Source organism: Rhynchophorus ferrugineus, unplaced genomic scaffold (assembly GCF_030347505.1).
Source record: "Rhynchophorus ferrugineus isolate W39M unplaced genomic scaffold, kcgeb_rfMv2 rfM3, whole genome shotgun sequence".
Classification (NCBI taxonomy): Eukaryota; Metazoa; Arthropoda; class Insecta; order Coleoptera; family Curculionidae; genus Rhynchophorus; species Rhynchophorus ferrugineus.
Genome location: NW_027472582.1, coordinates 44,679,151 through 44,967,508, shown reverse-complemented (window position 1 = coordinate 44,967,508; position 288,358 = coordinate 44,679,151). Strand labels below are relative to the sequence as shown.

Below are 288,358 nucleotides of genomic sequence, written 5' to 3'. Positions count from 1 at the left end.
CAACAAGGTAGAACATTTTCAAGAATACTTTAGTACGCTAGGTAATAGATTTATAGCCGGAGGAGATTACAATGCAAAACATTTAATGTGGGGTTTAAGAATAATAACCTCAAAAGGCAGAGAACTGCTAAAAGCAATAAAGACAGATAATTTACAACATACCTCTACATATTGGCCTTCAGACATAAATAAAAAACCAGATACTATAGACCTCTGTATTACAAAAATATTGATACAAAAAAGAATCATGCAGAATCATGTTTCGACCTGACTTCTGCTGATTCTCCAATAATAGTAACACTTTCTTCAAAAATTACTATCAAAGTTAAACTCCCTTCTCTAAGCAATAATAGAACTAACTGGCCCCTATTTAGAGAAAACTTAGACCGAAACATCTCTCTAAACTTACTGTAACAAACTGAAATTGATATAGAAATAGCAGCAATAAACATTACAAAAAATATACAGGAGGCAGCATATTCCGCGACTCCAAGAAAAAATATACATATATCATGCACAATACAGAAAAAGATAGCAGAAAAAAGAAAGTTACGACGGAATGGGCAACAGCAAAGGACTAAATAGTATAATAGAAAATTTAATAGGGCAATAAAAGAGCTGAAAGAACTAATCCAAAATGAACAAAACAAAGCCATACAAAAGAATAGGAGATATAGAGAGGCTACAGACTATTCGTTGAGGAAAGCAATAAAAAAACTTAAGAGGCCCCCCATATATCATGCACAATACAGAAAAAGATAGCAGAAAAAAGAAAGTTACGACGAAATTGGCAACAGCAAAGGACTGAAGAGAATAAAAGAAAATTTAATAGGGCCATAAAAGAGCTGAGAGATCTAATCCAAATTGAACAAAACCAAGGCATTCAAGAATACCTAGAAAACTTGACATCAACTGAGGCTACAGACTATTCTGCTGAAAGCAACAAAAAAGCTTAGGAGATCCCAGCTGCATAACCCACCTATTAAAACAAATGAGAATAATCGGGCCAGAAGCAATAAAGAGAAGGCCGACATTTTCTCAAAACACTTAAAAAATGTTTTTAAACCTTTCCAGTCGCTGCTATATAAAAATGACGAAAATAAAATTACTAGTTTTCTATATTCGCCATTTCAGATGCACTTACCACACGATAAATTAAAGTTCAAAAAAGTTAAATAAACAATAATAAGAGAAATTCATATTGAATTAATTGACCAATTAATATGGGTCCTGATTACTTATTTTCCGGTAAAATTTTTAAATAACAATCAGAAAAGGGTATGAAACTAGTAACATTTATATTTAATGCTATGCTACGAATTAATTACTTCCCTAGCACCTGGAAAGTAGCGAAAATACTAATGATTCTTAAACCAGGAAAAATACCAGAAGATGTGACGTCCTACCGGCCTATAAGTTTATTACCGATAATCTCGAAAGTTATCGAGAAACTATAGATAAAGATGCTAAACTACATAATAGAAAAAAGAAAAATTATTTCAGAACATCAGTTTGTATTTCAGAATAAGCATGGAACTATAGAACAAGTGCATAGACTTGTAAACAAAATAAACACTGACCTAAATGCCAAAAGATATTGTTCGACTACTTTTCTAGGCATATCTCAGGCTTTTGACAAAGTATGGCATGCAAAGTAGGGTTTGCAGGTTAAATTACAGAAATTTCTCACTTATCCGGACTATCAGCTACTAAAATAGTATCTCACCACCATTTTATTTTGAATAAAGGTGATGGCCATTCCGAATTACATCCCATATATTCAGGAGATCCGCAAGATAGTGTACTGGGTCCAGTATTGTATCTTCTGTATAAGGCCGATCGCCACAAAAACAACTACTGTAGCAACATACTCAGACGACACAGCAATCTGAGCATCTCATGAAGATCCAGTCATAGCATCAATAAACCTACAAACCCACCTGGAGCAAATACAATTATGGTTGAAGACATGGCGCATTAAAGTCAATGAAACAAAATCTAAGCATATAACGTTTACCCTGCGTAGAAGAACATGTCCACCAGTGAATATCAATCATCGTCAACTCCCCCAAGCAGAGCAAGTTAAATATCTTGGTATGCACTTAGATCCACGCCTAACCTGGAAGAAGCACATACTCTCTAAACAAAAACAACTTCGACTGAAATTATATCAAATGTATTGGCTCATCGGGTATAAATCCATGCAATCATTAGATAACAAGATGTTGCTGTATAAGTCTATACTCAAACCTGTTTGGTCATATGGAATCCAACTACAACCTACCGCTAGCAAATCTAATATATCCATCATTCAACGGTTCCAAAATAAAGTGTTTCGTGCCTATTCGTGCTAATTTATTAGGATAATATTTTATACAGGAGATCGCTTAATGAAGTGATTTTATGCTATGTATATATAATATAGACATAAGAAATACTTACTGCCTATAGGACAGATTGTGGAATCAAAGAGTAAAAAAAACTACTCCTTATAACCCAAATTCAAATTCGCCGGTTGAAAGATTTCATTCAACTTTAAAATAAAGTTTAATTACGTTAAAAAATAAGCATCGTACGAAAACCCAAGAATTAGTGGACAATGCCATTTTAAACTATAATAATAGTATCCACTAGTCGTCACACGACTATTCGACGACACCCTTTTTAAGCAATTAGAGGTAATTTAAACTATCAACTAAACTTTGACAAAAGTTTAAATCAAATGCAATATATTTGATTTGTGCAATATTTTTAAGGAATTAAATGAACATATACATTTAAAATTAAACGCAAGAAAAGCAGTTACTTTAGCAAAAATAAATAAAAATACAGAAGACAATCCCGAAATCCCAGAAGGTGTAGAACAATTACTTGAAACTCGTCATAGACTACTCACAAAGAACCTAAATTCAAAATTTGTCGAAGCAACGTTCTAGTCTAGTCTACTAAGTTCTACTAGTTCACTAATACTGACCTATTCCAACAAATTGAACCCGCAAAACTAAAATCAGTAAATATAGAAACTCGTCATGATTACATAAAATCTATTGATTCCTTGACAGTTCATGTAAGAAAATATAGAACGGCATTGTTGAGGAATTACGTAAAGGGCACCTGATGACACATACGCTAATCGACGCGGACGTGGTATCGGAACGTGTTAAGAGAACGGTCGTGTCCGGTGCGCCAAACCTACATGCGCTTCCGAGAATTACCCGAAACTTTCTCTAAGACGGTCGATCCATTATCACGTTTCCACCAGTGCCTATGTCAAAAAAAAGCGTTTGAAAGGGCCGAAAAGCAGCATTTACAGACAACGTTTAACGTTTGTAAACGCCGGAAAGCGTTTTACAAGCGAGGCAATGGCGTCCCGCACGTCAGAGCCAGCACCGCCTTCAGAAAGTTGCCATCCAACAACCGATAAATGTGCCGATGGGTCTTGAACTCAACGAGTATTTAAAAAATGAAAACGCAGAGCTCAAAATTGAGGTTACTCAACTTCGAATATTGCTAACAAAGCAAGGAGACGAGCTCTCCGCAATGCGGATGTTGCTACAAGACGCCCTTACTAAACCCACCCCGGTGCAGTTAGTACATCAACCTCAAGAGACACCAAATGAACTCACATCCCTACCGCTGGAAAATGAAGATCCGGATGATGGATTCACCGTGGTGGGAAAGAGGAAGAGGGGCCTCATCACCCCACCACAACCAAGTCAGCTGTCAAACGCCGTCGATAAGGCTAGACATGCAGCTGCATAGCAACCCATCCAGCAAAGAGCCAAGGCCAACTCGCAACCATCAACCTCCAGAAATGCCGTCAGATTACTGCAGTTGTAGTTTGGTATTAGTAATTAGTGTGTGTTAATTTTTGGTGATCATTGTTGTTAAATATTCGGACAATTGTTCTTGACGAGCGTACCAACGCATTCGCCATTAATAACGAACTGTAGGGGCTCTGGACCGTTACCACCGCGCAGTCACCAATTTGTCATAATCGGTTGCACTAGCGCCATCTAGCCACAGTCTTGACAAACGAGCCAGCAGCCAGTGGCATTCGCCAATTCCTCAAAAAGATCATCCCAGCGCACTCGCCACATTTAATAACAAAAAACACAGATAGATAATAACAACAAATAGGATCACTAGCGCTATCTTTCATCTGGGCACAGCTCCATTAAAATGCGTTATTAACAAGAACTGACACAACTGACCAGAAAAATGGAGAAGAGACAAACAAGAAAAAAGAATATGGATATGGAACAAATGGAAGCCACAGAAACAAACGAAGGGATTGAAGCCATCTCAGGAGAAACTGATCTTGACTCAAAGGAGGAGGAACTAACGGGACTCACAATGAGTACACTGATAGGGATGGATGTCACCCTATTAAAGGAGAAAATTAAACTATGCCTAGACGTTATCAAGGGACGAGCGACAAAAATTCATCACGGATCAAAAAAGATGCGATACGGCATTGGAGATCGTACTGTCGTCCTCCAAACCCTACAAAAAATAGGGGATATAACGGACCTTATGGAGAGGAAATCGAAAAAACAGGAGCAATATAGAAAATATGTTTACAAAAATGGGCGAGCAAATGGCGCGGATGGAAAACAAAATTGTGAATCTAGAAAAGACACGACAGACGGAGAAACAAACACCTCTCCTCAAGTTCCAAACACTTCGGGAACTCTCTCACAATCTCCAACCTCACTACCTATGCCAACTCTTCCGGCGAATCCAAATCCAACCACCGCTCCAAAAAAGAAAAAAAAACCCATCGTTCTTCGTGGCACGAAAAAATACTCAGAAATCCTTCGAATTGCGAAAGATAATTCTATAGAAATTACTGCAACTTTAAGCCGAAAGGCCGGAATTCGCTTATTTGTACAAACTTCGAACGACTTCCGCAAACTGACCACCAAGCTTCTTGAATCGTGTTCGACGATTTAATATACAAAACCGACGATATCACCAGAAAATATTGTGAGACGACTTGATAGAAAAAACATTGTTAAAGTGATTTGATAATATGTTGCATCGAATTTATAAATCGAATTATGAAAGTGTATCAGTGAAACAAAAATGACGTTACCATAAGAATAGCAAAGTGAAAAGAAATATGAAAATGCAAAGTGAAAATATGAAAGTGAAATTTGTTGTATCCAGATGACGAGTATTGAAGCTACAGAGTAAAGAACAAGACAAGTGAAAATTAATTCAGAAGTTTGAAAGACCAATCAGATCAGTGAATGACAGTAAAGTTTGGTGACGGAGAGGAACTGAAACATCAAGACGAAATATGTTATAGTTGACGTGAACGCCTTAGTGAACGAAGTTAAAAATTCGATTACCACGAACTTTGAAGATGTTGATGCCCTGAGGTCCTGGATATGTTGGCAAGGGTCGCAAGGTGTTTAGGCTAGCAAAAATAAGAACCGAGACCGATACTGTCTGCTTGTTGTTTGAGCCGAGACGTGTGACTTTGGTTACTGAGGTTTTGCATATGAAGACTTGGGGGGCAATGATTGAGACCGATACTGTCTAGCTGTTGCCCAAGTTGAATCATAGAAAATCTTAGTACCCGTAATGCCTGCTGGAAAATCACAAGACCTTGAGCGTGAAGAATAACAGCTGGGACGGCTTGTTATTTGAGCCGAGACGTGATGATGTTGATTAATGGGGTTCAAGTATGAAGGAATCAAGAAGAATGTAAATTAGAAAATGGAGCAACGTGTGATATTCTTGTTCGTTTAATTTGTGACTGCTGGATTGCGTTTCTAAAGAAATATGTTAAGTATCTGTTGATCCTAACCCTGCGCTGACCCTCCTGTTTGGTGTTTTACGAAAAGCCGGAGAAGGAGCGATACTTTCTATTTGTGGATTTTGTGATCATTGTTCGAGATGATGTTTCAAGAAAAAAATTTAATGAGACTGAGATTTGTTACGTCGCGGTCGATCTACATGCTAATCTAATGGAAAATTATGTTAAAGAAGATCGATTGTTTGTTAAATTGTGAATACCAAGAAAACGAAATTGACATATAGTGAAAAGACAATATTCAGAAGTTGATTAGCTGATAAGTAATAACACTAATTCTTGACAAGTGTACTGCGAGACGGTTTTATATGAAGAAAATGAATCAGTTGAACGTGTATAAAGAGTACTTTAAAGTGTTTACTGAGAAATTTGAGAAGTTTCAATAACAAGAGAATATATAATGAGCCGTTGCTACAAGTTATTAAACTGGAAACAGACGATAAAGTACAAGTTCGGTGCTTTAATAGACAATACCCATAGTGCGTCAAAGTGATTCAGCAAACGTTTTGATGATAGACACAGTAAATGTTCATGTAGAGAGGCGAAGTGAATTCTTAACGGATATTATTTTATAGCCAATCAAAGTTTACGTGTTATTATTCGACCGTATGTTTGAAAATCTGGAGAAATATGTATTAAGCGAACTATTAATTTCTTTGCTGTACGAAGTTTTATGAGTCAGTTTCGTGCTAGCTCTCGAAGAGAACGGCCGTGTCCGGTCCTAACTGCGCTTCCGAGAATTACCCGAAACCTTCTCTGAGACGGTCGATCCGTTATCACGTTTCCACCAGGGCCTACGCCAAAAAGGCGTCTGTAAGCACCGAAAAGGCGCATTTACAGACAAGGCAATGGCGTCATGTACGTCAGAGCCGACGTCGCCTCCTGACCATTATCCCAGCTTTCCTAATTCTAATGGACCATCTTCCGAAGACAGCCGAGAATTGCTCATAGAAGATGTAAGAAAACAGAATGAAGACCTGCGAAAGCAGATAACCGAAGTGAAAATGTTCGCTCAAGCACAGACAGACCCCCTGAACAAGCAGGCAGAAAAGCTGGAAAAGAGCGAAAAGGCTTCCGAAGATCTTAAAGGACAAATCAAACATCTTACCGCTACAATAACAGACTTCATGAAGTATCAAAAAGATTCCATGGAAATAAAGACTCCGGCTGTCACAGAAAGCCAGACCCAGATACCAGCTAAACCGGTACAACGGTCCGACCAAACTGAAGACGCAGACGACGGTTTCACCTTGGTGGCAAAAAGGAAGAGAGGGCCTATCACTCTACCTCACGAAAGCCAGCTGCCGAAGGCCGGCAAAAAGGGGAAACAGGCCACTGTTTTCAAATCACAATCCAATCCGGTAGCCAAGCCGGCCACTCAATCTACCCAATTGAAAGCCCAGGCTGTCTTCGATTACAACATTTGCCACCAGACCAATGCAAAACAAGCCGATCATCAGGACGGTCCCACAGGCACTACCGAAACAAATTATCACAGGACCAGCCCAGTCTACGCAGGTAAGCAGCCAGGCCAATAAGCAAACCTTAACCGCCACAGCAAAAACAGTGCCAATCCTTTCGGCGACTGTTTCTCAAACTCCCACAAAGGAAAAAATTCTGCCTATAGTGCTCCGTGACAAGAAGAGGTTCATGGAGCTCATTAGAATCACTAAGGCAGAATCAATTGATATTGTAACCCGAAAAAAAAAGGAGGGCATTTTCTTATTAGTCGCCACAAGCGACGATTACCGGAAACGTACTATCCTGCTCGAGGAAAGGAATTACCCTTGCGATTCCTTCTGTTGTCCGGAGGAGAGAGTATTCCGGGTAATAATAAGAAACATCCCAGAATCATTCTGCATTGACGAGGGACGTGAACTTCTCTTTATCCAAAAGGTTTCCATCCCAAATTTGTGCAAAGATGGAAATTAAAATCCGGGACAGAATCACCAATAGTTTAGGTAGTTGTTCCTCGAAGAGATCATCTATATGACCAAACTCGGCGTCATCACAGTGAAGGTCGAGGTCCAGAGGGGAAAAAGTCAGCCAGTGCAGTGCTTCAACTACCAGCTTTTCGGACATTCCAGCTCATATTGCCGAGCACCCCCCCCCACTTTGCGTCAAATGTGCCGAGCATCACGATACTAAATCCTGTACCAGAATCCTAGAAGCACCACCAAAGTACAGTAACTGCGGTGAAATTCACACCGCAAACTTCACCGGTTGCAGCTGCCGTCCTACTCTAAGAAAACCAAAAATTCCGACCGAATTCAGGCCTCTACAAGGTTCCGCATAGAGTAACCAAGTTGTGGCCGATCGTCATCGCGCTCTTCAAGTCGCCACCCATCACGTAGTCGCGGTTTCGAGCTCGACGACAGGAGCGTGTTTGGCGACTGGTGAATGGACGATGAAAAAACACTAAGTACGACCTGACAGCGACGAACGGCAGTACCATAGCGACGTTTGGCTTTAACACAATAATGACTTTAAACCTCGGTTTGAAGTCATTGTTTATTTCGACCTCTTAGTTGATCTGCGAAACAGGAAATTGGTGGACCGAAATACGTGGATGGGTGTGAACGGGAGAAAGCCGCAATACGAAAATATCGCGTATAAAAGTCGTAGACAACAGTTCGCGATATCACGAAAATCACTCGACCCGATGGAGCGTGTAAGACGGCCCCGTAAAACACGCGACATAAACACAACTGGACCCTCATCGTGGCGCGTAACGGCAAACGGCAACATACACGCGGTTATTGTGAATCCATACTGTGAATCCCAATAATACGAGTTTGAACTGACATTCGGTCTAATTAATCTGGCAAATCATTTAGTTTTGACATTGTTGCTATTCTTGGTTATTGTCTATAACTTCTTTATTTATTAACATCTCTAGTTAAAAATAGTTCATAAGTGTGTTCATATTATTGCAGTTGTAGTCTGGTATTAGTAATTAGTGTGTGTTAATTTTTGGTGATCATTGTTGTTAAATATTCGGACAATTGTTCTTGACGAGCGTACCAACGCATTCGCAATTAATAACGAACAGGGGCTGTAGGGGCTCTGGACCGTCACTATCTCGACAGGAAATAAATAAATATCCCAGTGCCGTCACCATTCCAGCACAACAGCAGACATCAGCGCAGTCACCAATTTTACACGAAATCGGTTGCACTAGCGCCATCTATTCGTGTTCTCGTGTTCCCAGCGAGGCAGAAACCCTCTGCAGTCGCCAAAGTATCAAGACAAGGGTTTCCGGGCGCACACACCATCTTGACAGAAACCACTAGCTCAGCGCCGTCACCATTCGATTATAACAGCGCAATCTAGCTACAGTCTTGACAAACGAGCCAGCAGCCAGTGGCATTCGCCAATTCCTCAAAAAGATCATCCCAGCGCACTCGCCACATTTAATAACAAAAAAACACAGATAGATAATAACAACAAATAGGATCACTAGCGCTATCTTTCATCTGGGCACAGCCCCATTAAAATGCGTTATTAACAAGAACTGACACAACTGACCAGAAAAATGGAGAAGTGACAAACAAGAAAAAAGACTATGGATATGGAACAAATGGAAGTCACAGAAACAAACGAAGGGATTGAAGCCACCTCAGGAGAAACTGATCTTGACGCAAAGGAGGAGGAACTAACGGGATTCACAATGAGTACACTGATACCACCCTATCAAACCTATTAAATTATCCTATTAAAGGAGAAAATTAAACTATGCCTAGACGTTATCAAGGGACGAGCGACAAAAATTCATCACGCATCAAAAAAGATGCGATACGGCATTGGAGATCGTACTGTCACACGACGGTACAACGACAGCGAAAAACGGTAATTTTTATAAACAATTCGAGTTGTTTGAACACGTGGGGTGAATTTGTTACATTGTTAAATATATATAACAATGCAAGTGCAGTAAATTGTGATACTAACAACGAATTATCGGTCAGCCGTGTGAGTACAAAATTCCGATAAATCCATCGGAAGCATAAGGGAACTGAATTATCAAATCAACGGTCGACGATTGGACACAACAAGGTAGGATCGTTATTAACTTTTGAACAAAAACTAACTAATTAGTGAACAATTCAGTGAATACCAAGTTTATTGTCTGTAAATTCTTTATTTTGCTATTCCTTTAATTTGTTAATGAACATCCTTGGTTGTAAACAACTCTCATTATTATTGCATTTGTAGTCTATTGTATTATTTTGTACTTGTATTGGTGATTAGTGTGAACTGTGATGATCATTGTTGATAAATATTCGGACAATTAATTATTCTTGATGAGCGTACCAGCGCATTCGCCATTAACAACGATCTGTAGGGGCCCTCTACCGTCACCATCTCGCCAGAAGATAAATAAATATCTCACTGCCGTCACCACTCCAACACGACATCAGCGCAGTCACCAATTTTACGTGAAATTGTGGGTTCTATGCGATGCAACCCACACAATAACTTAGTAAAAACAAGGACCACGTGGAATTCTTTGTTTACAGACAATGGTCCGGCACGACACAAGGGGCACTTCTTCTGACAGCGGAAAAATGAGAAAGAGGGTTTTTCGAGGGTTGCAATTTGGATTTATACCTGGCCGAATGCGATGGTGCCAATTACACCAGTTGGCAATCGGCCAGTGTAAAGTATAAGAAGAAGAAATACCCTTCGCTGTTGTCGGTTTTATTTTTGGGCTTTGCGCGTTGTGCAGTATGTCTGGTTGTCTAAGCCGCCACATCACTCCCCCCCTAGCGACCTAGATTGGGAGCGAATGTGACGCGCTTTGTTTTGGGTCCTGGATACGTTCTAATAGATGATTCTTTGTTGTTCGTTTCTTCAGCCTCTATGAATGCAGGTTTCAGTCGGTCTATGTTGATCTCTGTGTCTTTGCCGTTGATGTTTAACCTATAACAATGTTCATTAATTCTGTTTATTATCTTATACGGCCCTTCATATGGCTGTTCTAAAGGTTTCTTGACACGGTCGACTCGAACAAAAACGTGAGTGCATTCGTGGAGCGCCTTGTGTGTGAAAATTCGCGGCTTGATATGGTGTGCTGTGCCTTGAGGTCTGATTTTTCGCATGGTGGTCCGAAGATGCTCGAGGAAAACTCTGGGATCTTGATGTGGTTCCTCCTCGGTGAAATATTCACCGGGTAATCGTAGCGTGGTCCCGTATGTCATTTCTGCTGCTGACGTTTGCAAATCTTCCTTGAAACTGTTTCTCAGTCCCAACATTATCACGGGAAGTATCTTGACCCAATCATTTGTTTGATGGGCTTTTATAGCTGATTTGAATGTTCGATGCCAGCGTTCGATCAGTCCGTTTCCCTCCGGATGGTAGCTTGTTGTCCTGATGGTCTGAGTTCCTATCATTTTAGCAAGTGCATCGAACAATTGAGAATCGAACTGCGATCCTCGATCTGTAGTTATCTTCTTTGGCGTTCCAAATCTGGCTACCCATGTTCCAAAGAATGCGTCGACTATGGTGCTTGCAGATATGTCCTTAATTGGTGTTGCTTCAGGCCACCGTGTTAGTCTGTCGATCATTGTAAGACAGTATCGATAACCTTGAGATGTCGGCATCGGTCCTACAATGTCGATGTTAACGTGGCTGAATCTCTCGTCCGGTATGGCAATATGAAGAGGCTCTCTGCGTACGTGTCTGCCAATCTTCGATCGCTGGCACGGCAGACAAGTGCGAGACCAGTGCTTGATTTGCTTGTTCATACCGGGCCATATAAATTTGTCGGCAATGCTCTTCAGGGTTGCGCGGCTACTTCCGTGTGCGGTGTTATGGACGACGTCGAATATTTTCTTCCGGAGAGTCTGCGGGATATATGGTCTAATGGTGGCATTCGACACGTCGCAATATATTGTTGCTTCTGTATTGTCCAATCGGAGTGATTTCAACGTCAACGACATCGGTTCTCGCAACAGTTTGTGTAATTCGGCATCTCGTTCTTGTTCACGTGCGATATCTGCAGTAGAAACTATGACGGGCATGGTGATGTCGTTAATACGGGACAATGTGTCGGCGACATTATTCTTAAGTCCCTCGATGTGTCGGATGTCTGTTGTGAATTGTCCGATCAAATCTAAATGTCTCTGCTGCCGTGGTGATGCCTTGTCTGGATTTTGGTCGAAAGCGTAGGTTAACGGCTTGTGATCTGTGAATATCACCGTCTCCCTGCCTTCGATCATGTGTTTGAAGAATTTGATGGAGTCGTATATCGCCAGTAGTTCTCGGTCGTAGGTGCTGTATCTCGCTTGTGTCTGCGAGAACTTTCTAGAAAAAAAACCAAGTGGTTGTCTGTTACCATTTGATATTTGTTCTAGTGCGGCGCCCATCGCTGAATCAGATGCGTCGGTGATGAGGAAAAGTTTACTTTGTTCCATTGGGTGTGCCAGTAAGGTTGCCTTGGTGAGTTGTTGTTTGCATTCTGCGAATGCGGCTTCTGTTTGCGGGGTCCATTTTACGGGTCTTTTGTCTTTCTTTTTGGCGCCTGCCGTGAGCCCGTGAAGTGATGCTTGCGGTTCTGCTGCATGTGGGATGAATCTTCTATAATAATTGATCATACCCAGGAACCGTCGGAGCTCTGTGACTGTTTGGGGCTTCGGGAAATCCTGGATTGACCTGACTCTATCCTTCAATGGTTTGGTACCGCTGGCGTTCACTTCGTGTCCAAGATATTCTACTGATGGTTTACCTAGGACGCATTTTTCGGTCTTCAGCGTCAAACCGTGGAGCTTCAGCCTATCCAGCAACTGGTTCAGGTGGTCTCGATGTTCTTCTTCGGTCTTGGATGCCACAAGTATGTCGTCTATATAACAAAACGCAAAATCCAGTCCCCGGAGTATGTTGTCCATAAATCGTTGAAAGGACTGTCCTGCATTTGTTAGACCGAATGGCATCACGTTGAATTCGAAAAGGCCGAATGGCGTGATTATGGCAGTCTTCTCACGGTCCTCTTTGGCCATTGGAATGTTAAAATAGGCTCTTTGAAGGTCCAACGTCGAAAAAACTGTACAGCCGTGGAGTTTGTGTGCAAAATCTTGAATATTAGGAACTGGGTACTTATCCGGAATCGTTGTATTATTCAAGTTCCTGTAATCACCACATATTCGCCAGCTACCGTCTTTCTTTTTCCGTAGCAGAATTGCGCTGGAATATGGGCTCTTGGATGGACTGACAATCCCATCTTCGATTTCCTTTTTAGCTGCTTTGTATCTTCCGGGTGACAACCGTCGTGCCTTAGCGGTGCATGGGGGCCCGCGTGTTATAATGTGGTGCTTGACGCTGTGCTTCGGTTCCCGGATCTTGGCTGGTCGCGTTACTTCCACGTGTTGTTCGAGAACTTTATGAAAATCGGCTTCGCCATTCACGGTTTTAATGGTCGGCGTCCGTGCATCTTGCGAGATTTGTCCGATGGAGGTGAGGCTGGTTTTACGGTCGATGAGTCGCTGGTTTCGCAGATCGGGTAATAGGTCGAATTCGTGAAGAAAATCGCTTCCCACGATCGGTTGGGCCACATCAGCTATAACGAACGTCCAAATGAATGGTCTTCTTAGATTGAAATCCAACGTCATCCGTTTTTCTCCATATGTTTTAATCGCAGTTTTGTTGGCAGCATAGAGAGTTTTTTTCGTTGGGCTCGCATAACTCGAATACGATTTGGGGAGCACTGAAATGTCGGCACCGGTGTCTATAAGGAATCGCGTGCCAGTTTTGATGTCCTTGATTAGGAGGCGTTTCGTAGCGGAAACCCCAGCGGCTGCCTCGACACGCGCTGGAGTATTTAGTTTTCCGACTGCTTCTGCGATGGTTTCCAGCTGCATGGGAGTGTGCAACGATACGCTTCGGAACCGAATCTTTGATGGTAGAAACATATCGTTTGATCTGCGTTTCGTCGTGGTGTCCGTTCTCGACTACTGGCCCTGCGTCTGTTCTGATATTGTCGTGGATTGTGTTGACGCCGTTGTGGTTGTGCTTTCATTTCCTTCACTTCCTGCCGTAGTTCTTGCACCATTCTCGTGAGTTCATTTATTTGTTGGCTATTGTTATCCGGTTGTGAATACGCTTGCGGTGTTGGCATCGTCGCCGGCGTTGCTCGTACTTGGGATATAGTCGGTTCCAACGATTCCATTATGCGGTCGGCCATTGCAGCAAGCGCGATCAGATTGGTCCCATCGTTTATCGCCAAAATTGTCTTCACTCGTTCGGGCAATTGTTCCAGAAAAATGCTTTTGACTATTGCATCTGGGAATTGTTTCCCGCCTAGACTGCGTATCCGTTCTAGGTAAACCGACGGTTTCATGTCATCCATGGGTAGCCCGCGTAGTAATTTCTTAATTCGCACGTCTTCGGAGTCCGAATGGAGGCTGATCAGTCTATCTTTCAGGGCCTCGTATTTCCCGGTCTTGGGTGGGTCATCCAGAATATCTCCCACGAGGTCCACCAAATCAGGTTCTAAATTTGATAGCACGTATCGGTATTTTGCAATATCGGAATTGATGTGATGTAACGCAAACATGTTCTCGGCCATGTCGAAATACCTGACGGGGTTATACTTTCCGAATGGGTGCAACGTTATTTTCGTCAACGCTTGGATCTCCAAACGTTCTCGTTCTGCCATTCCGCTGGACAACGGTGCGGATGTTGCTGCTTCTTTCTCCATGTTCTCTTCTTAGGCTGTTGTGGCTTTTCTTGTGTAATAATGTAGCCGGTTGGCGTCGTGTCGGTAATCACGTGGACTAGCACCGTGCTCAGAAAAACAGAAAATGTTTTGCCGAAAAATGCTCCTACCTTGCTTTCCAATCACGTCGGGGTCACCAATTTGTGGGTTCTATGCGATGCAACCCACACAATAACTTATTAAAAACAAGGACCACGTGGAATTCTTTGTTTACAGACAATGGTCCGGCACGACACAAGGGGCACTTCTTCTGACAGCGGAAAAATGAGAAAGAGGGTTTTTCGAGGGTTGCAATTTGGATTTATACCTGGCCGAATGCGATGGTGCCAATTACACCAGTTGGCAATCGGCCAGTGTAAAGTATAAGAAGAAGAAATACCCTTCGCTGTTGTCGGTTTTATTTTTGGGCTTTGCGCGTTGTGCAGTATGTCTGGTTGTCTAAGCCGCCACAAAATTGGTTGCACTAGCGCCATCTACTAGCAGTGCTCCCAGCGAGGCAGAAGCCCCCGCAGTCACCGAATCGTCAGAAATCGGCTGCACCAGCGCCATCTACTAGCGGTGCTCCCAGCGAGGCAGAAGCCCTCCGCAGTCGCCGAATTGTCAGAAATCGGCTGCACTAGCGCCATCTAGCCGTGGTCTTGAGAAATAAGCCAGGGGCCATCTTGTCAACAACTCAGCGCCGTCACCAATCGATCACAACAGCCCCCACCACGCGCAGTCACCAATTTGTCAAAAATCGGTTGCATTAGCGCTATCTAGCAGCGGTCTCGAGAAACAAGCCAGCAGCCAGGGCGGTCGCCATTTTTTCAAAAGGGATCATCCAAGCGCACTCGCCATAACTAATACGTGACACAGTTCGATAATAACAATAAATAGGGTCATTAACGCTATCTCCCATCGGGGCACCCCATTAACATGCGTTGTTAATAAAGAAATCATATTACTGCCCTAAAATGGAAAAGAGACAAACAAGAAAGAAGACAATAGACACCGAACAAATGGAAGCTACGGAAAAAGAAATAAATGAAGGTGTTGAAGCTAATGCTGGAGAAAATGATTTGGACGGGAAGGAAGATGAACTAGCGGGACTCACAATGAGCATACTCATTGGAAGGGACATCACCGGATTAAAAGAATCAATCAAGCTATGCTTAGATGTGATCAAGGGACGAGCGACCAAAATTCATCAAGCATCAAAAAAGATGCGATACGGCATTGGAGATCGTACTGTCGTCCACCAAACCCTACAAAAAATAGGGGATATAACGGACCTTATGGAGAGGAAATCGAAAAAACAGGGGCAAAACAGCAATATAGAAAATATGTTTACTAAAATGGGCGAGCAAATAGCGCGGATGGAAAACAAAATTGTGAATCTAGAAAAGACACGACAGACGGAGAAACAAATGGAGAAACCACACACGGAGAGTAATACAAACAAAATAAGCTATGCCAAAGCCCTACAAAGTAAAACGGGAAACAAAACAACAACACCGAAGAAAAATAAGGAAACGACCAGAGCATGGACACCCCCGGACAAAAACAAACAAAAAAACGAATTAATCAGCTTCACCAACAAAATTGGTGAAGAAACAAAAACGGAATTAAAAAAACATATAACAACAAAAGAACTGCAGACGGGATTTAAGGGCATTAGAGTCCTTAAAAACGGTTCAGTATTAGTGGAATGCAAAACCGCGGAGCAAAAGAAGGCGGTGAAGGAGAAGATGCAAACAGTAAAGTCAGCAGAAATCAAAGAAGGCGTCAGGCTGAATCCTCGCATTAAGCTAATCGGACTGCCCAGTAATATAAAGGGCGAGGAGATAATTCAGGATATAATAAACGAAAATGAGGAGATAAAAACACTGATGGAACAACACCCGGAGGCAAACAACATTAAAATTATCAAAAATATCACGTGGACCAGTAGATTCCAGAGGCAAACCTGGATTCTCGAGGTAGCCCTGCAAATCTTCAGTAAGATAATGAAAGAGCGTACAGTCATCGTGGACATGCTCAGATATCGAGTCGAAGAAACGACCAGTGTCTTAATTTGCATGAGATGCTGTCGCTACGGGCACAGCCACAAGAATTGTACGGCGACAGAACCGGCCTGCTACAAATGCGGGGAGAAACACGAGGGCAACTACACAAATGCATCAACTGCGTACGAGCTGGGAAAACAAAGACTGAAGACATTAAACACAAGGCAACCGACTATAGCTGCCCGCAACAGAACAGGAAAAGGCAAGACAACAGGAGGATAACAGACTACGGATGCTGAAAGCCCTGCAATTCAACACAGGGAAAGGCATCAGCGCAACGGCGCTGATGAGGAAAAAAGCGTCGGAAGGGGGATTTGATATAGTTCTTATCCAAGACCCGACACCTAAAACGACGGCATGGGAAGGTTGGCTGATGCACAGCAAAGGACCCAGGACGAAAACGGAGACATGGATCAAGGACACCATTAAGACGACATTGATCGAAAACATGTCTTCCCAGAACATCACCTCTGTCTATATAGGCGACGTAATCATTACCAACGTTTATGAGGAACCCGGAGGGGGAAATCTACCCAACATAGAACATATCTCCCAGTACGTGGAGGAATACACGGGAAAATGGATCTTGGCCGGCGATTTCAACGCCAAACATAGACTGTGGGGCGGTGCTGAAAACAGCACAAGAGGCGAAGAACTCCTCAACTGGGCAGTGAGCCAAGGACTGCAGCTCGTCGAAGGGCACTACACGAGGCCAACCTTCAGCACAAGTAGGGGTAGAAGCAACGTGGACACCACCTGGAGCAGGGGCACCGTTGTTAGAGGTGGGAACATCAACGCAACCGAAGGAGGAGCAGCCCCTAGGGGCTAATATACCGGACGAATAAGTGACAGTCCTTGTCCCAGAAAAATTCTTAAAACATTATACAAAGGGACTTCGTAATGTAGTCGGGACTATCGACAAATCGAAAATATTGCAGACAAATCAGGAAATTCCGCAACACAGCACAATAACGCAGACGGTTATTAAAAATATTTCCAAATCTTTCGGCAAAACTATAACAAAAATTAAACTTAAGCAAGTTAATTTACAGAATATGATGAATAATATTTCTGTCACAATGTCAATGACGACGTTTATAACGCGTTTTATTCTAACAATAGACAATGTAGAGAACAACTTGTGTGTGGCGGCAGATTTATGTAATAATATACAAACTGCTATCAATTTTGCAACACCGGCATCTTATATCATAGTATAATAAAAATTATAGACCTAAATAGAATCATTATGCAGATAAATCCCAAGGCGAGAATTCCATTTCACAATGTAATCAAATACTATGACAGCATATGCTGATGTTTTGATAAAAAATAGTTTGATCATATTCCATCTCGCCATTACTTTAATCTTGAACATTCCCTATATATTACCTTTTACTATTCCGATTCAAAACCATATTATGGTTATTACGAATCCTTTCCTTTTATTAAAGAAAAATGATTTTTTTAATATCCAAGAAAACTGTATAAAAATTGAGGAATTGTATAAAAATTAAAGAATAACTTAAATAAAGAAGGAAAATGTATAGTTCAGACTATCAATGCCGAGTCCGACCACTGTCCTATCATACCTATATTCTATAACGAAACCAGTGTAAGACAACTACAAGACAACTCCGTCATAATAAGTATAAAGTATCCGAAGAAAAAATATTCTCTTGTCCAAAACAAAATTCTATAAAAATAATCAAGAAACCTTCAATAATTTCCCTGAAAAATTAAAAACGAACATTATGAATCTCAGAAAGTCGATGTAATTAATCTATGGATTAAATTGCCATCTGTCAAAATTAATACTGACCTATTCCAACAAATTGAACCCGCAAAACTAAAATCAGTAAATATAGAAACTCGTCATGATTACATAAAATCTATTGATTCCTTGACAGTCCATGTAAGAAAATATAGAACGGTATTGTTGAGGAACTACGTAAAGGGCACCTGATGACACATACGCTAATCGAGGCGGACGTGGTATCGGAACGTGGTAAGAGAACGGTCGTGTCCGGTCCGCCAAACCTACATGCGCTTCCGAGAATTACCGGAAACTTTCTCTAAGACGGTCGATCCATTATCACGTTTCCACCAGTGCCTATGTCAGGAAAGGAATTACCCTTGCGATTCCTTCTGTTGTCCGGAGGAGAGAGTATTCCGGGTAATAATAAGAAACATCCCAGAATCATTCTGCATTGACGAGGGACGTGAACTTCTCTTTATCCAAAAGGTTTCCATCCCAAATTTGTGCAAAGATGGAAATTAAAATCCGGGACAGAACCACCAATAGTTTAGGTAGTTGTTCCTCGAAGAGATCATCTATATGACCAAACTCGGCGTCATCACAGTGAAGGTCGAGGTCCAGAGGGGAAAAGGTCAGCCAGTGCAGTGCTTCAACTACCAGCTTTTCGGACATTCCAGCTCATATTGCCGAGCACCCCCCCCCACTTTGCGTCAAATGTGCCGAGCATCACGATACTAAATCCTGTACCAGAATCCTAGAAGCACCACCAAAGTACAGTAACTGCGGTGAAATTCACACCGCAAACTTCACCGGTTGCAGCTGCCGTCCTACTCTAAGAAAACCAAAAATTCCGACCGAATTCAGGCCTCTACAATGTTCCGCATAGAGTAACCAAGCTGTGGCCGATCGTCATCGCGCTCTTCAAGTCGCCACCGATCACGTAGTCGCGGTTTCGAGCTCGACGACAGGAGCGTGTTTGGCGACTGGTGAATGGACGATGAAAAAACACTAAGTACGACCTGACAGCGACGAATGGCAGTACCATAGCGACGTTTGGCTTTAACACAATAATGACTTTAAACCTCGGTTTGAAGTCATTGTTCATTTCGACCTCTTAGTTGATCTGCGAAACAGGAAATTGGTGGACCGAAATACGTGGATGGGTGTGAACGGGAGAAAGCCGCAATCCGAAAATATCGCGTATAAAAGTCGTAAACAACAGTTCGCGATATCACGAAAATCACTCGACCCGATGGAGCGTGTAAGACGGCCCCGTAAAACACGCGACATAAACACAACTGGACCCTCATCGTGGCGCGTAACGGCAAACGGTAACATACACGCGGTTATTGTGAATCCATACTGTGAATCCCAATAATACGAGTTTGAACTGACATTCGGTCTAATTAATCTGGCAAATCATTTAGTTTTGACATTGTTGCTATTCTTGGTTATTGTCTATAACTTCTTTATTTATTAACATCTCTAGTTAAAAATAGTTCATAAGTGTGTTCATATTATTGCAGTTGTAGTCTGGTATTAGTAATTAGTGTGTGTTAATTTTTGGTGATCATTGTTGTTAAATATTCGGACAATTGTTCTTGACGAGCGTACCAACGCATTCGCAATTAATAACGAACAGGGGCTGTAGGGGCTCTGGACCGTCACCATCTCGACAGGAAATAAATAAATATCCCAGTGCCGTCACCATTCCAGCACAACAGCAGACATCAGCGCAGTCACCAATTTTACACGAAATCGGTTGCACTAGCGCCATCTATTCGTGTTCTCGTGTTCCCAGCGAGGCAGAAGCCCTCTGCAGTCGCCAAAGTATCAAGACAAGGGTTTCCGGGCGCACACACCATCTTGACAGAAACCACTAGCTCAGCGCCGTCACCATTCGATTATAACAGCGCAATCTAGCTACAGTCTTGACAAACGAGCCAGTAGCCAGTGGCATTCGCCAATTCCTCAAAAAGATCATCCCAGCGCACTCGCCACATTTAATAACAAAAAAACACAGATAGATAATAACAACAAATAGGATCACTAGCGCTATCTTTCATCTGGGCACAGCCCCATTAAAATGCGTTATTAACAAGAACTGACACAACTGACCAGAAAAATGGAGAAGTGACAAACAAGAAAAAAGACTATGGATATGGAACAAATGGAAGTCACAGAAACAAACGAAGGGATTGAAGCCACCTCAGGAGAAACTGATCTTGACGCAAAGGAGGAGGAACTAACGGGATTCACAATGAGTACACTGATACCACCCTATCAAACCTATTAAATTATCCTATTAAAGGAGAAAATTAAACTATGCCTAGACGTTATCAAGGGACGAGCGACAAAAATTCATCACGCATCAAAAAAGATGCGATACGGCATTGGAGATCGTACTGTCACACGACGGTACAACGACAGCGAAAAACGGTAATTTTTATAAACAATTCGAGTTGTTTGAACACGTGGAGTGAATTTGTTACATTGTTAAATATATATAACAATGCAAGTGCAGTAAATTGTGATACTAACAACGAATTATCGGTCAGCCGTGTGAGTACAAAATTCCGATAAATCCATCGGAAGCATAAGGGAACTGAATTATCAAATCAACGGTCGACGATTGGACACAACAAGGTAGGATCGTTATTAACTTTTGAACAAAAACTAACTAATTAGTGAACAATTCAGTGAATACCAAGTTTATTGCCTGTAAATTCTTTATTTTGCTATTCCTTTAATTTGTTAATTAACAACCTTGGTTGTAAACAACTCTCATTATTATTGCATTTGTAGTCTATTGTATTATTTTGTACTTGTATTGGTGATTAGTGTGAACTGTGATGATCATTGTTGATAAATATTCGGACAATTAATTATTCTTGATGAGCGTACCAGCGCATTCGCCATTAACAACGATCTGTAGGGGCCCTCTACCGTCACCATCTCGCCAGAAGATAAATAAATATCTCACTGCCGTCACCACTCCAACACGACATCAGCGCAGTCACCAATTTTACGTGAAATTGGTTGCACTAGCGCCATCTACTAGCAGTGCTCCCAGCGAGGCAGAAGCCCCCGCAGTCGCCGAATTGTCAGAAATCGGCTGCACTAGCGCCATCTAGCCGTGGTCTTGAGAAATAAGCCAGGGGCCATCTTGTCAACAACTCAGCGCCGTCACCAATCGATCATAACAGCCCCCACCACAGCGCAGTCACCAATTTGTCAAAAATCGGTTGCGCTAGCGCCATCTAGCAGCGGTCTCGAGAAACAAGCCAGCAACCAGGGGCGGTCGCCATTTTTTCAAAAGGGATCATCCAAGCGCACTCGCCATAACTAATACGTGACACAGTTCGATAATAACGATAAATAGGGTCATTAACGCTATCTCCCATCGGGGCACCCCATTAACATGCGTTGTTAATAAAGAAATCATACTACTGCCCTAAAATGGAAAAGAGACAAACAAGAAAGAAGACAATAGACACCGAACAAATGGAAGCTACGGAAAAAGAAATAAATGAAGGTGTTGAAGCTAATGCTGGAGAAAATGATTTGGACGGGAAGGAAGATGAACTAGCGGGACTCACAATGAGCATACTCATTGGAAGGGACATCACCGGATCAAAAGAATCAATCAAGCTATGCTTAGATGTGATCAAGGGACGAGCGACCAAAATTCATCACGCATCAAAAAAGATGCAATACGGCATTGGAGATCGTACTGTCGTCCTCCAAACCCTACAAAAAATAGGGGATATAACGGACCTTATGGAGAGGAAATCGAAAAAGCAAGAACAAAACAGCAACATAGAAAATATGTTTACTAAAATGGGCGAGCAAATGGCACGGATGGCAGACAAAATTATGAACCTGGAAAAGACACGACAAACGGAGAAACAAATGGAGAATCCATACACGGAAAATAATGCAAACAAAATAAGCTAGGCCAAAGTTCTACAAGGCAAAACGGGAAACAAAACAACAACATCAAACAAAAATAAGGAAACGACCAGAGCATGGACACCCCCGGACAAAAACAACCAAAAAAAAACGAATTAATCGTCAGCTTCACCAATAAAACTGGTGAAGAAACAAAAACGGAGATGAAAAAGCACTTAACAAAAAAAGAACTGCAGACGGGATTCAAGGGAATCAGAGTCCTTAAAAACGGATCATTACTAGTTGAATGCAAAACCGCGGAGCAAAAGAAGGCGGTGAAGGAGAGGATGCAAACAGTAAAGTCAGGAGAAATCAAAGAAGGCGTCAGGCTGAATCCTCGCATTAAGCTAATCGGACTGCCCAGTAATATAAAGGGCGAGGAGATAATTCAGGATATAATAAACGAAAATGAGGAGATAAAAACACTGATGGAACAACACCCGGAGGCAAACAACATTAAAATTATCAAAAATATCACGTGGACCAGTAGATTCCAGAGTCAAACCTGGATTCTCGAGGTAGCCCCTCAAATCTTCAGTAAGATAATGAGAGAGCGTACAGTCATCGTGGACATGCTCAGATATCGGGTCGAAGAAACGACCAGTGTCTTAATTTGCATGAGATGCTGTCGCTACGGGCACAGCCACAAGAATTGTACGGCGACAGAACCGGCCTGCTACAAATGCGGGGAGAAACACGAGGGCAACTCCTGTAAAATAGAAATACACAAATGCATCAACTGCGTACGAACTGGGAAAACAAAGACTGAAGACATTAAACACAAGGCAACCGACTATAGCTGCCCGCAACAGAACAGGAAAAGGCAAGACAACAGGAGGATAACAGACTACGGATGCTGAAAGCCCTGCAATTCAACACGGGGAAAGGCATCAGCGCAACGGCGCCGATGAGGAAAAAAGCGTCGGAAGGGGGATTTGATATAGTTCTTATCCAAGACCCGACACCTAAAACGACGGCATGGGAAGGCTGGCTGATGTACAGCAAAGGACCCAGGACGAAAACGGAGACATGGATCAAGGACACCATTAAGGCGACATTGATCGAAAATATGTCTTCCCAGAACATCACCTCTGTCTATATAGGAGACGTAATCATTACCAACGTTTATGAGGAACCCGGAGGGGGAAATCTACCCGACATAGAACATATCTCCCAGTACGTGGAGGAATACACGGGAAAATGGATCTTGGCCGGCGATTTCAACGCCAAACATAGACTGTGGGGCAGTGCTGAAAACAGCACAAGAGGCGAAGAACTCCTCAACTGGGCAGTGAGCCAAGGACTGCAGCTCGTCGAAGGGCACTACACGAGGCCAACCTTCAGCACAAGTAGGGGTAGAAGCAACGTGGACACCACCTGGAGCAGGGGCACCGTTGTTAGCGGTGGGAACATCAACGCAACCGAAGGAGGAGCAGCCCCTAGGGGCTAATATACCGGACGAATAAGTGACAGTCCTTGTCCCAGAAAAATTCTTAAAACATTATACAAAGAGACTTCGTAATGTAGTCGGGACTATCGACAAATCGAAAATATTGCAGACAAATCAGGAAATTCCGCAACACACCACAATAACGCAGACGGTTCTTAAAAATATTTCTAAATCTTTCGGCAAAACTATAACAAAAATTAAACTTAAGCAAGTTAATTTACAGAATATGATGAATAATATTTCTGTCACAATGTCAATGACGACGTCTATAACGCGTTTTATTCTAACAATAGACAATGTAGAGAACAACTTGTGTGTGGCGGCAGATTTATGTAATAATATACAAACTGCTATCAATTTTGCAACACCGGCATCTTATATCATAGTATAATAAAAATTATAGACCTAAATAGAATCATTATGCAGATAAATCCCAAGGCGAGAATTCCATTTCACAATGTAATCAAATACTATGACAGCACATGCTGATGTTTTGATAAAAAATAGTTTGATCATATTCCATCTCGCCATTACTTTAATCTTGAACATTCCATATATATTACTTTTTACTATTCCGATTCAAAACCATATTATGGTTATTACGAATCCTTTCCTTTTATTAAAGAAAAATGATTTTTTTAATATCCAAGAAAACTGTATAAAAATTGAGGAATTGTATAAAAATTAAAGAATAACTTAAATAAAGAAGGAAAATGTATAGTTCAGACTATCAATGCCGAGTCCGACCACTGTCCTATCATACCTATATTCTATAACGAAACCAGTGTAAGACAACTACAAGACAACTCCGTCATAATAAGTATAAAGTATCCGAAGAAAAAATATTCTCTTGTCCAAAACAAAATTCTATAAAAATAATCAAGAAACCTTCAATAATTTCATTGAAAAATTAAAAACGAACATTATGAATCTCAGAAAGTCGATGTAATTAATCTATGGATTAAATTGCCATCTGTCAAAATTAATACTGACCTATTCCAACAAATTGAACCCGCAAAACTAAAATCAGTAAATATAGAAACTCGTCATGATTACATAAAATCTATTGATTCCTTGACAGTCCATGTAAGAAAATATAGAACGGTATTGTTGAGGAACTACGTAAAGGGCACCTGATGACACATACGCTAATCGAGGCGGACGTGGTATCGGAACGTGGTAAGAGAACGGTCGTGTCCGGTCCGCCAAACCTACATGCGCTTCCGAGAATTACCGGAAACTTTCTCTAAGACGGTCGATCCATTATCACGTTTCCACCAGTGCCTATGTCAGGAAAGGAATTACCCTTGCGATTCCTTCTGTTGTCCGGAGGAGAGAGTATTCCGGGTAATAATAAGAAACATCCCAGAATCATTCTGCATTGACGAGGGACGTGAACTTCTCTTTATCCAAAAGGTTTCCATCCCAAATTTGTGCAAAGATGGAAATTAAAATCCGGGACAGAACCACCAATAGTTTAGGTAGTTGTTCCTCGAAGAGATCATCTATATGACCAAACTCGGCGTCATCACAGTGAAGGTCGAGGTCCAGAGGGGAAAAGGTCAGCCAGTGCAGTGCTTCAACTACCAGCTTTTCGGACATTCCAGCTCATATTGCCGAGCACCCCCCCCCACTTTGCGTCAAATGTGCCGAGCATCACGATACTAAATCCTGTACCAGAATCCTAGAAGCACCACCAAAGTACAGTAACTGCGGTGAAATTCACACCGCAAACTTCACCGGTTGCAGCTGCCGTCCTACTCTAAGAAAACCAAAAATTCCGACCGAATTCAGGCCTCTACAATGTTCCGCATAGAGTAACCAAGCTGTGGCCGATCGTCATCGCGCTCTTCAAGTCGCCACCGATCACGTAGTCGCGGTTTCGAGCTCGACGACAGGAGCGTGTTTGGCGACTGGTGAATGGACGATGAAAAAACACTAAGTACGACCTGACAGCGACGAATGGCAGTACCATAGCGACGTTTGGCTTTAACACAATAATGACTTTAAACCTCGGTTTGAAGTCATTGTTCATTTCGACCTCTTAGTTGATCTGCGAAACAGGAAATTGGTGGACCGAAATACGTGGATGGGTGTGAACGGGAGAAAGCCGCAATACGAAAATATCGCGTATAAAAGTCGTAAACAACAGTTCGCGATATCACGAAAATCACTCGACCCGATGGAGCGTGTAAGACGGCCCCGTAAAACACGCGACATAAACACAACTGGACCCTCATCGTGGCGCGTAACGGCAAACGGTAACATACACGCGGTTATTGTGAATCCATACTGTGAATCCCAATAATACGAGTTTGAACTGACATTCGGTCTAATTAATCTGGCAAATCATTTAGTTTTGACATTGTTGCTATTCTTGGTTATTGTCTATAACTTCTTTATTTATTAACATCTCTAGTTAAAAATAGTTCATAAGTGTGTTCATATTATTGCAGTTGTAGTCTGGTATTAGTAATTAGTGTGTGTTAATTTTTGGTGATCATTGTTGTTAAATATTCGGACAATTGTTCTTGACGAGCGTACCAACGCATTCGCAATTAATAACGAACAGGGGCTGTAGGGGCTCTGGACCGTCACCATCTCGACAGGAAATAAATAAATATCCCAGTGCCGTCACCATTCCAGCACAACAGCAGACATCAGCGCAGTCACCAATTTTACACGAAATCGGTTGCACTAGCGCCATCTATTCGTGTTCTCGTGTTCCCAGCGAGGCAGAAGCCCTCTGCAGTCGCCAAAGTATCAAGACAAGGGTTTCTGGGCGCACACACCATCTTGACAGAAACCACTAGCTCAGCGCCGTCACCATTCGATTATAACAGCGCAATCTAGCTACAGTCTTGACAAACGAGCCAGTAGCCAGTGGCATTCGCCAATTCCTCAAAAAGATCATCCCAGCGCACTCGCCACATTTAATAACAAAAAAACACAGATAGATAATAACAACAAATAGGATCACTAGCGCTATCTTTCATCTGGGCACAGCCCCATTAAAATGCGTTATTAACAAGAACTGACACAACTGACCAGAAAAATGGAGAAGTGACAAACAAGAAAAAAGACTATGGATATGGAACAAATGGAAGTCACAGAAACAAACGAAGGGATTGAAGCCACCTCAGGAGAAACTGATCTTGACGCAAAGGAGGAGGAACTAACGGGATTCACAATGAGTACACTGATACCACCCTATCAAACCTATTAAATTATCCTATTAAAGGAGAAAATTAAACTATGCCTAGACGTTATCAAGGGACGAGCGACAAAAATTCATCACGCATCAAAAAAGATGCGATACGGCATTGGAGATCGTACTGTCACACGACGGTACAACGACAGCGAAAAACGGTAATTTTTATAAACAATTCGAGTTGTTTGAACACGTGGAGTGAATTTGTTACATTGTTAAATATATATAACAATGCAAGTGCAGTAAATTGTGATACTAACAACGAATTATCGGTCAGCCGTGTGAGTACAAAATTCCGATAAATCCATCGGAAGCATAAGGGAACTGAATTATCAAATCAACGGTCGACGATTGGACACAACAAGGTAGGATCGTTATTAACTTTTGAACAAAAACTAACTAATTAGTGAACAATTCAGTGAATACCAAGTTTATTGCCTGTAAATTCTTTATTTTGCTATTCCTTTAATTTGTTAATTAACAACCTTGGTTGTAAACAACTCTCATTATTATTGCATTTGTAGTCTATTGTATTATTTTGTACTTGTATTGGTGATTAGTGTGAACTGTGATGATCATTGTTGATAAATATTCGGACAATTAATTATTCTTGATGAGCGTACCAGCGCATTCGCCATTAACAACGATCTGTAGGGGCCCTCTAACGTCACCATCTCGCCAGAAGATAAATAAATATCTCACTGCCGTCACCACTCCAACACGACATCAGCGCAGTCACCAATTTTACGTGAAATTGGTTGCACTAGCGCTATCTACTAGCAGTGCTCCCAGCGAGGCAGAAGCCCCCGCAGTCGCCGAATCGTCAGAAATCGGCTGCACCAGCGCCATCTACTAGCGGTGCTCCCAGCGAGGCAGAAGCCCTCCGCAGTCGCCGAATTGTTAGAAATCGGCTGCACTAGCGCCATCTAGCCGTGGTCTTGAGAAATAAGCCAGGGGCCATCTTGTCAACAACTCAGCGCCGTCACCAATCGATCATAACAGCCCCCACCACAGCGCAGTCACCAATTTGTCAAAAATCGGTTGCACTAGCGCCATCTAGCAGCGGTCTCGAGAAACAAGCCAGCAACCAGGGGCGGTCGCCATTTTTTCAAAAGGGATCATCCAAGCGCACTCGCCATAACTAATACGTGACACAGTTCGATAATAACGATAAATAGGGTCATTAACGCTATCTCCCATCGGGGCACCCCATTAACATGCGTTGTTAATAAAGAACTCATACTACTGCCCTAAAATGGAAAAGAGACAAACAAGAAAGAAGACAATAGACACCGAACAAATGGAAGCTACGGAAAAAGAAATAAATGAAGGTGTTGAAGCTAATGCTGGAGAAAATGATTTGGACGGGAAGGAAGATGAACTAGCGGGACTCACAATGAGCATACTCATTGGAAGGGACATCACCGGATTAAAAGAATCAATCAAGCTATGCTTAGATGTGATCAAGGGACGAGCGACCAAAATTCATCACGCATCAAAAAAGATGCAATACGGCATTGGAGATCGTACTGTCGTCCTCCAAACCCTACAAAAAATAGGGGATATAACGGACCTTATGGAGAGGAAATCGAAAAAGCAAGAACAAAACAGCAACATAGAAAATATGTTTACTAAAATGGGCGAGCAAATGGCACGGATGGCAGACAAAATTATGAACCTGGAAAAGACACGACAAACGGAGAAACAAATGGAGAATCCATACACGGAAAATAATGCAAACAAAATAAGCTAGGCCAAAGTTCTACAAGGCAAAACGGGAAACAAAACAACAACATCAAACAAAAATAAGGAAACGACCAGAGCATGGACACCCCCGGACAAAAACAACCAAAAAAAAACGAATTAATCGTCAGCTTCACCAATAAAACTGGTGAAGAAACAAAAACGGAGATGAAAAAGCACTTAACAAAAAAAGAACTGCAGACGGGATTCAAGGGAATCAGAGTCCTTAAAAACGGATCATTACTAGTTGAATGCAAAACCGCGGAGCAAAAGAAGGCGGTGAGGGAAAAAATGGAAACCATTAAAACGGCGGAAATCAAAGAAGGCGTCAGACTAAATCCTCGAATCAAAGTAATCGGGATTCTCTGTAATATAAAAGGCGAGGAGATAATTGAGGACATGAAAAACGAAAACGAGGAGATAAAGACATTTATGGAACAACACCCGGAGGCAAAACATATTAAAATTATCAAAAATATCCCGTGGAACAGTAGATTCCAGATGCAAAACTGGATTCTAGAGGTAGCCCCGCAAATCTTCAACAAGATAATGAAGGAGCGCACAGTCATCGTGGACATGCTCAGATACCGAGTCGAAGAAACGACCAGTGTCTTAATTTGCATGAGATGCTGTCGCTACGGGCACAGCCACAAGAATTGCACGGCGACAGAACCGGCCTGTTACAAATGCGGGGAGAAACACGAGGAAAATTCTCAAAGATCATCCCAGCGCACTCGCCGCAGTTAATAACAAGAACAAAAAACACAGATAGAAAAAACAACAAATAGAATCACCAGCGCTATCTTCCATCGGGGCACAGCCCCACTAATATGCGTTGTTAAAAGAGAACTCACATTACTGAACTAAAATGGAAAAGAGAATAACAAGGAAGAAGACAATAGACATCGAACAAATGGAAGCCACAGAAAAAGAAGTAAATGAAGGTGTTGAAGCTAATGCTGGAGAAAATGATTTGGACGTGAAGGAGGAAGAACTAGCGGGACTCACAATGAGTATACTCATTGGGATGGACATCACCGGATTGAAAGAATCAATCAAGCTATGCTTAGATGTGATCAAGGGACGAGCGACCAAAATTCATCACGCATCAAAAAAGATGCAATACGGCATTGGAGATCGTACTGTCGTCCTCCAAACCCTACAAAAAATAGGGGATATAACGGACCTTATGGAGAGGAAATCGAAAAAGCAAGAACAAAACAGCAACATAGAAAATATGTTTACTAAAATGGGCGAGCAAATGGCACGGATGGCAGACAAAATTATGAACCTGGAAAAGACACGACAAACGGAGAAACAAATGGAGAATCCACCCACGGAAAATACTTCAAACAAAATAAGCTAGGCCAAAGTTCTACAAGGCAAAACGGGAAACAAAACAACAACATCAAACAAAAATAAGGAAACGACCAGAGCATGGACACCCCCGGACAAAAACAACCAAAAAAAACGAATTAATCGTCAGCTTCACCAATAAAACTGGTGAAGAAACAAAAACGGAGATGAAAAAGCACTTAACAAAAAAAGAACTGCAGACGGGATTCAAGGGAATCAGAGTCCTTAAAAACGGATCATTACTAGTTGAATGCAAAACCGCGGAGCAAAAGAAGGCGGTGAGGGAAAAAATGGAAACCATTAAAACGGCGGAAATCAAAGAAGGCGTCAGACTAAATCCTCGAATCAAAGTAATCGGGATTCTCTGTAATATAAAAGGCGAGGAGATAATTGAGGACATGAAAAACGAAAACGAGGAGATAAAGACATTTATGGAACAACACCCGGAGGCAAAACATATTAAAATTATCAAAAATATCCCGTGGAACAGTAGATTCCAGATGCAAAACTGGATTCTAGAGGTAGCCCCGCAAATCTTCAACAAGATAATGAAGGAGCGCACAGTCATCGTGGACATGCTCAGATACCGAGTCGAAGAAACGACCAGTGTCTTAATTTGCATGAGATGCTGTCGCTACGGGCACAGCCACAAGAATTGCACGGCGACAGAACCGGCCTGTTACAAATGCGGGGAGAAACACGAGGGCAACTCCTGCAAAATAGAAATGCACAAATGCATCAACTGCGTACGAGCTGGGAAAACAAAGATTGAAGACATAAAACACAAGGCAACCGACTATAGCTGCCCGCAACAGAACAGAAAAAGGCAAGGCAAGAGGAGGATAACAGACTACGGATGCTGAAAGACTTGCAATTCAACACAGGGAAAGGCATCAGCGCAACGGCGCTGATGAGGAAAAAGGTGTCGGAAGGCGGATTTGATATAGTCCTTATCCAAGAACCGACACCTAAAACGACGGCATGGGAAGGTTGGCTGATGTACAGCAAAGGACCCAGGACGAAAACGGAGACATGGATCAAGGACACCATTAAGGCGACATTGATCGAAAACATGTCTTCCCAGAACATCACCTCTGTCTATATAGGCGACGTAATCATTACCAACGTTTATGAGGAACCCGGAGGGGGAAATCTACCCAACATAGAACATATCTCCCAGTACGTGGAGGAATACACGGGAAAATGGATCTTGGCCGGCGATTTCAACGCCAAACATAGACTGTGGGGCAGTGCTGAAAACAGCACAAGAGGCGAAGAACTCCTCAACTGGGCAGTGAGCCAAGGACTGCAGCTCGCTGAAGGGGACTACACGAGGCCAACCTTCAGCACAAGCAGGGGTAGAAACAACGTGGACACCACCTGGAGCAGGGGCACCGTTGTTAGCGGTTGGAATATCAACGCAACCGAAGAGACCCTGAGTGACCATAAATACCTAGAATTTGAGATCTACGAGCAACACGAGGTCAGGAAGACCAAAAAATCTGAATAGGATTTCAGGAACACGAACTCCATCAGAGAACTCTTCGCAAATATCCCAATGAATATTACACCTACCGTGGAGATTAGGGTGATAGAGGAACAAGCCACCGTACTCCAACAGATCCTGAAAGGAATGAGTATCAGAATAAAAAAGAGGGCTATCACGGTCAAACATGGAAATGACTGGTGGGACGCGCAATGCGAGGAGAAGAAGCGAGCACTAGCCATTTCCAAGAGACGAATTAGAAACACTACAATCAGCTACTCATTGCAGAACATCGAATCAAGAAAAAACAATACAGAGAGCTCATCAATGACAAAAAACGGGAGTACATGAACTCGGTGATAAACAAGACCATCGAGACCAAACCATGGCACACGGTATGGGAAGTATTTAGAAAAATAGGAGTGCAGCGAGGTCAGACGGCCCCCACCCAGGAGGAAGCAACTGTTGAAGGTGCCAACAGAAGGGAAGGAGGAAAAATCAGGAAATACCATCCGGAGGCGGACCCAACAGAAAAACAAGAAATTACAGAAGCTATAGCCGATATCACCAACGACAGCTGGCCTAGCACAGAAATCGGTGAAGAAAGCATCACCGATCAGGAAGTGGAAGCAGCAATGAATATGTTGAAAACTAGAAAAGCAGTGGGACTGGATGGTATACCCAACGAACTGATCAAGCAGATCTGGAGCACGCAAAAAATCAGCATCATAACGCTGTGCAGGAACTGTTACGATGCAGGATATTTTCCCGTAGTGTGGAAAACAGCCCGGATATGCTAGATCAGGAAGAAAAGCGGTGGAGAACGACCCATCAGCCTCCTTCCAACCCTGGGGAAGGTGCTCGATAGGATCTTAAATAGAAGACTGCAAGTCATCCTGGAAAGGATGAACTTGCATGACGAAAGACAGTACGGGTTGAGGAGGAACAAGTCGACGATAACGGCGATATCGGACCTCCTGAACTGGATAAATACAGAGAAAGCCAAGGGAAGAGCTAACTATAACGCGACCAAAACGGAAGCCATCTGGATCTGGAGTGGCGTCAAAAGGAGAGCGCCGTATCTATCACTTGGTGAAGTATCCATACTACCAGCCGATAAGCTGGAGTATCTGGGTATCACCATTGATAGACGGCAGCAATACGTAGACCACGTTACGAAAGTAAGGACTAAGGCAGCCAGAATCATGGGAAGACTATGGGGTCCGCTAAGGATGAAAAACAGCAGAATCGCGGCTGAAACTCTGAAGACAATTTATCTAAGAGTGATACGGTTAGCGATTCTCTACTGAGCCGAGATATAGGGGGCCAAAGCGGACACCGAGAGGATAAGAAAGAAACTGGCAGCCGCCCAGAGATCAGTGCTGATCGCGGTAACGGGGGCGTACAGGACCACATCAAACGACGCACTCCAAGTCATTGCCGGAACGTCGCCGCTGCATATTGATGCAGTCACTCAGGCTTGGGCAACGGCCAGATACGACTACCCAAACGGACCCAAGAAACCTGACCCCAAGGAACAACCATGGCCATGGGGGCAGTCCTTGAAAAACCCAACGGACACGAGTCCAAACACAAGGATTTAGGTGGATGCAAGTGTCAAGAAACAAAGAGCTGGCATAGGCCTGGTTGCTAAAACAGCCAGCGACCAAACCATACGGCGCAGCATTAGGATACAGGACAAAACAACGGCGAGAACGGTAGAGTTCGTGGCAATAAGACTTGCCATTGATGAAGTCGAACGGCTAAATCTACCTGGTCTGGTGGAAATCACAACAGACAGCAGGATGGCCAACTGCTGGCTGGAAGACACCGAAACTAGGATAAACAAGATAGCAGAAACACAACAGCGACTGGTCCAGATGGCAAGAAGAGGGAAGGTCATCTCCGTCAAATGGCAAAAAAGGCTAGAATCTACGGAATCCACTGAGGCTGACGAACTAGCAAGGCAGGCCACGAACCTAGGCGACGCCGAGCTAGCAGAACTATGCTTGGTCAGCCAGAGCACAATCAAGGAGGAGAAAAAGACAGAGGTGCACCGAAGGTGGCAGGATTATTGGGACAAGTCTGAGAAGGGTAGAACCCTTTATAAGTTCTGCCCCAAAGTCGGCTTCGAAACACTTGCTGTGAGCAACAAAGCCACGCAGCTAATAACAGGGCATGGCAACTTGGGCGCGTACATAGCGCGCTTTAAGCTGCAGGACACCACCGGACAGTGCCAATGCGGAGGTGGATTCGAAGACATCGAACACATCCTATTCAATTGCACGAGACCGGAGAGAGTCAGCACAAGGGCCGAACATCCATTTTGCTATGAGTCAGCACAGCTGAGGAAAGCAAATGGCATGAACGACCAGGCGGCCATTCGACTTGTCAATGACATCGTAGAAAAGCTAATAGGAGACACAGTTGTGGAAAGAGAACCTTCGCAGAGCACCAGCCAGGAGCAGCCCCTAGGGGCTAATATACCGGACGAATAAGTGATAAGTGGTAAAGTGACAGACAAAACGGGTTTACTACCAACTAAAGTGTAACACTAAGCGAACTCAATGAACAAATGTAAATAAGTAGTTAGGAAATTATTATAAGTAGGTTAGGTATAATTGAACGTAGGATAGTTATTGTTAGTGTAAGAAAATGTAACCATTCTTAAGAAAATAAATAAAGCTCAACGGGGTCTTCAACGCCCCCCCCACATTCCTCTGGTGAGAAAGTGCTGGTGGAGTGTCACGCGATGGTGGCACGGAAGGGTTCCCTTGAGAATCATTTCAACGGATGGTTGGTAGCGGCCGGTTCAAAGCATGTAAATGCATCAGAACGGGGAAATGGCCAACATTTCTCTTGTCCCTCGGTAGCTTCGAAACCACGAACCTGGCTCTAGACCGACTAAGAGACGCCAAGAAGGAATTCGAGACAATGTTGAAACTAGGATTATGCCGCCCTTCACAGAGTAGCTGGTCTTCTCCCTTACACATGGTCCCCAAAAAAGGCGACGAATGGCGTCCTTGCGGCCATCACAGAGCGCTGAACGCACGCACCATCCCAGACCGATACCCTGTAAAGCAACACAATACAATACCCTACACAACTCCTTTCGGGTTGTATGAATTTACCGTCATGGGTTTCGGTCTGCGAAATACAGCACACACTTTTCAACGGTTCATCGACGAGGTACTTTTGGGACTCGATTTTTGCTATGCCTATATCGACGACATCCTGGTGGCATCAACAACAGAGGAAGACATCGTCAACCTTAGTAAAAATTGAAATAGAAGGTGGTTGCTACTCGGAAGTTCGGACGGCCAGAAAAAGCGAGAGGCTTATGAAAAAGAAGAATGGAGACAAGCAATAAATAATGAAATAAAGTCGCATGAAAGATTCAGAACATGGAGCCCCACAGACTTGCCAGAAGGAAGTAAAGCCATTAAAAAAGCAAAGTGACTATTCAAGTTAAAAAATGACAATACAAAGAAGGCAAGATTAGCAGCTAAAGCATTCCAAGTACCCTTTAGAGTTGAAGAATTCAGTTATGCTCCGGTATGCAGGCTACAAACAATAAGAATTCTAATATCAGTATATATTCAACAGGTCTGGAAGATACAACAAATCGACATTCCAACAGCATTCTTAAATGGTACAATAGATAAGGACATGTATATAAAGAAACCAGAGGGTCTAGATACAGAAACAAAATATTTCAAATTAAACCGAGCGTTGTATGGTTTGAAAAATGCACCTAAATTTTGGAACATTAAATTTAATGAGGTAATGACAAGCTGAACTTTAAAAGATCTGAGTATGACTATTGCCTGTACTCTAAGATAATGTTCATCTTGTTGTATTTGTTGATGATGTCTTAATAAAAGGATCTGAAGATCAAACAGCAAATTTGATGCACATCAGTATGAAATATTTAAAGTTAGAAAGATAGCCGAAGTTAAACGATTTCTCGGAATGGAAATGGAGAAGACAACAGATGGGCTGAAGATACACCAAAAGGGCATCACTCAACGATTGTTAAATGAATTCAACATGCAAGAAGGTAAAACAATAGCTACACCAATGGAAGTCAACTTTCATGTTGATGAAAGTGAAGAAGTTATTAAAGATGTACCGTTTAGAAGGTTAGTATGCAGCCTCATGTATGTATCTTTAGTTGCGAGGCCGGATTGGATTGTTATATAGTAAGGGCAACAGGTGATGTTGTTTGTCGATAACCAGAGGGCTAATTTTGAAAACTCCAGAAGAAGCAAACAAATTTATATAAAATATAATTTTATAAAGGAACTCTGTTTAAAGACAGAGCTAGCTATTAAATATGTTTGTTCATCTGAGAATTGTGCTGATTTATTCACTAAGTCATTAAGTAAAATTAATTTCACACAATTCAAAGAGAGAATTGTCTAAAGTAGAAAATTGATTGTTACCTTTGTTTGTTAGATAATTATACAAGCTTATTCGATTAAGTCATTAAGTACACTTAAAATTCTCGCAATGTAAAAATAGAATAGTTGTAAGTTCAAACAAAATTGTATATATAATGTAATAGTTTTTGTTCATGCAATTTAAATGTATTTGTGTCATAGAAAAATAGAAATAGATTGGCTAGTTTTTAAATTGCTGGAACCGCCACTAAAATGGAATGTAATTGGTTCGGTCAAATTGTCCGAAGCCATCATTTTCGGGCATGCATTGTTGTTTGAAAGTTTTAGTGTTTGTTAAAGTAAAGATATCTTCGTTTTAAGTTGTGTATATTTTCTATTTTACATTAATTGTTATTGAGTAATATAAAAATGTATTACAATGCACCCATGTAGTAAAAGATGTAGTGTAGCTGGGTGTAAATATACTACCAAAATGAGACATCATTTCCCAAAAAATCATCCCGCTATTTTCCAAAAATGGGTCGATCAAGTTAATAGTAGTAAACTCTCTGGATTAACCACAATGCAAATATACCAACGACATCGAGTGTGTCATGGACATTTTAACGAAGAATTTAGAATTACCCTTCCTTCACGAACAGGTATTAGGTCAAATGCATATCCAACATTGTTTTCATCAGATACATATCAAATTCTATATATCTATTATATGTATATTTTTTATTGTTTGTTCACAGAAAGTCAACCTACTTATGAAGATGTTAGTGGTAACAATGAAAACATTTATTTAAATAATCTTCCAAGTTATTCGAGTGCTGTCAATGTGATATTCCCAAATAAAGAAGTCTTGCAAGAAGGTACTAATAAAGACCATTTCTAATTGTAGGATATCTCTAAAATATTTGTATTTCTTATGTATCTTAGACTTTTTAGAACAATCGCAACGTTCAATAAAAGAAACTCCCCGAAAAGGTAATACTTTTGATACATAATTTGAGTAGTTAATACTTAAAGGGCTTTTTTAGCACGTTTAAGCTACAGTGGCCTTATAAGGAAATTTGGCTCCTCTCGTCAAACATATTTGTCAGACGAAGCTAAAGATATTTATAAAAAAGTAATAACATCTTATAAACATATCACAAGAAATAAAAGATTAGCAGCCTCATAGAAAAGCAGATTTGCAAATATTAGTTCAAGTTTGCGTGCAGAGTTACAAAAAAACTTATTTGAACATGTTAATAAGCCGACAGTAGATTTTTTTTCTCAATTGGCAAATCAACCGAAAACACCTAAAGCTAGACGTTTCACAATACAGGAAAAAGTTTTTGCTATTGCTCTTTTAAAATCAAGCGGTAAGACCTATAAATTAATGTGAAAAATATTTGCTTTTCCTTCAAAGACTACTTACTTAGCATTGTTTAAGCAAATCCCAATGCGAGTATGGCTAGAGCCATGAGCAATGAGCATGCCAGATATATCTTGTATTGTGATGTTTGACGAGATGAACTTAGCTCCCAATTTGCAATACAATATTAGAGAACACTGTATCGATGGCCTAGAGAATACAGGGAGCTATAAAAGGGCAGCCATAGCAGACTATGTAAATGTTTTTATGGTGAAGGGATTATTTCGAAAATTGAAACAATCTATCTCCTTCACCTATTCAAAAGGACCAATTAAATCGACATTATTAAAACATTTGATTGTTAAAGTTATTGAAAAATGTCAAGAGATAGGTTTAAAGGTCCTTTGCATAGTTTGCGACCAAGGCCAATGCCTGATTAGCAGAGGCTGCCATTAGTTTGTGCATAGTTTGCTGCCCAAGTCAAGAAGTTGTTCCGAATTTCAAATAAATGGGGAAAAATAATTCTACTTTACGACATTCCTCATTTATTTAAAGGAATTTGGAACAATTTGTTAAAAAAATTATACAGTAAACTTGATAACAAACTAAATATTGCAAAATGGGGCATATTATAGATCTGTACTACATCGACAGAGAGGCGCCGATGAGGATATGCCCAAGATTAACTGAACAACACGTAATCTCAGGCAACATAAACAATATGAAAGTCAAGAGTTGTACACAAGTATTCAGCTATACAGAGGCCTCACATTTGGTGACCTTCTCAAAGTGGAATAAGTATGCTGCAATATATCATGTATTAATAATAATTGTAATTTTGTCTTGTTTTCAGAAAATATTCTTCCGAACTTGTTCCCTTGTTGGATAGTTTATCCGATAGTTGCAATTCCAGCAGCAAAACAGCGCCTGAATTCAAGCCCCTCCTTGAAGCCTTATCCTTAAGCTCACAACACGTGGAATTTTGGAGTAGAGCTATCATATGTTTAAACAGTGCCAAATTTTATTGCCCTGTTAAGAAAGTGTTTGTTACGGTGCCATCAATCAAAAACTTAATTGCTACTTTAAGGGGATTTATTTCCTTAAAGAAATCAATTTTGTCCAAATTTAAAAATAATTACATTTGTTTAAGAAATCTTAACCAAGATTCCTCAGAGAATTTTTGGACCTATTAGTGGTCATGGGGTTAGAAACATATATCCTTCACCGAGTATGTTTGAGAAATCTTTTAAAGCGCTTATCATCACTTCATTTTTTTCAGATCATTCTCTCGTAGCAAATTGTGAAGAAGATGAACATGTTGGCGCTTTAGATAACTTATATTCTTTTTTAACCGGAGATGTAGTATCACCAGAGGTTGTAGAATCACCAGTTGAGTCTATATTTTCAGTTCTAGAGAACTTTGCTCTGAGGAAAACAAGAGTGGAACGTTGCACGTTAGTCTATATTTCAGGCTATTTAATAATACTTCTGACAAAAAAGACAACATGCAACATCTGTCTACATTCTACATAAAGTAGTTAAACAGATCAAAAACTCGATACCGATTTTATAGAAGAAATGCAGCCGCATAAACCCAAATTAACAACTCCATCAAGACCGATTTACTATACTGTTTGTAGATCTTTAAGCTATCTCCTTTATTTGATACCTAGATTTTGCCATAAAAACATATCTGTTATTTTGAGAGATGTCTTAAAAAACACATAAATTTTAAACGTTTCAACTGTCCAGTCCATAATGATTTTGAAGGAAATTTTAAAACTTATTGTCGGATGTTCACCGTATTTTTGGGTTAAACAAGTTAATGCAATATTAACAGGGAAGGACTTAAAGTTTACCTTCAGTATAGCAAAAGTACAATATAGAACTCTAATAGATTCTATAAAATTTATGGCAATAAACAAATACGAAAAAGGGAGGAGGCGTTAAGAAGAGCACTTTAACTATTTTGTCTGGAGTATGGACCTTTTATTTATTTATTTTTTTTATTTGCATTTTTATAATTTCTTTATTTTTACTTTTTGTTTATATTATTTACATTTATGTATATTCGTACAGGATTTTATTTTAATAAATTAGTTTTAAAAATTAAATTTGATTTTCTTTTTAACGCTATTGGCCAATAAATCTGACATCATAAAATAATCACGTGAAATGGCAAACCAATCAAAGCAAATTATTTTCCTTACAGGTTTTTGTATAAAATTTTCAAACCAACCTATCAAATTCACGTTGTCAACGCCAACAAAAATTGGACTAGGTGAAACATTGCCCCACCACTTATCAATGCAGTTGGACTCCCCTGCTTTTTGTTTATAATCTTAATTAGGTTAAGTTGTTTAGTACATTTAAATTGAGGTGGAGTGTCAAATATATGACTTGTGTCGATACAAGAGTCAGTGTAGAAAAGAGGAAGAAGAGTGAGGGTTCCAAATAAAGTCTCTCTTTTGTTCCAAAGCCATAAGTGGTGTATTAATTCCGTCCCGTCCCGAATCATGTGAAATTCATCAATTGAATTCATTCATCAAGTGAAACGTAACATATTATTCGAGCAAAAAAAAATTATTTAATCGATATATTTCAGACTGCAAATAAGCAGACAAGAGAAAACCATTACATAATAAAAATTTTTAATGCGAATTAGTCTATGTTCATTCACAGATTATTTGCCTACTAAAAAGGAAAACATACCAACAAGTTTCATATTGGAAACATCAGAAGTGTTGTGTGCATTAGAATCTCCAAATGGAATACGAATATAGTAGTATTTAAAACAGTGAACCTTATGGGATCTTAAAATTGAAATGAAAATGCTAACATGTAAAAACACATACATTTAAAAACATATTTGTATTTAAGTTAATAACAATGTACAAATAGAAAATAAGCTTTTACAAAGAAAATCACGCCAAATAAGCATATGACATGCTGCAGAAATGGAAACATTTTTATTAATAGTAAATTAAGGGAATACGATTAAATTAATTATATTTAATGTTTTAATTTATAACATTTTCCATAACATCATAAATAAATATTTTAATACATTTAAAACGTAATTAAACATGAATCACTTTAAAGACGTCCATCTACAGCCTCCTCTTTTAAGCTTTACTCATCATTTTTAATCAAAAATGAGTAGAGCACAACTTTATGGCCGTCAATATCTGCACAGAACTGGACCAAGTATGAACTAATCTCAAGTCACCATATTGAAATCCATAAGAAAGCCAACACTAAAGCACTATATATCTTTAAACTCCTCCGCATAGAAATTGCCATACAAGGCTACAAATAAAAAACCAGCAAACATCAAACCACCGGAGAACGTCTGCACCAACCCACCAAAACAACAACCCTTTAACCAAAACCACCTGAACCAATTTCTACAACAGTTTATTACAAAAATCAAGATTTCATGAGAATATCAAAACTAATGTACTAATCATTGCAACTAATTAAACAATAGAAGAGAAAGAATGTTTCTACGTAAACATTAAACCACAAAAATTAATGTCAACCACATATAAAATGAATATAACGATGGAGAAAAAAACATTTCAGATTGCCTAAACCTATAGAAGCTCTCCTCATAGGGCGGTTATGGTGTTTCAGTGAGTTTCCGGATCTTTCCTAGTATATACTAGTAAATATACCAGTGTATACTAGAAAAAGAGACTTGAGTACCAAGCAACTGTGTATCCCTCTAATTTCATGATTCCTGCTAGATGAGCACTGGTAAAGGCCACAATAAACTCTGGTGTACCGATTCCTGGCGACACCACCGATTCCGAGGAGAGTTGGAATTCTCGCTTAAAATTCCCAAAGTAAACAAGAATTTTCGCAATAAAAAAGTTCAAACCACCTTAGTCAGCATAAACTGATACAGATACGGCTATCAAAATCTGCACAAGCTCATCACAGAATCTCTTGCACAAATATTAATTAGTCTTCACCAAATGGGAAAGAACCCCAGAACAAGTTATAACCTTGTTAGCACAGAACAACCTTATCGAATACACCGAAACCGATGTCTGGTGTAAGTACAATTCCGAGACGAAGCGTACAGAGGCTCATACAACAACATTTCAGCCAAAATAACCCTAAGCCCAATTATTGGAGACAAAATCCCCATGCAAATCCCTTAGTATTCACAGAAATCACACATCTAGAGAATAGCTTCGACCCCCAAGATATCCGTAATGACCAAACAGAATATCCTGAAAATCACAACGATATTGGCGAAGAGCAAAACAGTTGCCATAACTATTCGCAGGAACTTTATTTTCCTGAAGACAACATCCCGGCAGTCATACCTCATTATTAAGACCTACAATCGCAGAATAAAACTTTCCTGAAAAAATATTTAATTCAAACCATACGTTAGTTACCCGTGTAGATAAAACGAATACTAATAACAAAGTTGAAGTATCACTACCTCAACAGTTTAATATTCTTACAAGCCTAAAACTTGTATTATTTGACTTTCACAACTACTTCGACGGCATCTCAGGCGTGAATAATAACACACATAGTAAATCAATATTTCGAGTGTTGTTTTAGAAATTAAAAATCTCAGAGACCAGAGTATCATCAATATCTTCAGTCCATACGGTATCGAGCAAAAATGCACACCATTCTTCGAGACGCAAAAAGAAATATTCAATATCGAGCAGATTACCTCAGGAATCGCCCAAACATCGCATCATCAAAAAGAACTCCCCGATGACTTTTCTCTTATCCGATCTGATCATTTGAACCCCGAAGAAAAAAATTCTCTACAAAAACTACTCTTGTCATTTCCTAATATTTTCTATAAATCTGTAATATCGATAAAAAATTAATAATTAATGTAGTAAAACACGAAACAAAGACAATTGATGAAATCCCCGTCCATTCTAAATCTTATCGTTACCCCTATGTCCACAAGCAGGAGTCTCAACGTCAAATCTCTCAAATGCCGGATTATAGCATAATCAAACCCTCTTCTACTCCCTGGCCCTCGCTAGTATGGAACGTCCCAAAAAAATTGGACGCCTCCGGCAAGCAGAAATGACGAATCGTTATTGATTATTGGGGGGTTAACGAAAAGACCAAAGACGACAGGTACCCCCTTCCAAATATCACCGATATTCTCGACAAACTCGGCAGATGCCAATATTTTACTACCCTAGACCAAGCGTCCGGTTTTCACCAAATCGAAATACACCCTTCTTCTATCCCTAAAACTGCTTTTAATGTCGAAAACGGACATTATGTGTGCGTTCGTATGTCGTTTGGGCCTAAAAATGCCCCTGATACCGTTCAAAGGGTGATGGACAATGTTTTGAGAGGTCTACAAGGCAAAATGGTGTATATGGATGATATCATCATTTCCTCGACATCCCTTCAAGAACATATCTATAATATAAAAATGAATCGCAAAATGTGTTGGTAAGCGCATAACTCAACAACGCCTGGACCAATTTGGCCAAATCTTTTTTTAAAATGTTCGTTGAAGTTCAAGGATGGTTTTTACGGCGAGAAAAATTAGAATTATTGCTGGAAAAACCCTAAAAATAGCCCTTTTCTTTTTCCCATACAAATGATTTGTAACTAAAACGTAGTCAATTTGAGCTTTATTGCTATGGTATAAAGTCCATATTAAATTACAAGCACTCACTGTTGTCTAAGCAATGTAGGTGTGTTCCTAACGTCAAAGATCATATCTATCAAAACAATGTGCGTGTGTGCGTTGGAGCACAGAATACATAGTTGGAGGAGTTTAATGTCGCGTTCCGAAACTCGCGTTTCTTTTGTATTAGTTTCGGCACGCGAGATAAAATGCATCAGTTTCCACGTCATTACATCAGTCAAACAAAAATCGCGTTACCAACAGTGTTTTATTATTTTTAATATCCAAATTTTAAATAAATAAAACAATTCGTACGGCTTAAAAGGATTTGACTTCAAGTCATATCAAATTTAAAAAAAAAAAGTTGTCTGTTACCTAATCTACTGAGTTTGCTTTTGTCAACTGATACACGAAACAAATTCGTATATCGTGTTTTGTGCAGAGTGTTTAGTTAGTTAGTGTTTGTTTAGTTCGTGATTAGTGAAAAAATAATTTATATTTGATATGCCTCCTATAAGACGAAGCTATTTAGGTAGAAGAACCAGAAATGCTATAAACCAAGCTAATTACCGATCTAATCGTACTGCACAAGAACGTGACGACGGAAACGAACGTGAAAGAATTCGGATATCACAAACGCGTGAAGCTCGAGCGCGACATTCAACTAATAATCGCGCAAGTTTGAATCGAGCTGCTTTCAGTTACGATGTGTCAATTGACTACAGTAACTACCAATGTGTTGTTATTGGTTCTATGAACTTGGTTTGCTCACACTGTAAGGCATTAAAATACAAAAACGAAGCCAATGGATTGTGTTGCGCAAATGGTAAAGTGAAATTGATACCATTGGATCCACCACCAGAACCATTGTACTCATTGGTTTCAGGAATAGGAACAGATTCTATACACTTTTTGACACATATCCAACAATATAACAATTGCTTTCAAATGACTTCATTTGGGGCAACAAATGTAGTTCGGGAAAATTTTATGCCAACTTTCAAGGTATGTATTATAGCAGTTACTCATAATTATTTTAGCGAACAAAATTTTCTGTCACCAAAGTTAAGATGTGTTACTAATCTTCAATTTCTTAATCATTACGAAATATATCACTTAGTCATCATATTATATGGTGATTCAGTTTCAGTGACACTTTTATTATATTTTATATTTGATAGATATTAGTTAAAACTAAATATATACTTTTTAAGATCAAATATTATTTAAGTTTGATCACTGACAATCCATTAATTTATACCACACCATAATATTTTTTTTTATTTACAGATACAAGGGCAAATATATCACAGAGCAGGTTCACTGTTACCAGTGTCAGATAGCGACAACAAATTCCTGCAAATTTATTTTATGGGCAATTCACCACAAGAAATTGATCTGCGTTATGCACATAACAATTTAGTAAAGAGGTCTATTGTAGAACAATTACAAACTTTATTTCATCAACACAATCAATTGATTATATTGTTTAAAACTGCCCTGGATCTGATGCCATCCGATAATCACAAAATTGTAATCTGAGCTGATAAAACACTTGCAGGTCAACATACAAGACGTTTCAATGCACCAACTATTGATGAAGTTGCTATCGTTGTAGTTGGAGAAAACTTGGAATCCCGTGATATTGTTTTACATCGTCGGAATGATCAATTACAACGTATAAAGGAAACACACCGCTCATATGATGCACTGCAATATCCCATTATATTTTGGCAAGGTGAAGATGGTTACGATTTTTCAATAAAAATGATAAATCCCATTACAGGTAACTAAAATATTAGTTTAGCTATGGCGATAATATCTCAGTCACTATATTATGTATTTTAATTTTATATTTGAATGTTATTAAAACAAAATCTATTTACAGGTTCTGAAACCAACAAAAAAGTCAGTTCAATGAACTATTATTCATACCGCCTAATGATTCGGGAAAATGAAGATAAATACATATTGAAATGTCGGCGATTATATCACAAATATGTTGTTGACATGTATGTTAAAATTGACGGAGAGATTAACATTCATCAGGATGAATCAAACCAAACTCCGATCTGAAGAGTATATTCACCTTCGAGATGCGATTAATACTGATGGAAATGCACAGAATGTCGGTCGGATGACTATTCTTCCAGCAACATACATCGGAAGCCCTCGGCATATGCATGAATATGCTCAAGATGCCATGTCGTATGTTCGTCATTATGGTACAGCAGATTTGTTCATCACATTTACATGCAATCCGCAATGGATAGAAATTAAGCAGGAGTTATTCCCTGGGCAATCACCCATTGATCGTCATGATATTACAGCCAGAGTCTTTAGACAAAAGTTGAAATCTTTAATGAATTTCATCGTAAAACATAATGTGTTTGGTGAGACACGCTGCTGGATGTATTCTGTGGAGTGGCAGAAACGAGGATTGCCACATGCACATATTTTGATTTGGTTGGTTGAAAAGATAAGGCCAAATGAAGTTGATGCAGTGATATCAGCTGAAATCCCTAATATACAAGTAGATCCTGGATTGCATGAGGTAGTTATCAAAAACATGATACATGGTCCCTGTGGAACTCTTAATCAAAATTCACCGTGTATGATGGATAGTAAATGTTCAAAATGATATCCACGGACATTAATATCAAAGATATTCAAAGCACACATCAACGTTGAATCTTGCCATTCAGTGAAATCGATTAAATACATTTGCCAATATGTAACCAAAGGGAGCGATATGGCTGTGATTGGAATTGGTGCAGAGAATTCTAATGATGAAGTTACCCAATACCAAATGGGCCGCTATGTCAGTAGTAATGAAGCAGTTTGGCGAATATTTTCTTTTCCTATTCATGAGAGACATCCTTCTGTTGTTCACTTAGCTGTGCATTTAGAAAATGGACAAAGAGTGTATTTTACAGCATAGAACGCAGTACAAAGAGCTGCTCAGCCACCATCTACTACATTAACCAGTTTTTTTGAGACATGCCAAAACGATGATTTCGCACAAACATTGCTATATTCTGAAATGCCAAAATATTATACCTGGAATCAATCCTCAAGGAGATTTATACGACGGAAACAAGGAAAACCAGTTCCAGGATATACAGATGTATATTCCACCGATGCGATTGGCCGGATTTATTCAGTACATCCAAGCAATGATGAATGTTTTTATTTACGACTGCCATTAGTCAATGTACGTGGCCCAACATCATTCCAACAGTTACGAACTGTTGATGGTGAATTGTGTGGATCCTACAGAGAAGCCTGTCAACGTTTGCAATTGCTTGAAAATGACGCTCATTGGGATCAAACTCTCAATGATGCTGTAATATCATCACACGCTCATCAAATACGAACATTGTTTTCTATAATCATATCTACATGCTTCCCATCAAACCCAATTGATTTGTGGATGAAGTACAAAGATTATATGTGTGATGATATTTTGTATCAAATACGGAATAGAATGGGAAATCCAAATATACAAATCAGTGAAGAAATTTACAATGAAGCATTGATTTCAATTGAGGACATGTGCTTGATAATGTCAAACAAACTATTAATTCAATTAGGCCTGACCGCGCCCAATCGTCCAATGCATGACGCTTTTAACCAAGAGTTGCATCGAGAAAGACTGTATGATCTCAACGCTTTGAAAGAATTAATTCAAACAAATCTTCCATTGTTAAATGAACAACAGAAGTATGTATTTGAAACTCTTATGAAAGTAACAAATGATGAAACTGGAGGGATTTACTTCTTAGATGCACCTGGTGGTACAGGAAAAACTTTTTTGATTTCATTAATATTACCAACAATTCGCTCACAAAATAAAATTGCACTTGCACTCGCTTCGTCGGGAATCGCAGCAACTTTGCTTGAAGGTGGTCGAACAGCCCATTCAGCACTAAAATTGCCATTAAATATACAAAGCAATGAAACTCCAACCTGCAACGTTTCGAAGAACTCTGCAATGGCAAAGGTTTTGCAGCAATGTAAATTGATTGTTTGGGATGAATGCACGATGGCACATAAAAAATCTTTGGAGGCTTTAGACAGAACCTTAAAAGATCTACGTAGCAATAATAACCGATTTGGTGGTGCAATGATTTTATTAGCAGGAGATTTTCGTCAAACATTGCCAGTGATTCCACGATCAACGCCAGCTGATGAACTCAATGCATGTCTAAAGTCCTCCAATTTGTGGAAACATGTCAAAGTACTTCATTTAAGCAAGAATATGCGTGTCGAGTTGCAAAATGACCAATCTGGAAACATATTCTCTAAACAACTCATTGACATTGGTAATGGCAAATTTCCTATAGACATGTTGACTGGCTGCATTAACTTTCATCAAAGTTTTTGTCAGTTAACTCGATCAAAAGATGAACTTATTCAGAAGGTGTTTCCAAATGTTTCTCAAAATTACAGAAACCATGATTGGTTGAGCGAACGAGCTATACTGGCTGCAAAAAACATAGATGTAAATGAATTAAATTTCAAAATTCAAGAACAAATTACAGGCGAATTGAGGATATATAAATCAGTTGATTATATGGCTACTAATCAAGATGATGTAGTCAACTATCCACCGGAATTTTTAAACTCGCTGGATTTGCCAAGATTGCCACCTCACAATCTTCAATTAAAGGTTGGATCGGTGGTTATAATGTTGCGAAATATCAACCAACCGCGTCTTTGCAACGGTACACGGTTAGCGATAAAAAATTACTAAGCAATGTGATAGAAGCAACTATACTCAAAGGAAAGTATAAAGGAGAAGATGTTCTCATACCGCGCATCCCAATGATTCCGACTGATGTGCCATTTGAGTTTAAACGACTACAGTTTCCAGTGCGGCTTGCTTTTGCTATGACTATAAACAAGTCCCAGGGGCAATCATTAAGTGTTTGTGGTATTAATCTAGAAAACCCATGTTTCTCACATGTTCAATTGATGTTGCCTGTTCCCGTGTTGGAAAACCATCAGATTTGTTTATCTATGCGCCAGGTAATCAAACAAAAAACATCGTATACCACAAAGCACTACAATGATAATAATAATAATAATTATGATTCACATGATTAACAATAAAGCGATTACTTACTTTTAAATCCTTATATATGTTTTATTTAATTATTTTTTATTCACAACGCCCTATCACCAGGGTGATGGTTCTGTTCAGGAGAATTTTTTAAAATACGTAGGCACAAAAACTGCCACATTACAAATCTTTTTGACAGGACGAAGTCTGTCGGGTCAGCTAGTAGTCAATATATTTTTAACATATGCCACCATGACATATTCCATAAACAATAGAGAGTAGATCACTTCTGACAGCCACCTTACGACACAGCGTGCAGTAACCATCAAAGTGTAGCGAGACAAGTAGGTCCATAATAGTCAATATATTTTCAACATATGCCACCATGACATATTTCATAAACAATAAAGAGCAGATCACCTGTGATAGCCACCTCACGACACAGCGTGCAGTAACCATCCTAGTGTAGCGGGACAAGTAGGTCCATAATAGGTAATATCTTTTCAACATATGCCACCAAAACATATTCCATAAACAATAGAGAACAGATCACCTCTGATGGCCACCTCACGACACAGCGTGCAGCAACCGTCCAAGTAGTTCCATAATAATTAATATATTTTAATCATATGCCACCATGACATTCCATAAACAATAGAGAGCAGATCACCTGTGATAGCCACCTCACGACACAGCGTGCAGTAACCATCCGAGTGTAGCGAGAAAAATAGGTCCATAATAGTCAATATATCTTCAACATATGCCACCATGACATATTCCATAAACAATACAAGCGAGAAAAGTAGGTCCATAATAGTCAATATCTTTTCAACATGCCAATGAGACACGTTCCACAAACAATAGAGTACAGATCACCTGTGATAGCCACCTTAAAACACAGCGTGCAGCAACCCTCCCAAGTAGGTCCATAATAGTTAATATCTTTTAATCATATGCCACCATGACATATTCTATAAACAATAGAGAGTAGATCACCTCTGACAGCCACCTTACGACACAGCGTGCAGTAACCATCCAAGTGTAGCGAGACAAGTAGGTCCATAATAGTCAATATATTTTCAACATATGCCACCAAGACATGTTCCACAAACAATAGAGAGCAGATCACCTGTGATAGCCACCTCACGACACAGCATGCAGAAACCATCCAAGTGTAGCGAGAAAAGTAGGTCCATAATAATCAATATATTTTCAACATACGCCACCATGGCATATTCCATAAACAATAGAGAGCAGATCAACTGTGACAGCCACCTCACGACTCAGCGTGCAGTAACCATCCAAGTGTAGCGGGACAAGTAGGTCCATAATAGGTAATATCTTTTCAACATATGCCACCATGACATATTCCATAAACAATAGAGAACAGATTACCTCTGATAGCCACCTCACGACACAGCCTGCAGTAACCATCCAAGTGTAGCGAGACAAGTAGGTCCATAATAGTCAATATATTTTTAACATATGCCACTATGACATATTCCACAAACAATAGAGAGCAGATCACCTGTGATAGCCACCTCACGACTCAGAGTGCAGTAACCATCCAAGTGTAGCGGGACAAGTAGGTCCATAATAGGTAATATCTTTTCAACATATGCCACTATGACATATTCCATAAACAATACAGAACAGATTACCTCTGATAGCCACCTCACGACACAGCGTGCAGTAACCATCCAAGTGTAGCGAGACAAGTAGGTCCACAATAGTCAATATATTTTTAACATATGCCACCATGACATATTCCATAAACAATAGAGAGTAGATCACCTCTGACAGCCACCTTACGACACAGCGTGCAGTAACCATCAAAGTGTAGCGAGACAAGTAGGTCCATAATAGTCAATATATTTTCAACATATGCCACCATGACATATTTCATAAACAATAAAGAGCAGATCACCTGTGATAGCCACCTCACGACACAGCGTGCAGTAACCATCCAAGTGTAGCGGGACAAGTAGGTCCATAATAGGTAATATCTTTTCAACATATGCCACCAAGACATATTCCATAAACAATAGAGAACAGATCACCTCTGATGGCCACCTCACGACACAGCGTGCAGAACCGTCCAAGTAGTTCCATAATAATTAATATATTTTAATCATATGCCACCATGACATTCCATAAACAATAGAGAGCAGATCACCCGTGATAGCCACCTCACGACACAGCGTGCAGTAACCATCCGAGTGTAGCGAGAAAAATAGGTCCATAATAGTCAATATATTTTCAACATATGCCACCATGACATATTCCATAAACAATACACCTCTGACAGCCACCTTACGACACAGCGTGCAGTAACCATCAAAGTGTAGCGAGAAAATTAGGTCCATAATAGTCAATATCTTTTCAACATGCCAATGAGACACGTTCCACAAACAATAGAGTACAGATCACCTGTGATAGCCACCTTACAACACAGCGTGCAGCAACCCTCCCAAGTAGGTCCATAATAGTTAATATCTTTTAATCATATGCCACCATGACATATTCTATAAACAATAGAGAGTAGATCACCTGTGACAGCCACCTCACGACACAGCGTGCAGAAACCATCCAAGTGTAGCGAAACAAGTAGGTCCATAATAGTCAATATATTTTCAACATATGCCATCATGGCATATTCCATAAACAATAGAGAGCAGATCATCTCTGACAGCCACCTTACGACACAGCGTGCAGTAACTATCCAAGTGTAGCGAGACAAGTAGATCCATAATAGTCAATATATTTTCAACATATGCCACCAAGACATGTTCCACAAACAATAGAGAGCAGATCACCTGTGATAGCCACCTCACGACACAGCGTGCAGTAACCATCCGAGTGTAGAGAGAAAAATAGGTCCATAATAGTCAATATATTTTCAACATATGCCACCATGACATATTTCATAAACAATAAAGAGCAGATCACCTGTGATAGCCACCTCACGACACAGCGTGCAGTAACCATCCAAGTGTAGCGGGACAAGTAGGTGCATAATAGGTAATATCTTTTCAACATATGCCACCAAAACATATTCCATAAACAATAGAGAACAGATCACCTCTGATAGCCACCTCACGACACAGCGTGCAGTAACCATCCAAGTGTAGCGGGACAAGTAGGTCCATAATAGGTAATATCTTTTCAACATATGCCACCAAGACATATTCCATAAACAATAGAGAACAGATCACCTCTGATGGCCACCTCACGACACAGCGTGCAGCAACCGTCCAAGTAGTTCCATAATAATTAATATATTTTAATCATATGCCACCATGATATTCCATAAACAATAGAGAGCAGATCACCTGTGATAGCCACCTCACGACACAGCGTGCAGTAACCATCCGAGTGTAGCGAGAAAAATAGGTCCATAATAGTCAATATATCTTCAACATATGCCACCATGACATATTCCATAAACAATACAAGCGAGAAAAGTAGGTCCATAATAGTCAATATCTTTTCAACATGCCAATGAGACACGTTCCACAAACAATAGAGTACAGATCACCTGTGATAGCCACCTTAAAACACAGCGTGCAGCAACCCTCCCAAGTAGGTCCATAATAGTTAATATCTTTTAATGATATGCCACCATGACATATTCTATAAACAATAGAGAGTAGATTACCTCTGATAGCCACCTCACGACACAGCGTGAAGTAACCATCCAAGTGTAGCGAGACAAGTAGGTCCATAATAGTCAATATATTTTTAACATATGCCACTATGACATATTCCACAAACAATAGAGAGCAGATCACCTGTGATAGCCACCTCACGACTCAGGGTGCAGTAACCATCCAAGTGTAGCGGGACAAGTAGGTCCATAATAGGTAATATCTTTTCAACATATGCCACCATGACATTCCATAAACAATAGAGAACAGATTACCTCTGATAGCCACCTCACGACACAGCGTGCAGTAACCATCCAAGTGTAGCGAGACAAGTAGGTCCATAATAGTCAATATATTTTTAACATATCCCACCATGACATATTCCATAAACAATAGAGAGTAGATCACCTCTGACAGCCACCTTACGACACAGCGTGCAGTAACCATCAAAGTGTAGCGAGACAAGTAGGTCCATAATAGTCAATATATTTTCAACATATGCCACCATGACATATTTCATAAACAATAAAGAGCAGATCACCTGTGATAGCCACCTCACGACACAGCGTGCAGTAACCATCCAAGTGTAGCGGGACAAGTAGGTCCATAATAGGTAATATCTTTTCAACATATGCCACCATGACATTCCATAAACAATAGAGAATAGATTACCTCTGATAGCCACCTCACGACACAGCGTGCAGTAACCATCCAAGTGTAGCGAGACAAGTAGGTCCATAATAGTCAATATATTTTTAACATATGCCACCATGACATATTCCATAAACAATAGAGAGTAGATCACCTCTGACAGCCACCTTACGACACAGCGTGCAGTAACCATCAAAGTGTAGCGAGACAAGTAGGTCCATAATAGTCAATATATTTTTAACATATGCCACTATGACATATTCCACAAACAATAGAGAGCAGATCACCTGTGATAGCCACCTCACGACTCAACGTGCAGTAACCATCCAAGTGTAGCGGGACAAGTAGGTCCATAATAGGTAATATCTTTTCAACATATGCCACCATGACATTCCATAAACAATAGAGAACAGATTACCTCTGATAGCCACCTCACGACACAGCGTGCAGTAACCATCCAAGTGTAGCGAGACAAGTAGGTCCATAATAGTCAATATATTTTTAACATATGCCATCATGACATATTCCATAAACAATAGAGAGTAGATCACCTCTGACAGCCACCTTACGACACAGCGTGCAGTAACCATCAAAGTGTAGCGAGACAAGTAGGTCCATAATAGTCAATATATTATCAACATATGCCACCATGACATATTTCATAAACAATAAAGAGCAGATCACCTGTGATAGCCACCTCACGACACAGCGTGCAGTAACCATCCAAGTGTAGCGGGACAAGTAGGTCCATAATAGTTAATATATTTTCAACATATGCCACCATGACATATTCCATAAACAATAGAGAGCAGATCACCTGTGATAGCCACCTCACGACACAGCGTGCAGTAACCATCCAAGTGTAGCGGGACAAGTAGGTCCATAATAGGTAATATCTTTTCAACATATGCCACCAAAACATATTCCATAAACAATAGAGAACAGATCACCTCTGATGGCCACCTCACGACACAGCGTGCAGTAACCATCCAGGTGTAGCCAGAAAAGTAGGTCCATAATAGTCAATATATTTTCAACATTTGCCACCAAGATATAATCCACAAACAATAGAGAACATATCACCTGTGATAGCTACCTCACGACACAGCGTGCAGTACATACTATTAGTAGACATATTCCCCAAACAATAGAGAACACACATCTCACCATCATTTACCACAAAAGTTAAATCGAAAAATAGTAGAGAAGATTCCACTTGAAAGAGATAGATCTGATCCACCTTATGTGACCACGTCAGTAGTTAATTAAAAGACAAAGAACTCTATATATTTATTAAATAATTAAACATTTTATATTATGTGAATCTACACATTTCTTCTTCTGTCCTTTGTCTTGATATTCTCCCATAATTGATCAAATTGACATGGTAAGCCAGGTACCTGTAGACAAAAAAAATTGAGTTTAGAAAGCAGTGAAAATTAAAAATACAGAAGTACAGATGTACGATGTACATGCTAATAATATACACCTAATATATAAATGAAAAATATATATAGTCCTTCCTATAGAACAGCCAGTTCACATCATATATGACATTGAAGGTACTGCTAAATTCAATTTGTTAAATTCGAAAGGGGTTTTTCCTTCTCATTTTTGTAATTAGCGTCACCCTAGTTAAAAAGAAACAGAACGCTGCCTGATTTGTTAGAACATGTATCCAATTCAATCAATCGTACTTCTGCAAAATTCAAAACATTAATGATAATTAGAGGTTATAAACGGACAAACGTTTTTGTGGCGGTTGTTTTAATATACCTCTTATTACTGTTTAATATTAGTGATTACTACGATTGAAAAACACAAAAACTATTAAATAGTAAGGGTCAGGACCCGATTGCTTCTCTTATCAGTTGGTCCAAACAGGAACGAGATAATGGGGCCCCGCTTGCCTGTTAAATGCGTTAGATAGTTAGTAAGTATTGATACTATTACATATTAAGTTGCTGCAGTTTTATAGGAACTGTGTTTTAGCTTGTTGCAGCTGAACTTTATTTTAATATAAGCACTGAGAGCGAGTACACACAAGGAGCGGTACCATACAAATAAGGTGACGAAATTTATAAAATGTATAAAAACAGCGCGTAACTTTTTGATATAAATGCAATTTAATATAGTTATTTCAGAGAACCCTGTTACTCTGTGAAGTATTCCTAGAAAACTTAGGGATATGTAACTCTGTGAGGGATTCAATGGTGTAAAGTAACCCTCGAAGAGTTCTAATGGAACTTCAAGACATTGCTTTTTCGTTAAAATTACAGTGACTGAATTAAATTTTTATTGTGAGATGATGGCCCGATGCTGACAATTATCAACACAGAGTGATAGGAGCGGAAACAACTAAAGATATATAATTAATATAGAATAACTATACAAAATCGTATTGTAGAGTGTAAAAAAATTGTGTGCATATAGTCTATCCATTTTTTTTGTGTAATATATTTTCAATATTTTCCTCCTCATGTTATTCCAGTTAAAAGGAGACATAATGATGTCTGATAAGTTCGAACGTAAAACCAAATCAGCCTGTCAAAGTAGTCCGGTTGTCAAACGTAGGCAAAATTATGCAAAATATTTTTTGTTACTTTGACGGATGTCGTCATTTCGCGGCTATACACATAGAGAAATAGACATTAAACTTAATAGGAAAGTTTGGAGAAATGTTTCGCGACTTCCAACATGTAGATGTCGCTACTTTTAACTTATTACTTGCTTTAATCGCTGCGCTATAACGCGACGGGATCTGATTGGCTCACTTCGTTTCCATGGTACGTTTGTTATTTATTTATTTTGGGCGCCATTTTCAGTATGGCGGTCATAAGGAATAGTGCGTTTAGAGATTAAATTATTAGTCCATTAGTATATATAAGTCGATAGTACAAAAAGTAAAGTGAATTATTGATCTAGGAAGTGTTGTGTATCCGGATGCAAAGATAGTAAAGAAATGCAGAATCGTTTTCGTTCGAAGAAGTATTTGGATGTCATTAAACAATGGTTGATAATGTTAAAAATCCCAAACAGAATGAATTAAGTATCAAAGAAATTTATGATCGTTACATCATGTTTTGTTGTTGTAGGTTGGGGTAAGTTTATTCATATATATTCAAACATTGAAATATTGATTTTTTTAATTTTAGAAATTAGTCCCCTTCCAAATGAAGCTATGCAAACGACTATATACTTTTCTTCTTGGATCAATAGTTGCAGCTCCAATAAAATAAAGAGTAGCTCCTGAATGCAAATCTATTAAGAGTAGGTCAACCGATATTCAATACAAGACGAATATTGCTGTAAAATTTATTGCTCAAGTAAGAACAAATTTGTTAAAGAAACATCAATTTAATAACTACCTTGAGGGGTTCTTTTCATTAAAGAAAAAATGTTTAATTATCCATATAAATATATTGGCTTAAGGCTAATTAACCATGATAGTTTTTTTTTGGATCTAGCTAATGAATTCAGGAATACACATCCTCGGCTAGTATGCTTTAGAAGTCATTTGAATCGTTTAACATAAGTTAATTCTTTTCATCTCATTCGCCTTTAGGAAATTGTGAAGAGGAAGAACATGAGGGCTCTTTAAATAATTATAATAGCGAGGGATGACTCTAAAACTTAAATTCCAGACGTTCCTATATGAATAGACGAGCTAAGGCAATATCTTATGCCCCAGAAAATTGTTTCTTTATACTGTCAGTAAGGCTTTTTTAACCTCTTCTTTTGAGGAATTTTCGCAAAGTGAAAGTTAGTGAAAAAATATTTAATTATAACAATATAACAAAAACTGTTGCTATTAACTAAGGATATGGCTGCTATCCGTGTGCAACTGCAAGATCACACGCAAGATACACCAAAAAGACATACTAATTATAAGACTACTACAGTGATGGCAAACGAACTAGCACTAGAGGTAGGGGAACATTCTGACTGGACCGAAGTAACAAACAAGAAGGATAAAAAGACGAAAGAGTCAAAGATGACGCCTTCGCTAATCGCAAAGAGGGCTATAAAGATTAAAAAAAAAGAAGCAAGAACACAAAATCCCTCTGTCTCCTCCGACCATGGTAAGCAATGTTCGCAATTTTAATTTATTTAGATCACAAATAAAAGGAGTAGCCACTGACCGAGTGCAGCTTAAAGCTTTGTATAACGATGATATTAACGTAACCCTTAGTAATGAAACGGATTACAGGAATGTAAAAAAGCATCTCATTGAGGTGAAGAAAAACCACTTATTCAATAAACTTGAATACCACACTTATCAGTTAAAAAGTGATAAGTGGTATACAGCAGTCATTAGAGGATTACTGTCCAAAACAAATCAAGACGATATTAAATCGGAATTACGGGCTTGCGGGCACGAAGTGTTGACTGTCACGCCTACAGCGAAAAAGACAACTAATGTAAATGGTGAAAAACAAATTAAAACTTTTCCGTTGTTCTACGCAGACATGACACAAAACGAAAATAATAAAAAAATATATGACATAAATTATTTAGTAGATTGTAGGATAAAAGTGGAACCTCCGAAGAAAAATAATAATATACCACAATGCACAAGCTGTCAAAATCTTCGACACACTAAAATTTTTTGCAGTAGGGAACCAGGATGTGTGAAATGTGCCGGCAAACGTCACACAACTCAGTACAGAAAACAACACAATAGTATAGCAATATGCGTGTTGTGTAATGAAAAAGGTCACCCTGCCAATTATAAAGAATGTGCAGTAAATAAAAAAAACAACTAACGCCAAATAAAATTACAGCAGAACAGTGCTTAAGACAAATTGACCAAGCCAAAAACTGAAAAAATATTTACCGTTGAAAATAAAAAAACCCAAGAAACCGCAAGACCATTGGTCAAAAATATAAACGCCACCAAAATATCAAATAATAAACAAATAGATACGACTGTTCAGTTCCAACCTTCGTAGGGTGAAGACGTATTTTCAATACGGTCCAAGCTATAAAAAGATACCTTTCTTAAAAAAAAACAGTATTTTATTACGGTTATTTAAGTGAGTGTTAAAAACGCATAACAGATGCGGCTATCCGTCTCTCAGTGGACCTAAAGTGTAGTGAATACGTGTTTACGTGACCAGACAAAAGGACTGCATCTCATTTTTATTAGTGTTTTAAAATTATTTCATCTTATTTTACAACAGTCCTTTTGAAATTCAATTATAGTATTTTTGGTCAAAAACTAGTGCTAAAATAACGTAAGTGAAAAATGAAGTGCGTGAAATAAACAATGTATTTATTTTATTTTTTTATCCTCTGGAAGTAAATTAAATAAAATAATAAAAATTAAAAAATGGCAAACCATAGCGATTCAACCAAATCACCTGCACACTTTGATATAAGATTAGAACAAACAGCAATAACGCAAACTCCACCATCAGAATGGACTACAGTCATTAACAAAAAACGACTGAGAAGTCCAGAAGAAGAAATCGCGAGGAAACAAACAAGAATCAGTGACTATTGGTTATAGAAACCGATAGAGACAAAAAACAGTTTTAGCAATCTGTCGGAAGAAATTGAAGAGAACATACAACCAAGCCCTGAAAAAGTTGTTCCCAAACCACCACCAATAACAGTCTATAAGGTAGGAATAATAAAAAACATCCATGACTTATTGAAAACCATTACTACGAACTACACAATTAAAACAGTGAGCTATGAAACAATTAAAATCCAATTGTTCGAAGCGGATCACTTTAAAGTTCTTATAAAAGAATTAGATGAAAGAAACACCCAATACCATACATTCAGGCCAAAATCCGAGAGAACATTTAAATTCTTATTAAAAGGATTACATCACGGGACGGACTTTAACACCATCAAGGTAGCACTAGCTGAAAAAGGTCACGAGGTCGTAAATATTCACAATATACGACATCACACGACAAAAAAACCTCTGCCTATGTTTTATATAGATATAAAACCTAATGGAAATAATAAGGCGGTATATGAAATCACCAAATTGGAAAATAATATTATTAAATGCAAACCACCACATATAAAAAGAATTATACCACAATGCACAAGGTGTCAAGCGCACGGGCACACAAAGACTTACTGTCGCAAATCATATAAATGCGTAAAATGTGCAGGAGCAGGAGAACATAAGACAGGAGATTGTACTCGTAAAGTTCGCGATGAAAAAGTGAAATGTGCTAACTGTAACGGAAATCATCCAGCGAACTACAAGGGTTGCGCAGTTCACAAGCAACTACAGCAGAAACTCTATCCTACCTTAAGGGAAAAAAGGCATCAACAAAAACAATCCTACAACCAACTACTACTACCAATCTACCACTACCAACCAGAACAAGTCAACCAGATATAACTTATGCCCAAATAGTTGAAAATGGTTCAGCACAAAAACGAGAGATAATATCTCAACCTACTGAAACTAGCAACATCTCAAGATTAGAAAATATGATGGCCAAACTAATGGATCAAATGAGTACGATGCTTGGTCTACTCACAACCGTCGTAAGCAAACTTGCCTAATGCCTGAAACCAATAGCTACAAAATCGCCGTCTGGAATGCCAATGGGCTACAACAACACGCCAGGGAACTAAAAATGTTCGTAATTGAACAAAATATTGACGTTATGATGGTTTCCGAAACACACTTTATGGACAAAAATTATTTGAAAGTTCCTAAATATAAGCTTTATCATACAAATCACCCTGATGATAAAGCACATGGAGGTACAGCCATAATAATTCGAGATGATATAAAGCATTTCGAAAAAGAAAAATTCCGCAAAGACTACCTGCAAGCCACCAGTATAACCATAGAGTAAGCCCATGGACCATTAACAATTTCTGCGATTTATTGCCCACCCAAACATAACAACAAGGCAGAACAATTTCAAGAATTCTTCAGTACGCTAGGGAATAGATTTATAGCAGGAGGAGATTATAACGCAAAACATTTAATGTGGGGTTCAAGAATAATAACCTCAAAAGGTAGAGAACTGCTCAAAGCCATAAGGATAGATAACTTACAACATATCTCTACTGGTGAACCAACATATTGGCCTTCAGACAGAAATAAAAAACCAGATACAATAGATTTCTGTATTACAAAAAATATTGATCCAAAAAAGTGTCAGGCAGAATCATGTTTCGACCTGTCTTCTGATCATTCACCAATAATAGTAACAATTTCTTCAAAAATTACCATCAAAGATAAACCCCCTTCTCTGTGCAATAATAGAACTAATTGGCACTCATTTAGAGAAAACTTAGACCAAAATATCTCTCTAAACTTACCGTTACAAACTGAAATGGATATAGAAATAGCAGCAATAAATCTTACAAAAAATATACAGGAGGCAGCATATTCCGCGACTCCCAACAGTGAAACATTTCCCAGAAAAAATATACATATATCATGTACAATACAGAAAAAGATAGCAGAAAAAAGAAAGTTACGACGAAATTGGCAACAGCAAAGGACTGAAGAGAATAAAAGAAAATTTAATAGGGCCATAAAAGAGCTGAGAGATCTAATCCAAATTGAACAACATGACATCAACTGAGGCTACAGACTATTCGTTGTGGAAAGCAACAAAAAAGCTTAGGAGATCCCAGCAGCATAACCCACCTATTAAAACAAGCGAAAATAATTGGGCGAGAAGCAATAAAGAGAAGGCCGACATTTTCTCAAAACACTTAAAAAATGTTTTTAAACCTTTCCAGTCTCAGCTACATAAAGATGACGAAAATAAAATTACTAGCTTTCTAGATTCGCCATTTCAAATGGATTTACCGCACGAGAAATTAACGGTCAAAAAAGTTAAACATACAATAATGAGAGAGATTAATATTAAAAAAGCTCCTGGTTATGATTTAATTACTGGCAAAATTTTAAAAGAACTATCAGAAAAGGCTATAAAACTATTAACATATATATTTAATGCTATGCTACGAATTAATTACTTCCCTAGTATCTGGAAAGTAGCTAAAATATTAATGATACTTAAACCAGGAAAAATACCAGAAGATGTGACCTCCTACCGACCTATAAGTTTATTACCAATAATCTCGAAAGTTTTCGAGAAATTATACATAAAAAAAATAAACTATATAATAGAAAAAAGAAAAATTATTCCAGAACATCAGTTTGGCTTTCGCAATAAGCATGGGACTATAGAACAAGTGCATAGACTTGTAAACCAAATAAGCGCTGACCTAAATGCCAAAAGATATTGTTCGGCTGCTTTCCTAGACATATCTCAGGCTTTTGACAAAGTATGGCATACGGGCTTGCAGGTTAAACTAAAGAAACTTCTCCCTCATCCGGACTATCAGCTACCAAAATCGTATCTCACTGACAGACATTTTATTGTAAATCAAGGCGATGAACATACCGAATTAAATCCCATATATTTAGGAGTTCCGCAAGGTAGTGTACTGGGTCCAGTACTGTATCTTCTGTATACGGCTGATCTGCCCACCACAAAAATAACTACTCTGGCAACATATGCAGACGATACAGCAATCTTAGCATCCCATGAAGATCCAGTCACAGCATCAATAAACCTACAAACCCACCTGGAGCAAATACAATTATGGTTGAAGACATGGCGCATTAAAGCCAATGAATCAAAATCCACGCATATAACGTTTACCCTGCGTAGAAGAACATGTCCACCAGTAAATATCAATCATCGTCAACTCCCCCAAGCAGAGCATGTTAAATATCTTGGTATGCATTTAGATCGACGCCTAACCTGGAAGAAGCACATACTCTCTAAACGGAAACAACTAGGACTAAAATTATATCAAATGTATTGGCTCATTGGGCGCAAATCCAAGTTATCATTAGATAACAAGGTATTGCTGTATGAGTCTATACTCAAGCCCATTTGGACATATGGAATTCAACTATGGGGTACCGCTAGCAAATCTAATATATCCATCATTCAACGGCTCCAAAATAAGGTGTTGCGTGCCATTGTTGATGCTCCGTACTATATTTCAAATAAAGTGATACAACGCGATATTCCTCTACAACCTATAACGAGTGTAATCCAACGTGTTTGTGTGAAGTACTTCGAAAGAGTGTCAGTGCATCCCAATGTACTCGCTAACCAGCTAAATATGCGACGTGATAGTGAAGTGCGTAGACTAAAACGTTTAACACCACCTGATCTGATTACTGGACATATGTAGAGTTTAGAATAAGCATTAGAATAAGACTAATTAATTAAGATAATATTTTATACAGAAGATTGCTTAATGAAGTGATTTTCTACATGTCATGTATATATAATATAAACAGAAGAAATACTTATTGCCAATAGGGCAGATTGTGGACTCACGAAGAATAATAAAAAAAATAGATACGAAACCGCAGGAAGCTGAGGCCAACGAGCAAACTATCGTTGGCATGATGAAATTGCTCAAAGAATTCCAGACTGAAATGAGACAGAAATTCAGTCAGTTAGCAGACAGGGTGGAAAAATTAGAGAAATCCGGATTGAAGAAAACTACCCAAAACAAGCTAAAGAAAAACAAAAATGAGTAATTCGTTTTTAAGAATTATAACTTGGAACGCAAGCGGATTAAATCAGTCCTAGGAAACTAGAATTATTCTTGAAAACAAATAACATAGATATAGCTCTCATATCGCAAACACATTTTTCTAAAATGTGTTACATTAAAATATGGAGTTATGACGCAAAAAGTTATGAATGAAGTTATGAACAAGAAAATATTAAACATGAAGAAATACAAGGTAAGAGAATTAGTATTAAAAAACGGGACTGAAATTGGCGCTATATATTGTCCACTAAGACATAAAATGACACAACAATATAAAGATCTTTTCAAAATTGAGCCCAAGGTTTATTATTGGTGGAGACTTTAATGTTAAACATATAGCTCGGGGTTCACGAATAATAACACTTGGAAAAGGAAACGAATTATTCAAAGCCATTTACCTTACAAATTGTAATTATCATTCGGGGCGCGAACCCACTTACTGGCACACAGACAGTAATAAAGTCCCAGACCTGCTGGATCTCTACATTTCAAAGGGCATCTCATTGAATCAAATTAGTACAGAAAGTTTGTGCGATATAACATCTGATCACACTCCAGTATTGTTAACACTGGGCGCGACAATCCCAAGAAAAGCAAAAAAAACCTAATCGTACCATCAAATATACTGACTGGAACAAATTCAGGTTAATACTGCAAACGAATCAGTTTAAAAATAAGACTGAAAAGCATAGATGATCTTGAGCCACAAACCAAAAATATGAATGAACAAATTCGGTTAGCTGTAAAAGATGCTACCCCAACAGCAAGAGAGAAATCAGAATATGAAGTAATTTTTCGAAATTAGAGAAATGATAAAAGAAAGGCGAAAAGCTAGAAGAATATGGCACAGAACCAGAAATGCTGCAGACAAAACTATTTTTAATAGAATTAGTAATCAGACGAATCAAAAGATCAAAGAATATAAACAGAATTGCTTTAAAAAGGATGTAAGTGAATTAAGCCCACAAGCAGACAAAGATTATTCGCTTTGAAAAGCAACTCGAAGATTTAAAAGACCAATTATTCGAGTACTGAAAAAGCTGAATTGTTTGCACAATACTTAGCTAACATAATTCAACCTAATGATATAGAATATACCATGGATACATCTCTTGTTTATCAACCCAATGTAGATTTAAATCTAAATTCTCCATTGGAAGTTGCCACTGAAATTGATAACTTCAATCCTAAAAAGGCACCCGGTATAGATGACATTTCACCTGGATTATTGAAAGAACTGCCATGAATAGCAATCATCATGTTGACATATATATTTAATGACTGTTTGAGGCTAAAGCATGTTCCGGAATGCTTTAAGATACATAATTATGGTCAAAAAACCTGACAAACCTACTACCTGCAATATCAAAGCTACTTGAGAAACTAATATTTAAACCTATTTAAAAAATGTTTAATACCAGATTTCCAGTTTGGTCTTCAAAATCACCATTCAACAATCGATCAAGTGCACAGAGTAACTGCGGCTATTGAAAAAGCCTTTGAGGAAAAGAAATACTGCCCTGCAATATTCATGGATGTCTCACAAGCTTTTGATCGGGTTTGGCATTTAGGATTAATCTGTAAGATGAGCAAATTGTTACCGCATAACTATTGTCAATTGCTGGAGTCATATCTTTTCGCTAGAAAATTTAGAGTATCGCACGAAATGGCGTTTTTGAAATTCAAAACTATTTCGGTTGGTGTTCCACAAGGTAGCGTCTTAGGACCTCTCCTATATCTGCTCTACACTGCTGATATTCCAACAATAAAAGAAACGCTACTTGGAATCCTTGCTGACGACACAATTATTATGGCAAAAGATATATCTCTGCCTAGGGCAATAGAAAAAGTACAAGTGGCAGTCAACAAAATCTAGAAATGGACGGAAGATTGGAAAATTCAACTTAATAGCTTCAAATCTGTCCACTTTTTCATTGCGGCGAAATAATAAAAACTTGATTATATCACTCATTGGATGCCCGATTCCTCAAGCAGAGTCAGCTAAATACCTTGGAATCCATCTCGACGGTAGATTAAATTGGAAACAACATGCTAGACAAAAAGCAAAACACATTAGAACCTAAATAAAACAACTATACTGGTTAGTCGGAAGATATTCTCAACTTGATCTAAAATCAAAGAGGTTGATCTATAAGACAATTATAAAGCAAAGTTGGATGTATGGGGTTGCACTAAAAATTCAAATCAACTAGTCATACAACACTGTCAAAACAAGGTTCTTCGATTGATTACAAATGCCTATAGCTACGTAACCAACGAAGAACTGCACGATGACCTGGAAATCAAATGGATTTGCGAAGTTATCCAAGATTTCGCCTTGAAACACGAAATAAGATTACTAAATCATACTAACGTGGAAGCAACCAGTTGTACTCGTCTTGCTTGTGAACTAATCCAAGAACAAATGAAAAGAAGTAATAAATTAATTGCAAATTAAGATTGTCTAAGCGTATCTAATAAAGATGTTATAAAAAACCTTTGAAAATGCGGAAAACAATAAATAGTCACGGTCACAAACTGATTGCGTCTTTCATAAGTTATTTCGAAAAGGAACGAGATAATGGAGACCGCCTTTTGCGTGTAAATTCTGTTAGAGAGGTAAAGATGATATTAAATATTAGAAGTTGCTGCAATTTTATTGAAAATATTTTTTTAGTGTGTTGCTGCTGCGCTGAATATTAGTGTGAATATTACTAACATTGCTTACAAAACGAAGAACAATATTAGTGTTGGGAACTACCGACTGAAATCGATTATCGATTGTTTCAGTCGCTATTTTTGGTTCGACTGATTTTACTATTTTTACCAGTGACTGTTTCAGTCCATTGTATTCAGTCGCTATTTTCGGTCCGACTGATTTTGTTACTATTTACTATCGACTGTTTCAGTCGTGTACTCTGAGTTACTATTTTTGGTTCTACTAGTTTCATTCGACTGATTTTAACGTTCTGGCTGTGTCGTTCTAGCCGTGACCTTGACAAAAAATTGACTTTTTATGGCAATAATAGGTAATATTTGGATTACTCCATTTTTGTTAAAAAATATTTCCGTTCAATAACAAATAAAGCAGTTACTTTATTTAAAAAGCTCTAGTAGTTATTGTGCGATCATTTCTAATTATGTCATGATTTTTTTTTCTATGATTATTTATATATGTTTAATATATATTTAATTTTTATTTAGTATTTATGGTTATTGTACTTCTTTTGTTTTTATGTTTTGTTTAAGTTCTTTTGTACTGTATATATTGATTATATTATATTACTTAAAAATAGCAATTAACATATTAAAATACGATAAAACATTATTATATTCGAGTATTATTCCATTTAGAAAGACATTATTTAGGTAGAGTTTAGATAGAAAAATTCCATTCCTTTTTACAGATCCACAGAACATTCAAATATAAAAGTAATTTTACTTTATTTAAAATGAAATTATTAATTGGAGGTTAATAATATTCAGCAATAATTTTTTTCCTTTTCTATTTTAAAATTAGTACATGCAGGAATATGTACATCTCCGTCGCGCTTACACTACCGTTGGTAAATATTAGCACATATAATATTAACTGCTCCAAGCAACTATCTCCGTCTCACAATTTATACAGGAAAGAATATAAATTTTACTGACGCTAATTTTTGGACTACCGACTGTTTCGACTGTTGTGTCGATAGTTCCCAACGCTAAACAATGTCAGATTCAACCAAGAAAATCCGTCTACATACGAAGTGGGTGACGAATTTTGACCATCTTGATATTGGCTCTATTTGAGACCAAATATACGAAATGTATAAACAGTCAGTATAGAAATTATTTTATCGATATAAACATAATTTAATAAAATTATTTCAGAGAAAATTGTTAGTCTGGAAAGTATTCATAAAAGAGTTAGAGTCATGCAACTTTTTGGGGGATGTAAGACATCTTTTCATACACTCTTACGGGGCATAGGATTTAAATGGTTTAAAGATAACCCTCGAAGAGGTGTAATGGAACTTCCAGACATTACCTTAAAAATAATTGAATTTTTAACGGCGCACAATAAAATCAAGGAAGATAAATTATTTGACTTTTTGAATCTTGGATATTTCAAAATGGGACACTTGCAAGACTGTGACAAAATAAGTGTAAAGACAATAAAAATTGATGGAAAACTGTAAAAATTAGCATTTGATTAGGTTTTGTTGGTCCTAATATTTATCAATAATTAATTGCAGATATATTGTTATTTATGCAGGGAATAAGAATGGTATTATTCCTGGTGTAGAATTAGTGTTTTCCTCCAAGTCCAAGAACGACTACCATGTAAAAATGAACCATAACATGTTTTTGTTAAGGTTTGAAAATCAATTGTTAAAGAACCTGGAGGAACCATCAGTTATTATTATGGACAATGCACCATATCATTGCACATTGGTGGAAACAATCCTAATAGCATCAACAAAGGCTGCAATGAAGGAGTGGCTTTCAAAACATGCATTAAGTTTTGAAAAAACTATGCTAAAAACTATTTCATATTGCTACTGGGTAAACATAAATGAAATGTTTCATTACGATTTTTTCAATTTACTTATTTTAGAAATAAGCCTGAAAAAAGATATACATTAGATCAGATGGGTGAACAATATGGTCACATAGTATTACGACTTCCTCCATATCATTGTATATTTAACCCAATAGAGTAGATATGTAACTTGTATATGTTGTATGTAATAGACATGTTGGTTGAGATGGATATGTCATCAAGAACTGTTTGGATATGTACAAGGAAGTATTGTCGACCATAACATCTTCGAAGAAATTGATAAATGGTGGAATTGTGAACATGTTTTAGAAGGATTAGATATTAACAGTTTAGTGACTGACTTAGACAGTGACTCGGAAAGTGACAGTGACTAAAGGAAACTTTCAGGATATGTGATAATTTTGTGCAATGCTGGAAATTCCTGAGACAGAGTGATGAGAGTGGAAACAACTAAAGGTATCCACAAAATTAGAGAGTATAACAGTAGAAAATTGTATTGTTGGGTGTGAAAGATTTGTGTGCATAGATATGACTGTAATTGTTCAGTAGGTTAGAATGTATGAGGAGGATGAACAATAACTGTTTTGTAGATATGGTAAATTCATTAAGCAGAATTCTATTCCAGTGATTAATTTTATCAAGAATGGTGTACCAGGTAGTAGAAGAAAAAGAATAGTGATATCAAGATGACTAGACAAGTAAACACACCATCGAAGGAAACAAGAACTAAACATAAAAAGGTAAAAAAGCTCTCTAATAAGAGTAAAATACATTACTTAGACATATAATTGTTAATTAGGTGGATTAGGCCTTCAGGGTGATAAACATACATAAAAAACACGCCTAGCACTCTACCTCATGGGTGGTGTGGAAAAGAGTTCAATGTAAATATAATAAAACAACTCTAACCTACAAAATATTAGACTTGTGTTCTTAATTGTAGTAAGTCCTTTGATAATATATGCATTAGATGTACTATAATGTTAAAATAAACTAGACATGTTTGATAACTTTCTGTTTCATTGCTTTATTTAAACTAGAATTGAACTTATTTGTAAATAGAGGGCTAATCTTGGTAATAGTTCAGCATGTGCATAATAGGAAAATATCAAATATTGAATCATTTGCTAACTACTTCCTCATAACGTCGACCATTTAACAATTTCAAATTTACATTCAGAAGAAAAACAATATAAAATCTAGCAATACCGATCGATTTTGAATAAAATATTGGGTGCCTGTATATTAATAAAATTAAGTTACATAACAAAAGGAAAGCATAATAGCTTTATAATAGAAACTTTAACATTTCCAATCAGGCAATTTGAAAATTAATATTAACAATCACTTACTTTTGAAAGCTATCTAGGTCACCTTTGTTGGCCTTCCGAAATGAATAACTGTCTTTATAGATACATTTCCGAAAATAAGATAATCTGCTTTCAATCTAAACAAATGCAAAATAATTTCTTATTAGAAGTTATAATAATTAATCATAAAAGTTCTTATATCACCTTTTATACATCCTTTGAACAAGAAATATTCCACCTAAACTGAATACTCACATTGACAAAATGGACCCTTTTCGTTGCCAAATCTGTCAACAGCAAGGTAGTTCAATTAAACATCAGCAGTTTTAGCATTACATTTTAAAGGTTCAAGAATATCGATTTTTTATAATATTTATTAAATCTCGATAGATCCTTACTATTTTCTGCGGCCAACTTCCCTATTGTCAATTTATTATTAAATATTAAATTTATTAAAATAAGTGATCTATACTAGACAGAAATTGTTAAAATTATGTCTATCCTTTTTTCTTTCAAGAATATCGATTTTTAAAAATATTTATTAAATCTCCATAGATCCTTACTATTTTCTGCGGCCAACTTCCCTATCGTCGATTTATTATTAAATATTAAATAATAAATTTAATAAAATAAGGGATCTATACCAGACAGAACTTGTTAAAATTATGTCTATCCTTTTTTCTCTCAAGCATTTGCACGAGAGGGTTTGCGTAGATTTTCATTTTCAATTTAAAAAATAATACTATTATGCAATAGTTATTAATTATTATATTTATGCCATACTTTTTTGACAATATTTTGACAATAATTAAAATTAAAACGATTTTTAATTGTCACTATAAATGCCCAGTGCAATTATTTGTTTGGATTGCGTTTGATGTCCTGATGTGTTAGGAGTATTTTTATCATTTATTAGGTACACAAAATATACAGACTATTTTAATGTTTTGTGATTGGATATACTTAATTTCTAATCTCTGTTATCTTGTTATGGTTGAAGGTTTAATTTGAGCCATTTGTGTTTCGCTATTAGTAAGATGGTTTATAAACGAGACAAAGGTAACGCCCTAATTTTAATTGTTTCCGTACTTACGATATTGTATATGATTTTTTTTTGGTTCATTCTGGAACTCACTAGTAGTCGGAATCAGCACTTTGGTCTATAACCTGTCTTACTCAGGAGGGAGTAAATCCACATAATAATGCAGCCCACGTTGAATTACTAATACCAAGTTCCATAAGCAGTGCCCTGCAATGGTATCTTATTCGAAATTCAAAAGGTAAGAGATATTTAATAATAACAAACATTAAAACTTATACAACATCTTCTGTGTGATTTTTTAACAAAAATGTTTATTTTGTTCGATTAATCTAGCTTTCTGTAGCAAGAAAGAAAGAAAAGAAGAAAAGTTGTTACTATACACAAAATTGTTATTGTATTAAAAACATTGTTGCGTTATAAAAGTATATGCCCCTTATTGTGATTTGTATTGCATTGTATTGATATATGCCCCTTAACTGAGGTTCTGTCAATATCATAGTGTAAACACACTGGCCAATTCATATTCAGTCAGTTTCTGTTAAATAATTTGTGATTTTTTTATCATGTGTTCACATCAGTACAATGTATGCTTTTTATGCTTTTGGTTCAGTTATGCCGATATAAGTAAAAATGCTTGAATAAAGTTACATTATTTTAGAACCAATTTGTTGAATTGATTTGGTGAAGGTGGGGCAATTAAAATACTGGATTTAACAAGGTTGTTCAGTATTTGTATTTTACAAACTAGCTCTGTTAAAGTTCACTTTATAGGGTCCCAGTGGCTTTAACTGGAGCATGCCCCATAGAGTTTATAAAATTTTATATTTTGCAGGATCTACCAATATCTATTATACCCAACCATACAACAATTATTATTTTTACTATTTAACTACCATACTTTTTTTCACTATAACTAAAAGTTCTTATAACTCTGATACATTCTTAATGTTTTTAAGAGTAATATTTGCATATCATTTGGTGGATTTATCTATTTTGCAACTAGTATTTTGTTAGTAGCATATCTAGGACTATGTAGTAAGTTTTAGGTTTGTCTATACATTAACAGATTACTGATATAGCTTTAGTTTCAAAAACAGTTACAGAAGTCACCATTGATAAAGATTTCAATTCTTTGATACTTTAAAAATTACCGCATACCATTTTATAGAAAGGCACTTACTGGAAAAATAATGGCACAATATGTAGCTAAAATATTTTCCAACATTTTCTAAATTTTTGCCATCTAAAATGGCAAGATGGCATATTAAAATATCAGTTCACATCATGTAAAGTGAACATGGTCTAGAACACAGTTGATCTGATGAACTCTAGTTGGTAAAAAGAAGACTCTAATATATAACAAAAAATTTGATTTAGTTTCATTCAAATCTATCTTTACTGCCCAATTAATCTCTTGTCTCGTAATGTCTATATTTTACAATGGATGATTATTAATGATGCAATGATTATTGAATTGCCCTGAATACTGATAAAAAAAATTAACTTCAATTGACATACGTGTGCTCCGTCAAAAGTTAAATTCTCCCAGGGAAATTTTTATAAATTGTAACTTATTAGTAAATTTCATGATGATTTTGGTCAACATATTAGAAAAAACCTATTTTTAGTCTTTAAATATCCTTATTGTTTCGCAGTGTTATTTGATAATGGAAGTGTGCACACACTATTGATATTCTATTCTAGAAGGAATATCAATTAATTGTGAAGCATTCTTAATATCTAAATATATATATATATATATATATATATATATATAATGTGTATAATATGCTACCTAATATTTTCTTTTATTTGTAGGTGCTTTGAGATATTAACAGATAACTATTTCCAATACACCAGGATGAAGAGTTGAAGAGAAGTAATCTTACATTATAAGAAAATGTGTATTTTTGGTTTAATAAAATCTTGTATTTGTTGGCCTTTTAATTAAGAACAAAAAGAAACCTTTGAATTATGAAGAGATACTGTTGAGGAGATGGTAGCTAGCTGATGTAGAAGACTGGCTTGTGGATCACATTCTGTGAACATTCATTGGAGGTTATATCTTATTGTTACTGAGGTCGTTTGTTCTTTACTGACCTTTGGTTTCCCGTCTGATAGCTGATGTAGAAGACTAGTTAACTTTGTTGGGCCAAGTGCTGTGTTAACTTGTATCGATTTTGCGGGCTGTCATTCTTACTGGGGTCGTTTGTTCTCTATTGGTTTACTATTCAGTAGCTGATGTATAAGGCTGGTTAGTGTTTTCAGGAGGTTGGTTGTTATCTATTGGTTTTTGGTTATCAATATGGTAACTGACATAGAAGTCTCATTGATATTTCTTGTGCTGTGTTAACTTTGTATCGATTTGGTAGGCTGGCATATCCTAACTGGGGCTGTTTCTCTGTTCAATATGATAATCGATATAGAGGTCTTGTTTATATTTATTGTACTAAGTGCTGTTTTAATTTTCTATTGGTTTGAAAGGTTCTCATATTCTAACTGGAGTCGTTTGTTCTGTGTTGAATTTTGGTTTCCTATCTGATGGCTAATGTACAAGGCTGGTTAATACTTGCAGATCAAATTCTGCATACAGATATTGCAGGCTGTATCGTATTTTTACAGAGGTTGATTGTTTCCAAAACATATTGATAACCAAAAACTAATAGTTTTGGTTATCAGTATGTTGATTGATTTTGCAAGCTGTTACATTCTTACTGTGGTTGTTCTTTAATGGTTTCTGGCTTCCTATCTGGTGAGAAGAACAAATTCTGTTTGCAGATATTGCAGGTCATATATTTTTACTGAGGTCGTTTGTTTTCTATTGGTTTTTGGTTCTCAATATGGTTCTGATGTGAACAAATGGTTTATGTTTGTGGATCAAGTTCTGTGCTAACAAGGTTATAACTTGTTCTGGGGTGCTTTCTCATTTGGTGAAGACTAGTTAATGTTTGTACAAGAGGTTCTGTGATGAGCTTGTGCAGATTTTGATAGCCATATCTGTATCAGTTTATGCTGACTAAGGTGGTATGAACTTTTTTATTGCGAAAATTCTTGTTTACTTTGGGAATTTTAAGCGAGAATTCGAACTCTCCTTGGAATCGGTGGTGTCGCCAGGAATCGGTACACCAGAGTTTATTGTGGCCTTTACCAGTGCTCATATAGCAGGAGTCATGAAAATAGAGGGATACACAGTTGCTTGGTACACAAGTCTCTTTCTCTAGTATACACTGGTTTATTTACTAGTATATACTAGGAAAGATCCGGAAAATCATTGAAACAATATAACCGCCCTATGAGAGCTTCTATAGGTTTAGGCAATCTAAAATGTTTTTTTCACCATCGTTGTATTCATTTTATAGGTGGTTGGTCTATTGACATTAATTTTTGTGGTTTAATGTTTACGTAGAAACATTCTTTCTCTTCTATTGTTTAATTAGTTGCAATGATTAGTACATGAGTTTTGGTATTCTCATGAAATTTTGATTTTTGTAATAAACTATTGCAGAAATTGGTTCTGGTGGTTTTGGTTGGTTTGTGCAGACGTTCTTCGGTGGTTTGTTGTTTGCTGGTTTTTTTATTTGTAGCGTTGCGAAGTATGGCAATTTCTAGCCTTGCTCGGCAACAATTTCTATGCGGAGGAGTTTAAAAATATATAGTGCTTTACGGTTGGCTTTCTTATGAATTTCAATATGGTGACTGGAGATTAGTGCATACTTGGTCCAGTTCTGTGCAGGTATTGATGACCATAAAGTAGTGCTCCACTCATTTTTGATTAAAAATGATGAGTACAGCTTAAAAGAGGAGGGTGTAGATGGACGTCTTAAAAGTGATTCATGTTTAATTACATTTTAAATGTATTAAAATATTTATTTATGATGTTATGGAAAATGTTATAAATTAAAACATTAAATATAATTAATTTAATCGTATCCCCTTAATTTAATATTAATAAAAATGTTTCCATTTCTGCAGCATGTCATAGGCTTATTTGGCGTGATTTTCTTTGTAGAAGCTTATTTTCTATTTGTACATTGTTATTGCCTTAAGTACAAATATGTTTTTAAATGTATGTCTTTTTATATGTTAGTATTTTCATTTCAATTTTTTAGATCCCATAAGGTTTACCGTTTTAAATACTACTGTATTCGTATTCCATTTGGAGATTCTAATGCGCACAAAACTTCTGATGATTCCAATATGAAACTTGTTGGTATGTTTTCCATTTTAATAGGCAAATAATCTGTGAATAAACATAGACTAATTCCATTAGAAATTTTTATTATGTAATGTGTTAGAAAAGGATTGTAACACGGGTTTGGTGAAGGTGATAGGATAATTCAAACACTGGGTTTAACTGATTCGCTCTGTATTTACTCTTTACAACCGACTCGGTCAAAGCCACAACACAGAATGCCTAAGATGGCGGGATCTCTACCCCGCCTAAGGTTTCTAGCTCATATGAGTGGTATACACTCTCTTCCTTTGTAATAGCCCTGCTATAATACATCACTGGTTTCAGGTTGTTGCCATGTTTCTGTAATAAAATAGCTGCGATACCTTTTGAACTAGCATCTGTATGAAGTTCGGTTAATAGTTTAATGTCAAAGATGGATAGCAAAGCCCTTTCTGTCAGAGTTTTTATCATTTCATCGAATGCTTGCCTTTGTTTTCCTCCCCATTTAAACGGTGTATCTTTCTTCAGTAATTAGGTCATTGGTTGAACTATAAATGCGTGGTTCCTCTTTGGAAAATATCTAGGACTGCTTTATGAATATTCATACCTTCGTTAATTGTTGTGCTTGGAATTAGTATGTCGTCTAGATAAATCATTACTTCTCTAAAGCGTAATTTGCCAAGGACAGCATTAAGTAGTCTTTGAAAGGTAGCGGGGGCATTGCATACTCCAAAAGGCATCCTAAGAAATTCCCAGCATCCGTCTGGTGTGATGAGTGCTGTTTTGTCTACGGAGCTTTCGGCAACTGGAATTTGATAATACCCTTGTGTCATATCCAGCACACAAAAGTATTTATATCGTTTTAGTCTTGCTATGTGATCCTCGATATTTGGTAGTGGGTATCTATCCTTAACGGTTATGCGATTTAATTTTCTGTAATCAATTGCTAACCTGTAATCGTTGTTCTTTTTCTTAACCAAAATCTCTGGACTGGCATAGCTTGATTTTGACTCTCTGACTATATCGTTATCCAATAGTTCATTCACCTTTTCTCTGATTATTTCCTTTTCTCTCTCGGAGTTTCGATAAGGCTTGTAGAAAACTGGCTCTTTTGATGTAAGGTTGATCTGAAATTCAATTATATCGGTTACCCCTAATTTATTAGTACCTGTGGCAAAACATTTTTTTTTTTTTTTTTTTTTTTTTTTTTTTTTTTTTTATTACTCTTCGTGAGTCCACAATCTGCCCTATTGGCAATAAGTATTTCTTCTGTTTATATTATATATACATGGCATGTAGAAAATCACTTCATTAAGCAATCTTCTGTATAAAATATTATCTTAATTAATTAGTCTTATTCTAATGCTTATTCTAAACTCTACATATGTCCAGTAATCAGATCAGGTGGTGTTAAACGTTTTAGTCTACGCACTTCACTATCACGTCGCATATTTAGCTGGTTAGCGAGTACATTGGGATGCACTGACACTCTTTCGAAGTACTTCACACAAACACGTTGGATTACACTCGTTATAGGTTCTAGAGGAATATCGCGTTGTATCACTTTATTTGAAATATAGTACGGAGCATCAACAATGGCACGCAACACCTTATTTTGGAACCGTTGAATGATGGATATATTAGATTTGCTAGCGGTACCCCATAGTTGAATTCCATATGTCCAAATGGGCTTGAGTATAGACTCATACAGCAATACCTTGTTATCTAATGATAACTTGGATTTGCGCCCAATGAGCCAATACATTTGATATAATTTTAGTCCTAGTTGTTTCCGTTTAGAGAGTATGTGCTTCTTCCAGGTTAGGCGTCGATCTAAATGCATACCAAGATATTTAACATGCTCTGCTTGGGGGAGTTGACGATGATTGATATTTACTGGTGGACATGTTCTTCTACGCAGGGTAAACGTTATATGCGTGGATTTTGATTCATTGGCTTTAATGCGCCATGTCTTCAACCATAATTGTATTTGCTCCAGGTGGGTTTGTAGGTTTATTGATGCTGTGACTGGGTCTTCATGGGATGCTAAGATTGCTGTATCATCTGCATATGTTGCCACAGTAGTTATTTTTGTGGTGGGCAGATCAGCCGTATACAGAAGATACAGTACTGGACCCAGTACACTACCTTGCGGAACTCCTGAATAAATGGGATTTATTTCGGTATATTCATCGCCTTGATTTACAATAAAATGTCTGTCAGTGAGATAAGATTTTAGTAGCTGATAGTCCGGATGAGGGAGAAGTTTCTTTAGTTTAACCTGCAAGCCCGTATGCCATACTTTGTCAAAAGCCTGAGATATGTCTAGGAAAGCAGCCGAACAATATCTTTTGGCATTTAGGTCAGCGTTTATTTGGTTTACAAGTCTATGCACTTGTTCTATGGTCCCATGCTTATTGCGAAAGCCAAACTGATGTTCTGGAATAATTTTTCTTTTTTCTATTATATAGTTTAGTTTTTTTATGTATAATTTCTCGAAAACTTTCGAGATTATTGGTAATAAACTTATAGGTCGGTAGGAGGTCACATCTTCTGGTATTTTTCCTGGTTTAAGTATCATTAATATTTTAGCTACTTTCCAGATACTAGGGAAGTAATTAATTCGTAGCATAGCATTAAATATATATGTTAATAGTTTTATAGCCTTTTCTGATAGTTCTTTTAAAATTTTGCCAGTAATTAAATCATAACCAGGAGCTTTTTTAATATTAATCTCTCTCATTATTGTATGTTTAACTTTTTTGACCGTTAATTTCTCGTGCGGTAAATCCATTTGAAATGGCGAATCTAGAAAGCTAGTAATTTTATTTTCGTCATCTTTATGTAGCTGAGATTGGAAAGGTTTAAAAACATTTTTTAAGTGTTTTGAGAAAATGTCGGCCTTCTCTTTATTGCTTCTCGCCCAATTATTTTCGCTTGTTTTAATAGGTGGGTTATGCTGCTGGGATCTCCTAAGCTTTTTTGTTGCTTTCCACAGCGAATAGTCTGTAGCCTCAGTTGATGTCAAGTTTTCTAGGTATTCTTGAATGCCTTGGTTCTGTTCAATTTGGATTAGATCTCTCAGCTCTTTTATGGCCCTATTAAATTTTCTTTTATTCTCTTCAGTCCTTTGCTGTTGCCAATTTCGTCGTAACTTTCTTTTTTCTGCTATCTTTTTCTGTATTGTACATGATATCTGTGTATTTTTTCTTGGAAATGTTTCACTGTTGGGAGTCGCGGAATATGCTGCCTCCTGTATATTTTTTGTAAGATTTATTGCTGCTATTTCTATATCCATTTCAGTTTGTAACGGTAAATTTAGAGAGATATTTTGGTCTAAGTTTTCTCTAAATGAGGGCCAGTTAGTTCTATTATTGCACAGAGAAGGGGGTTTATCTTTGATGGTAATTTTTGAAGAAATTGTTACTATTATTGGTGAATGATCAGAAGACAGGTCGAAGCATGATTCTGCCTGACACTTTTTTGGATCAATATTTTTTGTAATACAGAAATCTATTGTATCTGGTTTTTTATTTCTGTCTGAAGGCCAATATGTTGGTTCACCAGTAGAGATATGTTGTAAGTTATCTTTCCTTATGGCTTTAAGCAGTTCTCTACCTTTTGAGGTTATTATTCTTGAACCCCACATTAAATGTTTTGCATTATAATCTCCTCCTGCTATAAATCTATTACCTAGCGTACTGAAGAATTCTTGAAATTGTTCTGCCTTGTTGTTATGTTTGGGTGGGCAATAAATCGCAGAAATTGTTAATGGTCCATGGGCTTCCTCTATGGTTATACTGGTGGCTTGCAGGTAGTCTTTGCGGAATTTTTCTTTTTCGAAATGCTTTATATCATCTCGAATTATTATGGCTGTACCTCCATGTGCTTTATCATCAGGGTGATTTGTATGATAAAGCTTATATTTAGGAACTTTCAGATAATTCTTGTCCGTAAAGTGTGTTTCGGAAACCATCATAACGTCAATATTTTGTTCATTTACGAACATTTTTAGTTCCCTGGCGTGTTGTTGTAGCCCATTGGCATTCCAGACGGCGATTTTGTAGCTATTGGTTTCAGGCATTAGGCAAGTTTGCTTACGACGGTTGTGAGTAGACCAAGCATCGTACTCATTTGATCCATTAGTTTGGCCATCATATTTTCTAATCTTGAGATGTTGCTAGTTTCAGTAGGTTGAGATATTGTCTCTCGTTTTTGTGCTGAACCATTTTCAACTATTTGGGCATAAGTTATGTCTGGTTGACTTGTTCTGGTGGGTAGTGGTAGATTGGTAGTAGTGGATTGTTTTTGTTGATGCCTTTTTTCCCTTAAGGCAGGATAGAGTTTCTGCTGTAGTTGCTTGTGAACTGCGCAACCCTTGTAGTTCGCTGGATGATTTCCATTACAGTTAACACATTTCACTTTTTCATCGCGAACTTTACGAGTACAATCTCCTGTCTTATGTTCTCCTGCACATTTTACGCATCTATATGATTTGCGACAGTAAGTCTTTGTGTGCCCGTGCGCTTGACACCTTGTGCATTGTGGTATAATTCTCTTTATATGTGGTGGTTCGCATTTAATAATATTATTTTCCAATTTGGTGATTTCATACACCGCCTTATTATTTCCATTAGGTTTTATGTCTATATAAAACATAGGCAGAGGTTTTTTTGTCGTGTGATGTCGTATATTGTGAATATTTACGACCTCGTGGCCTTTTTCTGCTAGTGCTACCTTGATGGTGTTAAAGTCCGTCCCGTGATGTAATCCTTTTAATACGAATTTAAATGTTCTCTCGGATTTTGGCCTGAATGTATGGTATTGGGTGTTTCTTTCATCTAATTCTTTTATAAGAACTTTAAAGTGATCCGCTTCGAACAATTGGATTTTAATTGTTTCATAGCTCACTGTTTTAATTGTGTAGTTCGTAGTAATGGTTTTCAATAAGTCATGGATGTTTTTTATTATTCCTACCTTATAGACTGTTATTGGTGGTGGTTTGGGAACAACTTTTTCAGGGCTTGGTTGTATGTTCTCTTCAATTTCTTCCGACAGGTTGCTAAAACTGTTTTTTGTCTCTATCGGTTTCTGCAACCAATAGTCACTGATTCTTGTTTGTTTCCTCGCGATTTCTTCTTCTGGACTTCTCAATCGCTTTTTGTTAATGACTGTAGTCCATTCTGATGGTGGAGTTTGCGTTATTGCTGTTTGTTCTAATCTTATATCAAAGTGTGCAGGTGATTTGGTTGAATCACTATGGTTTGCCATTTTTTAATTTTTAATATTTTATTTAATTTACTTCCAGAGGATAAAAAAAATAAAATAAATACATTGTTTATTTCACGCACTTCATTTTCCACTTACGTTATTTTAGCACTAGTTTTTTACTATAAATACTATAAATGAATTTCAAAAGGACTGTTGTAAAATAAGATGAAATAATTTTAAACACTAATAAAAATGAGATGCAGTCCTTTTGTCTAGTCACGTAAACACGTATTCACTACACTTTAGGTCCACTGAGAGACGGATAGCCGCGTCTGTTATGCGTTTTTAACACTCAATTAAATAACCGTAATAAAATACTGGGTTTTTTTTAAAGAAAGGTATCTTTTTATAGCTTGGACCGTATTGAAAATACGTCTTCACCCTACGAAGGTTGGAACTGAACTTGTGGCAAAACATGAGTAATATTCTTGGAGTATGTCGTAGAGCCGTTGCCTACCTTTTCTTGGAATTTCTCCCATATATATTTCGTTTGCGTCTATAGTCTGGAGCTCATAGTTTCTGAACTCATCAATTTGCCTCTCCTTTATCTCATACCCCCTGGCTACCGTTTGCTTTCCACCAATTTTCAATGTCGTGTTGCTCATATTCGTGATGTTCATGTGAAATATTGGGTCTGCGGCCAATATTTGAGACCAATGTGGAGGTGACCTAGTTTTTGGTTATCTTTGGCGGAATTACTAAATTTGGTGCATGCGCTTGGACTCGGACGACGGCCGTCGTGTTTGGGGCGATTTCGACCGGCTGCACTGTTCGTACCTTGTGCTTTTTTGCTGTTCGTCATTTTCCGTTTCCACCTTGTTGCACTTCTTCAGGTCGATCTTCACGTCGCTTTGAGTAAGGTCACTTCTCCTCCACTAATTCCCATGTCTATGTCGCCAGAATTGATTATCGGTTGATCTATAATAATATCTACATTACCCATCTCTGTCTTTACGAAGTGCAATGTGGAATCCACTGAAACCCCATTAGTCTGTATTACCAGGCACGCCTGTCTTTTGGTGTATGTAATTTGGTTGCCAAATCCTTTAATGTACGTGTCTGGAGTCTCAAGTTGTAGATTTAGACTCTTTGCCACCCGCATATTAGCCACGTTGATTTGACTGCCCGTATCTAGATATCCTCGAAATGCCGTGCCCTGTATTTGGACTGAAACGACATATTTACTATTATCATTTACTTCCCTGTGAAGGGTTTTTACTGCAGCTTGCTTCGTAAACCAACATCCTTCTCGACTGTGACCTTCTCGATTGCTAATTGTGCACTTCCTGCTTGCGCGACCGATTGTGGGGAATGAAGGGTGGTTCTGTTCGGTCCGTCTGGGTGGTTCTTTGGCTCTGATTGGCTACCGTTGTCTAGCGAGTGTGGTATACCCCTACACATTCGAGCCATGTGACCTGTTTTGTTGCATATGTAGCAACGAATCTGCCGACCCGTCGATGGACTCGCTGTAATTGGTTGCGACCTCGATCCTGAGTCATCCATCTAGCTGGGGAAGCCCTGGAATAATGCTTTCGGGGATTGGTAGTTGCCGGCTTTAGCTGGCCCGTGGAGTGACTTGGGCAATCCGTCTATTATACAGATAACTGCATTTCGCTTACTCAATTCGCATTTCTTCGTGAGGATGTTCTTCATCTAAAAATAGTAATCCATGGTTTCATCCGGCAGCTTCTTCCTCGTCAGCAGTTTCCACATGTTATCCATGAAACGTTCATGGCTGGGAAAAGCTTCACTCAGTGCGAGTTTCCACCCTTCCTAGTTTTTCTCGTACTCATCTAGGGAGTTGTACCACACCTTGGCTAGACCGTCGAACTTGGACTGCATGATATATGATCTACTTGTTTTTGGCCAACCATGTATAGACCCTAACTGATCTATTTTGTAGAGCCAATTTGTAGCCGTGGTATCGCTCCGCTCCGGATCGAAGATTGGGACCAGATCGTTCCGTGCTGGGGTTTTACTAGCGAGGAGTTCCGTATTACCAATGACAGCTGCTCCGCCTCGATAGTATTGTGCTGATGGCCCATCTGCGGACCCTGTTGGAAACGCTCCCCCTGTGGCTCCGGTTGTGGGTGATCCTCTTGGTGATGGCTCGGTTGTGGACTAGGCGGGTGATGCCCTTTTTGACGGCAGCTTGATTGTGGATTAGAGCGGTGACGCCCCCCTTGATGGTGTCTGTTGGCCCCCCCTCGAAAGTGGTCGAATGGTGGGTCCCCCCTTTGAACGGCCAACTGGTAGGGCTCCCTAGACTAGCAACTAGTTGGTGGATGATTGGTGGCCTGGATAATACAGTTCTCCTCGATGACTCTGTTGTGGCCAATCTTCATAAGGTTCGGCCTGGTATTGCTCCCCCTATTGGCAGCTTGGGTGGGGATAGTCCTCATAGTGGTCTTCGGGGTGATGTTCCTCCTGGTGGTAATTTAATGTTGGGTACTCACCGTAGGCCTCCGGCTGATATACCCTGGGGTGGCCGGTGTGCTGTTCCCCCAATAGGCAGCTGGCTGTGGCTCTTCCCAATGTTCTGCTTCCTGCGACCAGTTTGAGGGTCCTTCTTGTACCGTATCCCAGGGAGGGGTGTTCTGTAGGGGCTCTGGAGGCTCATGGTACGCCTGCTGCTGGGGCAGGCTGGTCCGTTGTATTGCTTCGGACTGCGGTGTGCATCCGAATGGACGCTTCATCGGGCTGTGGGGAATACGTAGCCCGGCGTCTCCTAAGTAATACAGTAGTTGCTGCATCGCCTGGCGTCTCTCGATCTTTGGCGTATCCGTTGCCTGATACTCTGTGGGTTGGGGCGATTGCACAGGATTTCGTTCTTCGATTGTCGGCGTACCTGGGACGGACTGGCTTGTCCTTGGTTCCGTTGGTCGCATCGCTTGGCGTCTCTCGATCGATGACGTCCCTGCATACTGACACGCCGAGGATTGAGGCGACTGCACCACGTGGCGTTCTTCGATTGTCGGCGTACCTGCTGATGGGTAGTCCCCAAGCTGAGACGGATTTTCCTCCTCAATCGGGGTCACTAGCTGGCGTCCCCATTTTTGGCAGACTGGTTGGTGTCCCTCTTCTTTTCCGTCAAACGTGTCCGTCGGTTGGCCTCCCGCGTGTTTGCCGCCATCTTGGTCCACCGGTTGGCGTCCCTCGGTTTGTTGGGTGACTTTATGACGACGTAATTCTTCTTCCTTCGTGGGCTGCTGGCCCGCTCGCCGGCGTCTCTCCTCCGTTCGTTCGTGCTGGCGACGCCCTGTTACCTCATACCTCAGTCTTAGTCTCCCACCTTCCCGCTGATCTTCCCTGGTTCTTTTTCTAAGCGGCGAAAGATCACTAGGTGTCCTCGACCTCGTGGTAGGTCTGCTGCCTCGGTTACGCTCCCGTCTTCTTCTGTCTTCCCTGGGGTCTTCTTGGCTGGCCGGGCGTTTCGTCGCGGTGTTCTTAGAATCCATGGCGGCGTGTTGTTCACAATCCTGTTCACCTGTGAAGGTGATAGGATAATTCAAACACTGGGTTTAACTGAGTCGCTCTGTATTTACTTTTTACAACCGACTCGGTCAAAGCCACAACACAGAATGCCCAAGATGGTAGGATCTCTACCCCTCCCGAGCGGCTTTGACACGAGCATGCGCCGTGGTGCTTATACATTTTATATTCTTAGACAACTAAACTAACATCTACGTATGCAACCATATATACACGAGGTCGGCACGTGTGGGTGCCGCCACCTAATTGTTTATATAATCAACAAATGGTTTTCTCGAATACATTGATTAAATATATTTTTTGGTCGAATAATATGTTACGTTTCACTTATGATTCGGGACGGGACGGAATTAATACACCACTTATGGCCTTGGACTAAAGGAGAGACTTTATTTGGAACCCTGGTATTTTAAACCGACTCGATACAAGTTACGCGCCCTCTGCTCACTCTTCTTCCTCTTTTCTACACTGACCCTTGTATCGACACAAGTCATATATTTAACACTCCACCTCAATTTAAATGTACAAAACAACCTAATTAAGATTATAAACAAAAATCAGGGGAGTCCAACTACATTGGTAAGTGGTGGGGCAATGTTTCACCTAGTCCAATCTTTGTTGGACTCCACTCTGGTTCCACTCTTGTTTTCCTCAGAGCTGGAACTGAAAATATAGACTCAACTGGTGATTCTACAACCTCTGGTGATACTACATCTCCGGTTAAAAAAGAATATAAGTTATCTAAAGCGCTAACATGTTCATCTTCTTCACAATATACTCTGGGAGAATGATGTGAAGAAAATTAAGTGATGATTAGCGCTTTAAAAGATTTCTCAAACATACTCGTTGAAGGATATATGTTTCTAACTCCATGATCTCTAATAGGTCCAAAAATTCTCTAAGGAATTTTGGCTAAGATTTCTTAAATAAATGTCATTATTTTTAAATTTGGACAAAATTGATTTCTTTAAGGAAATAAATCCCCTTAAAGTAGCAATTAAGTTTTTGATTGATGGCACCGTAACAAACTCTTTCTTAACAGGGCAATAAAATTTGGCACTGTTTAAACATATGATAGCTCTACTCCAAAATTCCACGTGTTGTGAGCTTAAGGATAAGGCTTCAAGGAGGGGCTTGAATTCAGACGCTGTTTTGCTGCTGGAATTGCAACTATCGGATAAATTATCCAACAAGGCTATAACAGCACCTGTTTGTTCAGCCTCGTTCTGAAGAATATTTTCTGAAAACAAGACAAAATTATAATTATTATTAATACATGATATATTGCAGCATACTTATTCCACTTTGAGAAGGTCACCAAATGTGAGGTTACTGTATAGCTGAACTCTTGACTTTCATATTGTTTTCCGTCTGGCATCCGTTTAGCTTCTTTAACCGTTCTTCTGGCAATAGCTCTTGCGTGTTTATAGGCTTTCGATATATATATATATATATATATATATATATATATATATATATATATATATATATATTTTTTTTTTATTACTCTTCGTGAGTCCACAATCTGCCCTATTGGCATTAAGTATTTCTTATGTCTATATTATAACGTTTTAGTCTACGCACTTCCCTATCACGTCGCATATTTAGCTGATTAGCGAGTACATTGGGATGCACTGACACTTTTTTGAAGTACTTCACAAACACGATGAATTACACTCGTTATAGGTTCTAGAGGAATATCGCGTTGTATCACTGTATTTGAAATATAGTACGGAGCATCAACAATGGCACGCAACACCTTATTTTGGAACCGTTGAATGATGGATATATTAGATTTGCTAGCGGTACCCCATAGTTGGATTCCATATATCCAAATGGGCTTGAGTATAGACTCATACAGCAATACCTTGTTATCTAATGATAACTTGGATTTGCGCCCGATGAGCCAATACATTTGATATAATTTTATTTAGTCCCAGTTGTTTCCGTTTAGAGAGTATGTGCTTCTTCCAGGTTAGGCGTCGATCTAAGTGCATACTAAGATATTTAACATGCTCTGCTTGGGGGAGTTGACGATGATTGATATTCACTGGTGGACATGTTCTTCTACGCAGGATAAACGTTATATGCGTGGATTTTGTTTCATTGGCTTTAATGCGCCATGTCTTCAACCATAATTGTGTTTGCTCTAGGTGAGTTTGTAGGTTTATTGATGCTGTGACTGAATCTTTATGGGATGCTAAGATTACTGTATCGTCTGCATATGTTGCCACAGTAGTTATTTTTGTGGTGGGCAGATCAGCCGTATACAGAAGATACAGTACTGGACCCAGTACACTACCTTGCGGAACTCCTGAATATATGGGATTTAATTCGGTATATTCATCGCCTTGATTTACGATAAAATGTCTGTCAGTGAGATACGATTTTAGTAACTGATAGTCCGGATGAGGGAGAAGTTTCTTTAGTTTAACCTGCAAGTCCGTATGCCATACTTTGTCAAAAGCCTGAGATATGTCCAGAAAAGCAGCCGAACAATATCTTTTGGCATTTAGGTCAGCGTTTATTTTGTTTACAGGTCTATGCACTTGTTCTATAGTCCCATGCTTATTGCGAAGCCAAACTGATGTTCTTTAATAATTTTTCTTTTTTTTATCATATAGGTTAGCTTTTTTATGTATAATTTCTCGAAAACTTTCGAGATTATCGGTAATAAACTTATAAGTCGGTAGGAGGTCACATCTTCTGGTATTTTTCCTGGTTTAAGATTCATTAATATTTTTAGCTACTTTCCAGATACTAGGGAAGTAATTAATTCGTAGCATAGCATTAAATATAAATGTTAATAGTTTTATACCCTTTTCTGATAGTTCTTTTAAAGTTTTACCAGTAATTAAGTCATAACCAGGAGCTTTTTTAATATTAATCTGTCTGATTATTGTATGTTTAACTCTTTTGACCGTTAATTTCTCGTGCGGTAAATCCATTTGAAATGGCGAATCTAGAAAGCTAGTAATTTTATTTTCCTCATCTTTATGTAGCTGAGACTGGAAAGGTTTAAAAATATTTTTTAAGTGTTTTGAGAAAATGTCGGCCTTCTCTTTATTGCTTCTCGCCCAATTATTTTCATTTGTTTTAATAGGTGGGTTATGCTGCTGGGATCTCCTAAGCTTTTTTGTTGCTTTCCACAACGAATAGTCTGTAGCCTTAGTTGATGTCAAGTTTTCTAGGTATTCTTGAATGCCTTGGTTTTGTTCAATTTGGATTAGCTCTTTTAGCTCTTTTATTGCCCAATTAAATTTTCTTTTATTATCTTCAGTCCTTTGCTGTTGCCAATTTCGTCGTAACTTTCTTTTTTCTGCTATGTGTTTCGGTATTGTACATGATATATGTGTATTTTTTCTTGGAAATGTTTCACTGTTAGGAGTCGCGGAATATGGTGCCTCCTGTATATTTTTTGTAAGATTTATTGCTGCTATTTCTATATCCATTTCAGTTTGTAACGGTAGGTTTAGAGAGATATTTTGGTCTAAGTTTTCTCTAAATAAGGGCTAGTTAGTTCTATAATTGCACAGAGAAGGGGGTTTATCGTTGATGGTAATTTTTGAAGAAATTGTTAATATTATTGGTGAATGATCAGAAGACAGGTCGAAACATGATTCTGCCTGACACTTTTTTGGATCAATATTTTTTGTAATACAGAAATCTATTTTATCTGGTTTTTCATTTCTGTCTGAAGGCCAATATGTTGGTTCACCAGTAGAGATATGTTGTAAGTTATCTGTCCTTATGGCTTTTAGCAGTTCTCTGCCTTTTGAGGTTATTATTCTTGAACCCCACATTAAAGGTTTTGCATTATAATCTCCTCCTGCTATAAATCTATTACCTAGCGTACTGTAGAATTCTTGAAATTGTTCTGCCTTGTTATGTTTGGGTGGTTAATAAATCGCAGAAATTGTTAATGGTCCATGGGCTTCCTCTATGGTTATACTGGTGGCTTGCAGGTAGTCTTTGCGGAATTTTTCTTTTTCGAAATGCTTTATATGATCTCGAATTATTATAGCTGCACCTTCATGTGCTTTATCATCAGGGTGATTTGTATGATAAAGTTTATATTTAGGAATTTTCAAATAATCTTTGTCGGTAAAGTGTGTGTTCGGAAACCATCATAACGTCAATATTTTGTTCAGCTCCAAACATTTTTAGTTCCCTGGCGTGTTGTTGGAGCCCATTGGCATTCCAGACGGCGATTTTGTAGCTGTTGGTTTCAGGCATTAGGCCAGTTTGCTGACGCCAGTTGTGAGTAGACCAAGCATCGTACTCATTTGATCCATTAGTTTGGCCATCATATTTTCTAATCTAGAGATGTTGCTAGTTTCACTGGGTTGAGATGTCGTCTCTCGATTTTGTGCTGAACCATTTTCAACCATTTGGGCATAAGTTATGTCTGGTTTGGTGGGTAGGCTGGTAGGTGCGGATTGTTTTTGTTGTTGTTTTTTGATGCCTTTTTTCCCTTAAGGCAGGATAGAGTTTCTGTTGTAGTTGCTTGTGAACTGAGCAACCCTTGTAGTTCGCTGGATGATTTCCGTTACAGTTAGCACATTTCACTTTTTCATCGCGAACTTTACGAGTGCAATCTCCTGTTTTATGTTCTCCTGCACATTTTACACATCTATATGATTTGCGACAGTAAGTCTTTGTGTGCCCGTGCGCATGACACCTTGTGCATTGTGGTATAATTCTTTTTATATGTGGTGGTTCGCATTTAATAATATTATTTTCCAATTCGGTTATTTCATACACCGCTTTATTATCTCTATTAGGTTTTATATCTATATAAAACATAGGCAGAGGTTTTTTGTCATACGATGTCGTATATTGTCCATTTACGACCTCGTGGCCTTCTTCAGCTAGTGCTACCTTGATGGTGTTAAAATCCGTCCCGTGATGTAATCCTTTTAACACGAATTTAAATTTTCTCTCGGATTTTGGCCTGAATGTATGGTATTGGGTGTTTCTTTCATCTAATTCTTTTACAAGAACTTTAAAGTGATCCGCTTCAAACAATTGGATTTTAATTGTTTCATAGCTCACTGTTTTAATTGTGTACTTCTTAGTAATGGTTTTCAATAGGTCATGGATGTGTTTTATTACTCCTACCTCATAGACTGTTATTGGTGGTGGTCTGGGAACAACTTTTTCAGGACTAGGTTGTACATTCTCTTCCAAATCTATTACAATTTCTTCCGACAGGTTGCTAAAGCTGTTTTTTGTTTCTATCGGTTTTTGTAACCAATAGTCACTGATACTTGTTTGTTTCCTCGCGATTTCTTCTTCTGGACTTCTCAATCGTTTTTTGTTAATGACTGTAGTCCATTCTGATGGTGGAGTTTGCGCTATTGCTGGTTGTTCTAATCTTATATCAAAGTGTGCAGGTGATTTGGTTGAATCGCCGTGGTTTGCCATTTTCAGATTTTTAATATTTTATTTAATTTACTTCCAGAGGACAAAAAAATAAAATAAATACATTGTTTATTTCATGCACTTCATTTTTCACTTTCATTATTTTTTGCACTAGTTTTTGACCAAAAAAACTATAAACGAATTTCAAAAGGACTGTTGTAAAATAAGGAGAAATAATTTCAAAACACTAATAAGAATGAGATGCAGTCTTTTTGTCTGGTCACGTAAACACGTATTCACTACACTTTTGGGTCTGCTGAGAGACGGATAGCCGCATCTGTTACGCGTTTTTAACACTCAATTAAATAACCGTAATAAAATACTGGGTTTTTTTAAAGAAAGGTATCTTTCTAGATTGGAGCGTAAAATATTATATAAATATCAAAGTTTCGATTATAAAGTTCAATAAAATAATATTCTTCTTTGTACCCTAACTAATCAGGATTAGACGAATAAGCGACTTAGAGTAAGGTATTTGTCTCTGGATCACTCCAGATATCGTAATAGAAGTTGTCTGCGAGGAGAGTTCACTTCTCGACTGGTCTGCTATACGGCTTGTTACACTAGCTATGCCAAGTTGTCCGAGTTCTTTATACTAATTGCTCCTGGTTGAGATTCTTTGTCCAACTCCAAAGCAAGAGTTGGCGTTCCAACTATTTGAAGCAACAGCGTTGAGTGGTGGTTCGATCTTCTTAATTCTAGATACAAACGGTAATCGCAATTCACTAAGAATTATATGATAATTCGGAAGTATCCTCCGACTGCGCCAATTAAGTTTGAACTTCGGTGTGTCTGAAAAAAATTTTTCAAAAATAATAGGTGAAGAGCTTTACACTTAACAACAAACTGTTACGTTACAATACGAGGAATAAGCCAAACTGAAAGCTAAGCATTCTGCGGTTGCATTTAGAGTAAAATAATGATGAGTTAGCATTTTCTTTTGCCGCTGCAAGGGTAGTTATATTTGTAGTGCTAATGTTACTTATAAGATTCGACAAGGTTTCTATAGTTGATTCTAGATATTCGTTGTCAGTAGTGTTCATAAATTATAATGAACAAAACGTTCATATTGCGCAACGGTGAGCTTCCTGCTAGATTCTAATTGTTGTTCTGGGAGGTGGATTTTCTTTGACAAATGGTTGACACCAACGGCCAGGCAGCTTACTTCAGGAATTTGCGCCTTATACGTTCCAAACTTTCTGCTGGTCTTCAAAGTATCCTACCGATTGCGCCAGTTAAATAACTTGGTTGATACGCGTTGTTTTTAAAAACAATTTATTTAACAATTACTTTTACTAAGTTACTACAAATACAACTTAACTACGCGAAGTTCAAATATTAAGTATATATATTATATACGAGGCGGGGCTTATATACCTGACATCGTATAAACACAGATGAAACTAATATAAACAAAGATAGGTCGTTTTTACCTACATAACTTCCGTACTATGGCCGCGACGCGTCGATCTTGGCAACACCCGGTAGCCATAGCCCCCTGGGGGGAAATTCAGTATAATATTGTTTGTATTTGTGATTATGCCATCTCTTGTCTGGTTCTTGCCTCGTGTCTTGTCGTCAACTCCAAACGGTTTGAAGTTTTCTATGATTTCCTTATCAGAAGACTGGATGGTCGCAGAGGGATAATAGGGTTTTTAGTTTAGTTGATTGTTCGTCGTTATTTGTGGTTATGAGGACCGAGCCGTCTGTTAATTTGTTCATAGAGGATAGTTCATCCACATGTGAAAGAAAATGTTTAAATATCTTAACAGCACTAATCCTTTCAAACTATGTGCTTGTACTTAATATCACAAAGTGTTGATCATTGTCAAACGGGGCCTATGGTTATTATTTACAAATCGCCCGGGGAGTGTCTCGGCTTGTTGGGTTTATGAATCGGGACCTAAATGGACTGCTTCCACAGGAATGGTAGCTCATCTTTATTCCAGATTGTATTGAAGATATTTAATAAATACATTGGTTGGTCGATACTTAATTCTTTTGTGTATATAGTTCTTATACCATCAGGTCCCGGGGAGCGCAGAGAAGTCTTCATCTATTTGTCGCGTACCTACCGGTATATAATCGTTGTGGTGTTTAAAAAGTATAAGAAGAAAGTATTCGCCAAATGTTTCTGATATTCGGATAGGATATATTTATATATATTTGAATGATTATTAATATGAATAAACTTACCTCAACTTGCTATATTACACATAAGTGAGCCAATCGTACGACTAAATATCTGGATATAATTCTTAGCCTTCATCTTAACAAACCAACAAATAGTTCAGAAAAAATTGGTAACTTTGGGCACATCCTAGTGCAAGGGTGTCCCAAGCTGTAAAATTGTAATATGTGGTTCCATTTTCCAATTCTTTGTATGCCATCACTTTTGATGTTCAAATGTAAGTAATATGATACGTGGAATTGATTCCCCATTTATTTCAATTTCACTCTGGTTGGGAGATCTCTGGGCGCAAACTGTGCAGACTTTTAACTGGCGTCTGCTGATCTTTTCCAATGATTGAAACTATAGAATTTTTTAGAGCTGCTGATTTCATTAGGTCATTGGATTATGTAAAATATATGGGTGTGGTAATTCCAAAAGTTAAGAATAAAGGGATTGTATCTCTGGGGGTGATTTTTTGACTTCCTGTTCAGGTTTGTAGGGTAGTAACATGTGTTTGAATTAATTCTGGAAAGAGTTGTTTAGCTACGGATGGTCTAAGTCTATGTCTATTAATATTTTTGAATCATTTTATATAACTAAATGAGTATAATACACATTATTAAAATAAAAATTGTTTTAATATTTCATTTGTTATAATTATTTATCCTCAAAGTCATTCTAATTCTTCTTTGTTTTTTTAAATATTAATTTAGCAGGATTACACTAATAAGGATTTAATTGATTCAGGATGAAGTTCTCCTCTAGATTGCTCCTACTGTCAGGTAGCAAAGTCCTCTGCAAGTAGATATACTTCTTGACTGGTCTGCTATCCGTCGTGGACACTAGCTATGCCAATATGTCCGGGTTAACTGCAACAGGGACAGGTCTTACCTAAGTCCGATGCAGGAGTCTAGGGCGTTCTTGCTTTCTGTAACTGGTATGGATCTCACCTAAATCTAACGCAGAGATAGATAGATCCCAAAGGTCTGTTATTCTTACACCTCTAAATTGTAACTTTGTTGGGAAAAATGTTTAATGGATGTATCCAAATTTTGTGGTCTTATAAAGAGACCTGAAAGCGTTACATTGACTTTTAATAAACAGCTCATCTTTCAGCTCTTTTTTCGTTTGTATTAAAACGGGACTAGAATTTTTTAAAAAAATCTATGTGATCTTTAAAATATATGTTACGAAAATTACGTACATTATGTGTATTATATTTTGAATTTACTTTATTTCTTTTCTATTATAAAAAAATTGTTCTAAATAAAGTAGAAAATAAAATACTGTTAAAGAACTGTTTTTTTTTACAATATACAATTATAATAATTGTATTGTATAAAGTCATTGTTTTGCACTAATTTTACAACAAATGGGAGCACATAGTTTTTTTTGATGGGGTGGTGGGTATAGTGTTGTTAATGAAAAGAGTATATTTAGACTTATGTTTTTACTATATTTGTTAAGGGATTAAGGGAATTATTTTACATTTTTATCATGTAAAATTAACAAATAAGCACACGTATCTGCAGGAATATTTTTATTTGTTTCAAGCTCCAATCGAATGTCCACCGTACGTACCACTTTTTAAGGTATTTACTTGGTAGCAACGATCCACCACAACTAGAGGTTAAAGATTTTTTTCCAAAGAGAGATACGGTTGTTCAACCGACTTGTAATTATTATTAAACTTATTAGTTTGTTGAAGTCTGGCATACATCTCGTACAAAATAGCCAATTCTTTTCTATCAAAATTCACATTGAAGCGTATTTTATTGGCTTTAATTTGAATAAAATCTACATTCGGAATGTTATTGTATGACATAAAATTAATGAAACCTATTTTGTAATGTTCTGTTTATTTCAATAATATTGGAGCATACAATTGTAGCGTTAAAACGGATTCACGACCCGCCAACGTAAGAATATAAGAACTCATTTTTCTTTCTTCTGGTGGGTACTAGAAAAGAAACTCTCGTTACATCATTTATTTAAGAATTGAAACTTAAGTGGCCACATTTGTAAGTATTAAGTCTGATAAGCGTTATAATTAAAAGTAATATCAACTGGTCGGCCGTATTCAAAATATTGCATCACTTCTAAGGAAGATCTTAAATTCCCAAACTGTCGGAATACACCACTTTCCGGTTTTCTTATGTGCAGTCCATTGTTAGTGTTCAAACTATTCCTCGTTCATAGTTTTCGACAGGGCTCCCGCATATAAACTCCTCAGAAATTGGATATTTTCATTCGTTTTGCATCATTAATTAAATCTAAATTCGATAGTGGTAAACCGATTTGGTAAACCTAACTGTATTTTTGATGTTGTTGTTGTTGGGCTGTCCATAAAATACACCCAAACCTGATTTATATGGTTTCAGGTAGAGTCCTTTACGCATTGCTATTGCTTCCATAGTTCAGTTATGTGTACTGGATTCTTGTAATTGTTTTTTTGCAGGCTATGATTCCATAGCTGAAACAGCTGCAAATATTGGTATAAGAGGTACCAACACCACCAACTTTAGAAACTTCTGTTACACAACAGCTAGGTTTTTGATTTTGCGTATCAATTACTTCGTAGCACTAAAAGCCAACTTAATAGCGTCAAGTAACTTATAAGGTTTCCAATTCAAAGTATACTGTTTAATTTCTCTTAGAGGTCTCTGTAAACCAATAGTATTTAACTCTGACGGCGTTTAGTGTTTTTTCCTGCTTATTATTGCTCTCATTTTCAACCATAAATCTTGATGTTGTTCTTGAACACTAATAATACCCTTGCCATTTTGGTCTAGAGTTTATTTAATTTTTGTACTCTAATCAGTTTACTTGTTTAACTTGTCAGCTCTTAGTAAATACTTAAACATTCTCTGATTCTTTTTGGTATTTATATCATACTATAATTATATCGTTTATCAAAGATGGCCCAACACAACTTTATTAGATAAACAATATAATATCCAAGAATTAGGATCGGTACAATAAATACTAATACAACTAATCACTTAAATAACTATTATTTGTGAGTGGTTAAATTGGTATTGGAATATTGGACTGATGACTTAGCTGCCTATTCAAAACTGATGATGGTGTGGCTCGCTGGTCTTTTATATGTGGTTTTGTTTACCCTTACAATATCTATTTAAAATTACATCAAGTTGCCGCAATTCCTATTGATGTTCACATCAGGAGAATATGTAATCTCTATTTGAGGTTGCATTGATGTATACTGTCTGCGCACATAACTTCTCCCTTCTTTAGACTGAGGAAAACGGGGTTATATGTTCTATGCTCAATCTTACAATTGTTTATAATTTTATATTTAATATATTTGTATTTATTTTAAACTATCAGATCCGCGCTTATTTATAATAGTCAATTGATAATTTAGATCACCCTTAATTATCGGGAATGGTGTGTATTTGTGTGGAGGAATGGATGCTATTGTAGTTGATTAACGTAAACATACATTAATTCTTGAATTGTTTTTGAATCATAGGTATCTATTAATGCTGTTAAACTCTCTTTCTATATCGAGTTAAATGTCTCTATCGATGAATTTGAATTAGGGTTGTATGGAGTTGTGAAATGTAATTATATCCTATAAAATTTGCATAGCTTTTGCAGCATGACATTTTCAAATGCTTTTCCGTTATCGGTGATTGTTCTCCTAGGAATTTCATGACGGGAAAAGTGTATTGTTGGCGCTTGGCATACTTCGATCGAGTTTTCGTTTATCGGGTTGGCTGAAGCGAACTTTGAGAAATTGTCAACAACAGTGACATATTTTTGAGAAGTCACAGTGTTTGGTAACTATTGGTGTAGGTTTAAGAATAATTTTATGGGGGTGTCTTTCATACTTAGACTTTTGGCAAGTGTCGCAGGTGATATAGTTAATCATGTCTCTTTCCAGACATAGGCTAATAGTAAGTCTGTTTAATGTTTTTTATATTCTCAGCCATGCCTGAGATGTGTGACGTTTTCGTGGTGTGGTATCGCTCTCTTATGTCCTTATGATCCTCTGGACGACGTCGCGTCTTCAAGTGGCGTATTGAATATCACCAATTTGTAGGTGATGTTCTTGATCTATCCTATTTCTATCTATATAATTATTCGATCTAACCAGAGGTATTGGTCATCCGGTTCTTTAACAGATCTTTCGATGATGCTGGTTACATGAGTTAGAGGTGGACTTGATCTCTCTACTGGGTTTGTGGCAGATGTGTATGTCTTGGTAAGCGAGAAAGGGCGTTCTAAAAATCGTTCGAATTTTGTTTGCCTTTTCTATACCGTATATCATAGTCAAATTCTTCTAACTTTAATCTCCAACGTACGAGCTTCGAGCTTGGCTGTTTTAGCAAGAATAGCCATTGCAGAGGTTTATGATCCGTATTAATCATGAATCTTCTTCCAAAAAGGTACGAGCGAAAGTTTTTTGTCGTCCAGACAGTAACAAGAAGTTCTTTCTCTATTGTCGAGTAACTGCACTCTGCTGTATTCAGCGTTCTGCTCGCATAGGTGATTGGAAGATCATTTCCTATGTTTCCTTGTGATAGTATCGCTCCTACTGTATGATTTAAAGCACCAGTGGTCAATATGAATGGCTCTGAAAAGTCAAGGTGCAAGTACGACCAGTACGAGCTTGGTAGTAATATCGTCGCTAGTCAGTGGACAGCCTATTGCGACCCGGGTGCACTTATACACTTCTTCCGTTCATTGTTCCCCGTTTACTTCGACCATTTCGTCGTACGACCTCAGCTCCCTCGGGTCAACCAATTTCTTCAATGATTCTCCCGTTACTTCAATCTGGGCCGCCGACTCTTTACGGCCCATGCCCGGGTCGGTCTGGCATTCTATGTCGTAGGTGGGTATCTTCGGCGATATTCATCTATGCTCCTTTATCCAAGCTGGCAGTGCGCTGCCGTTCAGTGCCTGGTCTATCTCTCTCTTTGTATTCACGTTGTCATGTATAAACTTTTCGAGTTGCGTCGTGTAACCCACGTTTGAGTCTATGCACTCCATCAAGGAGAACACAATCGGGCATTTTGTCATATTAACTACCTCCGCAAGGTCGATGGAGGTGTCCATTATTTTTCTCTTCTTTAGCACCTCAAGTGAGCCAGCCGAATACGACCGTTGGTGATGGTGTTGCCCCCTCACTCTTGTATGCGCAAGTGTGCCCCCTCCGTATTCCTCGGGTTAGCCCGACGTTACCCTAGGTGTTACGTTGGAGTGAGATTTCCGCATCTGCGGACCCACCCGGAGAAACTTTTCAACTTGTTTTATACTCATTTTGGTTATTTGTGCGTTTTTTTCGGGTCCCCTTCCCTAGACCAGTTGCCTACCACGGCTATGGGTCTGGTTTACCCATGGAGAGTTTATTCGGGCACCCCTCCCTAATTCGGTTGCCCTTCCAGGTTCTGAACCCGAACCGCCCATTGTTATGTTCGACTTCGTCTGGCCCCTACCCGTGTACGACAAGGGAGACCCTGCCAGTGGCTATGCCACCGTCGTCATAGCACTCCGGCTAATAGGGGCACTCAAGCCCCACCGGTACGACAAACCGGAAACATCTTGGTGGGGTCGTAAAGTACTCCAGGAAGCCATAAAGTACATGGGGGGTATGGCTGGATGAGGATGACGGGCGGGAATTATGGGACAGTTACATGGGATGCGCGAGAAAATTCAATATTGATGAATATAATCAAGTGCTTTATCTTGGATTTTACTCTGTTCTAGTCCAAATGATTAAGGTCACGTCCTAATTTTGGGATAGCAAATTCTTGATTTTCCTTCATATATTTACTCATTACGAATAGCAATTTTCATAAGTTTATAAGGTTTTTTCTCTTCTGTGTTTTTCCGATTAAATAATAGATGTTGTGCACTTCTTTTTTAATCAGGTCATAAAGTTCCTCTATTTCTTTAACCTTTTTACTCAATAAATTTTTATGATTTTTGTATATCTGTTTATAGATAAATGCTATTTTTTTGTTTATTTTTGGAGTCTACTGCAATAGAATTCACTAATGACTAACATTTAGGTTGTTTAGATAGGTTTCCTTTAATTTCTCGTTTATTTTCTAGAATATTTAATGTTCGTCCATGTATTATTCCAATCTTCGTATCTTCTGCTTTAAAATATGTTTTGGATTTTCAAATATTGGTATCTTTTCTTGTGTTTTAAAGAAGTGTTTCTCACTCGGTCAAGTGACAAGTACTGGGCTTCAGGCCTTATGTCTGGTCTTTGTGTTAATTTCGAAACATGTGCCAGAGAGTAAGATGGGAGAGCCTTAATTTCTGGAAGCCTTAGTTGCTAATGCACTATCATAGACTTTGGAGCCATAGCAGCAGTTTGTAAGAATGTATGGATGGAAGTTTTTAGTAGCCCAAACTATGGATAACAGTTCTTTTTCGGTGATATAAAAATTGCATTCTGTCGTACTTATTGGTGGTTTCAAAAGTTTCAATAAAAGTTCTGTTGTGGTTCTTATTAAACTAGACATATTTTTCCTTGTACGCCACATTATCATAATATATTAGACATGCGCAAATAATCGTAATGACAGTGTTCTACATTGAAGGTAGTTTATTGTATGGAGTGTTTGGAAGATCATTATGGAGTATACAGTTAAAATATTTAACACTCAATTTAAAAAAAAAATATTTGACAGAAATTCATTATGTTATCAATATGGCAATAACGCGGGATAAAATAAAAGAAATAGGCTCAAAGACCTAATGATAGTATACTAAAAGAATTTTCTTAAGTCTGGGCAGATATTGCCTTACCTCTTTAAAATTAGTCTTAACTAGTCTACTGAGTTACTCATTGAATGTAAACAAAAATTACAACTAATTTATTTTTCAAACGTATACGAAATAATCTGGGCATATATACTTGGGTAAAACGTATAACTTTGTTTATATAGGAATATCTAAAATTAAAGGTATAGAGTCAAGTTGCAATTTCTCAACTCCTTGTGATACATCTAGTAAAGAATGTAAATTATCTAAATCGCCCTCATATTCGTCCTCTTTGCAATTTCCTAAAGCCGAATGAGATGAAAACTTATAGCTAGAGTTTACACTAAAGGTATACACTTTATATAAGTTCGTATGGTTTGGTTCGCTTCAATCTCTTGACATTCTGCGTGCTGTCCAGCAGTTGTTTGCTTCCACGTCAGTATTATTTAGTAATCCTCTTTCGTGTTTCAAGGCGAAATCTTGGATAACTTCGCAAATCCACTTGATTTCCAGGTCATCGTGCAGTTCCTCGTTGGTTACCTAGCGATAGGCATTGATAATCAATTGAAGAACCTTGTTTTAACAGCGTTGTATGACTGGTTGATTTGAATTTTTAGTGTAACCCCATACGTCCGCCTTGGCTTTATAATTGTCTCATAGATCAACCTCTTTGATTTTAGATCAAGTTGAGAGTATTTTCCGACTAACCAGTCGGTAGTTGTTTTATTTTGGTTCTAATGTGTTTTACTTTTTGTCTAACTTCTTTTTTGTTCTAGCCTAAAACCAGGCGGTGGAATGCATGACGCATACCTGGTCGCAGATACTTGCCCTGAAGTGACAAGTTGGACCAGGTTATGTGGGACTGCCTTTGTGTTTGCAGTATTGATCTGATTTTGTCCCAGTCAGTATATTTGTTGGTATGATTAGGCTTTTTTGCTTTTCTTAGAATTGTCGCGCCCAGTGTTAACAATACTGGAGTGTGATCAGATGTTATATCGCACAAGCTTTCTGTACTAATTTGATTTAATGAGATGCCTTTTGAAATGTAGAAATCCAGCAGGTCTGACACTTTATTACTGTCTGTGGGCCAGTAAGTGGGTTCGCGCCCTGAATGATAATTACAATTTGTAATGTTAATGGCTTTTGAGTGATTCCTTTCCTTTTCCAGGTGTTATTATTCGTGAACCCCAAGCTGTATGTTTAATATTAGTCTCACCCAATAATAAACCTTGGGCCTAATTTTGAAAAGATATCGTTATATTGTTGTTGAATTATTTTACGTCTTTGTGGACAATATATAGCGCCAATATTTATTTCAACCCCGTTTTTTTCCATACTAATTATCGTAGCTTGTATTTCTTCATTTTTAATCTCTTCTTGTTCGAACTGTTTTATATTTTGTTTAGTTATTAAAGCTGTTCCGCTTCGAGCCACTTCGCTGAGGTGTAGTGTACAGTAAGCATCAAAACCCCGCATTATAATGTAGTTTTTTTAGAAAAATGTGTTTCCGATATGAGAGCTATATCTATGTTATTTGTTTTCAAAAATAATTCTAGTTCCCGGACTCTTTGATTTAATCCGTTTGCGTTCCATGTTATAATTCTTAAAAACGAATTACTCACTTTTGCTTTTCTTTAGTTTGTTTTGGATAGTTTTCTCCCATCCGGATTTCTCCAATTTTTCCACACTGTCTGCTAACTGACTGAATTTCTGTCTCATTTCAGTTCAGTTGGAATTCTTTGAGCAATTTCATCATATCGACGATAGTTGGCTCGTTGGCCGCAGCTTCCTATGGTTTCGTATTTATTTGTTTATCATTTGATATTTTGGTGGTGTTTATATTTTTGACCGATGGGCTTGCGGTTCTTGGGTTTTTTTTTATTTTCATCGGTCTTTGCTTCAGGGTTTTTGGATTTTTCAATCTGTCTTATGCGTTGTTTTGCTGGAATTTTCTTTGGTTAGAGTTCTTTTTTTTTGATATACTGCACATCCTTTATAATTGGCAGGGCGGCCTTTTTCATTGCACAACACGCATGTTGCTATACTATAGTGTTGTTTTCTGTACTGAGTTGTGTGATGTTTACCGGCACATTTCACACATCTTGGTTCCCTACTGCAAACATTTTTAGTGTTTCCAAGATTTTGATTGTTTATGCATTGTGGTATATTATTATTTTTCTTCGGAGGTTCCACTTTTATTCTACACTCTATTAAATAATTTATGTCATATATATTTTTATTATTTTCGTTTTGTGTCATGTCTACGTCGAACAACGGAAAAGTTTAAATTTGTTTTTCACCATTTACATTAGTTGTATTTTTCGCTATAGGCGTGACGGTCACCACTTCGTGCCCGCAAGCCCGTAATTCCGATTTAATGTCGTCTTGATTTGTTGTGGACGGTAATCCTCTAATGACTGCTCTATACCACTTATCACTTTTTAACTGATAAATGTGGCATTCAAGTTTATTGAATGAGCGGTTTTTCTTCATCTTAATGAGATGCTTTTTTACATTCCTGTAACCCGTTTCATTACTAAAGGTTACGTTAATATCATCGTTAGACAAAGCTTTAAACTGCACTCGGTCAGTGGCTACCGCCTTTATTTCTGATCTAAATAAATTAGAATTCCCAACATTGCTTACCTTGATCGGAGGGAGCGGAGGGATTTTGTCTTCCTGCTTCTTTTTTTATGTTTATGGCACTTTTTGTGTTTGGCGAAGCCGTCATCTCTGACTTCTTCCTCTTTTTATCCTTCTTGTTTCTTACTTCGGTCCAGTCAGACTGTTCCCCTACCTCTAATGCTAGTTCGTCTTCATCAGTGTAGTAGTCTTCTGCATAACTAGTATGCCTTTTTGGTGTATCTTGCGTGTGACCTTGCAGTTGAAAACTGATAGAAACCATATCCTTAGTTAATTGCAACGGTTGTTGGTTCAGACGCTCGCAATTCGTTCTTAATTCTTTGTTTCCTTTCAGTAATATATTCAAATACATTATGCTGTATTGTTATAATTAAATATTTTTTTCACTTTTTTCCCTTTTTGGAAAACGTGGGACGTCTTTTGTTTAAGAGCACGTATTTACTTCACTTTGGGTTTTTGGGTACCCCGTACCTGGGATTTATTTGAAACCGTTAAAGAAGTTAACCGCAAAAAATATACAGATGACATACAGACTCTATGAGGTCGAGTCCGAACTTGGAATGTTAATGTTGAATGTGTTTTAATATTAGCATTCTGATGAAATTTCTATTGTCCTTGATGGTTTGACAATATTACTCCTTTCCCCTTGGTTTCTAGTTCGATATCCTCATCGAGCGGGATGCTGGGTTGTGGTCCTTGGACTTCTTCTGGTTCCTTGTGCCGCACCTATGTTTTATTCATTTTATTTCCCCTTTGTTTAATTGCGATTATGAACCATTTTGTCTCTAGCGCATAAAATTTATAATTATTAATAAATTAAATTTTGAAATCTGTAAGTAAAATTGTTAATATATTTTATAGAATTTTGTGAAATTAATGTTAGAAATTTTAATTTATATGTTCTATATTGGCGCTGTTTTTATTTATTTTAACAGTGTTGTCTTTATTTTATTAAGGTCCTGTTGCGTTAGAGGGACCTGGTTGTGGCGAGACTGGATGTTCATTGAGACTTTTTTTTTTGTTCTGGCCTAAAAAACCAGGCGGTGGACGCATACCTGGTCGCGGAGACTTGCCCTGGAGTGACAAGTTGGACCGGGTTATGTGGGACTGCCTCTGCTCTTACCAATATACTAAACCGAAACAGCCTCACAGATGACCCCTGTGGATGACTACTGCTACTGCATTAAATTTGGGGATATGGCACCCGCTGATCGGGCAGCCGTTATTGGACACGAGGGCCCGGCGATTCTATTGATTCGCGAACCTGAGTTAACACACAACTGGGTACTGTTGTATGGGGGCAAAAGTTATGACTATAGCGACGGATGAGGTCGTTTCAGCCCGGAAAAGGGGGGGAGCTTGGCGGTAAGTTCATTGAGACTATGGTCGGGTGTAGGAATGTTTTTCGCTAGTCTTTTCAAATGCCTGACGTTTGTTCTTAAAGTTTCGTTTTTGTTTGTTTCGACCTTTTATCTAGTTTCCATAAGATCGGTAGGTATAGTATAGCTTAGGTGATTTATCCGGTCTCGATGGATTTTTTCTTGAGGGTCTTTCGGTCTGGGTTTCCCTTGTCTTTTTATATACCGTGTCAAAGAAGGAAGAGCCTTTCCCTCACTGAAAATTAGAAAGAATCGGGATGCAGAAAAGGATTCTTCTCAGCCATCATCAAGAATACAAAGCGAGCAAGCAGCACACGTAGCAATAACGCACGATGCATTCACAATGGGAATGGGAGTGAGAATCAGCATCAAAGAGCATCAGTAACAGAACAGTGTGAGAAGCATAACAGATCAAGAATGAGTTAAGTTAAGAATGATTCAATATGAATAATTCAGAACAGAACTAGCATAGTCAGCTATCAAGAAACAAATCAATTGTAATAAAAAGGCAGATTCATCTTAAACAATCAAACTCACAAAAAGAATGGTAGATTTCGTATGAGTCGTTTACATAATCAACAGTTTGGCCCGAGGACAGAATTGAGATCCAGCCATACGATTTAGTAAGTAATTTCAATTCATTTCAAGAGTCTCGTCACCATACGTATCCATTTTATACATTTTTAATATCACTTTCTTTATTTTATGTATTAGTTATATTATTCGTTTGAATATATAAACCGTTAATAAATTCCATTTTATTTACAACATTATTTTCTCTCCTTAACACTGAACAGAATTATTAATATACTATCCAGCGACAAGTTGAAAAGTCATCTGGCAAAATAAGATAACAAAACGCACATCTGCTTTGAATCTAACAAAGAATGCACCTTAAAGTTTGCATTGCAAATTGATGATCATTTACACGTTCATTTAAAATCAATTATCTTTTAAAACTAATTTTACAGCTGAATATAATTTCATCGCCGTTGTTAGATTCTATCACATGTGCGGTTAGTTCTATAAATTAACATTATTTACTTTCCTCCTTCACTCTTTTTTTCCTTCAGGAAAGTACTATTGATTATCTAGTCTTTTTTGCCACCTTAGCAGCTATAGACGTTTTCTATGTTTCTAAAACAGCAGATAATACGAAAACGTGAGTGCAATATTTGCACTATTAATAAAATTTAGTAACACTTAGACATATATTTATACAACGGAATATTTATATTAAATAATACGAAAATATAACTTGATTAAATTAAGAAGAGAAGCCCTATCATAGCTACAACCGCAGAAAATTACTATGACATTTTAATATCAATGAACTTTAATAATAGAAAACATTAATGACAAATAAATCCAAATACACCCATGATGTCGCACACCTTGTTGGGCCACTGGCTAGTTGGAAAATAATCCTATTAAATTCGATGTTAAGAATGAGATAAGACAATAAAAATGTATAATTCAAAATTACTATTAGCTCGTTAAGCTTTATCATGTTAATCCACTAGTAAGTAACTTATATTCACAATTTTTGTCAATAATGTTCTAAATAAGTAAGAAATCTAGATAAATTAAATGTCAGGTATATAAATAAACATGTAGATTACTTTTTTAATATTATTTCTCTTGTTTCAATAAAATCTGCTAAATGGTGTCATTTAATATTTCTGAATTATTCATCTGTTGCGGATTTAATATCTTAATAATACATAATAATATATATAACATATATAATTTAATAAATTGAATTTTATATGGGATTTTATACAAATAATAGAATTGAAAGCAATTACATAGAATGTGAAAAGAATTGACGATGTGTTGGTTCGTTGGCCTTTATAGTTGTTTTTTCTTCGTAAAGGGAATTCCCAGTTTGTTTGGAATGTTAATATTAAATGTTTTTTAGTATTAGCATTGTGATGAAATTCCTATTGATCTTGATGGTTTGGAAATATTATTTCTTCCCCTTTGATTTCTGGTTTGATGTCCTCATCGAGCGGGAGGCTGGGATGTGGTACTTGGACTTCTTCTGGTTCCTTGTCTTGTACCTATGTTTTACTCACTTTATTACCCTTTTGTCTAGTTGTGATTATGAACTGTTTTGTCTCTGGCGCGTTAATTATAAAATTTTAATTATTAATACATATATTGAATTTTAACCTGTAATTTATTTTATTAGTATATTTTATGGAATGTAATACATTTTAGAATTTTGCGAAATTGATGTTGGAAATTTTTAATTAATATGTTCTATATTGGCCCCGCTTTTATTTATTTTAACAGTGCTGTCTTTATTTTATCAAGGTCCTGTTACGTGGGAGGGACTTGGCTGTGGTGAGATTGGATGTTCGTTGGGATCATGGTTGGGTGCAGGTTTGTAGTATGGGTTTTCCTTAGTCTTCTAAAATGCCTAACGTTTGTTTTTAGAGTTTTTGTTACTTGTTTATTTCGACATTTTGTCTGGTTTTCACAAGATTGGATGATTCGTAGTCTTCTGTATATGGGTTTGGTCTTTATAGCTCTAGGGTGTTAAGTTTAGGTGATGTATCCGGTCTCGATGGAGTTTTTCGTGAGGTTCTTTCGATCTGGGTTTCCCTTGTCTTTTTATACAATGTGTCGAAAAAGAGAAGTAATTCCAGTCGTCTTTGATTTTGATATTCCTTGTAAAGTATGACGTCATGAATAATGGTGAGTATTTAGTGGCGGAATGAACACTCTAGAATGGCTCTATCTGAGTTGGAATTAAAATGTCCCAGCGTAGCAAAGTGGGTTCCCATGTTTCTACATTCACAGAATTCTTTAAATAGGCTATTGTGAAATTCTAGCCTAGAATCTGTGATTATGTTATTCGGTATGTTATGGTGGGAAAAGTAATGCTCTATTTTCCTTAGAATCGTTAGGTTTCATGTCCCTAACTTTGTACGCTTAAGCATACTTGGAGAACTGGTCTAGAACAATTAAAAATTTAGTCCTCTACGTGGTATAAATGTCAAGATGGGTAGTGTGGAATGGTTTATTTGACAACAACGGGGTTTGATAAGAAATTCGATAGGGATGCCTTTCATATTTAACCTGGAGACAAACCGAGCATTGGTTAATAAATGTTGTGGCATCTTGGTCTAAGTCAGGCCAGTAGTAATGCTGTTTTAGGCTTTTAATTGTCTCTGATATTCCATTGTATTATAAATATAAATCCATTGTGGTTATTGCTGTGGTATTTTATTATTATATCCAGCTGTGTTTTCCTTGTTAGTATGTTCTGGACTACACGTCTGCAGTTGAATAGTTTCGGTATTATCTAGCTATTGATTATTGATGTAGAACGCGTAATTTTCGTTAGTTGTTCTTTAAGGATTTTCGGGAGTAAATTTTTGTTTGGTTCGGTGTTCGTTAAATTTGACTGATATTTTGTTGGACTTAATTATTATTATTTGATTTTGATAAATCTTGAGCGGTTTCTCGTTGATCTGGATGCCGGCTCTTTCAGGTTCATTGTTAGAGTGAATTGTTTCTGGTCTGCCGTAGGTTTCTGTGTCAGGTTCCAATTCTCTTAGTAACGAATCACAATCCTCGCGTAGGTCCATTTCGACATCTGGTGGGTTGGTCAACAATTGGCTGATCTCTTCGTCAAAGTTTGGAGAATCAGCTACATCATGTGATGCTTGCGGGATCATTGACGCAGTATCATCGTCTTCCAGCGCATTGATCTCTGCTCTGGATACGGCATCAGCTACAATTTTTTTCTTTCCTTTTTATATTTTATGTCATAATCATATTCGCTCAATATCAATTTCCATCTAATTAGTGTGGAATTGGGCTCCTTTAGTTTATTTAGCCAAACAAGGGAGCGATGATCAGTTTCTATAAGAGACTTCACTCCATAAAGATAGGAACGGAAGTGTTTACATGATTGGATAATTGAGAGAAGTTCTTTTTCTATGGTGGAGTAATTTCTCTCAGCAGTGTTCAGAGTTCCTCAGTAGAACGCTATTGGATATCCATTTTGTGATAGGACGCTCCCTATGGCCATATTAGAGGCATCGCTGGTCAGTGTAAATGGTTTACTGAACTCAGGATATTGTAAGATAGGCGAGCTTACTACGCACTCTTTCAATTTTTGTATAGCTTATGTTTATTCTAGTTTTTGAGCATCTGTTTTATTATCCTTTTTTAGACAGTATGTTAATAGTGCTGCCAATTTAGCATAAATTCTGATAAATTAGCGATAATAATCTGTGAGACCTAAAAATTCTTTCAGTTGTTTGGTGGTCTTCGGTATTGGAAAATTGGTTATTGCCTTTATTTTCTCTGGATTTGGTTTGATTGCTTCTTTAGTGATAATGTGCCCAAGGAAGGGTAATTCCTTACGTCGAATACGAAATTCTGTCTTCTCTAATTGTATTTTTAATTGGGCATTTCTTAGTGTTTTAAAGATATTTTTCAGATGGTTTAAGTGTTCTGGTAGTGTTTTTGAGAACAACAAAGCTATAAGTATATAGATGTTCTCTTAAAACTTGGCCCATAAGTCTTTGAAATGTGGCAGGGGTGTTCTTAAGCCCGAATGTTATTCGTAGTATTCAAAATGACTGTTATTAACGGCGAAGGCCGTCTTTTTTCGATTAACTTGGGGTCCATTTGGATTTGATGGAATCCTTGGCTAAGGTCGAGGGTGGAAAAATATCGACATTTTCCCAGTCCATTAAGTATTTCATCTATTCCGGGAAGAGGGTATATATCTTCGACTGTGTGTTTATTGAGTCTTCTATAATCTATGACCATTCTATATTTTCTTTCTTCAAAGTTGTCCATCTATTTTGGTATTATCCATACAGGGGCAGAATAAGGTGATATTGAGGGACGTATTATCTCGTTGTTTGTTAATTTTTGAATTTATTTATTAGTTTGATTATTTATAGATGGAAGATGACTAAAGGAACGGGTATAGATTGGTGTGTCGTATTTCGTTCTTATGTGATATGTAGTTTTAACAGTGTTAAATAATTTAGATGTTTTATCATGGAATATATATTGGAATAAACTACACAATTTAATTATTGATTTCTTTTGCTCTGTATTTATGTGTAGAGTTTTTATGGGTAGTATATCTTTACAGAATGTTGTGTTTTTTCCTGATATTTAAACATTCTCCTGAATCGGTATTACGGGTATTTTCTCTGTAAATTCTATATCTCTTTCCTCTGGACATGGATGTGGCATACATCCATCCTTAATTGTTACTGGGCTCTCGGGTATCGTATAATTGATGTTATGCAAAGCTGGTAGTAATGTTTCACCTTGATTACGGTCAACAGGAATATGAAGACAGGTTTTCGATTTATTTGATGGTTTTGAGATGTCTTCGTTTGAGAAAATAGTGAAGGGTATTAACCTGTTCGTTATTTCTCTCGTTTTCCTGTTATAGTTTGTTATTGCGTTGAGCTGCTTCAGGTCATTGGAGCCTATTAGGACGTCGTAATAACGGTGCCAATCAATCATTCTATATTTGAATTTGTAGTTGATTTCATACTGATCATGTAATTGTAAATCGACGTTATGGTGAGTTTGTAAAGTATTGTTGCGAGATATCAACTTAAATGGCTCGTAATATATTTGATTTCTCAGTTGGTTGTAATATCAGATTGATATAATGGAGTCTGAGGCTCCTGTGTCGATTAGTATGGTTGATGGCGGGTCAGACTTCATATGGAGACAGAGTAGATGGGTGGCTTGCGTAATGTTGTTCAAGTTAACTATCCCTGGGGTTTGTCCGTAGGGATTTTGTGGAAAGCTTGCTCTTCTGTGTCATGATCTTCCTCAATATAGTTTTCATCATTAACGTCTTCTAGGGTTTCATATTCTGCGAGTTGTTGTTCAGGTTCTGTATTTGTCAACTCTTGAAACACTAGTTTAACGGCTTGTGGTAATCCATGTGGGTTTTGGGAATGTCTTTGTAAAGTAGGCCATTGTCGATTATTGTAATTGGGGCCTACTGTATTGATTGACATAGGTATCTTTCCAAAATAGTCCTGTGATATCGGACTATTCTGTTCTGAGAATTCTATTGTTATTCTATTAATTATTTGCTGTACCATTAATTTTAATTTGTTGCAAAAGTTAGTAGTTGACTCGCTCGATTGAGTTTCCTCGTGTTGCAATTGTTGCAATAATATTTGATAGCTCGTGTTATCACCAAATCTTTGTCTTAATGCTGATTTTATCTGGTGCCATGATGCTAGATCTGGTCTGAATAATAGTAATAAACGTATTTGCCATATATATTTTAATATCTTCACCCAGTGCACAAGTTGCATTAAACTCATCGATTGTTTTTATGAACGACTGGAGGTGTGAGGGGTTACCATTAAATGTAAGAAGTATGGATGATAAGAATTTTAAGTTTTCCATCTTAATTTTAATATAAAATTGTTAATTAAATCGTCTCGAATTTGTAAATGAATTATCTTATTAATTGTTGTTTAAATCTGGTATATAAATGTTTTTTTTTTCAGTGTATAAAATATAAAAATAATTTCTTAAAGTAATTTTGTAAATATAAAAAGTTTAATCAGATTTATATGATTGATTTAATTCTTTTGAATTTAAATCTTCGGTTTGATTTGATTGGTTTAATTTTTTTAACTAATGGTATTAACTTCGAACAGAGAGGTTACGATGTCTTGCATTTATCGTTAAACAGAGAGGTGTGTGATGTCATGCAATTTAAGTTTAAACAAAAAGGTGTTGCAGCAATTTTTGACTACTCAGTTTATATCAGGGAAAGAATTGATCAAAACTTAGTACTCATCGGGAAGTTCTAGAAGTTCGCCCTTCTTGATTGTCGATGTAGGAATAATGTTTATACTGAAGTCCTCTCGCTACGGGATGGTGGTAATAGTGTCAAGCTATTGAAACAAGCCTTTCGCTGCGTCTTCGACATTACGAACTCTGCTAAGTACACTAATTCGAACGACTGCGCTAGTTAAATATTTTAATTACTATTTATCGTTTTTAAAACTTTTATTTCAAAACTTTATAATATAGAACTAACTGTTCTGATTTTGATACAATTGATTTAATGCAAATAAGAATGGAATTGAAAGCAATTACATTGAATATGAAAAGAATTGACGATCTGTTCGTTGGTTGGCCTTTTATAGTTGTTTTTTCTCCGTGAAGGGAATTCCCAGTTTGTTTGGAATGTTAATATGGAATTTTTTTAAATTTAGGCAGAATGCTATATATCAGAAGATGAAATTCCTATTAATTTTGGCTCACCACAAGCACAAAAGTAACACAGATTTCGTGGGTGAACCTACGGAAAAACATCCGCCAAATATTTTCATGAACCAAAATATGTTAAATATGACACAATATTTGTTTATATTGTTCATATTGTAGGCAATTCGGTATACTAGCGAGGGCCATATGGGTTATTTACGAGGTATGGTCCCATTATTTTCTCGAAAAACGAGTTGATGCCGAGCCGTTTATAGATTGGAACAATAGGGCTGTTAAGTGTTTTTAACCGTAACGTCTCTGGGTCGTTCTAGATATTTTCTAGTTATTCATTCATAGCGTTTCAATCTGTAAAGAACATTTTTGTTACAAACAGCCGTGCTGTTTGTTAATGCAATTTATTACAATTTATCGCCTACAAAAGTGAGATAATTAAAGTACAGTTATTAATATGTTACACGGCACGTGACGGATCATGAAGTCTTGTTTTTGGTGTTTTTGACAGAACTGTTGGACATTTCGTGGATGTGCAGGAGTAGTGGCATTAGATGTGAGGAGAGATAGAAGAAACTTAAAAATTTTCATTTATATTCTTTTACATCATCTCAGTTTTAACTTAATCGAAAATGCTTTCACAACAATTCACAGTAACACATTTGGAGGAGTTAAGGGCCCGAAATTTGCCAGTGAATGACAAAAGGGTCGAACTTATTGAACGACTGGAGGAAATATCGGAAAATATTTAACAAGAACTGTCCTACGAGAATGTTCAAAGAAAGAACTTCTTCTTCATCTAGGCAAGTTCAATTTGAAATGGAAATGTTAAGATGAGAACTGAAACTGAGCTGCCGAGGACGATAATTTCTTCAAAAAGAACGTGAATTCTTAATTAATTCTCAGCTTGGTAAGCCCAGGACTAGCAGACATTTTAGCAATTGAGAAATGGGCGGCAAACTAGGCGATTTTGATGATCAGAGTGATTTTGGTCAGATCAATGGGAGCAGGTGCAACTCTTTCGTGCATCTTATCAGTTGGAGGATAATGCTGCTGGCGTCTTAATCAGCTATTATATAGTTAAATTGAAAGGTCGTGGATTGTTTTGGTTTCATTCTAAGCCAGCTTATTTAACGATGTTAGTCGCCAACTTACTGGAAGCTATGTATCGTCGTAGTAAATTGTTAAGGAGGAAATATTTCTAGAGTAGATTGTGGAGAATCAGGAAACGATTTACTGATTATTATCACAAGGTAATATTAGGAAATCAGGTTCCGGTTGTAGAAGAAGAGACGTTCGATTACATAGTTGTACTATTACAGTGTACATTTCGGACAGAGAACTTCGAGATCAAGCTCCCAAATTACGTTTGCGGTCGGGTGCTAACTTATTGGAAGCATTAGAAAACATTACCTGCATTGCAAAAGGCTAAATATTGGTGAACATAATCCGAATAGTGCTAGTGGTAATAATTTCAACAAACTTCGGTGCCTGGATATCTTTTGACGGAGTGTAAAAAGTGTAAGAGATATTTTGGTGCGTATTTAAACCACAACCTGAAACATCAACCAATTTACTTCAGGTTGCGCACAATTTACCTGCTGTTACCTGCAGGTGAAGTTGACTAGGTTTGTAAATACACTTAGAGTGTAATGCTAGATTCAAGATCATCTAATAGCTTAATTAACTTGTGTACTTGTAACTTAAAATTGTGTACCTGTAGAAGCGCGATCTCCAGTTTATCAAGAAGATAAGGGGTATTGCGGTATAAATGAGTCACTGTTAGAAATTTTTGGGGCTTTTAATACAAAAATTGAAGTGGAAAATATCGATATTAATTTAAAGTTTTGTTTTCTATCTATCATACTACAGGTTTTACAGCTTTGCTTGGGTGCGATTTTCTTACTGAATCCTTCATCACAGTCACAATGGGGGACCACGTAATAGTTTCTAAAGAAATCACTGGTAGATTTTCAACAACTGCGGACGCGAAATAGATAGTGCATATTTAATTTAACCTGGCTTCACTGAAACTCGTGAATAATTTCCATATTAATTCGAATGTGCATAAATTGGTTGTTGAAGACATCACGTGACCGATTTTTGATTATGTTCACCTTAAAAATTCTGATTGTAAGGTTAGTTATGGGTGAATTCAACTTATTGACCAGAATATTTTGGCGGTACTTAATCATGCCATCGATCAATTTGTTGGGATCTGTCAAAATGGTGATAATGAAATTCATATTGGACTGGAGCATTCGGAAAATAATCTCTTTAGATTATGCAATATCGTCAATTATCAAACAGTGGTGTTAAAATAATAATTAGTGTATATACAATTTATAAATTGACACAAATACAGGACTACAAACAAAACCATAACGAAGCACAGGTTCTATCCAGGCAGCACACATGAGCATCCATACCGATGGTTTGATATAAACTGGGCCAGGATGGGTGGATAACTCCAAGTGGAGCTCAAATTTACAGAAGATGGTAGAGCAAGCGATATCACAGTGAATTTCAGTGAAAGTAAATCGCTACGATAAGAAAGTGGTGGGGTAGATGTAAAGCTGCACAAGTTAATTTCAGGGGGATTGAAAGTCACCCAACGATATTTTGAAGAATGAATACTGCATATTTTGAGTGGCTTTTATGGATTTGAGGAAAGGTGGAGCAGCAGCGGCGAAGAGTAGGGACACATAGCCTAGCTTAGGAAGGATTATAGAGGAATATATTTTGAGTTCAACTGAAAAGCAGTGCAACATGTAGACGTATTAAAGGGTATAGGTAGCTCATTCTAATTGATCAATTATATGTACAAACCTCAAGGGCTGTGGTTGCGAGATATTGACCAAGGTTGATGTGTCGCAGCCACATTACGGACGTGACGACCCCGGGGCCCCAGTTGTGTGGTGCTTTTGTGACGTCCCCTGCATGTTCTATGTATTTTTCTATAAGTTATGGAAATACATAAAATAGAAAACAAAATTACAGTGCAGGGATTCGCAACTGCAGTACCAGTCGAGGCTGTGGGTGGTCGCGCAGGCCCCGCTCGACCGTTAGTCGTCGATTGCACAGCACTTCCGGTAGATGACCCGGCCGGGATTCAAGTAACTACTACAGGCACTCAGAACATAGGTCTAAAAGACCCAGGAGAGAGATAGAATTTTTAGACAGATATACACAGGAAGATTATAATAAATACTTTGCAATAATTTCAGAGAGTGATCTATTGAAAGGTCTATCTTCGTTTATTATACACATATAATTATTATTTGCAGTGGGCGAGTTGAAGTATGTGGAAAAGATAAGAAATGTAACTATACTCGTAATGGTACCTAATTCTAGGCAATCAGAGAAAGTTTTAATACTTAAAAAGCTGCATAATATAGAAGCAACTGTTGCCCCATATATCACACTGAACTTCTGTAAAAGCGTGATATCAAGTAGGTAGTTGTCGGTGTGTGCAGATGAAGACATTTTGTAGGGTTTTACATCTCAAGGAGTAACATCGGTCAAGCGAATTGTTTCGAGAAATAATGGAAACAATATAGAAACCAACAGTTTCATCCTTACGTTCAGAATAGATCGTATTCCCGATAGGATTATAGCGGGATCGCTTAGTCTGAGAGTTAGGCAGTACATTCCGAATCCAATGAGATGTTACCAATGTCAGAGATTTGACATGTGTCTCTGAACTACACGTATGCACCTACTTGTCCCTACTGTGGAAAAAATGTGCATGGTGAAAATGAATGTTCCCCTCCACCTCATTGTGTAAATTGAGAGGAACAGTCTCCAAGATAAAGGGGATGCCGTATTTATAAAGAAGAATTTTTAATACAAATAATTAAGGTACAGGAAAAAATCTCATATTTTATGGGCAGAAATTTAGCAGCGACAAGGAAAAACACAAATGAACTTTGCCAATGCAGTCAAAAAGACTTATGTTACCACAGCCACCCAATGTGATATTGATAAAAAAGAACTTAAGGCAGCACCTACATTGAAATCATCCACCTCCACTCGTGGGGCTCTCACAACTAAAGATAAAACCCCTATTGAAAACACATTGGCAACACATCAATTCGTCCCCTATTCATCCCGATCATCCCCACGGAGAGGGGACACCCATTCTAAGCCGCCCCACAAGGGCCAAGGAACGCAGACTGCCTCCGAAAACAGTCGGAGCCCCATGCCTGGATCCTCGCGTGGTTCCCCGCCACCAAGCAAGAAAAACACATATATCATAAAAAATATCACTCAAAATTAAGCACCAACAATAGATCTTGGAGCGATATGGACATAGAAACCTAATAGCAACGTTCTTTATGTCCATCATTATTCAGTGGAACACTAACGGATTAAAGAGGAAACAGGAAGAGCTTCGACTAATCTTGGGTCTATACAAGCCATCGATAGTTTTTCTCCAAGAGACCACCTTGTTCCTTACTCATACCATTTAAATACGTGGCTCTAAAATTATAAGAAGAGACAGAAACAATTGTGCACGTCCTTCTGGAGATGTTGCTATCTTAATCCATAACGACATATATGTAGAGGGACTGAACATAGTAACGGAATTTGAAGCGACGGCAATCAGAATATATCTAGCAGGAAGAAAAATGACATTATGTAACCTATAGCTGTCTCCATCAGCGAATGTCGACAGAACGAACTTCAATGATTTTATAAGTTAATTACCAAGCCCCAAAATCATAATGGGAGACCTCAATGCACACTCACCTGAGTGGGGATTGTCATTTTACAATCAAAGAGGCAGATGGTTCACGTAGGAAATTCATAACAATAATTTACACATAATGAATGATGGGTCCCCCACATTTGTATCGGCCTCTTCAGGCACTTTATCATGTCTGGATTTGGGATGTTGCTCTCATCACTTGTAGGGTTGGCGAGATGGACCACCGTCGCTGATCTGCATGATAGCGATCACTTCCCTACATTGATAGAATTTATAGATTCAATTAAAACATCAGCCACAACAAGGTTGTGCAAGAAAGACCCTCAACCGGTTAAATTAAACTTTTTTTTATTATTTATTTAATATATTGTTACTAGTCGTTTACGTCAAACCTACAATTTGTCTTTATAATAACTTAAATCTAGGTATATAACTAGGAGGTCCCATCGGCTCTATCTCAGTCTCTGGTGAAATAATGTTTATACGTCTAACTGCTGAATTTTTTAATATATGCACCTCACTACACAACACTACACAAGATCAGGTGGTTTGATTCTTTTGAGTCTGTGTCCTGTTCTGGTTATATCCAATAGTTGCAATATTTCATTATTCGTATGAAAATGGAGTCTTTCCTCATGTCCCCTTGCAATTCTCTTGATTTCTTGACTGAATGCGGGTATCTGAAGGTCTCAATGTAGGTAATCAGTCCTGTAATATTTGGGTGCAACCACAATACCTCCCAGGACTTTGTTCTGAAAAATTTGTATTTGATTTGTGTTACTCTTTGCAGAACATCCCCATAATTGAACTCCGTATGTCTATATAGATTTTAGTATTTACTTATATAATAGCAATTTATTATGTGCGGTTAATTGTGATTTTCTTCCAATTAGCCAGTACATTTTCCTATATTTCAATTCCAGTTCTTTTCTTTTCTTCTTTATATGTTCCTTCCAGCGAAGTTTTGCATCGAGCTTCATTACAAAATATTTAGCGTTGTTGCTATATGGAATGATAGTGTTAATTAATGTTATTGGTGTTTCCACGGTGTGTTTATAGGTGAATTGCATATGTACAGATTTACTTTCATTAATTCTTATTTTCCAATCTTGTGTCCAATTATTTTATATTGTCACTTACCTGTTATAATTTTCGTGAGGCTTCTTCATTATTGTCTCCGACAGCTATAATCGCAGTATTATCAGCAAATGTAGCCATCGTAATATTTTCCATTTGTGGTATATCACAAGTGTAGAGTAGATAAAGCATTGGTCCCAATACACTTTCTTGTGGTACACCTGCTTTAGCTTCTTTTATTGTAGAGTAAGCTCCTTCTTGTTTGACTCTAAACATTCTGGTTGTAGTGTATGAATTTAATAGTTCAGTGTGTTGTTTTGGTAGTATTTTTTGTAGTTTATGAACAAGGCCTTCGTGCCAAACCTTATCGAAGGCTTGTGCTACATCTAAAAATATAGCTGAGCATATTTTTTTACTTTCGTAGGCTTTTTCAATAGCATCCGTTATTCTGTGGACCTGGTTAATTGTTGAGTGCTTGTTAATAAACCCAAACTGGTGTGTTGGTATTAGGTTTTTTCTCTATATGATCGGTTTTACTCTCTTTAACAGGAATTTTTCAAAAACCTTAGATATTACGGGTAGCAATGATATAGGTTGGCTACATAATAGGCTCTTATTTCGTTTGGTGACTTCCCAGGTTTTGACTGTTATTAAATGACTGACTGTTATGACTCCTGTTATTAAATCGTAGCCTGGTGATTTCTTGGGGTTAATGTCAGTTTTAATAACTCTGGTTAACTCTTTCGGCTTGACTAATTCAATCATTTTCAATTTCGAATTTAATTCGAATTTTCAGCTTCTCTGCCCGGCAAATTATGTTCAATATTAGTTTCGTTTGGTGATTATCACGCGCCCAATTCCCACATAGGTCTCTTAAAAGTGAACTGTGTAGACGTGAGCGCTTTAAATATTTTGTGGCTTTCCAGAGTGAGTAATCAGTTTCTTTGTCATCTGTTAAATTTCTCAGATAGTCATTTATGGTTTTGTTTTTAATTTCCAGTATTTCCCTTTTCTGTCTTTGGGTAATATTGTTTAAATTATTTTTATTTTGAGGTGTTCTGTTTTGTGGTCACCTTTTTCGTAATTTACATTTTTCAACAAAAGTTCCAACGAACAAAAGAACAAACGAAGTTCAATTCTTCAACAAATCCTTCCCAGTCTGTTCTCTTGTTTGTTAACGTTGTGTTTCTTTGTTGTCTTATTATATTTTCGCTCAACGTCAGAATCACTGCCGTATGGTCTGAACTTAGCTCAAAATTTTCTTCGACCGTTATATAGTTGGATATTATGTTTTTTACTATGAAGAAATCTAACAGGTCTGGGGTTTTCTCTTGATCAGTCGGCAAATAAGTTGGTTTTCCAGTTGACATGTAACTACATCTTAGTTCAGCAGTTGCTTTATGCAGTTCATTGCAATTAGTTGTTGTCATTCTAGATCCCCATCTTGTATTTTTTGCATTGAAATCACCTTCAATTATAAATTTTTCTCCCAGGGTGCTTAGGACATTCAAATAGTTTTTCTTTTTTGATTGTATCTTGGAGCACAATAAATTGTAACCTTGTATCTGCTTGATTTAATAGTTACTGCTGTCACCTGATTTTCTGCTGTACTGAGCCCGGGTTCTTAATAGTGGGAAATGTTCTTTTTTATTATTATTGCACTTCCTCCTCTTACAATGTTAGCTGGATGTATGGTATGATAGGATTTATATCCTCTAAATTTTAATAAGGATTCTTTTATTAAATGAGTTCCTGATATTAGACAAATATATATTTTTTGCATATGTAGGAATACTTGTAGGGGAGCGTGATATTGCTGGATTCTATTAGCATTCCAAATTGCTATTCGGATATCTTTATTTGCCATTTCGGGTTTTTGGAGCCACAGGCCTAATGTTTTTTATTTCTAGTTTTTCAATCCTTTCGGAAAAATAGTCGATCATATTTTCTTGTTTGTCCAGCTTTCCTATTAGGTTAAGTAGCAATTCGTTCGTGATTGCTTCATCTTCCTTTGTGTCCCTTTGGTTATATTGACTGATACGTTGGGCATAAATCATTTCACCATTAACGTTGTTATATTTTTTCAGATGTTTCTTTTCACTCATTGTTTCTTGAGGTTTAACTTGAGCTATTATATTTCTCCTCTCTTGTAGTGTTTTAGCAACTACACATCCTCTATATCTTGCCGGATACGCTTCATTGTAGTTTGCACATTTCGGCTTAGCTTTTTTGGGTTTTCTACCCTTTTTTGTTTTTTTGGCCTGGAACCGGGTAGGTGAATCCTGTTACGGATACCTGGTCGGGAAGACCCGCAGGAATAAGCGAGTTGGACTGGTTATGTGGAGGCTGCCTCTGGGCTACCCACTAAACCCCACCCTATCAGCTGATCCAATGACCCTAACTGATACTTCTTACTGTTAGTAAGGAGTTAGGTCCAAGAAGACCGCTCTAAGTCTTTCACGTCGGTTAAAAGCACAGTTGATTTTTGCGGCCAGTCGATGGGCCTGATGAACGACTGAGTTTTGAATGATTACTTTCTGGAATGATATTGTTTGTCTTCGTAAAGTCACTAAGAGCATAAAGGATTGCTCCTTCAGCATGTTTGGAAATGAAACTTAGTAGGCTGATAGGTCTGTAGTCAGAAGGTGATGACTTAGCTCCTTTTTTGGGGATAACTGCGATGAATGCATGTTTCCATGTGGACGGAAAGTGTTGCAGCTTCAGAATGGCGTCGATGATATTACTTAGTTCGGCGAGCTGTTTGTAGGGAAGATTTTTGAGTTGGGCTATCGAAACATTATCGAAACCCGGGGCCTTCTTGTTCCGAATCTTACTGATCATTTGCGTGAGTATTTTAGGAGTGACTAGATGGTTTAAAAGATAATTCGGAGGCACTTGAGAACGAACGGAGTTCGCATTCCTAATGATTTCGTCGCTCTCAGCAGCGTTTATATTTGTAGTGGGAGGGAGTTCGTTCAATTTGGGCCTCATAGGTTTTACCGAGGAGTTCGGTCTTTTCGTGGTTGGTGACTGCGAAAGTTCCTGTCTCCTTTGACTTTAGGGGGGTATGACGTTTTGCCTTTGGTCCGCTAGAAATGATGCTTAACCTCGCATAGCTTGTTGTCTTTGAGTAGCATATCCCATCCCAATTGGTCGAGTTGATTATATATCGATTTTAGTCTGGATTGCCCATCCCTTCTACAAAAGAGTTTATTATTTGTTAAAGAGTTGATCATATTACCCGCTAGAAAGTCTGCCCTCTCGTTGCGCTGAATTCCAATGTGGGAGGGAACCCAAAGATAATTAACCTCCAACCCCCTTCCCTGGAGAGACGCGTGAATGTCCCTTATTTGAACAATCAGTGGGTGGGGGTTCAGTCCAGACTGGATGCCCTTGATAGAGCTCATTGAATCAGAAATTATGACAACTGGGCCTTCCAAGGTTGTGGACAACATTCGGGACAATGCTCTATGGATGGAGTTCAACTCGGCCGTGAAGACACTGGTCCAAGGATGGAGGCGGGAGCATTCCTCCCCCAGAACGGAAGTATGGGCGGCACCAATCGCACCCTCATTCTTAGAGCCACCAGTGAATATTGTTATATATCCATGAAAACGAGATGCCATTATTTGTTAGAAGAGGCTTCTGTAAAATTGCGGACTTGTAGAGTCCTTGGGGAAGGCACTCATCTCTAAATTCACGCTTATATCTGCACACATCCAAGCCTTCCAGAGGGAGAAAGTCTTCCCAGATATGAGAGGGGTGCAGTGATATAACACTGGCTTCCATAGTCCATCCTACTTCTCAGGAGGGCCACATAGATGTTTCTAACGGATGCACTGTGAGCACCCCAACGTGAGTTGGACAGCAATTTGAGGAGGCGAAGATCCAAGGAACATTTCCCTAGCAAGTAGTTGATATGAGAGTGCCAGCTGAGCCTTTGGTCGAAAATCGATCCCAAAAATTTGTGGTGGGGCTCATTAGACAAAATATTATCACCAAGCGATAGGATAGACGTTCTTGAGCAGTTTTTCACCCTGCAAAAATGCATACTGACCGACTTAGATTGGGAGAACCTCAGTCCGTTATTAGTTGCCCAAGTTGGTAGCCTATTTAAGATGTTCTGCAATTTCAACTGACTAATCTTGGGGTCATGGAGGGCATGATATATAACTATGTCATCAGCATACAATCTGACTCCAATGTGTAGAGGGATGATGGAATTGATCGAGTTTACTGCTAAATTAAACAGTAGAGGGCTAATGCAGGAGCTGAGGAATTCCATTAGTCTGTCTGAAAGGGGAAACACAGAGCCGTTCACTCTCACTCGAACGACTCTGCCAGTCAAGAAGGACGCCACATAACTGAAGGCTCTGCCCCCAAACCCCATTTTACCATCTGAACAAGCACACTTTGGGGGTCACAGAATGAAAAGCCACTTCCAAATCCAAAAAGACTGAGGGGAGATGCCGTCCAGTATTAAAAGACCTCATCAAGTCCTCCTGAAAGCCCACCAGATGGTTGATGATAGAATAACCCTTCATAAAGCCCAACTGACTAATAGGCATAACCTCATGAGTGGTAATCGAGTTCATGATACGTCTGCAAACCATTCTCTCAAGAATCTTACCCAGATGGCTAGTAAGTGCTATGGGCCTATAGCTGCTGATGGAGTATAGTGGCTTCTTGTGTTTATGGACAGGGACTATCAAAGACCGCTTCCAATCACATGGAATAATACCCTTAGACCAAAGCATGTGGTAAATTTGCAATATATTGTCCATTTGTAGGTCGTTAAGATTTTAGATGTAAGGCACTCTTATCCCATCCAACCCTGGGGCAGCATCCCTACTCCGTCCCAAGGCACATCTAAGCTCTCTCATAAAGAAGGGGTCATCCAAGCCAGCGAAGGAGTGTGAAGGAGCTGTCACGTCCGCAACTGAATCCTCCTCATGATGTACATTCAGTATTACTTTATAGTGTGCTGCGAAGGCCTTCGATATATCGCTGGGGTCCTCCGCTGGCCTGCCATCAATTATCATAGATGGGATCTTCATTTGAGTACCCCCTTCAGAGAATGAATTTTTCTCCAAATTACCCTGGACGGACTCCGGAGTGATGCGGTCAGTATACTCCCTCCAAGAGGCAGTCTTTGCCAGTCTGACTGTTTTCCGGGCAAAGTCTTTGGCTCTTTTATATTTAATAAAATTTGGAAGGGTTGGATGTTACTTAAATTTATTAAGCGCTCTCTTCCTATCCCTGATCACCCTGCCACAATTATCATTCCACCATGGAACCGGCGGTTTCCCAGATCTACGAGAGGGAGTTGGAGATATAATAGGAGAGAGGGAATATATAGATACCGCTCTCAGCATGGCTCCAGTGGTAGACTGAACTGTCTTCTCTATATCGCTCAGAATCTGAGGTAGATTGATCTAAAGTGATCCCAATCTGTACGGCTAGATACAGTACTTTGGTAGTGCGCCTCCATTTCTGTTAATTAAGCGATTCTATCAGCGTGGGAAAATGATCACTACCATGCGTATCCGCCAAAGTAGTCCAGATCAATGAGAAGGCCAAAGAGGGGGAGAGGCTAAGGTCTAGGTGCGATAAAGCACCCGATATGGAAGACATCAAAGTAGGAGAGCCACTGTTCAAGATGTGTAGACGAGTGTCTTCGAACAGTTCCGTAAACCATCTACTCCTACAATTATAAGAAGGAGATCCCCATGCTGGTGAAGATGCATTCAAATCCCCCATCATTATTACCGGATCAGGCAACTGAGACGGCAGATTCTCAAGATCACGTCTAGCAACACCCATAGACGGAGGTAGATATACGTTGCAGACGGTAATCTTCCGCTTAAATAAATAGGTTTTGATTGCCACAGTCTCCAAATCAGAGGAAATGTCTAATCTCTGACCTAGTACATCGCGCCTAATGAGCAACGCGACCCCTCCAGATGAGTGGGCGCAATCAAGTCGATCTCTCCTCAACATCTCATAACCCTTTACTTTAAATGTGTCTCGGGGAGAGAGGTTAGTCTCCTCAAGAAGGACAATGAACGGGTGGTAGAGTCCCAAAATAAGTTTAAGTTCTTCGTACTTATTTTTAATGCCATTAGCGTTCCATTGTAGTATACCATTCATGGAAGCCATTATAATTCCATCTCCGTCTTCTTATCCTTCTCCTTCTTGCCATGCTTAGAGCGGTCCCTGGATGGACCACTAGTATTCTTCTTAGAAGGAGGAGACGAGCCCCGAGTTGAATTGGGCGTGGAGGCTCGATCTCTATTATTAAAAGTTTTCTCTTTACTGGTTCCCACTAGCGGTGAGGGAGGGAGATCGCTCCTCTAACGGGAAATTAGAGAGAGGGGGAGAACGGAATCTCACCCTTCCTCCAGAGGAGCAGCGGGAGTGAGGGGAGAGGCGTCGGAAAGAAGAAGGGACTAAAGTCCCTTTAGGCAAGGAAACTTTAATTTTAGGATTTCTATTACCAATGAAAGTCACAGGATCTTGAGGAGGAATAAGTCTGATATTCATAGCTGTGTCATGATTTGAACCATTAGCAAAATTACGCTGTGAGCAGGTATTTACTGAACAGCCATTAACTGCCCTGGTATAATTCATATGAGTGTTTCCCATCTGTGTTTTTGCTTTATTTCGTGCTAGGTGATACGGTAATTTTTCATCAGTTTTGATTTTTTGAATGGGGGTCTCTTCCTTATAGCGAGAGCACCCTTGTAGCGAGGAGAGTGTTCCTGGCTACAGTTCACATAGTGGGGAGAGGGGAGCAGGTGTCTTTTGCATGTGCTGTTGTTCCACAGGATGGACACGTAGCTTGGTATGGACTGTTATTGGACATGTGGCCAAATCTCTGACAGTTAAAACATCTGAGTGGACTGGATATGTACTGTCTAACGCTCAGATTCAAATATCCCGCTCTTATACTACCAGGAATGTACTCTCTTCTAAAGGTGACTATGTAGCTATTGGTCTGCCTTACCATACAATCTTTCCTGATAGTTAGCCGCTTCACCAAAGTGACCCCCTGTGAGGAAAGGTTCTCCAAAATTTCCTCATCAGAACATACTGTAGGGTCCCTGGATGTAATAACCTCCCTACAGAAATTCAACGTTTTATGCGGGGAGACAGATACATCACCATTGAAGAGTCTCTTCAGCCTCATAATTCTCTCAGCCTAGACTCGATTCTCAACTATAACCAATAATGTCCCATTATTCAACTTTTTCACTTCTCTCACCTCTCTGACAGTCGACAAGATACTTCTGTATATGATGAATGGCGACAGAGTCGCTAGATAATCATCCAAAAATGATACCAAATAATATCGATCAAACTCCATTCTATTCCATTCTGTTTTATCATTTCTGTGTCTTTTAAGACCAGAACTTCTGCCAGTAGTCATTGCCTGCACTCTGGCCTGGTCACCTACCGGTAATGCTGCGCAGTCCACGGCTGACTGTCGTGCAGGGTCTGCGCGGCCGCCCACTCTCTCGACGGGTACTGGGGATCCGACCACAGGGCACCGTAACAGGTTCTCCAATATGAGTACTATCCATATTTTTGAAATGACATAAAACAAATAGTGAGACAATACAGGACAACACAAGACCGGGACCGCCGGGATTGCCACACCCGTGCCATGGCTGCAGATCGTAAACTTTAGTCTACACTCAACGGTCATAGCCTTATGAGGTAGGCTGGGGCCCCGGGAGTGCCACACCCGTGCCATCCAGGCCACCAAAGCGATTATCCACCAACTAGTCGACAGTCCAGGGAGCCCTACCAGATGACCGTTCCAAGGGGGGACCCACCATTCGACCACTTTCGAGGGGGGCCCAACAGACGAGACTCCCGTACTTAGGACACCATAAAGGGGGCGTCACCGCTCTCAATCAAGCTGCCGTCAAAGAGGGCACCACCTGCCTAGTCCACCACCGAGCCGTCACCCAGAGGATCACCCACAACCGGAGACACAGGGGGAGCGTTTCCAACAGGGTCCGCAGATGGGCGATCAGTACAATACTATCGAGGCGGAGCAGCTGTCATAGGCAATACGGAACACCACGGCTGCAAATTGGCTCTACAAAATAGATCAGTTAGGGTCTATACATGGTTGGTCAGAAACAAGCAGATCATATATCATGCAGTCCAAGCTCGACGGTCTAGCCAAGGTGTGGTACAACTCCCTAGATGAGTACGAGAAAAACTGGGAAGGGTGGGAACTCGCAATAAGTGAAGCTTTTCCCAGCCATGAACGTTTCATGGATAACATGTGGAAACTGCTGAGGAGGAAGAAGCTGCCGGATGAAACCACGGTTCACTATTTTTACATGAAGAATATCCTCACGAAGAAATGTGAATTGAGTAGGCGAAATGCAGTTATCTGTATAATAGATGGACTGCCCAAGTCACTCCACGGGCCAGCTAAAGCCGGCAACTACCAATCCCTGGAAGCATTATTCCAGGGCTTCCTTAGCCAGATGGACGACTCAGGATCGGGGTCGCAACTAATGACAGCGAGTCCATCGACAGGTCGGCAGATTCGTTGCTACATATGCAACAAAATAGGTCACGTGGCTCGAATGTGTAGGGGTATACCACACTCGCTAGACAACAGTGGCCAATCCGCAGCCAGAGAACCACCCAGACGGACCGAACAGAAGCACCCTTTATTCCCCACAATCGGTCGCGCAAGCAGGAAGTGCACAATTTGCAATCGAGAAGGTCACAGCCGAGAAGGATGTTGGTTTACGAAGCGAGCTGCAGTAAAAACCCTTCACAGGCAAGTAAATGATACTAATAGTAAATATTTCGTTTCAGTCCAAATACAGGGCACGACATTTCGAGGATATCTAGATATGGGTAGCCAAATCAACGTGGCTAATATGCGGGTGACAAAAAGTGTAAATCTACAACTTGAGACTCCAGACACGTACATTAAACAATTCGGCAACCAAATTAAATACACCAAAGGACAGGCGTGCCTGGTAATACAGATTAATGGGGTTACAGTGGAGTCACACTGCTCTTCGTAAAGACAGAGATGGGTAATGTAGATATTATTATAGGTCAACCGATAATCATTCTGGTGATATAGAAATGAGAATTAGTGGAGGAAAAGTGACCTTACTCAAAGTGACGAAGAAATGCAATAGGTGGAAACGGAAAATGATGACCAGGTAAAAAAGCACAAGGTACGAACCGTGCAGGCTGTCGAGATCGCCCCAAACACGATGGCCGTCGTCAGAGTTCAAGCGCATGCACCAAATTTGGTTATTCCACCAAAGATAACCAAAAACTACGTCCCCTCCACAGTGTTCATCGCAGACCCAATATTTGAGATGAACATCACGAATATCAGCAACACGACATTGAAAATTGGTGGAAAACAAACGGTAGCAAGGGGGTATGAGATAAAGGAGAGGCAAATTGATGAGTTCAGAAACTATGAGCTCCAGACTATAGACGCAAACGAAATATGTATGGGAGAAATTCCAAGAAAAGATAGGCGACGGCTCTACGAACTACTCGTCGAATATAATCGAAAAGAGAATACTCGACCATCTAACTTTTCGAAGAAAAATGTCTATGTCCCTTTTTGAAACGAACTCATCTGGAAAAAACCGAAACAAATTAAGACCTTCTTTTTTTAAAAATGTATATTTTAAATTTCACAGAATCGATCACCTTCTAGGCACACCAGAAAAACCACCGCGTTGCAGAATGTACCATAAGGCCTTGGCAGTTGCCTGCATCAAATGCAAAATTGTATTGCGAATAAGGTGCTGCGCGGAGTACCATACTTCAAAATAATGTTTTTCTGATATTATTATGTACGTATCTAATTATGCTTTTATAATACAATTTAAAAAAAAATACTGTTTCATATATGAGAGAGAGAAACTATGAGCTCCAGCTATAGATGCAAACGAAATATGTATGGGAGAAATTCCAAGAAAAGATAGGCGACGGCTCTACGAAGTACTCGAAGAATATAACTAATGTTTTGCCACAGGTACGAATGAATTAGGGCTAACCGATATAATTGAATTTCAGATCAACCTTACATCAAAAGAGCCAGTTTTCTACAAGCCTTATCGAATCTCCGAGAGAGAAAAAGAAATAATCAGAGAAAAGGTGAATGAACTGTTGGCGAACGATATAGTCAGAGAGTCAAAATCAAGCTATACCAGTCCAGCGATTTTGGTAAAGAAAAAGAACAATGATTACAGATTAGCAATTGATTACAGAAAATTAAATCGCATAACCGTTAAGGATAGATACCCACTACCAAATATCGAGGATCACATAGCAAGACTAAAAGGATATAAATACTTTTGTGTGCTTAATATGACACAAGGGTATTATCAAATTCCAGTTGCCGAAAGCTCCGTAGAGAAAACAGCATTCATCACACCAGACGGATGCTGGGAATTTCTTAGGATGCCTTTTGGAGTATGCAATGCCCCCGCTACCTTTCAAAGACTACTTAATGCTGTCCTTGGCAAATTACGCTTAAGAGAAGTAATGATTTATATAGACGACATACTAATTCCAAGCACAACAATTAACGAAGGTATGAATATTCTTAAAGCAGTTCTAGATATTTTTCAAAGAGCAAATCTAAAACTTAATCTTAATAAATGTTCATTCTTTCAAACAGAAATTGATTATCTAGGGTACGAAATTTCAGAATGGGGAATAAATCCAGGACAACATAAGATTAATACAGTCTTGAATTTTCCAGAACCAACGAATATGCATGAAGTAAGACAATTTTTGGGTCTCTGTTCATATTTTGGGAAATTCGTCAAGAACCACGCATTTATAGTTCAACCAATGACCCAATTACTAAAAAAAGATACACCGTTTAAATGGGAAGAAAAACAAAGGCAAGCATTCGATGAAATGATAAAAGCTCTGACAGAAAGGCCTTTGCTATCCATCTTTGACAGTAAACTATTGACCGAACTTCATACAGATGCTAGTTCAAAAAGTATCGCAGCTATTTTATTACAGAAACATGGCACCCAACCGAAGAGAGTGTATACCACTCATATGAGCTAGAAACCTAGTTGTAGAATCAATCAAACGTTTCAAAATTTACCTGACAGGCATCAACTTCAAGACTGTGACAGATTGCAGCGCTGTCCGGCTAACATTCAGCAAGAAGGACCTCGTACCACGAGTTGCACGCTGGTGTCTAAGCATACAGGACATTGATTTTCAAATCGAACACAAACCTGGGAAACAAATGACGCATGTTGATGCCCTCTCCAGAAATGTAGAAACAGCGAACATCCGCAAGATTGATTGTGTAGATGACTGGGTTTATTGTCTCCAATCACAAGATGCAGAGCTACGAACAATTAAAAATAGGTTAAATCAAAAGAACGTGGGTAAAGAATTAAAAAACACTTACGTCGAGAAGAACCACAGATTGTATCGTAGGACAATGGAGGGCCAAAAAAACTGGTAATACCCAGATTTGCTAGATTTTCATTCATGAGGAAATACCAGGACGACATGGGTCACATCGGTTTGAACAAATGCGAAAAACTAATAAAGAGCAAATTTTAGTTCCATAAGATGACAAGGTTTATAAAAAGAAGATATTAACTCCTGCATAGACTGCGCATTTAAACATGGTAAGATTAAACAAGGAAAACATGGTAAGAAAGAAGGTTTTCTCTATCCTATAAAAAACCGCAAAAGCCAATGGACACCTGGCATTTAGGTCACGTGGGCCCGTTCGTAAAGGGCTCCGGATTTGCACATATTTTAACAATTGTAGATTCCTACTCGAAGTTTTGTTTCGCTAGACCTACTAAAACAACTAACACAAAAGAAGTAGTACATAACCTGCGTGATTTGTTTAGCATGTTCGGAGTCCCAAATAGAATAATTTCATATCAAGGTAAGGCATTTAAATCTAAAGATTTCAGAGAATTCTGCATCGAATATAAAATTAAACACATTTTAAACGCTATAGCATCCCCTAGGTCAAATGGGAAAGGTATAATCAGATATTATTGAATGGAATTAATACTTCTATTACAGACGAGCACGAATGGTACGAAAAAGTACCACGAGTAGAGTTAGGACTAGACAATGCTGAAAACCGCAAGGGAGACCAACAAAAAGCCACAGCCGCAATGAACAAGCAAAGCCAACAAATGAAGAAACAATTCGACCGGAAAAGAAAACAAAGCAGGAAATATAAACCAGGTGATCTAGTCTTATAGCCAGGAGGAAGTACAGAATCAAAACAAGCAAGTAGAAAGGCAGGAATTCGATTCGGGGGCCCCTACAAAATCACCAAAACAGTAGGTAATGACAGGTATGAAATTGTACCTCTTAAAGGCATTAAAGGATACAAGAATTACAAAGCGACAGTCTCAGCCGAACAATCACTACATATTATAAAACAAAGTCGCCTTTTCTGTCCCTATATCCCTATGTGCGCTTAAATCTTTAAAACTACGCAACGGATTTTGATGCGGTTTTCTTCAATAGATAGAGTGATTCAAGAGGAAGGTTTATATGTATAATACATGCATAATATACTAAGGCAACATTGCTAATTTTAGAGGTTTCTAACGTGATGTCGTAAATTAACCTATTTTTTTAGGCTTATTTAGCAATTAGCAAAAACGCTGCCTAACCCTACGAGTTAGATCAAATTAATGTACTACAGTATTGTACACCATAAAAAGGTCTACAAAAAAGTCCGCGATGGTATATGTTTATCTTTTAGGGATAACCCACATTAACCATTTTTATTGTTTACTTTTTACGTGAGAAAATGGCTTATTTACGAAGCTATTTTAAGCAATACGGCATTAATCCTTATCGAATTAAGTACCTTAAATACAGTGTGCAATTAATATAGATCATGGTTTCTTACAGCATGTAAATTAAACAAATATTTTCGGAGATATTACAAATTTAAAATTTGCGTTTGCGGCGGCCGGTACCGGCCGGACGGGGCAGTGCGAGGAGGCATGCCTATAAATAGCGCGTCGGAGGCCGCGGTTTTCCCTATAGCACTTTGAATTTAGCAGCAATCGGACGCGTTTATTATCGGAGCTCTCTAGCGAGGAAAATAACAGTACTTGATAAAAACGTGCTTTTCAGCGCGACAACGTATCAGTTAATTAATAATTATAAGTTACGATAAATAATAATCAATTAATTTAATAATAAGGGAATTATTTTCAAAAATCTTAAGTAAGTTCAGAAAAAAAACTTAATAGAATAGCTATCTTTTGTTCTTGATGATTGTAGATTATCTTTTGTTTTTAGTCACACGCATAGCAAATTATTTTTTAGGTGTTTTTAATTTAATTAAAATCGTATTTTAAGTTGATTTCATTAAAATCGTAGTTTAAGTTATTCCAGTAAAAAAAGAACTGAATAGAATAGATATCTTTTGTTTTTTATGATTGTTGATTATCGTTTGTGTCTAAATGGTAAGTATTTAGATGTTTTTTACTGCGGCACATAGGTACCAATAATATGGCAATTTGTTCATAGGTAGGTAATCATACATAAGTCTAGAACTGAGTCAACTTTGTTCAGAAATTATAAAGTCATGTCTGGAAGACGTCGTCGTTCGAACATAGGTCGTAGTTCAGTGAATGCTAGAAGAGTACGTTCACAAAGAGATGAAGAATCGTCAACAGAACGTGAAGCTCGACTCAGTCAGCTTAGGGATAGATATAGAGTTGAGAGAGAGAGAGAATCTTCAATAGAGCGTGAGGTTCGCCGCAGCCGGGATCGAGATAGGCATTCGGTTCAGAGAGATAGAGAATCGTCAGTAGAGCGTGAGGCTCGACTCAGCCAGCCTAGGGATAGATATAGAGCTGATAGAGAGAGAGAATCTTCAGTAGAGCGTGAGGTTCGCCGCAGTCGAGATAGGGATAGACATCGAATACAGAGAGCCAGAGAATCATCAGCACGAGTTACTAATTCATGGGTAAATAAAGAAAATTCTGCCATAAATTACGATCCTTCGATTTCTTACAAGGACGATCGTATAGTATCAATAGGTACTATGTCAGTAGTATGTGAATATTGCTTGGCATTGAAATTCAAGGACGAATCAAAAGGCATGTGTTGCTTACAAGGAAAAGTCAAATTAAAAGAAATTCTCCCTCCACCTGAACCACTTCACTCTCTTCTTACGGGTGATCATCAGAAATCCAAACAATTCATGCGCAATATACGCCGTTATAATAACGCATTTCAAATGACCTCTTTTAAGAGCAAGCAAGTCGTTGAGCGTGGGTTCATGCCTACATTTAAAATTCAAGGGCATGTGTACCACTTAGCTGGGAGCTTGCTACCATTTCGACCCGACGATCACAAATTTCTGCAAATATATTTTATTGCAGATCCAGACACACAAGCATCTACGCGGTGTTCAAGTGTTGCACAACCAATTGATAGAGATTTAATTAGATCTCTGCAAGATATGTTACATTCTCATAATTACTATATACATTCTTTCAAAACTGCGATTGAGCGTATTCCAGCAGATACTCCTGACTTTAATGTCGTAATCCATGCAAATAAAGTTCCTGTTGGAGAACACAGAGGACGATATAACGCACCTTCTACGAGTGAGGTAGCAGTGGTGATAGCTGGACAGCAATTTGACAAAAGAGATATTGTATTGCATAGTCGTGATGATAATTTGCAAAAAATTTCAGAGTTACACAGATCTTATGACAGCTTACAATATCCTTTGATGCTATGTCGTGGAGAAAATGGTTATGCCATTAATATTTCTCAAGTTGATCCAATCGGTGGAACACCTCTGCGTAAAAAATTTCAACACTTTGCTCAGATATGGAATACTTGGTCGATCAATATGCGAAAATTGAATCTGAGAGATTGGCCTACATCCGTAATAATCAAACTAAATTGAGAGCCGAAAATTACGTTCATCTTCAGGATGCGTTACAGGCGAATGAACATGTCAACGGCATTGGTCAGTTAGTTATACTACCTTCATCATTCACAGGTGGACCTCGATATTTACACGAAAAATCGCAAGACGCCATGACTTACGTCAGAAATTACGGCAAACCTGATTTATTTATAACTGCAACATGTAACCCAAATTGGCTGGAAATTAAAGAAAATATTAACACTAATTTAAGTCCACAAGACAGATATGATATAGTTAACAGAGTCTTCCATTTAAAAGTACAGAAACTCCTGCACCTCATTAACAAGTCTCATATATTCGGTCCCCCGCGCTGTCATATGTACACAATAGAATGGCAAAAACGTGGGTTGCCACATGTGCACCTGCTGGTGTGGTTAGTGAACAAAATTAGACCAAACCAAATTGACAAGGTCATTTCAGCTGAGTTGCCGGATAAAGATGAAGATCCTATCCTGTACGAAATCGTAAAGAAAAATATGGTACACGGCCCTTGCGGGACTTTAAATCCGAATTCTCCATGTATGCGAGATTCTAAATGCAGCAAAAAATTTCCGAAGTCATTCCAAACTCAAACAATCACTAGCGATGACGGATATCCCAAATATCGTCGACGATCGCCAGAACAAGGCGGGAAAAGTGCTACCGTCCGAAACCGTGATATTGATAACCGATGGATCGTTCCCTATAATCGGCTCCTTTTGAAAATTTTTGATGCCCACATCAATGTAGAGTTGTGCAATTCGATAAAGTCAATCCAATATGTTACTAAGTACATTAATAAAGGTAGTGATCAAGCCACTTTCAGCATACAATCACCAAATGAAGTGGAAAAATATCAGTCTGGACGTTACATCTGCAGCTCTGAAGCTGTATGGAGGATATTATCATTCGAAGTGCACGACCGGGCTTCCACAATTGTCCACCTTGCAGTTCATTTACAAAATGGGCAAAGGGTATATTTCATGGAGAACAATATACAAGAAGTTGTTAATAATCCGCGGGATACAACATTGACAGCATTTTTCAAGTTATGTGCTCAAGATGATTTCGCGAAAACACTGACATATGACAGAGTTCCAAGTTACTATACATGGAACCAGAGTTCTAAAACTTTTCAACGGCGAAAACAAGATACTGCGGTTGATGGTTTCCCCGGAGTAAAAAAAACGGATGCTCTTGGCAGAGTCTACACTATTCATCCCAACAACAGTGAATGCTTTTATCTGAGAATGTTACTGCATATTGTAAAAGGCCCGACAACCTAACTTGCACGCCTAAGAACTGTACAAGGTGTTGTTTACAATACTTATCAAGCAGCATGCAAAACTATGGGGCTCTTGGAAGATGATTCTCACTGGGAAAATACATTATCAGAAGCAGCTGTTTGTAGTTCAGCTACATCATTAAGATATTTATTTGCTGTCATAGTAGCGTTTTGTCAAGTAGCTGATTCTGTTAATCTATGGAATAAATTTCAAGAAAACATGGCCAGTGATATTCTGAATCGACGACGGCGAGAGTTAAACTCAGATGATATACAATATGATCAACACATATTTGACGAAGCATTATTTGAATTGAATAAAGTACTGCAATTACTTTCGGGTAAATCGATCAAGGATTTTGGGCTGCCGATGCCAGCTAATACTACTAGCTCAGATTTAACTAACAGTGCCGAATACACAAGAGAAATATCATACGATCAAACAAGACTTTTACAAAATATAGCTCAAGATGAGCCACAATTAAACATCGATCAGAAAAAAGTATTCACTTCATTACTATCAACAATTGATAACAATGAAGGGAAATTGTTTTTCCTTGATGCCCCAGGAGGTACAGGAAAAACATTTTTAATCAATCTGCTTTTAAAAAAAGTGAGATCTACCGGAAAAATTGCGTTAGCTGTTGCGTCATCCGGCATTGCCGCTACGCTTTTAGAAGGAGGTCGAACCGCACACTCTACATTCAAGCTCCCGCTGAAAATCGCCACCGATGACAATATCAGCGTCTGTAGTGTTTCTAAACAGAGCAATACAGGAAAATTGATGCGTGACTGCTTATTAATAGTCTGGGACGAAGCTACCATGTCAAACAAGTCGTCTGTGGAAGCACTGGATAGGACAATGCGCGATTTGCGCAACAAAAATTCACCTATGGGTGGATGAACAATTCTGTTTTCAGGAGATTTTCGACAAATCCTACCAGTTGTGACTCGAGGAACACGTGCTGACGAAATAAATGCTTCCCTAAAAAGATCAAACCTTTGGCCACATGTCAATAAATTAGAGCTTAAAACTGATATGAGGGTTTCGTCATCATCACGTGATAACAGGCTATTTCCAGAGATGCTGCTAAAAGTTGGCAATGGAGAATTAACACAAAGTGAGGGAAGGATTAACCTTGAAAACCTTTGTGTTTTGATAGACAACATCCAAGAGTTAGTCAACAAAGTCTATCCTGACATTGATGACATAAGTTACAAGACAATATCTTGGTTTAAAGGAAGAGCGATTCTGTCACCAACTAATGAACAAGTAGATAAGGTAAATAACTTGAGTATTTCAAAGATTGATGCGCCGACGAAAATATATTACTCGGTGGATACTGTTCTCGATTTGGAAGAAGCTGTTCATTTTCCTACAGAGTTTCTAAACTCTTTGAACCCGTCTGGACTCCCTCCTCACAAAATGGTGTTGAAAGTAGGTTGTCCTGTTATTTTATTAAGAAACCTGAATCCACCTAAACTTTGCAATGGCACGCGTTTGCTGATAAAATCACTGAAAACTTTCATAATAGAGTGCACAATACTCACAGGATGTGGTACCGGAGAAGATGTATTGATTCCCCGAATCCCTCTGATACCATCGGATTTACCCTTCCAATTTAAACGTTTACAGTTTCCGGTGAAGACATCTTTTGCAATGACCATTAATAAATCGCAAGGTCAAACCTTCAACGTTGCAGGCTTAGATTTGAGCGTTGACTGTTTTTCACATGGCCAACTGTATGTCGCTCTTTCAAGAGTAACTTCAAGAGAAAACATGTTTGTATTGTCTAATGACAAGAAAGCTGTAAACGTTGTGTATAAAGACATCCTGTAATATATTAATTGTTGTAAAAATAAAATAAATACCTAGGTGAAAATGTAAAAAGTAAATAAGTAAAAATGTGTAATGTAATAAAAATTGTATGAATTTAGATATTCCAAAGATAGCAGGAAATCTTCATAGTAAGTATAGGGGAAGAGGAATTGTTTTACTCCAAATTTAATGCGTGCAGGCCAAGGGCAGTAATGAATGAACCAAAAATACTGGATCGATTTTAATCATGTTTTCATTGAGTGACATAGGCATATATATTTTATGCCCGTGAAAAGTCGGAGCGGGCCGCTATGTTTTTATATACAACTTTCATATTTTTTCTGTAGTGTATTTAATTTAGTATCAGCATTGCACCCGTGCGAAGCCGGGGCGGGTCGCTAGTTAAGAATATTTAAAGATGGACCGAGTGAATCAGAGACCGAATCAGAAGCAAACAGTACAGAGGATTTTATTAACCTACTAGGAGGACAGTAGATAGTTGTAAACTATCAGGCATGAAAGTAATAATTACATACAAACACAATCTATAAAATTAACATAACATTCTAGCATAGCACATATTAACATTTACTGTTACAGAAATTTAAATAAATAAACGTCAGTAAAACAAGGTAGATTAACAAATTCTGGTAGGACAGAAGGCCCACGGTAGAACAACACATACAGGGTTACAGGGGTTAAACGGCTGAACACATAAGGATGAACAGAATAAAATAAAACAACAAACAAAAGTAGAATGAAATAAATAGGGGGAGGAATTAAGGTAAGCCGACTAAGTATACAAATACTAAGTATTTGTTTCAATTATAGGAAAACGGGACACACAAAAGACAAAGGATTCAGAGGGGGCCGACGATGAAGTCTTGCGAAGACGCTGCGAGGTCAGGATGGCCGAATGTTGATGATATAAACAATTATGTGGCGGCACCCACACGTAGTGAGTGCACAACCGAGTCGGTTGTAGAGAGTAAATACAGAGCGACTCAGTTAAACCCAGTGTTTGAATTATCCTATCAATTTTATTATTAACACAATATATTACTTAACTTTTAGCAACTTCTTTCCCACCGTCCCTCTTGTAGAAGAGGAAAAGTAAACCAAAGTGTACCTTACTTTTCAATAAGATTTTGAAAAAATCGAGAGGAGACAAACAACAAATAATCATTCCATAATAATAACTTAGAGTATTGTGAACGTGATTTCAATTCCGCGAGAATACAGCCCCTTCGCATAGTATCCAGATACGCTCTTGTAGAAAAAAAGTAAATGTTGAGAAACCGCAGCAAATACAAATTTATAATAAAAAATAAATACAGAACCAAAATATCAGCCTTTACCGGACATATACCAGAGGTTAAAAATGGTTTTTTTCCAATCTTTTTTCGCGTTCTTGACGTTGAAGTAAAAATATATAGTTGCTCCACAAAACATCGAAAAGAGAATACTCGACCATCTAACTTTTCGAAGAGGAATGTCTATGTCCCTTTTTGAAACGAACTCATCTGGAAAAAACCGAAACAAATTAAGACTAATTTTTTAAAAATGTATATTTGAAATTTCACAGAATCGATCACCTTGCAGACACACCAGAAAAACCGACGCGTTGCAGGATGTACCATAAGGCCTTGGCAGTTGCCTGCATCAAATGCAAAATTGTATTGCGAATAAGGTGCTGGGCGGAGTACCATACTTCAAAATAATGTTTTTCGGATATTATTATGTACGTATCTAATTATGCTTTTATAATACAATTTTTAAAAAAAATAAATACTGTTTCATATATGTTTTTTTTATAAATTGTATAGTATGCTCTAATGCTTACTGTACGTTTAAAATAATACCTATTTTTTGGTGGAAAAATGTATATTTAGAAAAATTTATTTTGGTGTAACGTAAAGACTATCTGATTTAGTATATATATATTATATATATATATATATATATATATATATATATATATATATATATATATATATATTGGCTACAAATTCAGTAATTTTCAAGTAAGCAGTATTTTAGGCGGGCTATATATCAATATACTTTTTTATTTATAGTTTTGTTACAAACAAAATGTAAAACCATATTTATGTAAGGTTATTATTCAAAACAAGGCGTTAAATAAAAAATATATTCTATAAAACAATATAAATTAATCCAACATTTTAAATAAATAAAGATAGAGATCAAAATAAATACTACGTACTCAAAAAAATGGTAAAATTAATGAAGCAAGTAAGCGTGCGAGATCTTCATGTGATAGTTCTCAAAACATAATGAAAACGTACCTGAGCGACCAAGTTTCAATGACAAGGGTGAAATAAGAAGTAAACATGAAATATAATGAAAGTATCGGTGATTGTTACGATAGACACGCAGGTACTGACAGATAATATACTGGTAGCTAAAAGTACGGATTATGCAAGTGGATCATAATGGTATTTATAAATAAATGTTTCAACAAATACTGGTAATGGATAACAATCATGGGATAACCAGGATGGTTAATAATAATCCTAGTCCATACTAATCAAAAACATTGACACAATCATTAAAAACATACAATAACGATAAACGATAATAATTATGAACAATGAAGTATGTTATGTGCACACGATTCAATGGCAAATTAACACACTACGTACCAGCCTAGGTCCTAACAATTACAATAATGGCGTGCAGTGAGATCAAGGAATGTAACACGCGAAGTCCTGCCGCTAAGGTTAGTAGTACTCGTTAGTATTAAGTTGAATTCCCAACTAAATATACAATAAACAGTACTGTTGCTATTGTAATCCAGCTGTTATGAACATGCAATTCGTACAAGGGAGAAAGCCAAAGACCATATGTTAGATACATTAGATGTGCTTCAAGGTCAATTGAAACGTTCCCGGCTTACCATATTTTTTTGACAAAATTAATTATTTTTATTCAACATAATTCTATTCAAGAGTGATACACTGATTATAGTGACCCTCTAACTTTTCGATACCATTTTTGTAATACGGTCTGTCATGTTCTTCAAAATAGGCCTCAGTTTCGGCAATCACTTCTTCATTGGATGAAAATTTCTTCCCAGTGAGCATTCTTTTGAGATATGAGAACATTAAATAGTCGCTGGGGGGCAGATCTGGAGAATACGGTGGATGAGGAAGCAATTCGAAGCCCAATTCATGGATTTTTGTAATCGTTTTCACTGACTTGTGACACGGTGCATTGTCTTGGTGAAGCAGCACTTTCTTTTTCTTCAAATGCGACCGTTTTTTTTGGCGATTTCGTTCTTCAAACGGTCCAATAATGTAGTAGTCGCTGTTGATGGTCGTTATATTTTCAAGGTAGTCAATGAAAATTATTCCATGCGTATCCCAAATACAGACCCCATGGCCTTGCCAGCCGACGGTTGCATGTTTTCACGCTTTTGAGCAGGTTCATCGTTTGCAGTCCACACGGATGACTGTCGATTTGACTTTGGAGTGAAATACGTAGCCATGTATCATCCATTGTCACTTATCGACGCAAAAACTCGGGTTTATTATGCTTGATCATCTTCAAACACTGTTCCGAATCATCAACTCGTCATTGTTTTTGGTCAAAAGTGTGCTCGCGCGACACCCACTTGGCAAAGAGCTTTCTCATACCCAAATATTCGTGAATGATATGATGTACATGTTCAGTTGATATCTTTAGAGCGTCTGCTATTTCATTCAACTTAAGTTTACGCTTATTCAAAATCATTTTGTGGATTTTTTTAATGTTTTTGTCGGTAACAACCTGTTTTGGGAGCCCACTGCATTTACCGTCTTCGGTGATCATTTCACCACGTCTAAACTTAGGATACCAATCCTTGATGGTTGATTTCCCTGGGGCAGTGTCCGAAAACTCGGCATCAAGCCATGTTTTTGCTTCAACTGTATTTTTCCTTTCAAAAAGCAATATATTATTAACACGCGAAATTCCTTTTTGTCCATTTTTTTCACAATAACTTGCTTGCTACTTGTTTCACTCAAAATGCTATAATTGATAAGCTAATTATCCGATAGACGTCAAATTTATACGCGCATCTTTTGAGGGTTAGGGCTAACTAAAAACATATGGGTTTAATTCTAGTAGCGCCTTCTATGTGTCAGTCCGAGGACTTTTAAATGGACTTGTTATTCATAAATCGTAACTATACGTCAGTAACAATCGCCGCTTTAGTGTTATTTTCTGGCTTGTAAAATAGTTATAATTTATATTTACAGTTGCAACCATAAAAATATTATTTTTGTTTTAGCATAATTTACGAAAGTTGGAGAACATACGACGATTCGAAGAAATAATAAAATATATAACGGTAAATGCATAAATAAATAAATAGGTGGAAGATCATGAATAGAGAGTAATAAATGAAGAACAAAATATGGAAAATAATAAATAAAAATAACTAATTAACATTAAACACTAACAAACATAAAATAATATATAGAACAGAATAAATGAGATTTAATAATAAATAAAAGATGGTAATTAAAAGGCGAAAACTGGTATAATCTGTGAATAAACTTGCCATTTAACCAACCTCATATTGGACTTCTAAAACACAGTAAAATATACCGAATACCAAGAAAGTAGTGACACCGCATCTTTGGAAATGAACTCTTGTGAAGTTCTAACTAACTCTTCTAATCTCCAGAAAGTGTTAAGGTATCACACCTGACAAATACAGCCCTGGCAGGAACATTAATAATGTTTGGCATTCATGGTAATTATATCTGTATTTGCAAAGGCAACACATTCTACAATTAAAATCGGCATGCTCTCTTAAGTTCCTATAAGCACGGGCACTAATATTTTTCTCTCCGGTCGATACCCCTACTGACAGCACTCTTTCAACATATCTATTTTATTTTCCAGACATAATCAGTGTCATTTAACATTACTTAATAATATAATCATTGTCTGGCAAATTAATTTTACGCATTTTGATACTTAAATAATATTATACAAAAATTACATCCATACTGAAATAATATATTTTTTTATAAATAAGAAGTAGCGTCTGGCACATTATAAACAACCATAAAAATGAATTAAATATTTTTATTAAATCTGTCAAAAGTCATTAAATAAATATGTATTCTTAATTAATTTATTGGATCGAGTGCTGACCGAGAGAGTGAAACAGATTAAATGTCAAAGGATTCGCTTGCCTGAAATTTTTGTTTTATCTAGATTGTAACAAGGTTTGTAAAAAAATAATCGCCCTTTTCGAGCATTACAGTTCAAATTGGTAAATTTTTAAATATATATGATATATAAGCATTGAGTGCCGCCTATCAATAATTTTTATAAAAATCCTAAATGGCCACAATCTACGAGTAGTAGAACGAACATATGCCCCTTTGGTTTTATTATAGTATAAAATAAGTTCAGCTTTACGTTTTGCTTTTTCATCGTCGCTGTGAAATTGTCTTGATAAAAGAACGACCACCTTCTTTGTATTAGAAACGTAAAAAGTAGAGGATTGTTTTTCACGCCCAGAATTTGAAGCATATTCGCCAGGAATTTCTTTTTTATTTGTCCTCAGATTTCCGGTAAATGCGATTTGGTATCTTGGTAGTTCTTCAGCTAGAGGAATTGACGTAAAACAATATCTGTTGTAACTCCACAACACGATCCAAGATAACGTCTAACCAGATCCAGTACTTGATTGTTTATCAATCCAGTGTAAACTGGACTGTTCAAAATATAAGCTGTATCAGAGTCCGAACAAGCCCAAATTTTTATTCCACATCGACCTGGTTTATATTTTATATAAACTGTAAAAGTACCTTTTCTGCTGCAGGTAGCTAATCTCTCATCGACTATGGTATTTTTGCTAAGTGAATAATTATCAGTGCAATTTTTTACAAACAACAACTAATCAGTTGTTTGCCGAATTGCTTGAAGTTTATATTTTGTTTTTGCTATTCTATTTTCTCTTATGGAGGGGCCATCAAATCTTAAGTATCTATATATCATCTTGAATATATTCTGCGACATTACAGCAGCATAAAATGGTTGTATGAGGAATTAATTTTTGGTCAATATTTCCGCCAAGTCAAATTTCCTTTCAAGATTTATAAAAATCGAATTTGTTTACCCTCGTAGCCCGACCGATGGCAAGATGAGACTGCAGGCCGTGCAGGGAAACGAAATGCATTCCAAATAAATTCAATAATTTGTTTAAAATTGAGCTTACTGATATATTTTCTAGGATTATCTGGGGCGAAAAACAGAAACAAAAAATATTTGGAAAGTGATTAAAAAGAAATTTGAACATACGACATATAACTATAGAGCACAAGGTGCATTAAGCGCCTTCGAAATTCTAAAATATTGGAATAAAGCATTAAGAAACATGCTGAATATTCTCCAAATCATAAAAAATATAGGAAGGTTAAACAACAAATAAGCCTACATAGATAAGATATAGCTATATATAGATAAATACAGAGCTAGCGTTAGCATTGAATAGAGTGGAAGAATAACGGCATGCACATCTAAAGTGATGAATAACGTTGGTCTTTGCAACCGTTCCACAAAGACAAAGAGGAGCTACATCTACCGATGGAAACTCTTTCATAATAATAAATTTGATAATCCAAACAAAAGGAAAGAAGTTGGAGAACGCAGTGACTAATTGTTCTCGCTTATCATAAATCCATCAAAGGGAGTTGATTGGCTAGTTCTTCAACCATCTTATACTTACTTATAATATATACATACTTATAAGAAGCAGTAAATTAGGAACATTTAATAACGGCATGCAACCGAAAAGGTCTAATTCCCTGAGTTATAGAGGGTCAAGTTTACACATCGGTTACAGATTCAAATAATTTGAAAATATCCAACACGACATTTGTAAGAAACATCTCATTAACTATCTTATTTTTTTAACTTATAGGCAATAAGCTTCTCGCTGAAAATACAAAATATTAACTCAAATCCAACAATTTTTATACAGTTCCGACCATCATAGAATGTACGTCACCAATCTTCTATCAAAGTGCATCGAAAATACTCTTTAAAAAGTCGGTATTTTATTACGCGAATTTAAGTATAAATAATTTAAATAAGAATATAAGAAATTAAAAAGATATAACATGTACAGCTATCATATTACAATAGTCTTAAATCGAAGTGTACATGCGATTACGAAGTAGATTCAAAGAATGTTACATTGTTTCTCACCTCTCATAATTTTTCTTTGCTTCTTCTTACTGTATTGAAAGCAATTCAAAATCTAAGAATTATAAGAAGTATTTTTGTATTAAGGTTATAGTAATATGAAGATGAGTCTCCGGGAGAAAAGATATGTTCAAATGTATAGTTCATATAGACCCAAATCAGAAATAACCTAATTTGCATTAAAAGCATAACACCGCGTGATGAACTTAATTAATTTTAAAACTAAGAAAGGATTCATAGAAAAAGTACAGAAATTACCAAACTAGTATTCAGAGATCTCTACATTTTTTTATAAATAAACAAACTCACTCTTTCAGTCGTTTCAAATTTAGAGGAGGTATTTCTCCTCGATCTGAATGTCCCCAATATCAGTTTTGAGTAAATCAATGGAAGAAAGGAAGCAAGAATTAAATATCTTAAAGAGCATATTAGGTAGAGTAATGAGAAATCTATATTTGTTCATAAGTTTTCCTAAATCTTATAATTATTTATTAGATGTAATAGAGAAACAAACAAATAAGAGCACAATATTTATTTTAAGATGAGAAAAATATAAGGAAGAGTATACGAGGGAAACGTATAAGTGCGTGAAAAAAATCAGTGCCCTATGAAAATATAATTTAAGTTTTTGAAATAATTAAAAAAAAACAAAACTAACAATCAAAAGATAGCTGAGAAATCCCGACGGACAGATTGCCAGAAAACAGACCTAAATATCGACACTATTGTCTAGAAAAACCTATAGAAATACAAAACAGCTTCAATGATTTAACATTAATAATTCAAGCCAACGAGTAACCAACTAAACAGGAAAAAAAACCACTTTTCATCACCAATTACTATATATAAGATAAGAGCATTCAAAATTATTCATGATCTACTAAAAATCATTCAAAATCAAATTAAAGATCAAAATCAAAATTTAATAGTATAAGTATTTGTGATGATATCATTAAAATACCAGATCATTCAAAATCAAGCATCGCATAACCATAAAACCTTTATTAATCTTCTACTTAGACATAAAATAAAGAGAAAGTAGATATACGGCGTGTGAAAATAAATTAAAAAATAATACTATCAAATGTGAATCTTTAGACATAAAATAATACTACAATACAGAGCGCCTAGACATGTACCGGCACACAAAAGTATAATGTTGAAAATTGTTTATATATATAAAATGCCCAGGAGAACATGCACCTATAAACTGCACTAATTAATTTAGTGATGATAAAGTAAAATGTATGGGTTTAAACAGGTGAAAGGCATCATCTAATCTACCTTATAAAGCAACTACCACCACAACCTGTGCACACATCTAAGTTTGACAGTACTATATATTAGAGACGACATAAAAGTTTTATATTTAATCAGCCAGTTCCGATTCACGAAGAACAAAATTTGTCGCCGAATCCCAGCACATTTTTCGAACATATAGTAGGTTATTCTCCTGGATGTAAATGTCCTCATTGTGGGATTTAATTGAACTAATTGAAGCAACAAGGAAAAAAATTAGTAACATAAAAACCATATTAGGGTCTTCCGAAAAATTGTTTTTGTTTATTAGATGCATTTGAGAAACAAAGACATAAGAATAGTATTTTCATTTTAAGGTGAGAGTAACACAAAGAATAGTCTATGAAGTAAATATGAAATGCATGGAAATAAAATTGTACCTTATCGAAAAATAAAATAAAATATTCAAAAACAAACGAAATATGGATAAACTAACTTCCTCTACGTAATACTGTGTCAGCTACTATACCATGGCTAATAACGCATACTCCACAGAATGGAACGTAACTATAAACATAAAACAGTTGAGAAATATCTACGATCAGATTGCCAGAAGACAGACCTAAATATGAGCATTATTGTCTGCAGAAACCAAAAGAAATACAAAAGAGTTTCAATGACTTAACAGAAGAACTTCAAGCAAACGCATAATCAACTAACCAGAAAAAAAACCAATTCACATCACGAAAAACTATGTATAAGATAGGAGTAATCAACAATATTCATACTCTTCTAAAAATCTTCAAACCTTAATAGCATAATTATTTGTGATGATATCAAACATCGTCTAACAATAAAACCTTTGTTAATGTTCTACTTAGGTATATAGTCGAAAGGAAGTAAATATATGGCGTGTAACAATAGATTTGAAAGTAATATTATCAAACGTGAATCTTTAGGCACAAAATAGTAGTACAACACAGAGTGCCTAGATACTTACCGGGACACAAAATTATAATGTTGAAAATAGTTTAGATATATAAAATGCCCAGAAGAACATGCACCTCTAGACTGCACTAATTAATTTAGTGACGACAAAGTAAGATGTATGAGTTTAAACAGGTAAAAGGCATCACCTCATCTACGTTAGAAAGTAACAACCACCACAATCTATGCACGCATCTCAGTTTGATAGTATTATATGTTTGAGACAAAATAAGAGTGTTATATTTGATCAGCCAGTTCCGATTCACGAAGAACAAATGTGTCGCCGAATCCCAGCACATTTTTCAAACTTATAGTAGGTTATTCTCCTGGATGTAAATGTCCTCATTGTGGGATTTAAGTGAACCAATTGAAGAAACAAAGAGAAAATTCAGTAACTTAAATACCATATTTGATACAGTAATGAGAAAATCATAGGTTCATATATATCAAAATAAACCAAGTAGATAGCTGGCTTATTGATTTGCGTTCAAAGGTTAACTAGATTTTTATGAATATGTAATATGTTTCAGATACTTTTAATTTTAAACCAGTATACTGTATCTGTAAATGTTTAATGACGTTATGGTTATTTCAGTTTCTAGATAAATATTGGATGAACCATTATTTTCCACAGACTTTCTATAAGGTATAGATTGTAAATTAATGTTTCCTTGAGTTTACCGTCTTTAATGTAAATTAGGTACGATTTGGTTTTTGTAGGGCATTTCATTTCTCTAATAGTTTCTTATACTGCTTAAGCATCGTAACTGAGCAGGTACATCACATTTTACGTGAACATTTAGATCCAAAAAAATTACACGCGCAAGCATGCGACCAAATATAGAATGAGAACATAACGGGCGTCTAATGGCAAGAAAAACTGTCAAATTTAGTATTGTGTTATGTAGTGGCAGAATAAATTCTGCTGCAAAATAAAACACAATACCATCAATAGGTTGAGGCTATTAATCTCACCTTCACTTCCAAAATTAACCTTTTCTGGCGCCGAGTCGAGTTGAGTCAACGCTGTTCTTCATATACCTCAATTATTCCCTGTAATTAAGTTTCGATAGTACACTGGTATAATTAGCGACATCTCTGATAATATTATTAAAGTTCCGCTCGATATTATAGATGCATGTTTTGTAGTTTGTAGTCGTAACGGAACGCGCGCTTGAACTCACAAATATTGATCGTATTGAATGAGCATTGAAGGTAAATTAATGAATGAAACGTTTGCAATATACGAGGGACCACCCTCATTTTTGAACCATCAAATATGATGGAGATTTTGAAGGTCGTGGCTTGAGTATATGTTAGCTGGGTCCCTTACGAAAAGTATGGCATAGTTTTCGTCGGAAACGTTTGTTTTATTGTTTGGTTGTTGACCATGAGTAAATGTTAATTACCGACCGCCGTAGCGCAACCTATTGTCATTCGTTTTTTAGTGTGGGTATTCATTAAAAAGACGGAAAATTTTCTGCCTTTGTGAAATCAGTTTGATAGTGAGTGCCTGAGTAGGGCAGCCGTGTTTAAATTGGCCAAAACATTCAAAAATGGAAAACTGTCGAGGATAAGCCGCTTGATGGTCGACCGCGAACCAGCATCATATCAGACAGCATTCGCCGCATAGAAAAACTCATTTTGGAGGACCATAGAGTAAATGTTCGAGACATTAAAGCTGAACTCGGCATCAGTATTGATAGTGCAGTGTCTATCATCCACGAACACAAATCAATATCGCAAAATAACGGCGAGATGGGTTCCTAAAGTGTTAAATTTCGATCAAAAATTTACGCGGTAGAAAGCGATACAAGGCGAAGGGGCAAGGTTTGTTAATGCGAATCTTCACTACAGATGAGACATGGATACACTATTACCCTCCCGAAAGCAAGATATCGTCTACAGAGTGGAGGAGGAAGGAGGAAGATTAAAGCGAATACCACCAGATCCGCGGGTAAAGTTCTGTGTACGGTGTTCTGGGACCGGCGGAGCGTGTTGTACGTCGATTTCCTGCGCACCCAACGTACTATTAATATTGCATTCTACACTAACCTTCTGAAAATATACGTGAAACCCGCTTATAGCTCGAAACGGAGAAGCATTACAGCACGAAGTGCGATTCTTTTCCAGGATAACGCGCGCCTCCATACAGCGCGTCTCACGCTCGAAATAATATCAGAATTAGTGTGGGAGATACTGAAACACCCCCCTACAATCCGTATTTATCATCCTACCACTACCATAAATTTGGACCATTGAAAGAAGCCCTCGGAGTTCAAAGATTAGAGAGTAGAGTATTTCGAACGCACATGACTGCCCGAGATGCCCAAGGAATTCTTCGATACAGGCATCAAAAAGCTCCCGAAAATATGGACAAAATGCATAACTAGTGAAGGGAAATACCTAGAGTAAAGAGTAGATAAACCTGTCAGAGTATTTGTCTCGATCATATTTGAACCACTCTTGTATATAAATTACCAAAACCATTCTAACCAAAAAGCTCGCCCCTCTAGCTACTCTAATAAACAGCTGTAAACCACAGGTACTATCAATAACGAATACTCATCAGGCGGTGAATACGAAATATACGACTTCATCTTCAAAATCGAAAACAAAGCTGCATGAGGGACTACCTCAGCCACCCACTGATGCCGGTACTCCACGGACCTCCATAGTACTCACGCACCGGCTCACACGACCTAACTATATGAAGGGCAAATATCTCAAAGCCTTCACGTGCAAGACGGCGGGGTATCAATCAAACGCACAGCTGATCAAGACGGTAACCAAGCCGGATGAATACCTTGACGGGCTAAAGTCAACCCCAGCGCTATTCTTCTCAGACAAGTCCACAATTTCAGTCAGTAATTAAATTATCTCACCCCCGAGTCAACTAACCTAACCTCCAGATACTAATAGTCGTATGCTATCTGAGATATGTACGTAAATGTAGCCGTATGTTATGTAGGTTTGATATATTGGTATATCAGCAAACCAAGGCTATAAGGAGAATACATCACAAATTCCTAACCAAAAATATAGTATAAGGTAATTTTAATTAGAACAAGGACAATAGGATGAAAAAACAATCACAAACGTCAAGGACTTTTGAAGCCTCTAAATCAGTGGCCGTAAAACGTAATTAGAATTCAACTTAAGGGAGATAAAGAGTGTGGTTGAACATATTAGGAAAATAGAGGAAAACCCCTTTCTAATAGAATCAAAATATAACAGTGAAAAAAATCTAATCATTCACTATTAAAATATACCGGCAAATCACTATAGAAAATAAAAATATTTCAGCCGGTATTAATATCGTATATGCTCTCTAAGATATACAAGTAAATGTGACCGTATGATATGTAGGTCTGATATATTTACATATCAGTAATCAAACAATCTAAGATCCATTACTGTTCTACGCTTTACCGTGAATACATCTCAAATTTCTAACCAGAAATATAGTATAAACAAATTTTGAATGAACAAGGAGAGTAGAGTGAAAAAAAATAAACCAAGGAATTTTGAAGCATATAAATCAAAGTGGCTGTAAAATCAGAATTGGAAGCCAATTTAGGAGAGATACAGATTTTCACGAGACGGAAATTGGACATAGAAGCATTGTTGAGGAAGTCAGGAAATAGAAAAAAATATTTAATTGAATTAGAAAATAATAATCAAAAAGAAGTAATCAAGAACAATTAAAATATACTAATCAAATTACTCAACCAAATACAAATACCCGTGGAAATACCTTTCCACCCGAAAAATTGAAAGAACGAAAGAAAATCTATAAGAATGGCCGAGATCCCAAAATCTTCACGTGCAAGACGGCGGGGTGTTAATCAAACGGCAAACGGCACGGCCGACCAAGACGGAGACCAAACCCGATGAATTCCATGCCGACCAAAAGTAGACCCCGTCCTATGATTCAACTCCAGCGCAATCCATACCAGACAAGTCTGCAATTTCAGTCAGATATCAAATTATCCCACTCCCAAGCCAACTAACCCAACCTCCAGAATAGTCGTATATGCTATCCGAAATATATGAAGTAAATATATAATATAAAAGACGAAATATATAAGTAATTGTGACCATATGATATGCAACTTGGATATATTTACATATCTTTAATCTAACGATTTATTATCCGCTACCGTACTTATCAACAATACATTTCAATTTTCTAACCAAAAATATAGTATAACCCTAATTTGATTAGAACAACCAGAATGGAATGAACAATCACACTCGCCAAGGATTTTTGAACCCAATAAATCAGAGTTGCTGTCAAACATAATTAGAATTCAACTTATGGGATATATAGAGTACTATTGAAAATGCTAGAAAATTAGAAGAAATACCCTACCTAATAGAATTAGAAAATAACAATGAAAAATAACTAATCATTCACTATTAAAATATACTGATCAAATTACTACACAAAATACAAATACCTCAGCCAGTATCAATGCCATTACCATCGGCCTACCCCCATTCCACCGGAATATCAGAAAAACAAAAGAAATACTACATGAAGGGCAAAAATCCCAAAGCCGTCACATGCCAGACGGCAGGGTTTCAACCAATCGCAGGGCCGTACAAGACGGTGATCAAGCCGGGTGGGTGTCCCTGCTTCCCAGACGTCTTGTGTTTTAGTCAGAAATGAAATTATCGTACCCCCAAGCCAACTAACTTAGGATACAGATACTATTAGTCTTGTGCTATTATTATTATTACTATTATTATTAGTATGTGCTATCCAAGATATGTAAGCAAATGCGACCGTATGACATGTCGGTCTGATATATTTATGCATCAGTAATCCAATGATATATAACCCATTACCGTTCTACACCTTACCAAGAGTATATCTCAAATTCCTATCCAAATAATAATAGTAATAAAAATATCACTCACGCCAAGGAATTAGACAATAAAAAGACAATAAATCAGAGTCGCTCTAAAACATAATTATAATTCAACTTAAGGGTGATATAGAGTACGAAATAGAATTAGAAAATAATCATGGTTAAGAACTAATCATGAGCAATTAAATTGTACTGATGAAATTACAATAACATATACAAATAACTCAGACACCACCATTGCCACTCAACGAACCACCGGAAAAATGGAAAATCAAAGAAAAACTACCTGAAGTAAGCCTTCGTGTACAAGACGGTGGGGTATCAATCACCCGCACGGCCAACCAAGATGACGACCAAGCCAGATGAATTCCATGTAGGCCAAAAATTAGAACATATCCTATGCCTCAACACCAGGACTGTCCTTCTCAGACAAGTCTACCATTTTACTCAGAAATAAAATTTTTTCAATCCCAAGTCATCTAACCCAAACTCCGGATACCACAAGTGGTAGTGAGCTATAAAAAGCAATTCTACCATCCAATCTCTAACGATTACAGAGATTTACCAAGTTTCTAAAATATAAAATCTGCCCCGTATTATCTATTCCGCTAACCGTTAAAAAGCGAAAAGAAAAAATAAGATCACTAGCGAGGGCAATTGTAAGCAAATTACTCACAGACCGCATTGAAGTCCCTGCCACAAAAAAACCCTTGATAAGAGCGTTGAAGCAGACCCAACTTGAAATGGAAAGAGCACTTGAAGAAGGGGCAGAAATGATTCTTGTGGTGAGTGAGAGTAGCTAATAGTAGGCACTTTCTTACCTAAACAATTTAAAAAATGTCACTTATTAAATGATTATAGAATCTGTTAACATTTTCGTAAATTTGTTCGAATCGATTCCATATAAAGTATTCATATACAACTACATCCCTTTCTTTACTTGATAGAAATTCAAGACGAAAAAATATAATCATATCACCTCCTTCGTTTTCTTAATATGTTATATACGTATTTTATTTTTCCCGACCATTTCTAAAAAGTAACTGAAAACCAGTGAATTAATTGGACTAGAAGTCAAGTGGATTTTCACCCAATTTATGAAAAATTTGCATACTAAAATAAATTCTTAATATTTTGGCTCTTGTTTATGCAGGAGCAAAAAATGTCTATAAGATAAGATTATTTCTACAGCAAATGCTTTAACTGACAATTTTTCCACTATTTGGTGGTAGCATACAAGTGAATATCACATCAGTGCTGTAATAGCCGATTAGGAATATCGGCAATATATATCGAATATGCCAATAATTTTCACTATAAACGCAACCCATAAGCCGAAGCAAATTCTTCATATGTTAGAGAATCACCATGAAGGGTTTTTCAGTTACAAATTTCAGTCCTAATGCTAACACGTGTCCAATATGAAAAGGCGCAAGAAACAGCATAGTAAGCATTATGTTAATTATATATTTGCACTATACGTTGTTTAAATTTCATTGTCAAACATTAAGACAAGTGAGCAATGTTAGAATTGAACTATTTAAAAACCAAATAATTCAAAGTGGCTCTAAAATAGACTCGGAAAACAAGTTTAAAAAAGATATAAAAAATTTCACGAAACGCAAATTGGACGTAGATATGCCATTTGAAAGACTAGGATATAGGAAGAACACTCTATGTAATAGGATAAGAAAATAGCAATGATAAAGAACACAAATATATCAGTGTTAGTGCCGCAAAACGTATTTATATTTAAAGGTTCATACAATCTAATATATACAAGTACATGTATGATATGTATATCTCATAATCTCGTAATCTACGATCTACAAACAACAAATCAACTTTTTGAAAAACGACAAAGAAAAAATAAGAAAATCTTTTAGATATTCCAAAGAAAACATTACTGAAAAGAGAACAAAGCTATAATTAAAGGAATTTTGAACCAAATATTTAAAAGTCGCCGTAAAAATAGGATTAGAAACGAATTTTACTAGAGATATAGGGAATTTCACAATTTCAAACACAATTTTGATATAGAAGCACTATATCAAATAGAATAAAATATATAGAAAACACCTATGTAGTAGAATAAGAAAATAGCAATGATAAAGAACTCAAATATAACAATCATAATATAGGAAAAATTGCTTACACTTAAATTTTTATGAAATGCAACATATACAAGTTCATGTATGGTTTCCAGATCTGACTTAATTACATATCAGTAATCCACGATCCAAGATTCATTACCGCTTTACATCTTATAGAGAGTAAATCCCAAATTATATGAAAACCGTAGATTCCAATGTCTGGACAACATTATATAGAGGCCTTTTGATTAGAAACAGAGAATGGATTAAAAAACAATCATACGGGCTAAGGAGAGCCACTTCCTGAATTAAACAATATTAATAATGCCACTTAGTGAATAATTTTAGAATTCGTTTACATGTTTGTACTTTGTCGGAAAAAATTACATTTAAAATACTTATTCATGGACATCTATTTCTCTATTCGGCAAAAAATTATAGATGAACAAATATAACCGTACCACCCAATTTGTCTTCTAAATATTTTAAATATGTACTCTATTTTCCATGACCATTTATACGAGGTGATGATTTGACTAGAGGAAACAATAAGATCTACTTTAACAACATTCCAATGTTTTCGGTACTCACTAAACGTCATAGTGGATAGAAACGAGGCTGTCAAAAAGAGAAAAGAAGAAATAAGATCACTAGCGAGGGCAATTGAAAGCAAATTACTCATATGATTCAATACCTTGACAAGAGCGTTGAAGCAGACCCAACTTGAAATGGAAAGAGCCCTTGAAGAAGGGGCAGAAATGATTCATTGGATTGGAGTTCAAATATAGTTTCACACAATTTATGTTAGAAGTTAGAAAGAAAATCAATCCTTAAGGTTTTTAATTTTGCCCGAACTGAAGGAGAGAAAGGTCTATATAGATAAGATACTTGCTTCATAAGGCAAAGTTCAGTGCTAGCTTCCGAAGAGAATGGTCGTGTCCGGTCCTCCGAGCCTACGTACTCTTCCGAGAATTACCCGAAACTGATTGCCAAACGATCGACTCGTAAACCACTTCCATCAGCATCTTCGCCCAAACATCATAAACGTTTGTAAACGCCGGAAAGCGTTTTACAAGCGAGGCAATGGCGTCCTGCACGCCAGAGCCATCACCACCTTCAGAAAGAAAGACTGAAACCCTGACGATGCCCGGATGAAGGGTCCTGAACTTATCGAGTATCTGAAAAATGAAAATGCAGAGCTCAAAATTGGGGGGTCCCATCACCCCGCCACAACAAAGTCAGCTGTCGAAGACCGTCAATAAGTCTAGACAGGCAGCTGCAACCAAGCCGGCTGTCAAGCCGTTTTCCTAAATCATCCAACAGAGAGCCAAGGCCAACTCGCAACCATCAACCTCCAGAAATGCCGTCAGATCAGCATCCACCAAGCCGATAACCAAGACAGCTACCCAGCGAACGCCCAAACCAGCGGCCGTCAAGACGACCCAGCCTACTCATGTAAGTAGCCAGGCTATTTTAACTCATTAAACACTTCTCCTCAAGCTACCACAGTTCCAGACACTTCGGAAACTCTCTCACAATCTCCAACCTTACTACCTATGCCAACTCTTTCGGCGAACCCAAGTCCAACCACCGCTCCTAAGAAGGAAAATATTCAACCCATCGTTCTTCGTGACACGAAGAAATACTCAGAAATCCTTCGAATTGCGAAAGATAATTCCATAGAGATTACTGCAACTTTAAGTCGAAAGGACGGAACTCGCTTATTTGTACCAATTTCGAACGACTTGCGCAAACTGACCAAGCTTCTTGAGGACCGGAAACATGCATTTCACTCCTTCTTTTCTCCTTCTGAAAGGGCAATACGAGTCATCATCCGCAACATTCTATTGATTGTAACAGTCGACGAAGCCAAAAAACACCTTATTTCGTAAGGTTTCTACCCAAAATCTCTTCAAAGGTGGAAACTTAAATCAGGCGAAGACCTACCCATAATCCAGGTCGTTGTTCCTAACGAAGAAAGGAACATCGTTAATCTCACCAAAATAGGCCTGTCAATCGTGAAAGTCGAACTCTAGCGAGGCAACGGCCAGCCTGTTCGACCATTCCAGCTCTCGTTGAAGAGCGCGTCTCCGGTATGCCAAATGCGCCGGCCACTATGAAACCCGTTCGTGCACCAAGGCACGCGATGAGCCACCCAAATGCAGCAATTGTGGAGACCCACACACAGCTAATTACACAGGCTGTAGCTGTCGACCTGCTCAAAGGAATCTTAGACCAATTCAGTCCAGACAAGCCTTCGGCAACAAAAACTCTGCGTGGAGCAACAAGGGAGAAAGGAGGTTAGCTCAGAAGCTGGCCTCCTCCAATCGGGTGGCTCCCACCAATATCCTAGCCCCTGCCCCAATGCAACCTTCTGCACTGCCAGCGGGTCTTTCAACTTCCTTCACACTGCAGCAGATGCTCAGCATCCTGCAGTTCTTTCAATCCCAACAATTCCTTCCCAATGTAGCCGCCTAAGCGGCAACCCCTTTCCCGTCTAGCTTTCAGCAGTTGTTTACTCGTCAAAATGGCTTCTTCCAAAGTGCTTAAAATCATGTCGTGGCACGCCAACAGCTTACGCGATAAAAAAGTGGAACTGGAACTCGTTCTTTCGTCTACAGGCATCGATGTAGCACTTATGCAGGAGACTCTCCTAAACCCCTCTCATAGTTTTTCCCTTCTAAACTACACGGTTTACAGGAATGACTGTATCCCAACCCGCGGTGACGGAACTGCTTTCCTAGTCAAAAAAGGAATTAAAAACAACCTTCTGCCTTCAATTGTATTGTCACCAAATATCGAATCCACCTCTATCCAGGTGGAAACTCAGGATAGTCCAATCGTGATCACCTCTCTGTACAGGAAATGCTCCTCGCATGACTCATCTGCCTTCAAAACACTCATCGAAGGCCCAACCTCAAAAATAATCGGTGGAGACTTTATCGGTCACCATCCTATGTGGGATTGCGAGTGCGCAAATCGAGCGGGCAACGATATCGCAGCACTGAGTGCAAACTTAGGGCTTGGTCTCGCCCTGCCGGATGAGCCTACCCATCACCCCGCTATTGGACAACGGGCACTCCACACATTCTGGATTTTTCAGTCTCCAGAACATCAATCGCCCTTCTGATATACAAGTTCTCGACGAGTTACATTCGGACCATCGTCCGATTATATTAACTCTCGGGGATTCTTGTGCAATCGAAACTCCTCGCTTCAAGGCCAGAAAAAAAACCGACTGGAAGAGATATTAGGAAATTCTCTTGGAATCCAGTCCAATCCCGAAGCTAACTCGAGACATCCAGTTCGCCTATCAGAATTCATTATTGGAAGTTCCATCATTTCCAAACAAGTCGACGTTTGACCTTCACAGAGTGAAAACGTGTTCGGAGAGACGGTCAGTGAAACGAAACAAAAGTGCAACATCTGTATCACAAATGCGGCGTTAAAAAAAGTCTAACAATAACATTTTACAAACTGGTGGAAAAAGAGAAAGTGCGATCGGAAAAAAGGTCAGTACCATAGAAAATAAATGCAAAATGCCATAAAAGGTTAAGGGTCGAAAACTCAACATCTGGACCACAAATGCGGCGTAGGATAAATTGAAACATAAAAATAACATATAATTATTTCAACAATATATAAAAAATATGGAGAAGAACACTGCATGAAAAACAGATAAAATGGAAACATCGACATCAGGCGTATCACATATTGCAGTTTTGAATGTAGAGAACACAACTAGAACCCAGAACGAACAGGCATTGTACAATGCGTGGATGAATGAAAAGTCGGCGCGGGGGAGTATTGAAATTACATTGACCAATATGGAAAAACAAATAAATGCCCTCCAGCTAAAATTAAATTAACAAAGCTCTGAGGGCAAGGACAAAACAACGATAAACCACCAAGCCAACAACAGCATTCCAATTGTTACATACGAAACAGATGAAGAAGAATTGCAGAAAGGACTATGCTGGATAATGGTTAAAAACAAAAAAAGAAAAGCAAATAATTCTACAGGATCTTCACCACAGCAAATCAAAATAAAATTCAACATTCACAAAAATAATAAATCGTTTAGAGTTGTTGAAACTGCAATGACACTCCTATGAAGACAAACAAACCAGATATCAAAGTTATGACAAGAGGGCTTCCATCAACAGCTAAAAGTCTAAAATTTGTCGCAGAACTAAACCAAAATAGGCTTAAATGTCCCCTTCGGTAGACAAAAGGGAGACCAACAGAATAAAACGAGAAGTGAAGGAATCCATAAAAGCCTGGCGATCCGAGAATTGGAACTCATTTCTAGCGGACCAAAGGCTGGATGGCCCTGCAACTTTCTGGCGACTCTCTAAAAGCCTCGTGGGGAAGGCTCAAAACGTCATACCCCCCCCTAAGGTCAGCGGAGACAGGAACTTTTTCAGTCATCAACCACGAAAAGGTCGAGTTCCTCGCTAAGATCTATGAAGCTCAAATGGAACGCCTCCCTCCTGCTACAAATATAAATGCTGCTGAGAACGACGAAATCATTAGGAATGCCAACTTCGTTCATTCTCAAGTGCCTTCGAGTTATATTTTAAACCATTTAGTCACTCCTAAAATACTCACGCAAATGATCAGCAAGATTCGGAACAAGAAGGCCCCGGGTTTCAATAACATTTCGATAGCCCAACTCAAAAATCTTCCCTACAAGCAGCTCGCCGAACTAGGTAATATTATCAACGCCATTCTGAGACTGCAACACTTTCCATCCACATGGAAACATGTATTCATCGCAGTTATCCCCAAAAAAGGAGCTAAGTCATCACCTTCTGACTAAATCTACCTACCTATCAGCCTACTGAGTTCCATTTCCAAACTTGCTGAAAGAGCAATTCTTTATGCTCTTAATGACTTTACGAAGACATACAATATCATTCCAGATGAGCAACTCGGGTTCCGCACCAAAGACTCAGCCTTTCATCAGGCCCATTGGCTCACCGCAAAAACCAACTGTGCTCTTAGCCGTCGTGAAAGCTGTTGACAAGGTTTGGCACGAAGGCTTCGTGAAATGCATCCGATTAGGTCTACCTGATGACCTAACAGCTCTTATCAAACATCTTATCAAATCTTATTAAAAAAAAATTCAGTCAGGACGATCGTTTCAGGTGAAGATTAAAGATATTTTCTCTAGCCGGAAAACCATCGACACAGGATTTCCACAAGGCTCCCCCCTGGCACCCGCTCTATTTAATATTTTTCTTTCAGATATCGCTAGGAGACAACAAGTTGAGGCAGCTTTTTACGCAGACGACACTGCTTACTTTGCTTCTTCAAGAGTAGCACCGCACATCCGAAGCAGACTCCAAAAACAACATGATGAGACGGTCCAGTGGTTACATTTCTGAAGGTTGCAGGTCAACCCACAGAAAACTCAGGCCATCTTCTTCCACAAGAAGCGTTTTACACCGAGCATTTTGGGTCTTAAAATCGAGAACGCCGAAATCCCATGGTCAAAAGAAGCCACCTATCTCGGTCTTGTCTTGGATCGCAAGTTTAGGTGGAATTCCCACATAAAGGTCAAGGTATTGTTAAATTGCTGTTCCCGCTTATCAACCGGGCCAGGAGGCTTCCTCTCTCTATAAAATCTCTCCTGTACAAGATGCTGGTTGGATCAGTCGTTCTGCACGGCTCCAGTGTCTATCTAAAATACGTTTCACCTAGCCAGGTAGAACGTCTCCAAGTAAAAACAAAATTCTCAGGAGAATAATCAATGCCCCCTGGTTTGTCAGGAACAATCAAATTCATAGGGAAACAGTCGTCCCCCAAGTTCACGATTTTATATCCGAGGTTTACTCGAGATATTTCTCCACTCTTCGTCTCTCGGACAATAGATGTATTACCGAGCTGGCCGATATTTTCTAGCTCTTTGTAGCCTTATTCTATCACAGCCGACACTACCCCGTCGTGCTCTAACTCCAAATTGGCTAGACCGTCTCCGGCGAGCGATTAACTAATGTACCGCAAGCTGCGTGATGTGATAATGATGCCACGTCCTTGCCTGGCCCTTGTGCCTCTTAATGGTGCTACCGGTTACGGGCACCCTCCTTACTAACAGTAAGAAGTATCAGTTAGGGTCATAGGATCAGCTGATAGGGCGGGGTTTAGTGTCCAACTCGCTTATTCCTGCGGGTCTTCCGGTATAAATATCGAATATGTTAATAGTTTTTGTCATAAATGTTCCTACGTAAAAGAATCACCAAAATTTAAAATTAAATTACATAAAAAAATAATTTTCAATGAATTTCAACCAGCCGAAACAGACACACTAATGATCCTACCAAGGCCTAATGCTAACAGATGTGCAGTATGAAAAGTCACAAGAAATGGAATGTAATGCTGGGATCTTAATATGCGTTGTCTCTACAGTACAATCTTTGAGACCAAATAGTAAGCATTATGTGAATATATGTTTGTCAATGAATGCAAGAATGTAGAAACCGTTAGTTTAAGTTTCTTGACTAAAAATTATCTTTTTTCTCTGCATTAGATTAGAAAACAAAAATAAGTAGAGTTTTTCCATATAAAGAGGAAAATTTTAGTAAAAAAGACAACAAGAGAAAATTTACTACAAAATACAGAACATTAACTCCATTTACGTCATAATTAAATTGAGAACATATATGGAGTAAAAGAGAATTAGTAAGTTAAGTGGCCAAAGCTCTAAAAGTAACTAGATTCGTATCAAAATATCTACAACCCTATGATCGAAGAAGAACTATCTTTTGTTAACAAGTCAAGCTTATTGATCAAGCATATAGGAAATATCATTGTAGAATCAGAACAATGCTGCTGACCAACAATAAACATAACAAAACTTTATCTCAAGTATTCCTATTTTATGTGCAAAGATATATACTACAAACAAATAAAAAGAACACCAATGGCTTCGTCGCTATCCCCTATCATAGCGAATCTGTTTCTGGAAGCTTTGAGTATTAGATCAATAAATATAGCAAACCTCTCCTGTGGCTTAGATATGCGGATGATGCTTTCTACAAACATCCCAAAATTAGCACGAAATGTCGTTAACAAAGCCCACTTTGCCCAGTTTTCCCAGTTCCAAGAGATCGACCTCATCGAGCGATAATTCATTTATGACATGCCAGGTAATTATTTAGTAAAAATTAATTTTGAATGTAAATATTTGATATAAAATCCCGAATATCGAGAATCAAAACGTGATTCAGGCTATGTTATTAGTCATTGAAAAATAAATCTTAATGAAAAACATCTACATGGTTACAGTAATACATTTTTGAACGTTATATATTTTCTGTAGACTTTAACTTTGAAAATATTCGATACTTGTATCTCATAAATAAGGAATTATCCATCTACAACATAAGTAAGTGTTCGAATATTACACAACATCCCTTCAAGCAATGTTTTGGTTCAAAAATCGCCGCACTATCTATTTACAGCCCATATAAATTGCAACTTAATATCTGTAAAAGATGTTCGATTTAGAATATGAAGGAAAGTAACGACACAAGTTTAGTTAGCAATATACAGCTAAAATATGAACTAGTCATTAAATCACAAGGAAAAATAAAAACGAACAAACGTGAGTAGACCTGCTACAACAACCCGAAACCATGGAGAGGTAATACAACAATTAATCCACACATATCAAGCCACCACACCAAAAGTAGAAACAACAGCAAAGTTCAATATGACACATAACTCGTATGGTTCTTGTATAATAAATTACTCAGCACTGCCCTATTCAGTCAAAAATTCAAGAAATACGGTATATATATGAGCATAAATCGATTTCCGTCATTATTAAATGTTAGGGGTGGTAAATAAAAGAGAAAAACTAAAAAGTTTAATAAGCAATAAATTATAGCTTTAAATATTTTATAGCATAATGACCATCATTTTTCTTTCTCTCTTCTCCACCCTGGTCTAGTCCCAATAGTTTTCAGTCGACATCTCTCCTTAATATCTGCAAACAAAAAAGAACTTAGAGTATATTATCTTATATAAATTATTAATTTACACTAAACTAAGAAGACACTAAACATTTTATAACAAAGAAGAAAACAACATAACAAACGGTACTAAAATTATTATCAATTATTTGTGATATAATGTTTTCTGTGAAATACTTTTAATGGACGGAAAAAATAAACAACCTTTTAAAAACAATTTCCTCAAAATATATATTTATTTAGAGCTTATTACATCCCAACTCTTAATATATTAATATTATTATAACTTAACAACTTGTAACAATAGTGCCAAACATAGCATATAGAGTAAGAATGAATTTTATTTTTTTAATACATGGAATTGGTATTCAAAAAAAAACCGAGATAATTCTATTTCTTGTAAATAAAATATACCTTCCAAGTACGAATTATAAATAGAAATTTTATTCTTAATAATGATACTTAAAATATCTTACCATTCATAATTGAAATAAAAAGAATTATATTGCATCGTTGTTGACTGGATTCATTCCGTTACTAGTGAGCCACATTCGATAAGATCTTATTCTTAACCGAAGCTGAGTTCTAGAGAAATACATGATATATGTTTCACGTTATATATACATATTTTAATTAAATATCCTAGAGAGTTCTAGAAACAACCGCTTTGCGTTTGAACCAGGACACAAATAAATCTGCTCATCATTCAAATTATTGGCGATTAGCGTTTTAGTAAATTATTGACATTTAAGAGACATATTTTAATAAGAATGTTGAACATAATCGATATATTTTATAATCGATTTAATTTTATTAATTAAATAATCTTTCTCTTATATAACTTTAATATAATACCATTAGATCCTTTTTGTTGGATAAACAAAGGAAATGTTGATTATTAACTGTAAAATGAATTAGTGTTGACTATAATAAATTTTATTCAATATCAGGGGTTGCGTAACAATAAATCATAAAATTATTCTTTCAAAAAGTGTGTTTGTATTTAAATTAATAAATCATTATAATACAACTTTACTACAACCGTCTATACTTAATTTAAATACATAATCCATAATACTAGAAAATTAAGCTGCCTGATTTTAATCAACTTTAATAGCAAAGCTTTGATGTTCTTTTTAAAAGAGTACAAAAATCAAACTGCTTGTTATTATTACCTTTTGTATTTTTTTTTTAATGTTTGACAATTTCTTTATTTGCTATATTTTATGATGTAACGCACTATAAAAACAAAAATTTTTGATAAGAAATCTTAACCGACTTAAAAAAAATAAATAAAGAACTCACTAAAAAGTAAAAAAAATCAAACTTAAATTTTTAACACAAAATGCGAAGATAAAACCAGAAATGCATTAAAAAACGACATAAACGCGATTCTGTCGCTGCCATATAGGCATTACGTATTTAACAAACTCATTTTGTTAATTATAGGCTCTATAGCATTAAAATTATGCAATGATGATAGTTAACATTCCATCATCACAATAAAAAAAAGAAAAGAATAAAATATATTAACCAAACTTATTATGCTCTCAAAATATATATTTTTGGGTTTAAATTGATTTAAAAAATATTTTTTCGGTTAATTTTGTTTCGTTTTCTTGTTGTTATAGACGTGTGTATATTTGTCTATGTTATTAACAAATACATAAGAGGAGTATTATTAATTTTTACTAAATTTATCTTTCTCAGACTTTCAAATATACTTTAATTTAGCAGTCTTATGCCAAACCCCTCAGCAAATACAGAGCACTTTTTTATATCTTTATTAGATACGCTTAGTACAATCTTAATTATACATTAAATTATTACTGCTTTTCAATTTATACTTAGATTAATTCACAAGAAAGACGAGTGACAGAAAATACATCAATATGCTGGTTTGCAATAAATAATAAATAATATCACTGGTTCGCTTCAATCTCCTGATATCCTGCGCACTGTCCAGCAGTTGTATTGCTTCCACGTTAGTATGGTTTAGTAATCTTCTTTAGTGTTTCAAGGCGAAATTTTGGATAACTTCGTAAATCCAGAAATAAAATTTTATTTCCTGGTCATCGTGCAGTTATTCGTGGGTTACGTAGCAATAAGCATTGGTAATCAATCGAAGAACCTTGTTTTAACAGCGTTGTGTGACTATTGGCTTTATAATTGTCTTATTGATCAACCTCTTTGATTTTAGATCAAATTGAGGGTATCTTCCGACTAACCAGCATAGTTGTTTTATATTGGTTCTAATGTGTTTTGCTTTTTATTTAACGTAATGTTAGAGCACCACTGAATTAATCATTAGTAGGGACTAAAACTTATATATCAAGATAATATAAAATACAAATAAAAAACAGTAAATTGAACTAAATAGTATCACACTGAGTAGTATCTGAATACCGCCAATAACCAAGGCAGCTAATAAGTTCTAGATCCTCCAAATTTTATACTTACAAAAGGACATAAAAATACTAAATCCAGGGGATTACGTTTCATTATATTTTCTTTCACACCCTAAATTTATAAAATTATCTTAATCTCCCTTAGATTCGTTCTATTCATTATTGGGTTAATACATTTTATTATGATTGAACTAATTGAGTTACCAGTTACATTAATTTAATAAATTAATTTGTAGTTGTATGTAATATCTCCATTATATAAAAATTTGTTTCATTACAAATCAAGTCGATCACGCCCATCACTAATCAGCTCAATTAGAATATCGCAAAATCAAAAGAATGTGGCAAATTCAAGTAAAATATGTATAGGAATGTTAGAAAAGGAAAAACTATCCATACATCTTTTGAATAAATATAGATATATTATTAATATATATGACTACTATTCGCACGACCGTATAAAAATTGGCAGGACGGTTTATGTTGATTTGACGATTCTTCAAATTTCATATTTGTATATCAAAATAAAAAATTTCGCTCAAAAATGTCCATATTAATTAAAATATGGATAGTTCAATGTTTTTCTCTTCTTGCTTTGCAGTACCTTTATATATGGGAAGTAAACATTTGGAGGAAATAACTTAGAAGCCTAGGTTGGATATTATCTCGCAGCAGATTATCAGCATTATCCAAGTGCAGCAATGGCGACTTTTTCAATCGTAAGTAATTTTTAATGTTTCATTTTTAATTACCTTATTTACTACATATTTTCAAAGTATAATATTTACAGTTCTATTAAAATAAGATTATTGTAAAATAATGTATTTATACATTTATTATTTATATATTTAACGTGGGCTCCGAACCACGGTCCTCGGCATTGAGCCTACCGCCTGTCGAGTGACTAACTTAGAAATCATCCCAGGAGTCATCCGGTCTTACCCAGCCTGGTTACTGGCATGACTGGGATCATTTTCTTATCGGATTTTACCTCATAATTAGGACAATCACAAACATAAATTTACGACTATCGCAACAGTAGGTGGACCGTCCTGTCGTCTTTACCACTGCGCCAACCAAGTCAGCTCGTTATTTGTAAAACATATAATATTATGTAGATATCATGTCAGAATATTATTTTTAATACTTTAGGTATTTTCCGGTAATATTGAAGCATAATAAGATAAATAATTGAAGGTAATAGCTCAGTAAAATTAGCTGTTATCATGGTTAGTCTTTCCTTTCTGCATATAAATCTATGCTAAATCAGATTATGTTATCAAATCAATCTTTTTAATTTTTACTACCTTAGCACTGTGTTGAAAATTAAATTCTGCAATTAAGTTTGTTTTTTTCTGATTTGCATGTACTTCGTTAGGGTTAGTGAATTTATTAACTAAAATATTTAAAAAATGTGGTTTAAAATGCTATGTATAATAAATAAAAAATTGCTTTAACTTGGTTCTCGGTAACCATTAACTTGGTCTTCAATAAACTTATGCTGCAAGATAGGAACTATTTTGTGATGACTAATTTGTGATATTAAAGACATAATATTTTTTGTTATATTTTAGTTATATTTACTTTGTCACGAAACATTATTTCCTTTTCAATTTGCTTGTTTCTAACACCAGTAATTTTGGTGGCCTCTTATATTCGACAAATATAATGAAAGATAAGGTTTTAGTATGTTCATTCTTATTATAATAACATAGTTTTTGGTCTAGAAATGTAGCTTGTAGCATATCTAAGGAATTTCCAATTATTAAGATTCGCTTGCCCGATCTTAAATATTTTGTTTTTCATTGTTTTAATATCTTATATTTGTTATTATTGAATTAAGAATATCTAGATTTAATTTTCTTAATTACTATGTTTATTTATGTGTACTTAAACTGTAATATTTATGCCCAGTAATATAAATAACACATTTTTATTTGTTTTAGCAACAATTCAAGCGTCATATATTGATATTTTTTAATGTTATAGGTGATTAATATTTTTGTCTTATTAAGAGACTTCAGACCTAGGTCTATTTAATTCGGACTCGGAAATATATTTTGCATTATGCTGTCGAATCGAAGTTACTAAGATAAAATTGTTTGATTTCTCTAATTTATAACATTTATTCTTGCCGTCCCGCCCTACTTTTAACAACACATTTTGATAATTTCTTATTTTCTTGGCAGACTGGACTTAATCGATCTTTAGCGCCTTATTAAAATTAAATTTAAATTATTAGATTAGTACATACCATTGAGGGATTGTAGCTTGTAGAACAGCATATCGATTTTTATGTGTGCGGCTGTTATTGTCACTAACCTTATTTATTAGGAAGTGATTGTAGAGAGTTATATATACAAATTTGAAGCCATGTATTAGGAAAATCCGAAATTATATTTTCCCCAAAAACTTTTGGCAACTTTCTCCAATATAATATATGTTTGTTTTAACTTTATCTACCTTTTCATTTCAACCATAGTGATTAGGTATTTTCTGAATTACATTTGTTGCTATTACAAAATTTTAGTGTTTTTTTTATCAGGTAGTTATTGTTTATAACAGTATTTTCTTCCATTCTGGTAACACAGGTTCTGTCGAAGAATACTTGATGCTTAAGGATGGATTATTATGCAATTAGTGCGGCTGTTCTTTTTTTTTCGTTTTCCGTTTATTAAATTCTATATTAGAGGTGGATGTTAGTTGACTTCTACGTAAGATTCAAATATAACTATATAATTAAATATAATACACAGTCTTGCTAAAGAGTTTTATACGTACGTCATCTAAATTGGTGACGTCAAAATTTCGTAGTGTTGCTCTATCGACTCTGAGTGTTAGTCCAATTTGGCTTTAAATAAAAATAATGTTATTAAATATAATTTTTTTTAAGAAGTGATTTTAAATTTATCATAACACGTAAATCATTGAAACAACAATTCAATCAATTTGCCGGTTTATAACATCTATTGTTTTGATAATTTCTGCAAACGTTTGATAACCGGACGACATTGGCAGGCATGTTCGAACTTATCTGATACTATACTGTGTCACTTTTTAACTAAAATAAAATTAGGAGATTCTAAAACTAATTTGCAAATTGCGGTAGTTAATATATTAATCATCTTTGTAATGTTGGTGCAAAATTTCTTTGGGTAGACTATATATAGAGGCAAAAAAGGCTATTCTTTTTCTTAATAATAACGAAAATCATGAACAAAATCTACCAAATTATGATGATGTAATTATATAAAAATACAGTAAGTATAATTATTAAAAATCAAAATAACCTATAATTAATTTTTATTAAATAAATTTTAATATTGTCTACAATCACATATAATATAATTTTGTCATTCATTTCAGCTATATTATTTTTATTTCAATACTTTTTGTATTGGTATTATTTCCTAGTATATTAGTAACCTGTATTTTTATTGTTCAATTTTATTGATTACTTTGATCTCTGCCATAGCGACATTCATTTCAAAATTGTAATTTTTGTTTGTTTGCAGGTATTTGACTGGCTGAAAATGAGCTTGACAACTTTTGAAGTCATGGCAAAGGTGAAATATGAAGAATGACATATTTGACTGTTTTCTCACGTTACATAATACTTCCTTATATTGTATTGTTTAATAAAAAGTTTTAAATTTTTGTCTTTTAATTAAAAATATTTAGGGATATATAAGGGATTCGATAGATTCTGAATTTGGTTTTGTATAGGAGGTAACTTATCTACTACTAAAATGGTTTGATCTTTTTATTCGTTTTATTCGTAGGTGGATAATGGATGTTAATGATTATAGATGAAATTGTATTTCTACACTTGGATATTTTTTTATAAATTTTGTGGAACCACTTGGTCTAATGGTAAATTTTGAAGAGAAATTAACGGTTATGATGTCATAGTTTGGTCTCATACATTTAATATTGTGAGGACATTTTATGATTCAATTTTTTATAACTTTGTAAAATGGATCTCAACTACAATATATATAGTCCTCCTCGTTTGATATGATAATTAGAAGTAGTGAAATTGGCTCAAAGTTATGATTCTTTAAATTTTAAAAATTTTTCAACAATGAAAATATGGCGTCTTTGTTATGTTTCCTCTAGGGCTATCTCACCTAACACCTAATTAATAGGCTCTATGTAATTTGATAAAAATATTTCTTAGTTATCAGCATTTGGTCTTTCAACATCAGTTTCCATATATTAACACTTATTAGGTCTTAAAATGAGTGTAAGAGCCTTTTAATTAACACCTTAGTTTGCTCTTTAGTTCTTTTGTTACTGATAAATTGGTCAGTATTCCGTTTGTAATATTTCTGTTGGTTTCCACTCTTTCTCGGACACACTGAAATCACAACTTCTTTATTGCTTAATGTACTTAATGTACTTCTTATCTCTTTTGGGATTCGCCATGCAGCCACACTTTTAGCCAATTATGTAACACTTTTAAGCATATTATTGAGTTCCATTTAGTGCTAATAGTTTGTATAAGTATCAATAGTTAACCCTTTTGTCCGATCTTAGATTGTATTTACAGATTGCTTAAAACAGGTCGCAAAGGTTTTCACTCAGAAGATTTAATTTAAAAAAAATATTTGATGTTGTAATTAAAACTACAATTGGAGTCGCATGTAGTTAAATTGTAGAAATCCGTGCGCTTCATTTATTGTGTCACATTTTTTTCAATTTGATATATGGCAGCTAATTTATAGTCAGTCTTTTTCTTAAGAATGTTTTTTAGAATTTTGTTGATCTTAATTCTATTTTCTGTTCCAATCTTCGATAGAGTTTATTTTTTATTGGTTGGACTTTGAAGCAGCTTTACTATTCTAAGAATGTCTTTTTTTTTTTCGACATAGTATTTGATTAGTTGGATATGTTCACTTTAATCATTAATATAATGTTTCTATTGTGCTTTGGCGGACGTTCAACATTTTTGTATCCTTCTGATATTCCAAAAATAAACATAACTTTTACTGCAGTTTTATTTGTAAGCCAGAATTATTCTCAAATAATGCCGTTATCTTTATATGTCGTGCACCTTTTGTGGATGTGTGTGAATGTAGAATATTTGTAGCTAATTCGGCAGAGGACCTGCCTTGGGATTTGTTTGCTAATGGCACCGGCTAATGGAAACATTTTGAATTTGTTCAACTTTTTTGTTATGGAGTCTTAATATTTGTCCTCTGTATTGCTTGATAGGGTATTTCTCTGGGCAGTTTTCGCAATTGGCATCAGCATCTGGCCTTTTTGCATCTTGCACTAAGATATTCTCACTCACACTTGGATAACATTAACATATTGTGCATTGTAGAATATTGTTTGTTCTTCTTGTACTAAGATTAAATCTGACGGTCGGCTTGTTCATATGTTTCATCCTAAATTTGTTTAGTTCATGTCGAACATCGAGAGAGGTTTTCTTTCGGTGTATTTTTTATTTATTTATTTATTATTTTAAAAGCCCATCAGACTCTTGGGCTATTTAGGGTCAAGTTGCAATGTAGTTTTTAAATAAAGTATACGAAATAATGACATTATAATAAAAAGTTGATAAGCATGTCCAAATACTTGCGCTGAACCAGCTGTTCTAATGATCTTTTAATCCCGAGTTGCTGTCTCAGTACTTCAAGCATCCAGAAGGATGTGTTTGACACTCTGTTGCATTTGATATTCATCACATTGTGGAGGGTATCTTCCTTTTAATAAATGCTCATGAGTTAGTCTGCTATGTCCTATTCGCAGCCGAGCAAGTATGCTCAGTTGTAACCTGCTAAAGTTATTAATATTAGGAGATTGATGGAAGGCCCTATTGATCTCCCACAACTTGTTATTTTCCATAAAGATATCCATTTAGTTGATTCAGTTTTTTGTTTAGAATCCCTATGTGTATTTTAGCGTCTTCCTTACTAAACAGAACACTTAATTTATTTGAATCTTAATTTCTGCTCGCCAGATAGTCAGCTCTTTCGTTACCGCAAAATGCCCCTCTGAGAAGGAACCTTTAGATCATTTATCTTTTTATCCTTACTCCCTATTAATGACCTATCCAGTTTTTTTTGTTTTGGCCTAAAACTAGGCGGTGGAAATCATGACGTATACCTGGTCGCGGAGATTTGCCCTGGAGTAACAAGTTGGACCGCGTTATGTAGGACTGCCTCTGGGCTTACCAATACACTAAACCAAAACCGCCTCACAGTTGACCCCTGTGGATCGTTACTGCTGCTTCAATAAATTTGGGGATATGGCAGCCGTTATTGGACACGAGGGCCCGGCAATTCTATTTATTCGCGAACCTGCGTTAACACACAATTGGATACTGTTGTATGCGGCCAAAAAGTATGACTGTAGCGACGGATGAGGTCGTTTCAACCTGGAAAAGGAGGGGACGCGGTGACGCGGTGCTAAGCTGCCAGCATGTCGACCAGCTCGCGAACAAGAGCGTTTTCAGAAGAACTTGAGCTAAGCTGTTACTTGTGGAATGATTGAGATATGAAGTGCTTGTTTTCTGAAGTGTCAGTTTCCCTATACATTTGATTATTTCTGACACACCATGGAGCATTTAATATTCTCCTGAGGAGCTTATTTTGGAAAACTTGAAGCCGTTTGACCTGGTTGGGTGTAACAAACTTGAATTAGACACTAGATCCATAGAGGAGTACGGACCGAATTAATGTCTTGTAAAATAAGCATTTGATGGAGATGGCAAGTTTGCTAGAAGGGCAGAACAGAGAAGATAGCAGGTTTGCTATCCCCGAACTTTTCTGGATTGCTTTCTAGATTTGTGAATGCCAACCGAACCGCCGGTCGAAGTAAAGACCTAGGTCCGTGACGTTATCCAGCCATGGAATTATTGCTGTGTCGATCTTAAGTTGCGAGACGCGCAGTGCGTAACGCTTCTTATGGAAAATGATGGCCTGGATTTTCAAGGCCAACCTCCAGAATTTGAACCACTTGACCGCATGATCGAGTTGCTTCTGTAAATGTTCACGAATTGTAACTTCTAACCTGGCGGCCGGGAAGAAAGCAGTGTCGTCAGCGTAAAACGCGATGTCAATATGCTCTTTTTTCAGCAGATCTGAAATAAAGAGGTTAAATAAGGCTGGGGCCAGCTGGGAACCTTGAGGTACGCCAGCATCGATTTGTTTACGACTGGAAAGTGATTCATTGATCTTGTCCTGGAAAGATCTGTCCGAGAGATAGGACTTGATGAGAGCGGTTAGGTCTTCTGGGAGGCCTAACCGCACGCACTTTGCGATCAAACCGTCGTGCCAGACCTTGTCGAAGGCTTTGGTTAGATCCAGAAGGACTGCTCCAAGCTTTTTACGTTGGTCAAGCGCGTGATGGATGTGTGCGGCCAGACGGGTAGCTTGATTGACGGATGAGTGGTGAGCGCGAAAGCCGAATTGTTCATCAGGAATGATGTTGCTTTCATTTGTGAAAGAGTTGAGAGCATAGAGTATTGCCTTCTCGGCAAGCTTCGAAATGGCGCTGAGAAGGCTGGTAGGCCTGTAGTCAGATGGAGATGATTTTGCACCTTTCTTGGGGATAACCGCTATATGTGCGTGTTTCCAAGACGCTGGGAAATGTTGCAGCCTCATGATGGAGTTAATGATGTTTGCCAGTTCTGTGAGCTGCTTATGCGGGAGCTTTATAACTGGGTAATCGATATTCCGTCGAAACCTCTAGATTTTTTGGTTTGAAGTTTGCCTATCATAGCCTGTAAAGACTTTGGGGACACGAAACAGTTGAGAGAAAAGGCTGGGGTTACTGGTCTTTAGATGGAGTTGGATTCGTTGATGACAGTGTTATTGTCTTTAGCTTTAGTGTTTTTTGCGGGTGGGAGGCATTTCATCTGAGCTTCATAGGTCTCTGCAAGGAGTTCGACTATTTCTTGGTAGGTGACTGCGAAATTTCCTGTAACTGCAGATTTCAAGGGGGGGGATGACATTGTGCACCTTCCTGACGAAGAATTTGGCGACACGCCAGAAGGAAGGGTTCTGTTTCTTTGCTCGCCAAGTCGAGACGGCCACCCTTACCCCTTGCATGCTCCGTTCGCCTCCATTTTGTCTGCAGCATTAAGAGTGAATCGAGCTAATCTGCATAAACCGATTTTGATGCGAATTTCACGTTTAAGACAAACGGGAAGGTTATTTTTCCATGGTTGGGGTTGTGATGAAATTTCGCCTGCGGCAGATTCGTGAGTCTACTGAATATCACGCGTTAGCTTGAGGATGGCTTCCTCGAGCTGTTTTTGGATATCGATTTTAATGGAGGTTGTTTCGAAGTTGTTTACTGACAACGATGGAAGGGGCTCGTGTTTGACTTCTTTTCTGACGAGAATGGCGGTTCTACTGCCTCAAACCTGAGTTCTATCGTTTCTATAGACAAAAAAGTGTTCGAAAGAGAGATGATACGAAGATTTCAGGAAAGTTTCTTGGATGAGAGCAATGTCGACGTCATAGAATGTCTTGACGTCGTTCAATTCTGCTTGCTTTCCGCGTAAGCTGTTTGCATATCATGTCATCAGTATAAGAGATTTCGAAGCAGCTATTTCGAAGATTTAAAAGCAAGAGTTTGAGTTGGATCAGGCTGGGTGGTGCTGGCTAGTTTTGGGCTAGCTTCCTGGCACCTTGTTTACTCCATGCAGAACCTTATGAAGGCCTGGATTCGGTCGGAATTTTTGGTTCTCTTGGAGCAGAACGGCAACTGCGGTCGGTAAAATTTGCGGTGTGAATTTTACCGTAGTTGCTGCACTTTGCAGGTGCTTTTGGGATTTTGGTACAGGATCTTATGTCGTGATGCCCGGCACATTTGATGCATCCTGGGGGGAGGGGGGGTCTCGGCAATACGAACTGGGATGCCCGAAAATTTGGCAGTTAAAGCACTGCACTGGCTAGCCGTTTCCCTTCTGAACCTCGACCTTCACTGTGATGGCGCCGAGTTTGGTCATAAATATGATCTGTCGCTCTTCGCGAGGGACAACTACCTGAACAATTGATAATTCAATCCCGGATTTTAATTTCCATCTTTATACAAATTTGGAATGGAAGCCTTGATCAAATAGAAGTTCACGTACCTCATCAATGCAGAGTGATTCTGGGATGTTTCTTATTATTACCCGGAATGCTCTCTCCTCCGGATGACAGAAGGAATGGTAAGGGTAATTTCTTTCCTCGAGAAGGGTAGTGAGTTTCCGGTAATCGTCGCTTGTGGCGACGAATAAGAAAATACCCTCCTTTTTGTTTCGGGTTATAATATCAATTGATTGTGCCTTAGTGATTCTAATGAGCTCCATGAATCTTTCCTTGTCACGGAGCACTATAGGCGGAATTTTTTCCTTTTAGGGAGTTTGAGAAACAGTCGCCGAAACGATTGGCACTGTTTTTGCTGTGGAGGTTAAGGCTTGCTTGGTGGCCTCGCTAGTTACTTGCGCATGCTTGTGGTAATTTGTTTTGGTAGTGGCTGTGGGACCGTCCTGGTGATCGGCTTGTTTTGTACTACTCTGGTGGCAAATTTAGTAATCGAAGGCTGTACGTTAGCCTTGGTTTTCGATTAGGTAGATTGAATGGCCGGCTTGGCTACCGGATTGGGTTGTGATTTGGAAGCAGTTGCCTATTTCCCCTTGTTGCCGGCCTTCAACAGCTGGCTTTTCTGAGGTGGAGTGATGGACTCCCTCTTCTTTTTTCCCACCAAAGTGAAACCGTCCTCTGGTTCTTCAGTTTGGTCTGACGGTTGTGCCGGTTTAGCTGGTCTGGGTTTCTGTAGCAGCGGGAGTCTTTATTTCCATGGCATCTTTTTGATACTTCATGAAGTCTGTAATCGTAGCGGTGAAAATTTTGATTTTTCCTTTAAGATCTTTGGAAGCCTTTTCGCTCCATTCTAGCTTTTTCACCTGCTTATTCAGGGCCTGTCTGTGCTTGAGCGAACATTTTCACTTCAGCTATCTGCTTTCGCAGATCTTCATTCTGTTTTCTTAAATCCTATATAAGAAACTCTCGGCTGTGTTCGGAAGATGGTCCATTAGAATTAGGAAAACTGGCATAGTGGTCAGGAGGCGACGGAAATGTGCGTTTTCGGCGTTTACAGACGCTTTTTTGGTGTAGGCACTGGTAGAAACGTGATAACGGTTTGACGGTCTCAGAGAAAGTTTCGGGTAATTTTCGGAAGCGCAGGTAGGTTTGGCGGACCGGACACGACCGTTTTCTTCGAGAACTAGCACGGAACCGACCTATCCAGTGCAGATAGGGTCTTGTAAATCGCCAAAATCTCTGCAGAAAAAATGCTAGTAATTGTAAGAAGCCAAAAATGATTTGGTTAATTCTCCTCAAGTGTCGAGGCAAAAAGCTGTTTTACTATGGAGGAGCTAATGTATTTTTTATTTAGTACCTTAATGGATAGTATATTGGCGTACTGCCAGGGTGGTATAGCCGTAGTTCTGTTGAATGTAGCAGGGATTGTTGTTTTTAGATGATTGCGTCGTACGAAATACAGATGACGGACTTGCATGCTTTTTTATTGTAGTGTTGGTTTCAGGTTGTTAGAGAAGAAATTACCGAATTGACATAGCTCTGAATGAAATTTGAAGGAACTTAGGAGGGAGCATAGTTCATGAGAAGCGGCTCTCGCCGTGAACTAAGTAATGGAATTTATGCCTCACTTTAAGCCTCACATTGAAGGCTCTCAACCGGACTGGTGTGGTATGCTCCCAGTATAATCAAAGCAGCATTCTAACTCGATAACATCTGTTGGCCAAGAAGGATGTAATAAATTTATACATATTTCCTCCTATTTTCCATTTCAAACGTTATTTTTGAATACTGGTGATTTTTATGGCGTCAAATGCTTTTTCTAAATCGAGGGAGATGGCGGTCAAATGTTGTCCCCAGTTCAATGCATCACATAGGTCTTCCTGGAATCCCATTAGATGGTCGAGTGTGGAGTATCCTCTTAAAAGTCCCAATTGACGGTCATTCAATAACTTCCGATTTTTGATTATGAATTTGAGTCTTCTGCAGACCATCCGCTCCAGTATTTTGCATAAATGGCTATTTTGATAGATTGTTTCCATTTTAAAGGCAATGTCCTTGACTCCAAATTTCGTTGTATATATTAAGCAGTCGAATTAGTTTGGTATGTGCGGGATTTTTAGTCAAAGGAAAATGAATTTCATCACGTTCGTAAGACGTATCTTTGCCTTTGTTTAAAGCTCTATCAAGCTCCTCCATTTTGAATGTATTTTGTAATTGATTATACGCGCCCTTAATCTCCTCATATCTGCTGTTCTTATCCTTTCCCTTATATGTGTTTCATATGGTATCGTAGGAACTCGTGGCAAACAAGTGCTCGCAGGGGTCCATAAATCGATGATCTCCGTCTATCATCGCTGGAATTTTAGGCGGTGGGATGCCCAGAATTCTCACTTTCCTGACGACTTCATTGAATGAAGTTTGTGGAGTGAGGCTGCTTGTAAATTCTCTCCAGTGGTTGATTTTCGCTTGTCTTATGGTTTTTCGAGCGATTGCTTTTGTTTTTTTTGTAACTTATGAAATATTCAGTCGCCAGTTATAATTTAAACCGGTTGAGAGCCTTTCTTCTGTCCTTTACCACCCTGTCACAATTCTCGTTCCTCTATAGTACTGGCAATCTGTCTGTTCCTGTAGTAATGGCGGGAGTGGACCTCTTGACTTATACTATGATGGAGGCGGCAAATTCTTCCACATTGTTATCTATGTCTTCGGAAATTTGTGTGGCTTTCATTAGCGATATAAATTTATACCATTTTATGCCTCTAATGATCAGCCTTGTTGTTGTGGGTGATTTTCTAATTGTGTCTATAAATTCTATCAATGTAGGGAAGTGATCGCTATCATGCAGATCAGCGATGGTAGTCCATCTCGCCAACCTATCAGTGATGGAGAGCATAACCCAGATCCAGACATGATAAAGTGCCCGATGAGGCCGATACAAATGTGAGTGGCCCATCATTCATTAAATGTAAATTATTGTTATCAATTTCCTCCATCAACTATCGGCCTCTTTGATTGTAAAATGACGATCCCCACTCAGGTGAGTGTGCATTGAGGCCTCCCATTATGATTTTGGGGCTTGGTAATTGAGTTAAAAAATCATTGAAATTCGTTCTGTCGGCATTCGCGTTAACTCCTGAGGGGCTAATCATGCGTGGTTCGGAAAAATGATGCTTAAGTCACCAAAAATAGCTCCTGTCAATCAAGAGAGGGTGCAGCTCAGTTTTTCAATAGAAGCTGTTGATGGAAGAGCCTATAGAAGAGCGATTCGTATATTAGCTGCCTTACATGGCCTCACAGCCACTACAAGTTCTTGAAAAATTTTTTTTGACAATATATCAATAGGTTGTCAATCAGTTTTGTCAAGTCATAGGCTAGTTAAGAGCTGCATGCCTCTAGAAATATCTAACTGTTCCTCTAGTTTTTTTACTAGATTGAGGAAAATCCTCTTTCTACCATATTTTCATCAATTGAATGGATGCATTTATGAAAGCAGATATATAGTCCAGTGACAACACTGGCCTATATATTGTGCTTGGCTTTTGATAGTTCCCGCCTATTAATTGCTCTTGAGTTAAGTCAAGCTGTAATACTAAAAATACTCTTTACCCATTTGGTTTGATTGCACATATATATTTTTCATCCTGACAGGTTATTTTTCGCTTTCGCGAATGGTAAATGCAAATTATGGCCCGATCTTTTCTTCGAAACACTTGTTAATTTTACTTTAGGTTGACGTCCTCCTATGTGGCAACTCTTTAAAACCGTTAGCTTGTTCTTGAGTTTTTCTCAATTTATCCGTTTTATTCATTCATTATTGTATTCACCCAAAAAAGAAAGTTTAATTAAATGTTCGTTGCTTACTGTTGTTCCAACTAATTGTTGTTTGTTGAGAAATTCATATTTTTCCGAGAATTATTGGTATCGTGTCAATTTCATGATATTATTATGTGTAGAGGTAAACCTGTTTAATTGAATATGATGGCACTTTGACAAATCTGTTCTTACTTGGACAATAATATTTTACAATATTCAGGCTTTGGCTTTGCCCAAAATTATTCGTGTATTGTACTTACAATTAATCATCCTCTGGTGTTAAATATATTTGACGAGATGACCTAAACATTTTGAATGACTGTTATAGAGACGAGAGTGTAAAAAATACCTGAGCATGATTGTTATCTTACCATTATTACCTTTATTGGAATTTATACATGCATAGACGGCATAAATCCAAGCATACTAGTGGAAGTTCTGGAAATATGAAAATAGAAAATAGAAAATGGGGAGTAGGTAAATACAACTTATAAATGAAGAGTAAGAATCAGCAGAGATGTTTACCAATACCTTCGGTTTCTTCAAATGTCGGCTGCACTTGCACTGAGCATTCCGATTCTGGGCCTGAATCGAGGGAAATAGGCTCTACAAATAGAAGAAGACTGACTCCTTCACTTTAGCTTCTATATAGTTTTGACACACCTCCATTTGTACATATCCTGGGCTTTGAATTTAATTGTTCATAAGTATTAAGTTTACCTTGTTAGTCTGTTATATTATAGTTTTCTATTATGCATTTCTTACTCTCCGTGCACCTGTGCACATAATATTGCCTAAATCGAGAATGCAGCATTATAAAAACTAAACGCTACGTAAGAGACACTGAAAATAGCACCTAAAACGAATGAACAACAAGCGCACCATAGAAACGAAGTGAACCAATCAGATCGTGTCCCAGTATAGCTTAGCGATTAAAATAACTAATAAGCTAAAAGTAGTGATCTAGATGTGGGACTCGAAACATTTCGCTAAAATATACCAGAAACTACCAGAAAGTAAAGAAAAGATCTATCCCGTAGGTTCAAATTGCTGTTAATTTCCCTTCATCATGATTTTTGATTCTTTTGACGTCGGTCTTTTATATTGCGAGCAAACAGATGTTTGCTCAATTTATTCAAATTTTGCTTTTAATACAACATGAAATTGTTTACATCGACTTGCTCGAGCTCGGTATTTCCTTCTTTTCTACGATGTATGAACTCTTTCAATCAGTCGATACATAACATTATATCCTTAATGCTCCCCCATGTGGATCATGGAGGTGATTCAGAAAGATGGGTAGAATACCTCTTTCTGCCACCTTGTTAACTAACATTTTCTGTGATCTACCAAACAGTGACTTTTTTCAAAATTGCTTGATAAAAAATGAATATTGGATTTAGACTTTTTTTCTGAAATCAGAGCTTGGACCATTTCCAAGACCTTAATTCAAGTTCATGTAATGTTGAAGAGAGGCAGGAGTAAATTCTCAGAGTTATTATTTTTATTCTTACAGTTGTATTCGTAGTTTCGTTTCTAATGTTAGTATATTTTCACATGAGGTTTATTCCATTCCAAGATGTTGACAGCCTTTATGGTGATATTTTCATTCTGGTTAGCATAATAGATAATTATGATTTTTTAATTGTTGTTTTAATTCAAAAAATACTTCATTCAATACGGGAGAAGTTAGGTGTTGTAGTAATAATGTAGTGAAAAGGAGAACCTGTTATATATACCTTAACAATATATTTGCATTGCGATAGGTAAGATAGTTAGTTTGAGGGACTCGAAGGTTGTTATACCATAAGGAGATCTTCAACACATTATCTTTTACAAATACGAACTGCCTGTTTCTCATCCTCCAAACTGATTTTGTGGTTTGCTACTCTGAAAGACATATTAAACGAAGTATCTGCAAAGACGAAAAGTTGTTTAGTGAAGGCACTGTTGTATTATAAAACTGTTTTTAAAAATTAAATGTTATAATCGTCTCTACGTGTTTAATATTAAATTACAATATACTAGGGGTGTCTTAAAAATTATTCGAAATAATTCAGTACGTATATAATACGAGTAATAAATTACAGAAATAATAAGAAAAGCGGCAATAAATAAGTTGACTCATATATAATAGCTGTAAGTTTGTATACAATAATTAGTTATTGAAAAACAATATTGGTCTTTTTTAAGAGACCAATAAACTATAACTAACCTTCGTTCCTGATATTTTAACAAATAGTGTATTCGTCTTGATAACCCATGTGGTATTCGTAATGGTTTAGTGCGGGTAACTATAAAATATCCACCAGACTTTTAGAAACTTAGGTCGAGAAATATATATTATATTAGAACATGGAAAAACTGATATGGTCTAAATTTTTATGGTTTGAAATGTTTGTTTTTATGGTTTGTATCACACAACATCAATGTAACCCATTGTTCGAAACCAATAATTATTGAAAAAGATGATTTTTATCTCCAGTAAACCCTTGGAATGTGAAAGATACGTTATCGCACTAGAAACTAATTATATAATATTATAATATTACTATCCTTTAGAAAATAATTATAATGAATCGTGACCAACGACTAATGATGTCTCCAATTTTTCTAATTTAGTTTTAATTTATAATGTAAATTGAGAAAAGACGAAGTACGAAATAAACAAACAAGATACATCTTTTATTTAAAGTAAATGTTTAAATTAAATGTTTATTCTAAATGCGTAGTTTAAATGTGTTTTACTTGAGCTCCATTCTTTAATCTTAGGGCTCATAAGAGTAGTACCATTTTTACGGTTTACATGGAAATGCATAGAACCGTTCGAGAAAGCTTTCTTCAAATGAGTCATTTTCCTTTAATGTTATTTTGAATTTATTGTAGAACATTCAAAACTCTTGGTTAACAGGAGATAATATCGGTTATCAGTGCTTTGGTTCTCTACCATGGCCTAGTCAGCAACCAGAGGGCCTACGCAGTTAAATACATAGATTTCTTGTACGATAGTCTAGATAATTCGCGTGTTTTTAGGGTACGATTCCCCTTGTGAGGATTAAGTCCCCTTAATTTTAAAAATATGCTTCAAAATGAAATTAATATTTACTATAGTATAGGTTTAATATGTAATATCTGCTTTACAATAGATATACTATAGATAGAGCTCATATAATAAGCTCCAGGACTGATAAATCTGTTATTATTGAAAGCTATTAAATCATATTACTTTTTATATAAACGTAGTTCTGTGGGCTTCTCAATGAGGTCCTGTGGAGTTTCATCACATAGGCATACCTGACATCTGAAGACGATCTCATGTCTTCTAATGACAACATTTTAATTCAAGGAGAGAGGCCTAGTACTATAGAAGTGTTCAAATATAGTTAATTCTTGTCTCCCCATGTAAGGATGGGGGTACATATTAGGTTTGTTTGGTTAAATATTATTACAGTCAGTGAAGGCTTATGGTATTCATAATTATATACATCTGAAATGACGAAGGAACTATTTTTTACAGGGTCTACTATACATATAATTTAAAAATGGTTTGGTGTAGTCTTAGCAGAGAAGGCGCAAAGAGACGGTAGTCCGTTGGTTCGTCTAAGATAGCATTACAGACACCTCTAAAGAAATTATTTTGTTAGGACTTCCTTGGTTGAGGATTTCATGCAAATCACTAATCCCTGGCGTCACACTCTACTGATTAGTTAAACTTGAAATAAAACCCAAATAGGATTTTTTTTTAAATACATTAAAATAAAATTATATATAAGTACAAATGTTACAAAATATAAAAATGTTAAAGTATAGATTTTGTATAAATCTATATAAATACAAAATATTTAAATGTAAATGAAATCTGCTGTCATCTACTTGAGATGACAATATATCTGCTTGCAAATATAATCAAAATTATCCATAGCGCCCTTTCACATGTTCCGTATTTCTTTAAAGCTATCAAGTTAAACCACATACTAAAATCAGACTAAATAACTGCTTGTTATAATTTGTTTCTAAATTTTATTGTGAAAATGGTTGATACAATAATTAAAACGCTTAAGTTTTATGATATATATCAAAATGGAGGAAACATAACAAAAAGTAATATTTACAAGAAGAAAACCATCAAAATATTAAAATGTACTACATATCCTATCAACATTATTGTTGTGCTCTTATTATCATAAAATCGAGTAGTTAAATGAAAATTTGGCTTAAAGTTCTATTACAATATTATAAAACAATCGTAAGATGTTATCTGTCTTTATATTATATTAATGTATAATAGAATGCAAACAATTAACACAATTTGATTTTAAACTGTGGGTAATATTTTCATTATTCCTTCTGATGGTGTTAAGTCATATGCGTGTCCAATTTAAATATACATTATAGGCAAAAAACATTTCGCTGTGAAGACATTAGATTGGTCCTTTGATCAATTTTGCCACGCAGGACGCCCTGACGTCACCTTTAATTGACAAATAAAATTGAAATAAAAACGTAGCGTACATTTGAAATGTTTTAAATTTACATGTTCAGAATTGATGAATAAAAAATTAAATGAAAAATAAAATTTGACACAAATATGTTATATTATCGACGTGGCAATTTCGCGAGATACAATAAAAGGGTTTAAAATAAAGAGACCTACTGACAATATATTAAAGCAATTTTCTGGGGCATAAGATATTGTCTTGCCTCGTTTATTCATACAGAAGCATCTGGAATTGAAGTTATAGAGTCACCCCCGTTAGTATAGAAAGTAAATTATTTAAAGAGGCCTCATGTTAATTCTCTTCACAATTTCCTATAGGCCAATGAGATGAAAAAAAAAATTATGCTGAGCGCTTCAAATGATTTCGAAAACATACTAGCCAAGGATGTATATTCCTGAATCCATGAGCTAGATCCAAAAAAACTACAAAGTTAAGTATAATGAAATGAATGAATGAATGAAATTAATTTTAACCCTCAAGGTTAAATTAATTAAAACACTCATTAATTTGATAACACTTTAACAAATTTGTTCTTACTTGGGCAAAAAAATTGACACGAAATTTCCTCGTGTATTAAATATCGGTTAATTCTCTCTTAATAGATTTGCGTTCAGGGGCTATTATTTTATTGGATTTGCAACTATTTATCCAAGAAGAAAAGTACAAAAGCAGATTGCATAGCTTCTTGCGGAAGGGCATTGACTACTAAAATTAAAAAATAAGCATTTTTTTAATTATATATATATATATGAGTAAACTTACCCCAACTTACAACAACAAAACATGCTGTAACAATCATAAATTTCTTTGATATTTAAACTATCTGTGCATCCGAATATACAACACTTCCTAGATCGATAATCCACTTTACTTCTTTACTATCGACTTATATATACTAATGAACTAATAACTTAATCTCTAAACGCACTATTCATTATGTCAGCTATACTGAAAATGACGCTCAAAATAAATAAAAAAACAAACGTACTATAGAAACGAAGTGAGCCAATCAGATCCCGTCACGGCTTATAGCATAACCATTAAAGCAAGTAATAAGTTACTTAAATAACGACATCTAGATTTTGGACGTCGATTTCATATAAAGTTAAATATCTATTTATATATGGTATTGATATACACTATACGTATAAATAACATGCCGTTATCGTGTGTGGAGAAATGTGGTTCCAAGCAGTTATGAGCGTCACTTGCTACGTTATAACATACCTTCGCGAATTACGATAAAAAAAACTACACCTACAAATATATACCTATATACATATATTTAAATATGTTAACTTAGATTAATATTTATTACTCATTACAGATCATCGCCTTGATGGAGAAAAGCTATGGGGCGACTAATGCTCCATTAAAAAACATTAGAATATATACAATAAAATATTTCAATTACACAATAATAAATGTATGTTACAAGTGTTGAAGTAGGTCTATGGTCTTTAGGTAGTCAATCAGCAGATTCAGTTTGTCAGGTTGGACCAATTGTTCCAATGTTGTCGGCATCTCAAGTTGTCTCCTCAAATCATCATATTTTTGGCAGTCCAGTAGGATGTGTCTGACGCTAACTTGAATCTGGCACAAATCACACAATGGCGGGCTCTGTCCCTTCAACAAATATTCATGTGTGAGTCTACAGTGCTCCACTCGCAGTCGTGTTGGGACGCTTGACTTATGTATACTGATGTTATTATGGTCTATATATTGATAAAATATCCTCTTGACTTCACATAATTTATTGTTTTTTATGAGAAGGTCCCATTCTAATTGGGTCAACTGCTTATTTATGCCCTTCGTATAAACTTTGGCAACTTTTTTGCTGAACAGTTCGTTTAACTTGATTGACTCCTATTCCCTACTTGCCAGGTGGTCGGCTCTTTCATTTCCAGATATTCCTTTATGGGAGGGAACCCAGAGGTATGTTAATCTTACACCCCTAAATTGTACCTTTATCTGTGTCTCTCTGATGTATGTGACGAAAGGGTGGACTGTCCTTGTCGATCTTAAACTCTCTAGGGAACTCATAGAATCCGATACTTCTAGTATGGATTCGCTAATCCGTAATTCTTCCAAGGCAGATAGGACCATATATATAGCCAGCAGCTCCGCGGTGAAAATGCGAATAATGGAAGCCAAAAATGTCTCTCAAGTAGACTAGACGTATAAGCAGCACCTACAAAGTTCTCACGTTTTGAACACACGGATGGTTAAATGATTTGAATAGTTCTCTTCGATTCTCTGTCTAAAAAAGCTTTTTATTGTAGAAGGACTATTTGTTTCCTTATTCGGAATCTTCATCGAGAGGTCTATGTATATTCTTGGGAACTGCCATGGTGGTATATTAGTGATTCTACAGTTTGCATCTGGGATCACAATCATTAATCGTTTACATATCCTCTGCAAGATTAATGAAGGACTTAAGTGCCTCTTCCTTGTATTGGTCCAGTTTGTCTTAGTGGTCCTACTCCAACTGGTCCTGGTCCAACTCTGAACGGAATTTGATGGAGCTTGGGCAGTGATGAAATCTCTGCTTCGCCCTGTAAACTTTCAACTGGACTAGTGCGGAATGCTCCCAGTAGGATTCTCATAGCGGCATTTTGTACGTATGAAGGTGGTGCGGTAATATAACACTGGCTTTCATAATCTAATTTGCTGCTTATCAGCGCCTGATATATATATTGCTCAACGATGTTTTGTGTGCTTCCCAATTGATGCTGTAAAGGGTCTTCAGTAGACCTATTTCTGCCAAACATTTATTCTTGTGATAATTTATGTGTGTGGACCAGTTGAGCTTGTGATCGAACAGCAATCCAAGGAATTTGTGTTCTGGTTTGTTTATCAGGTTCTTACCCTCCATCACTAATGTTGCTATTCGCGAACAGTTACAAACGTGAACTAGAAAAGTGAACACTCACGGTCTTCTCTGCTGAGAACCTCAATCTATTCCGTCCAGCCCCCGCAGACGGTTCATCGAGGCATTTGGAAGTTGTGAAAAGAGAGCTTCGATACTGGTTCCTTCAATGCTCGCAGAGCGAGCCAGATACAAATTACATATTGGCACATTTCTACCAGATAAATATGCAATAACCGCTACTTCTTCAAGCACTGTTATAATGTTAAGCTTTTATTTATGCATATCCGTTCGGCTTAAAATAACTACGCCACCAGATGGACGTGCACTGTTTGTCCTGTCCTTTCTTATGATATTGTAACCTCGCATCTCGAATGAGTCTTCAGAGGATAGATTGGTTTCCTGCAAAAGCATGATCGATGGTTTGTATAATCCCATGATGAGTCGAAGCTCTTCTTGCTTTCTTTTAAGTCCGTTGATGTTTGCATTGTATCCTCTACTGGTTCCTCTATATCCATGTCAATAGTAGATTTAATTTTGGTGCTTCTACTGGTGCGGTCGTTAGAGTGACCTTTATTGTTCCTTTTGCTTGGTGGTGACGATCCACGAGATGAACCAGACGACGAGTTCCGACTGCTTTCATGAGAGGAGGCGGAAGGGATCGATCCGTCTCACCCGAACTTACTCGGGATGGTGAGGACCTTCGGTGTGGAGGTGGAGGGGCCATCACCCCTCGGGATGTAGCCGTGAGATTTTCTGTGGTTGTTCTCTTTCTAGTCTGAGGAGTCTCCCGAGTGGAGGTGGATGCTGCCGATTTAATTGTCTCCTTTGTTTCACGATTATCTAAGTTACACAATGTGGCTGTGATGACATAGTTCTTTTCGGCAACTTAATTCATTTGGATATTACCCAATTGCTGTCTAGCTATATTTCTGACCGTGAAGTACGATATCTTCTCTTCGGTTTTTACTTTTTGTATTAGTAATTCTTCTTTGTATACAGGGCATCTCCTGTATCTTGGAGGGTGCCCCTGACCACAGTTGACACAATTAGGTGGTGGAGAGCATTCAACTTCTCCGTAAGCCTTCTTTTCACAGGATGGGCAGGCGGGCGCATAGGTACAGCTGATGGACACATGTCCAAACCTTTAACACTGGTAACACTTCAGGGGGTTCAAAATTTACTGCCTCACCTTAAGGCTAAGATATCCTGCCTTAATCCTTTCAGGGATATGTTCCTTTCTGAACGTTAGTATAAAACTATTGGTTGCAATACTTTCTCCTTCTTTCCTCGTGTTAATTCGTTTAACTGATATGATTCCCTACGATGTCAAGTTCTCAAGGATCTCCTACTCCGTGCACATAGACAATTATCTGGTAGATATAACTCCCTTACAGGAATTTAGCGTCGCATGTGGGATTACTGTCACTTCTGCATTATGAATCTTTCTTAGTTTCAATATTTTTCCGACTGTCTAGGGTTTGCCACTACTACCAGTATAGTTCTATTTCTCAGTTTCTTAGTTGAATGTACATCTCGCATCGCTGAAAACAGCTCTTTGTATATCACAAATGGAGAAAGGCCCGCCAACAGATTATTTTCTGAGGATTTCACAAAATATCTATCATAATCAATCTGCGTTTGTTTATTCATTAGATCATTCACTCCCCTGTGTCTCTTCAGACCAGTGTTCTGGGTGCCAATATTCATTACCTGCATGTCGGCCTGGTCACTTACCGGAAATGCTGCGCAGTCAAAGGCTAACGGTCGAGCGGGGCCAGCGCGACCACCCACGTCTTCGACCGGTATGTGTGAAAGAAAAACAAGGAACACATAGGGGACGCACCAAATACAGCACAAAACTATGGCCCCGGGGTCGTCACACCCGTACTATGACCTCAACGCGTCAACCTTAGTTGACACCTCTCAGCTATAGCCCCCTGGGGGGTTTGTTGTATGATATTAAATATGAATAAAGAATGTATGAACATGAAAAACAATATAATCTAAATGAATTAATTCACCTAAATGATCTATTTCCATACGAGGCGCATGATGAATCAATATCACCTTGATTTTAGCTCTATCAGAGATAAAATTTAGGAAACACATAAAAAGAGTGAGTAGCTTTTTTAATATAAACATGACATTACAATTATTTGGGATGAAACTGTAAGCCTGGGAAGTTTTCATAGAAAACTTGGAGACTTAAAAACAGAAAGCTTATATGAAATATGCTGCACTTTTAGAGATGCAGGGCATCCCTTGATGCTTTGTTGAGAAACATATGATCTAAATGGTGTAAAGATAACCATCGAACAGATCTAATGAAGCTTTCAAATATTAAGTTTAGAGCATCACAATTTTCAAGACTATATAATAAATTCAAGAATGTTTAATTGCATTTCACGCAATTTACTTAGTCCCATTGAATTGATATGGAATGTTATAAAGAACTATTACAATAAACTTGCAGGTCGAGAATGCAGTTGAAATATAAAAGCAAGAACTCTGTGAATATGTGGAAAAAAAAGCATTGCCTACAATAAAATTTTTACTTAAAATAAATTTTATCAAACATGTTGTAGAGAAAATTGACAGATAGTAGAAGTATGTTACATAGATCAGCCAACAATTTCTAGATAGATTTTATATTAACAATATAGTAACTAACTTGAATATCGATTGAGGAAGTGACAGTGACTGAATGAATCGTTCAGGATATAAGATTATGATTTAATGCTGATGGTTATCTATACAAAAAAAGGTAACTCTATGATAAATATAGTATAATTGAATTCATAGATGTTTATGCATAGACAAGCATAAAATATACATAGTTGCAAAGGCCGTTGTTTGAAGAGGAGTTTAAAAAATACAAGTATATGGGGGAAATTAGAAGAGAGCTATTGGCAAGTGAACTTAATGGGCCTGCCAATACCAGGTGCGGGTCGAAAATAAATGAAGAAATGCTAATAGGGAAGCAGATTTAAGGCTCCAGCACTATTAGCTACTGAACAAGAGAGCTTGATGGAAACAGTTTGTCTTTCAATTAATCCGTAGATGATGAGGACTCTACAGCAACTTCAAACTGGAATAATTACCAATATAATAAAAAAATATTTGTCTTAATAGCAATTAATTTGTATAAAATGACGACGCAAACCTTATGAGCTCTCAAAAAACATTTGTTAATCATCAGAAGCAGGAGCTATTCAAGCATTGCAACGGAGACGATCGTTTACCAACAACAAACAGTGGCTAAGGATAGTCCTAATCAAAATCCCGATGGCCAATGGCCTGAGGGAGTAGAGCAGGTAGCATAATGGAGCAGCAATCTAACGAGAGAAATTTGATAACCTCAGTAGCCACTAATAATTATGAATATAACATATCGGACAAGTGAACGTAAAAATGTATAATATAATATCGATTTGGCATCATGACACCCACAAATTTTATCTTAATCCAACTTCTGGAATATAACCTCAGGAAACTTATTATCTACTGGTACTGGACCACAATGTTTATATAGAGTCTATTTAAAGTTTTTTTATATATGCGTCATGGAAACTTGTGACGTCAAAACATCGCAATGTTGGCATCAACTCTGAATTTTAGTTCAGTTTGACTTTGACATACACGAAAATTCTAATAAAAATAATTGAACAAAGATGTTATCAAATATAACTTATTTTGACATTATAGCATACTTAAACTACAGTCAATTAAACAGCCACAATAGTTTATATTTAATAGTAAAAACCTCTTAACACTATTGCTTTAAGGAATTTTGTATACGTCTGACAAACGGACGACGACCGGTTGTCAGACGTATGCAAAATTATTCAAAATATTAGTTATTATTACTACAGATTAAAACAAACCGACAAACGTTATTTTAGTGCTTTGATTATTTTGATAAATTTTAAGTTAGTCCGTAATATATTCTATCACTCCGTTTGAAAATGCTGAAAACAATAGATAGTCAAGGTCACAAATTTATTACGGCTTCAATAAAACATTTCGAAAAGAAACGAGATAATGGAGGCGCCTCTTACCTATAATATCTATTAGAGAGGTAATCATTGACGATATTAAATAATGTAAGTCGCTACAATTTTATTGAAAATGTTTTAGCGGGTTGCTGCCGCGCTGTATATTAGTGTGGGTATTGTGAATAACATTGCTTACAAAATGACGAACAATACGTTAGATTCACTCAAGAAAACGCGTCAACATACGAAATGGGTGACGAATTTTAACAATCTTGATATGGGCTCAATTCGATATAAAATATACGAAACGTATAAGAACAGTAAGTACACAAACTATTTTATCGATATAAACAAAATTTAATACGATTATTTTAGTGAAAATTGTCTGCCTAGAAAGTAAAAATAAAAGAGTTAGGGGCATGCAGCTTTCTGAGGGATGTAAGACATCATTTCATACACGTTTACAGAGCATAGGATTTAATTGGTGTAAAGATAACCCTCGGAGAGGTTTAATGGAACTTCCACGATTGCCTTTAAAATAATTCAATTGTTAGAGGTGTAAAATCAAATCAAGGAAGATAAGTTATTTGAATTTGTTTATCTTTATGAAACTGAGATATTTTAAAATGACTTTTTGGAGTTGTCTTGGCAATAACAAAACAAGTGTAAAGATAACACAAATTTATGGAAAAAGGTAAAAGCATTCGATTAGGTTTTGCTGGTAATTATATTTATTAATAATTAATTGCAGATAACTATATTGTTATTCATGCAGGGAATAAAAATGGTTTTTATTCATGGAGCAGAATTAGTGTTTTCTTCCAAATCCAAGGTTGACTACCATGGAGGAATGAACCATAACATGTTTTCGTTATGGTTTGAGAACCAATTGTTAAAAAACCCGGAGGAACCATCAGTTATTATTATGAACAGAAGCATAAAAGGCTGTAATGAAGGAATGATTTCCAAAACATGAATTGGGTTTTCAAGAAACTATGCTAAAAACTGAACTATTTGAAATTGTTACTAGGTAAATATAAATGAAATGTTTTATCGCGTTTATTGCAATTACATTTTTTTCAGAAATAAGCCCGAAAAAAGATATACAGTAGATTAGATAGATGGCTAATCAATATGGTCATATAGTATTACAACTTCCTCCTTATCACTTTATATTCAATCCGATCGATTTGATATTGATGTAGCAAAGACTTATTATAATAGATATGCTGGTCGAGAAGAATATATCATCAATAACTATTTGGATATGTGGAAGGAAGCATTGTCAACCATAACACCCTCCGTTCCGTGAACATGCTTTAGACATATTAGAAATGAACAGTTTAGTGATTGAATTGGACCGTGAGTCGGAAAGTGAAAGTGACTAAAAGTAACTTTCAGGATATGTGATAATATTGTGCAATGCTGGAAATTCCCGAGACAGAGTGATGAGAGTAGAAGCTATTAAATGCAAATAATTAATAGAATAACTGTAGAAAATGATATTCTTGATTGTTATTGTTCGGAATTAAACATGAGTATTAAGTTAGAATGTATAAGGGGAGAATGAATACTAACTGTTTTGAAGGTGTGGTGAAAGCATTAGACAGAATTCAGTGATTAATTTTATGGAGAATGCTGTACACATGTAGTAGCAGAAGAAGTAAAATATATAGTGATAGTGTGGAAAAGGGTTCAATGTAAATAAAATAACTCTAACCTACAAACTATTATACCTGTGTTCTTAAATCTAGTTTTATGACCTTCGATAACATATGTATTAGATATACTATAATGTTAAAATAAATTATATTTGTTAACTTTTTTTTGTTGTTATATTTTTATTGTTATTGTTATTTTATTTAAGTTAGAATTTTCTTTATGTCAAAGCCAAAATGAACTAAAACTCAGAGTTGACATGGCAATATTGCGATGTTTTGACGTCACAAATTTTTATGACGCTTAAATAAAAAAAAATCTTGAATATACTATAAATAAGCAAATATAAGTAAGCAGATAAAGATGTATGTACGCATGTGCCAAATTCTAAATTATTTGCCAAATAATATATATTGACTGTGCCAGTGGCGTATTTCAATCTGTAGTTGCAATATGTTCGTCTATCCAGTATTTGTTAATGGATTAATATTCAGTAGTGTTAAAATCAGTATCAGTTTAAAGCCAGACTGATGGGACGTGATAAAATCACGGATATGATAGTCATATCGAAATAATATACACTAAACAGAAGAGGGATTGGGAAATATTGCGAAAATAGAAAAGCGACGTCGACTGAAATACAGGCACCACTAATATTACATATGTCTTAGTAGCTGGTTTACCTGAAATAATGCATGCGCTTATTCAAATATTTTTCCGCTTCAAACTATTTTGGCGGTTTGAAAAAGTTGATAAATACCACTTAGTTATTATTAAATCTTAAAATAGTATTTAATCGGTATAAATAAAATATTCAAATAATAATAAACCCATATATTTTATATTATCATTATAGTAGGGGAATCATCACTAATCTAATCATAAGTATTTAAATATTTTGTGGTATTAGGTAGGCTACAAGTTGTCGGTCTAATACGTTCTATGTGTATTTTAGAGCAGCTGCTTACATGGGAAAATTATTTTCATTATAACTCCACAGACCAAAAACCACAACACGATAACTGTCCAAATGGCTATGACACATGTTACACGGGCAACGTGTTTCGATTATGAATGCTTTTTGGTCATTAAACCCATATCACCAACTGACCTTAATTAGCTATCAAGTCCATCTACTCATCATAGAAGAACTTTCCTGAGCGGTGTGATGGTGCCTCTAAAATTGCCTGTTTACTTCCTCTTTTGACGAAGACGGGGGCACTTCGACCAGTAAAGTTCTTCACAATTAAATTTATAATGAGGAAGTAATTTTAAACCTAAAATTGGTGTGTGTGGTGACGTCAGGCCTTTTCTTCTTTTCGCAAACTGGCCACAGAATAAGATTGACAAAAACGATCACGGGCATGCAGAAAAATGGACAGCAGATGCATTCAACTTTCCAGGTTCAAGCATCTTATATTCAATCAACAATCATCTATTAGTTCAGTACCAACCTTCGTAGGGTGAAGACGTATTTTCAATACGCTCCAAGCTCTAGAAAGATACCTTTCTTTTAAAAAAAAACCAGTATTTTATTACGGTTATTTAATTGAGTGTTAAAAACGCATAACAGTTGCGGCTATCCGTCTCTCAGCAGACCTAAAGTGTAGTGAATACGTGTTTACGTGACCAGACAAAAGGACTGCATCTCATTTTTATTAGTGTTTTAAAATTATTTCCCCTTATTTTACAAGAGTCTTTTGAAATTCATTTATAGTATTTTTGGTCAAAAACTAGTCCCAAAATAACGTAAGTGAAAAATGAAGTGCGTGAAATAAACAATTTATTTTATTTTTTTATCCTCTGGAAGTAAATTAAATAAAATATTAAAAATCTAAAAATGGCAAACCATAGCGATTCAACCAAATCACCTGCACACTTTGATATAAGATTAGAACAATCAGCAATAACGCAAACTCCACCATCAGAATGGACTACAGTCGAAGAAATCGCGAGGAAACAAACAAGAATCAGTGACTATTGGTTACAGAAACCGATAGAGAGAAAAACAGCTTCAGCAACCTGTCGGAAGAAATTGAAGAGAATATACAACCAAGCCCTGAAAAAGTTGTTCCCAAACCACCACCAATAACAGTCTATAAGGTAGGAGTAATAAAACACATCCATGACCTATTGAAAACCACTACTACGAACTACACAATTAAAACAGTGAGTTATGAAACAATTAAAATCCAATTGTTCGAAGCGGATCACTTTAAAGTTCTTGAAAAAGAATTATATGAAAGAAACACCCAATACCATACATTCAGGCCAAAATCCGAGAAAACATTTAAATTCGTGTTAAAAGGATTACATCACGGGACGCACTTTAACACCATCAAGGCAGCACTAGCTGAAAAAGGTCACGAGGTCGTAAATGTTCACAATATACGACATCACACGACAAAAAAACCTCTGCCTATGTTTTATATAGATATAAAACCTAATGGAAATAATAAGGCGGTGTATGAAATCACCAGATTAGAAAATAATATTATTAAATGCGAACCACCACATATAAAAAGAATTATACCACAATGCACAAGGTGTCAAGCGCACGGGCACACAAAGACTTACTGTCGCAAATCATATAGATGCGTAAAATGTGCAGGAGAACATAAAACAGGAGATTGTACTCGTAAAGTTCGCGATGAAAAAGTGAAATGTGCTAACTGTAACGGAAATCATCCAGCGAACTACAAGGGTTGCGCAGTTCACAAGCAACTACAACAGAAACTCTAAGAAATTAATCCAAAAAAGTGTCAGGTAGAATCATGTTTCGACCTGTCTTCTGATCATTCACCAATAATAGTAACAATTTCTTCAAAACTTACCATCAAAGATAAACCTCCTTCTCTGTGCAATAATAGAACTAACTGGCCCTCATTTAGAGAAAACTTAGACCAAAATATCTCTCTAAACTTACCGTTACAAACTGAAATGGATATAGAAATAGCAGCAATAAATCTTACAAAAAATATACAGGAGGCAGCATATTCCGCGACTCCCAACAGTGAAACATTTCCAAGAAAAAATACAATAGCAGAAAAAAAAGTTATGACGAAATTGGCAACAGCAAAGGACTGAAGAGAATAAAAGAAAATTTAGTAGGGCAATAAAAGAGCTGAAAGAGCTAATCCAAATTGAACAAAACCACACCTTTAAGAATACCTAGAAAACTTGAAATAAACTGAGGCTACAGACTATTCGTTGTGGAAAGCAACAAAAAAGCTTAGGAGATCCCAGCAGCATAACCCACCTATTAAATCAAACGAAAATAATTGGGAGAGAAGCAATAAAGCGAAGGCCGACATTTTCTCAAAACACTTAAAAAATGTTTTTAAACCTTTCCAGTCTCAGCTACATAAAGATGAGGAAAATAAAATTACTAGCTTTCTAGATTCGCCATTTCAAATGGATTTACCGCACGAGGAATTAGCCGTTAAAAAAGTTAAACATACAATAATGAGAGAGATTAATATTAAAAAAGCTCCTGGTTATGACTTAATTACTGGCAAAATTTTAAAAGAACTATCAGAAAAGGGTATAAAACTATTAACATTTATATTTAATGCTATGCTACGAATTAATTACTTCCCTAGTATCTGGAAAGTAGCTAAAATATTAATGATACTTAAACCAGGAAAAATACCAGAAGATGTGACCTCCTACCGACCTATAAGTTTATTACCGATAATCTCGAAAGTTTTCGAGAAATTATACATAAAAAAGCTAAACTATATAATAGAAAAAAGAAAAATTATTCCAGAACATCAGTTTGGCTTTCGTAATAAACATGGGACTATAGAACAAGTGCATAGACTTGTAAACAAAATAAACGCTGACCTAAATGCCAAAAGATATTGTTCGGCTGCTTTCCTAGACATATCTCAGGCTTTTGAAATATGGCATACGGGCTTTCAGGTTAAACTAAAGAAACTTCTCCCTCATCCGGACTATCAGTTGATGATATGAAGTATATAAAAACAGTGGGTAGTTTATTAAAATAATTTTACACAATTATTTCTTCTTATTAAACTTATTTCTTATCTAAATGGAACTTCCAGATATTTTTTTAAAAGATTATAAGTTTTAAAACCATACAATAAAATTAATGAAGACTTACGATTTCAATTTATGTATTTAGATGAGACATACATATTTAAGTATGGGACTATTATAATCAACGCCAACTCACGGCAAGATGATAATAAAAACAGTGTTATGCCAACAAAGTTGATGGAAAAAGGTAAATGTTGGAATAACAATTGCTTACGTTTTATTCAGTTCATGCTAGAAACAGGAATGGTTAATAACACATTCGGTTTGGATGAAGTCGATTAGACACATTGAAGAAGAAATTGACAAATGATGGAATTGTGAACAAATATTTAATAGATTAGAAATTAACAGCTTACTTATTCACTTAACTTTCTGAATAATATATGATTCAATGACGAGATTATGAGAATGGAAACAAGTAAAGATGAGTATATAATTAATATATGATATCTGTAGGAAATCATATTTAAGAGTGCAAAAAAAATCATGTGCTCGGATATGTGTGTAATTGTTCAGAATATACATGAGAATTTAGTTAAAATGTGTCTGAAGAGAAAGAATTTTAACTGTTTTGCCGATATGGCAAATACATTAAGGAGCATGTAGTGATTAAATCTAGTTTTGTCAAGATCGATGTGTACAGGTATTGACATCACAAACGAAGAAGAAATAGAGTGATATCAAAATTTCCTTACAAGGAAACAATGTACCAAGGGACACAAGAACTAGGCGTAAAAGGTAAATATGCTCTTTAGTGAAAATAAAATATATTACTTGCATACACAATTGTTAATTATGTGGATTAGGCCTGCAGGGGATACAACTACAAACGCACCTGAAACTCTAAGTCATAATTGGTATGGAAAATAATTCAATGTAAATATAATAAGATAACTCTAACCTACAAACTATTATAACTATGTATTTAATTGTAGTTTTAAGTCCTCCATAATATATGCATTAGTTCTACTATAATGTTATTATTTCTACTATACTATTAATTATTTCATTTAGTATAGTATTTTGTTGTATGTCAAAGCCAGACTGAACTAAAACTAATAGTTTATCCGGTAATAATCGTTGCTACGTTTTAACGTCACAAATTTAGATGACGTATGTACGAAATTATGTACTAAAATTTATTCTTTGAACCCTGTACAGTTACTTTGATATTTTACGTTGCAGGCCTAAGTTTTAAAAACCAGTAATTAATTTAATGATTGTAAATACATTCCTTTAATATAAATTTTGAAATTGCAAAATATAAATTAACTAATTATGTCTGTTATTGTTTTAATATATACTACTTACTCGTACTTGTGCAAGTAAAAATATCAATTTGAAAATTGTTTTAATCATATATTCTGTATTAATTCAAAGCATGTTCCTTTATTATTCCACACTTATGTTTATAACATCAATGTAAAGAAATATCATGCTCTGAAGTTGTTGCTATTATGATACTTTCTTATAATGTTCACTGATATAGTAATTTACATTTAGTAACACTTTGTTCAGTATTGAAACTTAACAGAAATTCGTTTTAAATACATTTTTTTTATAACATCTTTATTAGATACGCTTAGTACAATCTTAATTATTATTATTATTACAATTAATTTATTACTACTTTTTCTATGTGCTTGGATTAATTAGCAAGCAAGACGAGTGCGAGAAAATACATCAGTATGTATTCCTCAATTATAAAATTACAATTATTTATTAATTATTAACTTATATCTATAGTTTACACTAATAATACACACTAAATGTTCACACAAGTTCGTATGGTTTTGTTCGTTTCAATCTCTTAACATCCTGTGCGCTGTCCAGCAGTTGTATTGCTTCCACGTTAGAATGATTTAGTAATCTTCTTTCATGTTTCAAGGCGAAATCCTGCACAACTTCGCAAATCCATTTGATTTCCAGATCATCGCGCAGTTCTTCATTGGTTACATAGCGATAGGCATTGGTAATCAATCGAAGAATCTTGTTTTGACAGCGCTGTATGACTAACTGATTTGAATTTTTAGTGCAACCCCATATTTGCACCCCATATGTCCAAATTGGCTTTATAATTGTATTATAGATCAACCTCTTTGATTTTATATCAAGTTGAGAGTATCTTCCGACTAACCAGTATAGTTGCTTTATTTTGGTTCTAATGTGTTTTGCTTTTTGTCTAACGTGATGCTTCCAATTTAGTTTTAAATAAATGCCGTTCATAAAAGCTTAGTGCGTGTTAGCTCTTGAGATAGTTTACAGGTATTTTAATATCTTTTGTTATTTCAATTAATCTTATATATTAAATATATTTCGGATATTATATTGGAAATAGTGGAAAGCAAGCGAAGATAAAATGAGGACCGCATACTTAAAGCCGAAAAAAAAATTAACGCGAATGATAGAATAGAACCCGAGGAGCAATAATTTATCACAAACAAGAGCAAGAGTATACTTTGGGTATTGTCGCTACAGTCTAAGAGCCTTAAGCTTTTGAGAGCTTTTAACCTAATATCTTTTGAGAGAGAATTTCAGGTAAGCTGATCCTTTGACATATCATATTTTTTATTCTCTCGGTCAGCACCATGTCTATCTAGTGCTAGTACTAAAGTACGAAAATACCTAAAATTAATTTGCCAGACAATAATTATATTCTTAAATAACAGGCACACTGATTAAGTCCAGAAAAGTAGTGCAGTATAAATATGGTATTAAGAAACATAGTTGCAAATTAGATTGCTAAGGAACAGTGTAACAGTCATTAATATATGTTTCGTAATGATATAGTCTTATAATAGTTAAATAAAAAAGGTAGGAAGTTAAGAACTAAAATAAAAAAAACATAATTTAAAGTCAGAAAATTATTATATTTGATCGGCAGGCACGGTTTGCAAGAAATTATATTCATCATCATCGCTTTTATTGTCAAAATTATTGATGTCATCGTCTTGGGAAGTATTGTCTTCATATATTTTATCATCTATAGGCAAAAAATTCTGTTCATTAAATTCAGTGTATTCGTTTTTTTTTACTTACTTTCAATAATTATATCAGCTATCGACGATAGTAATTTTCTCCAACAAACCAAACAAAATCAAATTTACCATTTTTGATGGTCCAACCAGAAGCAAGTGGTGATAGACAAAGTGGATGATTTAAGTAAATGTTTCTCCAGAATTTTGTCACATAACGAAATCTTCGTAAATATTGTTATAATTTAGTCTTACAAGGTGGCAGACTTGATGGATCAAAGTTCCAGAAATTTTTATTAAAATTATCGTTTAATTTTTTAGATTCCTACGTACTTTAAGATAAGTGAAATCGAACGTCATTGATATTAGAAGAATCACTTCTTCGTAATCCGTTGTAATATTTTTAAGAGCTAATTGATAATCCTTAAATTTTTTCAGCAATATTTAAGCCCGAGCTTTTCCTCTCGAGAAGATAACTGATGTATAATCACACTATATAATTGCATGCAAATATGGTAGTATATATATTTGGCTGATGATTTCCTACTGGCATGTTTATCCAAAGTTTTAGAGATGCGTTCAAATGATCCATATTACCAACCACTATAATTAGTATATCCAAATCTCAACAACGTAAAACAACTTGCGTCAAATGAATGCGAAACGTATTTACCAAATACGATAAATAATGCAGCTATCAGTCGAATTCAGATTCCGTGATGATTTTATTACCTTTAGAGTTGAGATACCTCCAAATTCTATAAGAAAGGTTAAAATGCATACAAACCTCACAGAAAATTCTACATGGCTTATTCCCTCATACCAAGATGAAAACATTAATATACAACTCGGCAGAATAAAAGTCTTATTTTATTGATATTAAAGTTCTTCTGAAAAACATGAGGTTCTTAAATATGAAATATCAGAACACCCTCCACTCTTTCTGTTTAATAACGATGACTATTATTTATACAATTTTGAAATTAAAAATCACGAATGCATAGATACTTGTCAAATTTCTGAAAAATTAAGATTTAATTAGACACGAACTGTTAAATTCTGAAGAACGTATGTATCTATTTAAATTACCCCAAAAATATAAACAAGTTGTCCATAAACCAGAAGATAAATTGTCCTTTACAAATCAGATAAAATACAAGATTAACACCACAGATGAAGTACCAGTACATTGTAAAAGTTATAGATATCCGTTTTTCCATCAAAAGGATATAAATAAGCAAATACAAGATTTGTTAAAAGAACAAACCATTCGGCCATCCAGCTCTCCTTGGAGCTCTTCTGTATGGATTGTAGCTAAAAAAAAATAGATTTAAAATATTAGATGCATCCGGAGAACAAAAATGGCGCATGGTAATTGAATATAGGAAGGTTAATGGAAAAACTATTGATGATATCCTCTCAAACCTGACAAACTAGGGAGAGCGCGATATTTTATAATACTAGACCTTCCTAGTGGATTCCATCAACTAGAAATGCATCCTGACTCTATAACGAAAATGGCATTCAATGTTAAAAATGATCATTACAAATATTTGGGTATGCCATTTGGTTTAAAAAATGCACCAGCCACCTTTCAAAGAACGATAGATAATGTTCTATGAGGATTAAAAGAAAAATACCTCCTTACAAGAACATCTAGAATCCCTCAGACAAGATTAATCACTCATGACCTCACTATGCAACTTAATAAAACTGAATACCTTAAAAAATCACTAGAATTCCTTGGACATTTAATTACCTTCAAGGAATAAAACTTAACCCTAAAAAGGTTTCTGCAATTTAAAATTTTCAACTCCCCAAAACTCCAAAGGAAATTAAATCCTTTCTTGGTCTTGTTGGATATTATCGAAAGTTCATCAAGGATTTTTCCAAAATAACCAAACCCCTTACTCAAAGTTTGAAGAAAAATTAGAAAATAATTTACTACAAAATATTTATTGAAGGTTTTGCAACTATCATTTGGGCAATCAAATATCTTCTTGCATACCTCTAGAGTAGAAAATTCCAAATAGTTTCAGATCGTAAACCTCTTCAATGGCTATTCCCGATAAAATAACCAAATTCTAAACTAGTACGTTGGAGACTAAAATTACAAGAATGTGTTTATACCAACCAATATAAAAAAAGGTAAACAAAATTCTGACGAAGACGTAAAACGTAGACGCTCGTCTGCATTTTTTTTTAAGATGATTCCCTTGAACTTCATCCTATAGAAGAACAAATATCCTCACTAGCACATGTCTCCATAATAAAATAAATAAAGACCAGATAAAGACAAAGATAATCAATATTTATGGCTAGACCGAATAAAACAATTCTTCGAGACTGACTGAAATTCATTCAACATTATTTCCGATATGCAAATAAGACCACCATATGTTAGTACATGAAAAATAAAATTTCCTTTACCACACAAAAAAGAACAAGAATCAATATCAGATACAGACACTATACATACATCTTAAGAAAATCTTATTCTAGGAGCACCGTATATTAATAAAAGCATTAACACTTATAAAAATCAGTTGATTTTAAACTTACCAATAAATTAAAGCCTTATGTTGTAAGTTAAAAACTATTTCATTTAATAAGCATTATTTCAAAATAAAATAATACTTATAAACTCGTCATATCGAACACCCTTCTGAAAGACATTATCAATCCTAAAAAACAAAAAGAAATCATTGAAAGTTTTCATATTATAAAGATATCTTGTAGAGGTTTATCCGAAAACATAAAGAAAATAAAACAGTCATATCATTGCCCTAACCTAGAGAGAGATTTCATCAATTCTATAAAAACTTGTCAAATATGTTAAAAGACAAAGTATGATGTGTGTACGAAGTCATGTATAAGCCAACTCCCATTAGATCAAAACACTTTGAACATATTTATATGGGCATATATTCAATTTCTTTATAAAAATTCCTTACCGTTATAGATAACTTTTTAGAAAATTTGCCTCTGCTTATCCGCTCAATGATAATTCAATATAAATATGCTAAGCTTTAACTATTTAACCTAAATTTATTTAACTGCTTCTTTTCTTCTTTTAAAAATAACGTATTGCAAGAATTATCTAAATTTTACCAAATCGAGTTACATATGAGAACATCTTATAATCCAAATTCAAATTCCCTTGTGGAAAGCTAACATCAATCCCAAGAGAAAGTTGCTTGTTGTTTTAAAAAATGAACAACGCGCAAAGACTATCCAAGAGCTAGTGGATATAGCTATCCTCAACTATAACAATAGTATACATTCTGCTCATGATTACACACCTTTCCAGAAAATTAAAGGCAATTTGAACTATCAGTTAAACTTCGAGAGAAATCTCATTCAAATTCTGTATATATATATATATATATATATATATATATATATATATATATATATATATATATATATATATATATATATATATACAAAGTATGTATCGTTAATGGTCTATAAATTAAAATTCTTTGATTAGTCTATTCCTTTTATTTTTATTCATTAACTCGTTTAACATAGTTAGGTACATAGTTTCAATAAACCTGTTCTTCATTCTATGACAAGAGCAAGCTATTTTCAGATTCAGTACGCTCATAAACATGCATATTACGTTACGAAACCTTAACAGCTCTTGTAATTTTCTGGAAAATTGTCTTGAGCGATAAGTTTCATAAAATGGCGAAGGCGCAAGTAGTAGTTCCATTTGCAGCACTCATGGTATATTAAACTCATTATTATTATAAAGTATCTGAGATAAAATTGAAGTAATATAAATGCACTAAACATTGATTTGCTTGTATGTTTATTATATTTAACATTCCATAAAAATATATGACATAGGAATAGAAATAATATATATCAACATATTCCACTATACAGATGTATTTGTAAATAACGACCACCGACAGATTAAAAAACCTGACTCCCTTTCAACATAGCTGTTTGTGATATTATTTTAGCAAAATATTCTGTCTGCACATATTATTTTAAAAACGATTTTTCACATACTAATATATTGATAGAAGATTGTATTTCGTTAAATATTATGCAAAACACCAATGTACACCAATGAGAAAGGTGCCACTCGAAGTTCATCACGAAGTCGCAGACTTAGTATCAGGTATGTAAATAAGATCGACGTCAATCTGGGGAGCCACGACAATCGATCCGCCAACCTGGGTGTTCCATGACATGAGTCTCGCCAATCTAGGGGCCGTAACAAGCGAGCCGCCTATTTGAAGGGTCCCGTCCCGCCAGCTTGGGGGACCACAACAAGTCTGCCGCCCACATGGGGAATCCATACAAGAGTCCAACAAATTTGGGGAGTTCGCTACATGCATACCATCAATCCAAGAGTCCACAATGTGCATGCCGCCTATCTGACGGGCGTGCAACCAGCGTGCCGTCTACCTGGGGTCCGCAATCACCGTGCAGACTATTCAAGAGCACTGCTACCTGCTTGCCGCCTACCTGACAGTCACACAACAGGTGTGACATCAACCCGAGCTATCCACCAACCTGGGGTCTAGAACGAGCTGTCCACCAACCTGGGGTCCACAATGAGCATTTCTCTTACCGAGAAGATCCACAACGAGCGTTCCTTCAACCTAGAAGGTTCACAACGAGCTGCCTACCAACTTTGGGGGTCCACAACGAGAGTTCCATCAACCAAGAAGGTTCACAATGAGCGTCGCGCCAACCTGGAGGCCTCAACGGGCAGTCCATTAAACAGAGGCCACGCAGCAGACGTGCAGCCAATCAAGGGGGCCACACGTACGAACCACCAACTTTGTGGAGCTATCGCAAACCAGCTACAGAATCACCAAGCACGGTGACACAGCGAGAAAGCTTGCAGCAGGTACATACCTATGTGGGGTACGCCAATGAGATGAACAACAACTAGAGTCACCAATGCAAGCAAATTAGCCGCCAAAATGAAGGGGCCAAACAGGGGCCAGCCAATCGGCCACCATCATCAGAGACGTTTCTATGAACGTCTGCAACAAGGCTGCCTACAAGAGGGGGGTCAACCAACCGGTTGCCACCACGAGTGACGTTCCCTGAATGTCTACAACCAGGCTGCTAGCAAGAGAGGCCAACTAACAAGTAGCCATCACGAGTGACGTTTCTATGAACGTTTACAACCACACTGCCAGCGCAAGAAGGGCCAATCAAAAGGTGGCCATCGCAAGCGACGTTCCTATGAACGTCTACATCCGGGCTGCTAGCAAATTGGTGCCAACCAAAAGGGGGCCATCGCAAGCGATTTTTCTATGAACGCCTACAACCAGCCTGCTAGCAAAATGAGGCCAACCAACCGGTGGCCATCACGAGCGACGTTTCTATAAATGTCCACAACTCGGCAGTCATTAAAGGAGGGCCAACCAACCGGTGATCACTATGAGAGACGTTGAACGTCTACAGCCGGGTCTCTACTACGGGCGACAATAGAAGTAACCACATTCACATGAATGTCGGCAGCCAGTCTTCCATCACAGGGGATGCATGCAGTCAGACGAACAAGAAGTTTGTCCGCCATCAGGCCTTCACCATGGCCGACAGCAGCAGTTAGAATAATCAGATTGAGGTTTACAGCCAGACCAAAATAACAGAGGCATCCGCAACCAATATAGATGAGATTGGTAATAAGGTTGAAAAGAGGAACATCTGCAGAACCGCCACGCAGACACTCCAGCGAACAAGCACAGTCAAGCGAACCAGTTGAATATCTAGTCAGGCCACCAACATAGGGGCAGTATTATTCATTAAAACCAGATGAATGTCTGCAGTTAGTCTACCAACAAGGGGCCAACATCACGTACGGCAATCAGATAGACATTTCAAATCAGGGCATTATTAGAGTAAGTATTAGCTTCCAGGCCGACAAGATACTTGTCTGCAATTAGATCATTAACATCGAGAACAGCAGCAACAGCCCGGCCAACTTAATGGACGTCTTCAATCAGACTGCCATGATTAGGGAGAAGCCAGTAGCTGTCGCCAACTAGAAAACTGGCCACAACCAGGTTGACATGTTGGCAAATAAGCGTCTAAAAGGGGTACATTAAAATGTTTGTTAACAACCAGGTGGTAATAAGGTAAAGGTCAACAAACCAGCTATCAAGATTATGAAGAATAGTAGACCAGCCGCTAGCGAGGTGGTTGTCAATAAACGGGCCATCAAAAGGAAGAACTATTAACAACATTTCAGCAATAAGCAAATATACAGCCAATAAGGTTTATAACAAAGTAGTGATGAAAGTAGTAATTAAGCAGTATCAAAATTAGTAAACAAAATCTCAATAAATACACATGCTGCCAATATGGTCGATGTCATCAAACAGCCAACCACAATAAATGTAGTAATCAAACAGTCACAAAAATAGTAAACAAAACCTCTAGAATTACACTTGTTGCGATTATGGCGAATGTCAACTCACAGGCTATCAATAAGCAAAAATTCAACAAACGGACCACCACAATATGGACATAAACATACAGGCTGTTCAGAAACAAAATCAAGTGGTTACAAAGTCAATCATGTAGTCAGTAAAATATGTCAACAATGGCCAGGTTTTAGAAGCAAGTCAGTAGCAAGCACAAGCATTAAGTATTACCGGTACACAAAATTAATGCATGTAAGATAGACATCCAATTGATGTACACAAAATTAGTAAGGTGAAAAAATACTAGAAAACATTGGTTTGGTAGTATAAGTAGTAAATCCACATGAGTTTGGATTAAAACTAATTAGTATTTTGTTTCGAGTACATTAATATAGAAAAGCAGATAGAGGTTAGGAAATAACCCATTGGCAGTTTATATGGACATAAGAAATGAAGGAACCAACAGCATTCACACATAATCGGACCAATTGGAAGAAAATTTTGAACATATAATGGAAAACAGCAAATTAATCCGCAGTAAACTTTGTAAGATGCAGATAGGGGTAAAGTAACCATTGTTATTAAATCAGCCAAAATTAGTATATAACAATGAAAAAAATTACGAATCCAGATATTTTAACATCCCAGATTACTATTTTAAATTCCATGTTAAAATTAGAAACAATAGCCTTTAGTAATTTTACACAAGATCTAAGTAATTTGCAATCAACAAGCATACCAATTATGACGATACAATTTAAGAACAAACATAATTCTTTAAAATATATAATTATTAGGATAATCTTATTAGTCGCTAAATAATTTCAGCACAATAGGGTATACGATAAATTATGTTACATAATAATGCTATATTTCAAGATAAATGTAAATTTCATTTTGGTTTAAATTTAATTAATAGAAGCTCAATTGTAGTATAATGATTATATTTTCTATAAACACTATGTATTTTTGGGTAATATCATTGCATTTCAATTAGAATGATACATTCTGAGAATATTAAAATAAATGTCCAAAGAGCAGTTCTTTCAAACAACAGATTTTTAACCCTTAGACGAAAAAAATGTTATAAAGAGTAATAATATTCATGACATAATTTTGAAGTTGATATTACTTCGATTGATGTTGACTAAAATGACAGACCATACAAATCTGTGAATAGTTTGAATAAATGTAAAATATTTGGGAGTAATTCGAAATGGCAGTCCAATTCGATAATAATCTTGAAGGTTGATTGATATATTGATATTGAAAATACATTAATTGTATAGTTTATATTTTGTTGCAAATATATAAAATAACAAATGATTAAAATAAAATATTTTCTCTAAAGGAAGATACTCACATTTCATTTGTCAAATTACCTATGATTAAATTTATTAGTTCAATCATTTGAACATTAAACAAAACAAAAACTCTTTATAACTTGGGCTTCATCTAATATAAGCTAATCCAAATTCTTTTAATTTTGGTGATTTTCTGGATTGGAATATTATATAGTCAACATAAAAAAGAGATAGCAGAACAAACTTCTTAAATAAAATGAATGTGCTAATTGTAGTTGCATGAATTTTGTATTTAGATATGGCTTGAGATTATTATCAGTTTGTATCTTTGAAAGAATTCATGCATGATTTTAACTCGAATTAACAACTTTTCTGTTCGAGAAATGATCTACTTTCGTCAATAATTTTTTAGACATGATCATGATAGATATAATCAGAGGTAAACGCTTACACTAGGGACACAAGTTAAAATTTTGTAATTTTAACATTAAAAGTTGTAGTATATACATACATTCTCTATATATACATACATTCAATATGATTCTGTAACATTTGTGATTGAAATAAAGGCAACCTAACAATAACTTACAAAACTTTTGTTAAAAGGCAGCAACTAATCAGAGGATAAATTAACTTTTAAACGCCAATACAAAAATGTATATGTTTTAATGAATACTTGGAATGTAAAATAAATCTATTAAGAACATATTGATGAAGAACAATAGTCGTATGAAATCAGACCAGTAAATAGGCAGATATATACAGTTTAGTTAAAAGGCAATAAATGATCAAAATAGAAATCAAGTAATGAAATACATGAATAAGAATAGTGTGAAAGTAAAATACAACAAAGGTTTGCAGAACAAAAATAAGTATAAACAGTTTATAGTTGGGTAATGTAAATAATAAGTATACAGCATGAAACATGAGTTTGATTGTCCAGTTGATGTGAACATTGAAAAGGATAATATTGTAGTTGTTGGATAGTTTTATTGGTTATAAAGTTTCAAAATGTTATAAAATATTGCAGTAAATGTAATTAAAATAATATTTAGTTGGAAAACAAACCACGAAACAAGAAATATAGTTTTGGGTATCGAAGTAGAACTTGAGAATATAAAAGTGCAAAGCTATTAAACAATGTGGAAATTGGCAAACTAATTATTTCAAGTAAATAGTTAAGACTATTGTTGTATGTAAAATTCTAAATATCAAATGCAAAAGGATATAAATTATAAGGTTCTTTGGAAAAATAGCAGAAGAAGAAGCACATAATGCACCAGGCCATTCAGAGAGGTTAAAATGGAGTCTAGCAGTTGAATATCACCGACGGCATTGACTGCAGTTCAGCCAAAAAGTATAAATTTGACTGCACAGAAGTTATAAAACAAACTGCATGGAAAGAAATCATCAAGGTAAGACATTTTAATAGATCATGTAGTAAAGACTATGTTTCCATTATAGAAAGATTAAAACCACTAACTACAATGTTCCAAGAGCAGCCGGAGTGAAGTCTGGCGAGGACGCTGCGAAGTCAATAAGACCAAATGTTGGATATATAAATAATTAGATGGGTGCGCCTACGTCTGACGTCCTTATGTATATATGGTTGTATAAGCAGTTATTAAGCAGTTTCCTGTAAATTGTAATGAGCGTTACGGCGCATGCTCGTACTAATGCCATCCGGACAGGGTGAAGATCCCGCTATCTTGATTAATTCTGTGTTGGGGCTTTGACCGAGTGGTTTGTCGAAATAAATAGAGAGCGACTGAGTTGAATCCAGTGTTTTAATTGCCCAAACACCTTCACCAAATCGGTTCTAACAAAATATTAAAACAGGCTAAAATAATGGTGAAATAACCATTCAATCAATATAAAGATACTATATTCAACTATAAAGATACTAATTAATTTGTTTAATCTGTAATGTAGAAAGTGTCCAAAATTTACCGATATCACATATTGTTTATTAAAAATTCTAATTTATGGAATTATCATATAAATTACATTTCGTTGTACAAAAAATTTTTGTGAATATTAATTTAAATTAATAGTATTGGTATTAATATCTGAAGATATTTCTTTTGTAACTTGTTTGGCTTTTGGGAGAATGTCTCATCTAACTTTAAATTATAGATAACCGAACACATAAAATATCTTACAAACTAACTAGAATATTAAAAATAATTTGAAATCAGATAGGGTTAACCGTATTTATATTTTAATTTTTAATTTCACTAAAGTTTAAGCCCATATCTTATTATATATATATATATATATATATATATATATATATATATATATATATATATATAATGTATTAATGTAATATATGTATATGTATTAGTACTAATCAATCCTGAAAAAGGTTTAATGCCATGCATTTCTTTGTTGTTATGTTTCTTTGTAATTTGTTGTTATCGTATTGTATAAGCAACGCTTTTAGATTATGCAACACACCAAAGACCATGTTAAATGCTGAAAAAATTTCGATAATTTTGGCCCTCAATTTTTCGATAAAAAATCGATATTTTTACTAGCCAATATTTTTTACAAGCCTCTTAAAGTATATACAAGTAATATATCGTTTATTAGATATTACACATCAGATTTGCAGATTTTTTTCGGCCTAATATATCAGGCTGCAATTTTTGCAGGCTGTTGCTTCATTTTGGGACATATTTTATTTTCCTATATATCTATATATGTGATTAAAAAACAATATTTCTTAAAATATTATATTATTTTATAAAACATATTTGTTATAAATTCATAATAAATTTTTATATGATTATATCACAAATATTAAAAAAGTAGTAATAGTAACCAAACTACTGTAATTTCGTATTAAATAGTAAGTAAATTACGTTAAAAAGTACGTTACTTTACGATAATTTTTAAATCGCCAGATTTGTCATAACATGTAGAAAATCTGATTCGATAAAAGAAGAATAATAATATGATCTTGAAGTAAGAGGGGTTTAATTTGTAGGAATAGAATAATTAATTTAATTAAAATTAAGATTTCAACTTGAGAGAACATGCAGAACGTATATATGGCAATTTTCTTTGAGATATTTTGAAATCTCTTGTAATCGATTATATAAAGGAGGGTACAACATCCTTAAATTGAAATTGGTTACGCTTGGCGAAGCTGTTATGGTAGCCATGGCTTCAAAAATTTTAATTTTGCCCGTTAGGGGTTCCGTTATTTCATTTTGTGTTCATTTTCTGTCCCGTAGGCGTCTCGGCTTGAAGAATGTATAACAGGTAACATAAGAGCTTTTATTGTTAATTTAGTGTATTTTCTAATAGCAATCTCTTTTGTGTTTTGTTTAGATTAAAAATGGAGTATCTTACTTTGGGAAATTTATATCCAATAAAAATTATTCGGTTTGGAAGATGAACAAAGATGTCTTAGAATAAATTTTCAAATGTAAGTGATTTTCAATATTAATTAATTTATTTATTATTATTTCAAATTAACAAATATAATTGGCCTTATTGGAAATATTACAAATTGTAATTACAAAATTATAATTTATCTAGTAATTTTATTTAACTTTATTAAAATCTAGAAACGAGATGTTTGATTCAAAATAGTTGTTACTAGATTTTTGTATTCTCTGTGGAATATGTTTTAAACTGTTAAATGTTTGGACGTTTTTAGGAAAATAATTTTAACTAATGAAGATGTAATTTAATAAGATGTCTTCAAAATGTTCTCCAATCATACAGAACATAATAACATAATTCTGAACTGTTGACAAGCTCAGCCTCTTATTTGTATATTAGTTCAGCTAGTGTTAAATCTGTGGTGTCAGTACTGATTTTTTGTTATTAAGGATTGATTTGATACTTCCTCTGGCTGATATTTTTGATATACAGGAAACCTTTGTTGTCATTTAGTTTATATGTCCTTCTTCTGCAATAATTCTGATACTGATATAATAATAATTCTGATACAATAATTCTGATAAATGTTGGCATCTGGTATTCTATGATTTAAGTTAATTACATTAAGTTAACAACCTGGTATATTTCTCTCGATATTCCTTATTTCTAGCAGAATATCTAGAGTATTGAAGATTTATGCATGATTTGAGTATTTTTCAGTTTATGTTAAGGATTTTCTAAATTAGATTTTTTCTTTAAATCTCACTTTCTTTATTTTTTGCTGCTTCATGTTACTATGTCCATTTTGTTTCTTAGTTTATTTAACCATTTTATGTAACTTCATTGATCTATCACTTGTTTTATTATAATAATTTTAACTTTATGCTTGATGATGGGGTGGAAGTGTTTATATATTGTATTTGTATCGCAATTATTCCCCATTATTTCAAGAAATGTCTTCTCATATTTAACTAATTGTAATATTAAATTACTATATTTTTTTAACAATATTGTTGATGTTTTTCAATATTCTGGTGGAGGTGCAGGGTTTACTATTTTTTAGTGTGTTATGATTGAAATCGGATTTTAATTATTAAATGATTTATTTATAATGAAGGGTTTTTGATGGAAACTAATTTTTGTTCTGAAATGTTTATTATTTTTAATAGCCTTGCTTGTTATGAAATAGTTAATTAGAATTGTAGGCGCCATGGCCTGTGATACAAAATACTACTAATTTCTTTTATTAATTCTAGTGTTATAGAATCTTTTGTCAATCAAGTTTCACAATCTTTCTCGCTATTCTATACATTCTTTAATAATATTTTTTTTATCAGATGGGGATATTGTCTTTTAGAAATATTGTCATTTTGTATTTATTAAATGATATACAAATTCAACATGTTCTTATACAATATATTAGGTTTGATGGCAGGATACCCATCTCAGTCAAGTTGTCCTTACACAGAGCATGTGAAGTAGCGTATTTACAATGTAAATCTTTCGGCATCTAACCTAACTTTTATTTTACTGTAATATTATATACTCTTTATTCTTTTATATTGCTGTAACTCGGTAATATCTTTCTTCGCACCAAATGAATTTTATCCTTCCTTTTATTAAACTAAAGTATATCTCTGGGAATTTTATTGTATACCTTTTGTGTGAGGTACATTTAATGTTTTCAGTTCTATTCAACGCCCATTTTAACATTTTCCATGAGTATCGTGTATTCTATGCTTCTTATGTTGTTTATTTTATACCTGCATATCTTATAATTTAGATCTTGCTGAGAAGGTCCTAATATAAACCTTGTCTGATTTTCTTTCTCAAGCAAAATTTACTTTCAATTACATTTGTTCTAATTTTGCAAATCTTTTTATCCTTGAACAAAGTTATATCTGTCTACCTTTTCTGTAGTTTGATTTTAATAATTTACAAAATATTCCCCTTCTTAAATTTATTTATATCACGTATTTATATCATGTATTCATCGACACCTTATGTTTGTATGCTTTTTTATATTTGTATTTCCATATTAATCTATTTTTGATTAGTTACTGGCTTTTACTAGTTTCAATCAATTATGTAATAATTTGTCTTCCTTTTGATAATTATTTCACTAATTTAATTCATACACAATTTGACAATTAAAACATGACAATTTTTTGATATAATTTCATTTTAATCTTTTTTTTAAATTTAATTATCTTATAACAAATCATGCAGTTACTTTTCTATTAAATATTCTTATCAAATTTCATTATTGTTTAAACATAATCTCAATATATAATAAATTTAAAGCTATAAGTTAAATTATAAAATTGATAATAACATTTTATTGATAAACTTTGTTAAGTTTTCTCTTTATTGCTTAACATTTATTCTTGTGACATTCTTGTCTTGTTTGTTTTTCATTGTTTAATTTAGGATTTTCTAAATATATGATATTGAATTAAAAGTAATTCTGTTGATTAATTACAATCCTTAATCCTTTGGTCATTTTCTTAATTATACTTTAGGATTTCCAAAATTTATAACTGTAATGTAAAATTTATAGGAATTATTTCATTTAGTTGCAAATTCTTAGTAGGCACTAATCAGATTATCCTGTTATTTGTGCCTATTTTTCCAGATTGTTAATTTAGAATTGTCAGATGTGATATTGTTGTTTCCAGGGAATCTGTGTGAAGTGTGAACAGCGAATATGCTAATTTAATATATCTATTTGCTTGCCTATACTACAGTTTTTCAAACAAAATATTGATTAGTTTTAATCTTAAAACATGTGTATTAACTAACGCTCTTTTTGAGTTTAAAGCTTGTTTTGCTATTTTGATTTCAAAATCCATGATTTTTCATTTGTTTTCTCACCTTATTACTTATCTTATTATGTTGATACATTGTTGGCTGGCTTTTACTTTTTCAACAACTTGGTTTTAATGGATTTGATTTTATATTGATCCTTCAAGTTGGGGACATTACTACTGGTATCAGCTTGACTGCAGGCATCTATCCTGTTGACTTTGTCGCTGCTGTTCCCCGTATTAGTGGCCTGATTGTAGACATATGTCTAGTTGGTCTGACGGCTGATACACACTGATACACACACGGTGTGTATCAAAAATTTGTAGGGTTCTGTTTTTACTACTTTAAATTTTACAGTAAATGTTGAAATATACCTTGGATTTTTAATTCGTGAAAACGTTGTTTTGTCTTTGCTAGATCATCATTTAGAAAGTACAATTTGTATATACAAATACAATAGGACATTGTATGTCGTTAGGTTGTCGTGGTTTTTCTGGTCTAGTCTTTTTTGCATTTCATAATTACGTTTGTGTCCAATAATAGTCTCAACTATTTCATTGATATCATTACTTTAACCATTTCCAATTTTATTTCAATTTCCAAATATATTTCTTGTTTCATTTTCCTTTTCAAACTAGATCTATTTTTAATTGTCATTCTATTAAATTTCAAGCCTTTCAAAATTCTTTTCAATGATCACTTTAATAAAGAACACAAAATTTTCCACGTATACTCCTTATTTTGTTTTATTTTATATTTTATTATATATTTTTCACGATATTTCTGCTCATCTGTAATCAAATTTTCAATACCCGATAATACCCATCGAACTAGTTATCAAACTGTCTATATTAACTTTTTTTACTATATTGTGATTTCGATAGTGTATTGCATGTTACCATTGTTTCTTTTTAAATCGTATGTTTTCATTAATACATTTATTCTAATTTTTATCCTATTTGCGTTTGTGTATAATTGTTAATATATATTTTAATATCTTGCTTTTTTTAAATTGTTGTCTGTGTAATTTGTTAATCTGGCTTTTAGTAGACCGTTTTGTATATTATTGTGTTATATTGCCTTCATTTCCATCATGTGTCATATACAATAGTTTTAAATTTACAATTCCAAAATTTTAACTTTTCCTTCTATTAATTTTTTTTGTAATTAATATATCTATATTTCGAAGAGAAATGCTATTGATAAAACTAAATGAATTTCTCACACAAAATAATTATTATTTCAGGATATAATAAGAAATGCTTATGTAGCTGACATCTCTTATACGCTTATGTTACTAACCTAATTATAGATATCATTATTGTGCTTACAGTTTCAACACTCCCACTGGCTCAAATAATAACTGTTCTATTTTGACAAATTTTTTATGAAAAGTGAATCTAAAAAACTAAAAACAAATGTTTACTCAAAACTCAAACCATAGAAAAGACAGACTTGCCAGACAGAATGCGATCTCCCATGTATAAATTTGTAACCAAGTTTTGTTTTTCCAGTCCAAAATGCAATTAAAAAAAATTTTTGTTTAGATACTAGTTAACATTTGTATAAAATGTTTTCAAAATATATAAAAACAATACCTAATTTGACAACTAATAACTTATTTTCTAATCGTACGTTGTTTTTGTCTTAAAAATTGTAAAGTAAAAAACAATAAATGCAATTAGAATTAAAAATTTAAACTAAAAATACAGTACTTGAATTTACTGAACATAGTAAATATACGTTACAAGTTTGATTAAAAAACCTCTTTTTCTTTATATATTTTTATAGGTAGTTAATTAGACACTATCCATTTTCTATGTAGCCAACATTTTCCATTTTTGACTTTGGCATTCCTATTTGTTTATACCATAAACATTTATCAGCCTTTCATATGTTGAGTTTATAGACTCCATTTTACTAATCTGTCCTGTTGGTTAAATATCTGGCAACCATTATTGAAAGCCTTACAGATTTTCCATTGCTAATCAATTGACTAACTGAAAACAGATTTGTCAGTCATATCAGAACAACACATATTTAACACTAATTTTGCATTTATCTGACCCAACAACTCGTTAGATTTGTTTCGATATAATACGATATAAGTTTTCTTAATAGGTCGATCTTCCTTGCGAAACCTTGTCGTCGAACGTTTTCAACTTGATCTATAACTCCATTGTCGTTCTTGTTTCTCGTATATGGACATATGGGATATGCCGATTAATAAAATTAGCTTTGCCTTGGCGTTATGTTCTATAACTTCCAGTCTTAATTTCTCTTCCTTGCAGTTTAGGATTATTTAAAATATAACTAGCAGCAATTCTTGCAATAATTTATGTTTTAAAATTACTTCGAAATTGTACCGACAACAAAACATGTGTTTATAAGTTTTGGAAGTTAGCGCCATTTACGAACAGCCTGAACATAACCTATTAAAACACCTTTGTCGAATTTTCTGTACAGACTAACTTTATTTATAACGTGTACACAACAATAAATACTAATGTAACCTTGGTGTTGACATCTTTTCAACGTTTATGTTATTAACCTATATTACAAATATCATTTTTGCGCTTTATAGGAATTTAATTTTATACAATTTTTTTAACCGACGTCGAAAAAGGAGGAGGTTCTATGTTCGGCTGTATATTTATTTTTTTAAATCTATGTTCGCCAATATCTCCGTCAATTGTGGGCCGATTTTCAAAATTCTTTTTTATTCGAAAGAGTGCACTTTCGACGTGGTCATATTGGAATTAAATGACGATCTGTTGGGGGAAGGGGGGGAAATCGAGAGCAGCTCTCAAATTTCAAAGACACGTACAAAGTTTTCTCATATTCTTTATATAAAATAAACAGATATGCGTATAATATTACTGCTGAGATAATGTTATGGAAAATCGGAAGTTGTTCAGTGCCAAAGCCATTCAGTTTGCTTTTAAAGTACTAACTATAGCATATAAGACCTCGTGGAAATATTGTAGCCAACTGCTTCTATGGTGTAATTATTGAAGCTTTCAGCTCCCAATCGTAGGTTGTTTGCGAGTTCGATTTCTGGCGGGGTAATAACTTTTTGTTGTTTAGGTAAAACATTTGTCAAATCACCCAGGTTAGGTGATGGACCCGGGGCCTGAAGCGCTCCTTATTTTCAATCATTGTTTTTTTATTCCTATTTTTCCTCATACGGGCCCCTCTACTTGGCCTACCCATTGTAACATTAAATAAAATAACTGCGTAATTTATTGAATAAATATCTAACACTAAGAAGAAAAAAATAAAATATTTTTGCAACAAAATTCAGAAACATCAGAAAATAAATAAGGAGTTTACTAAAAATTAAAAAATAATCAAACTTACATTTTTAACACAAAAAAAACATTTTAATATAAAATATATACATACTAATCGTTGTAATAACTATATAAAAATAAAGAAAAACCTTATTTAACCTATCTACTGCACATATTTTATATTTTACTATATACAAACAATTTAGCTTAATACCTACCTAAACCTATTTATTTACAATATTATTTTAACTACTACCAAGTGATCACTTTGAAGTCGGTGCCGAACCCAAACAATATAAAATAATAATATAATTTTATGTTATTATGTATTACCAACGAAATAAATCTAAATTAATATAACTGTTTGGGTTCGGGACCAATTCAATGTAGTCAGCTGATAGTTGTGAACATATTAGCGCCTTGGCGTGGTCATCTGCAATTAATTAATGCAATTATACCTACAATTAATAATTGTCGTTATACCATACATTGATATGACAGCAATGCGACCTCATATACATTATAAGGTCACCAGTTTTTGTAAACTATATATTCCATTAATAGTAATTTATATATACCACAATACGTTCAATCAGGAACGAGACGATCAATTTCTCAACTAATTCATCATTGACGTAGTATCATATTTATTTCATACATATTTCATTCATAATATTAATTTAGACATTAATTTTATATTACTAGAATATCATTCATTTGCTCCTAGTTCTGTATTTTTAATATTTCGCAGTTCACTATATTCCAAAGTCTTGAAATATCTTTTTTGCTTACAGGTGCCTGGCTTACAGTGTCAATTTGATAACGTTTGGGAAAATGACGATGCAAAGGACCGAAGAAGAAATGTAAAATAGATTCACATAACCGAAGAAACATTTCATTTTTTAATAAATATATTGAGTTCTTTGTCTTTTAATTAAATACTAATATCACATAAGGTGAATCACATCTTCTCCATTGTTTTTCGAATTAGGTTCAGTCGTAGATGGTGAGAAATCAACAAGTAAGAAGAAAATTGAATTGCTACGCTTGGGTGGTGTTTTGTTCTCCATTGTTTTTCGATTATCGTTTTGTGGCAGATGTTGATAAGATATTACCTATTATGGACTTACTTGTCTTGCTACACTTCGATAGCTACTGTACGCTGTGTTGTGGGGTGGCTATCATAAGTGATCTGTTCTCTGTTTTTTAATTATGGATTGGTGGCAGAGAACATTTAGCATTTTTAACTATTATGGGCTTACTTGTCTTACTACGCTTGGATGGTTACCGCACGCTGTGTCTTGTGGTGACTATCGCAAGTGATCTGTTCTCTATTGTTTTTCGAATATGGCTTGGTAATAGAGAATATATCAACTACTATGGGCTTACTGGTCTTGCTACGCTTGGGTGTTACGTTGGTTGGTGTGTCGTGTGGTGGCTACCACAAGTGATCTGTTCTTTAATTATTAATTGGTGATTGAGAATATATTAACTATTATGGATTTACTTGTCTTGCTACGCTTGGATGGTTACTGCACGCTCTGTCCTGTGGTGGCCATCGCAGGTGATCTGTTCTTTGTTTTTCAATTATGGATTGGTGATAGATAATATATTAGCAGTTATGGAGTTATTTGTCTTGTTACGCTTGGGTGCTTACTACACTCTCTATCGTATGGTGGCTATCACAAATGATCTGTTCTGTATTATTTTTCGAATATGGCTTGGTGACATAGGCTAACTATTATAGACTTACTTGTCTTGCTACGCTTGGATGGTTACCGCACGCTGTGTCTTGTGGTGACTATCGCAAGTGATCTGTTCTCTATTGTTTTTCGAATATGGCTTGGTAATAGAGAATATATCAACTACTATGGGCTTACTGATCTTGCTACGCTTGGGTGTTACGTTGGTTGGTGTGTCGTGTGGTGGCTACCACAAGTGATCTGTTCTTTAATTATTAATTGGTGATTGAGAATATATTAACTATTATGGATTTACTTGTATTGCTACGCTTGGATGGTTATGGCACGCTCTGTCCTGTGGTGGCCATCGCAGGTGATCTGTTCTTTGTTTTTCAATTATGGATTGGTGATAGATAATATATTAGCAGTTATGGAGTTATTTGTCTTGTTACGCTTGGGTGCTTACTACACTCTCTATCGTATGGTGGCTATCACAAATGATCTGTTCTGTATTATTTTTCGAATATGGCTTGGTGACAGAGGCTAACTATTATAGACTTGTCTTGCTACGCTTGGATGGTTACACACGCTGTGTCGCGTGGTGGCTAGCACAAGTGGTTTGTTCTCTATTGTCTTTCGAATATGGCTTGGTGATGGATAATATATTAACTATCATGGACTTACTTGTCTTGCTTCGCTTGGATGGGTACTGCATGCTGTGTCGTGTAATGGCCAGCACAAGTGGTCTGTTCTCTATTGTTTTTAGAATATGGCTTGGTGATAGAGAATATTTTAACTATTATGGACTTACTTGTCTTGCTACTCTTGGATGGATACTGCACGCTCTATGGTATAGTGGCTATCACAAGAGATCTCTATTGTTTTTCGAATATGGCTTGGTGATAAAGAATATGTTAACTACCATGGACTTACTTGTCTTGCTCCGCTTGGATGGGTACTGCATGCTGTGTCGTGTAATGGCCAGCACAAGTGGTCTGTTCTCTATTGTTTTTAGAATATGGCTTGGTGATAGAGAATATTTTAACTATTACTGACTTATTTGTTTTGCTACGCTTGGATGGATATTGCACGCTCTATGGTATAGTGGCTATCACAAGAGATCTCTATTGTTTTTCGAATATGGCTTGGTGATAAAGAATATATTAACTATCATGGACTTACTTGTTTTGCTACGCTTGGATGGATATTGCACGTTCTATTGTATAGTGGATATCACAAGAGATATCTATTGTATTTCGAATATGGTTTGGTGATAGAGAATATTTTAACTATTATGGACTTACTTGTCTTGCTGCGCTTGGATAGATACTATACGCTCTGTGGCATAGTGGCTATCACAAGAGATCTCTATTGTTTTTCTAATATGAATGGGAGATAGTTGTTAAAATATATTAACTATTATGGACTTCTTGTCTTACTACACTTAGATAGGTTATTATATGCTGTGTGGTGGAGTGACTATTGCTAACAAAACTAGTTCTTGTTGTCTTTTTAGAATTTCTTTGATAAATCTTCTGCTGTCTGCTTGCACTTTCTACAAGCAAGCAATACATATTTTTGTTGGTCTGAAACCGGGAATAGGAATCCTGTTACGGATACCTGGCCGGGGAGACCCGTAGGAATAAACGAGTTGGACTGGCTATGTGGAGACTGCCTCTGGACGGTGTCGTCTGCGTAAGAAGCTGCCTCAACTTGTGGTCTCCTTGTGGAACTCCTGCGTCAATGGTTACCGACTAGAGAGAATATTTTAAATCTTCACCTGGAAGGATCGTCCTGATATAAATGATTTGATAAGAGCTGTTAGGTCATCGGGTAGACTTAATCGGATGAATTTCGATACTAAGCCTTCATGCCAAACCTTGTTAAAGGCTTTGGTTAGATCCAAGAGGACCGCTCTCAAGTTTTTCTCGTCGGTTAAAAGAACAATTGATTTTTGCGGCCAACCGATGGGCCTGATGAACGGCTGAGTGTTTGGCGCGGAACCCGAATTGCTCATTTGGAATTATGTTGTTTGTCTTCGTAAAATCATTAATAGCATAAAGAATTGCTCTTTCAGCAAGCTTGGAAATGGAACTTAGTAGGCTGATAAGTCTGTAGTCAGAACTATTGCGAAATAAGGTGTTCTTTGACTTCGTCATCCGTTACAATCGTTGGGATGTTACGGATGGTGACTTGTATTGCCCTTTCAGAAGGTGGACAGAAGGAGTGAAACGCATGTTTTCGGTCTCCGAGAAACTAGGTCAGTTTGCGGAAGTTGTTCGAAGTTGGTACAGATAAGCGAGTTCCGTCCTTTCGGCTTAAAGTTCCAGTAATCTCAATAGTTATCTTTCGCTATTCGAAGGATTTCTGTATATTTCTTCATGTCACGAAGAATGATGGGTGGGAATCTTTCCTTTTTAGGAGCGGTGATTGGATTTGGGTTCGCCGAAAGAGTTGGATTTTGTGAAACAGTTTCTGAAGGGTTTGGAACTGACGTTGCTGGAAGAGAAGTATTTGATGGGTTAGTGGCCTGGCTACTTACCTGCGCAGGCTGGGTTGGCCTGGTGGTGATCGGCTTGTTTTGCACTGGTCTGGTGGCAAATTTATTAATCGAAGGCTGTACGTTAGCCTTGGCTTTCGATTGGGTGGATTGAATGGTCGGCTTGGGTTCTAATTAGGAAGCAATTGTCTGTTTCGCTTTGTTGCCGGCCGTCGGCAGTTGGCTTTATTGAGATGGAGTGATGTCCTCCTCTTTGTTTTCCCCACCAAGGTGAGACCATCATCCGGGTTGTCATTTTCCAACGATAGGGATATGAGTTGATTTGGTGTTTCAGGAGGTTGATGTACTAGTTGGGCCAGTGTGGGTGTAGCAAGGGCGTCTTGTAGCAGCAACCACATTGCGGAGAGTTCGTCTCCTTGCTTGGTTAACAGTACTCGAAGTTGCGTAACTTCCATTCTGCTCTGCATTTTCAAGTCCAAGACCCATCAACCGGTCGTCGTCGGCAGATTTTTCGGTTGTTCGACGGCTTGGTCAGCTTTCTGGAGGCGGTGATGGCTCTGGTGTGTAGGATGTCATTGCCCCACTTGTAAAACGCTTTTCGGCGTTTACAAACGTATCTGATATTTCAGCTCAGATGCTGATAAAAGTGGTTTACGAGTCGATCATTTGATCAGTTGCTGGTAATTCTTGTAAGAGTAAGTAGGCTTGCGGAGGACCGGACACGACCGTTATCTTCGAAAGCTAGCACGGAAGTCGTAGGGGATGCTATAGTGTTTAAAATGTGTTTTATTTTGTATTCTATGTAAAATTCTCTGGAAACCTTAGGCTTAAATACCTTGCCTTGATCTGAAATTATTCTACTTCTGTCTCCAAACATGCTAAACAAATCACGTAGGTTATGTTTGTGTTAATCGTTTCAGTAGGTCTGGCGAAACAAAACTTCGAATAGGAATCCACAATTGTTAGTATATATTGTTAGAAAAGGATTTTATAACACGGGTTTGGTGAAGGTGATAAGATAATTCAAACACTGGATTTAACTGAGTCGCTCTGTATTTACTCTTTACAACCCACATGCTCAAAGCCACAATACAGAATTAATCAAGATGGCGTGATCTCTACCCCGCCCGGACGGCTTTGACACGAGCATGCGCCGTGGCGCTTATACATTTTATATTCTTAGGCAACTAAACTAACATCTACGTATGCAACCATATATACACGAGGCCGGCACGTGTGGGTGCCGCCACCTAATTGTTTATATCATCAACATTCGGCCATCCTGACCTCGCAGCGTCCTCGCAAGACTTCATCGTCGGCCCCTTCTGAATCCTTTGTCTTTGGTGATTCCCATTTACCTATAATTGAAACAAATTCTTAGTATTTGTATACTTAGTCGGCTTACCTTAATTCCTCCCACTTTTTATCTTATTCTAATTTTGTTTGTTATTTTATTCTGTTCATCCTTATCTGTTCACCCCTTTAACCCCTGTAACCCTGTATGTGTTGTTCTACAGTGGGCCTTCTGTCCTACCAGAATTTGTTAATCTACCTTGATCTACTGACGTTTATTTATTAAGATTTCTGTAACAGTAAATGTTAATATGTGCCATGCTAGAATGTTATGTTAATTTTATAGATTGTGTTTGTAAGCAATTATTACTTTCATGCCTGATACTTTACAACTACCTACTGTCCTCCTAGTAGGTTAATTAAATCCTCTATGCTGCTTGCTTCTGATTCGGTCTCTGATTCACTCGGTCCATCTTTAAATATTCTTAATTGTTCGGCTGAAACTGTCGCTTTGTAATTCTTGTATCCTTTAATGCCTTTCAAAGGTACAATTTCATACCTGTCATAACCTAATGTTTTGGTGATTTTGTAGGGGCCCCTGAATCGAATTTCTGTCTTTCTACTTGCTTGTTTTGATTCTGTCCTTGCTCCTGACCATAAGATTAAACCACCTGGTTTATATTTCCTGTTTTGTTTTCTTTTCCGATCGAATTGTTTCTTCATTTGTTGGCTTTGCTTGCTCATTGCGGCTGTCGCTTTTTTGATCTCCCTTACGGTTTGTTTCTAGCTCATTACCGTCTTCCAGGTCTGCCTGTATGTTTTTGTCGAATCCGAATATTAACTTGTGTGGGGTAAAACCTGTGCTTTTGTTTTCAGTATTGTTTATTCCTAACACTACTCGTGGTACTTTTTCGTACCATTCATGCTCGTCTGAAATGGAAGTATTAATTCCGTTCAATAATATCTGATTATACTTTTCGACTTGACCATTTGACCTAGGGGATGCTATAGTGTTTAAAATGTGTTTAATTTTATATTCGATGCAGAATTCTCAGAAATCTTTAGATTTAAATGCCTTACCTTGATCTGAAATTATTCTACTTGGGACTCCGAACATGCTAAACAAATCACGCAGGTTATATACTACTTCTTTTGTGTTAGTTGTTTTAGTACGTCTAGCGAAACAAAACTTCGAGTAGGAATCTACAATTGTTAAAATATACGCAAATCCGGAGTTCTTTACGAACGGGCTCACGTGGTCTAAATGCCAGGTGTCCATTGGCTTTTGCGGTTTCTTTATAGGATAGAGAAAACCTTCTTTCTTACCATGTTTTCCTTGTTTAAATGCGCAGTCTATGCAGGAGTTAATATATTTTTTTATAAACCTTGTCATCTTATGGAACCAAAATTTGCTCTTTATTAGTTTTTCGCATTTGTTCAAACCGATGTGACCCATGTCGTCGTGGTATTTCCTCATGAATGAAAATCTAGCCGATCTGGGTATTACCAATTTTTTTTTTGGCCATCCACTGTTCTACGATACAATCTGTGGTTCTTCTTGACGTAAGGGTTTTTTAATTCTTTACCCACGTTCTTTTGATTTAACCTATTTTTAATTGTTCGTAGCTCTGCATCTTGTGATTGGAGACAATAATCCCAGTCATCTATACAATCAATCTTGTGGATGTTCGCTGTTTCTACATTTCGGGAGAGGGCATCAACATGTGTCATTTGTTTCCCAGGTTTGTGTTCGATTTCAAAATCAAAGTCCTGTATGCTTAGCCACCAGCGTGCAATTCGTGGTACGAGGTCCTTCTTGCTGAATGTTAGCCGGACAGCGCTCCAATCTGTCACAATCTTGAAGTTGATGCCTGTCAGGTAAATTTTGAAACGTTTGATTGATTCTACAACTGCCAGGGTTTCTAGCTCATATGAGTGGTATACACTCTCTTCCTTTGTAGTAGCCCTGCTGGTTTCAAGTTGTTGCCATGTTTCTGTAATAACATAGCTGCGAAACCTTTTGAACTAGCATCTGTATGAAGTTCGGTCAATAGTTTACTGTCAAAGATGGATAGCAAAGGCCTTTCTGTCAGAGTTTTTATCATTTCATCGAATGCTTGCTTTTGTTTTCCTCCCCATTTAAACGGTGTATCTTTTTTAGTAATTGGGTCATGGGTTGAGCTATAAATGTGTGGTTCCTGACGAATTTCCTAAAATATTAACAAAGGCCCAAAAATGATCTTACTTCATGCACTTTCGTTGGTTCTGGAAAATTCAAGACTGCATTAATCTTATATTGTCCTGGCTTTAAAATTGTCTTACTTCATGCACATTCGTTGGTTCTGGAAAATTCAAGACTGCATTAGACTTATGTTATCCTGGCTTTATTCCCCATTCTAAAATTTTGTACCCTAGATAATCAATTTCTGTTTGAAAGAATGAACATTTATTAAGATTAAGTTTTAGATTTGCTCTTTGAAAAATATCTAGGACTGTTTTAAAAATATTCATACCTTCGTTAATTGTTGTGCTTGGAATTAGTATGTCGTCTAGATAAATCATTACTTCTCTAAAGCGTAATTTGCCAAGGACAGCATTAAGTAGTCTTTGAAAGGTAGCGGGGGCATTGCATACTCCAAAAGGCAACCTGAGAAATTCCCAGCATCCGTCTGGTGTGATGAATGCTGTTTTCTCTACGGAGCTTTCGGCAACTGGAATTTGATAATACCCTTGTGTCATATCAAGCACACAAAAGTATTTATATCCTTTTAGTATTGCTATGTGATCCTCGATATTTGGTAGTGGGTATCTATCATTAACGGTTATGCGATTTAATTTTCTGTTATCAATGGCTAACCTGTAATCGTTGTTCTTTATCTTTACCAAAATCGCTGGACTGGCATAGCTTGATTTTGACTCTCCGATTATATCGTTCTCCAATAGTTCATTCACCTTTTCTCTGATTATTTATTTTTCTCTCCCGGAGATTCGATAAGGCTTGTAGAAAACTGGCTTTCTTGATGTAAGGTTGATCTGAAATTCAATTATATCGGTTACCCCTAATTCATTCGTACCTGTGTCAAAACATGAGTTATATTCTTCGAGTAATTCGTAGAGCCGTCGTCTATCTTTTCTTGGAATTTCTCCCATACATATTTCGTTTACGTCTATAGTCTGGAGCTCATAGTTTCTGAACTCATCAATTTGCCTCTCCTTTATCACATACCCCCTTGCTACCGTTTGTTTTCCACCAGTTTTCAATGTCGTGTTCCAGATATTCGTGATGTTCATCTCAAATATTGGGTCTGCGGTGACCACTGTGGAGGTGACGTAGTTTTTGGATATCTTTGGTGGAATTACCAGATTTGGTGCATGCGCTTGGACTCTGACGGCAGCCGTCGTGTTTGGGGCGATCTCGACAGCCTGCACTGTTCGTACCTTGTGCTTTTTTGCCTGGTCGTCATTTTCCGTTTCCACCTTGTTGCATTTCTTCGTCGCTTTAAGTAAAGTCACTTTTCCTTCACTAATTCTCATTTCTATATCGCCAGAATTGATTATCGGTTGACCTATAGTAATATCTATATTACCCATCTCTGTCTTTACGAAGTGCAGGGTGGACTTCACTGAAACCCCATTAATCTGTATTACCAGGAACGCCTGTCCTTTAGTGTACGTAATTTGGTTGCCAAATCCTTTAATGTACGTGTCTGGAGCCTCAAGTTGTAGATTTAGATTTTTTGCCACCCGCATATTAGCCACGTAGATTTGGTTACCCGTATCTAGATATCCTCAAAATGCCGTGCCCTGCATTGGGACTGAAACGAAGTATTTACTATTAGTATAATTTACTTGCCTGTGAAGGGTTTTTACTGCAGCTCGCTTCGTAAACCAACATCCAACTCGACTGTGACCTTCTCGATTGCAATTTGTGCACTTCCTGCTTGCGCAACAGATTGTGGCGAATGAAGGGTGCTTCTGTTCGGTCCGTCTGGGTGGTTCTCTGGCTGCGGATTGGCCACTGTTGTCTAACGAGTGTGGTATACCCCTACACATTCGAGCCATGTGACCTGTTTTGTTGCATATGTAGCAACGAATCTGCCGACCTGTCGCTGGACTCGCTGTAATTAGTTGTGACACCGATTCTGAGTCGTCCATCTGGCTAAGGAAGCCCTGGAATAATGCTTCCGGGGATTGGTAGTTGCCGGTTTTAGCTGGCCCGTGGAGTGACTTGGGTAGTCCGTCTATTATACAGATAACTGCATTTTGCCTACTTATTTCGCATTTCTTCGTGAGAATGTTCTTCATGTAAAAATAGTGGACCATCGTTTTATCCGGCAGCTTCTTCCTCGTCAGCAGTTTCCACATGTTATCCATGAAACGTTCATGGCTTGGAAAAGCTTCACTCAGTGCGAGTTTCCACCCTTCCCAGTTTTTCTCGTTCTCATCTAAGGAGTAGTACCACACCTTGGCTAGACCGTCGAGCTTGGACTGCATGATATATGATCTACTTGTTTCTGACCAACCATGATAGACCCTAACTGATCTATTTTGTAGAGCCAATTTGCTGCCGTGGTGTCGCTCCGCTCCGGATAGAAAATTGGGACCAGATCGTTCCGTGTTGAGGGGTTTACTAGCGAGGCATTCCGTATTGCCAATGACAGCTGCTCCGCCTCGATAGTATTGTGCTGATCGCCCATCTGCGGACCCTGTTGGAAACGCTCCCCCGGTGGTTCCAGTTGTGGGTGGTCCTCTGAGTGACGGCTCGGTTGTGGACTAGGCGGGTGGTGCCCCCTTGGACGGCAGCTTGATTGTGGATTAGAGCTGTGACGCCCTCCTTGATGGTGTCCTGGGTACGGGAGTCTCGTCTGTTAGCCCCCCCCCCCTCGAAAGTGGTCGAATGGTGGGTCCCCCCTTTGAACGGTCAACTGGCAGGGCTCCCTGGACTGGCAACTAGTTGGTGGATGATCGCCGTGGTGGCCTGGTTGGTACAGTTTCCCTTGATGACTCTGTTGTGGCCAATCCTCATAAGGTTCGGCCGGGTATCGCTCCCCGTGTTGGCAGCTTGGTTGGGGATAGTCCTCGTAGTAATCTTCGGGGTGATGTTCCTCCTGGAAGGAATTCAATGCTGGGTACTCACCGTAAGCCTCCGGCTGATATACCCTGGGGTGGCCGGTGTGCTGTTCTCCCCATCGGCAGCTGGTTGGTAGTGGCTCTTCCCAATGTTCTGCTTCCTGCGACCAGTTTGAGGGCCCTTCTGGTGCCGTATACCAGTGAGGGGTGTTCTGTAGGGGCTCTGGAGGCTCATGGTATACTTGCTGCTGGGGCAGGCGGTCCGTTGTAGGGCTTCGGATTGCGGTGTGCATCCGGATGGACGCTTCGTCGGTCGGGGCTGGCGGGCTGACCAATGGGCCTCGGGTGTTGATGTGCCTAACGATTGGGGTCCCTCGGTCTGGCTGATGGGCCTCGCTGACGGGCAGGCATCGGGCTGTGGGGAATACGTAGGCCGGCGCCTCCTAAGTAATGGCGTACCTGTAATGGGTTGACCGGTTCCTGGTCGTAGTTGCTGCATCGCCTGGTGTCTCTCGATCACTGGCGTGTTCGTTGCTTGACACGCTGTGGGTTGGGGCGATTGCAGAGGATGGCGTCTTCCAATCGTCGGCGTACCTGTGACGGGTTGACTGGTTCCTTCCCGTGGTTGCTGCATCGCCTGGTGTCTCTCGATCGATGGCGTCCCTGCATGCTGACACGCCGCGGACTGAGACGACTGCACCACGTGGCGTTCTTGGATTGTCGGCGTACCTGCTGATGGGTAGTCCCCAAGCTGAGACGGATTTTCCTCCTCAATCGGGGTCCCTAGGTGGCGTCCCCATTTTTGGCAGGCTGGTTGGTGTCCCTCTTCTTTTCCGTCAAGTGTGTCCATCGGTTGGCGATGGACGTGTTTGCCGCCATCTTGGTCCACCGGTTGGCGTTCCTCGGTTTGTTGGTTTACTTCATGACGGCGTAATTCTTCTTCCTTCGTAGGCTGCTGGCCCGCTCGCCGGTGCCTCTCCTCCGTTCGTTCGTGCTGGCGACGCCCTGTTACCTCATACCTCAGTCTTAGTCTCCTACCTTCTCGCTGATCTTCCCTGCTTCTTTTTCTAAGCGGCGAACGATCACTAAGCATCCTCGACCTCGTGGTAGGTCTGCTGCCTCGGCTACGCTCCCATCTCCTTCTGTCTTCCATGGGTTCTTCTTGGCTGGCCGGGCGCTTCGTCGCGGTCTTCTTAGAATCCATGGTGGCGTGTTGTTCATAATCTCACTTCTGATTTGTTAGAAAAGGATTTTATGACACGGGTTTGGTGTAGGTGATAGGATAATTCAAACACTGGATTTAACTGGGTCGCTCTGTATTTACTCTTTACAACCGACTCGGTCAAAGCCACAACACAGAATGAATCAAGATGGCGGGATCCCTACCCCGCCCGGACGGCTTTGACACGAGCATGCGCCGTGGCGCTTATACATTTTATATTTTTAGGCAACTAAACTAACGTATGCAACCATATATACACGAGGCCGGCACGTGTGGGTGCCGCTACCTAATTGTTTATATCATCAACAATATGCAAATTCGGAGCTCTTTACGAACGGGCCCACATGATCTGAATGCCAGGTGTCCAGTGGCTTTTGCCGTTTCTTTATAAAATATTTTTTTATAAACTTTGTCATCTTATGTAATCAGAATTTGCTCTTTGTTAGTTTTTCGCATTTGTTCAATTTAATATGACCCATATCGTCGTGGTATTTCCTCATGAAAAAAATCTAGCAGATCTGGGTGTTACAAGCTTTTTTTGACCATCCACTGTTCTGCAATACAATCTGTGATTTTTCTTAACGTAAATGTTGTTTAATTCTTTACCCACGTTCTTTTGATTTAGCCTGTCTTTAATTGTTCGTAGTTCTGTAGTAGCCGTGGTATAATACATCACTGGCATCAAGTTGTCGCCATATTTCTGCAGTAAAATAGTTCCGATACCTTTTGAACTAGCGTCCGTGTACAGCTCGTTCAATAGTTTACTGTAAAAGATGGATAGTCTGCCTTTGTTTTTCTTCCCACTTAAATGGTATGTCTTTAGCAATTGGGTCATTAGTTGAACTATAAATGGGTGCTTCCTGACGAATTTCCTAAAATATGAATAAAGGCCCAAAATTGTCTTCATGCACATTCGTTGGTTCTGGAAAGTTCAAGACTGCATGAATCTTATGTTGTCTTGGCTTTATTCCCAATTCTGAAATTTCGTAACCTAGATAATCAATTTCTGATTGAAAGAATGAACATTTATTAAGGTTAAGTTTTAGATTTGCTCTTTGGAAAATGTCTTAAGACTGCTTTAAGTGTGTTGTACCATTGTTTATTGTTGTGCTCGAAATTAGAATGTCATCTAAATAAATTATCACTTCTCTAAATCGTAGTTTGCCAAGGGCAGAATTAAGTAGTCTTTGGAAGGTAGCGGGTGAATTGCATACTCCAAAGGGCATTCTAGGGAATTCCCAGCATCCGTTTGGTGTTATAAATGCTGTTTTCCCTACGGAGTTTTCGGCAACTGGGATTTGATAATACCCTTGTGTCATATCTAGCACACAAGAGTATTTATATACTTTTAATCTTGCTATGTGTTTTTTTTTGGCCTGGAACCGGGTAGGGGAATCCTGTTACGGATACCTGGTCGGGAACACCCGCAAGAATAAGCGAGTTCGACTGGTTATGTGGAAGCTGCCTCTGGGCTACCCACTAAACTAACTGATACTTCTTACTGTTAGTAAGGAGGGTGCCCGTAACCAGTAACACCGTTAAGAGGCACAAGGGCCAGGCAAGGACGTGGCGTCGTTATCACATCACGCAGCTTGCGGTTCATGAGTTAATCGCTCGCCGGAGAAGGTCGAGACAATTAGGAGTTAGAGCACGACAGGGTAGTGTCGGCTGTGATAGAATAAGGCTACGAAGAGCCGAATGAGTTATTGGCCTAAAATATCGGCCAGCTCGGTAATACATCTATTGTCCGAGAGACGAAAAGTGGAGAAATATCTCGAGTAAACCTCGGATATAAAATCGTGAACTTGGGGGACGTCTGTTTCTTTATGAATTTGATTGTTCCTGACGAACCATGGGGCATTGATAATTCTCCTGAGAATTTTGTTTTGAAACACTTGGAGACGTTCCACCTGGCTAGGTGAGACGTATTTTAGATAGACACTGGAGCCGTATAGAATGACTGATCGAACCAGCATCTTATACAGGAGAAATTTTATAGATAGAGGAAGCCTGCTGGCTCTGTTGATAAGCGGGAACAGCAAATTAACACTACCTTGACCTTTATGGATGGACTTTTGAATGTGGGAATTCCACCTAAATTTGCGATCGAAGACAAGACCGAGATAGGTGGCTTCTTCTAACCGTGGGATTTCGGCGTTCTCGATTTTAAGACGCGAAATGTTCGGTGCAAAACGCTTCTTGTGGAAGAAGATGGCCTGAGTTTTCTCTGGGTTGACCTGCAACCTCCAGAAATGTAACCACTGGACCGTCTCATCGAGTTGTTTTTGGGGTCTGCTTCGGATGTGCGGTGCTACTCTTGAAGAAGCAAAGTAAGCAGTGTCGTCTGCGTAAAAAGCAGCCTCAACTTGAGGTCTCCTAGGGATATCTGAAAGAAAGATATTAAATAGAGCGGGTGCCAGTGGGGAGCCTTGTGGAACTCCTGCGTCGATGGTTTTCCGGCTAGAGAGAATATCTTTAATCTTCACCTGGAACGATCGTCCTGACAGAAATGATTTGATAAGAGCTGTTAGGTCATCAGGTAGATCTAATCGGATGCATTTCGCCACTAAGCCTTCGTGCCAAACCTTGTCAAAGGCTTTGGTTAGGTCCAAGAAGACTGCTCCAAGTCTTTCACGTCGGTTAAAAGCACAGTTGATTTTTTCGGCCAGCCGATGGGCCTGATGAACGGCTGAATGTTTAGCGCGGAACCCGAATTATGATCTGGAATGATAATGTTTGTCTTCGTAAAATCATTGAGAGCATAAAGAATTGCTCTTTCAGCCAGCTTGGAAATGGAACTTAGTAGGCTGATAGGTCTGTAGTCAGAAGGTGATGACTTAGCTCCTTTTTTGGGGATAACTGCGATGAATGCATGTTTCCATGTGGATGGAAAGTGTTGCAGCCTCCGAATAGCGTTGATGATATTACTTAGTTCGGCGAGCTGCTTGTAGGGAAGATTTTTTAGTTGGGCTATCGAAATATTATCGAAACCCGGGGCCTTCTTATTCCGAATCTTGCTGATCATTTGAGTGAGTAATTTAGGAGTGATTAGATGGTTTAAAAGATAACTCGGAGGCACTTGCGAACGAACGGAGTTGGAATTCCTAATGATTTCGTCGTTGTCAGCAGCGTTTATATTTGTAGCAGGAGGGAGGCGTTCCATTTGAGCCTCATAGGTTTTAGCGAGGAGCTCGGCCTTTTCGTGGTCGGTGACTGCAAAAGTTCCTGTCTCCGCTGACTTTAGGGGGGGTATGACGTTTTGCACCTTCCCCACGAGGCTTTTAGAGAGTCGTCAGAAAGTTGCGGGGCCATCCAGTCTTTGGTCCGCTAGAAATGTGTTCCATTTCTCGGATCGCCAGGCTTTAATTTATTACTTCACTTCTCGTTTTACTCTGTTGGCCTCCCTTTTGTCTGCCGAGTTGAGGGTGGCACGAGCTCTACGATAGAGACGATTTTTGAGTCGGATCTGTGACTTGATCCCTTTAGGAACTGGCTCATTTTGAGAGTTTGAATAAGATGGAACTTCGAATGATGAATTGTGATAGGCGGACTGGATGTCTTGTGTTAGCTTCGACACGGCACGCTCGAGTTGGTCAGGTCGATCAATCTTCGGGATTGGACCGGATTCCAAGAGAATTTCCTGATATCTTTTCCAGTCGGGTTTCTTTCTGGCTTTGAAGCGAGGAATTTCGATTGCACAACAATCCCCGAGAGTTAATATAATCGGACGATGGTCCGAATGTAACTCGTCGAGGACTTGTACATCACAAGGACGATTGATGTTCTCGAGAATGAAAAAATCCAGAATGCGTGGAGTACCCCGTTGTCCAATAGCGGGGTGATGGATAGGCTCATCCGGCAGGGCGAGACCAAGCCCTAAGTTTGCACTCAGTGCTGCGATGTCGTTGCCTGCTCGATTTGCGCGCACGCAATCCCACATGGGATGGTGAGCGTTGAAGTCTCCACTGATTATTTTTGAGGTTGGGCCCTCAAAGAGCGTTTTGAAGGCAGACGATTCATGTGTGGAGCATTTCCTGTACAGAGAGGTGATCACGATTGGACGATCCTGAGTTTCCACCTGGATAGAGTTGGACTCGATATTTGGTGACGATACAATTGAAGGCAGAAGGTTGTGTTTAATTCCTTTTTTGACTAGGGTGGCAGTTCCGCCACCGCGAGTTGGGATACGGTCATTCCTGTAAACCGTGTAGTTTGGAAGGGAAAAACGATGAGAGGGTTTTAGGAGAGTCTCCTGGATAGTAGATAGAAGAGTCTTCGCCTGATTTAAGTTTCCACCTTTGAAGAGATTTTGGGTGGAAATCTTGCGAAATAAGGTGTTCTTTGGCTTCGTCAACCGTTGCAATCGTTGGGATGTTGCGGATGATGACTCGTATTGCCCTTTCAGAAGGAGCGCAGAAGGAGTGAAATGCGTATTTCCGGTCTTCAAGAGGCTTGATCAGTTTGCGGAAATCGTTCGAAGTTGGTACAAATAAGCGAGTTCCATCCTTTCGGCTTAAAGTTGCAGTAATTTCTATTGAATTATCTTTCGCAATTCTAAGGATTTCTGAATATTTTTTCGTGTCACGAAGAACGATGGGTGGGATTTTTTCCTTTTTTGGAGCGGTGGTTGGATTTGGGTTTGCCGAAAGAATTGGCATAGGTAGTGAGGTTGGAGATTGTGAGATAGTTCCCGAAGTATTTGGAACTGTGGTAGCTTGAGGCGATGTATTTAGTGAATTAATAGCCTGGCTACTTATCTGAATTGGCAGGGTCGTCTTGCCGGCCGCTGGTTTGGGCGTTGGCTGGGTATCTGTCTTAGTTAGCGGCTTGGTGGACGCTGATCTTTTTTTTTTTTTTTTTTTTTTTTTTTTTTTTTTTATAATTATATACATTGTTACTAGTCGTTGCCGACTAACCTACAATTTGTCCTTATAATAGCTTAAATCTAGGTATATATCTAATAGGACTCATCAGTCCTACATAGTCTCTAACATAATAATAATTGTTTTAACACTTTGAGTTTTTTCTAATGCACCTCACTGCACTACACTACAACACACTACACAAGTTCAAATGGTTTGGTCCTTTTGAGTCTGCGTCCGGTTTTGGTGTTGTCCAAGAGTTGTAATACTTCGAAATTAACATGAGAGTGAAGTCTCTCCTCATGTCTCTTTGCAATTCTTTTAATTTCTTGATTGACAGTCGGTATCTGAAGATCTCGATGTAAATAAATGGTCCGGTAATATCTGGGTGCACCTACGATGCTTCTTAGGACTTTGTTCTGGAAAACTTGTATTAGATTTATGTTGCTTTTTGCGGAACATCCCCATAATTGTATTCCGTATGTCCATATAGGTTTTAATATTTGTTTATATAGAAGTAATTTATTATGTATAGTTAATTGAGATTTTCTTCCAATTAGCCAATACATTTTTCTATATTTTAACTCAAGTTCTTTTCTTTTCTTTTTGACATGTTCCTTCCACCGTAGTTTTGCATCAAGTGTCATTCCGAGATACTTAGCATTATTGCTGTATGGTATGACAGTGTGGTTTATGGTCAATGGTGTAAGCGCGGCCTGTTTATAGGTGAATTGAACATGCACAGATTTGTTTTGGTTAATTTGTATTTTCCAGATTTGGGTCCATTTATTTATAGCGTCAGTAGCCTGTTGTAGGTTTCGGGTTGCTTCTTCGCTATTGTTTCCGACAGCAAGAATAGCAGTATCATCAGCAAATGTAGCCATTGTAATGTTTTCGATTTGTGGTATATCACATGTATAAAGTAGGTACAGAATTGGCCCCAGTACACTTCCTTGTGGTACACCTGCTTTAGCTTCTTTTATTGTAGAGTAAGCTTCCTCTTGTTTCACTCTAAACATTCTGGCTGTGATGTAAGATTTTAATAGTTCGGTGTGTTGCTTCGGTAATATTTTCTGTAGCTTATGGACGAGGCCTTTGTGCCATACCTTGTCGAAAGCTTGTGCTACATCTAAGAATACAGCTGAGCATACTTTATTATCTTCATAGGCTTTTTCAATAACATCTGTTATTCTATGCACTTGATCAATCGTTGAATGTTTGGTAATAAACCCAAACTGGTGTGTTGGTATTAGGTTTTTTCTCTCTATAATTGGTTTTAATCTTTTCAAGAGGAGCTTTTCAAATACCTTAGCTATCATCGGTAACAGTGAGATAGGTCGATAAGCTTTTATATCATTTGGTGATTTTCCAGGTTTTGGAACCATTATTATTTCAGCCATTTTCCAAACGTCTGGGACATATTTCAGTCGAAATGCTGCATTGATTAAGTTAGTGAGCTTTATAATACCCTTTCTTGGCAGATTGTGCAGCAATTGCCCTGTTATTAAATCATAGCCTGGTGATTTATTTGGCTTGATGTTAGTTTTAATAACGTTGGTGACTTCTTTCGGAGTTGTTAATTGAATTGTCGAATTTTCGCCGTCTATGTCCGGTAAAGTATGTTCAATTTCACTTTCGTTTGGTTTGAAAGTTTTCTCTAAATGGTCAGCGAATGCTTCTGCTTTCTCCAGGTTGCTGCGTGCCCAACTTCCATGCATGTTTCTTATCGGAGGACTATGTAGACAGGATCGTTTTAGGTATTTAGTGGCTTTCCAGAGCGAATAGTCTGTGTTCTTGTCGTCTGTTAAATTTCGTAGATAGTTATTTATGGAATTGTTTTTAATTTCCAAAATTTCCCTCTTCAACCTTTGTGTTATGTTGTTTAAGATATTCTTATTTTCAGGTGTTCTATTTTGCTGCCATTTTTTCCGTAGTTTTCGTTTTTCAGCTACCATTTCCTTGATTTCTTTCGGGTAATTTATTCCTTTGGTTGAAGTTTTAATTTCTGGAGTGTTATTCCAAGCAGCCTGTTGGATGTCTGCAACGAATTTTTCGGTTTCATAATTTAATTGGTCTTCTGTCTTAAGGGGAACATTTAGTTGAATTCGATTGTTTATTTCTTCAACAAATCCTTCCCAGTCTGTCCTCTTGTTGGTTAATGTTGGATTTTGTTGTTTTCTTATAATGTTTTCACTCAGCGTCAAAATCACAGGTGTGTGATCTGAACTTAAGTCAAAATTTTCTTCAACTTCCATGTAGTTAGTGGTTATGTTTCTAGCTATAAAGAAGTCTAACAGGTCTGGAGTTTTCTCTGGATCGGTAGGCCAATAAGTTGGTTTTCCTGTCGACATGTAACTGCACCCTAGCTCAGCAGCTGCTTTATGTAATTCATTACCTTTAGTTGTCGTCATTCTAGATCCCCATCTTGTATTTTTAGCATTGAAATCACCACCGATTATAAATTTTTCTCCTAGGTTGTTTAGAACATTCAAGTAATTTTCTTTTTTTTGGTTGTATCTTGGAGGGCTATATATGGAAGCTAATGTAACCCTGTATTTGCTAGATATAACAGTTACTGCCGTTACCTGATTTTCTGCTAAACTGAGTCCGGGTTCTTGATGATGGCATATATTATTTTTTATTATTATTGCACTTCCTCCTCTTGCTGTGTTAGCTGGATGAATGGTGTGGTAAAAGTAATATCCTCTAAATTTAATAAAGGATTCCTTTGTCAAATGGGTTTCAGATATTAAGCAAATATCTATTTTTTGCAATTCTAGGAATACTTGTAGGTCAGCGTGATGTTTCTGAATCCCATTAGCATTCCAAATTGCGATGCGGATGTCTTTACTTGCCATTTTTAGTTCTTGAGGCCACCGCCCTATTGTTTTCGAGTTTAAGTAATCTTTCAGAAAACGATTCAATAATCTTTTCCTGGTTGTCCAGCTTTGCTATAAGTTTCAATAGCAGTTCGTTGGTTGTAACGTCTTCTTTTTTTGTTTCTTTTTGAGCGGTTTGGTTTATGCTTTGAGCATAGGTCATTTCATCGTTGACTTCGTTGTACATTTTTGGTTGTTTATTTTGAGTCACTGTTTTTTGCTCTTTAGCCTGACTGATTTTATTTCTTCTCTCTTGGAATGTTTTCGCAACTACGCATCCTCTGTAGCTTGCTGGATGCGCTTCATTGCAATTCGCACATTTCGCTTTTGTTCCTTTGGGTTTTTTGCATTCTCCCGTGATGTGTTTTCCTGAGCATTTTACACACCTTGGTTCCCTTTTACAGAATTTTTGTGTGTGTCCATGTAATTGGCATCTCTTGCACTGTGGCACAAGATTTGCCTTTCTAAGAGGTTCTATTTTTACTTCGACTCCTAGAATTTGTTTAATTTCATAAATTGCTTTTATGTCCGTGTTATGTTGGAATGATAACATAAACAGTGGTAAAGGCTTCTTCTGGACAACTATTTCTCCATTGTTATTTTTATTTCGTTCTTTTTTCAGGATATTTGTGACGTCAGTACATTTAAGTCCATTTTTTATTAACTCTTCCACTATTTTAGTAGTTTTAGCTGTCGGTGGAAGCCCTCTTGCCATTACTTTAATGTCTCTGGTTTGCTTATCTTCATACGAGTGCCATTGTAATTTTAGGAATTCCAAGCACTCAGCAATTTTCGTAAAAGTTTTACGACATTCGGCGTTTAATTTGATTTGTCCATTGTTTAATGTTGTTGCTCTAAATAGTATATTATTTGTTTTCATTGTTTCATATAGCAAGTCAAAGTCTGTGACATTACTTACTATAATTGGAGGTGGTCTCGGCACTTTTATTTCTTTATTCAATTCTTGTGCTTTAATGGTTTTTGGTTGTTGTGGTGAAGCTTCAGGTGTATAGTTTGCTTTTCGTTTCTTATTTCTTTTAACTGTTATCCAGCCTACTTCTTTTTGCAATTCTTCCTCGTCTGTTTCATAGTTTACAGGCAATTTGTTTTCAGTGCACTGGTTCACTACGGGAATGCTAGTTGGATTGTATGTGTTTTGGTTTTTTATTAGGAGTTGTAGTGCATCTAATTGTTTTTGCATATTTGTTAGTGCAATTTCCAGATTCCGTCGGGCTGTTTTTTCGTTAATATACGCATTATAGAGAGCTTGCTCATTTTGCGTTCTCTTATGGTTTTCTTGACAAAAGATTTGATTCTGTTGTGCCAGATAAGCTTCACCTGACGTTGAGGATTGTGTTTCCATCTCATTTAGTCTCTGGTTCTCTCTATTAATCATTTTTATTTAATGAATAGTTTAATTCACGTTTTTACAAAAATTTCAGTACCGGTATTTGTTTCAGAACCGTTATAACGCCGCATTTGTGGTACAGATGATGCACCTCCGACCCTTAACAGCCCCCAAAATTTTACCTTTGTTACTTTATTGCAGTGACCATCGTTTTAAACACATTTTCACTAAACATTTAACGCGCAGTTTTAACACTGTTATTGTCGTCACGGTTTTTACTTATTTTTTAAAATCGCATTTGTGGCACAGGTAGTACACTTTCAAATTTATTACACTGACCGTCGCTCCAAACACGTCTTTACTCTACGAAGGTCGAACGACAACTGGACGCTGATCTGACGGCATTTCTGGAGGTTGATGGTTGCGGGTTGGCCTTGGCTCTCTGTTGGATAGGTTGGGTAGACTTGGCAGCCGGCTTGGTTGCAGCTGCATGTCTAGCCTTATCGACGGCCTTCGACAGCTGACTTGGTTGTGGTGGGGTGATGGGGCCCCTCTTCCTCTTTCCCACCACGGTGAATCCATCATCCGGATCTTCATTTTCTAGCGGTTGAGATGTGATTTCATTTGGTGTCTCTTGAGGTTGATGTACTAACTGCGCCGGGGTGGGTTTAGTAAGGGCGTCTCAGCATCATCCGTATTGCGAAGAGCTCGTCTCCTTGCTTTTTTAGCAAGATTCCCAGTTGAGTAACCTCAATTTTGAGCTCTGCGTTTTCATTTTTTAGATACTCGATGAGTTGAGGACCCATCATCCGGGCATCGTCAGGGCTATCATCGGCACATTTGTCGGTTATTGGACGGCAACTTTCTGAAGACGGTGCTGGCTCTGGCGTGCGGGACGCCATTGCCTCGCTTGTAAAACGCTTTCCGGCGTTTACAAACGTTAAACGTTGTATGTAAATGCGCCTTTTCGGCGCTTACAGACGCTTTTTTTTTGAAGTAGGCACTGGTGGAAACGTGATAACGGATCGACCGTCTTAGAGAAAGTTTCGGGTAATTCTCGGAAGCGAACGTTTTAGTCTACGCACTTCACTCTCACGTCGCATATTTAGCTGATTAGCGAGTACATTGGGATGCAATGACACTCTTCCGAAGTACTTCACACAAACACGTTGAATTACACTCGTTATAGGTTCTAGTCACTTTATCATTTTATTTGAAATATAGTACGGAGCATCAACAATTGCAGGCAACACTTTATTTTGGAACCGTTGAATGATGGATATATTAGATTTGCTAGCGGTACACCATAGTTGAATTCTATATGCCCAAATGGGCTTGAGTATAGACCCATACAGCAATAACTTGTTATCTAATGATAACTTGGATTTGCGTCCGATGATCGAATACATTTGATATAATTTTAGTCTCAGTTATTTCCGTTTAGAGAGTATGTGCTTCTTCCGGGTTAGCCGTCGATCTAAGTGCATACCAAGATATTTAACATGCTCTGCTTGGGGCAGTTGACGATGATTGATATTCACTGGTAGACATGTTCTTCTACGCAGGGTAAACGTTATATGCGTGAATTTTGTTCCATTGGCTTTAATGCGCCATGTCTTCAACCATAATTGTATTTGCTCCAGGTGGGTTTGTAGGTTAATTGATGCTGCGACTGGATCTTTATGGGATGCTAAGATTGTTGTATCGTCTGCATATGTTGCCACAGTAGTTATTTTTGTAGTGTGCAGATCAGCCGTATACAGAAGATACAGTACCGAACCCAGTACACTACCTTGCGGAACTCTTGAATATGTGATATTTAATTCGGTATGTTCATCGCCTTGATTTACAATAAAATGTCTATCAGTGAGATACAATTTTAGTAAATGATAGTCCGGATGAGGGAGAAGTTTCTTTAGTTTAACTTACAAGCCTGTATGCCATACTTTGTCAAAAGCCTGAGATATGTCTAGAAAAGCAGCCGAACAATATCTTTTGGCATTTAGGTCAGCGTTTATTTCGTTTACAAGTCTATGCACTTGTTCTATAGTCCCATGTTTATTGCGAAAACCGAACTGATATACTGGAATAATTTATCTTTTTTCTATTATTTAGTTTAATTTTTTTATGCATAATATCTCGAAAACTTTCGAGATTATCGGTAATAAACTTATAGGTTGGTAGGAAGTCACATCTTCTGGTATTTTCCTGGTTTAAGAATCATTAATATTTTAGCTACTTTCCAGATATTAGGGAAGTAATTAATTCATAGCATAGCATTAAATATAAATATTAATAGCTTTATACCCTTTTCTGATAGTTCTTTTAAAATTTTGCCAGTAATTAAGTCATAACCAGGAGCTTTTATAATATTAATCTCTCTCATTAATTTTTGTTTAACTTTTTTGGCCGTTAATTTTTCGTGTGGTAAATCCTTCTCTTTATTGCTTCGCGCCCAATTATTTTCGATTGTTTTACTGGGTGGGTTATGCTGCTGTGATCTCCTAAGTTTTTTTGTTGCTTTTCATAACAAATAGTCTGTAGCCTCAGTTGATGTGAAGTTTTCTAGGTATTCTTGAATGCCTTCCATTTCTTCAATTTGGATAAGTTCTTTCAGCTCTTTCATTGCCCTATTAAATTTTCTTTTATACTCTTCAGTCCTTTGCTGTTGTCAATTACGTCGTAACTTTCTTTTTTCTGCTATCTTTTTCTGTATTTTACATGATATATGTGTGGATTGTTTTTGTTGCTGTTGATGCCTTTTTTTCCCTTAAGGCAGGATAGACTTTCTGATGTAGTTGCTTGTGAACTGCGCAACCCTTGTAGTTCGCTGGATGATTTCCGTTACAGTTAGCACATTTCACTTTTTCATCGCGAACTTTACGAGTACAATCTCCTGTTTTGTGTTCTCCTGCACATTTTACGCATATATATGACTTGCGACAGTAAGTTGTTGTGTGCCCGTTCGGTTGACACCTCGTACATTGTGGTATAATTCTTTTTATTTGTGGAGGTTCACATTTAATAATATTATTTTCCAATTTGGTGATTTCATACACAGCCTTATTATTTCCATTAGGTTTTATATCAACATAGAACATAGGCAGAGGTTTTTTTGTCGCGCGATTTCATATATTGTGAGCATTTATGACCTCGTGGCCTTTTTCAGCTCCGTCCCGTGATGCAATCCTTTTAACACAAATTTATGTTCTCTCGGATTTTGGCCTGAATGTATGGTATTGTGTATTTCTTTCATCTAATTCTTTTACAAGAACTTTAAAGTGATCCGTTTCGAACAACTGGACTTTAATTGTTTCATAGCTCACTGTTTTAATTGTGTAGTTCGTAGTAATATTTTTCAATAGGTCATGGATGTGTTTTATTACTCCTACCTTATAGACTGTTATTGGTGGTGGTTTGTTAGCAACTTTTTCAGATCTTGGTTGTATATTTTCTTCAATTTCTTCCGACAGGTTGCTAAAGCTCTTTTTTGTCTCTATAGGTTTCTGTAACCAATAGTCACTAATTATTGTTTGTTTCCTCGCGATTTCTTCTTCTGGACTTCTCAATCGTTTTTTGTCAATGGCTGTAGTCCATTCTGATTGTGGAGTTTGCTTTATTGCTGATTGTTCTAATCTTATATTAAAGTGTGCAGGTGATTTAGTTGAATCGCTGTGGTTTGCCATTTTTAGATTTAATTTTTTATTCTCATTTATTTTTATCAATATTTTATTTTATTTACTATCACAGGATAAAAAACTTCATTTTTCACTTACGTTATTTTTTGCACTAGTTTTTGACCAAAAATGTTATAAATGAATTTCAAAATAACTGTTGTAAAATAAGGGGAAATAATTTTAAAACACTTATAAAATTGAGATGCAGTCTTTTTTTCTGGTCAGGTAAACATGTATTCACTACACTTTAGGTCTGCTTAGAGACAGATAGCCGCATCCGTTATGCGTTTTCAACACTCAATTAAATAACCGTAATAAAATACTGGTTTTATTTAAAGAAAGGTATATTTCGAGAGCTTGGAGCATATTGAAAATACGTCTTCACCCTACGAAGGTTGAAACCAAAGTCAGTCGCTAACCTAAATAATAAATCGTAATCGTTGTTCTTTTTTTTCACCAAAATCGCTGGACTGGCATTGCTTGATTTTGACTATCTAATTATATCGTTTTCCAGTAGTTCATTCACCTTTTCTCTGATTATTTCTTTTTCTCTCTGGGAGACTCGAAAAGACTTGTAGAAAATTGTCTCTTTTGATGTAACTTTGATCTGAAATTCAATTATATCAGTTACCCCTAATTCATTAGTACCTGTGGCAAAACATGCGTTATATTCTTCGACTAGTTCGTAGAGCCGTTGCCTATCTTATCCTTGCATTTCTCCGATACATATTTCGTTTGCGTTTATAGTCTGGAGCTTATAGTTTTGAACTCGTTTATTTGCATTTCCCTTATTTCAAACTCCCTGTCTACAGTTTGGTGTATGCGCTTGGGCTCTCACTACTGCCGTAGTGTTTGGGGCGCTTTCCACAGCCTGCACCGTTTGTACATTGTACTTATTTGCTTGATCGTAGTTTTTCGTTTTCACCTTGATGCCTTGTTTCGTCACTTTCATTAAGGTCACTTTTCCTCCACTAATTTTAATTTCTGTGTCGTCGGAATTGATTATCGGTTGATCTATGATAATGTCTACATTACCAATCTCTGTCTTTACGAAGTGCAGTTTGGACTCCACTGAAACCCCATTAATCAATATTATTAGGCGTGTCTGTCCTTTGGTGTATATAATTTGGTTGCCAAATCCATTGATGTATGTGTCCGGAGGTTTAGGTTGTAGGTTTAACCTTTTTGATACCCGTATAATAGCCACGTTGATTTGGCTGCCTGTATCTAGATATCCTCGGAATGCCGTGCCCTGTATTTGGACTGAAACGAAATATTTACTATTAGTATCATTTACTTGGCTCTGAAGGGTTTTTACTGCAGCTCGCTTCGTAAACCAACATCCTTCTCCACTGTGACCTTCTCGATTGTAAATTGTGCACTTCCTGCTTGCGCGACCGATTGTGGGAAATGAAGGGTGCTTCTGTTCGGTCCGTCTGGGTGGTTCTCTGGCTGTGATTGGCTACTGTTGTCTAGCGAGTGTGGTATACCCCTACACATTCGAGCCATGTAACCCGTTTTGTTGCATATGTAGCAACGAATCTGCCGACCCGTCCATGGACTCGCTGTAATTAGTTGCGACCCCGATCCTGAGTCGTCCATCAGGCTGAGGAAGCCCTGGAATAATGCTTCCGGGGATTGGAAGTTGCCGGCTTTAGCTGGCCCGTGGAGTGACTTGGGTAGTCCGTCTATTATACAGATAACAGCATTTCGCCTACTCAATTCGCATTTTTTCGTGAGGATGTTCTACATGTAAAAATAGTGGTTTCATCCGGCAGCTTCTTCCTCATCAGCAGTTTCCACATGTTATCCATGAAACGTTCATGGCTGGGAAAAGCTTCACTCAGTGCGAGTTTCCACCCTTCCCAATTTTTCTTGTACTCATCTAGGGAGTTGTACCACACCTTGACTAGACCGTCGAACTTGGACTGCATGATATATGATCTGCTTGTTTCTGACTAACCATGTATAGACCCTAACTGATCTATTTTGTAGAGCCAATTTGTAGCCGTGGTATCGCTCCGTTCCGGATCGAAGATTGGGACCAGATCGTTCCGTGCTGAGTTGTTTACTAGCGAGGCGTTCCGTATTGCCAATGACAGCTGCTCCGCCTCGATAGTATTGTGCTGATCGCCCATCTGCGGACCCTTTTAGAAACGCTCCCCCTGTGGCTCCGGTTGTTGGTGACGGCTCTGTTGTGGACTAGGCAGGTGGTGCCCCTTTTGACGGCAGCTTGATTGTGGATTAGGGCGGTGACGCCCACCTTGATGGTGTCCTAAGTACGGGAGTCTCGTCTGCCCCCCCCCCCCGTCCCTCGAAAGTGGTCGAATGGTTTCTTTTAACGTTTGAGAGAAGCGGGAAGGTTGTTTTTCCACGGCTGGGGTTGTGATGAAATTTTGACAGTGGCAGATTCGTGAGCGGACTGAATATCGCGAGTTAGCCTGAGTACGGCTTCCTTGAGCTGCTATGGTGTGTTAATTTTCGGAATTGGAACAGATTTCAGGAGAAGAGATTGGTAGTTTTTCCAGTCGGTTTTTTTTCCTGGATCTTGTTAGTGAAACTTGAGTGGTGGCGCAGTTTCCGAGTTTGAGAAGGACCGGACGATGATCAGAGTCTAGTTCGTCAAGGACTCGAACTTCGGAATGGCGATTTACGTCTTGAAGAATAAAGAAATCAAGGGTTATTGCTGCGCCTTAAGAGACTGTACTAGGGTGGTGGGTGGGTTCATCTGGCAAGGCAAGACCGTAGCCCAGATCTGCACTTAGAGCTACGATGGCGTTACCTGCGGGATTCGCACTGGAACACCCCCAGGTGCGGTGGTGGGCGTTGAAGTCACCACCTATTATTTTTGGAAATTTTCCTTCGACGAGTGATCGGTGTTCGGCATAGTTGAATGCAGAATATTTCCTGTACAGGGATGTAATCACGAAGGGACGTTCTTGGATATCGATTTTAATGGAGGTTGTTTCGAAGTTGTTTACTGATAACGATGGAAGGAGCTCATGTTTGACTCCTTTTCTGACGAGAATGGCAGTTCCACCGCCTCGACTCGGGGTTCTATCGTTTCTGTAGACAAAAAAGTGTTCGAAATAGAGACGATGCGAAGGTTTCAGGAACGTTTCCTGGATGAGAACGATGTCGACGTCATAGAATGTCATGACGTCTTCCAATTCCGCTTGCTATCCGCGTAAGCTATTTGCATTCCATGTCATCGGTATAAGAGATTTCAGAACAGCCATTTCGAAGAATTAAAAGGCTGCTGAAAGTTAAAGAAACAGGTAAATGTTGCCGCTTAGGCGGCGACATTTGGAAAAAGACAATCAAGTTGGTGAGCCAGGGCAATCCCTTGCAGGAAAGCCTGCGGGTCGGTAAACGCCTGCATCTGGGAGTTAAGGTCCGGTTTATTGGTTGGAGCAGGAGTTTGAGTTAAGGTCGCCTGCATTGTGGAGTTAAGGTCCGGTGTATTGGTTGGAGCAGGCTGGGTGGCGCTGGCTAATTTTTGGGCTAGCTTCCTGCCACCTTGGTTACTCCATGCAGAACCTTGTGGAGGCCTGGTTTCGGTAGGAATTTTTGGTTTTCTTGGAGCAGGACGGCAGCTGCAACCGCTGAAGTTTGCGGTATGAATTTCACCGCAGTTGCTGCACTTTGGAGGTGCTTCTGGGATTTTGGTACAGGATCTAGTGTCGTGATGCCCGGCACATTTGACGCACCGTGGGGGCGCTCGGCAATATGAGCTGGAGTGCCCGAAAAGCTGGCAGTTGAAGCACTGCACTGGCTGGCCGTTTCCCTTCTGGACCTCGACCTTCACTGTGATGACGCCGAGTTTGGCCATATATACGATCTGTCGCTCTTCGCAATGGACAACTACCTGAACAATTGGTAGTTCTACCCCGGATTTTAATTTCCATCTTTGCACAAATTTGGGATGGAAGCCTTGATCAAAGAGAAGTTCACGTACTTCGTCAATGCAGAGTGATTCTGGGATGTTTTTTTATTATTACCCGGAATGCTCTCTCCTCCGGATGACAGAAGGAATGGTAAGGGTAATTTCTTTCCTCGAGCAGGGTAGTGAGTTTACGGTAATTGTCGCTTGTGGCGACGAATAAGAAAATGCCCTCCTTTTTTTTTCGGGTTATAATGTCTATTGATTGTACCTTAGTAATTCTAATGAGCTCCATGAACCTCTTCTGGTCACGGAGCACTATAGGCGGAATTTTTTCCTTTGGGGGACTTTGAGAAACAGTCGTCGAAACGGTTGGCACTGTTTTTGCTGTGGAGGTTAAGACTTGTTTAGTGGCCTGGCTACTTACCTGGGCAGGCAGTGACGGGCCCTCTTTTCCTTTTTCCCACCAAGGTGAAACCGTCGTCTGAGTCTTCAGTTTGGTCTGAGTGTTTTGCCGGTTTAGCTGGTGTCTGGGTCTGGATTTCTATGGCAGCGGGAATCTTTACTTCCATGGCATCTTTTTGATGCTTCATGAATTGTGTTATCGTAGCTGTGAGAGTTTTGATTTCTTCCTTGAGATCTTCGGAAGCCTTTTCGCTCTTTTCCAGCTTTTCCGTCTGTTTGTTCAGGGCGTCTGGTTGTGCTTTTGCGAACGTTTTAACGTCAGCTATCTGCTTTCGCAGGTCTTCGTTCTGTTTTCTTAATTCTATTATGAGCACTTCTCGGCTGTCTTCTAAAGATGGTCAATTTGATTTAGGAACACTGGGATTATGCTCAGGAGGCGACGTCTGTAAAAACGCCTTTTCGGCGCTTACAGACGCTTTTTTTTTGACGTAGGCACTGGTGAAACGTGATACCGGGTCGACCGTCTTAGGAAAAGTTTCGGGTAATTCTCGGAAGCGCAGGTAGGTTCGGCGGACCGGACACGACCGTTCTATTCGATAGCTAGCACGGAACTATCCTTTAAATATTCTTAATTGTTCGGCTGAGACTGTTGCTTTTATTCTTGTATCCTTTAATGCTTTTCAGAGGTAAATTTCATACCTGTCATTACCTCACGTTTTGGTGATTTTGTAGGGGCCCCCGAATCGAATTCCTGTCTTTCTACTTGCTTGTTTTGATTCTGTCATTGCTCCTGACCATAAGACTAGATCACCTGGTTTATATTTCCTGCTTTGTTTTCTTTTCCGGTCGAATTGTTTCTTCATTTGTTGGCTTTGCTTGTTCATTGCGGCTGTGGCTTTTTGTTGGTCTCCCTTACGGTTTATTTCTAGCTCATTGCTGTCTTCCAGGTCTGCTTGTAAGGTTTTGTCGAATCCGCACATTAACTTGTGAGGGGTAAAACCTGTGCTTTTGTTTTCAGTATTGTTTATTCCTAACACTACTCGTTATAATTTTTCGTACCATTCGTGCTCGTCTGTAATGGAAGTATTAATTCCGTTCAATAATATCTGATTATAACTTTCGACTTGACCATTTGACCTAGGGGATGCTATATTGTTTAAAATGTATTTAATTTTGTATTCGATGCAGAATTCTCTGAAATCTTTAGATTTAAATGCCTTACCATGATCTGAAATTATTCTACTTGAGGCTCCGAACATGCTAAACAAATCACGCAGGTTATGTACTACTTCTTTTGTGTTAGTTGTTTTAGTACGTCTAGCGAAACAAAACTTCGAGTAGGAATCTACAATTGTTAAAATATACGCAAATCCGGAGCTCTTTACGAACGGGTGCACGTGATCTAAATGCCAGGTGTCCATTGGCATTTGCGGTTTCCTTGTAGGATAGAGAAAACCTTCTTTCTTACCATGTTTTAGTTGTTTAAATACGCAATCTATGCAGAAGTTAATATATTTTTTTATAAACCTTGTCATCTTATGGAACCAAAATTTGCTCTTTATTAGTTTTTCGCATTTGTTCAAACCGATGTGACCCATGTCGTCGTGGTATTTCCTCATGAATGAAAATCTAGCAGATCTGGGTATTACCAGTTTCTTTGGCCATCTACTGTTCTACGATACAATCTGTGGTTCTTCTCGACGTAAGTGTTCTTTAATTCTTTACCCGCGTTCTTTTGATTTAACCTATTTTTAATTGTTCGTAGTTCTGCATCTTGTCATCTGTCAGAGTTTTTATCATTTCATTGAATGGTTGCCTTTGTTTTCCTCCCAATTAAAGTTTTAGATTTGCTCTTTGGAAAATATCTAGGACTGCTTTAAGAATATTCATACCTTCGTTAATTGTGGTGCTTGGAATTAGTATGTCGTCTAGATAAATCATTACTTCTCAAAAGCGTAATTTGCCAAGGACAGCATTAAGTAGTCTTTGAAAGGTAGCGGGGGCATTGCATACTCCAAAAGGCATCCTAAGAAATTCCCAGCATCCGTCTGGTGTGATGAATGCTGTTTTCTTTACGGAGCTTTCGGCAACTGGAATTTGATAATACCCTTGTGTCATATCAAGCACACAAAAGTATTTATATCCTTTTAGTCTTGCTATGTGATCCTCGATACTTGGTAGTGGGTATTTATGCTTAACGGTTATGCGATTTAATTTTCTGTAATCAATTACCAACCTGTAATCGTTGTTCTTTTTCTTTACCAAAATCGCTGGACTAGCAGATAGCTTGATTTTGACTCTCTGATTATATCGTTCTCCAATTGTTCATTCACCTTTTCTCTGATTATTTCTTTTTCTCTCTCGAGGATTCGATAAGGCTTGTAGAAAACTGGTTCATTTCATGTAGGGTTGATTTGAAATTCAATTATATCGGTTACCCCTAATTTATTAGTACCTGTTGCAAAACATGAGTTATATTCTTCGAGTAGTTCATAGAGCCGTTGTCTATCTTTTCTTGGAATTTCTCCCATACATGTTTCGTTTGTGTCTATAGTCTGGAGCTCATAGTTTCTGAACTCATCAATTTGCCTCTCCTTCATCTCATACCCCCTGGCTACCGTTTGTTTTCCACCAATATTCAATGTCGTGTTGCTGATATTCGTGATGTTCATCTCAAATATTGGGTCTGCGGTGACCACTGTGGAGGTGACGTAGTTTTTGGTTATCTTTGGTGGAATTACTAGATTTAGTGTATGCGCTTGGACTCTGACGACGGCCGTCGTGCTTGGGGCGATTTCGACCGCCTGCACTGTTCGTACCTTGTGCTTTTTTGCCTGGTCGTCATTTTCCGTTTTGTTGTTGTCTTTTTGTTTGTCTTGTTGTATTTCTTCGTCGCTTTGATTAAGGTCACTTTTCCTCCACTAATTCTCATTCTATGTCGCTAGAATTAATTATCGGTTGACCTATAATAATATCTACATTATTCATCTCTGTCTTTACGAAGTGCAATGTGGACTCCACTGAAACCCCATTAATCTGTATTACCAGGCATGCCTGTCCTTTGGTGTATGTAATTCGGTTGCTAAATCCTTTAATGTACGTGTCTGGAGCCACAAGTTGTAGATTTAGACTCTTTGCCACTCGCGTATTAGCCACGTTGATTTGGCTGCTCGTATCTAGATATCCTCGAAATACCGCGCCCTGTATTTGGACTGAAATAAAATATGAATCATTTATTTGCCTATGAAGGGATTTTACTGCGGCTCGCTTCTTAAAGCATCGTCCTTCTCGACCGTGACCTTCTCGATTGCAAATTGTACACCTCGCGCTTGTGCGACTGATTGTTGGGAATGAGGGGTGCTTCAGTCCGGCGCGCCTGGGTGTTTCCCTAGCTGGGTTTGGCTACTGTTGTCTAACGAGTCTCGTATACCTCTACACATTTGAGGCATGTGACCTGTTTTGTTGCATATGTAGCAACGAATCTGACCTGTTTTGTTGCATATGTAGCAACGAATCTGCCGAACTGCCGATGGAGCCACTGTAACTGGTCCCGACCCTGAGTCGCCCTTCTATCTGATCTTTATTTCTGTAAGGGTTGTCCACAGCCATAGAGGTTTAATTTTTTTCGTATTTGTTGTCAATCTCGCCGGTCTTTACCCTTACAGAATTTGGATCTGTGCCTCAAGATGCTGGATTTTCTTTCTTTTTGAAAGATTATTTCGTTGATGTATCGTTTTATGTCAGCTGTTTGCAGTGCCAAGGGTTCCGCCTGTTGCGAGGAGTGCTTCTTGTACTGTAAATTGAACTTGATCACTCATTTTCTTATTTTTTGGTGCCCTTGCATAGTGAGTTCTGATTTTAACTGTTTGTATTTGGTTTTTCTGCGCCCACGATCCTTTTCCACATTTTTCCATTGACAATGTCTTCTAATATATCCCACATTTTTCCAAACTTCATATGTCGTATTTTAATTGATAAAAGTTTTATTCATACACCATTACTTAATATTTAAATTGCTTTTTATTTTATTATATTTTGTAAATTTATTCAGGCTTTTCAATGGTCATATTTGTAATAAGGCCAGCACTGATGCTACAAAAATACGGCCACATCATAATTCGTTCTTTACTCTGGAAATAACTATAAAAGGAAAGGGATAAAGAGTTATCACATTTTATACCTCTAGGTTGTACTCACGTTTGTAAGTATTTTAAAAATGTCTTTTCTAGTTCTTGTAACTGTTGGGAATATGCATCCTTATGTTCAATAAACTTTTCCTCGTTTGTCTCCCTTATAATCATTCTCATTCTATATTTCATGTTATCTCGTATTTCTGATTTTTTATTTTATTTCTACCCTGGATATTCCAGTTCTTAATAACGTGTCAGCTACATACTAACCCATTTGGCTTTTCAACAGCATTCATTTATTCATTATTTTTACCCATGCATTATAAAATCTGGGATCATCATCGGTCATGATCTTCCTTGTTTAGTATCATTTGGTTAGTTACCTCCCAACTTTACTATTAATGCCATACAAAATGTTCTTTTGATTTTTGATCCCTTCGGTTAGGTTCGTCCATCGATCGATGGACGAACTTAAAACAAATGTTGTCTGATATCCTGTATTGTTCTTATCTTTAAGAGGAACAGTTATTAACTCGAAGTTCATTCTATTAGTGTGGTGTACCTGTTGACGGACAGGCCGCAGGCTGAGGTGAATTTTGTTAACCACCTGGGGCTGCTTCTTTTCTGCCACGTTGATTCACCGGCTGGCGTCTATCTTGGTTCGCCGTTTGGCGTCCCTCGCTTTGTTACCCGGCTTGGTGCTTTCTGGATTCACTCGTCAGCATCTCTCCTCAGCTCATTCGTGCACACGACACCTTGTTACCTTGTACTTCATTCTTCTCCCTTCCCGCTGATTATCGACTTGCTAGTTGATGGCTCTACGATAACTCATTATGCTGCCCGGCTTGATGCATATGTTTTTATATGTGGAGCCTCTGGGCTGCCCACTAAACCCCACCCTATCAGCTGATCCAATGACCCTAACTGATACTTCTTACTGTTGTTAAGGAGGGTGCCGGTAACCGGTAACACCGTTAAGAGGCACAACGGCCAGACAAGGACTTGGTGTCGTTATCCCACCACGCAGCTTACGGTACATGAGTTAATTGCTCGCCGGAGAGGATCGAGACAATTTGGAGTTAGAGCACGACGGGGAAGTGTCGGCTGTGATAGAATAAGGCCACGAAGAGCAGAATGAGTTATTGGCCTAAAATATCGGCCAGCTCGGTAATACATCTATTGTCCGAGAGACGAAGAGTGGAGAAATATCTCGAGTGGACCTCGAATAAAATCGTGAACTTGGGGGACGTCTGTTTCTCTATGAATCTGATTGTTCCTGACGAACCAGGGGGCATTGATTATTCTCCTGAGAATTTTGTTTTGGAAGACCTGAAGACGTTCCACTTGGCTAGGTGAGACGTATTTTAGTTAGACACTGGAACCGTATAGAACGACTGATCGAACCAGCATCTTCTACAGGAGAGATTTTATCGAGAGAGGAAGCCTGCTGGTCCGGTTGGTAAGCGGGAACAGCAATTTAACAATACGTTGACCTGTATGGACGGACCTTTGAATGTGGGAATTCCACATAAACTTGCGATCGAAGGCAAGACCGAGAGAGGTGGCTTTTTCTGAATTTCGGATTTCGGCGTTCTCAATTTTAAGACGCGAAATGCTTGGTGCAAAACGCTTCTTGTGGAAACAGATGGCCTGGGTTTTCTCTGGGTTGATCTGCAACCTCCAGAAATGTAACCGCTGGATCGTCTGATCAAGTTGTTTTTGGAATCTGCTTCGGGTGTGCGCTGCTATTCTTGAAGAAGCAAAGTAAGCAGTGTCGTCTGCATAAAAAGCTGCTTCAACTTGTGGTTTCCTAGGGACATCTGAAAGAATAATATTAAATAAAGCGGGTGCCAAGGGGGAGCCTTGTGGAACTCCTGCGTTGATGGTTTTCTGGCTAGAGAGAATATCTTTAATCTTCTCCTGGAACGATAGTCCTGATAGAAATGATTTGATAAGAGCTGTTAGGTCATCAGGTAGACCTAATCGGATGCATTTCGCCACTAATCCTTCGTACCAAACCTTGTTAAAGGCTTTGGTTGATTATTGCAGCCAACCGCTGGGCCTGATGAACGGCTAACTTTTCGGCGCGGAATCCGAATTGCTCATCTGGAATGACATTGTTTGTCTTCGTAAAATCATTAAGAATATAAAGAATTGCTCTTCCAGCAAGCTTGGAAATGGAACTTAGAAGGCTGATAGATGTGTAATCAAAAGGTGATGACTTCTTTGGTGATTGCTCCTTTTTTGGGGATAATTGTAATGAATGTATGTTTCTATGTGGATGGAAAGTGTTACAGCCTCAGACTGGCGTTGATGATATTACTTAGTTCGGCGGACTGCTTATAGGGAAGATTTTTGAGTTGGGCTATCGAAATATTATCGAAACCCGGGGCCTTCTTGTTGCGAATCTTGCTGATCATTTGCGTGAGTATTTTAGGAGTGACTAGATGGTTTAAAAGACAACGAAGGTGCTTGAGAACGAACGGAGTTGGCATTCCTAATGATTTCGTCGTTCTCAACAACATTTATATTTATAGTAGGAGGGAGATATTCCATTTGGGCCTCATAGGTTTTAGCAAGGAGCTCGGCCTTTTTGCGGTCAGTGTCTGCGAAAGTTCCTGTCTCCGCTGACTTTAGGGGAGGTATGACGTTTTGGGCATTTCCCACGAGGCTTTTAGAGAGTCGCGAGAAAGTTGACGGGCCATCCAGCGTTTAGTCCGCTAGAATTGAGTCCCATTTCTCGGATCGCCAAGTTTGGAAATGGAACTTAGTAGGCTGATAGGTGTGTAGACAGAAGGTGATTTTTTTTGTTCCGGCCTAAAAACCATGCGGTGTAATGCATGACGCATACCTGGTCGCGGAGACTTGCCCTGGAGTGACAAGTTGGACCGGGTTATGTGGGACTGCCTCTGGGCTTACCAATACACTAAACCGAAACTGCTTCACAGTTAACCTCTGTGGATCGCTACTGCTATTACATTAAATTTGGGGATATGACACCCGCTAAGCGGGCAGCCGTTATTGGGCACGAGGGCCCGGTGATTTTATTGATTCGCGAACCTGAGTTAACACACAACTGGATACTGCTGTATGGGGGCAAAAGTTATGACTGTAGCGACGGATGAGGTCGTTTCAGCCTGGAAAAGGGGGGAGCTTGGCGGTGACGTAGTGCTAAGCTCCCAGCATGTCGACCAGCTCGCGAACAAGCGCGTTTCCAGAAGAACTTGAACTGAGTTGTTGTATGTGGAATGATTGAGATATGAAGTGCTTGATTTCTGGAGTGTCAGTTTCCCTATGAATCTGGTTATTTCTGACAAACCATGGAGCGTTTAATATTCTCCTGAGGAATTTATTTCGGAAAACTTGAAGAGGAGTACAGACCGAATTAACATCTTGTAAAATAAGCATTTCATGGAGATGGGGCGTCTGCTAGAAGGGCAGATCAGAGAAGTTAGCAGGTTTGCTATCCCCGAACTTTTTTGGATTGCTTTCTGGATTTGGGAATGCCAACCGAACAGCCGGTCGTAGTGAAGACCTAAGTACGTGACGTTATCCAGCCATGGAATTATTGCGGTGTCGATCTTAAGTTGCGAGACGAGTAGTGCGTAACACTTCTTATTAAAAATGATGGCCTGGGTTTTCAGGGGGTTGATTTGCAACCTCCAGAATTTGAACCACTTGACCGCATGATCGAGCTGCTTCTGTAAACGTTCATGAATTGTAACTTCGAACCTGGCGGCTATGAAGAAAGCAGTGTGGTCAGCGTAAAACGCGACATCAATGTGCTCTTTTCTCGGCAGATCTGAAATAAAGAGGTTAAATAAGGCTGAACCTTGAGGTACGCCAGCATCGATTTGTTTACGACTGGAAAGTGATTCCCTGATCTTGATCTGGAAAGATCTGTCCGAGAGATAGGACTTGATGAGAGCGGTTGAGTCTTCTAATTTAACCGCATGCACTTTGCGATCAATCCGTCGTGCCAGACTTTGTCGAAGGCTTTGGTTAGGTCCAGAAAAACTGCTCCAAGCTTTTTACGTTGGTCAAGAGCGTGATGGATGTGTGCGGCCAGACGGGTAGCCTGATGGACGGATGAGTGGTGAGCGTGAAAGCCGAACATTTTATCTGGAGTGATGTTGTTTTCCTTTGTGAAAGAGTTGAGAGTATTGCCCTCTCGGCAAGCTTCGAAATGGTGCTGAGAAGGCTGATAGGCCTGTAATCAGATGGAGATCATTTTGCTCCTTTCTTGAGTATAACCGCTATATGTGCGTCTTATAAGCTTCGAGAAGGCATGGCCCTGTAGTCTGATGGAGATGATTTTGTTCCTTTCTTGCCATATGTGCCTGTTTCTAAGACGCCGGGAAATGTTGCAGCCTCATGATGGAGTTAATGATGTTTGCCAGTCCTGCAAGCTGCTTATGCGGGAGCTTTTTTAATTGGGTTATCGATATTCCATCGAAACCTGGAGATTTTCTGGTTTGAAGTTTGCCGATCATAGTCTGTAGAGACATTGGAGACACGAAATGGTTGAGAAGGAAGGCTGGGGTTACTGGTCTTTTGATGGAGTTGGATTCGTTGATGACAGTGTCATTGTCTTTAGCTTTAATGTTCTCTGCGGGTGAGAGGCATTTCATTTGAGCTTCGTAGGTCTCTGCAAGGAGCTCGACTTTTTCTTGGTCAGACTTGACTTTGTGCGTTTTGCCCACGAGGCATTTGGAGACACGCCAGAAGGAAGTGGGGCCATCCAGTCTTTGGATGGCTGCTGGAAGTTAAAGAAACGGGTAAATGTTGCCGCATAGGCGGCGACATTTGGAAAAAGACGATCAAGTTGGTGAGCCAGGGCGATCACTTGCAGGAAAGCCTGCGGGTCAGTAAACGCCTGCATTGGGGATTTAAGGTCCGGTGTATTGGTTGGAGCAGGAGTTTGAGTTGGAGCAGGCTGGATGCCGCTAATTTTTGGGCTAGCTTCCTGCCACCTTGGTTACTCCATGCAGAACCTTGTGGAGGCCTGGATTCGGTTGGAATTTTTGGTTTTTTTTTGGAGAAGGACGGCAGCTGCAACTGGTGAAGTTTGTGATATGAATTTTACCGCAATTGCTGCACTTTTTAGGTGCTTCTGGGATTTTGGCACAGGATCTAGTGTCGTGATGCCCGGCACATTTGACACACCGTGGGCCGGCTCGTCAATACGAGCTGGAATGGCTGTTTCCCTTCTGGACCTCGACCTTCATTTTGATGACGCCGAGTTTGGTCCTATAGATGAACAATTGATAGTTCTATCCCGGATTTTAATTTCCATCTTTGCACAAATTTGGGATGGAAGCCTTGATCAAAGAGAAGTTCACGTACCTCGTCAATGCAGAGTGATTCTGTGATGTTTCTTATATGACAGAAGAAATGGTAAGGGTAATTCCTTTCCTCGAGCAGGGTACTGAGTTTTCGGTAATCGTCGCTTGTGGCGACGAATAAGAAAATACCCTCCTTTTTTTTCGGGTTATAATATCTATTGATTGTGCCTTAGTAATTCAAATGAGCTCCACGAACCTCTTTTTGTCACGGAGCACTATAGGCGGAATTTTTTCCTTTGGGGGAGTTTGAGGTACAGTCGCCGAAACGGTTGGCACTGTTTTTGTTGTGGAGGTTAAGGTTTGTTTAGTGGCCTGGCTAGGTACCTGCGCAGGCTGGGTTGGTCTTGTGGTAACTTGATTCGGTAGTGGCTGTGGGGCCGTCGGGGGTCGGCTTGTTTTGCACTAGTTTGGTGGCAAATTTTGTTATCAAAGGTTGTACGTTTAACCTTGGCTTGCGATTGGGTAGATTGATTGGCCGGCTTGGCTACCGGATTGGGTTGTGATTTGGGACCCTGTTTCCCCTTGTTGCCGGCCTTCGGCAGCTGAATTTCCTGAATTGGAATGATGGGCCCTCTCTTCCTTTTTCCCACCAAGGAGAAACCGTCGTCTGGGTCTTCAATATGTTCTGACCGTTGTGCCGGTTTAGCTGGTCTCTGGGTCTGGGTTTCTGTAGCAGCGGGAGTCTTTATTTCCATGGCATCTTTTTGATATTTCATGAAGTCTGTTATCGTAGCAGTGAGAATTTTGATTTCTTTTTTAAGATCTTCGGAAGCCTTTTCGCTCTTTTCCTGCTTTTCCGTCTGCTTGATCAGGTTGTCTGTTTGTGCTTTAGCGAACATTCTCACTTCAGCTATCTGCTTTCGCAGGTCTTCATTCTGTCTTCTTAAATCTATTATGAGCAATTCATGGCTGTCTTCGAAAGATGGTCCATTTGAGTTAGGAAAACTGGGATTATGCTCAGGAGGCGACGTCGGCTCTGACGTACATGACGCCATTACCTTGTCTGTAAATGCGCCTTTTCGGCGCTTACAGACACTTTTTTGGCATAGGCACTGGTGGAAACGTGATAATGGATCGACCGTCTCAGAGAAAGTTTAGGGTAATTCTCGGAAGCGCAGGTAGGTTCGGCGGACCGGACACGACCGTTTAGGTGGCTACGTTAGGAAGGAATTGTTGGGGTTGAAAGAACTGCAGGATGCTGAGAATCTGCTCCAGTGTGAAGGTAGACGGAAGACCCGTTGGTAGTGCAGGAAGTTGCATTGGGGCAGGGGCTGGGATATTGGCGGGAGCCCTCCGTTGTTGGAGGCCAGCTTTTGAGCTAACCTCCTTCCCCCCTGGTTGCTCCACGCAGAGTTTGTGTTGCCGGAGGCTTGTCTGGATTGGATTGGTCTAAGATTCCTGGGAGCAGATCGGCAGCTATAGTTTGTGTAATTAGATGTGTGCGAGTTTCCTCATTTGCTGCATTTAGGTGGCTCTTCGCGTACCTTAATGCACGAATGGGTTTCAATGGTGTCCGGCGCATTTGACACACCGGGGAATGGCTCAACAACGAGAGCTGGAATGGCCAAACAACTGGCAGTTGTAGAACTGCAGGGGCTGGCCATTGCCTCGCTGGAGTTCGACTTTCACGATTGACAGGTCTATTTTGGTGAGATTAGTTATGTTCCTTTCATCGTTAGGAATAAACGACCTGGATTATGGGAAGGTCTTCACCTGATTTAATTTTTCACTTTTGAAGAGATTTTGAGTGGAAACTTTGCAAAATAAGGTGTTCTTTGACTTCGTCAATCGTTACAATCTTTCAGAAGGAGGACAGAAGGAATGAAATACATATTTCCGTTCTTCAAGAAGCTTGGTCAGTTTGCGGAGGTCGTTCGAAGTTGGTACAAATAAGCGAGTTCCTTCCTTTCGGCTTAAAGTTACAGCAATCTCCATGGAATTATCTTTCGCGATTCGAAGGATTTCTGAATATTTCTTCATGTCACGAAGAACGATGGGTGGGATTTTTCCATTTTGCTGTGGTTGGATTTGGGTTCGCCGAAAGAGTTGGCATAGGTGGTGAGGTTGGAGTTTGTGAGACTATTGCCGAAGTGTTTGGAACTTTGGTTGCTTGAAGAGAAGTGTTTGAAGTATTAATAGCCTGGCTACTTACCTGAGTAAGCTGGGTCTTCTTGACGGCCACTGGTTTGGGCGTTGGCTGGGTAGCTGTCTTAGTTATCGGTTTGGTGGGCGCTGATCTGACGGCATTTCTGTAGGTTGATGGTTGCGAGTTGGCCTTGACTCTCTGCTGGATGGGTTGGGTAGATGGCTTTGCAGCCGGCTCGGTTGCAGCTGTCTGTCTAGCCTTACCGACGGCCTTCGACAGATGACTTGGTTGTGACGGGATTATAGGACTCCTCTTCCTCTTTCCCACCACGGTGCATCCATCATCAGGATCTTAATTTTCGAACAGTAAGGATGTGAGTTCATTTGGTGTCTCAGGAGGTTGATGTACTGACAGGGCCGGGGTTTGTTTAGCAAGGGCGTCTTGTAACAGCATCCGCATTGCGGAGAGCTCGTCTCCTTGCTTCGTTATTAATACTCGAATTTGAGTAGCCTCAATTTTGAGCTCTGCATTTTCTTTTTGCAGATACTCGATAAATGCAAGACCCATCATCCGTGCATCGTCAGGGCTATCACCGGCAGATTTCTCGGTTATTGGACCGATTGGGAAACTTTCTGGAGGCGGTGATGGCTCTGGCGTGCAGGATGCCATTACCCTGCTTGTAAAACGCTTTCTCGCGTTCTCTGTTCATATGAGGCTACGGGGTATTCTCAGTTATATCTATGCACACATTTTTCACATATATGGCGGTAACCAGATCGGCAATCTGGCAAAATCGGATCGGCAAAATTTCATATTAAATATGCCCCAATATAAAAAGTCTACTTGATCACTCATTTGCTGTGCTTGTTTGTGCCCTTGCGTAGTGATTCTGCAATTATAACTCTTCGCATTTAGTCTTTCTCTGTCAACCATATTTTTCATTGACTGTTATAATACATCCAACAGCTTTTCCAAGTTTTTTCTTCAAATGTCATATTTTAAAATATTACAATTTTATTCATACATATAATATTTACAATTTTTAAATTATTTTAATTTTATTGTATTTTATAAATGTATTCAGGCTTTCATAGCGATATTTGTATTACTGCTAGCATTGATGCTATAATAATGCGGTCTCATCATAATTCATTATTTACTCTGGAAATAATAACTACAATGAAAAAAGGGTTATCATATTTGTTAGAATCGATTTCTGTTTGAAAGAATGGACATTTATTCAGGTTAAGTTTTAGATTTGCTTTTTGGAAAATATCTAAGACTGCATTAAATGTATTCATACCTTCAATAATTGTGTTCAGAATTAGTGTCATCTGAATAAATTATTACTTCTTTGAATCATAGTTTGTCAAGGACACATTTAAGTAGTCTTTGAAATATAAGGGCATTCTAAGGAATTCCCACTATAAACGTTGTTTTCTTTACTAAGTGTTCGGTAACTGGAAGTTGATAATACTCTTGCGTCATGTCTAGCACGAAACAGTATTTATGTCCTTTGAATTTTTTGTCCTTTGAAAGTGGTCCGCTATATTGGGTAAGGGGTATTTACCTTTGACTGTTATACGATTTAGTTTCCTGTAATCTTTCTTCTTGCTTCGTCAAAATCGCTGGACTGGCATAGCTTGATATCGACTCTTTAATTATATCAATTTACAGTAGCCCATTCACCTTTTCTCTGATTATTTGTTTTTCTCTTTCGGAAACTCGATAAGGCTTGCAGAAAATTGGCTCTGTGGAGATTATGTAATTTATGGTTATTTTTACTAGATCTGTTCTTGATAATTCAATTATTCTTCGTATTTATTCACATGTAGGGTATACTGATATAATGAAATTGTTCTATAGTACAAAGGTTCAAAGACTTCTGTTTCCCTGTGATAGTCTGTTAAATCATTCAAATTTACTTCATCAGCTATTTGACTTTAAATGTTCTGAAATTTACCCAACAGTGGATTTAGTTTTTCTAATCTGAACCTTATTTCGATTATTGTACCCATGTCTGAATGACTAGGAAGTGCAGGTGCTATTCTTATAATTTTATTTATAAATTGATTTGCTGTAGTAAGTGGTCTCTTAAATTTCACCGATTGAACAAATATTTTAGATCATTTGTCATGATTGAATCAGCCAAGATCTAATAAATGAATACCACTAAAATCCGCAATATTTCAAATATTTCAATAAATTCGCTTTATATTTATGTAAACTACCAATCATATCTCACAAATATTATAAAAATACTGATATCTTAAACTACAAATTTATTACTTACAATATACAAGTTTTTAATGTGCATAAGTCCATAAATGTCCAAGACCCAAGTTTTCATTCCAAAGGTATTCAGCTAGCCAACGTCCAAGAATTTTTAATTAATTAACTCCCAATAAGGTAATTACCACAATATTTTAAATTCTTCTGTCAATTACTTTCTTCACTGCTTACAGTGACCAAGTGTTACTTTTCTTGTTTTCAGTCCACAACGAAAGAAGTCACTTGATTTCCAACTGCAAGAATGTCGGACCAATACCCCAGATCTATTAGGTTTTTTTCTAGCTATATCTTTGCAATATTCACAATTGCATCCGGCTCTAAGGACCAATCTGTTGGGTCGTTTAACCTGGGATTTCGGTTCACCAAATGATATTCTGTGTTTTGAAGCGTTTATGGACTTTATTTACTTATTTTACTTTCTACACACTACACATATTATCTTAGACGCTAATATTCTTGTTATAATACTATTTTCCTGCTTATATTCTAACTTAACCGAACTTTTTATACATGTCAAACATTACGACTAATTACATCGAGGACATCCGAACTATCTTAACCATCGAAGAAATAAATATCGTCGTGTAAATCATAAGTAATAAAAGCGTCTTTACACATAAAGGCGCAACACCCAGCATTGATACTATAACGATGCGGTCACATCATAATTCGTTCTTTACTCTGAAAATAACTAAAAAAGAAAAGGAGATAAAGAGTTATCACATTTTAAACCTCTAGTTTGTACTCACGTTTGTAAGTATTTTAAAAATGTCTCTTCTCCTATTTCTTGTAACTGTTATATATCCTTATGTTCAATAAACTTTTCCTCTTTTGTCTCCCTCAAGATCATTCTCATTCTATATTTCGTGTTATCTCGGATTTCTGGATTTTTAATTTTATTTCTACCCTGTATATTCCAGTTCTTAATAACATGCCAGCTACATAATAACCTCTCTGTCTTTTCAACAGTATTCATTATTTTCACCCATGCATTATACAATCTAGGATCAACATCGGTGATGACCATGATGAACATGATGATCGGTGATCGGTGATCAACATAATCTTCCTTGTATATAATATAATAGCATTTCGTTAAACCTCCCAACTTTACCAATAATGCCGTAAAAAACTCTTCTGATTTTTGTCAGTCAGTTTTGACTGAATGACCGTTTTCACTATCCCACACTGATTAGTTGGAATCTATTTTATAAGACTGGTTTGGTGAGGGTAAGTAAAATGCTGGGTTAAAATGAGTCGTTCTGTATTTATACTTTAGAACCGACTCCTTCAGAGCCATAACGCAGAATGGATCAAGGTGGCGGGATTTTCATCCCGTCCGGGTGGCTTTGATATGAGCATGCTCCGTGGCGCCTATACATTTTGTATTTCTAAGTAACTACGCTACATATATATGCATATGTTATATACATATGCAAAAAAAGTTTATATATCTAATTTGTACTCACGTTTGTATTTTAAAAATATCTCTTCTACTTCTTGTAGCTGTTGGAAATATGCATCCTTATGTTCAATAAACTGTTCATCGTTTGTCTCCGTCATAATAGTTCTTATCATCTGTTTCATGTTATCTCGGATTTCTGATTTTTATGATTTTCAAATTGTTATGGCTTTTATTATTAAAGATACCCTCTCAGCGATCTACTGCTATGGAGGTTAAAGTTTGGTTAGTAAGCTGGGTTGGTCTGGTGATGATTTGTTTCGATGGTTGTCTTCATACGTCTTTTCACTCTTTTCTATTCCAGCTTTTCTGTTCGGTTATTGAGGGCGCCTATCTGTGCTTGAGCGTATATTTCCATTTCGACATCTATCTTCGCAGGCCTTCATTTTGCCTTTGTAAGTCTTCGATTAGCAATCCATGTCTGTCGTCGGAAGATGAACAACCGATCCGTGGAAAGCTGGGATGGTTGTCGGAAGGCGACGTTGGCTTTGACGTGCATGACGCCTTTGCCCCGTCTGCAATTTTTTTAAAAGTTTTTTTGGCGGAAGCGTAATAACGGATCGGCCGTCTCAGAAAAAGTTTCAAGTAATTCTCGGAAGCGCAGGTACGTTTAGCGGACGTTCTCTTCGAGAGCTAGCATGTATATTTTTACAATTGTTTTAACATCAATATTGGTAGTTTTTTATATACGTCAATATTGGTAGTTTTGAGACTTTCAACTGCGATCGGTAAAGAATGAGTGAAGAGTGCTCACTTTTAAAATTTTTAAAGTCTGTGAAATGCTGCTCAAATTCCACAATTATTTCATCCATGTAATTCGGGTGGTCCAAAAAATTATGTAATTCAAAATTTCCGATCTCTAAATAATCTCCAAATAATGTTCTGTAATATGGCAAAGAAGTATCTGTTAGGGTCACAAAGCTTTGAATCGCGTGCTCACTCGCGCGTTGTATGAGTTTTGTCTCCATGCCCCTATTTCAGTCTACCACATACTGAATGACTGTCCACGACTCAAACAGATTAGAACTAAATATGGGCTGCAAAATTTTAGAAATGCCTTAACAGCAGAACATGCTTTGTGGGTTTTGATGCGATGAGACTCACAATAACTTGGCAGAAAAAGGAATAACGTTTTATTTGCTGGTTAGAAAATATAGTGTGATACAACTTTTTCTTGTGTAATAATGTACTTCTTTTAACGGCGGAAAAAAAGAGGAAGAGGGTTTTACAAGAATACGGACCTTCATATAGTTGTTCTAATGGTTTCTTAACACGGTCAACCCGAACAAAAACGCGACTGCATTTATGGAGGGCCTTGTCTGCGAAGATTCACGACTTGAAGTGGTGTGCTGTGCCTTGAGGTCTGATTTTTCGCATAGTGACCCGAATATGCTCAAGGAAAACACTGGGATCTTAATCTGGTTCCTTCTAGCTAAAACATTCGCTGCTTGATGTGGTGTGCTGTGCCTTGAGGTCTGATTTTTCGCATAGTGACCCGAAGATGCTCAAGGAAAACACTGGGATCTTAATGTGGTTCCTCCTAGCTAAAATATTCACTTTGTAATCGCAGCGTTGTCCCGTACGTCATTTCATCTGCTGACGTTTGTATGTCCTCTTTGAAGCTGTTTCTCAGTCCCAACATTATCACGGGAAGTACCTTGACCCAATCGTTTGTTTTATGGGTTTTTATTTATTTTTTTATAACATCTTTATTAGATATGCTTAGTACAATCTTAATTATTATTATTATTACAATTAATTTATTACTATTTTTCCTATGTGCTTGGATTAATTAACAAGCAAGACGAGTGCGAGAAAATACATCAGTACTTATTCCTCAATTATAAAACTATAATTATTTATTAATTATTAACTTATAGCTATAGTTTATACTAATAATACACACTAAATGTTCACACAAGTTCGTATGGTTTTGCTCGTTTCAATTTCCTGACATCCCGCGCGCTGTCCAGCAGTTGTATTGCCTCCACGTTAGTATGATTTACTAATCTTCTTTCGAGTTTCAAGGCGAAATCCTGCACAACTTCGCAAATCCATTTGATTTCCAGGTCATCGTGTAGTTCTTCATTCGTTACATAGCGATAGGCATTGGTAATCAATCGAAGAACCTTGTTTTGACAGCGCTGTATAACTAACTGATATGAATTTTTAGTGCAACCCCATATTTGCACCCCATAGGTCCAAATTGGCTTTATAATTGTACTATAGATCAACCTCTTTGATTTTAGATCAAGTTGAGAGTATCTTCCGACTAACCAGTATAGTTGTTTTATTTTGGTTCTAATGGGTTTTGCTTTTTGTCTAATGTGGTGCTTACAAGTTAATCTACCGTCAAGATGGATTCCAAGGTATTTTGCTGATTCTGCGTGAGGAATCGGGCATCCATTGAGTGATATAAAACTTAATGTTTTTATTATGCAAATGCGAAATTAACGTGGACAGATTTGGAGCTCTTAAGTTGAATTTTCCAATCTTTTGTCCATTTGTAGATTTTGTTGACTGCCACTTGCACTTTTCCTATTGCCCTAGGCAGATATATATCTTTTGTCATAATAACTGTGTCATCAGCAAATGTCCCAAGAAGTGTTTCTTTTGTTGTTAGAATGTCAGCAGTGTAGAGCAGATACAGGGGAGGTCCTAAGACGCTACCTTTTGGAACTCCAGCCGAGATATTTTTCAATGTCGAGAACGCCATTTCGTGCGATACTCTAAATTTTCTTCCGAATAAATATGACTCCAGCAATTGACAATAGTTACGCAGTAACAATTTGCTCATCTTACAGATTAATCCCAAATGCCAAACCCGATCAAGAGCTTGTGAGACATCCAGGAATATTGCAGGGCAGTATTTCTTTTCTTCAAACGCTCTTTCAATAGCCGCAGTTACTCTGTGCACTTGATCGATAGTTGAATGGTGTTTTCGAAAACCAAACTGGAAATCTGGTATTGTTACCACATTTTTAACACGTTTAAATATCAGCTTCTCAAATAGCTTTGATATTGCAGGTAGTAGCGAAATAGGCCTGTAAGATTCGACATGTTCTGCAGGTTTGTCAGGTTTTTTGAGCATAATTATTTGTGCAACTTTAAAGCATTCCGGGATATGCTTCGGCCTGAAACAGGCATTAACTATATATGTCAACATGATGATTGCTTTTCGTGGCAGTTCTTTCAGGATTGAGGTTATCAATTTCAGTGGCAACTTCCAGTGGAGAAATTGTATTTAGATCTACATCGGGTTGATAAATAGGAGATGTATCCATGGTAGATTCTATATCATTAGGCCGAAAAATGTAAGCTAAGTATTGGGCGAAGAATTCAGCATTTTCATTGTCGCGTCGAACCCATTCATTTCGGTTATTTTTAATTGGTGATACTCGAATAATTGGTCTTTTAAGTCTTCGAGTTGCTTTCCATAGCGAATAATTTTTGTCTGCTTGTGGGCTTAGTTCACTTAAATACTTTTGAAAGCAATTCTGTTTATATTCTTTGATGTTTTGATTCGTCTGATTACTAATTCTATTAAACGTAGTTTTGTCAGCAGCATTTCTGGTCCTGTGTCATACTCTTCTAGCTTTTCGCCTTTCTTTTATCATTTCTCTAATTTCGAGGGGGTAAAGTACTTCATATTCTGATTTCTCTCTTGCTATTGGGGTGGCATCTTTTGCAGCTGACCGAATTGGTTCAGTTTTATTTTTGGTTTGTTGCTCAAGATCATCTATAGTTTTAAGTCTTAGTTTTAAACGGATTTGTTTCTGCAGTATTAATCCGAATTTGTCCCAGACAGTATATTTGTTGGTAAGATTAGGTTTTTTTGCATCTCTTAGGATTGTCGCGCCCAATGTTAACAATACTGGAGTGTGATCAGATGTTATATCGCACAAGCTTTCTGCACTAATTTGATTTAATGAGATGACTTTTGTAATGTAGAAATCGAGCAGGTCTGAGACTTTATTACTGTCTGTGGGCCAGTAAGTGCGTTCGCGCCCTGAATGATAATTACAATTTGTAAGGTTAATGGCTTTGAGTAATTCGTTTCCTTTTCCAGGTGTTATTATTCGTGAACCCCAAGCTGTATGTTTAACATTAACTTCTAAATCTAAATATTTATTTCAGCCCCGTTTTTTTTCGATACTAATTATCGTAGCTTGTATTTCTTTATTTTTAATCTCTTCTTATTCGAAATGTTTTATATTTTGTTTAATTATTAAAGCTGTTCCGCCTCGAGCCCGTTCACTTGGGTGTAGTGTCCAGTAAGCGTCATAACCCCGTATTTTAATGTAGTTTTTTTTTAGAAAAATGTGTTTCCGATATGATAGCTATATCTATGTTATTTGTTTTTAAGAATAATTCTAGTTCCCGGACTCTTTGATTTAGTCCGTTTGCGTTCCAAGTTATAATTCTTAAAAACGAATTACTCATTTTGGTTTCTCTTTAGCTTGTTTTGGGTAGTTTTTCCCAATCCGGATTTCTCCAATTTTCCATCCTGTCTTCTAACTGACTGAATTTCTATCTCATTTCAGTCTGGAATTCTTTGAGCAATTTCATCATGTCGACGATAGTTGGCTCGTTGGCCGCAGCTTTCTGCGGTTTCATATCAATTTGTTTATCATTTGATATTTTGGCGATTATATTTTAACCGATGCTCTTACGGTTTCATGGGTTTTTTTATTTTCAACAGTAGATGTTGTTTCAGAGTTTTTGGCTTTGTCAATTTGTCTAAAGCGTTGTTCTGCTGTAATTTTCTTTGGTTGGAGTTCTTTTTTTTTTTTTTGATATACTGCACATCCTTTATAATTGGCAGAGTGACCCTTTTCATTGCACAACACGCATGTCGCTATACTATTGCGTTGTTTTCTGCACTGAGTTGTGTGATGGTTACCGGCACATTTCACACATCTTGGTTCCCTACTGCAAACATTTTTAGTGTGTCCAAGATTTTGACAGTTTGTGCATTGTGGTATATTATTATTTTTCTTCGGAGGTTCCACTTTTATCCCACAGTCTAGTAAATAATTTATGTCGTATATATTTTTATTATTTTCGTTTTGTGTCATGTCTACGCAGAACAACGGAAAAGTTTTAATTTGTTTTTCGACATTTACACTAGTTGTCTTTTTCGCTATAGGCGTGACGGTCACTACTTCGTGCCCGCAAGCCCGTAATTCCGATTTAATATCGTCCTGATTTGTTGTGGACGGTAATCCTCTAATGACTACTCTATACCACTTATCTCCTTTAACTGATAAGTGTGATATTCGAGTTTATTGAATGAATTGTTTTTCTTCATCTCAATGAGATGCTTTTTTACATTCCTATAGTCTGTTTCGTTGCTAAGGGTTACGTTAATATCATTCTTAGACAAAGCTTTAAACTGCACTCGGTCAGAGGCTACTCCCTTTATTTGTGATCTAAATAAATTAAAATTGCCAACATTGCTTACCTTGATCGGAGGGGGCAGAGGGATTTTGTCTTCTTGCTTCTTTTTTTTTAATATTTATAGCGCTTTTTGCGATTGGCGAAGGCGTCATCTGAGACTTCTTCCTCTTTTTTTCCTTCTTGTTTGTTACTTCGGTCCAGTCAGACTGTTCCCCTACCTCTAATGCTAGTTCGTCTTCATCAGTGTAATAGTCTTCTGCATAATTAGTACGCCTTTTTGGTGTATCTTGCATGTGACCTTGCAGTTGCAAACGAATAGCAGCCATATCCTGAGATAATTGCAAGAGTTGTTGGTTCAGACGCTCATTATTCGTTCTTAATTCTTTGTTTCCTTTCAATAATATATTCAAATCCATGTTGTTGTCCACCATGTTATAATTAAATGTTTTTTCACTAACTTTCACTTTTTCCCCTTTTTGGAAAACGTAGAACGTCTTTTGTTTGAGAGCACGTATTTGCTTCACTTTGGGTTGGCCGTTTCACCATATCTCGTACCTGGGAGCTCTTTGAAACCGTTAACCGAAGTGGACCGTAAAAAATATATAGATATTTTTTTTTTTTGATATTTACGGAGACTCGTTTTCGGGAAAGATAAAACATGTCTTGACTCTATGAAGGTCGGGACCGAACAGGTGATCTCGATGATACTCTTGTGTCCTAACAAAACTATGTCGTCAATATAACAAAACGCAAAATCCCCGGAGTACGTTGTACATAAATCGTTTGAAAGGATTTTTTTGTTTTGGCCTAAAATCAGGCGGCGGAATGCATGACGCACACCTGGTCGCAGATACTTGCCCTGAAGTTGGACCGGGTTATGTGGGACTGCCTCTGGGCTTACCAATACACTATACCGAAACCGCCTCACAGTTGATCCTGTGGATTGCTATTGCTACTGCATCAAATTTGGAGATATGGCACCGGCTGATCGGGCAGCCGTCATTAGACACGAGGGCCTGGCGATTCTATTGATTCGCGACCTTGAGTTAACAAACGACTGGATACTGTTCCACCGCCCCGACCTGAGTTTCTATTGTTTCTGTAGACAAAAAAGTGTTCGAAAGAGAGACGGTGCGAAGGTTTCAGGAAAGTTTGCTGGATGAGAGCAATGTCGACGTCATAGAATGTCATGACGTCTTCCAATTCTGCTTGCTTTCCGCGAAAGCTGTTTGCATTTCATGTCATCAGTATAAGAGATTTTGAAACAGCTATTTCGAAGATTTAAAAGGCTGTTGGAAGTAAAAGAAATAGGTAAATGTTGGGAAAAGACGAGCAAGTTGGTAAGCCAGGGCGATCACTTTGCAGAAAACCCCTGCATTGGGAAGTTAAGGTAGTGGCTGGATCAGGAGTTTGAGCTGGAGCAGTCTGGGTAGAGCTAACTAGTTTTTGGCCTAGCTTCCTGCCACCTTGGTTACTCTATGCAGAACCTTGTGCAGGTCTGGATTCGTTCTGAATATTTGGTTTTCTCGGAGCAGGACGGCAGCTGCAACCGGTGAAGTTTGCGGTGTGAATTTCACCACAGTTGCTGAACTTTGGGGGTCCTTCTGGGATTTTGATACAGGATCTAGTGTCGCGATGCCCGAAACATTTGACGCACCTCGGGCTTGGCAATGCGAGCTGGAATGCGCGAAAAGCTAGCAGTTGAAGCACTGTACTGACTGGCCGTTTTCCCTCTGGATCGCGACCTTCATTATGATGACGCCGACTTTGGTCATATAGATTATTTGTCGCTCTTCGCGAGGGACAATTACCTGAAAAATTGGTGGTTCTATCCCTGGTTTTAATTTCCATCTTTGCACAAATTTGGGATGGAAGCCTTGGTCGTTCAGGTACCTCGTCAATGGAGATGCGTCGGAGAGATTCTGGGATGTTTCTTATGATTATGCGGAATGCTCTCTCCTCCGGATGACAGAAGGGATAATTCCTTTCCTCGAGCAGGGTAGTGAGTTTTCGGGTAATCGTTGCTTGTGATGACGAATCAGAAAATGTCCTCCTTTTTATTTCGGGTGATTAATTCAATTGATAGTGCCTTGGACAGGTTTAATTTTTTCCGTTTTTGAGGGAGTTTGAGAAATGGTTGCCGAAAGGACTGGCACTGTTTTTACTGTGGAGGTTAGGGTTTGGTTAGTGGCCTGGCTACTTACCTACGCAGGTTGGGTTGGTCTGGTGGTGATTTGTTTCGGTGGTGGCTGTGGGATCGTCCTGGTGATCGGCTTGTTTTGCACTGGTCTTGTGGTAAATTTAGTAATCGAAGGCGATACGTTAGCCTTGGGTTTCGATTGGGTGGATTGAGTGGCCGACTTGGCTACCGGGTTGGGTTCTGATTTGGAAGCTGTTGCCTGTTTCGCCTTGTTGCCGGCCTTCGGCAGCTGGCTTGCCTGAGGTGCAGTGATGGGCCCTCTCTTCCTTTTTCGCACCAAGATGAAACCATCATCCGAGTCTTCATTTTCCAACGTTAGGGATATTAGTTGATTTGGTGTCTCAGGAGGTTGATGTACTGGCTGGGCCGAGGTGGGTTTAGCAAGGGCTTGTAGCAGCATCCGCATTGCGCAGAGCTCGTCTCCTTGCTTGGTTAGCTATACTCGAAGTTGTGTAACCTCAATTCTAAGCTCTGCGTTTTCTTTTTGCAGATACTCTATAAGTAACCCATCAACCGAGCATCGTCAAGATCGATTTTTTTCGATTTTTGGACGGCTTGGGCAGCTTTATGGAGGCGGTCAAGCTCTGGCGTGCAGGGCGCCGCTGCCACGCTTGTTAAACGCTTTTCGGCATTTACAAATGTTTATGATATTTGGCCGAAAGTGTTGATGAAAGCGGTTTACGAGTCGATCGTTTAACAATCAGTTGCGGGTAATTCTCGGAGGAATAGGTAGGCTCGAAGGACCGAACACGACCGTTCTCTTCGAAAGCTAGCGCGGAACTGTTGGAAAGACTGTCCTGCGTTTTTTAGTCTGAATAACATCACGTTGATTTCGAAAAGACCGAATGGCGTGATTATTGCAGTCTTTTCACGATCCTCTTTGGCCATTAGAATGTTGAAATAGGCTCTTTGAAGATCCAACGTCGAAAAGACTGGACAGTTGTGGAGTTTGTGTGCGAAATCTTGAATGTGAGGAACTGGGTACTATTCCGAAATTGTTGTGTTATTTAAGTGCCTGTAATCGCCACATATTCGCCAGTTACCGTCCTTCTTTCTGACCGACACCTGGACTGACAATCCCATCTTCATTCGATTTCCTTTTTATCTGCTTTGTATCTTCCGGGTGAAAAACGTCGTGCCTTGAGGGGACCCGCGTGTTATTATGTGATGCTTGACGTTGTACTTGGGTTCCCCGATCCTCACTGGTCGCGTTACTTCCACGTGTTGTTCGAGCACTTGATGAAAATCGGCATCGCCATTCATGGTTTTTATGGTCGGCGTCTGTGCGTCTTACGAGATTTGTCCGATAAAGTTGAGACTCGTCGTACGGTAGATCGGGTAGTAAGTCGAATTCGTGGATAAAATCGTTTCCCACGGTCGTTTGGAATAGGTCAGCTATAACGAACGTCCAAGTGAATGACCGTAAATTAAAATCCAACGTCATCCGTTTCCCTCGATTTGTTTTTATCGGAGTTCTGTTGGCAGAATAGAGGATTTTTGCAGTGGGACTCGCTCGACTCGAATGTGAGTTGGGGAGCACCGAAATGTCAGCACCGGCGTCTATGAGGAATCGAGTAGATCTCTGATGAATAGGCATTTTGTAGTGGGATCATTTGTAGCCCGCGTAATATTTTTCTTATTCGCACGTCCTAATAGTCTGAATGGATGCTGATCAATCTGTCCCTCAGGGCATCATATTTCCCGGTTTTCGGTGGGTTGTCCATAATGTCTCCCACGAGGTGTACCAAATCCTGTTCAAAATTTGAAAGCACATGGCGGTATTTCATAATATCGGAAGTGATGAGATGTAAAGTGAATGTGTTCTCGAAAATGTTGAAATACCTTAGGGGTTATATCTTCTGAATGGATGCAGCGTTATTTTCATCAATGCTTAAATATCTGAATTTTCTATGGATGGTTTGATGGACAACGGTGCGGATGTTGCTACTTCTTTCTCCGTGTTCTTTTCTTGGGTTTTTTTGGCTTTTTTGTGTAATAATGTAATGGTCGTGAAAAACTAGTTTGTGTCGCGTCGGTAATGACTTGGACGATCACAGTACTCAGAGCAACGATATTTTTTTGCAGGAAATGCTCCTACATTGCTTTACAATCACGTCGGGGTCCACAATTTGTGGGTTTTGATGCGATGAAACTCGATTATGAGATTTACTAGTTAGAAAATCTCGTCCGATACGACAAGAGGGTACTTCTTCTAACGGCGATAAATAAGAGAAAGAGGACTTTCCAAGGGTTGTATTTGAATTTATAACATGGCTGAATGCGATGGTGCCAATTACACGGCTTGACAATCGGTCAGTATAAAGTCAAAGAAGAAGAAATACCATTCGGTGCTGTTTTATTTTTGGGCTTTGCTCATTGTAGAGTATGACTGGTTCTTTAACCCTTGGATTTCTACGAGAAATCCATTTTCTCCATAGAATCTAGCCCATGTTAAGTTAAGTGTTACTGACCAAATAACCATTACCACTTCAGTATGGGTGCTGATGTGTGCTCTCTGGACAGAACCTCTACCTTGTTATGGTTATGTTTATAGGCCTGTATTTGCGTTCAATTTTAAATTACATATATATATATATATATATATATATATATATATATTCGTGTATGGAATTAACTACATGTTACGTAGTTAATTCCATACACATACATACATACTTATTGGCCGCCCGGCTTATAAAGCTCCAAACCTACTACTTTTTTTTAGCCGGAAACATATCTACAAACTATATGAAAATAGAAAGAATATTTGACATAAGCTTAGGAGTGATTTTGATTCTAAGTGGCTACTAAATAAAAAAGGACAAAACCCAACACTAACCAGTAATCGAAAAGACTGGGAAAGATTTTCGGAAGAACTCAACAATCGTATCACATTTCTCCGAACAAACACGTTGAACTCTTAAAATCCGATATCCCAACCAAGACGTTTGAACTTACTCAACCATGAAACAAACGGAAGCAGGTAAGGCAGGTTAATACATCATGTTCATTATATACTCTATACATGTGGCATACCACAAATAACAATTGTCTTCAGTTCACCATTTCCATTCCATGTTGACCGGCTTACCGTACGCTTAACAGTCAATGAATGTCGTTTTACCTTTTTGTTAAAATCGCAATGTGTAATTTAAATAGACGTTGCTGAGGACCGATTTTGTCCTCGGTGACGTTTTGTACAGCCGTTCAATAAGTCGCCTCTTCTGTGCTCAGTCTCTTCATATTTTATAACCTATTGAATTATTGTATTTTGTAAATATATTCACCTGTGCGATAAGCTTGACAATTGCTCATTGCCAACCGAGCTATTCACGAGCTACGTCTCCGTGCTCTTATGTGAGAAGCACGAAGTCGGTATATAATATAAGAATATATATAAGAATGTTCGCTTGTTGCTTGTGTATTTACTTGTTTGTTTGTTCGAACCTTTACTACTATTCTATTCTTGTGAAAGGAATTTGCATGGGAACAGAAAACAAATAAATAAATATTAAAAACAAATAAAAACTTGTTTATTTCGATGTCAGTCTACATATGGTTGACGGGAGCATGGACAGGATATTAGTTTAGTTCAAGGTTATACGGAAGAATGAATCCAGCACTGAAATCCGTTTAAGGATTGTAAATACGTTCCTTTAATATACATTTCTAAATTATAAAAACTAATTGCCTAATTGTGTACGTTATTGTACATGTATATTTCATTTATTATTCCATATTTATGTTTATTACATATATATACATATACATATATATTATATTACATTTATATACATGTATATATATATATATATATACATGTATATTTCATTTATTATTCCATATTTATGTTTATTACCGTCCGTAAGTTGTTAGAGTTCTGAAAATAATCTTTCTTTATACTTTGTTATAATGTCCAGTGGTGTAGTAATTTAAACTTATCAATACTTTGTTGATTATTGTAACTTAATTGATTTAATAAAAATATTTAATTAAAATTAATAATAATTTTTAAAGATTTAATTAAATACTATTTTAAGTAATTTAGGGAGTATCAGTCCTTGAGATAGTTTGCATATATTTTAATATGTTTTAATATGCTGACATTTATTATTTTTATTTCTGATCTTATATCGAAAATACTGTGAAAACAAGTTTTAGTAACATTTTAAAACTAGTTCATTCACTATGTGATGAAAAAAAAACATGATTAACTTAATAAATTGTAGTCTAATTTCAACTAAAGGACGATCTTTAGTCAATTTTGTTAAATTTGATCTTGTAGAATCGATTTGGTGAAGGTATTTGGGCAATTAAAGCAATCGTCATTCTCTATTTATTTCTACAAATAACTCGATCAAAGCCACAATACCGAATGAGACGACAGTAAAAAACCTCTCCATCCATGCCTATAAAAGTTTCTATTGGCTAACACTGCACATGCGCTCTTGTTCTAATCTAGCCTGACAGTTTTCACAACTTGCGTCCTTTTCTAGCATACCTTTCGTACCACAGTCTTAGTTGTGGTTAGATGTCATTTTTAGGTTAATTTTGTATTGCAGTGAAATATCATTTTATAACACTAATTTTTTAGATTTTTATGGAACAAAGGATTTGTTAAATAATATGGAAAGAGAACTCATTTGAAGATTATTGTAAAGGTAAGTATGAAAGATGGTCATGTTTGTATACGTTTCCTGTCTATTTATTATTATACTTATATTACTATTTTAGGATACAAACCAAATTATAAAATTAGGACAGAATCAAGAAGAAAGGAATGTGTTCTTCAAGGTTAATTTGTAGTTTATATGACAATGGAATCTGTACAATTTTGAAAAACAGATGTTGGACATGGAGAATAATGAAGGTGCCAACATGTTCTGAAATCTGAGAAAAATATTATTATTGAAAAATTGAAATCTGGTGTAACAACGGGTACAATCTTGCCAGACGTAAGACAAATAGATACTCCACAAACGCAGAGGATAAATAACATTAATAAAGATGATCTATCCTATTTAATAAAAAAAAACACAAGATCAATTCAGTTAAAAGCCCTAATGAAATGATCGCTGTTGAATTGAACATAAAAGAATGGGATGAAATGGGGGCAAATGGGAAAAAAATAAAATTTTTTTATAAACGAGAAGATAATATTAATATACATTTGTCTTATAATTGTGCTTTATATGAGTATAGTTTTTGTTATAGGTGAAATGAATCCAAAAAAGATTTTACTGTGGGTTTTATGAATACAATAAAGGAAGAAAAATTGAAAATGTGCTTGTATGGATGGCACCCATGAAATGAACAGTAGAAACATGGACTTAACTGTAATTTTAGTCAAGGATGATAGAAATGCTGGATTTTTTGACTAGTCGTCTAGATCAGGAAGCCTAGGAAATATTTTTAAGTATAATTACTGTAATGATAATAATTATTTTATGGTTATATTCTTTTTGTAGGTATTACTTACAAGATGAGGAGAGAATAAAAATCCAGCATTTCTATCATCCTTGACTAAAATTACAGTTAAGTCCATGTTTCTACTGTTCATTTCATGGGTGCCATCCATACAAGCACATTTTCAATTTTTCTTCCTTTATTGTATTCATAAAACCCACAGCAAAATCTTTTTTGGATACATTTCACCTATAACAAAAACTATACTCATATAAAGCACAATTATAAGACAAATGTATATTAATATTATCTTCTCGTTTATAAAAAAATTTAATTTTTTTCCCATTTGCCCCCATTTCATCACATTCTTTTATGTTCAATTCAACAGCGATCATTTCATTAGGGCTTCTAACTGAATTGATCTTGTGTTTTTTTTTTATTAAATAGGATAGATCATCTTTATTAATGTTATTTATCCTCTGCGTTTGTGGAGTATCTATTTGTCTTACGTCTGGCAAGATTGTACCCGTTGTTACACCAGATTTCAATTTTTCAATAATAATATTTTTCTCAGATTTCAGAACATGTTGGCACCTTCATTATTCTCCATGTCCAACATCTGTTTTTCAAAATTGTACAGATTCCATTGTCATATAAACTACAAATTAACCTTGAAGAACACATTCCTCTCTTCTTGATTCTGTCCTAATTTTATAATTTGGTTTGTATCCTAAAATTGTAATATAAGTATAATAATAAATAGACAGGAAACGTATACAAACATGACCATCTTTCATACTTACCTTTACAATAATCTTCAAATGAGTTCTCTTTCATTGTGTGCATAGGTATATCTGTAGCTGTCCAGATTATACGATAAAGAATACTATGTGCAAGCATGTGCATTTGGTATGTAAGTCTGAGGAGAAAATGGGCACTAATTCTTTTATAGATAATTTTATCAAGTGCTCTAAGAGAGCAGTCACTGATGAAATCGGAGGACAAAGAAGAAACTAGAAGAATCTTGCAAGAAATATATATATTTATGTATATATATATATATATATATTTATTTATGTATATATATATATATATATATATATATATATATTTATGTATATATATATATATATATATATATATATATATATATATATATATATATTTATGTATATATATATATATATTTATGTATATATATATATATATATATTTATGTATATATATATATATATATATATATATATATATATATATATATAGGGAGAAGCGGAAGCACCAATGAGAGAAAATGACTTTGAGAACAGAGTTGAAGGATGGAAACACAGCAATATTTTCCAGTACCCAAACGTAAAAAAGTAAATATTAAATTTTTTTTACCAAAAGTGCAATGTATTATTTCATTGTTTTTCTTTGTTTTAGCAGTAAATATCAGTCACGAATATTAATGAATACCTAGAAAAGGTGGATGAGGCCTACAGGGGACACCACCACAAAATAAAAAAAATACGCCAGGGACTCTACCTCATAGGTGGTGTGGAGAAGAGTTCAATCTAAATATAATAAAGAAGTATGCAAACGAATAACCTGCTGTCTTTTTTGTTATCGTTCCTTTAATATATATTCTTCCTTTTGTAATATTTCGTCATCATTTATCTGCTCCGAGGAGTTATATAAACCGAAAGAAATAATAAATCACAAAGCTTCAAATACAATGTTATCAATTTATTCCAACCACTTTCTATTAAGTACATCATATACTTACCCTATGCTGAAAATGCATGATATTTCGTTAGCTTTTGGCTTCCTTAAAGCTTTTTTCTTTTGAAATATATGTAAAATCAGAAAGATATAATTATAACAACTCTACATTGTCAACAAATAGACAGAAAACGTATACAAATATGTGCATATTTAAGTTCTGTTTCCATATTATTTAACATATCTTTTATTCCTCATTAACCTAAAAATGACAATAAAAATATATTCTTAGTTCCATAACAATCTACAAAATTATAGTGTTATAAAATAATAACATTTTACTAATAATTCATATCTTATACATTTATTTTCGCATTATTTGCCTTATATTTTACCTATGAAATAATTATGTTATCTTAACAAAATGTAAATACAAAATTAACCTAAAAATGACATCTAACCAGGGGTGTGCAACTGCAATGGTAAGTAGTGGGGCAAAGTTTCGCTTAGTCCAATCATTGGCGGCGCTGACAACGCGAATTTGATTGGTTAGTTTAAAATAGTTATGTAGAAACCTGTAAGGAAAATACTTTGCTTTGATTGGTCTGCCATTTCCCCTGATTATTTTGTGACGTCACATTTATTGGCCAATAGTATTTAAATAAAAATCAAATTTAAATTTTAAAATTAATTTATTAAAATAAAATCCTATACAAATATACATAAGTGTAAATAATATAAATATATATATAAACAAAAAGCAAAAAAAAAACAATTATGAACTCTATTCTAGGCAATATTAAAATATCTATAATTCTTCTATAAGGCCTTTCCATATATGTTTAGTGCCATCAATTTTATGGGACCTATTAGAGTTCTAAGTTATCTTGATATATTGAAGGTAAACTTTAAATCCTTTCCTGTTGATATTACATTAACTTCATTAAACCAAAAATACAATCAAACCTCAGAATAACTTAGAATTTTGTCTTGAAAATCATTATGGATAGGACAGTCGAAACACTAAAAATGTATGTGTTTTTTAAAAATATTTAGATTTTAGAGTATTTAATCTGTGGAACTACTTAATATAGAATATAGACAAATATTGCATGTTGTGTCTTTTTCAGAAGTTTTGTTAAATATCCTGAAATAAGACTAAAATACAATATTAGATTTTTGTTTTCCTCAGAGCAAAATTCTCTGGAATTGAAAATATAGACTCAACTAGTGATTTAACAACCTCAAGTGGTACTAGATCTCCCGTTAAAAAAGAATATAAGTTATCTAACATGTTCATCTTCTTCACAATTTTCTCCGGGAGAATGATGTGAAAAAATTGAAATGATGAGCCCTTTTAAAAATTTCTCGAACATACTAGGTGAAAGGTGCTCTTTCTACCTCTATGACCTCTAATAGATCCAACAAAAATCTTTAAGCAATTTTGGTTAAGATTTGTTAAACAAATGTAGTTATTTGTAAATTTAGACAAAATAGATTTCTTTAAGTTAATAAATCCCCTAAAAGTAGCAATTAAATTTTTAATTGATGGCACCATAACAAATATTTTCTTAATAAGTTTTTGAATTTCTGTAAACAAACAATATATAAACAGACATGTAGTAGATAGATAATTTTATATGTACCTGATAAAACCAATGATGGATATGCATTTAACCAAATGCCTGTTCGTGAAGGAAGGATAATTCTAAATTTTTCACTAATATGTCCATAACAAACACCATGACGTTGATATATTTGCATTGTGGTTTATCCAGGTAACTTACTACTATTTACTTGATCAACCCATTTTCGGAAAGGAGCGAGATCATTCTTTGGGAAACGATGTCTAATTTCCGTAGTAGAATTTTACCCCGGTACACTACATCTTTTACTACACTGACGTATTGTCATCAATTTTTATATTATTACCCCATAATAATTAATGTAAAATAGAAAATATGCACAACGTAAAACGAAAATTTCGTGATCTAAACAAAAACCATAACCTACAAACAACAAACATAAAAATGGACGCCCATAGAAAATGCTGATTTCACACAATTTGATCGACCAATCACATTTCATGTTAGTGGCGGCACCTGGAATTTAAACTGCCAATCACAATTTGCGTTCGCAGCGCTACAGTTGATTGAACTAAACAAAACATTTCCCCAAGGTCGCCTACACCGTGAAATTTCTATTTTTTCTATGCATCTAACCACAACTGAGACTGTGGTACGAAAGGTGTGGTAGAAAAGGACGCAATTTGTGAAAACTGTGATCGGATGTTGTGATTGGCTAGTTTTTAAATTAGTGGAACCGCCACTAAAATGGAATGTGATTGGTTCGGTCAAATTGTGCGAAGCCATCATTTTCGGGCATACATTGTTGTTTGAAGTTTAGGCCTTTGTTAAAGTCAAGATATCTTCATTTTACGTTGTGTATATATTCTGTTTTATATTAATCGTTATTGAGTAATATAAAAATGTATTGCAATGCATCCGTGTAGTAAAAGATGTAGTGTACCTGGGTGTAAATCTACTACAGAAATCAGACCTCGGTTCTCGAAAAATGATCCCGCTCTTTTCCAAAAATGGGTCGATCATATTAATAGTAGAAAACTATCTGGATTAACCACAATGCAAACATACCAACGGCATCGTGTGTGTCACAGACATTTTAGTGAAGAATTTAGAATTACCATTCCTTCACGAACAGGTATTAGGGCAAATGCATATCCAACATTGTTTTTATCAGGTACTTATAAAATTATATATATCTATTATATGTTTGTTTATTTATTGTTTGTTTATAAAAAGTCAACCTACTTATAAAGATGTTAGTGGTAAAAATGAGAATATTAATTCAATTAATCTTCTAATTTGTTCGAGTGCTGTCAATGTGATGTACCCAAATAAAGAAGTCTTGCAAGAAGGTACTAATAAAGACCATTTTTAATTGTAGAATATCTTTAAAATATTTGTAATTCCTATATATATCTTTAAGATTTTAGAACAACAATCGCAATGTTCAAAACAAGGAACTCCCCGAAAAGGTAATACTTTTGATATATAATTTGTATAGTTTACACTAAAAGGGCCTTATTAGCACGTAAAAGCTACAGTGGCCTTATAAGGAAATTTGGTTCCTCTCGTCAAACATATTTGTCAGACGAAGCTAAAGATATTTATAAAAAAGTGATAACGATAAAAAAGTGATTGTAAATATATCACGAGAAATAAAAGATTAACAGCCTCATACAAAAGCAGATTTGCAAATATTAGTTCAAGTTTGCGTGCAGAGTTACTAAAAAACTTACTTGAACATGTTAATAAGCCGACAGTAGATTTTTTTTTCTCAATTGGCAAATCAACCGAAGAAACCTAAATCTAGACGTTTCACAATACAGGAAAAAGTTTTTTGCTATTGTTCTTTTAAAATCAAGCGGTAAGACCTATAAATTATTGTAAAAAATATTTGCTTTTCCCTCAAAAAGTACTTGCTTAGAATTTCTTAAACAAATCCCTATATTCAATTAGCAGGGCTATATGAGCAAATATTTTTGTCATTGAAAAGCGCAGTTCAAAATATGACCATCCCAGATAGATCTTGTATTGTGATGTTTGACGAGATGAACCTAGCTACCAATATGCAATACAATATTAAAGAAGATTGTATCGATGGCTTGGAGAGTACAGGGAGCTACAAAAGGGCAGCCATAGCAGACTATGTAAATGTGTTTATTATGAAGTATGCTGCAATATATCATGTATTAATAATAATCATAATTTTGTCTTCTTTGCAGAAGATATGCTTCCAAAGGAGGCTGAATAAACAGGTACTGTTATAGCCTTTTTGGATAGTTTATTCTATAGTTGCAATTCCAGCAGCAAAACAGCGCCCGAATTCAAGCCTCTCCTTGAAGCCTTATCCTTAAGCTCACAACAGGAGGAATTTTGGAGTAGAGCTGTCATGTGTTTAAACATTGCCAAATGTTATTGCCCTATTAAGAAAGTATTTGTTACGGTTCCATCAATCAAAAACTTAATTGCTACTTTAAGGGGATTTATTTCCTTAAAGAAATCAATTTTGTCCAAATTCTAATTTAAAATAATTACATTTGTTTAAGAAATCTTAACCACGATTCCTTAGAGAATGTTTGGACCTATTAGAGATCATGGAGTTAGAAACATATATCCTTCACCGAGTATGTTTGAGACATGAGAAGATGAAGGCGCTTTAGATAACTTACATTCTTTTTTAACTGGCGATGTAGTATCATCAGAGGTTGTAGAATCACCAGTTGAGTCTATATTTTCAGTTCCAGAGAACTTTGCTCTGAGGAAAACAAGAGTGGAAAGTTGCACGTTAGTGTATATTTCAGGCTATTTGATAAAACTTCTGAGAAAAAAGGAAACGTGCAATATCTGTCTACATTCCACATTAAATAGTTCCGCAGATTAAAAACTCGATACCGATTTTATAGAAGCAATGCAGCCGCGTAGACCCAAATTAACAACTCCATCAAGACTGTTTTACTATACTGTTTGTAGATCTTTAAGCTATCTCTTTTATTTGGTACCTAGAATTTGTCATAAAACAACATTTCTGTTATTTTGAGAGATGTCTTAAAAACACATAAATTTTAAACGTTTCAACTCCAGTCCATAGTGATTTTGAAGACCAAATTTTAAAACTTATTGTCAGATGTTCATTGTATTTTTGGGTTAAACATGTTAATACAACATTAACAGGGAAGGACTTAAAGTTTACCTTCAGTATAGCAAAAGTACAAGATAGAACTCTAGATCCTAAAAAACTGATGGCACTAAACAAATACGAAAAAGGGAGGAGGCGTTATAGAAAAGTATTTCAATTATTTTGTCTGGAGTGTAGAACATTTAATTTTTATTATTTACATATTTATAGTTTCTCTATTTTTGCTTTTTGTTTATATTATTTACATTTATGTATATTTGTATATAATTTAATTTTAATAAAAGAATTTTTTAAATTAAATTTGATTTTCATTCAAATATTATTGGCCAATAAATGTGACGTCATAAAATAATCACGTGAAATGGCAGATCAATCAAAGCAAATTATTTTCCTTACAGGTTTCTATATAATATTTTTAAACTAACCGATCAAATTCACGTTTTCAGCACCACCACTTAGCATTGTAGTTACATACCCCTGCCATCCGGGCTTTAACACGAACATGCGCCGTAACGTTCATTACAATTTACAGGCAAGTACTTATATACTTATATACATGAGGATGTCACATGTAGGCGCATCCACCCAATTATTTATATGTCCAACATTAATATTACACATTATTATACAACATTAATAATAATACAACATTAATCGGCTTAGCGAAAATTCCCTTTTTGAGGATAACCAAGAGATTTGAAATTTGGCACGGTTAAAGCTTATATGGAAGAAGAATTTTTAGGCCTAATATTTTTTTCTGTGATATGCCCTACTAATAGAAATATATTCTAATAAAACGAAAATCCCCCAAATGAAGCAATCAGGAATTGCCCCCAGATGGGTGACCCAAAATATATAAACAAAACCAGGGGGTAGCCGTACGGGTTAAGGGTTTTGCTCATCGACAATAATGCCCTAGGATCGAATTTCACAAGGTCTAGAGGTTTTTTAACTTTATAAAATAAAATAAGGGTTAGTGTGCCAAGCTAAGTGGATGTTTAATTAACATGAAATTATTTTATTAATTATTTTAGGCTCTAGCCAACGCTCTACCAGCGCCAATATGCCAACACTTATATCGTGGATTATTCGTCGTTTTTGTTGTAAGTAAATAAACAACCTAATCTTTAAAATCTAAATCTTAAATGTTACATTTGAAGTTACGTTAACACGGAAAGTTGTTGGTCAAAATATTATTAAATTAGGTTATTTATTTTTTAAATTTAATTTTAATTTTTTAAATTAGTTTAAATTAAATTAATCATCTCCAGGGGGCTGTGGCTACGTGGTGTTGACCAAGATTGATGTGGCCATAGTACGGGTGTGACGACCCCGTGGCCCCAGTTGTGTGCGGTCTTGGCGACGTCCCCTATGTAATCTGCTTCTCATAAACTATTGTCTCCCATAATTTAGAGAACAAAATCACGGTGCACGGATTCGGAACCCCACTACTGGTCGAGGCCCTTGGGTGGTCGTGCAAGCCCCGCTCGATCGTTGCCGTCGATTGCGCAGTAATCCCGGTAGGCCAGGGTGCAGGTAATGACTACTGACACCCAAAATATTGGTCTAAAAAGGTCCAAGAAGGAGATTGAGATACAGAACAGACATACGCAGGATGATTATGATAGAGATTTTATTATATCATCGAAAAATAATTTATTGGCAAATTATCGCCGTTAGTAATACATAGAGAAATGTTGTCAGCAGCAGCAGTAATAAAAAACTTCGGAATGAAACACTACTTGTAGTAGTGGCGAATGTAGACAGCCAGAGTGTTGAAGCTCAAGAGATTCATAACGTAGAAGTAACAGTTGCCCCACATACGACATTGCAATTTTATAAAGGACTGATATTAAACCATTAGCTTCTATCAGTGACCGCCTGAAACCGACATTGTGGAAGGATTTAATTTTGGTAAACATGCTATCGCGGCCTTTCAACAACACAAGCATATTGTCCAGCTTATTCCAAATGGTGCACATAAACCTTCCCTAGTGTTTGGTCTCATACATCTCATCCTACCCAGTGGAAATGCCGCGAAATTCAGATACTTCTAGATATGCTATGATCCTCAAAAATTATACGGTTGTCTAACAAGGGAATGAAAAAAAGAGATTGAGTTTTCATCAGGTTTTGCTTCAGAGGGGCGAACCCATTAAAACCAGAATATATTAAAACTCATCGTGGTCTGAAGATCCGGCTACCTTCGTCGCTATTCGTATATTGGTCGGCATACTGTAACATATTTAGCGGCAAACCAAAGTGATAAAAGGCCGCTTCATGGATGTAATTTATTTTAGAAAAATAATTTATTTGACAAGACTTTTTGAAATTAACAACTATTTTGTTTTGAAATATGAATAAGACTGTAGATAAGACTGTAGATAAGATTTTTTACTGCATGGTATATAATATATAGTTCTTGCGTTTAGATATATATCTTGTGTTTAATTATAAGAAGTGACATTACACTTATTTAATTTTTTTTTAGTTATTATAGCATTTGCTACGATTTTTATAAAGTTTTTGCCTTTTCTTTTTATATATAAAGAACGCCCTTTAATAATATTTAACAGTCAGTGTCTTAACAGAATTAAAAAATTTAGAGGGCCAATGGTAAATTTAGTTTCAGTTATTACAAATAGGAAAAACGAATAAATGACTTACAGTAAAAGTAAATTAATATGTTACGTTTATAATAATAACAAAGAGAAACTCAATAACAAGAGAAAGAAAACGACATGTGCAAAAAGTTTACCCTGAGCTCCCTGTACAACCAAAGCTGATGGCAAAAAGGCTCATCTGTCATCTGTGTCGTCAAGTTAATGATTTTAGCTCCCGTACTGCATTTCGTTATACAATCTAATCTATATTTTAAGAATTTGAAAGTCTTTGAACGTTGGAAATAACAATACTATAAAGAAAAGTATAGAATACTTTAGATTCTTCAGAAAAAAATGTCCGAAGTTTACTTTACATATTTTTTTTGTTAAGAATTCTGTAAGATTTAAGGTTGAAGTAAACACGAATCCTAGATATATCCAACTATAACTGAACTTTATTAATTGTTATAAAATGTTATTTATATATAATACAATTGTAGTATTGTATATATAATTATGTGGTAGTTTAGTAAATGGTTTATGGTTTAGTTAAAATTCGTTATTTTAATTCGTTTAATTTATAATTAAAAATTTAATATTATGCTGTATATTTTGCATCTCCAAGATAAATGCCACTATGCAGATATCAGTAGAAGTTTGTTTATAATGCCGGATTATAAGACATAAGTAACCCACAGCGCCACCAGCAGGAATGAGAATTTTAAAATATTTGTAACAGTTGGGACTCGCGAGCTGGCGTAGCACATTCAATCTACCGGACCACGATGATTTTTAATGTATCATACTAGAACCATCCTTTCCGTTTCATCCTATTATCACTGTTGGTGATCTGACTCTTATTATCACAGTGTAAGCACAGGTACGTGCAAGTTCTAACATAGTATATGTGTGAAAAATAAATATTATATTTCATGCTGGCTTTCATGTCCAATATTTTTCAATACCTACAATCAATGGCCTCCTAGTACATCAACTAACTCATGAGTGCTATTTATTTCGTAATCTGTCCATGATTCGCTAGGTTCACTCCTAAATAGTCTTCATTATTCCAACGCGTAAAAATTGTTTCTTTATAGTTTCCTTCTGTTTCCTTTCTTTTGATTCAGTTCCTGATCTAGACAACAGAATAAGATCACCCAATGCTTATTTTCTGCTAAGTTTCTTTTCGCTTTTAAGCTATTTCCTCTTTTTTGATTTGTTACCTTTAGATTTATTTACAGAGGCTACAACCTGGCTCAACACAAATCCACAGGGTATTTTTACCGTGTTTATGAACAGGTATATCCTGTACAAAACGATAACAAAGTCCATATGATAGAAAAAGCTCCATGTTAACAACGTCTGCACTTGTATTGTAACAGTTCGACTATCGTCAAGCAACTGAATTCTGTGGTATTTATCACTAACGTTATTTGTGATTTAGTTTCATGTCTTTCATGGTCATTTGTAATTGAAGTTATTTCATTATAACTGTTGCAACTGTCTAATTAGTTTAGGTTATACTACTGTATTTAAATTTTGTTTTGTCTTATATCGTATGTTAGAGATTCCTTACCACTTTAGAATCAATAAATCGCGTAGATTATATACCAGTTCTTTAGTATTAGCAGTTTTAGCCCGTCTGAGGAGTTAAGAATTTAAGTTGGAATCTAAAATTCATAGTATGTATGCAAATCTTTTTTGTTGCATTTTCTTCGTTTAAATACACACAAACCACATATAATATTTTTAATAAGCCTTACATTGAAATCAGACTTCTTTGTTTGTATTTTATTTATTTACCATAAATGTGATTTCAGACAGCATAATTAATGTATCATCACAGTATCATAATCAGCAACTTCTGCGTGCGTTGTTTGCGGCTACCATCAGCTACTACCATCGGCTTTATATTCTTGAGGGTCCAATGAAACCGGGAGTTAATTAAAACATAACCCAAATCCCATGATTAAATTAAGTTACAAATACGTTTTATCACTGCGTTGTGAATTGTGAGAGCAGCTACACGATCTGAATAGATTAAAAGACATGACACTACAAGCCATTCATTTGTCTACTTACTACTTACTATTCGTTGGGAGAGCACCGGAATAAAACAAGTGAACAATTAATAGGTTGTTAGCAAGTTAATGGATTAGGAGAGAGCAGCGACTGTGATTTTACATTTTGCCAAGTAACATTTAGGTGATATATTAATAATAGCAGAATAATCAATATATATATGTATATGTAATTTTTGCATGGCATATGTATAGTTCAGAGTTTTGGTTTATTATGGTGTTAAACTATCTGATTTGTATTTTCCTGATCTTAGAGGCACGTATTGCTTTATTTAATAAGAATCTGTGGAGAATAATACGTTGTATATTTCAACTAAATTATTTACATCTATGATAACTAAAGACTTTAGTTTCCTGTTAGCAATAGTTTCTTATTTAAGTATCTTGTTCTTTAACTATCCGGTCTGAAATTCAACAACCAAACATTCCTGTAGTTCCTGCCAAGCTTATAAAATAGTTCCTTTAGTTTGTCATTGTGTACTTTAAAAATCATTTTATTAGAAAATGATGCATTTGAATCTTGACACCCTGGAACACAACAGGTTTGTTTCCTATTTACATGAATTAACTTTTATTTTAAAGGCTATAAAGTTGCCATATTAAACTTCAGATCAAAGTCATTTCAATCAAAGATCTTCATCATTTCTTGTTACTTTTATACTTCCGGCCCTCTGGTGACGAACACGAACAATAAGAAGACTTCCTATTCAATGTCTCTTGTTTATGGGACTGAACTAATAACATCACTTTTGGCTTTGGAAGTAGAAAAAAACTTTATTTACATCGCTGGTTTTTATAGCATTGTGAACAGACTCTAGACCAACTATTACCCCCTCTACTTGTTCTTCATCTTTTCTGCATACTATGAATTTGCTCTTGTATCGACAACAATCATATATTTAATTGTAAGATTGATATATTTGAAATCATATTAGAAACCATTTATTTGCGAAAAACACGTATGTAATAAATTGGTAGATACCAATAAAACCATGTTACTAGAGCTAAAATAAACATAAAAATAGTAGTTAAATATATATAAAAACTAGTGCGACGTAAATATGTAAAATATAGTTCCAATAATGATAACAGAAGATCATTATTGGATTAAGTACTGGACCGTGCTCTCTTTGTTTAGGCCAATCAAAAATTAGAACTAAATAATTCCATATAAATAAAAAAATTAATTTTAAGAAATAGCAATATACTCCATTTTTTGAATATACCGATAGAAGAATAACATAATTAATAAAAATGGTTCCTTTTTTTATAACCTGAATCTTTTTAAAATATATGAAAAATAATTTAACCAAATATTTGCATTTTACAAACATTACATATAATAACTTCTATAATTGTCTATATGACTGATACATATAAACTATATAAAATACAAAGTAGTATATACAGTAAATTGATATTCGATGCAAAGAAAAAATCGAAGGCCACATGATAGTAAGCTTGATGACATAAAACCTTTCTTATATTGTTTCCTAGATTTTAAGAAGTAGGTTCAGTCGAAATTAACCCTTACTGATAACACAGATAGTTTGAAATATAAATAAACGCAAAATACCGGCAAATACTACAAACCTGAAGAAGTATTTTCTTAACAAGCATAGTTTATATAACTAACAAATTCCGAGCAAGTATAGAAAATAATTTTGGGAAAGGACAAGATATTCCAATTTTTGAACGTACTAATACAAGAATAACATAATTAATAAATATGGTTCTTCTTTAATATCCTAAATCTTTTAAAATATAAGAAAAATAAATTATTTACGAAATACATGTTAATGTATTTTTATTGCATTTTATGACCATTACATATAACGTATACTGCATAAATTTTATAGCAGTAAACGCAGTAAATTGTTACTCGAGGCAAAATAAACAAATCGAAGGCCATCTAGTAACAAACCTGATGCAAAAGATATCACAATAGAATGGAAATGGAACTTAACAAATATAATTACCATTCTTTAATAATAACAATGGAAGTAGAGCATTAAATTTGGTACAAATTTTCTTTAGAACTGTAAAGAAGCAAGTAATTAAAATGTATCATAATTTTAAATATCATAATGTTGCTGTATCTTACTCAAGCAATAAAAGGAATAAAAGTGCAATAACAATCTATGATTTGCTATTTTGCTATTGTAGTTTGTGTTAGCAAGCGTTTAAGAATTTGAATGAAAAATAAACTACAAATGAACTTTTGTTTTACAACACAAATTAGTTACATCCTACCAACACAATAACTGTATATATTTTAATTAGGCTGTCTAACACACATAAGTGGCCCTTCAAGAGGGTACCTTATATCAAATAATGGATACAACAACTTAAAAAACCCGCAATAGTTTAGAAGACAGGATGGTCGAGGATCAAGTTATCAAAGCAGCCAAGTGTAGTTAAATTGTTTATAGTAGAAAACAAAGTCATAGACATACATCCATAACATAATTAATAAAAATAGTTCTTTTTTTCCTATTCTGAATCTTCTTATACATCCTGCAAACTGGGGCGTCCTCGCACCATGTCTCAAAAAAGAAAAATTTGCTTAGAAATCAATAATAATGGTGCTGGAAAATCTGAAATGAAATATTCCTAATAATCAAATGTTATAAATAATAGTACAGTAAGTGCTGAACAATCTGAAAATAAATTTCAGTAAAAACCAATTGTTTTTAATAACAGTACAAGAGCAAAATAAAATATGATTTAAAATCAAATTTTGTCAATAATTGTTGGAGAGCTGATAAACATGTAATGAAATATGTTATATGAAATTTTATAGAAATAGTACAGCTGATGAAAACTCTGAAAAGAAATTTGAATAAAAATCTACGTTGTTGATATTAAAAACAGCACAGGAACTGACAAATCCGAAAGAAAATGATGTTATAGTGAATAAGCAGATTTTTTTCATTATATTTGCAAAATAATTTCTATAATGGGTGCACCCGCTCTTTTTAATATATATACTCTAATTTTTATTTAATATTATAATTAATTAATTTTTTTTTGATTAGACATCCCATCATGCCATAACATCATGTCCTCCTATCCTGGAAGTTTCAACAGAGCTACTCTCTGTCAATTGTTTTTACTAGCGGTACTGCCGCTCTGAAACTTCCACCAAAGGTACTGCCTCTCTAACAATTTAAGTAGCGGTCCTCCCGCCCCGGAAGTTTTAGCAGTGGTACTCCTGATGACTCTACAACACTCCAGGAAACACTTCAAATCACATCATATCACAATCATTCGACAAACATCAACTCAGCTCAAGTTCTTCTGAAAATGCGCTTGTTCGCGAGCTGGTCTACATGCTGGGAGCTTAGCACCGCGTCACCGCTAAGCTCCCCCCTTTTCCAGGCTGAAACGGCCTCATCCGTCGCTACAGTCATGTGCCATATCCTCAAATTTAATATAGTAGCAGTAGCGATCTACAGGTGTCAACTGAGAGGCGGTTTCAGTTTAGTGTATTGGTAAGCCCAGAGGCAGTCTCACATAACCCGGTCCAACTTGTCACTCCAGGGCAAGTCTCCGTGACCAGGTATGCGTCATTCATTCCACCGCCTGGTTTTTTGGCCAGAACAAAAAAAAAGGTTAAATTTTGACGAGAAAATTATTAAAAGACAATAATTCTTAAATCGTGTAAAACGTCAAAGAACTAACCAGGATAAAATCTTGACGGATAATTTAACTTGTAAGTATTTAGCACGACAATGCAGAAGGTACTTGGCGCGTCACTGTGTTCTATGTAAAATCTTTATTTAAGTTATCAATTTTTAACTTTCCCATTGAAATTAATTTTTACGAAATTAATTAGCTAAATTGCTTAAGATCCGTTCTGCCATTCTGCTAATATATGGAAATGTAAATTATAAGAATAAATAGGCATCAATCAAGTTAAATCTCTTTGGGGCCTCAACCGACTCCTACGTTTGAATGCAAGCGTTCTTGATCGACCTTGCGATTTACACAATGCTGCCGATGATCGAGCCATTATCCAACACCCGCAGCATAGCTCCAATTTAATCCAAATTGAAACAAAGCAAAACAACAGCCGGTAGATATTTGAATTCAAATTATTTTCGTTCCTTCTTTATTTCTTAGGGAAATCTGCAGTAAACTGAAAACATCACACGTTCAAACCGTTTGAGAAAATACACCTTTGATGAATTACGCAGAGGGCACTCGATAACTCACTCACCAATCGAGGCGAACATAGCACGGAACCGGGCGATGGAATCACTGAGATGTGCACCCTTTGGCCGCACCCTGGCAATTTGACTGGAAATCATACAGTTTCTTAGAGTCTCTCGAAGAGTATCTGTTGACATAGTTGACTGACGAATTTTATTGCAATCACCGTTATACCGCCCTGTATATTGTACCCTGTATATATCAAGAGAGGGATCATTTTTATACTTTTGTTGAATATATGCATTTTGCTCATCAAGAAATAATTATTTCTTACAACTGATAATATATTTGAGGCATTCCAGTAGCGATGAGATGTAATTTCACTTTCTCATGTTCCAGGAAAATGCAAATATTTATAGATGTAAATAATGCTGCTCTATCTACTATAATTTTTCATGGTGTTTTGTATTCCTTTTAGTATTATGTAGTGAATTGTCCGTCTGTAGTATTGCGTTTGTGGTCTTGTTTATAATGATATATAGCCAAAAACATTTTTTTAATACATCCGTTATAACCAGAACTTGAGTATAATCCTTGCTCTTTGATCGAAGGACCTCCTTAATCAACATGTTAAGCATATCAACAGGTATTTCACACTGCATGTTCGTCTAATTTGCCAATACACATCACATACACTTCAGCCGCTGCGAATACATTTTAGGGAAAGGAAATACGGCAACATTTAGAATTTTTATACTTTTTTTAGTACTTTTTGTCATAATATAACTTGTCTATATTAACCCCTTTCTGACCTACCATAACTTTCGGAATGTATATTGGTCATACTTTGTTTCCAATCCATCTGCAGATTTATTTATATCAAATTTGTTTTAATGATCACGTTTCCGTCTATGACGACCTCCAATTACTGGAGCAATGCGTTATCATTCACAATTAATAAATAAAAATATCAATTGGGACCGCCTGTAAGACCGCAATAAGTTCACAGGTGCCTAGTTTGAGTACCGTCTCTGTTCCTAGACTTGATAATAACTGCATGATCGGCTTTATTTACCAATTGAGTTTTCCTACATTTTTTTTCTAATGAAACATATTTCTGCGCCACTGTCATCAATTAAATATTCTTATTAATATCTTGTTTTCACACAATAGACTACCAACAGGGGATTTATTAAGGTTGTCTTTCTTATTTGGAAATAGGATTTTACTTTTTTTACAATTTTTAGACCAAAAATTATTTTCAGTGTTACCTGGTTTATTGCAATTGGTACAGACAGGTAAACTGGACCTAGATTCACTGCTGTTATTATTAGAACTATTGATATTTTCGAAGTCAATCTTTTTATTTAGAGTGAATTTCTTCTGCCGATGACGCGTTTTTTTCACATTTGAAACACGTACCTCTAAATGGCTTAATAGGAAGATTGGATTGGCGTTCTTCTGGACGTAGTATTTTAGGAAAATCGGAGGAATTTTTTTAAACTTCTCGCCCGTTGCCAGGATTTCAAAGTCGTATTGTCGCTCCAGCTTCATGATGACATAATACGTACTCAAACATACACAGCCGTAATCGGGAGGAGGAGGAGAGAATTTTTGAATTCCGTAGTCACTAAGACATGGACGGTCTCGGTGGTGTTTCTGCATTAGATGCAAGTTTACCTGGAGATTTTATGACAGGAAACGTAATAATGAGATCTTTACAAAATTATTCCCATGTTTGTCTAATTGGTCGCCATTTAGAAGAATAACAATACCCCTGGCCTTTAAGTAATTCGCCAGCCTTAACTATCATAATGCTATCACTTACCCCTAATTTGTTCTTTATATTAATTGCATATCTTGACCATTCAATAAAATCCCAGTTGCTATTATAGGGATCAAATTTTGGCAGCATGACTGACGTCACAGCTTGTGCACTAGAAGCATCAGATGAGGAAGGTTACAACGCCATATTGGATTTTTACACTATTGCTAGCTTCTATCCTGATAAGATGACAAGCTAAGTGTTTACACAGTCGGATTTTACCATTTTTGAAGCCGCATGGTCCATCGACTACTTTGTCAGTGTCAACACTTATGTCAATTTGCGTCGCCCCTTTTTAACTCGCTGTTATTTTCTATTTCTGTCAACACTTATGTCAATTTGCGTCGCCCCTTTTTAACTCGCTGTTATTTTCCATTTTCGCAATTGTTCTTTTTTTTCTCAGATGAACACTGTTATTCTAACTATACATACTTGATTGCATTAGAATCCCATTTTATGTTAGGAATTATAAGTAATGGCCCCATTTGTTTAAATTAAAGGCCTTTATTCGACAAAAATACTGGTTTATTCGTCCGACAGGCCAGACCAGGTTGGATATCAATCTATATCCAATGGAAACAGTTATCGAACCATTCCGTGGTGTTGGCATCGCTTTTTTATGCTGATTTAGTATCTGATTGTTTCACAGGGTTTGGATATTGGATTTAAATGCATTCATTTATAATAACGACATAAATAAAACATTAGATTTAGTACAGATTTTCTTTAGAACTGTAAAGCTGCAAATAACTAAAATGTATCATAATTTTGAATGTTGCTGTATCCTAATCAAGCACTAAAGAAAAATAGAAGATCAATAACAATTTATGTTTTGCTATTTAGTTATTAAACATTTAAAAAATTGAGCTATAATTGACGTTCTCTTGTTTTATGACTTAAATAATTTGCATTCTACTAATGCATTAACTGTACATATTTTTAGACGACAAATTTCAATAAACAAAACCATATTTTAAATACTTAATATATCTGATTAATAATTTGCTTATACCTATTACCAAAAATGCAACGTGTATTTACTGTCTCTAGATGTGGCACTTGGAGCATATACCTATGTCAAATAGTGGACACTAAAACTAAAGAAACCTGCATCAGTTTAGGACTCCTATTACCACCTACTACCGCAATAATCGAGTTAGTTTCCGAGGCAAGGATACAGCCCAAGATGCATTTATGTTTGCAGTTATAATTGTAAATGTCTCTATGCGACGGTGTTAAACCTATCCCAGTCCAAGTCAAGTTTAGTCCAATCCAAATAAACCCTTATTGATAATTACAAATATAACTTAGGGAAACAACAAATAAACACAGAATAAACCTGATGATGTATTGTTTTAACATGCATACTTTATATTTAAGAAACAAAATAAATTTAACAATAAACCAAACAAACTAAGTGTAGCTAAATTGTTTTTAAAATAAAATAAAGCCGTGGACATAACAGTATGTAAACCTATTTCATGGCTTAGATTCGTGGACCATATTCTCTTATATATTGACTAATGAAAAATTAAAAGTAAAATTACTATTTTTTATTGCATTTTATAAACATTACCTATAACGTAAACTGCATAAAATATATAGTAGTAAACGCAGTAAATTATTTCTCGAGGCAAAATAAACAAATCGAACAAACCTGATGCAAAAGATATCATAATGGAATAGAAATGAACTTAACAAATATAATTCCCATTCATTAATAATAAGAGAAACGGTGCATTAAATTTAGTACATATTTTCTTTAGAAATGTAAATATACAAATAATTAAAATGTATCATAATTTTGAACGAAAAGTAATAGAGGAGTAATATCAATACATGATTTGCTATTTAGTTTGTGTTAGCGAGCGTTTAAGAAATTGAGCTATAATTAACGTTCTTTTTTTCATGGCTCATATGATTTACATCTTACTAATGCATTAACTGAACATATTTGTTTAAGACAAATTTCATTTAGACAAATGTCAATAAAATAAAACCATATTTTAAAAACTTAATATATCTGATCAATAATTTGCTTTACGCTTATTATCAAAAATGCACACGATAAAGGTATATTTACTGCCTATAGAAGCTGCACCATATACCTATGTCAAATAGTGAATACAAAAACTAAAAAATCTGCATCAGTTTAGGCGATAGGAGTCCTACTACCTCCTATTACCGCAATAATCGCGAGTTAGATTCAGGCGCAAGGATTTAGTCCAAGATGCATTTAAGTTTACGATTGTAATTGTAAATGTCTCTAGGCGACAGTCTTAACCTACCCCAGTCCCAGTCAAGTTAGGTCCAATCCAAATAAACCCTTATTGATAATTACAAATATAACTTAGGGAAACTTTCAAATATAATAAACAAACACAGAATTAACCTGAAGAAGTATTGTTTTAACATGCATAAATTATAAATTATAAAATAAAATAAAGTCATAGACATAACATGTAGCAAACAGACATTCGAATCAAAATAAACAAATCGAGGCCCTCATAGTAGCAAGTTTGATGTAAAAGATTTGAGAATGGAATAAAAAGGGATCTTACCAAATATAATTCCCATTGTATATAATAACAACAGAAGCGGAGCATTAGATCTAGTACAGCTATTCTTTCGCTAATGTAAAGCTGTAAAGAATGAAATTTTAATCTAATATTAATATTGTTGTGTTTGGATCAAATACTAAATAGAAGACCAAAATATAATAGAAGAGCAATAACAATGTATGTCTAGCTAGTTAGTTTGTGCTAGCGAGCGGTTAAAGCATTGAAAGAAAAATGAACTATAAATAACATTCTTTTAATTTACATCTCAAATTATTTACATCATTAATATTTAATCCTACTAACGAATTAACTGCATATATTTTTGTTAGAGACATTTCAATAAAATAAAACTATATTTTAAATATCTAATTTATCTCAGCAATAATTTCCTTTATGCGTATTATCAAAAATACACAGGATAAAGGTACATTTGCTGCCTATAGAAGTGACACTTTCAGTGGATACCTTATGTCACGGAATAGATACACGAACTAAAAAAACCCTCAATAGTTAAGGGGATCTTCTATTACCGCGATAGTAGCGGGTTTCTTTCCGGGACAAGGATACAGACCAAGAGGCATGCACGTTGGGATACATTGCTCCACAATATCTCCGGTTTTGGCGCATGCGCACTCTCCTGCACAGAATAAACCATAGAAAAGAATAGACTATATTGTCTTCCTTTTCTAATGGCGGTTCATTCTTTTCTAGTAGATCAGATCAAATCAACAAAAAAATCTAGACTATTTAGACTTTGTGTTACATTAATAATTCTATATTAATAATTCTATATTAATAATTCTATATTAATAATAATTAATTGTTGTTGGTCTTAGTGGTTTAACTTACATTAGTTTTAAAATATGGAAGTGTAAGGGTAAGTGCAGAATGTAAGGTTAAATTTTTAAAAGTTATAAAACCCAAACAGTATCAACCGACCTGAACGACCTGGATTAGGTATCAACATATGCCAAAATTTAATGATAGCAAGAACAGAGAAGAAAATGATCCTTGCGGTGTTGGAAGCAGTCAAGTCATCAGGTTTGTCCAACAAGAATAGTAGCAAAAACTGCAATAACTGGTAATAAGTAGACATTTATTATTATAAACATAATATATTTTAGTAATGATTTAAATTTTATTTTATAGCTAAGATGTACCTAGAATTTGTTGAGAGTAAAAGTCGAAGAATGTAAAATTCAAAGAATCAGAGAAGAAGAAATTAGACAGCATTTTGCTAAGATATAAGAACAATGTGATACCTTGTAATAATTATATTTGCTAACAAAAGTAGACCTGGATCAAATCAACGAAATATAAAACTATTAACGACACCCTAATGATGTAATGACAAGGAAAATACTATGCATTATTGTATAAGAGTATAGGTAAATAAATTATATTGTTTTGTAAATATAGTTATGTATTGACTGAGATGTCTTTCAGCTTTAAAATACGATCACCTTTTAGTACTAGTAAATGTACAATATATTAATCGAAAGCCCGATGTAGTTAATTCATAATGGGGTTTGTGGATCAAGAATAGTAGCGATAAGATTTGTGGTAGCCTTTTCGTTTGGTTTTAGCTATACTGGCTATATTTGATCTAAACGATTTTGGTCTTATAGTAATGTTTATTTGTATGGTTCTTGGAGTTCTTGTTAATTGATCAAATATGTAAATTTATTTAAATATTATGTTTTTATAAAAATAAAGAGGCATGTAGAAATTATTTTTATTATTTAATTTGATTCAATATATTTTTTAAATGTGTTATTTCAAACAACTTTTAACTAAACAACTTCAATGTTTACTTCTCTCCTTATATATATTTTCAACATTAAATCAATTATTTATCATATTTTTGGAGCTTTATTTATAAAAAATAATGATAATGTTTAATATGATGTTTTTACAAAAATAGAATAGCTGGTCATATATTAATTATATTTTTATTATTTCGTTTTATTCAATACATTTTTAAATAAATTATTTATATTTATATATTTTATATAATATTTTAATAAAAATGTTATTTCCAAAACTTTACCATTTTTATTTACTGCCTGAACCTATTTACTTGTTTAATATATTCGATAATAAATCTAATAATCACGATAAAAAATAAGTAAATAAATCTGTATATACGCATGCTCTAAACTGGGATTATACTCTATTTTAAAACTAAATGGAGCCAATATCCGCATGCCCGAAATCCGGAGATGTTGCGGAGTAATGTATCCTATGTACGTTTACTATTGTAATTGTAAACATCTCTAGGCGACAAAAACGCATCCCAGTCACTGGTTCATGTTGGCTACCATGGTTTGGAGTTCGAGTTAAGCGGTAGGTCCAGTCTAAATAAGTCCTTATTGATAACTACAAATATAACTTAACAAGCATATTTTATATTTAAGGAACACCTTCAACAAACTCCTATCAGCATTCAACTATCAACCAAACCAACTGACAGAAGCTAAATCGTTTACAGAAGAAGGTAAAGCCATAACATAACAGTTCGTATCCATTTGGCGTAGATATGTGGAACACACTTTCTTTTTATAGACTAATGAAAAATAAGAATAATTAGGAAAAACATTGCTTGTAAATATAGAAAAAAACTCCGTTTCGTGAAAGTACAACTACAATAATAACATAATTTATAAAATAGTCCTTTTTTATGCAGGTCTTATATTTTGTGTTATGTTTAGTAAAGATTGTCTGAAGAATAAATATTGAATAGCGTCATTCTTTGGTTTACAAGTGAAAGTGATTGAATATTATCCACTCATTAACTGTATTTATATAATTTGCTAGATAACATTCAATAATTAAATAAAAACATATTTTCCAAAGGTTATATATAGCTGTTAGATATATATGCTAATAGTAATATGTACTAAAGGTGTACACAGTTTATTTAGCAACTTTAAGTTTATTTAACAGTCAATTATTTTACATAAGATACATAGGGTAAAGATACATTTACTGTCCGTTAAAGAGGCATCGAATAGTATTTTTAAAGAACCAGAAAAACAGTAAATATTGCGAAGTACTAAACAACATACTCCATGTTTAAGGAACAGAGTAAATTGAAGAAGGACTCATAAGTGGGCTCACCGGTTTTCTCAACTGTATCAAATGGTTCATTGAAAATCTAGAAAAAATATTTCTTAAATAGAAAATCAAACTCGTACTGTAAGAAAAACATTATATAAATCCGCAATGGCTGTCAATGGTTCATAACAGTCTCTCCATTGCACACTATATAACCAATACAGTATAAAACTTCACTCTAAAAATGTATGTGTAAATATTCTACATTAGCCCTAGCATAAGTATGTGTAGTAAAGCTAGTGCCCAGTGACTACAATTTTTCGACCTTTTCCACAACTATTTTGAAGTATAAACTGTTCTTTCACTATCAATCCTCCCTTGAAAAGAAAAATTGCGACTCCTTTTACAAGA

General features: G+C 36.8%; 9 protein-coding genes, 5 long non-coding RNA genes and 1 pseudogene across 19 annotated transcripts; 9 read left to right on the top strand and 6 right to left on the bottom strand.

Annotated features, from left to right (window-relative positions):
* Positions 1–31,885: 31,885 nt before the first annotated feature.
* Positions 31,886–34,036, top strand: LOC143193667 (uncharacterized). Its single transcript, XM_076399989.1, has 4 exons — positions 31,886–32,293; positions 32,339–32,719; positions 32,861–33,096; positions 33,154–34,036. Exons 1-4 carry the CDS (start codon positions 31,886–31,888, stop codon positions 34,034–34,036), a joined length of 1,908 nt encoding a protein of 635 aa, XP_076256104.1.
* A 2,323-nt stretch (positions 34,037–36,359) lies between these two features.
* On the top strand, positions 36,360–39,400 carry LOC143194371 (uncharacterized; annotated as a pseudogene). Its single transcript, XR_013005311.1, has 5 exons — positions 36,360–36,582; positions 36,679–36,798; positions 36,875–36,913; positions 37,922–38,084; positions 38,140–39,400. The product of XR_013005311.1 is annotated as an uncharacterized LOC143194371 (transcript).
* Positions 39,401–63,446: 24,046 nt separating this feature from the next.
* Positions 63,447–67,429, top strand: LOC143194375 (uncharacterized). 3 transcript variants are annotated; one of them, XM_076401098.1, is made up of 7 exons: positions 63,447–64,488; positions 64,547–65,690; positions 65,746–66,049; positions 66,111–66,420; positions 66,473–66,874; positions 67,044–67,158; positions 67,218–67,429. In XM_076401098.1, exons 3-5 carry the CDS (start codon positions 65,790–65,792, stop codon positions 66,476–66,478), a joined length of 576 nt encoding a protein of 191 aa, XP_076257213.1. In that variant the 5' UTR covers positions 63,447–64,488; positions 64,547–65,690; positions 65,746–65,789; the 3' UTR covers positions 66,479–66,874; positions 67,044–67,158; positions 67,218–67,429. The 3 variants fall into 3 exon arrangements, with proteins under 3 accessions (XP_076257213.1, XP_076257212.1, XP_076257211.1); XM_076401097.1 differs by having other exon boundaries at positions 67,009–67,158; XM_076401096.1 differs by having other exon boundaries at positions 66,111–67,429.
* A 958-nt stretch (positions 67,430–68,387) lies between these two features.
* LOC143194376 (uncharacterized) lies at positions 68,388–70,706 on the top strand. The gene is made up of 4 exons (XR_013005312.1): positions 68,388–68,644; positions 68,729–68,787; positions 68,867–69,008; positions 70,589–70,706. It is a non-coding gene; the product is annotated as an uncharacterized LOC143194376 (long non-coding RNA).
* Positions 70,707–79,129: 8,423 nt separating this feature from the next.
* LOC143194373 (uncharacterized) lies at positions 79,130–83,698 on the bottom strand. The gene is made up of 2 exons (XM_076401095.1): positions 81,199–83,698; positions 79,130–81,063 (listed from the first exon to the last, which is right to left on the bottom strand). The coding sequence occupies exons 1-2, from the start codon at positions 81,671–81,673 to the stop codon at positions 80,654–80,656; spliced, it is 885 nt and encodes a 294-aa protein (XP_076257210.1). The 5' UTR covers positions 81,674–83,698; the 3' UTR covers positions 79,130–80,653.
* LOC143193666 (uncharacterized) lies at positions 82,307–186,186 on the bottom strand. The gene is made up of 4 exons (XM_076399988.1): positions 185,196–186,186; positions 86,559–87,784; positions 82,737–82,933; positions 82,307–82,364 (listed from the first exon to the last, which is right to left on the bottom strand). The coding sequence occupies exons 2-4, from the start codon at positions 87,132–87,134 to the stop codon at positions 82,307–82,309; spliced, it is 831 nt and encodes a 276-aa protein (XP_076256103.1). The 5' UTR covers positions 87,135–87,784; positions 185,196–186,186.
* LOC143194372 (uncharacterized) lies at positions 121,249–122,182 on the top strand. Its single transcript, XM_076401094.1, has one exon. It carries the CDS (start codon positions 121,272–121,274, stop codon positions 122,163–122,165), a length of 894 nt encoding a protein of 297 aa, XP_076257209.1. The 5' UTR covers positions 121,249–121,271; the 3' UTR covers positions 122,166–122,182.
* LOC143193665 (uncharacterized) lies at positions 127,984–129,351 on the top strand. The gene has a single exon (XM_076399987.1). The coding sequence runs from the start codon at positions 127,984–127,986 to the stop codon at positions 129,349–129,351; it is 1,368 nt and encodes a 455-aa protein (XP_076256102.1).
* LOC143193664 (uncharacterized) lies at positions 129,415–130,254 on the top strand. Its single transcript, XM_076399986.1, has one exon. It carries the CDS (start codon positions 129,415–129,417, stop codon positions 130,252–130,254), a length of 840 nt encoding a protein of 279 aa, XP_076256101.1.
* On the bottom strand, positions 155,458–156,188 carry LOC143192489 (uncharacterized). Its single transcript, XR_013004786.1, has 2 exons — positions 156,048–156,188; positions 155,458–155,585 (listed from the first exon to the last, which is right to left on the bottom strand). It is a non-coding gene; the product is annotated as an uncharacterized LOC143192489 (long non-coding RNA).
* Positions 158,578–161,636, top strand: LOC143192490 (uncharacterized). The gene is made up of 2 exons (XR_013004787.1): positions 158,578–158,698; positions 161,495–161,636. It is a non-coding gene; the product is annotated as an uncharacterized LOC143192490 (long non-coding RNA).
* LOC143192572 (uncharacterized) lies at positions 174,893–176,575 on the bottom strand. Of its 2 annotated transcripts, none has more exons than XR_013004818.1 (3): positions 176,098–176,575; positions 175,873–176,040; positions 174,893–175,307 (listed from the first exon to the last, which is right to left on the bottom strand). It is a non-coding gene; the product is annotated as an uncharacterized LOC143192572 (long non-coding RNA). The 2 variants fall into 2 exon arrangements; XR_013004819.1 differs by having other exon boundaries at positions 174,893–175,757; positions 176,098–176,468.
* LOC143193496 (uncharacterized) lies at positions 178,573–183,973 on the top strand. Of its 2 annotated transcripts, none has more exons than XM_076399721.1 (4): positions 178,573–182,285; positions 182,345–182,522; positions 182,578–182,896; positions 182,954–183,232. In XM_076399721.1, exon 1 carries the CDS (start codon positions 179,776–179,778, stop codon positions 180,118–180,120), a length of 345 nt encoding a protein of 114 aa, XP_076255836.1. In that variant the 5' UTR covers positions 178,573–179,775; the 3' UTR covers positions 180,121–182,285; positions 182,345–182,522; positions 182,578–182,896; positions 182,954–183,232. The 2 variants fall into 2 exon arrangements, 1 of the variants encoding a protein (XP_076255836.1); XR_013005035.1 differs by lacking the exon at positions 178,573–182,285 and adding an exon at positions 183,286–183,973 and having other exon boundaries at positions 182,317–182,522.
* A 38,284-nt stretch (positions 186,187–224,470) lies between the features above and the next one.
* Positions 224,471–234,425, bottom strand: LOC143193443 (uncharacterized). The gene is made up of 3 exons (XR_013005023.1): positions 229,528–234,425; positions 229,346–229,431; positions 224,471–224,704 (listed from the first exon to the last, which is right to left on the bottom strand). It is a non-coding gene; the product is annotated as an uncharacterized LOC143193443 (long non-coding RNA).
* Positions 234,426–260,529: 26,104 nt separating this feature from the next.
* LOC143193662 (uncharacterized) lies at positions 260,530–261,433 on the bottom strand. The gene is made up of 2 exons (XM_076399985.1): positions 260,880–261,433; positions 260,530–260,743 (listed from the first exon to the last, which is right to left on the bottom strand). Exons 1-2 carry the CDS (start codon positions 261,431–261,433, stop codon positions 260,530–260,532), a joined length of 768 nt encoding a protein of 255 aa, XP_076256100.1.
* Positions 261,434–288,358: the final 26,925 nt, after the last annotated feature.

Excerpts from the sequence above, each read along its gene's own strand:
- LOC143193667 (XM_076399989.1), top strand. The coding sequence starts at position 31,886 with ATGAACTCGGTGATAAACAAGACCATCGAGACCAAACCATGGCACACG. Across the intron at positions 32,720-32,860 it reads ACGTAGACCACGTTACGAAA|GGGGCCAAAGCGGACACCGA; the intron begins GTAAGGACTAAG and ends GCCGAGATATAG. Across the intron at positions 33,097-33,153 it reads CAACCATGGCCATGGGGGCA|TGTCAAGAAACAAAGAGCTG; the intron begins GTCCTTGAAAAA and ends GGTGGATGCAAG.
- LOC143194375 (XM_076401096.1), top strand. The coding sequence starts at position 65,790 with ATGCAACTTTTTGGGGGATGTAAGACATCTTTTCATACACTCTTACGG. Across the intron at positions 66,050-66,110 it reads ATAAAAATTGATGGAAAACT|ATATATTGTTATTTATGCAG; the intron begins GTAAAAATTAGC and ends AATTAATTGCAG.
- LOC143194373 (XM_076401095.1), bottom strand. The coding sequence starts at position 81,673 with ATGGATTCTAAGAACACCGCGACGAAACGCCCGGCCAGCCAAGAAGAC. Across the intron at positions 81,064-81,198 it reads TGGGGACTACCCATCAGCAG|GTACGCCGACAATCGAAGAA; the intron begins GTACGCCGACAA and ends AGTCCGTCCCAG.
- LOC143193666 (XM_076399988.1), bottom strand. The coding sequence starts at position 87,134 with ATGGCAAACCACGGCGATTCAACCAAATCACCTGCACACTTTGATATA. Across the intron at positions 82,934-86,558 it reads CTGAAGAAGGCCACGAGGTC|AACGAGGCTGAACAAACAGG; the intron begins GTAAATGGACAA and ends AATATTCTTCAG. Across the intron at positions 82,365-82,736 it reads TATTGCCCTGTTAAGAAAGA|CTCTGAGGAAAACAAGAGTG; the intron begins GTTTGTTACGGT and ends TTTCAGTTCCAG.
- LOC143194372 (XM_076401094.1), top strand. The coding sequence starts at position 121,272 with ATGCAGTCCAAGCTCGACGGTCTAGCCAAGGTGTGGTACAACTCCCTA.
- LOC143193665 (XM_076399987.1), top strand. The coding sequence starts at position 127,984 with ATGGAATACTTGGTCGATCAATATGCGAAAATTGAATCTGAGAGATTG.
- LOC143193664 (XM_076399986.1), top strand. The coding sequence starts at position 129,415 with ATGGGGCTCTTGGAAGATGATTCTCACTGGGAAAATACATTATCAGAA.
- LOC143193496 (XM_076399721.1), top strand. The coding sequence starts at position 179,776 with ATGGAGAAAGGCCCGCCAACAGATTATTTTCTGAGGATTTCACAAAAT.
- LOC143193662 (XM_076399985.1), bottom strand. The coding sequence starts at position 261,433 with ATGCCTATTCATCAGAGATCTACTCGATTCCTCATAGACGCCGGTGCT. Across the intron at positions 260,744-260,879 it reads GTCGGTCAGAAAGAAGGACG|AGCCTATTTCAACATTCTAA; the intron begins GTAACTGGCGAA and ends GGATCTTCAAAG.